Consider the following 255041-nt stretch of genomic DNA (forward strand, 5'->3'; position numbering starts at 1 on the left):
TATTGAGTGTGGCTGACTTCCCAAGATGCTTCTACAAAGCGAAACATAAAGTGGATGGTCTCAAGACAGGGCCTTGATAAAGCTACTCCCATTTCAGGCTGTTTGAAGGGGTTGGCTCTAGTCCCATGGGTAACACGGACACTCTGAGCATATGGCTCTCTGGCATTTCTATTGCACCAGTCAGTGCTAGTAGCTCAGCAATGTAAAATTCAAAGCAGTTTAAAGACGATGAACGGCACTGATGTTACGTACTCAAATGTTAAGTTCAGCAAATACTGAAAACATAAAAGGGCAATTTGATAAGCTCAATTATTCATAAATTGGTTATCAATAGTGGCATTGATAAATGCAATCTTGACTAGACTGAGGATGTGGGAGTAATGAGAAGGTACACACACAGCCGCTGACCTTTCTCCCTCGCAGCCCGTGGCAGCAGCCAGCAGTATTTCCTGTCTCGCTCTGTTCCTGCTGCTGTGGAGCAGGAAATCCTGGCTGCCCAGAGGCGAGGGTTAAAAGCCCTTCTGAAACGTGAAGTGACACACATGCTCACCTAGCAAATACATAGCAGCTGGGTAAATACATGTAGAGATGAGGCAATAAAAGCTGGTCATTAAGGAAAGTAAATCTGGCTAATGTTAGGAAAGCAAATGTAAGGAAGACGTGGGTGAGCTGAACGCTGCATGAAAATCTCAGGTTTAGAATGGCGCTTGCTGGTAAGACTTAGGTATGATACTGACCATACTGTGGACTTAGAGCATAGTCCCAGGTATATCTGAAGTTTGTTCCTTGACGTGCTTAGGACAGAATTCTGGGTTTAGCCTAATTTGCTAGAAAAACAGAGTAAATGCATCTCTCTGCTGCTTAGTTTGCTTCTCATTTTTTCTCCCTTTGTTCCCACCAAAGCTTTTGAGTTTTGTGGATGGCTTCAGCCAAACTCAAATAAGATAGAAGTCTCAATGCATTAAATTCTTGCAGGTTTTTGTGGAAAATACCAACCCTAATTTGGGCTGGCAAGAAAGATAAAAGCTGAAACATCAGCTCGACCCTTGTTAATATCAGAGGATCCATGGGGTAAAAAAACAAATGTTAGTGTACATCCACTTCAGATGGTCAGTGTGCTCTTCCTTGCAGTTCTTCTTGGGGCCTTAAAGTACTTTAAGTGGGTCAGCTGCAAGGCAAACGGGCCTTTTTAAGTACTCCTGCTTCTGGTAGTACAGGGCAACACTGTTCTTCCAGTCAGGTTTTTTTTTAATTAAGATTTTCTTAATAAATGAAGGTTTTTTCTTTGTTCATCCTTGTATTTATGTTATGCTCAAGTTCTTAGTTGTGCTTAGCTTTACAGTTTAGCTTATTCTAGCACAGGAACACGAGGAACAGAAGCTGCTGGCTTCCTTGAGATGGTATTGGAGCTCAGTTTATATGTTCATAACTGCCTCAAATAGACTGTAGTTGGTAGCCTTCTCCTTAAGAGGTGAGATCCCTTTAAAGCATAGCATTAAAAATAGCCTGCAGGGAACAAGAACAAGGTTGTTGGAAAGAGGTTGGGGAGAGAGAAGGGGAAAGAGAAAAGTTGGAAGACGACAGCAATAAGCTGGGGCTGTATGTGAGTTAACAAAGTCCTGGCTGTTCTCCTGATGAAGAGCTGCTCTGGCTTTACAAGTGTGGAGTCCTTCCATGTTGTTAGCCAGTGAGTGGTTGAGGAAGCAGGGTTTACTGTTTTAGATGGAGGAGATGAGTGACTGCTGCCCAAGGGGCAGTGGAGAAAGACTTTAACTCCTGTGGAGTGCGAAGGTTAGCAACCTGGAACAGCAGAGGCTGTCTGTCTGCAAAGCTTCAGCAGGCAGCACAGCCCATCAGCACATTTAATAAAAACTTCTTTGTACAGCTTCACCTGTCTGTTGTATGAATTATTGCTAATGAAATAGTGACCAGGAAGCAAAGAGAATTGCTAACGCGGAAACCAGAGCGAGGGCAGCGCAAGCCAATGTCTTGTGTGTATAGCTAAATTACACTGAAATGAACATCTGGCAGCAACAGCCAGGCAGAAGGGACCTGGTTGCTATAGAGAAACGATAAATTTAGGACGGTAACAAATCTGCTGCCTTGGTTACAATTTAGTATATTTTTAAGGCCGATGAGAGGAAATCACTGTCTCTTCAGTTGTAGAGCCGTGTGCTGCTCTGCAGACATGAATAAAACATGACTTTATTTCCTGTTCTTTTCAGTAGCTCATGTAAGACTCCCCTATATATCTGGGCTTAAGTTAGTCAGTGTTCAGGTGTTTACAGCTGAGCATTTGTGGGCTGGCCTGTTCAGCCATGCTACAATGCTTTGGGTCCCTCCACCCAACCTCTTTCACAGCATGGTTTACATTACTAAAAGCAGAATTATCCTTGTTGCTATTGCAGAAAGGATAGGCTGATTATTATCCACTCCTTCGAAAAAACGGTAGAAGAGCAAAAGTGTTGCTTTAGTTTTCTTTTGTTTGTTTTAAATCCACATGCTGATATGCTACAGCTGCAGAGCAGGCAGCAGACAGCAAAGTTAAAACAGCTGTGAGTGGTCGGGAAGGGAACCCTGTGATGAATGATGCATTTGTAACGCGTTGCCCAACTGCAGACGCACTACAGCAATCAGGGGGACCTTCAGCAGCCAAAGCACAAGTACTTACCGCTGAAGTGAAATGCTAATTCCCTTAACAGGGAGCTGAGCAGGTTGTATAAACATAGGGACTGGTGTCTAGGAGTAAATCTGCTTGCATCCATTAGCCTCTGCGTGCAGAGCCGTGTGTTCGGTGCCGACGCTTACCATCTTGAACCGTAACTGCGATGCTACACTGCTACCGCGAGTCTGAGCAACAGGATTTTCTCATCGCTGCAAATAAGCTCTTCGGAAACAAAATGGTGTGCACTGACTTTCGGGGAAGCGGTCTGGGGAGTCACATGCCAAGACAGCACAGGTTTGCTGATCTCCAGCCAGGCTGGGCTGCGTGGGTGTTTAACAGGCGGAGAGCTCAGCTGCCTCACAAGGCCTGTTTTCATTCTCTGCGTTTGCGAACGCCTGCCATTTTATTCCAGATAGACTTTTCTTACTCTGGCTGTGTATATTCTGGTCCTGAGAGAGGCAGCGTTGTCCTTCATGTGGTTTCCAGCCCTGCCCCGGCAAATCTCACCTGCCTTCGCCTCATCACGCACGCCCCACGTGTCGTAGCAGCCACGGAGGGAAAGCTCTTGCCTCTGGGGAGGGAATATTTAAGCAAAGGAGAAAAAGTCAGAAACCGCTATCTGAGGGCTGGCCTTTTGAAAGACGATGGTGGGCCCTTTCCCCACTGCATGCAACTCAACCTATTTCTCTCCCCTCCCCAATGATAATAATAAGTCTCAGCTGTATTTTTGTGCCAGGTGAGGAGGAGCTTGGCGCACCTGGTGGGAGGTGGGGGTCGGCCCTTTTCCCCCAGCCACGGCAGGCCTGCTTGGGGTGGGGCTGCTGCCTGCCCTCGCCTCAGGCGTGTGGTGAGCCGGGGCTGCAACCCCGGGAGCGGGTGCTTTCCATAGAGCAGCATGGCCCACCGGAGCAGGTAGAGGCTGGCAGGACGTCCCCTGTTGAGGTAAGAGGATATGTGTGTGAGGACATTGGTGATTTTAATGTCTCCCTGGCTGCTTGCTGGTAGTAATGTGAGGGCTTGGAGCAGATGGCTGATATGGGTTGGAGAGAGAGAAATCTGTGGTGGGGCTGCCCATGGCTGGACAGGGTGCCCTGAGGAGGCCCTGTGGTAAAAGGGGCTCAAAGGTAACAGCAGAGCAGCAAAGGCTTCCCTCCCTGCACCGAAATGAAGCTGCATAGCTCTGAGGAGTCTGGCTTCCCCCAAGGTGTATCTGTGTGTCCATGGGTACCTCGGCTTCTGCTTATGTTTCGGATGTGTTGAGGCAGGGTTTGCGTGTGAGACCTGTGAGTCCCGAATGACTTAAAGAGGCTGTTTCATTTCTGTGCAGTTATATCAGTTGCTTATGATAATCATCCTGCAAATCATGTTTTGCCCTTGTTTGTAAGTGGCCAACCCACGTGTATCCAACCTGACTTTGCTAATGGATCCATTTTTTGTGCGTTGAATGAGCTTGAGGCTGGCAGCTGCTCAGCTGCGGAGCAAGGACAGTAACTGTTATTTGCCTTTGCGCTCTGAAATCACTTGGTGATCTTTAGGAGAAAGAAGTAAAAAGAAGTGTAATCCAGATTTTGCTTGGTACGTTGAGCCTTCTGAAAGCAGGAGTCTTCTGTGGTGTCGCCGCGGATCACTTGTGTTTTATGTACTCTGGGTTTGGCCTTTAAAATACCCCTCTTTTGTATGCCATCTCTGTCGATTTTGAAGCGTGTGATTGTGAAATGTTGGCGCATGTGCTTACATTTTTGGAGGTGAAGAACAGCTCCGTTTCAATCTTTGCTGCTTTTTCAAAACAACACATATGGAAAAAAAGAGAATGAAACATTCCTATACAGTGGAAGCTACAATTGAATTTGCTCTTAACCACTATACTACAGTGACTTGGGTATAGCCTGCCTGTAAAACTCCCCAGCTGCTCTAGCTCTTTTCCTGTCAGAAGGCTGCCCATAGAATAAATTAAGAGTACAGAACTGAAACCAAGATGTGAAATTAAACTTTTAATAAAGTAAATCAGGTCCTGGATTTATTTTAAAGAGTGAGGCAATAAAAGTGAACATATAAAAAATTGCAATTTAAAATAATGTACATTCTTTTTATGTCATTTCTCTGTTTTCAATTTTATTGGTACAACTGAGTTATATTTACTTAAGTTGCATACCTGGTTTTTTCCAACCGCGACGGTGCCTTGTGTATTTGATGCCCTTTGCTTTCGGGATGCCATGGAGAAAGAAGGGGGAATATATTGCAAAAAGGAAACCGCAGAGAGCTCGTTACAGCTCCCCATCTGGCACTGGCCCAACGTAGGGTTGCCCAGAGGTCTCCTTATTTCACCACAGGGGAGGAAGCCTCGGGCCTCTGCCCCACCACGGGGTGTCCTGCAGCTCCCAGGGCTCCCCAGCCCTCCTGGGGAGGCAGCTGCCTCTGCTGGAGAGCCCCCACTGCTGTCCTGCAGGTTGGCAGAGACCCGGCCCCCTCTGAGTCCCCTGCACGTGGCACAGGGGCAAGAGAGAGAAGGGATGACTGTGTGGGCAAGGATGCTGTCTGCAGGCATCGGGGCTATTTAACTATTAGTCAGCTATTATTATTTAACTAGCGAGGCTCAGTGTCCAGAGCATCATTTCTCTATACTTCAATAGCAATGGTAGCAGGAGTAAAACATTTGGATTCGATTGAATTGCATTACCTGTTGATACCATCAATGTGTATTGCTTGACTTCACTGAAGGTAAAATAGAGGGTCTTCCTTCTTGTTTCAGGATCTGCTGGGGTAAAGAGAGAGAACCCTTGTTTCCTTTCTGGATTCTTCTGAATACATTATCTTTGCATTGAAGAAACTGTAATGCCTGTAAAAGAGCATTTTCTAGCGTGCTCTGTGAGGAAGGCTGCAGGACAGGGAAGAGCAGGTGTGTAGGTGGGCGAGGTGCATCTTGTACCCAAAAGGGATGCTGAGTTTGCCATAGATGCAAAAGGAAGAATCACCTGAGTAGAACAGAAAAATTACTTCAGAAAATGTATTTAGCTCTGCTTGTGTAGTTTGCTTATTCTCTCTCTCCATCCCATTTGTTTGGAGAACTGTGGTCTGAGTCCCGTAACTACCAAGCCCCTTCAATTACCATTGTCTTTGAAGACACAGTAATTATAATGGATCAAGCCCACATCTCACAATCAGTCCAAAATGCTGCTCTGCATCTATAGTGGTGCCATCCACAGGTGGCTGGCAAGTTTCGTCACCTCTTTCATAGGTACTGTAGCTGCTTTCAAGCACAAAAATCAAATTTTCACCTGTTTGCAACTGAAAATTGCCCTCTTCCTATGAAGTGTTGGCTAGCAAAGACTGCAGGGGCGATACATTTAAAGGTATCAGGACAGGTTTGCTCAGTGTAGATTCAATACCACTTTCTTCTTCTGAGTTTCTTGTGCAGGTTACATCAGCAGAAACAAATTCTGTGCTTCTGGTGGTGGCTTGCTTTTTAGGATGACAGGGACATTAACTGAGTCTACACTGGCAAAGTTGTGCAGACATTTTCATGTACGACAACAGTTTCCTCTATCGTTGGTTCTCCTGGCTTTTGATAAATTCAAAGAAAACAATTTATCTGTTTCAGCCAGTTTATAAAGCTGGAGGGAAACGGTTTAGGTTACTTCAGCTGGACAAAAGATGAGATTTATAATGAAGCGTCCCGAGTCAGAACTATTCACTCTCGAGCACTCAAGATTCATCAGCTGGAAAAGTAACCTACAGCAGATCCATGCTTGTGCTTCCCGATGCTCCCAGTGTAGACCCTTCTCCCCTCAAATCTGGGGTAAGCTGTGTACTTAGTGGTGGTCTTAATTCACATCAAGGTAGTCTACATGCAGAATTAATACAGATTAGTTCCAGTAATGCAACCATTGTGTTGATAATTAATTCTCTAATTCACTAGACATAGTTAATGTCTTTATGTGGATAAAAACTAAATTATCTATCCTGGAGCTATTGTTCTCAACTCTGAAGTTTTTGAGAAACTAGTCTGCAAAGCTGATGTTTCCCTCTGGCATTTGGGAGAGGGCAAGGTTATTATTTTGACAACAGGATTCCATTCTTGCCTGCCCCATTGCTGTTGCCCTCTGGCCCTTCCACTTTGGGATGGCCAGACACAAAGGATGCATGTGCTGCAATGCCGGCACAGAACAGAGGGGCTAAAGCTCTTGTTGTTTCTCTGCTGTTACCAGTGTATTGCCATCTGGAAATCACTGAGGGAGTCTGTTAATTCAATTTTATTACTGTATATTTTAAAAACTGTCAGAGAAGCCCAGGGCTTTGGGACAGGTCTTCGTTTTAGTTTAGTCTAAATCAAAATAAATAATAAAATCCTCATGAAGATGCACAGGCAGTGTGAGATACTTATCCAACCTGACATGATGAAAAAATAAGCTAATGATGTTTTATAGGCTCATGAAAAAAATATTTACTTACCTCATATGACTCTGCCAATAATATTTTAAACAGGTTAAAAGCAAAGATGCCAGTGTTCATACCAATCACTTTGCATATGAAAAAAACAAAGAAGGAAACACAATTATCCCAAATTTAAGCTTGCCAAATCTTATTTAAATACATTAATGTCTGGTGCAACATGTACTTGTTTCTATTCTAAGATCAAGCAAGTTTTGCTATAGATTTGGCAAGCCCCTTGAGATAGTTGAAGAAAAATGGTACAAAATGTATATTAGGTAAGATTTTGGATCAGAATATGCACTTTAGGAATGCAACTAAGCTTGAAATTAGGCTATTTCAGTCTGTGCAGTTATGTTTTTAAAGATACACATGATATATCAGTGGCTGTTAGAGTAAGGTTTTGTTCACCAAAAAGACAGGGCACTTACAAAGTAGGTGTGTGAACCCAGCTGAATGGAGCTGAATGCTGGGGTGAATACACGTGCATTTAAGTGTTCAAGTGTTTGCCCAGAAAGTATAAATGCCTAGGAAAAGTGGGGGACATGAGCAAATCCTGCACCTAGCGCAGTATTCACAAAGTCCACACTACATGCCAGAAACAACTAGTTTTGGTTGTATATGTGTTTCTTAGATGGGAATTACTTTTGGCACAGAGCTGTACTTCTGCTGTGATTTGCATCCCCTGCTGCAAAAAAGCCACATCGGTAGCTCTAACATGAGGAAACTTTGGAATCAAAATTTACCACATGGGTAACTCCATAATGACAACATCTGAGTTTCGTCTATCCAGCAGCTGCCAACCCAGCCCCAGTGAACGCAGTGATGAGGCTGGTGAGGGCTCAGGGTGGCTAAGCAGGGCAGAGGTGTGGGCAAACATACACATGTGAGCATAAAAGGGAGCATTTGGTAGATAGTACCAATGAGGGGAAGTTTTGTTTCAAGGATGGAACCGTTCACAAGAAAGATGGAAATACCTAAAAATTACTAATTCGACACATTTGTGGTACTGACTACCATACAAGCACGTATCTTGCCTCGTAGCCTATCAGCACTATTAGCCTTTCTCCCATAGACTACACCAAATAAGTAATGAATTTCCATATGGCAACAGTTCTCAATGTCTCTGAGAAAGGATCCCTGGTACTCTGCCACATCCTTGCTGAGGACTTGCGAAGTCCTGCAGTTGTGTAGCACTGGCTTTCCTATTTTTTTTTCCTGGATGACAAACTGATGGTGCATTAAGAGACTGATTAAAAATGTTTACTTTCTTCCTTGAACTTGGTCTCCCACGGAAGTGAATACATGATGTGCAAATATCAAAAACGTGCCAATCAAAAATGAGAGAGAATGTGGTCTGGGCATCCTGAACGAGCTCAGACAACTGCCTTGGGATGGTCTGGGGTTCACAATAAGACAGCAGTGATCTTAACACCCCTGAGAAACTTATGTCGTACTGACTTGGAGCTGAACTTGAACTTTGAATGAGCTAAGCTTCTCTTAGCAGTGTATTCGGAAGCAAGCATATCTCAGATCTTCTCTGGATCTTAATTCTGTCTGGGAAAGACCCTTACATCTGATTTATATCTGGGGTGAGTTTTTCATAAGTGAACACACTTCTGAGAAGGATAATTTTTCTTTTTCTCCCAACTTGTTTATTTTAATTCAAACCTGCAAACTAGCTTGTAAACTATGTGCAAAAATTGCCTAATGCATTCCTGCCCATGGGAGATCTGTAATTGGCTTTTATTTTTTTAAATTGGATTTTAAAATATCTGAGCAGCCGTGAGTGTGATCAAGATTAACTGCTATGCAAAATGACTGCTTTCAGAGAACAGTGCTGACCAGAGCTCAGCAAGAATAAAAGGTGTGAGCTCTGTTAGATGATACAAATCTAATGAATCTATTGTCAAATGGTTATGATCTTACCTCTATTTTTTTTAACCTCTTTCCTCCCCCTCCCCAAAAAAACCCCAAACAACAAACACCCCAAACCAGACCAAAAAACAACCAAACAAAAAAAAGATGTAAACCAGAGGCACAACAAGGTACTTCAGCATATGTGTAATCAGTGCAGTAAGCAGTGAGGGGAGCAGAGGCCTGTCTGGTGGGCTCTGGGTCAGGCGTATAAATCAATATAACGGGCATTCAGGGTGGCATATGAGCCTCTTGGTCCCTCCTTTCCTTCATGTGCACATGTCATTGCTTTCAAATGGGCTACCCTGGACTAAAGTGGATGTTTCTGGCCCCTTTTTCCAGGCATGCCTATTGCTGTAAGTGCTACGTGACTGTACAGCTTGGTCTGTTTCTTTCCTGAGACATTTTCAGAAAGATTCCAACCTTTTTATCATTCGGAGCTACAGTAAAAGGTGTCTACATGCTCACTGGCAAGGGTGAGCGAGCCCATTTCCTAGCACTCGAGCTAAGCACTCACTGACCAATAAAGCTGCCGCTGTCTCCTACCCACCATGCTGGAATGACGTGCCGGACAAGGGAGTCTGTCTCCTCTGTCTTCTCCAGCGCTGGCCAAAAGCAGTCTGAAAATACAGTCAATATTAATTTAATTCTAGATCAAAGATCACCTTGTGACAGCAAAGGAAGTTAACTCCCACTTTAAAGCCAGGTGGTGTAGGTTTGAAAGCTAAGAAGAAAGATGTTGAAAAACAAATGGATGATGGAGTATTTACTTAGAGTTGCTGGACTTCTCTGTTCTTAAAAAACATTTGCTATTGCCACCATGCAGCAGCCAAAGATCAGTCTGATGTTATTATTTCAGTTTTCTGAAATGACTTGAAGGTGTTGAAGATTAACACAAAAGTTTTAATCACAATTAGTAGGCTGCTGCTTTTTTTTTTTTTGAATAAATGCTTTTCAAAGTCCTTGGGTTAATTTTCTCATTGCTTGCACACTATACGGCAATCTTAATATCTCATAGGAAAAACCGAGCAACCTGATCACTATTTATGTCAGCATACCCTAGAAAAGTACCAGCTGGGGTTGGCAAGCTTCCTCCATCAGTTCTTTTACAGTGTCCATCATGATCTGGAGGAACCTTGGTCAGAGAAGAAGGAAGAAGATTCCCACTTGGGCTTTCTGGAGGCATAACAACAGGGGTACTTATTACCACTGTTCATTTTTAATGGCCTTACTAAAGGCCAGCAACTCCTCAAATGTTTGGTGGGCACCTAGCCCAGCCATGAGTAATGAACTGCCAGTGACAAACTCTGATGTGAATTCAGCCTGCACAGGGCAGTTTGCTATAAACATGAATTCACTGGCTTCCCTTTTGACAGTTATCTTTATCTCTCTCGTGGCTTGAGCTAAAGGGTCTGCTCCAAAGACACCACACTCTAAGAGATTCAAAGTCTCCATACTCCATACTGAACTGCAGTTCAGAGCCATCTCTTAATTACCGCTGGCTGAGGCAAGAATTAGAGATGCAGCCATGAGATGCAAGGTGGCATCATCAGAAAGGGTTGTTCTCTTAGAAAACACCTGGGCAAAAGCTTTGGTTGAAAATAAGAGCTAGCCTGCTGGGATGCCCCCCTCTCCCTGTCCCAGGTGACAGAGGATGTCACCTCTATTGATGAGTTCTTCAGTTTCACCATAGTCACTTCGGGGTTTGTTCTCCCAGTCTCTCCCCATACCGCGGTCCCACTGCCAGCAAGGCACACGGCCCCCAGGAGGATATTTCCTTTCATGGGAAATTGCCCTTCCCATACAAAAGCACAAGTCCAAGTCAAGAAGCTATGCTAATAATTGGCTCTGAAACAAGGACTATCCATCAGTTTTTCCAGACTGACGCTTCCAAAGTTTCAGGATGCCTTCCTCACTCATGTTGCATCCCTTTTTTTTTTTTTTTTTTTTAATAATTGAATCTGACTTCTATTAGCTACTCTGATTTACCTTTTGGTGGTTTCCTGAACTTAGCTTGGTTTTTTGTGTTGTTTTAGACGAAAATATAATTCTTTCTGTGAGTGCTGTGTTTCAGTTATGGGGTGTTAATGGGCCCTGGCAGAGCAATTATGCATCCTGGAGCATGTTAGGGTTTGCTTTGGGCCTTTATTTTGTTCTCTCTACACTATAGTTTGAATATGTGTTTGTTTGCTGTTTGGCTTTACCTCTGTCCCATCGCTTTTGTTTCTCTTCTGCCAGTCTGAGAAGTTTAGCGGCATTTCTGCTGTGCTTTGATTCAGTGATTTCTGCTGTGCAGAAATACGTTTGTGTGGAGTTCTGAAGCAGTGTTGCCTGTAGTTTGCTGATAAAAGTTGTGTTTCACCAGGGAATGGACAGAATCGCTCTGGTCCTAACTTTGTTGTGTATTTGAATTTGTTAACACCAATAGATTTTATTGTTTCATTGTTCCTTCTTGGGCTTCTGTTTCTGTTCATTATAAGGATTTGCTCGAAAATTAACATGCTTCGTCTGTCCACACATTTGCACTTTGTTCTGATCTGTATTGTAACTTTCTGTGATCTATGGCCCCAGGCCCAAGGAACTGGCAAGGAAGTGCCTGAAATTGTGGTTTGGTTACAGATACCTGGTTTAAAGTCCCATCTCTCTATTAATCTGCATTACAGACAATAGGCCAGATTGGTGCAACTCCACCAGGCTTTGATTCAGTGACCCAAAATTTATGCCAGCTGAGAATCTGTCCCAACGTCTTATTTATAACAGAGATAAAATTTGCAGAGAGGTAATATCTTTTATTAAATCCCCTTGATTTATTTGAGGGGGTTGAAAAACAGAGAAGTCTTGGGGCATGCAAGTCCCTTTTCAGGGAGAAGTATCTTTGTGAGGATGCCACATAAATTGTCATTATAGTCTATCTGCAGCAAAAAGACTTTCAGAAAAGACGTGCATGAAAATAAGTGTGACTAATGATGAAGCACTGAGCTTTCTCTCGTGGGTCCTGCACTCTTCCCCGCACTAAGCCCTCCCCTTTTGTCTTAGCTGTCTTACCTGGGGAAAATAAGATTTGTGGTCATCTCTCCCCGGATCTGACAGTCACCCATGCAGCTGGCCCTATTTCTTCCTAGCGCTGATGTGTTTGTTAGGGTTGGTGGGGGACCTGGCCATGCCTCCCTGGGAGTGCTGCTTCTCCCTTCCCTTGAATGAAAGGAGCACACAAAACCATCTTGCTAAGTTTACATAAGTGGGCTAGGACCTGGGACTTCACCCTCTCCACCAGGCCCGAGGATGAGTCTTGGTTTGTTGTGCTGTCGCACATCCAGTACTGCTGTTCGCACCTCACAAGTAACGGGATGCAATTAGAAAATGTGAATTTGGATGTACTCTCAGAACTATTAACTTATGACCTCTTCATAGGGGGCCTGAAAAAAAGATGACCAGGACTGTTTGAGTGAGTGGGCAGTGCTGGGTACCCCTCCATGGGCCTGGGTTCAGTGGTGGTGGCACCACAGAGAACTTTCCCTGAGGGCACAGTGAGGTGAGGGCCACTGTCTGTTTTCTTCAGACAGACAGAACTGCCACGTCATCATGTGTGAACACCAGCTGTAAGTGTGTGATTTTTTTGGGTGTGAGTACAACCGGTATGACACACCCCCACAAAGCAGAGATGGCAACACCACCTTTCAATGCTTGCGGGCACCGAGTGCTCAGGGTCCCGTGTATAAAGCAGGTTTTTCGTAAACTTCTTCGAGCAAGGAAACCATTTCCTCAGTTCCCCTAAGAGCAAGAGAAACCAATGCCTTGTCTGGGATCCTCATCGGCCGCTGCCGGCAGTGTCCCAGCTGGCCGGGGCCAGGCTCTACTGAAGATTTACTGCTCGTTCTGTCAGCATGGATGTATCCCACCTTCTTTGTCCCGCTTTTCCAAAACCCTGGCGGGGTTTGCTGAAGAGACCACGCTTAGATGTCTTCTCCGAATTGGCTGAGAGTGTAGTAAGTGAGATGATGGAGAGAGCTTAGGCTAAAACAGGGAGGTGCAGGGTATAACAGAAGGAATAAATCTTTGTCCCCTCTTCCTGGCCAGATGCACCATGAGCCTGACAGACTTACGATTTTATATGGAGAGCAGCATATGCTGCAGTTTTTATTTCTCTAACCATTACTCAAAAGGCATTTCGTATAAACAACGTAATTGCCAGCTCTGGCCAGCATGGGTGGGCTGACAGAAAGGCTTTGCAGTTCCCTACGGCACCGATAAGCTTCACCAGACACTAGCCCTGGTAGCCAGCAGCAGCTGTAAGGACCATACGCCAGCACGGGCGGGTGTGCGCTGCTGCAGACTGGGCTCCAGCCTCAGCACTGGCAGGGGCAAGCGCAGCCACGTTCTCAGCTAGACCAGTGTAAGGCTGCTAGGACTGAGAATATTAGTGCTTCAGCAGAGACAAACCCTCTTGCATCTGTCTGGGCTTTTTGTCTTCTTCATGGGTTATAGCTTGGGTGTGTCTCCTCATTTTGTTGTGATACCAAACCTGTGATTTTTTTCTTTTCTTAGTTGCACCAAAGAACTGCGGACAAGACAGCTTAGCGCACATTAGCGGGCGACTTTTTGCCAACAACCCAAAATATGGCTGGAAACTAGAAACACTGAGAGGACTTTCCCTTGGTGCAGGGGGCCAGGGGGGTGATGGGAGCCAAGCGCTGGGTGTGGAGGTGGATGTGAGGTTCAGGCAGCGGGGTGCCTGCTGGCAGCGAGCTGGGAGGGGACTTCTGGACTGAAACCCTTTTCATTGGTCTTCTGAAAAGTGAGCTACAGGTCCCTTTCCATCTCATGTGAATCTGTGGGAGAGAATGGCCCATGGGGCCATGCTGCTGCATGGATGCTTGAGCATGTTCCTCTGGAGGGCAGGGAGCTTTTGGGCTCTGCAAGGGCGCCTGCCTTGCGGCAGTAGATGGTGCTCAGACATTTTCTGGGGAGCCAGCAGGAGAGCACAGCAAAGCTTCGCAGCTTCAGAGTTCTTTCTTGAAAGGAAAACATTTTATTGTGCAGTTTTATGCTGATATTTGGTATGGTGGTCATTTATCTCAAAGGACTGTTTCCAGGCTACTGGTGCCAGGTGATGTGAAGCTGCAGCCAGGCCAGGACTTCTGGTGCCAAGGTGATTTTGAACAGCAGCCAGCATGAGCAAGAACTGCCAGGGTGATAACAAAATGCTGCTTCTGAAGGCACTTACAGGAATTAGCGATCTATTTTCATTTTAAGAAATCTGACAGTTTTGTAAGGGTTATTTCTAGAGCACTGGGATAGGTCTACCAAAGAGCAAATGCTCTGATTCTCTCCTAGAAATATTCTTTGAAGAATTTAAAGTATCAGACTTACAGTAGGATTGATGCACAGATGGCATCAGAAACTAACATCCATATTACAGTGACAAAAATCATGCATCTTTATTACTGCTATTTTCATCTATTGGGAAGTATCCCATCGACTACAAACTATCTCTCAATAATCTCTGTCCTTACCAAAAGCCCATCAGTGGCAAACAAGGCTAATATGAGGTGTGAAATACGCCACTGGGTCAGCAATCCTCTCCCTGCCTAATTCCAGGTGTTATATGGTGTTAATCTGTTTTGGGAGTGGCAGTGCTGCTACATTTAATTTCCCTAGAAATCATCATAAAAGGAGGGAACAAAAGGAAATTAATTCAGTTGTACAAATTGTTCCAACACAGTTGCCCTTGCATGTTTTCTGCTTAACTGGGGTATCTTTAAAGGGTTATGGAAAATTTAAGAGTATATCAAGAGAGATTGGCCCCAAGTAAAAAATTTCAGAGCCAAATCTTGATGCCCTAAAACTTGAGGAGATTTTTAGATCTAGAGTTTTGATTTAGCCAGTCCTAGAAGTAAATTCCTTTCTTCAAAACTTGTGCTGGAGCCAGGCTTGCATTCCTCACCATCTCAAAATTTAGTGCTGGTTACTTTGTGGTGAAGCAGATTTATATTTTGCTGGTCTGGAAGTGACTGATTTGCTGAACATCAGATGATAGAATTTGCTATAACAAATTCTTGGATCGATGACCTAACACATGAGTATGCTGTCACTGACAACATGTGATGATTCAAAGGCAACAAACATATCTTGCCGTGCCATCTCTTAGGGGAATAATTTCTTCCTGACACTTCTAGTGATCATCTTACACCATGAAGCATGAGATTTGATTACTGATACTTTAGCAGGCATTAACTACAAAGGTTGTTATTCTTAATGGAGTGGACAGTGTATCTCACGAGATTTATAAACACGTCGTGTGGGTTTGAAATGCGATTGTTGTGATTTGGCCGATTCTAATACAGAAGGCTTTGCGCAATTAGATTAGCTGATGAAAACACAGCATTGCCTAACAAATCAGCAGGATTCATAGTTAATATTTTTCATGAAGTCTCTATGCAAGGCAGTTATTTTTCCCCTCAGTAATATGTTTATCTTGAGCAGCAAGAATTTCTGCCGAGAATGCTAAACCTGGGAACAGCAGCATGGAGTTGGATGTACCAGAAATGTCAGTTTTGTATGTCTTGAAAGTGAGAATTGCAATGACAGGGCACTATGATTTGGAGTGACCCATCAATTAAGCAATGAAGTCTCCATCACCCTTTTGGCCCTCTCTTCCATGGAGGTAATTTTGGCGAGGTGAGGACTTCTGTCACCTTTGGTCCTATACCTGATTCTGTAGTTTGACTCCCCAGAGTGATCAATTCAAGGCTATTTACAGCCCGAGTGCTGGATTTACACCCTATCTGGTGTGCCCTGCACATAAAGCACATACACTGCATCAGAACTTGCTTTTGTGGTTAGACTTTGTATTTTCACAGTGGATTGTTTCTCTGAAGCATCTGTTCCTGTTAGTGGATGGATTCTTCTTCCTCTTGCATGGTAACGCCATTGAAAACTTGGTATAGGGCGTGTATATCTAAATATATAAATATGGCTATATAGGATATACAGTCTTGGTATAGGGCTATGCTTTGACAGATACGTGACTAAATTCCGTGCCCCTCTTCTTTCAAGATATAAGCAACTTTTAAGTGATGCCAAACATTTGACTTAATCTGTGTAAGCTGATGAATGCATACCACAGGCAGAAAACATGAAAACTAAGTTCTCATTAACACTGATGCTTCAAAAACTGGGTGGGCTTCTTGGAAATGCTTTCTGTTTGAAACGAGCTTTTGAGTTTCTAAGCGGCGCTTTAAGCTAACAGACAACTCCAAAGAATAAGGGGAGATCTCAACCTCTAAAAAACAATCCTTCTGCTAAAGATAATGTTCTCATCTATCTTCAACATAAGGTAAAACCCTTTAGCATTTGGGTTAGTTCCAGGCCCAGGGGGATGTATTTCTCTTTTGGCTTGTCTTCTCAGACAAATGACCCACATGGGAAAACCCTACATCGTCCTCTCCTATCCACTCTGATATCAGCCACTATCTTAAAACCGCCACGGTTACTGCGACTCACGGCACCCTTCTCATGCCTCCTCTTCTTCCTAAGTTGTCCTCGAAAGCTTGAAACACCTGAATGGATGGAGTTATTTAAAAAAAAAATTAAAAATCACCTTTTGCTTGGTCTCATCACTGGACCACATAGCAAGGAAGGAAGCTGTTGGTCCACAGCTGAGCTCCCACAGCTCCTTTTCAGAGCTGAATGTGTGTGGGTCTGACTGTGCTCTCCACCAACAGAGATTTTTGGACCTTCAGTTTCAGTGACACTAAATAGACATTACAAGCTGCCTACTCTTAAATATTTATGTACTTTTAATCGGCAGTTTTTTCTCTCTCTTCACCGCTGCCCCCCCTTTCTTTTTTGATGGCTTGCTTTAGTGCTTTGTGGATCCAGTCCCTGCATTGATAGATCCCAGGGGAATATTTTACCCACATGTTTGCCTAGCCACCCCATCTTTTGATTTTTACGGAGACCTGTAGCGGTGACTGCATTTACAGTGTGGCAAAACGGAATTTAGAAACAAATTGAATCACACCTCGTGGCCACCACAACTCAATCCAAACGCTGCAAGTATGACGACCTTAAGTTATTATGCAGAAACCCTTATTTTCTTCAAATATGCAGACCAAATGTTCTGTGTCTGTTTCACCTTTTCTTCATTTCACCTTATTTGAAATTAGAGTGACAATGGATGTAGAGCATGCCTGTCTGTCTACGTCTGGCAGGATTTCGCTCATCTATGAATTCATATTGCTTTTTTAATATTGTTGATAAGTGATAGCCTTATTTCTAGACCATCTAGGGGATACAGAAGATGCATTAAGCCTTACACCATATAATCAATGTGGTGGCTGAGCTCATGTTCATATGAATTTACCAATAAATGAATGTTGCCAGATGTATGCAGAGAATTAGGAAAAGCTAAAATTTAAGACCTCTTGTAACAGGGTTTTTTTCCAGCCTGGATGTTGAGATCAGGTATTTATTTGTCATCTAAAGTAGGTGAGAAGTAAAGTGAGTGGTGTTAAGACACGCTACTTACAGTGCCATTCTGGACACGTTTTTTTAGTGGATTTGCAGTGGGCAGTGGATTGCCCATAGAAGGACCCTGTGCTTTACTCTTGAAAGGAGACTTGTGTGCTTCTGGACCACCAAAGCAATATTGGATAGCAATTATTCTCTCCTGGATAAAAGTGCTATTGAAAGAGTGCTAATATGAATCATCTCGCCCTGTGTTATCACTCAAACCTTTCCAGTTCACACCAATAAATATGCTCATACTTACTACGGCAAAGCTAACAACCACAGGGGAAAAACCTAGCCTTTTGTGCTGGAGCATAGTTTTATAAGCAATGTGTCTCTCTGCCTGCAACCCGTGTGGTTTAGTGTTTCAGACTGTTTCATTAACCACTCTTTTGACAGCTTCTCGACTTCACAATGGGTAAGACTACAGCTGCAGTAGGTGTCTCTTAAATTCTCCCTGATGTGAAGAAATCGCGCAGCTCCTCTGCTGCCTCCTTACTATGAAATGCTGCCTCTAATCCCTGCTAAACCAGCTGATTTGCTAAAAGAATTTCTAGTTATTTATTTTTATGTTTTTCATTATTGGCTGTTCATAATCACTCTCAGCCTTCCTAACTTTCGTGCTCTGACATTTTATTTGTTCTAGTTCATATTCCCTTTCTACTGGCTTCAGTTGGGCTGGGTTTTCATTTTTTTGAAAGGCACCTGTTTGGCTTGAACAATGTCTTGCCATTTAATCATTTTATTGCTTTCCCCCATACTTTCCTGCCTCCTTCCCCCCATGCACACTTCTTTTTTTTTTGTGTGTGTGCGCTCTCCATGATTACATTCAAGTTTCTTAAATAGCTTCCATGCTGAGTCTAAAGATTTTAATTTCCTTACTTTTGGATTTAAAGTCTTTTTAATATGTACTGCACTTAAGCACAAAGTTTCCCTTCCATGGTGCCTGTTGACACGATGAGCTCCTCCTGCGATGCTGAATCACAGTGTGGCCTCAGCTGCAAGGGCCAGGTCCTCCCTGACCACCTCCTGGTCACCTCTGTCACCTCTCCTCTCTGTTCCAGCCTGGCCCAGTGCTTAGATTAGTGAACCTGTTGGAAATCTGCCCCAGGAAGAAAACAAAAGGGAGTTTTCTACTAGCCTTGGTGGAAGGCAACAAAGAGCTCCAGCACCTGGTGTGGGACTTTAAGCAGTTCAGTGTTTCTTGCCTGACCCCTCGGGCAGGGCTGGGCTTGGTTTCAGGTCCTGGCTCTCCCTGCATGGTACTACAAGATGGATGAAAAGGTGTGGGGTCATCTGATGTACTTGGGAGCAGAACAAAACCTGTTTAGCCAAGATCTTTATTCCTCTGTAAGAGCTGCAGTTTGTTGGTTTGAGGAGAACTGGAAGGTCTTGGGATAGGAAATTCTGTGAGAAACTCTGAGCTGGCAGAAGCGACTTCAAGCCTGTCTGCAGGGATCCTGCTGCTAATTACCTGCGCCGAACCCAGACCATAATGCGCTTTTATGGGGGCAGAGCAAGCCAGTTGTGAGGATGGCTCTGGCTAATGAAATCATAAGAGCTCTCTATAGATTTGCAGGCAGACTAATTGGGATTAGAAGATCTGGAAACAACAGAAATCAGTGACGTGCTGGCTTTTTGGTTTTATTTTCCTTTTCCATCAGTGTTTTCTAATTTTTCTTACTACTAGACTGTAAGTGGTTACCCTCCAGGGAAAAGCCAAGAGCATATTTTAAATCTTCTTTTGTACTACTCTTATACCGAAGCTTGTTTTTTCTCTGGATCTGGATTATGCCCTCATTAGGCTGAAATAAACTGCCTCTAAATTAAAATCGCTGAGTACCTGGCAGTTTGCATCAATAACCTCCTGAAAGCTGATTTTACAGAGTTTATTTATACTGTACAGGTGTGTTATACTAGCACTGTACTCAACCTGTACTGACTCCATATCCCCACGGGGCAGCTGCCCCTCTGGGTCCAGGCTGCCCATGGTACGTAGGCAGCTGGGAGCAAGAGAGACGAATGCACTGCCTCTTCTCCCTTCATGTGCATCCCTCAGGTGAGCTCAACACAGCAGAGGCTGTTTCCGATCACATAACTAGCAGCACAAAGACTCGCTTGTTGATATTTGGGGCAAACAGAGAAACCTGCCTTATTGTTTTGGGGTAGGCATTTGGGTTTTGTCACCAGGCTTGGTGACTCCACCTGGCCCCAACTCAGGAATGAAATGAGAGTGGTCATACCTGAGGAGTGGATAACTAGTGTCAGGAGAAACTATTCTGGAGGGAAAAGCTGTGTGTGGATTTTGAAGTTGTCCAAGATTAGCTCAGTCGTGCAGGTGGGTAAGTAAGAAATCAGGTGGGGTTGCCTAGGTCTGTGGTGGTGGTGGTGTGCTGCAGCCTTCAGCTCATCTTCACTAGTGTCAAAGTCAGTGGGGACTAACAGACTATGAAAAGCCACTTCAGTGTATGTGCATCCATATGGAAGAGTTTTAAGCTGCTCCTTTCAATGCCTTCATTTTGCATGTCGCTGGTGTTTATAGCGAATAGTGAGGACTGATACTTGGAGGTGGAACATGTGAATGTAATGTGATGGAAGAAGGACACTGGCTTCTCCTATCCAAAACACCCAGAGACTTTAGATTGAAAAGGACAAACTGTTCTTTAATTTCAGTGGCATAACTGCAGGAAATTCGGGGAACTTGTGAACTTGGGAGGGTGGTGGTAAAATCTGAGCAAAGATTTCAAGGTACAAATTCTTTGGGCTCTATCTTTCCTATCAAGGACTGAATGAAGAAAAACGAAATTTGAGCTGTGCAGAATTGAATCCAAATTGTGCAGTTCCAGTTCAGCTCTGTTTTCCTTCTCTTTGCATTGTTACCGTGAAACTACGAAGCCCTATTTTCAGTTATTAATTTCTTTTTTGCTATTCTCCAGTGCCAGAGCGCAAAGTTTCAGCCTCAAACAAATTTTTATAATCGGATTCCAAATCTCTTAAGTTATTTTGTTGAAAGTACTGTTAGGCCTTTGACTGGGGCTGTGCTAGCAGGGGCTGCAATAGTACATAATGGTACTATGAGTGCTGTGGCTGCTCTCTATTGCTACCCAAAGGAAATCCAGAGTGTAGAAGAAGAGAATTTTAGCAAGAGAAGATTTCCCCATGGCCAATGGGACTGTGCTTGCTAGAAGGGTCCCTTGACCATTCTTACAAGATAAGGCACGGAAAATAAATTTTAGTTATTTGTAATGACTCTATCATTGCACCAAAGCTATGGCCAGTCAGGACTGGTAATGAGTTTAGGTGACTCCCTAGTTTTGTTACATTCCTATGCCTGAAGAGCTTATTTAATTGAACTGCTGCATTTTTATTACCAAACTTTCCAGGCTTCAGCATAATACAAGGCAGTGCACGGGCAGAGGTGTGCTAGGAGAGCACGAAACGGCTTTAATCGTTCCAGTTTCCCACACGCTGTCCCTGCACCTCAACCACCGCTGTCTCTCCAGAGGTGCCTCTGGGTCGAAGTTGAATTGAAAAGTCATTTAATGTAAATACTTTAACATCCCTTGGTCCCACAGGCAGTGGGCAAGGTACCAAACTTCCAGGCATTTTAAGAACAGCCTGAGGACGGCATGCCATAGCAACGTCGCTGCTGGCTACAGTCATAGCTTGCATGCTTTTCTTCACCAACACTGTAATTCCTGCTATACTTTAAACAAGAACAGACACCGTCCTCTAGGTTTCTCTCCATAAACATATGCAAACCGGGCCAAACTCTTTCCTCAGTCGCACTGAAGTAAATCAGAAGTAATTCCACTGACAGCCATGAACATTGCAGTGAAGTTACGCTGGCGGAGGGCAGAAGTTGGGCTGCTACGCCTGCCTGCGCGTGTAAAAGCTGTCACTGCCAGCTGAGCTGAAACGCTCATTTACTGCAGCACATGGATAGCATTATTGTTGCTTCAGACTTTGTTTGGGTGGAAGTCAGTGGTTAAACACCTGAAATCTCAGTAGACAAAAGAGAAGACTATAAAGTTTTATGACTGTAGAGTAGGAGATTGCAACATGTAGGTTCCATTAAAAAAAAAGTCAGGAACTATGTTATATTACATACTTTAGAGGTTTTGTCACTGAGTTGATTAGTATGACTTAGTTATTAGCTGTTACTAGAAGCTTTCCACTGAGAAATGGAATTAGAAATACCAGTTGCTGTATTTTTATTCACAATCTTGTTGAATTCATCTCAGTCTCACAGATGCACAGAAAACGAGTCCTAAGGCTGTTTTATATGTTTAAGTATTTGCTTATTTCTTTGTGGGGGGGAAAAAATGCAATCTGTGGAGAGAAAAGCAATGGTTTGTAACAGCTGGGCTTCAGATGCACATGCCAGAGCAGAAAGGGGCGAGGGCTGTCAGCCACATTTGTACTCAGGCAGCTGTAATTCTGGCGACTGGGATACTTATTTTTCCCAGGCCAGCACTAGTACCCTAGTTTCCAACTTTCCCCAGCAACCCCGGCCTTCTCCTATCCCTTCAGTTTCCCTCCCCTTTTCTCTGCCGTCCTTACAGTTCTCCTTCACTCTGCATCCCCTGTCCAAGCACTGCGATAGCTACCCTGACCACTAAAGACAGGGGATTCAGTAGGAAAACAAGGACTCTGCATTTTTCTTGCATGCGTGAGAACTCACAGGTAGATGGAATGTTATTGCTTGTTCCTGAAACATAGTTAACATATTCTTTTTTTTTTTTTTTTTTTTGCCTTGCAGCTAGATCATATACATCTTAACATTTTTGAGAGTTTGTTTGTTTTGTCCAATCTCTGACTGGACAAATACACGTCAGAAAAAAACCTTCAGCCTGACTGTAGTGCATTCATTAGAAATTCCAAATAATGTTTTCAATCATTTGTAGTATCCGTCCAGCCCTATTCCTGTAAAAAGCACCCCACGTCTTCTTCCTCTCATTTCAATTCCAGTTTTCATGTCTTATCCTGTGTTATCTCTAGCCAGCAGAACCAGTGAGATCCAGCCTTTACCCGAATCAGCTGCCGTTACGTAAGTTCACTGCGCAACCGCATTTAAAGGCAGAAGTTTGCATTTAAGCGTGGTGATTTGAGAGGCCAAGTTAGGAATTAAGACAAGCTTTTGAAAGTGCAGCAGACCCCAAATCAGCCCACCCCAGCGAGTTTGACTTGTGTTGGTCGCAGTGAGCACGTCTTGATGTTCCTCCAGCCTCTCTTAAAGCAAATAGCTGAAGCTAAGGGGCCAGCTGCAGTGCACCCTCCTCAGCTAGCACAGCAGGACACTTCCAAGTCTTGCCTTTTGACCTGATCATGAGAGACCTTGATTAGAGCATAAAATATTGATAATGTGAAACTTTCGATTGCTTTCACATTTGTAGTTGAGCTCGGTGTGCCCGTGGGAGACCTGTGGGTGTTCAGGAGTTAGCTGGTAATCTTGTTTTACCCGTTTTTATTACTGATTGAAAAGTGCAGCATTGAGGGGATTTTTTTTCTTGTGTTTTTGCTGGTGGAGAAATGCAAAGAAAAGAAATCCCTTTTGGCATGGGAAAGTATGCTATATTTTATTAAATAAAGAGTAAATTTTATTGTTCACCAAGCCAATTTATAAATGTGATCTCTGTAATTCGCACTTTTAATTACAAGGGGAAAACCAGAATTAGTTCATTAATGCTGTGAAAAAGAACAGTGACCTACCTGCCAAATGGCAAGGTGGAAATAATTAATCTGGTCAATTAAAAAGAAACTGATAAATTAAAATGCAAAGCCTTCCATGTGGTGCATTAAATTAGGGAGTCTCAATTTCCAGAACGTGTGTTTATTGTCAGACTTGATCCTTCCTTCTCTTGCTTGACTTGGCTCTGCATTTGATAAGTCCTGTGAGCAAGTTGTTTTGGCATTTAGGGCTAACATACAAATTCATACGCCCAGGCGTATTTTGCAAAAGAGAGCTTGCAAGATCAAGCTCTTTATGAAATCCAACTGATGAAATGCATGTGCCTTGTTTTTATTATCATATTACAAACCCCCTTATTCCTTTTGCTTTGCTTTGCTTTTTTTCCCACTGTTAAATGTCACTTGCCTTTCCTTGGACTTTAAAAGACCCAGGAACGGTGCTGAATTGCTGGGGTCATCTCAATCAATTTATGACCTTAAAAATTTGATCCACACGGAAACTACTGAGCTGCTGGAGCTGAACCCTAAAGTATACAGCATATTTGCTCCACAGAACTGGAAATAGTAAAACAGTTTCTATTCTATAAATACCAGTAACTCCTCTTGACATTTACAAGTACATAGTATTTTTTTTTACAGACTGCATGATCTCAAAAGTGCTTAACAGATCAGTGAACTGTATATCTGCTCAGCATAGTTAACTACAAAGCCATTATGTGCCCTGCACCGTCCCTCACAAAAGCTCAGGACATTTACATTAGCTCCTGTCCATCTCAAGGCCATAAATTGCAATAAGAAATATGGGCTACTTACTGAATGGTTGACCAGTCCTCTGGTGCAGCCTACAGGAAAATATGAATGTTATTGTTTACTTTAACTAGGGCATATATCATACAGAGCCAAGGTCTTCTCGTTTGTTAATATGAGAGTTGCTCTCGTCAGAAATACTTTGGGGCACGTTCTGTTGCGAGGGAAAAATCAAATTGAAAAGCAAAAGCTAGGCAGAGGATGGTCTGAAAGTTTTATATCTGAGGTGTTAGAATTGACAAGCATTAAAAATACAGTGGGAGAGCCAAGTCAGACTTTTCTGTGATGTGGTAAAAATAAGCAGTGTGTGTGTTGCAGCCTTTTCAGAAATTGTGGGTTTGCCTTGTGAGGGGGAGCAGTATGAGATGGAATAAACAGCTGTGGCCAGAAATCAAATTCCTGGCGGTTCAGCAGCTCTGGTCCTCCTCCTCCAAAACTACAAATCACCAGGGGGATTCCCCTCACCCTGGCTCCCACCAGCAGTTCTGCAAAATCACCAGACAGCCCCCACAATATGGTTTTAACTCTTGAATGCTCACATGTGTCGATAGATTTCCTCGCTAAATCCTTAGGACATCATGATTCAGAGCTGAATTATACACTCTGCACCTGCTTTTCCCATCTAAACCAGCAAACCATTGCCTCTGTCCGGCTGGGAATTTCCTCCCGGAGAGCGGGGACACAAGCAGCTCTTATCAGTGACCAAATACAGGGGTGCAGCGTCAAAGGGAATGGCACAGGAAAGGGGTAGGCAAGGGAAAACAAATTTATTTACTGCAAATAAGCAGAGAATATATAAAACCTGCCCTGGGGTACGAAACTTGCAAAACGCTGTTAAAATCATCAGGTTTCCCAACACCTCTATCAGCTTCTTCTGTAACACCTCTATAAAAACCAAGGTGGGTGTCATTGCTGCGTGATGAAAGCTATCCCAATTAGAAAGATAAGCCCTCCAAAAGTAACTAAAAGGTTGCTGAGACCAGGTATGTATGGGAGGCTGTCCTGACATGGCAAGTTGTACGAGCATTGCCGAAGTCAAGGGAAATCCCTGCACGCCAGTGTCCACCAGGAGCAGCTATACCGTGCTCCAGACTTCGTCTCGCTGGCTTGCGAGGCTCGCTCTCCTCTCATCCCTCTGTCTGTCCCACCAGCCTGTGCCCCGGGGGTGTTGGGTCTCCTGTACAGTCCCATCTCACATCCAGACGTCCACCCAAGCTGTGTGACGAGACCTTCTTATGCTTCCTGAGTGCGTAATGAAGTGCTATCCTTGTGTGCCAAAAGCTTAGGCTGTGTAACGTGAACCATATCTCCCTTCCTCGTCCCCGTGCGTTTCGCCTCTGCTTTGCTGCTGCAACTGATAGTCATGGATTTGGTGAGATCGACCCTAGCGTTGCATGTAACAGCAGAACTGGTGTAGGAATAGATAAACCCCAATTTCTGTTTCATGACAGCATCCACTTTCAAACCCACAGCCCAAGGGTGGAAGAAGAGAGGGTTTAAGACCGACAATAAACCAAGCCATTTAAAACCTGTTGCCAACAGCCCACTGAGCTTAGCATCCCATTTCAGAGGCTCAAAGCAGGAGATGAAGGTCTGCCTGTTTGGCGGGGGTCAGGATGCTGCTCTTTGGTCCCAGGAGCCACAGCCTGGCCAGCTCCTCGCTCCCCACAGGGGCGAGCAACCTTGCAATAGCAGCAACGTACCCCCGGCGCGGGTGTGCGCTTTCAGGTGGTGTCTCAGCACGCCATATCCCAAGGCACAGATTCCCAAAGATATTTGGGAACCTCCTGCTGAAATGGCAAGGCTCAGGTGCCTACATGCCATGCAGATCTTGGCCCGAGGGCTCTGTTGCTTCATCCGCAGTTGCTTCACCCCTGTCCTTGGGCCAGAGAGGGAAATGGCAAAGGGGGTGCAAAGATCATTATAAGCTACTTCTGTATTCAGAGCCCAGCCTCAACACCTGCATGATTCAGGTCCCACTTCCTCAGCCCCAGGGGTGGGAGAGGAGCTGCTGCCCACCCCGATGGGGGCCATACCCCCACGCAGGGCATCCCTGTGGGTGCCCTCGGCCATGGACGAGCCCTGCCCATGGCCGAAGGAGTAGAGGGGAGCACAGTGTGCAGCAGCAGCTGCGCAGCAGTATGGCAAGCGTGTAACCAAACCTGAGTCGCATTTGGCCTTCTCCGCTTATGAAAGTTTGTATTTTTCCAACAGGCCATGCCTCCTTATGCTATAGTTTAATCTTCCTCCCTTGCTCTTTCTGTCCCCGTGGCACCCACGCTGTACTTGTCTTCATTTCGAAATGTAAATGCGTGCCTCTGAGCAAGTTTCCAGGCTGTGGCATGTTTTATGCATCTTTATTAGCTCTGCTCCAATGCTGGAGTGAGATTACATGATGTCTGGATTTCCTTGCAGTCAAATTTAATATCCTGGGAAATGGGAAATTTTACTGAAATCCTGCAGCGCTGGCCAGGGTGTGGGAGGGTCTGCACCGCCATTTCCATGTCTGTGTTGTTGCCAAGGATGTGCAGAATTATCTGACTTCAATATATTCTTTTTGTTTGGGGTTTTTTTGTGGGGGAGTCGGTTGGATTTTTTTGTTTATCAGGGTGAGGCAAATACACTTTAGGTAATTTTGCCACTGCCCAGTTTAAATTAGTGTGAAGTTGTGATGGGAACTCAAGATGTGTAAATATGAACAAACCTATAGGGCAAAAAATCATGGTGAAAACTGACCATGTTGCATGAAAAAGGCACTCAGCCTACTGAGTGCTATGGGAAAACAAACAGAAATAGCTGTGAGAAATAATCAGGAGGATATGAAATGCACACCGGTTCTTAGCAAGTATAAATATTCATTGCTTCAGGGGAGCCAGGCAAGCCGACATCAGCTGAGGATATTAGCTACATGTCATGGACTGAAATATTTCTTTTTGTGTGAAGAAGAAAAGAGGTGGCTGTTAGCAACTGCATTTGCAGGCAGAGGCTGGGTCCCTCGGAGACACCAGAGCATCCCCTGGCTCCCCTGCAGCCCTCCCCAAATCCTAGCCCGACCCCTCTGTGGCTGCTGCCCTGGCGAGCCCAGGCTTCCTCCAGTGCCTCTCATGGGTGTCCTGTCCTGTGCCAATTCGCCCACCGAGGGCGTTTATCCCACGCCCACACCCTTGCTGTCGCCGGTGCTCCCGCTCGGCTGCTCCCAGCCTGTGTTTCATTGCAGGTGGGAGCAGCAGTGCAGTGTTTCCCCTGGGGAGCTCTGCAGTGGGCTCTGCTGCATAAGCAGGATGCTGGGACAGGGAAGTGCTGTAGGGTCTGCACCAGCAGCACTGAGCATGTCCCGAGGGCTGCACAGCCACAGGGCATTACCCAGCTGCAGGGTTACTGGCACACGGTGACAGGCTTGAAACGACCCACCTGTGAGATCCCCAGCCCTGCTCTCTAACGGGGACGGGCAGGCTCTCAGGGAGAAAATGCAGAAGCAAAGAGCTCTCGGAAGGCAGTATCGCCAGGCTTAGTCCCCAGGTTGAAGGTAAAACTCCCGCTGAATGAGATCTGGCACAAATCCTCATTAAATGGAGATGTAGTTATTGTTAGTGTTACAGTAGCACCCGGGAAGACTCCTCCAGGACTGCATCGGATTGCAGGGAGTCAAACGCAGGAGGCAAAGAAAATGGCAGTCAGGAAAATGTGTAAGTGAATCTGTCTTTGTTCAGTGTCAGGAAATTAATGCCAGCTTCTTAAAGCATGGGAAATGACATTGGCTGCCAAATACAAAGTGCTCTGGATTTCATGGGAATAATTATGACAGTGAAATATTTTCTTAACTTGACCTTGGGCCATGTACTAAATAGAAGGAAGTAAATTTGGCACTACAAATGCAAACTGAGCCACGGTAACTTATACCCGCGGAGGATCTGGCCTTACAGAGCCTGCTCCATGGGGCCAAATCCTGCTGTCACTTACACTGATGTAAATCAGGCTGTGTTTTGCTGAGTTGGATGGAAGTACTGGGTAAGCACGAGCATAATTTAGCGCTGGGTAAGGGCCGCTGCCTCGTGGAGGTCAGCGGTACCCCAACCGAGCAAATCACCAGCGCATGTGGAGCTCGCACAGGAGAACCATAAAACAGGAAAGTCATGGCGAGGCGTAGAGTTACCCCCCTGGGAACACTGGATGGGGTTTGACAGAAACGAGGTCTGAGGTGACAAGTGGGCGTGACAGAGTCCTAACCAGAGTCGCACCACTGTTTGTGGACAACCTACCTGCGATAAATTCACAGACTGAGATGCCGTTCTGAAGGGCTGAGCACACATTCACCAACAGCTAAAATGAAATCTCAGGTTTTGTAGCTCTGGTTTGTATTTCTGGGTGCTTCTAATGTGTTGGTTACCAAACTAGTCATGCTCATTTGCCTCCCGCCTCTGACACCTCTGTAAGTCCAAGTGAGGAAACAGTTATTAGCGTTATTATGTATTTCTTCGTATGAGTTCTCACCCCATATTAACACCCGATGGTTCTAGGTTCAAACAATGAACAAAATGACCGTGCCAAGAAATGAGACGAGAATCCGTTTTGCATTCTTATTCTGGGCTCATTTCCCCCAGTTTAATTAAAGACTAATTTTAGAGGAATAAAAAAAAAAAGTGGTACCACTCTATTGGTACAACAGGATAAGCAAAACCTGGACTCAGACCAGATTATATTTTCATCAGATAAAGGGAGAACATACCAGACAGGCAAAAATATTTTAGGAAGAGAAATAAAATGTCACAGACCACTTCTGGTTTACTTTTCTGCAGTAGCTACATGGCAGAAATATTAAGCAAGTGTTGTCACGCAGGTTGCCTCCGTCATCATCTTGAAGACAAACCTGATTACTTAAGTTAAAACTCAGAATGAAAGCACTAGTTGTTTAGGTTTCCTGTGTAAATACACATCTATTTGGCAAACGGAAATTAGAGAAATAAATTCCACAAAACTTGGTACAGTCTTAAATTATGGGAGGTTAATACACATCATCAGTGTTTTAAATGCAAAAGAGCGGAAGTATCTGTTTAATATATCTCCCTAGGGAGGAATTACCTGGTTTCTAACATGAGAACACACCAAAGCCAAGGGAGAGGCCTGCTGTTAGTCCATCACGGAAGAACATGTTCCTTTGAAATTTCATCAGCTAGAAAATCAATGAGTAGGGGTTTAGATTTCACAGAGGAATTTTACTGGGGTTTTTTTAGGTCCAAATGGTAAAAGTGCTATAAATTCTATCTTAGACTCTGCAAGTGAAAGGTTTAACAGATTATGTGAGTAAATCATTCATCCCTTCTGAATATCCTGCTGATAAAAGGGATCCCCTGATGTGATTTGTACTGTCAGGTTTGAATTCGAAGCGGAGAATTTCTTTCAAGTTCCCTTTAGGGAATCAGTGTATTTTACACTGAATATTAGGATCACCTCTCCAGGCATGGAGAAGAAGCCAGAATGAGACCCTAAAGCCATAAAGAAATTATCAGAAAGAGATAAACTGGTTTCCTTTTTTATTAAATTCTCCCATAACTAGCTTTTATAACCTAGCAAGTCACGAGAATTTCACAGTACATTACACATTCTCACTCACAGGCATTTCACAAGATCAGGGAGGCGTCTCTCCATTTTCTGCCCTGGATTGAGCACAAAGGCAGAGGGCAGGGCTCCCGCATCGCCCTTCCCAGAGGCTCCATCCCGCTCTAACAGCTTTATATTTTGTTGACTGTTTCATTGCTCTTAACTTATTACCGGCATTTCATGTCTTCCAAAGTCGTGATTTGATTCGTGGGTAGGAGCAGGCCAAGAGGCATTCAAATGTGGCAGAAAAGAAGGTGCCACTCATTTGGCCAGGAAAAGCTGCGGCTGGCTCCCCATCCCTGCGGGAAGGGTGATTTCTACCTTGCACACGATTGTAAGGGTTCAGCAGAGACTGCTGGGAGGTGCTTTCATGCACGTGAACAAACATGGTAAAGCCAGCACAAGCTTAGAGAAGCTCTGGTGAAATCAGAGTCCTGCCCTGGACTGTACAAATATGTATAGGTCAGACCTACACCTACTTAAGGGCAGGTTCTCCTCCAAGGCACAATCCATAAAAGGTGCTAAAAAAAAGAGGCGTGCAAGGGATGCATGAGGCCATGAGGGTGCACGGAATTGCCTCCATCTCCGAGGTGAAGGCACTGGTACTCTAAAACTGCCCCCTCCTCCCCCCGCCCCCGGCTGGTGGTGATGCTGAACTCTCTGCCTGCCCGTGCATGGTCTTACCCTCTCCTAAATATGGGGAAAGCCATCTCCATATGGGAGAGTCAAAGGCAGGCCAACGCTGGACCTGAGGGAGCAGTGACCTCTTAACGGTCACTCTATTAAGCAGAAAAATCGAGACATTTGGACACATTTGCCAAAGAACCTAGGGACTGCCCTAGACCACTGCCTTTGCCCGTTCAGTTTCGGCTTCCCGTTTTCCTTTCCCTCTCTCCGACCAAGGGGAGCAGCGAACTCCAGGGCGGACTAGGAAAAAAGGGATTAGGTTACCCTTCTGGGCCTGGAGTGAATATTAGCTGCCTGCATTCGTTCGGTCTCATTCCCAGCAACGCCAGGCTTGGCCCGGCCGGCGGCGGGGACCCGACGGGCCGGACGCCGCTCCCGGGGCTGCTGGCGGGCGGACCCCCGCCCCGCCGCCCCAAACCTGGCGTAGCAGCACCCTCTGGAGCACGTCTGGAGCACGGCAGCAGCCACCCGGCCCTCGCCCTGAGGGTTACACAAAGGCCGGGGAAAGAATAACGCCGCTCTGATAAATGGGGCGGTGTTTCCTAGCGGAGCGGTCTCCACACCTGCCTCGCATCTCCGGGCAGTTGCGTGGGTGAGGCTAGTTCGGCGGCCATCTCTGTGCCGTGGAGGTGGCTGAAGCAGGGCTCGGGTGACAGCCATTGGGAGATGCGGCTTTTTCTGTTTTAAAAAAAGCGGTGCGGGTTGACCCGCTCTGCAGGGGGAGAGGGAAGGATTTTTGTGCGCTCTGAAACCCCCGTCCCTCAGCCCTGATGGAGAAGCAGACCCTCCCGCTCCGCATGGTAGCTGCAGTGATAAATACTATTGACAGAGCAAGAAAATCAAATACGCCATGTCAGAGCTCTTGCGTTTCTGTTTGCCGGCTGTTTGAGCGGCCGTGAATCAGTGGAGGAGGACACAAAGAGCTCTGTGAGGCACCAGAGAAATGCAGTTAAGAAAAATCCGAGCTGTGTTAATTTTAATTTGGAAGACGGCTGTTAGAAAACAGTTCAACCCAACAGGATCTGAGTGTTAGCCAAATCCTTCCGCCCTCTCCCACGGGAAAGAGGGCTATAAAATAAAACCGACTCATAAAAAGCTGTTAGTCAACCTGTTCCCTGCTCGTGACATGGAATGGCAAGGGTCCTAGAGGCAGAGTTGGGGGGAAGGAGAAGGTAAGAAAGCAGCAAAAAAGGCTGAAATTCAGAGAAGGGGATGATTGTGTGCAGCAGAGGACAAAAACACGGATGAAAAGCTCAGCCAGTTCAGAGCCAGCATGTGTAAATTCGTCCTGGGAAGTTTAGAAGTTTGCGGAGCCGAGTGATGATTCCCATGTTCCAGAAGAATATCTGGCGCTTGTGTTTCAATTTCCCTCTCTGAGCGGTTCCCAGTGGGGTGGCCGTCGGGACGTGGGTGTCTCCCAGAGCTGGGGCTGCGCTGTAGGGGCACCCCTGCGCTACGTGAGCCGGTGGCCTCAGCCCTGTGCTTGGAGCCACGGCGGGCTGCGTGGGCTGCCAGTGAAGGCTGTGCCCGACGGGGTGCAGGTGGAGGATCAGGATCCCCTGACGACTTTTACCTCTCGTTGTGCAACAGCAATGTGTTCTTAACGTGCAGCGGTTTCACCATGGGAAACATGGGGTTAGCTCTTTTCTAAGCAGCATTTTAAGTAGGTGGAAACAAGGGTTTCTGTCACTGAATTTGACTGGAGTTGTAGCATTTCAGTACTTTCAAGAAGCTGCTCTTGGATGGCTTGAAATAGTACTCTGTGAAAATGGATATTTTCTAAGGTGCCAATTTAAAGATCATTGAAGTCAACGGGAACTTTTTTATTGGCTTCCCTGGGCTTCAGTTTGGGCTATAAACTATACTGAATTTAGGGCAAGAAACCCAAAAATAGAAACATTCTAAACTGAAGCTGTTGGATTTGGCAAGGTCTGCTGTATGAGCACACTTTATTAGTTTAAATTCAGGCAAGGCCTAGGAAAATGATGCTAATCAGGAGATTCTTTGGAAAACGTATCCAAATGTCTCAGTTTTTCTACTTAATGGAAAAGTGTCAGGCAAAAAAGAGAGTTGTTTTGCCTAAAAGTTTGTCAAGATTGAAAGCCTCTTTTACTTCATTTAGAAAATGTTTCTTTGCGAGTCATGGGTAGGTCACACTGACCAAATGAGGTGCACAGGACTGCAAAACAGCTTTTGTTGTATTGGTTAGATCTCGATATTTCTCTGCACTGTCTGCCAGACTGTGTGCGTGCTTGGATGTCCTTATATTACTGACTAGCAGCGAACTGACTGAAGCTGAGAGGACTTTAACACTAACTCGCTTTTCACCATTTCCACACTTGTGTAAATCCTCCCCACCACCCCGTAGGACACCAGCCAGGTTCATTTCTGCCTCTACTGGCTTGCATTGCCCAGGTCCCCGCCACCAGCGCAGGGTGACAAAGCCACGTGTGCCCTCTCAGAAAGGCCAGCCTGACATGGCACCTCGTGCAGGCACTGGCAGAGGTGCACACCGCAGGAGCATCAGCGCTGTGTGCCCTGGCTCGATGCGTTAGTTTCGGCCGGCACGGGCCACACCTCGCTGAAGCCTCCTCTGCTGGATTGCATGTGGTGGATGTGCAAGGAAAGCCTAGAGATGCCCCTTGCTGTGCCTGTGAAAGAAGGTGGTGTTTTACCATCCTCTCGCAGCTCTTTGCGCTAAAAGATGCTTTTGTAGGAAACTTGTTTTGCGGACTAGTTCTTGCTGAACCGGATGGTATTCACATATTTACCTTTTTTCTGTATGAGCTACACATCATGGTGTGAAGATGCGCATTGTCCCAGGCATACTCATTCCTTAAGAAGACAGCAGGGTTTAGCAGGGGCCAAAATTTAGAGGTGGTTTTATTTGCTGAAAGACGAAAAGGAGATAAAGGAAGAAAAGCCTGGGGGAGAGGAGAAGATGGATTTTTCGGTGCTTATCTTTCAGCCCACACAGCAATGTTATCACATTGGTGCCTTGAATCTGGAAACCATCAGTAAGGGCCAGACTCTGCTGCCTTTGCTGAAGGCTAAAGCCAATGTGGAAGTGTGGAAGTTTTGAACTCGAGCATCTGAAATGAGATGTTGTAAATAAGATATTGTGGAAGGGGCTGCCCAAATCAGCTTTTATTCTTCTATGTAACCTCACTATTTTTAGAGGAATAACATTCCTCTCCTTGTCCATCTTCTAACAGGGCTTGCTTACCCAGTAGAAACCCCCCTGACTTCCCCAAAGAAGACTCTAATCGTGCTCCTCCCAGAACTGTATAACAAAAGGACTCTTTTTGTCTTATCTTTTATATTTGTCTTACCATAAAGTCAGCCACCCCTTGATTTTTGAAATTTTTTTATTATCTCTGACTGTGGGGGACAGGGGACAAGTGTCCCTGGCATCCATTACTTCTGCTCTGCTTGGTGGTGTCAGCAGACATCTGATTAACTACAATCAAATTTGATTTGATTGATGTGAGCACCAAGGGGGTTCAAGGTGGGGCATGAAGTAAATTGCATCTTCATGCCTTCCCTGCTCCACCCGCCAGCGCAGGCGGGCTGCTGGCGGAACGGCAGTTCGAGGCCGTTGCTTGTGCAACGTGCGCTGTAATTACTGCAAGGGTAATTGGGAAAAAAGATCTGCCCACTGCAGTACAATACAGCTTGTCGCCTGCAACACGGGTGGCAAGCCCTTGTAAGGTTTGAGGACAAGAATATCTCACAAGATGCACTGTAAGGACAAGGTGCAAAAGAGGCTATCAGTTCAAATAAAATCCTGGAGATTGGCCTCAGTACGGCGGTGGTATGCACGGGAGGCATCTTGCACTGCTCATCTTTCAGATATTGATGCAGTGACAGAGGGCTGAGGGCTTCTTTCTCCTTGCTCCCGCCAAAAAAGCAGAGGTTCTTGCTTGGGAATCCATTCTTACCTGCAGCTGTTTGCCCTCCGTAGCTCCCCCAGAATATGGTCAGCTGTTTTTCGGCAGTGTTTTCTGTTTGCATTCTTTTAAATTAAAACAGTGATTTTTGGTTGTGGACAAAAGAAGAACTGTGCTGGCTGAAGGCATTAATTTAAGTGGATTTTACTATATTTCAAAGGAGTATAAACCATTATTTGGTGTCCTCCCTTTTCTCCAAATATGCTTTCCTTTAAAAATGTATTTTGTGTGTAAGTCACATAGTGGTAACATTAAATGTGGTGTAAACGGTAATAAAACTGGTTGTAGCATTTATATATTTTTCATGACCAAAGTGCTTTGCAGTTGGAGATGCTATAAATGCATGCTTGCCGCTGGAGGAAGCAACACACTTACGCTGCAAAAGACAATGGCTGCATGACCCCAGGACCTGCGGCCACGGGGAAGCTGGGTGGCTGTTTCTGAGGAAGAGGCTGTGGTGGACAGGGTGGAAAATACTGCTGGGGCAGGCAGGAGACCCCGCACAGACACATCCATTGATGCAGCAGAGGAGGAAGCGCCTGTCTTGGGTCTCCTCCTGTTGTGTCTCAGTTCTGCCGCTTCCCCCGCTTCCTTCAGCAGCAGAGGCCTCTCCACATTGGGGTCACGGTGTTCAGCATCACCCAACCTGCTCAGAAGCCTTGGGTTGTCTGGGTGCGCGGTGTAGTCTGGGAGGAAAAGCAGATAAAAAGAGAGAAGGAAAAGGGAGGAACAGGGAAAATGCTGCTATTGACATTTTCCCCAGGGTTCTCCAGTGGGTTTTTGTATGTCTGATCTGTTGCAACAGGATGAAGCAAATTTCAGACATGCTGACTGCCCTCTAGCTGCATCTTCTAAAACAACCACATCTTGCACAACTGTCTTATAGGGATTTTTTTTTGCTGTGGGGACCATGGCTGTTCTCCCTTCGCACCCTGCAGCTGAGGGCCCTGTGCCTTCCCTGGAGGTTGGCAAGCATGTGCCAGAGCCAACTGATCCCGGCACCTCCGCTTATTCGCGGTGGACCCCTGGGTGGCTGCGGAAAGCGAGGAAGAGATTAAGTGCTTAGAGCGGCTAATCCTGGCTGAGGCGCCCTAATGAAAGTCACGCACCGGTTGTACGGTGACCACTAGAGCGTGTGAACATCACTGAACAGTCAGCCATGGAAAGGTCTCTGAATCGCTCTCCATTAGGGGGCATTCAACATTTGCACTGGCACAAATCTGCAAAGAGAAATTTTTTTTTTCAAATGTCCACTGACTTTTACAGAATACACACAATGAGTATTAAATAAAGGGCTGTTGTTCCCTAAGTCATTGCCCATTACTGCACTTCAGACGCTATTCTCTGGCATGACTTTTAAAAACTTTTTTTTTAAAGGTCATGCTGTTTATGCTGTATAATATATAATACAGTTCTGTTGTAAATTAGAAACATACTTTACAGCCTGCTGCTGTGCTTCATGGAGGTGAACAAGATTTGAAATCACGGGTCTCCTCGTTGTGGGGAAGCACTTGTGAGAAATATTTAGTATCACCATAACTGGGGACTTTACGGACTGGACTTGTAACGAGGCCTCTCTAGGACACCTTGCTGCATCTCCTGTCTGCTCCCTAGCCTCTCTAGAACATTCTCCCATTTTTGACACTGCTAAATTTGATTTTGTTTTACTGTTGTAAGAAGTTTTGGGAAAACTGTAACATTACCTAACCCACAGCTGTTTTCTTTAGCTACAGAGGATATGCTCAGCCCTGACAGGTTTCCCAGCAGATAAGCAGAGTTGACTTTCTATATGTTGAAATGGTTGCAAGCCTGCTCAGTTTCTATAGGCACTAACTCTCTGGAAATATTAATCATTCTATTGCTTTATAAGAGCAACTTTAAAGAATGCTGTCCTCTTTCTTTCCAGGTAAACCACAGTGTAGAAACTGGATTTTGAGGGACATGCAGCCTGATTCCGAAATTCCCCCATGACAGCTCTTCAGGGAACCAGTACCAAAGGTAAGCAAATGAGTTAAAGGCATGGATCTTTGATTTTTATTCAAAAAACTTCAGGTCACGTGTTGCTTCAGAAGGTAGAATACACAAAAAGGACAGCAGCTATGGGGTACAGAACCAGACTGCATTAAAACACTGAAAGGCATTTTGGTTTCACTTTGCTGTGGTACACATAATATGGCTGAAAAGGTATGAGAAGTCTGCTGAGAAAATACACTCTTCCGATGCCGGTGCAATGGGGATGCCAAGTAGAGGAATTAAGCAAATCAACAGGGTTTCAGAAAGGTGTTAAGAGATGCAGGAACAGTAGTAACACAGGGAGGAAACTGAGAAGTGGATTTCTTTTATCTAAAGACAGAAATCATAAGCCTCGCATGAAATGGAAGTTATGTGCTTTTTGAGAAACACGGAAAATAATATAATTTCACATTCACAAGGTTTCTTAACAGAGACTGGTATATTCTGAGAATGGTATTTGGATTAAAGGGGCAGGCCAGGCTGCGAATGGATGACTCTATTATTAAGTACGTGCTTGCTACCAAACAGGTCTGCAGGGCAACAGCTCAGATGGCGCTGGCACGGGGACTCTGGGGGTCGCAGAAGCTGAGGGGCAGCACTGGGCAGTGTCTCTGAAGCTGGTTACATCCAGTCATAATGAACTTTACTGCAAGGGTAGATCTAAACTGAGGTATTGTCCCAACAAATCCTTCTTGGAATATATTCCAGAACACTGGAACACTCGTTCCAGTGACAGAACACTCGTGCACTACTACTGAGTTAGCAAAAGGCAATGTTAATGTTTGTAGGACTTTTTTTTTTTTATTATAAAGCCATTTTTTATGTTTAAATATACTATCAAAATGGTCTGTAACATTATAAAAATACCTTGGAAAAAGCAGAAGAAAGAAATATTTCACACACAGGCACAAATTAGAGAATGAAAACAACTGTTTCTTCAATTTCTGTGCTAGAGGAGTTGGATAACAAAATATCTTCAACTGTCAACCAATGAAAAAAAACGGTCAAAATTTCAGAAGGATAAAATATTTTATAGGTGAAAACTCTATGACATTTCTGTAATGAAGTTCTTGGTCAACACATCTTAAGGTGTATTTAGCATGACATTACCGAGAATGCCCCTAGTTAGTTGGTGCGTGTTAATTTCAGGCAAATATTCTATTTTCCACTGAATGTTGTTAAAATACAGGACAAAATCTTTAAAGGTAAGCAGTCAAGAAAAACGCATGCCACTGTGGACTACCAGGGTGAGGATCATCTCACAAGCATAAGAAAAGAACAGACACAAAGTTCTCATTTCTACTGTACAGGAACACCATTTATGCAGTCCATCCAATGATCTTATACATCAGTGCCCTCAAAAGCCTGGCTTCGTAGGTAACTGTATTTTTTCCACTGTGCATTCTCTTCTCTTCAAGGGGTTGCTCAATGACAGCTGGGATGTTTCTTCCATACAGCTCACACTGCTTCAGAAACTGAATGCACTCTTGAATAACGCTGTCACGTAGCATGATCATATGCTTGGACATGTTCTCCAGCAATGACAGGAAACACCGTTTAGCGTAATACCATGTATCAGTGCTCAGTTTTTTGTTATATGGCTCCAGGCTTTTAATGACCCTTGAAATACCAAAGTCATAGTTTCCTTTCACACAGTAGAGGGTACCAATAACTAGATTGACAATGCAAAGATGGTAGATGTTTTTATCAGGATTATCATAGGACAGCTGCTCTTCTCCCTTCTCAATCTTCCTCATCAGTTCCTCTGCATCTTCATTCTGGCTTGTCAGGATGTAGGAAACGCAGAGGTTAGCTAACACGATGGCACTGACATGGAGAATGTTGTCATAGTGCTTTTTAACTATTGGCTCATAGAAGCTAATAGCTTCTTTATACTTGTTCTCCTGCATGAAGAGCACGTGAGCCACATTGAGCTTCCACACCTCGTGTTCTTTACAGAACTCCACAGATTTGCGGAAAATCTTTTCTACCATTGTGTAATTCTTCATGTCCCAGTAGATCTTTGCCTGGGCCATCAGAACAGGTACATATTTATCCAGAGTCTCATCATACTCATTAACTGCCTTTTTTACAGCTTCATCATCCCAATTTTGCCTAGCTTCCTGTACCTGCTTTGTGAGTTTTCTCAGCTGCTCAGTCAGCGCCCCTGCTGAATCATCTAGCTTGTGGAAAGCCTCCTCAGGGGCAGTTTGACAAGTAATAATGGCATCCAAAAAGTTGTACAAGTAAGGTGTGAGCAGTTTGTAGGTCAGATGGGCATTCTCTGCCAGCACATCAGCTGCCAGGTCGTAGTACTGATGCTTGCAATAGAGGAGTAGCAAGTTTCCAAAAGTTTCTGGCGGACAGGGGTTCTGCAGCAGAAGAAACTGCAGTTTCTCAAAGCCTTCAGTGGGCTGGCTGTCCATGTTCATTAGCGCTTGGTTGTGCAGTGTGACTGGATCCAGCTCCTCTTCAGCCCTGGGTGGCATATCTGTGAGCGCCTCCTGGGCTGCTTTCAAGTTGCACAGTTGGTACTCAATGGCCGCCTTGAGGTTGAAGGCCTCCACCAGGGCCGTGCGGTGCAGGAGCAGGGTGTTGCCGACACTGCGGACATCAATGCCCTCAGTGGTCATGCCCACGCTGAGCTCCGGGTGCTGGTGGATGCCGCGCTCGATGATATCGGAGATGTGTTTGAGGGCAGGGGCGTACTGCTTGGCCGCGTAGCAGCACAGCGCCATGTTGTAGGAGAGCTCAGGGCAGTAACCCAACACTTGCATGGCGCCGGCAAACTTGCCACTGGCCTCTTCGTGCCGCCCCTGCCGGTACAGCAGGCAGCCCAGGTTGATCTCGGCATCAGCCCGCTCTGAGGGGTCCTCAGCTGCTCCAGGGCCGCCGTCCACAGCAGCGCCAAGCGCCTCCTCCACCAGGCTCTTGGCCGCCGGGAGGTCGCCCTGGGCATAGCGAATAGCAGCCTGGAGGCGCAGGGCACGGCCCTGGTAGGCAGGGAGGTCCAGCAGCGGGCTGGCGGCCCGCAGCGCCTCGGCGTAGAGCCCGGCCTTGTAGAGGGCCTGCGCCTGGTAGAGCCGGTACGCGTCCAGCTCGGGGTGCAGCGCCACCAGCTGCTCGTAGCACTCGGCCGCCGCCGCGAAGTCCTGCAGCTGGTAGTGGCAGTAGCCCAGCAGCGAGAGGCCGCCCCGGGAGCGGCAGCTCTTCTGTAGCTCGCGGCTCAGCAGCGACGCCGCCTCCCCGCACCGCCCGCCGCCTATCAGCCCGTAGACGACGGCCGTGTACTGCCCGTCGGGCACCGGCGCGGCCTCCATCGCCGCTGCCACGGCAACGGCCCCGCGGAAGCGGAAGCTGGGCCCCTCGCTGCCGTGGCAACGTCCGCCGCCGGAGCGGAAGTACTCCGCGGTACTTTACGGGCGACAAGCTCCCCCGGAAGCGGCTGCTGCGCGCGCGGTCACGCAGCCGGGGGCGCGACGGCCGGCGGGCCGCGGGGCGCGACGGGAGCTGTAGTGCGTGGGGCTGAGGCGTGGATGGTGCGGTCGGCGCCGCCGCCTCATTGCGAGGCCGGGGCGCGGGCGGGGGACACCGGCCGCGGTGCTGCTTTCTCCTGCCTCCCCTCCGTCCTCCTGACCTCCCGCCGCGCCGGCCGTTTGCTGCGGCGCCCAGCGCTGCGGCCCAGGCGGGCGGTGAGGAACCGAGCGCTGGAGCCGGAGGGAGGGGACGGCGGCGGCCGCTGTGTCCTGTTTGTGCAGCCGCCGCGGTGCAGGTGGGAGCTGGTGCCCAAGGGAGGCGCCGCATCCTCCGTGTTTGCCTGCCATTTTCTGTGCCCTTTCGTGCTTCTGTCTCCCGAGGAGGGAAACGGGCTGCTCGGTGACGTTTCCAAATCGGCCCAAACAGGCCGCTGCGCCTAAAAACACTGCCTGGACCTGAATGATTGCCCCGTGTATCCAGCGAAGTTGGGTGTGCTCCCAGGCGCGAGTGCTGCAAGGTCATGTTTGAAAAACTTACCTGGGCTGCTCAGTTGCATGTGTTTTCACTGCTTTTCTATTCGGGTGATTCTGTAGTCAATAGATGCAGCTCTAGTTCGTCCTGACAAGGTAGTTTGCAGGAAAAATAATATTTTTTTAAAAAAACACAGCAAACCATTAAAATTACTTATTTTTTTTAGACACACCAGTAAAACGAAGTTGTTATTTTCAAACACATGCTTTAAAAAGCGGAATCAGCATTTTTTGATCTACTAAAGCAAAATAATGAGGGTAACGGTCTTAATGCAAAAAGGAAAAGGATGCAGAAGTCTTAAGTTATATATTTTGAAAATATGTAGGATTCACTTGCACTAGAAAATACACAATTTCTGTGCATGTGTCAGGTGTTGCCCATAGGCAAAGGTTCAAAGCTTATAATGGTATTCCCCACACAACTGTAAGATGCTGTGGCCAACATGCTTATAAATAGGTGATTAAATATAAAGTAGTCTGAGAAAGAATGGGAACAAGCAATACAGAGTATGTATTCCAATACTGGCACATTGAAGTGGTGGAAATCTCTGGGTTGTCTCAAGTCAGCCTCCCATTTCATTGTTATGTTAGAAATCATTCGTATGATTTTACTCTTAAAAATCTTCTCTTTCTTTGACAAAGCCAATAAAAAAAAATTCTTGCTCTGTATTTTCTTGCCCAGAACATTCTAAGTGTCTGTTAAAATGTTTTGCATAACCTTGAAATAAACCTGTTCTGAAATTTCACTCAATGCATAAACGATCTATCAATACAAAAAATTGTTTTAATTTTATGAAGGGGAAAAAAAATACTTGGCCTGTAGGCTGAAACACTCCTATTTTTCCACTAGGATTAATTCATCTAAATATTACAAATGACGTTAGGCACTGCTGGTTGTAGTTTTCAAAAATAGTTTGTGAGTACTAGTATTGGCTTTGTTGATAAGTGCAGGCACGTTATGAGATTGCAGTGCACTGTAAGAAGGAACAATATAAAGTCCAGAAAAACGCAGCTGCTGTACCAAGGACACCATCTTGAAGGAATACCTGCGCTAAAATGAAACATACTCTGTGGTTCTTTTCTGCAGGGCACAAAACATACTAAGGATCTTCTCAGCAAGATCCTTGGCCCTGCAAGTAGTAGGGGGCTGGCTGAGACAGAGCTGCTTGGGGAGTTCTGTGTCCAATTGCCGCACGTGCCGTCCAGTGTAAACTGTGGGTTACTGCTGACTAACCTTGTGAGTCTGCTTTGGAGCAGGAGCAAAAACTGTGTCCTGAGAGAGTCTGCATCTTGATGATGCCATGAAGCTGTTCTGTTTTGCCTGTGGCTCCCAGGCTGGGAGAAAGGCAAAATGATGGGGCACTTTTAGGGGAAATTGTCTGATTTGGCTACTTGAACTATGGGCAAAGACACCTCTTGGATGTCTCGCTTTTGGGAGGTGGGAAACCCTTCTTCTGTCTGAGCCACAGGAGAGCCTCTACCCCAGGTGCTCCTCACCTGGGACAGTGTTTGGTTTTCTGGTGGGGTCACAGTGTTGTATTGTGAGGGCTTTAATCTGGGAGGATGCACATACGAGCCCCTCCTGAGCGCTTCCACCAAAGCCTGTCTGCTCTGTGCATCTCCCAAGTGTGAAGCAGAAATTGGGGCAGTACATAGTGGGCATCCTGTCTCCTCGCTGGGCATGTGTAAAGGGCTTCGGTTGCCACTCCCCACAGGCTGGTGGGGAAGGTGCACCCACACCTCAAAAACCTGCTCCAAAATCAAGTAGGATTTGAATGTCACGCTCTTTCCTGATGACCCTACACAATGTTACAGCAGTTCTGCTTGCTTTTTTTTTTTCTCTTTTTGCCAGAGCAGGGGTATGTGGTTGGTGAGGAAAGGTTGATTTTGGCAAGTGGTCTCCCAGCTGGCAATCCGGAGTAGAATTACTGCGTGGCCTGAACTGTCTTTGAGGATGAGGATGAAGACCCAGGTCTTCTCCTGAGTATTTTCTGTTGATAAAGTGAGGGTCGCTGGCTGGCTCCTATGGGACCTCATGGCCTGTAACCCATGAGACAAGAAACCTGACTGAATTTGGGCTGTGCTTAGTGCTAGTCAGTAGGACATATGGAGGAGTTTGGCAAAACTGACTGGGAAAATGTTTCCCTATGAGAAATAATAAAAAGCAGCAACAATTTCTGTCTATCAAGCTTGTAAGCACTAGCAAAAAAAGTGGTTTCCACCATCTTAAAATATGAGAAACTTGGAATATGTTTCTTTACTGTACTGCTTCCACAAAGAATCTTCTTTTTCTCTCAAAAATGCAAGTCTTTTGCTGGTTCCTAAGCCAAGTGTTAAAAAAAATGCTTAGTATAAGATTTTTTTGTTTGTTTGTTTTTAAGATTGAGACATATTGCTTTCGGAGACCCAATGCTGTTCCAGATGCACTACTGTGCCTCCCTGGTTTCAGTAGGGTTGCTGCGTTTTGCCTGAGAACAATTTGATAACGATCTAGCCGCGCTCTCTCATTTTCTTCCTTGTGATGGAGGAACAGAACCATAACATTAGTCAGCAGTTTCTGAATTTTGACCCACAATAGCAAAGATACCGTAAGACAGGAGAAATAGATGGAGGCAATTACAAACAGTCACTTGATTGATGGTTGACATTGTTAGAGCTTCAGCTGTATGTCAGGTTGCGGTGGTGCCGAATCCCCATCCCTGCCAGTGGGTGTTGCCATGGGCAACAGCGCACTGAAGCCAATAAAGAGGAGAGGAAATGAGGGGAGACTCAACCTGGGGGGAGCTGTAGGGTACGCGCTATAAATTATGTTATACTTGGCAATATGCAATATCAAAATTCAGGAAAGCTGTGTGTACCTGCCAGCACTACTATGTTGGGTCCTACTGTCTGTTTCTCCCATAAAGTACGTGTTGTAAGTTTTGTATGACTTGCTGTCCTGCATCTGTCTTTATTCAGGGAAGAAAGAAGTGGTAAAATAATAGCAGAAACATTTCCATTTGCTGCATGCATTTACTGCTGTGCAGTCTGCATTTCTGCTCCTTCCCTGCTTCTTTCTGCTGGAGAAAGTGCTGTGGTTCAGTTGCGTACTAACAGATTGGTTTACAACAGTAGTGAAATTTCCAGCTACTCTCCTATACACATGATGAGTAGCACAGAGGGGTTTTGTTTTGTTGTGGTTTGTTTTTGGTTTTTTTTTTTTTTTTTTTTAGAGAAGTGATCAACATAGTTGTTGTTTCTGTTTGATTGTCAGACAGATGTAGTCAGCTTTTCAAAGGTGCTAATGACTCGCTTTCCTTAGAAAGGAGGAAAGCTCTTTTTAACATCTGGTCAGCTGGGCCAGGTTCTGATTTCTATTAAGGTGGTGCTAGTTCAAGGTAATTCCACTGAAGTAAATGGAGTTTCGCACAGGTGTAAAACTAAGCTGAATTCAGCTTTAACTTCTGCTGCCAGACAAGCCTATATTTAGAACCCCATTTTTCATGGAGTACAAAGGGTTTTTTTTCCCTATGAATGGGAACTCGTAAGCACTGCAACATGACTCCTCTTGTGTCCGGTCACGCAGCAGAGAAAGCACCCTCAAATCATAGATCACGGTTTTGCTACTCTAGTGATCTTTGCAGTAATGGGAAGAGACCAAATTTCGGGTAATACTAGCATCATCACACAGAACTAGACGCAATTGGTTTTGTGACCCATCATGTTTGATTAGATTTTTGTGAACACCTCTACCACAGATGTCTACATGTGAGCCTTGACTAGTGCTGTGCTAGCTGTAATAACAGCATCTCAAATTGAACTGAAAGAACTGCAAGAGAAGTAAGAGGTAGTCAGTCCAGTATGATGATATACTTCCTCTCCACCATTTCAAAATATTAATTTCAACTGGAAATTATACTAGAAAGGCTTATCTGTGGTCTACTTTTCAATGTAATATAAATCAGAAGCACATGGCAACAGATATAATTTTTTATTTGTTTCTGTTTTCATTAAAGCTCGTTAATCTTTTCCTTAGGGGACACCGTAATTTAAAACAAAAAAAGAATGTGTTAAAAGAGCATTTAAAAAAAAAAACAAACCCAACCTCTAAAATTACCATGCAATATTTTGCCTTTATGCAAATTTCCCCTTGCTGAGAAATTTACTGCATTTTTAATACTAATTTCTCGGGGAAGCAGGAACAGGTTGGTGTTTTTAAAGATAATAAAGTTTGTTTTTAAATGTAGCAAAAGTAGGCAATTCTAAAGGCCCTGATCAATCACGAAGAAGCTTTGTTGTAAAAAAATACTTCTTTAGAATACAAAGCAGGCTTTTTGGAACATTCAGGCATAAAAGAGGAGGGAAGAGTGAGAGAGGAACATCACAAAAGCAGGCATAATTGATTCATAACATGTACTGAAGAGATGCAAAACAACAATGTAATTACACACTATTCTGTTTTCCTGCAGCTCCTTGCATATGAATTGACTAGCTTGCATCCCAGTTCTGCTCTGTATTATTAATTTTATTAAGCTGTAAGTTCTTATATTTCAGTCTGTTGTCAGCTTTACAGATTTTTACAGCAGCAGTTGAAATGTAGTGGAGCTGAATGAATGCTTCTTGTGCTAAGTCTTCCGTGTCGCTCCAGATACCAGCGCAATCTCGCCGCAGGCCTTCCTTTCAGTCCCAATAAGCCTCCCAGTAAAAGCAAACTACGCTGCCGTCAAGATAATATCCAATCAATTAAGCATGTCTGCGAAAGCAGTTCTTAAAAAAATGGTGGGCCTAAGCTTATGAAAACCTTTCAGACTGCTCTTATTGTAAAGCGACACTGACATTTACAGGCTTAATTTATGTCTTTGAGGGACATGGTAAAGCTAGAGGAAAAGGAGGATGAGGATAGCGCCTGAGAAGGAAGTGTTTTTTGGTGCAGCTCCTCCCATTTACCTCTGTTTACTGCCACGGAGTCCAGCATAGGCTTCAGTTTCACATTCAGCTTCACTAGACACTGGAAGAAGATTTAAAAAAAAAGCATGTGAGAGAAAAAAATATTGACAATATTTCCATTCCTCTGATGGACAGTCCAGGGAGTAATGGGGTAAAAAAAGTTTAATCTGCACCATGCCCCCACCTTCCTCACTTCCAGCTGTAAACTCCTGTATAGGCAAAGCTTGTTGTTCCCGTTGAGAAGTCTTTACTTGCTTTACCTGAGGCTTTAAGTAAGCCTCCAAAAATGTCAAAAAAGCACATAAGATGGCAGAATTGCTGCTTAATTAGTTTAGCTTTCTTGTAATCCTTAAAGATTGTCCTTTTGAGGCATCCCCAGGTGCCTGAGACTCTCTGGTTGCTGGCATCTATAAGCAGGATGTCCATTAGTTGGATGACAAGTTGGACAAAGCTGAAACACAACCTTCAGATTCTCCCTAGTGCTATATTGTTATTCCCTACAGATGAGTAAATGACAACAGTACTGTGCTTTCCAAAGCTGGCAAAAAATCCATTTCTGTGTGCTCAAAATAAAGACAAAAATTTTTTTTTCCTTTTAGATTGCAATGAAATCACCTCTTTAACACATACCCAGTCCAAAAGCCCACAGAAGCCAGTAAGAATATTTTCTCTGGTTTCAACTGGCTTTGAATCAGCCCCAAAATTATATAATCCCTACACACCCTGGCTAGAAGTTTATTTTACCTTCCCCTTTAGTATCAAATGCTTATGTGGAAGGACCACAAGTGCTTCGCTTGGTTTTGTCCCTACATTAAAGAGAGACAGAACCTCATTAACAGCAGCACCTGGATGTGAAGAAAGGGTTAACCAGTTACCTCCAAAGTGGTCATGTAATGTGCTCTTTCAGGACAGAGGAGTATTAGTCCTTTCCAGCTTTTCTATTAGCAAGAAGTGGGTTTTGCTGAGAGTTGGGTATCATGCTTTCTCTGACAGCATGGAAACCACGTATTTGTTATTTGAAATAAAGGGCTGGTGCAAGATAAAAAAATAACGACAGAGAAGACAGCAAAAGTCGTTCTAAAAGTGCAGAAAATTATTAAGGAAAAGAAAGGAAAGGGGAAGCAGGTACCTTTGCAGTTGATCATTTTCATGATTTGCTTTAAATAGCAGGCTTAACAGCAGCCACTTTAAATAGTCCCCAGAGCCCAGAGACCACTAAAGAACTGGAATTTTTTTTTTATAGCTAGTCTGCAAGCCATGGGAGCTTGGTTAGCTACTGAAGTAAGTCTTGGCAGGTTTTTAATTGAGCTATTATATGATAATTAAGGGTTAATGGCCTGATTTTAAGATGTGCTGAAAACTTGCAATTTCAGTTGACTTCAGTAGGAAATATGAATGCTCAGCACTTCTGAAAAATCACGCCATGAGTAAGTAGCTGATTTTTGTGGAACTTGAAGCAATTCTGCTTGAAATTATTTCCTTAGAATATGGCACAGACCGGGCAGATAATTTTGCAACTTTGGGCCTGGGGTAAGAGGCAGAGTTTACTGCGGTGTCTGCCACATACAGACTTGCTCACTGGTGATGGTCGTTCATTTGATAGAATGGATGTGGATTTACAACTTTCCCATCACTGTGCCTGAGAGCTCCCCATTTTTAGCTCTTTATTTCAGACTGTTGTGTATTCCTCAAATCTGATTTGGCAGAGTCTGAAACAGAGGGGCAGTAATACATCATAAACACCTGAAAAAACCTTCAAAGCTCACTGCTGCTGTCATTAGCACCTGCATTACCGCTATCAACTCAGTGTCTAGAGGTAGCACATTTGATATTCAACTCCTGACGGCAATTTATCACAACCTTGTGCAAAGCCAGTATCCATCTACTGGCAGTTAAGCTTGCTGGTTTCTTAAATCTTGAAATTTTGTGGAGCATGTTTCCGATATACACTTTAGATTAAAAAAATAAATCAGTGTTTAAAAGTCAGTGTATTTCAAATGTCTCCAAGCACAAAGATGGCGTTCTGCACTTGCACCCCTGCAGCCCCAGGACTGTAAGCACAAAATGCAGTACAGTCTGTTCCTGTTGTAAGTTCTGTACCAGCAACCTGTACCTGCTACAGGCAATGTAGAGGAGAAGGAGCTCCTTGGGACAGTGGACTCTGTCTCAGTGTAGCTGTGCAGCTCTAGGCTATTCCTGTGTACTTTCTGTACTGTTTTTGTGCCAAGACTGACCACAAGACCATGATGTTTTTGGTCCTAGTGCTAGGGAGCAAACGTAGAGGTCTGGGCATGACCTGCTGCTGTGCTGTCCCTCCAGGCCTAGGCGTATGCCACGCTTTTATGGTAGGAGATGGCCCTCTCATGAGTAGTGCCAGGAGGATTGTCAGTGCTTGATCTGCTTAGGTCAATTAGCTTTGCATTGACTACAGCAGAGACCAGAAGCCCAAGTGGATTGGGAATAGATTCAAGAAGCACCCACACAGTTCTATGTTAGTCGCTGTATCTTATGAGCTGTAAACACATTTTAAATCCAAAAGTAAATACATGTATTTCTTAGAAATATATACTTAAGTGCGTATTACAGAGTCTAATAACACAGGTGCAACAGAAGTTACTAGGTAAATAACAAGAATGGTTAACTAGTAACATTAACTTTGATGAAATAAATTAAAAGGAATATTTAAGAAAGAATAAACCATGTCTTTAATATTCCATTTTACCATAGCATAAGTAATTGATTCTATGGAATACTTACAAAATATGTAGTGTAATTCTGAGAAACTTTATTTTGTTACACATAATTTACATTTGGGATACTTAACAGTGCAGATTTTTATTCAGACATTGATTTGATGTTGAAACCACTGCTTCTGTATTTAGTATCCTTTCACTTTGGGACTCTTTCATTCTGATCTAGTCATTTAATTAAACCAACTACTATAATTCCTATGGAAATTAGCTTTTATTTTATTTTTTCCAGCTACCAAAGCATTTCACTAGGACTTTTCTGATACAAAGTACACAAATTGGATTTTATTTCTGCTAGAGATGTAATTAAAAACTCATTTGATTACTATATATCTGGCCCTGCTTTAATTATTAAACTCCAGTAATCAATTTTCTTTTATGAAGCTTCTGGGAAATTATCTCAAAAGCAAGACATTTCTCTCCCTTCTGGCAGGCTCTCGACCATTTACTGAATTACATTCATAGCACCTGTTCCTGATCCGGATTAAACCACCAATTTATTCCCAAAGCTCTTTAAGCTTATTTGGCTGTAGCCTAGTCAGGGTTTTCTACCTCCTGGCTGCACTTTTTACCTTCCATTTTATAGCATGAAAACCCCTTGATGTACTGCCCCGCCATGCCGCTATTTTTGATGCACGTCTTGTACAAATGGCTTTGCTAGCGATCTGCCTAATTTGGTATCCAGCTTCTTAACTCCCGGTTTACTATTTGCTTCAGTAGGAAGAGGCTTGGTCTTCCGCAGCTGCCTGACATGGGCTACCACCACATAAACTCATAGCTCCAGAAATGCCTTTTTTCCTCGTCCCTCCTTGGCGCGTCAGGCAGGCGGTGAGGCGGGGGGCGAGGGAACCCCTGCCCGCGGGAGTGCCCGTCTCTCCGCCTGGGACCGTAGTGCCCATTTGCAGTCCTGCCACTGCAGTGCAGCAGCCTTGCTGCGCCGCAGCCGGTACAGGAGTGGTGACTTTTCCCATTTTATCCCCTTTGCTGGAAAAGCTGCTCTTAATCGCAGAGTGATAAAGGGTGCTGGAAGAGCGGTCACGCTGGCGGCTGTGTGCGCTGGTGCCAGGAAAAGCCAGATAGGTTTGCAGTTCCCTTCTGCATCCACGTATTACCTCAGATGTGTGACTAAGCTGTTTTTCAGAAAGTTACTGTATAGCACTGACTTTTCTTACCACCTTCAATAATTTAGGTGCTTTTGTGACTATGTGCTGCTCTGCTCACAGCATGCTTTCACAAGGTATAGTTCCTCTTACATATAAGCCCTTCCAGTACATGAAAAGGTTAAAGGCACTTCAGCAATACATTGCACACACCTGGGAGAGAGGCAGGGCTGCCTGGAGGAAGAGCTCAGAAGGGGGAGAGCATGAGATACTCAGAGGAAGCTACTTATGAGAGAAGGTAAGAAGGGGAGAATGTTTGCTTTCACTGGGTATAGAGATCTGTTTCATAGGTATATTTTGCCAGATAAAGCATGGAGAATGCAGAGATAATAGAAGTAGCAACAAACGCCTTCAGGAAGAGGGTAAGCAGTGGAGGCATTCGTTAGTAGATCTACCTCCTAGGTTGAAGGGTGGTGGTGGGGGACAGGACTTCAATCTGCTACAAAACCTTCGTCTCTGGGAACAGATGTTCTCTGAAACAGCCAAGATGCAGCACAGATGGGGCCAGATTCTAAACTATTGCTAAAGCAAATAGAACATTTTGTTGTGCTATACGAAATCCATTTAAAGAGGAGCATGGCAAGTCCTAACTTAGAAACACTGCAGGACCTCTGGAGTATATACTTTCCTTTCTTTTTCTCTTTCTCTCACCACTGTGTGCCCTCCACCTCCACCCCCCCCCCGCCCCTGAGATTCTCATCCAAATGTTGACCAATTCTGACCTTGCTTAACTTATGAGCTTTGACAAAGTTACAGCTCACAGAAGTATGGTTGCAGGTCTAATATTTGTAAAGTAAGTTTATGGAATAAGACCATATAAATTCATTTTTATGACTGAGCACATATCAAGAAGTTATAGGTCTCAGTGTTCGCTCTACTTTGGAGCCCAGTGGTTTGTAATGAATCACTTTTATTATTGTAGGCAGTTTCTGAGTTGGAAGGGAGGACTAGGGACCGAGAAGCCACAGGGATAAATTCAGACCTGGTGTAAGCATATGAAGCATTGCTGAAGTCAAGAGAGTCATGACCAGTTACAGCAAAGCTGAATTGGGCTCCCGAGTTTTGCTGAAGTGGCTTTCATGTGAGAATACATAGGCCAAAGGTGAACCATCTATCTGAAAGTCCTTGAACTTCAGATTAGTTCAGATAAAAGGGAATCTGTACTGCAGTCATCCATAGATTTGATCTTCATAATATAAATATTTGATGGAAGTTGTTGTGAAAATCCAAAAGTATTTCTGTATATATGCCCATGTTCTGAAACAAGAAAAAGCTGCTAAAATTCTACCTTCTATAGGTAGTATACAGAAGATAAAGCGATACAGAGAAGATCTAGGGATTCACTTCTATGAACTTCTGACTGTGTGCATATATGAATTAATTATTTGTCCTACTGATTCTGGATTTAATCCTTACGTTCCAGAAAAAAATACTGTATTTGGGAGGAGGCTGAGTTCATGGAAAAAATAAATTATTGTAATCTCCTCATAGTTGAAGGAGACACTGTTTTTTCCTTCTGGGGCTTACTGAGGAGGGGTCCAGGTCATCACATACATTATGCATCAGTGTATTTCTGCCAGGAAATTTTTTTCTGATGCCTAAAAATGTAATTTCATGAAATGAATATACTACTAACTTGCCTGATAGAAAACAGGAGGGTTTTTTTCTCTATAGAAACTGCTAGCAGTGCAGCAGGAAGCCAATTGTGACTGGAAAGGGATCTAATACATGCACAAGTGTTCAGCTCTTCCACTCTGAATTAGCTTTATGCTTCCTTTTGGTGGTGGTACACTAGCAAGAATAATGGTGCATTCCTTTGTAAGTAAACATGCATACTATAGAGGGATGATTATAAAGTGAGGTTCTCCACTGGTAAAAATGTGCCAAGTACTTCAGAGAGGAAAATATGTACAGAGCTCCTGGTAGCCAAATGTGCTCTGACCAATATCAAGCATGCTATGCTGTCAAAAGGAAAGAGTAATGCTGAAGGACTGAGTACCTACTGAAGTAGCTCAACTGATGTGTTACTGTAGTTGCAAATGATTCATCTGTTCATAACAATTTCATGAAACCAAGGGTTTCCTCAGAAGAGGAAGAGTTATTATTTCATAAACAACTTCTTATTTGGCTCTGCTGTTTATGGTTTTGCTTCCATGGTTTTGCTTATGGTAAAGCGTGCAAGAGAGAGAATGTTTCTACCTCTTTTCCTTTCAACATTTTAACCAAGCAGCTGATCAATGTCTTCTGCCTTGCTATTAAATGGATTTTGAAAAACTCTTCAAACTGTATCAGCTTCATATCCTTATTTAGTTCTTTGAATTTGCCCTCAGCTGGGAATTCTGCAGGCAACTGTGATTCTGTTGTATTAAACACTTACTTGAAGCGTTTCATCCATCATCATTTCTAGTCCTTTTCTGATGCAATGTAGTTTGTGCTTTGTCTTCCTTGAAAACTGAATGGCTGTTAAATTATCCATTTATCTTCTTTCAGATTTGCTGTACAATTTGAGTTCCCTCTATTGGCTGTCTCTTCTACCTTATCTGCCAACTTTTCAATCTACTTCCTCAGATCTTTATATACATTTCCATACACAACTACATGTCCTTCACAACACATTGGGCAGATAGTACTATGATTTCTGTTGCTGTTTTATTTAGAATTATGAATTACTCACTTTTTCTCACAGATCAGGCTGAAAGTCTTCTAGTGAAGCTTAGCTTCACTGAAGTCAATGGCAAATGTTGGGTTTTCTATCTTCTCCCAAATATCTTTGTTGATGACCTGCCCTTTCAGTTGAGACCTTTTTTTGGCATAAGGCGACTGTCTGAGAAGTAAGTTGAAGTACTCTTGTTTGAAGGGAAAAAGTATTTGTTTCTGCTGTCTCTTCTTCTAAGCAATTTGAGAAAAACTTGTAAATTCCTAAAATTTTTTATAGTAATACTGTGTTTCCTCAGTAATCTCACCAAATTACAAAAATCCTAGCAAAAATAATGTTCTGTTAATTTCCAAAACCAAAATGACTCCCTCCCTGCTCTCAGGAAACAAAAAAAGAAGATCAAGATCTTTGTGACAATTGTAAAAAGTTGTTTATGATACTCATAGATACAAAAATCCTTGCTCTGAAACCATCAAAACTGTGCCTTTCCGTATTACACTGCAAAATAGTGACTGAGAAGGGAATTGCAAATAAAAGCAGTCTTTCTTCTTTTTCTGGTTTTTCTTCCTTGTGTAGCTCTTCTTCACCTTTTGTCTCTATTAGCATGAAAGTAGCAGAAAAAACCCAGACTCTTAGCTTAAGGACATGAGGTAAGAAACACAGTTTGCTCATGCTTATTCCATTACTGGAAGTTGTAATACAGTCATAGTATCTGAGTTTTCTGAAAGTTCAAGGTAATTCATTCCGTGTGGCCTTGCTTAGGTTCATCATTAGTAGACAAAGGAACAAGGCAACAAAAGTGCTGAACCTTGTTGAGTTCCTATTTCAAGGCTACAGAAAGATCCTTTTGCAGGATCTTTCCAAATCTCCTTTCTGTGGGACAAACCCTTATTCTTAAATAATCCTTAGCTACCAACTTCCCCCAGCACTGGCATTTGGCCTGATTAAGTTTCCTCTGAAGCAAATTTCTTACAAACACAGCAGAATATGTTGCACCTGCTCTTCCTTGGATAATATTACCCCCTGGATTTCAACACAAAGTGAGACTAATTTGATCTGCCAACATCTGTGCAGCCTCAGTTCATGGTGTATCACATACTGCATCCTGAGCCTATCTGCCTTACTAATCCTTGTCAGCCAGGCAGTCCCAGGAAGCACAGATGCGTTATGTTTCTGTGTCCAAATCAAATGTCAGAAGTAAGCCCTGCCAAAAGTGTGCATCTTTATGGTATTCTTTAGGATCTATTGAAAGTTATCCTCCTTTTTCTTCAACATGCTACAAAGGAAAAGCTGATTTCAATGAGAATCACACGGAGCTGATCAAATAGCTTCCTGTGAATACATTTTTTTTTTTTCTGAATATCTTAGTCCTGATTCCTGCCTTTTTTTTTTTTTCTTAAAACACTTCTCAACAACTTGTGAACATATTTCAGGGAATGTCTTTATATTGCTTACAGTGAACAGCTCACTACCTAGTGCTATCCCTGCCCTCTGACTAGTTGCACACTTAAAATAGAACAGCAGTGCTCTGACTTTTGTACCAACAATCCCAGGTATGGGTGAATGGTGGGTACAGTAAGCCACTTCCAAAATGTTCATACAGATAAACCCCCTTCCTCATTAAATAATTTAAAAGTTTTTCAGTTCTTGCTGTATAGAGAGGACAGAAACATCTGAAGGAAAAAGCCATTGTTTTGGCTGCATCCAGTGACTCTTGCCTGAGTAAGGACTAAGCCATCCCATACAGTCCGTTCTGGACAGCAGGACTTTCAGAGGAGTGGTCCAAACCCTGAATTTCTTATACTAGATTTCCTTATGCAAAATAGTAATTGAAGGAGGGAAGGGATAGAAGTGGCAACTGAGGAAGGGCTGCATCAGGACATAGCAGTATAAGCATGATTCTTAAAGCATACCTTTTCCTCCTCCTCTGCAAAGGAATATTAAAAGGTTATAATTGTAACTGGAGTATACACTTTTGGAAAAAAAGCACTGTGTGTGCGCACATATACTTCCAATTCAGGTATCAAAGCCAACTCTTGAACTGGAGAAGTTAAAGCACAGAGGTAGCCATGATTGTTGAAGATTTCTGTGTGTTTTTTCGATGCTTTGTAGAGGTTCTACCATTTATGATACCCGGTGCATTTAATGTATGCTTACAAGCAGAATGGATGCTTTAAAGATAGATTTAATTACAAGGGCAGACATTATCTTCTGTAGGAAGACAGGCATATCGGAGCTCTTGGAGGTGTAGACAGAGCGATTAGATTTCTTTCTCCGTACGTCAAACAATGTGATGAAGGAGGACTCTGTCCCTCCACATGCCCTTCAAAACACTTAAAGTACTTGCTAGGCTAAAAATAAATGTTTCTACTCTTCCCAGATTCCCCCTAGAATCTTGTATGGAGTAATGCAAATTCACTTCTGTAGATACTATTATATGTTTAAAGCTCTCAATACCCAAGAAAATCTTGAATAGCACTAAAAATAGCACTAAAATGGAGCAGCTCAATGGAGCACCAAGGTAGAGGTGAGCAGGGCAATCTCAGGCACGCATAAGTTGTAAAAGCCGTGAGCTGCTTTATCTTCCACAAAGACATCTCCCTTTAATTTAAATAGCTGCTGTCATTGTCACTGACTACCTGACTATGTATTTATCTGCCCAGAAGCAGAGTGCACGGCCTTTGGCCCTGCTATTCATAGCATTACTGCCTCTGCCTAACAATGCTGTGAACAGAGCTGGGCTTCTGTTAGCATCTTTTGTCTGATGTGAATCGCTGAAGCTTTGATGTTGTTTGTGAGAAAAATAATGATTAAAAAGAATAAGATCTTCACTCTCCCAGTCTGTCTGCTCCCCACAGAGAAATCTAATCAGAGTTGGGAAAAATCTGTTACTGATCCTGTTTTAGGTACACACAAACCACAGACTCCAGGAGAGAAATCTGTTTGTTAGTGTTGAAACTCTTAGTATCTCTTTACTGGAGGGTCAGAGATGTAATTTGTCTTATTGATCAAAATTCGGTTTCCTTTTCCATGAACATTTATGTCCAAATAGGTACAGAATACTTTCTCTGTGTGGTGAACAAGCTGTCAGTGTAGCCATAGTGCTTTATTATCAGTGGGATGTCTTAGATTTTCTGCTTTAGTTGCTTGTGCTTCCCCTTTATAGAATATTCTACCAAAAAAAGGGGATTATTACTTCATACTGAAGCTGCGTTAGTAGATCTGAAATGCTCTACAGCTACAAAAAATGCATTTTTTTCTTTATAATTATTCTAATAAGCTTGTTTCTCATCTCTACTGATGAACTCTTTTCTTGCTGGCATTTTTGAATGAAGAGCAAATGTGATGCAGTAAAGCGTAACTAAAGCCCCCAAGTCAAAGCTTCAGAGTAAATGGATGGCTGTTCTGCTACTCAAGGCAAAAATTCCAGTGTCACATAAAAATACTCTGATCAGTGATCACTACAGTAACAAAAAAGTAAATTCAATAAAATTACAATGTCCCAAGTGTAATAAAAAGCAGTGAACAAAAAATTGTGAAGCTTTCATCTTCACAAACCTTTGATCCACAGCATGAAGGAAACAGATTTGATTACTAAGGTATTTTGAAATTGGAGGTGGCTTGATTCCCACATTGAGCAGCAGATGTGGGAGACAGCAAGGGAGCAGAGCCATGGCTTACCTTGTGCCAAGAGCAGAGTCAGGCTGACAGAGCAAACACAAAAAGGTTTTGGATTTAGACACTTGGATATGGGAAAACTAGCTATGTAATTCCTGACTTTTTTTTTTTGTCATCAGCTATCATTATGTAACTAAACTATATTTAGCTTCAAGCTCCATGTTACCTTATGATGCAGCATGTTTTGTATATATTTGACCTTTTTTCTTCTGGGTGGGATGGGCAGTCAAATAGGATTACTAATGGAAGGTGCACAGATGTTGAGAATTTGCTAGTCACTTGTAAACCTTCTCACAACAAGGGGCCAAATGCAGAAAGCAGTTCTAGCCAGGTAAGCAGAGGGATGTGATATGCATCCCCCAATAAAGGAGACTTCATTATCCTTTACTTGGGAGAAGAACTGCACCTCAAAGTGTATTGTCTTGAGCTACCTTAAGGAAACGTAGCGAGCAGAGCAGATGCATAATAAAGACGTAAAGCCAACACTCCCCAGAAGACTGATCAAGTCCCAAAGAATGTTTCAGAGTGGAGAAAAAAAAATAAGGACAGGAAGGCAATAACTCTAAAATGCTCTGCAAAACTTATATACTGTTTTAAGTATGAAAATTCCTTGTGGAATGTGGGCACTGTGGTATGTAGCCTAGCTCATAAGTTTTGACTGTGGAGAAGACATGATTTGTTATAGTACTGTTATAGTACTGTCAGTGGTACTGGGGTGGTGTCAGAGCACTCCTGGAAGTTTGGGCTGTGAAGTTCCTTCTGTACTGCATACTTCAGACACCTGCAGCTGCCAAGAATAGCCTACTCTTTGGAATTATGAGCAAAGACAATTTCAGGGTGCTCTGCTGATCTGTCTGACTTTAACAGGAGTTGCCAGCATTCATTATTTGCTGGGACCATCTCTGCTGTGTGGGTGTCAAATAAAACAGAGCACAGCATTAGGTCCTGCTGTAGCAACTGTGTTGGTATGGATGCACGCATTCCCCATGGAGTTCCCTTCAAGGCTCTGGATGCTAGGATCTGCCCACATGGATTTAGGACTTCTAATCATTAGCACAGAAAAAAACTACATGCAAAAGCCTTGATTTGTTCTCTATGGTTTAATGTTGTAATTTTGGTATCAAAATGAGTGTCAAATGGTTATTTCAAACATACTTTTTTTTTAAGCACTATGCTAGTGAGCTATATAAGTACTGCTAAGATTTTACTAATTTGTCAGCTGCCACTCTGCCTCTTTGTGTTTCATTTGTAATGATGTAACCCATTCTATCCCCACATGCAGTCCCTACAGCGTATTACAATGGCTAGACTCTTAAGGAATGTATTTGGGGCGGGGGGAAGACATCTAGGACTTGGCCATAGTTGTAGTGTTCAGCCAGCCCTAAATGGAGGATTTACAATGCCTGAATACACTGCTGATGTGATATGTGTATTGAGGTTTGATTAAGCTGGATATGAAAATTAAAACTTGGCTTCACAATGAAGAAAGAATCTCCCGCAGTGTGATACTATGACATCAAGTTTTCTGTTTACCCCTAAGGCTGGTGCTGCAATGATTTCCAGGTTTGATGGTGTCTCTTTTTTAAGTTGTTGAGCAGCCGGCTAATAGCTGCACAGCATGATGCAAAGACAGCAGAAAGCAGGGAAATCAGATGTGAATATATTCCCCAGAGATCTCCTGCTAAGATGGAGCTAACTAACCAGAGCTTTAGTGCTCAAATGTAGTCTTCTCATGCAGAGGATGGGCTGATTATCAGCTCTTCCTGCTTTGTAGTACATTTTTGGATTACAGATGTTATTACAAATCATGAATTCTGGTATAATATGCATTCTAGTGTAATACTATATTGAAAGGAACATTATTTTTAAAGAGTTTTCATCCAAGGTCAGCCCCCCGCCCCCATCCAAAGTGATCTTGGTATTTTAAAAAACACAGGTTTATATTCTTCTTCTGTGCTTGCTTTGCCTTAATTGTTTGAAAGCTGTAGCTTTAATTTATTTCATCATGACAAAGACTAACCTAAGAAAGGGACAGGATCTACTGGCAAAGCAGTAGCCCACCTCACTCTTTACACAAGCGCATGTTGTCCATGTCACGGAACAGGAGTTGCCTTTGCTGCTGGGCAGTCACTTCTTTATTTCCACAGTGGCAGCCTCAGATGCCACAAGGTACAGAAGGCAGGGGAAGGACATCATCCTTCTTACCTCGTATGCTACTGGTGACATATCTGGTCTATAAAATGAAAAGGAACTGCCAGTCCCTTTTTGTTTGTGTGTAGGGAAACTGCATTCAGGCACAAGTCCATCAGTTCAATGGTAACATGGGAGCTGGCACCTGCTTCCCAGCTCTTGGCTTTGTATTATCACTGACCCACTCATTGCTTGGAGATGTGAGGCAGTTTAGGGAGCAGTGGTAACAGGGAGAACTTGTTGCAGTTCCCCAGAAACGCCTAGTGAGAACATCCCCGTGTTTTCCTGGATATCAATGGCCAAACTGGCAGTCTTTAGTGGCATAAGGCAGTCTGTGTGGTTTCAGTGAGTAGGAGGAAGACTGGCTGACACAGTTTATTGATGGTTAAGTTTCTATAGTGTTCTTTTCATTTATCATCATGCTCGTGTAGCTCTGCTTTCTATACAGATAAGAGAGAAAAAGTTAAAATGGTAAAGCTTATGTTGCACAAGTCAAATTCTGAAGCTGGTTTAATCCAAAAAGAGATGCATTATTCTGGTCATCTATAGCCTTAATAAAGTAGCACTTGAGAACTTATACACCTTATACCAAGCACCCACGCAGCCTGTGTAGAAAGAAGCATGATTAAAGGAGTAAACTCCAAGTTAAACCACAAATCATTTGTCACTGACATTAAAGGCTTGGCCTAGCGTGCCCTTTGACAGTTTGGAAAGGAGCCAGAAGGGAGTGCAAAGGCTCAGCCTCGAGCTTCCCTTTGGGCCTCACATATTTGGACAGGTTTGATAGGAGCACCTAACGAGGCTGTCCCTCTGGCACTTCTCTGCAGAGCACTCCACACCTTGGCATGACGAGAATCAGTTTGTCTCAAACATAATAAAATAAACAGTTGCCCTATCAGATTTTATAACTTAGAGAGGAATTATGTTTACAGATATTACCACCTTCAGGGAATCTGAAGATTTCTGCATAGAATTCAGGCTTTTGGTAAAGTCAAAGAAGGATAAGAGTTCAAATAGCCTTCGAGACTGCACTGTAAGCTAACTCTTTTTCCCTAGAGAGGCAAGAACAATCTTCTCTGGACTCTACAGGAGCAGTAAGTAAAAATTACCTCATACAATGGCATGCAGATGCTATCAATCCACTCGAGCTGCAACCTGGGTAGTTCATCTTTCCTGTTCCGATCAAAAATGGCCTGAATTGAGAAGGGAACAAAACTGTCATGCTTTACTACACCAAAGTACTTTATAGACACATCATCCAGCACTTTGCAGCTATGATTGTAGAATTCTCACAAGCAGAACACTTTGTAAACTGTAATCAATCTTTGTATCAGTCTTCCTACTGCTTTGTCTGGCATGAAAAAGAACCTGTTTGTTTTCAATTCTGTTTTGAAATGTGTAGGTTGAATGTATTTGAATTTTACAATTCTGTGATGTAAAATTAATGCTCCACAGTTGGAGTTGAGCTGGTCAGAAACCACCTGTAGAAATGTACATACCTTTGAGTAGAAATTTCCCTTTTCTCACATGGGGTTTTCTAGCTCAGCAAAATGAACAGTGATGGATCTGGGCTGGATCCCTCCCTCCCAGTTACAGAACCAGCCATGTCTGTGAATCCAAAGGGTGGGGAATCAACAGGTCTGTTCTTCTGGGGAGCAGTTACCAATTTGTTCCTCTGGAAACAGCCTAATTCACTGCACTCCCCCAGAGAGGAAATTCTAGAGGTCAAAGCTGATGTTCAAGAGTCTCAATTATTGGCTGAAAGGATATGGAAGAAACAGAGTTCTGCAGAGCTTGAATGTGAGTTGAGTTTCCTCCATACTCTGCCTGAGATTACTTGGGTCCATCAGCTTTCCGTCTACAGGATTTTCATCCTTCTCCTAGTGGCCCATCCACACCATTTACTGAATGCATTTTTTTTTTTAACTCTCTGAATATGTCAAGTTTTAAATCCTTCTGTCTTTTTCTGTGGAAAGCTTGTTCCTATTCTGGGCCCATCTCCTCAAGGCTGACGTCTCCTGAGAAAACGTACTTTCCTTCTCTACCTTCTACAAACTCCAGATTATACATATTACATTACATTAAATGTCTGGTTGAATTCTTCTAGCTGTAGCCTGCTCTTTCTGACATACACAGGTATCACACAGGGTACCTAAATAAGACGAGCAGGTAAGATTCAAGGACTTGGTGATCTTAAATAAGAATCTTGTGTTTGATTCTGGAAAATTCTGTATTTCCTATGCAAAAAATTTTGAAAAATCCTGTTGTTTTCAGATTGTTATAGCACAACTCAAGAAAAAAAATAAATCCCTGAGTTATAAGATAAGAGAACATCGCATTATCTTGCTGACTAACAACTCTTACCTAACTAGCAGCAATACCTATCTAGGTGGCTAGAAGAAGCTACCTGGCTTTTGGTAAAGCTCTGGCTTTTGTCTTTCTCTGCACTTCTACCACGTCTGCAGCATGTCCAAATTGTAGATATAATAACATACCTTAAAATCTTTCTTAAGGCTGCTGGACTTGGGCCATTTGCACTGGAATTCATTGCTACTTGAAGACTGTAACATTAATGTATGTGTTGAAATAAAATTACTTCCTATCATGCTTCATTAGCACGACAAACACACACACTTTGCAAATTTTATATACAAGGCAAGAAAGGCACTTATATCCATATTATATGGAAAGGTACTTGCAGTTATTCATGGCTAGATTTGGTCTCAGAATTGCGAATACCATGATTGACTGATTACTCTTCTACTGGAGTATAGCTACCGTTTTAAAGCCGTTTATGGTATCTAAGCATATTTACCACAAACTTTTTAACTTTATTGACTTCATTATATCACAATGGGCTCTTATTTAAAGTGAGAATAAGCCTGAGCCACTGGAATGATCTTTTTATTTTCGGAAGCATAATATATTTGTGAATGGCTTGTAAGTTAAATTCTTTAGAATACTTTCTGCTACCCTCTCCTGTTGCCTCCAGATAACGGCTTGTCAACATTTTGAGGTATTTAACCTCGATAAGGCTTTCTCTTCAAATCATTCACTGAAAATCTTTATGAAACTTTTTTCTTAGTTCTTGCTTGACACTTTATACCCATCTGCCTATATTCCACTCAATCCCAATTTATCCTTTCAATCTCAGTGTTAGTTAGCTGTATACCTATAAAAATGTTTTTCAGCATTTGATACATCAAATAACACAGACAGCTGCAGCATAAAGTAAATCTAACAATTTTGATTTCCATAAGTAGCTGGTGATTTTTTATTTGAATACTGTGTATTAAAAACAATACCTGTTGCTTAGAAAATGAACTGACAGAATAACCTTGGGAATAGGTACAGAAAATGGGGAAAAGGGCTCAATGCAAAAGTGACTGAGTTGACTGGATAACTTTTATAGATGGCTGTAGATGCATGTCCTTATTGGACAGAGCTTTTATTTATTCCAAGATTCTTCTTTACATACAAAATACAGTTACTTTTTCTGAATGACCCCAATGATATTTTCTTACCCTATTCAAGTCAGTAACTGTTTCAGAAGTGATAAAAACTTACTGAAGGGATGAGTTTGAGTTCAGATCTTTCTCTGTCTCCTTGTTCAAAGAACTCACTGGTTACCAGCTCAGCTGCCTATAACATAAATTGTGATAAAGATTAGAGTTTTTGGTAATGAGTTTTTTTAAAATTTTTAAGGTAATGAGTTCTTGATCAGACCATGACTTCAGCCTGTGTTTAATTGTAAAGAAGTGAATAGCCTCACTTACATGACTGATGTCAGGCACGTGTTTGTATAGTTTTCAGGACTGGGCATACAGAGGGTATAAACAGCCATATAGCCAACAGTCATGACAGGCACACGTAGCCCTTTTTGATAGGGAATTGACTGGGGAATTACACTGCAATGTTGAGGTAGCACTCAATGCAGTTACATGCAACATACTCAAGTATTGAGGAAAAAAATAGAAAATTATAGCTTCTTGTTCACATCCACAATTATGTCTGTAAAAATGCTTTGTAAAATGTGCAAGAGCTCTCTGGGCATTTACAGGCTGTTGCCCTATATAAACAACTTCACTTATCAAAGAAACTTAATTAACCAATAACCTCTGTTGTCTTAATTTAACGTGAAATCATAAAGGTCTTTTTCCCCACTAGGCTCTACTTTTTTCCCATGACTGTAATCACTATAGGATCTGAATATCTAAATGTGAACTCAGATTGTGATTTTCATATTGAATGAAAATCAAGAACTGGTGGGTTGGAAGTTGGAATGCTTCTTTCTGACTTTTGTGAATGAAGATGTTCTATTCACAGCAGAGGTTTGTACTTCTCAGAAGAACACAAGATTTAAAACCACAATTATTTATGGAAACAACAGGAATTTTAGGAAGTTATACAGTGAGCAATCCTGATCTCGTAGCCTTTACGTACTGTACTCTTCTCATGTGTGGGGCTTTAGAAGGCAGGCACGTGTGACATTTGAGATGCAAAAAAATGAAACTAAGCTACTGAAGATGGCATTCAGTTCCTAAAGCTCCTGTCATGCCTGCTTATTGTTTGTTTTCAAGCTAGGAAATTATTTCATAATGCCAACGCACAGGAGGGTGAACTAAGGAGAGGACTTGCACTTCATAAAATCTCAAAATCTCTTGCTCTAGCAACTGCATGGTAGCTAGCATTCACAAATCGTAAGGTTGTTACAGTTGAAATAAGGAGTACCAAAATATATTGGAAGTAGGTGAAGTGATGTTATAAAGTACTTAAATCTTGAGCCAGGCTATCACACATTTTGGAACTTTATAATGTATGTAATCCCAGCACACTAATAAAATTCTGGATCAATACTCTAAGATAGAGGAATAATTTAACAACTTAGCAGCAATTAAGGGTTTGCCAAGTGAATTGTATAAAAATAATCAAGATGTAGTCTCACCCCTGTCTCCCACTGCTGTTCTGATCCTGTTCTCCTTGTGTCTTTTTCCCCTCTTCTTTTGTCTGTTTCTATCTTCTCTTCCTGAATTTTGCCTTCTTACATGGAGCCTTTATTCCCTTTCATTCATATATTTTAATCTCTTTCTCCCTCACTTTTCATGTTCTTTTCCTTTCGGCACAGTTAAGGTCCAACTGTTTCCTGTTTTCCCTCTGTGGACTTATTAGCCTCTCTGCTCAACCAGGTAATGTTTCAATCAATTCCAGACTCGGTTTTTAAATTTAAAGTAAACCTGAGTAAGGTTTGAGACCTTGAGTAAGGAAAGATGCCTAGAATAGGGAAAATCTTCTGGTAAAGGACAAGACTTTTGGTACAGGTTGCTTTCTCACATTGTAATTGTTTGCCAATGCTGGACCCAAGTTTTACATATATTTCTAAAGAGCCTACTCAGCAGTAGAAGCCTGATTTTTTATTTGTTTGTTTCTAAGTACAGGATGCTAAAAAATGCTCTATACTACACATGCAGTTTTTTCCATCAGTGTGGAGAAAATAAACACATTGCTCTTATCATAGATACTGAAGATTTTATGTCAGTCAAAGTTTACAGATCATCTGCTGGTATTTTTAATTTAGGGAAGATTCTGCAACTGCCAAGAAAAACTGTGGGACAAAACAAGTAAGTGTAGCTACATGTGGCTAATGCTTTTTTTGTTTAATCCATCCATTTTTTTTGATAGGGATTTAAAAGGTTAATAAGAGGAAAGGTTGTAAAGCCAGATCTCTTCAGGTACCTACATGCTGCTTACCAGCATGTGTACATGGAAATAAACCATTTCTTGCAGAAACCCCCTGCTATTTTTTTATAGCATTAATACCGCTGTAAATTGATTCCAGTTTTGGTCCCTTGCAAGCCAGGGCCATGGGAATATTGTCCCGCCAGTCCCGCCTCCTCCCAGCCTTGCTATTAATCATGACTTGCCTGTCTTGAAATCTCCCACGGTTTGGTCACAGCTCCAAGGTCACAGGCTGTCATTAGCATTGATCTGAAAAACAGAAATGAACAATACAAGCTGAATCAACCTTTGTTGGATTTCTAAATAACTCTGCTCTGGATGCATAAATAAATAATACATATACAAAATGTCAGCCCTGGCACCTTCTTTTCCTCCAGAAAAGAATGACATGTTTGAAATCTCAGCCATCGGTATCGCTTTCACATCACAATTGTGCCTAGGAAGCCTAATGTGTTGCAGGTCATCAGATGATGAATTTTGGTACTGTGCATTGTACACTAGAAAAGAAATGATATTGTAAGGGAGTAACTGCTAATTTTGCAATACTTCTAACACTACTTACATTAATACCTATAATATATGAGAAAGTATGTGATTCAGATGATATAAGTAAGGGTATTATTACATAGTAACACCTGCAAACTGGATTAATTTATATGCCTATTTGTAAGTGACTGCTGTAGCAAGAGAACCTATAATCACAGGAGGCATCCCAGACACAGTTTAAGCAGTTTCTACTGCTCATCTATAACAAAAATTTAAGATTTACTACGAGCTATACTGTTCCACTGTAGTTTAATACCTAGCTACAACCATGTTTTATAAGCATTAGGAGAAAGAAACCATTCAGCTGTAGAAAGCGTTTATGTACAGTACATGATGCAGATAAAAGTCTAAGAAAGTTTAAATGAAGAACAAGGGCACTGAAAATGAAGCATCAAAATTATTGCCTGAATCTAAAATTAGGAATGAGTGAAATGATATGGAAAATAGAAAATGGCCAATATTTTGGTCAAAAGACCAAAAAGAAACAGAATTTTAATGAAGTTTCAGATAAAACAAGACATAATCAAGCATGCATATGTAAATGCCCACGTTTTAGTGTCTCAAAAGTGTGGTGTACTCAAACCAACCACAATGTCTGAGGTTTTCAATAGGATGCAAGCTCAGATCATTCCCGAGGCCTAGAAGAGTACCGTGTATTTGCAAATTCCCTGGTACAGACTAGAAGAGGAGAGAGAAGCACGGTCAGTGAAAGAAGACAGCTGAGAGGAGGAGGGAACAGGGAAACGGACAAGAAAGATCTTTCTTTCTGGAGAAAGAGCAGAAAGGCTGAGTGGTAACTGGTGAGGCTGGGAGAAAGGGAAGAAAACATGACAAGAGTGCAAAGGCAAAAATAGGAATGGAGAAGGTGAAGTCACACTGATTACATCCCTGCTGTTTGGTAATGTTTAGAAATCATACCATACATTTCATATCATGGATCATATTTTTAAAACAAGCTACCTTCTCTTGTTACTCTAGGTAAGTCTTCTCTCCATGATAAATGAAATTCCTTAAACAAATACGGCTACACTTTGAAATAACCAGAAAGCAAGAAATAGTAATGCTCACCGAAATATTTCTCGGTGGTTTTTTACATTCCAATCATAACCACCTTTACCGACAAGTTCAAAAAACTCTGTCCTCCTCCTGCAACAAAACAGATTATCAGAGAAGGAAACATGACACTTCCAGGGCAGCACTTGCAGTAGAAACACAGTTCTCTGGATGATACAAACTCTTTGCACCTCATGTATTATTGTTAAGGTCATTACACTGACAGTCCATTTAAGCGAAACATACTAATTTCTGAACATGTTCTATAAATGTCTGTTATCAATGTCAGAGTTGCCTAGTAAAAGCAATATTGTATTTATGGTCTCCACAGAGAAGGAAATAAATGGTATCAAAATGTTCAGTCTTCCATGGAAGCATGAAATGTTCATCTACAGTGGTGGACAGACAGACAATAGAAACACCCCTGAAATATATACACACTTCTCTTTACTTGTCCTTGCAAAATGATTTTTAGTTCTGGACCCTAAAGGGTTTTTCAGAGACGTGCAATTACTGTTATTTCCAGCACGCAGAACATAACAGTGAGACACGGGAGCTGCAGATGTCTTGAGCTAGTAGTTCCTATTGACTAGAAACTAGGTCTCCCTGCTTGGTCCAGTGCTTTGCCTTCTGCAATATTTTGCCTATGTCCTCACAGATGGACAAAATATGAGCCAGAATATGTTAATGCTTGTTTGGTGCCTTTAAGTACCAAAATTCTGACTCAATATAGTCTGTAATTTTTTTATGGCACTGAGACTCCAAGCAACTCTTATTGCACGCAGCATGACTACAATATGAAACAGATCCTGCACCAGATACAGTGGAAGTTGAAGCACAAAAATACAGAGCAACTTGCCCAGAGTGACACAACGTATTAGCAAAGCTGGAAAGCAAAACCTATATTCTGAGTGACAGTCCAGTGCCCCACCTCATAGGAGACAGTGCTATCTTTGTCAAGTGGAAATGTAGTTAGATTCCTCAACAAGAAGGAGTTTGCAAAGTCTTGTATTTCCTACATTTTCTTCAGCTAGAATGAAATTTTGAACAGTGATTATTGACAGCAGTCTGACAGCAGCCAGTACAGGTTTTACACACGAGAAGATGCACACTTCCAGGAACATTGCTCTTGATCAATGGACAGATTTTACGTGGGGCATGTTGCATTATTCTGGTCACTGACTGTCATGCATTATATGACCAGTCACTCCTACCATAGGGACTTTCTATAATGGATTTCATGACAGCAACTAGAACAGGGAGCTATAAGGACTGTGTGATGGTATCCAATCCCTTATGTTTCGTGAAATAAGATATGAGAGCGTTTCACGTTACAAAATTTGCTGGGACAATGCAAAGTGACACATGCAGAAAACAAAATTCAGTTCTCACACAAAGGCATAGCATTGTGGCCCCAGTGGAAATAAATATTGCAATGATAAAAATTTTAATGGCTAAGAGTCGTTGGCACATAAACCTTAAACCAGCCTAATCCCGAGCAGATCATCAACAGCTACATGCTCTATTATGAGAGTGAGCAGTGCATTTTTGCATTCTGTATTTCAGTGCCCAGTCTAACAATGTAAAATTTGGTAATGATTTAATTTTGATGTGTTTGGTATGCTGGACAATTAATATCTTACTGGACAAAAAACAGGCAAGAATGTTTAAAGCTGGAAGATCAGGAAGATGACATTCCAGAAAACTCAAACATTCAAATTTAAAAAATAGAGATCCATAAAGAGTAACTGAAAAAGTGAGTCTCAAGGCCTTATGTTAAGTTGAAAACTTTAAAATAAGAATTTTCTTTGAAATCCATTTAAGTTGATGCAGAAGTAGTAGTCCAACTCCACAGAGAATTTCATGTAGGAAAGAGTCAACTTGAGGAAAGCAGCCATGTATAAGGAACCAATTTAGTGTTTCCTACTGGTTGCTTATGCCTGGTATCCAAAAGAAAGAGGTTTGCTAATATTAAGCAAACATAATATGCCAGAATTTCAGAAATAAATGTAATTATAACAATTTTGCAACATCTCTGAGTAACACTGACTCTGGCTGTATTTTTCCTGGAAGCAAAAAGTTGTCTTGCTATATATAGCAAATCCAGTTGCTCAAGACATCGTTTGACTGAATTTCCATAAACTTCATTTTGATTCCATGCTTTTGCTTGCTGTATTATCTATAAGCATCATTATCTAGAATTATCTACTAAAATCAAGTATATTTTTCATCTGACCTTTCACTGAAAGTAATCGTTTTGTTAGTTTGTAGAAAAGTAGTGCCTTGATAAGGTCATAAGCCTCGCTCTGCCTGGAATTTTCTTGCCGTTTTGCTAGCTGGACTTTGTGATCATTAGGTTTAGGCATTCTAAGAATACCAGTATGAGAATTTCCTTCTCTACAAAAATACTAAAGATGTAACAAACTGAAAAAACAAGTTAGGAACTTGTGTGGAAACATCTGTTCACACAGGGTGGCTTTAAGCAGTGCAAATCACTGACATTTCCAGTAGGTCATTTTCAGGCACTTTTGGAAGTAAGGTAGCATAACAACTACCTGATCAGTGAATCGTAATACCACCAAAGAAAAGAGAACTTATTTGCAGACTTCTGAGTAAAGAGGCCTTATTTGCTAAAAGTTTTCTGACTGATGTCACACATAAAAATCAATTATGCAAGCAAGGAAGAATAATCTTGAAATTCAGCTGATGTCCCTTTTTGGACATTATTTCTCTATATGAAAACTAGAAAGACAACTTGACCATGTAGTTTTTCAACCTAAGGCAGGCAGGGAAGAGAGCTTTACCCCATCCAGGTCTGGACTGGGTTCCCTCCCAAGGCAGAGCCGTGGGCGCTCTCCAGGGCAGAGCCTCCGGCTCTTCTGGGGGCTGCAGGATCTTGGCCGGGGGAGCACACGAGGCTGTGCCAGCGCAGCTGCCCTCTCAGCCCCGGCCGCTCATCTCTTCCTTGACAACAGAAAACATTTGTGCCGTGCTTGTTATCTGTGATGAGATAGGAGAACCCGTACTGACACATCCCTGCGGTCCTTCTATCTCACTTAAAGCTGTCAGCAAATTCCCCTGTCGCACCAGCCCCCCAGATAACAAGCGATCCTAACAGACAGCTTCAAAAAGAGTATGTTTAAAAGGGCTTGTTTGTCCTGCTCAGGATTTTCATGTCAGCAAGCAGAAATTTCTTCAGGGACTAATGTTTAGAAGTTGTTTATAATAAAACTATTAATGAAAACCCTTTCTTAATATAGCTTCACTGAGAATAGACTTGCAGGAAACAAAGAATATCAGTGTGTCTACTGCCAGTACTGTTTAGAAACAGCCCTTGGCACAGTAACTAAATACTGAGGAAAAAAGACAAAGACATTGCAGCATACCAGTTAGTATGTTTACAATTAACAGTTAAAGGTACAATGCTGGTATAGATAGTTGAACAATTTGCCTGAAGTTTTCTGGAAACTTGTTTGGTATAAACCATCAACACAAAAAAGCAGGGGAATCCAGGTGTACACCCCTAAAAGTTGAGAAAACCATTACTAAACGCTACCCAGTGCTGTTTAGGATAGGATGTTAATGGACATCAAACAAAAATTCCTAAGGATGAACTGTTGTCACAACTGTGAAGGTAGTACACCGAAACTGCACATCTGAGAGCACTTCTCCCTGTAAGTCAGTGCCAGGCATGTGCCATGGAGTGTGATGTCAAAAGTGCAATGTGACAGTGACACCACGACTCCTCCAACTACACACACGCTCCCACACATTTTCACCAGGAGGAGGCTGGTAATAACAGTATTTGAAAAACATAAAATAGCACCAACTTGAAGTCTTCTTAGAGACTGGATTTGCAAACAAGGAAAAGGAAGAAAAGTGGATGAGAGAGATCCTATTACACTCTCGAGTTAAGCTTTTTAAGACCTATTCTCATGTGATGCAAATTGGCATAATTTGTCTCCAAAGAAGCAATGAGTATGCTTTCATTACCTCTGCAACTGGGTCTGTAATTATACTATTTCTTAGCGCACATGTTTAGAAACTCTGAAATGGTAGAAAAGAGTTCTAAAATATCGTTGATTTTCTACATGCCTGAACAAATGATCGCAGAAAGGACAGAAAATTATGGGACTGAGCTGTAACCGATTCCTGGGATTGCTTTGAAGTATAAGCCTAGGATTTCACTTGCTTTTTGTTGATACAGACATGTTACACATTAAAGCAAAACTTACTTGGACACTTGAGATATTTCTATTAGCCTAAGATATACTAAGCATTAGACTAAATCTCTTCAATCACAGCTAAACACTAATTTATCATATTCTATATCCTTATTGGTATTTAACAAGTCATTAGAGCAAGTTCTTCAAATTTTCATTTGTCAAATACAAGAAATGCCAATACTTACTCAAAATACAGAGTGAGGTCTGTTGCCAATATCGATTGCTTTAGAAGCTGCATAAGGTCACTGTAGTCCTTAGAGGACAAGTTAGCAAAGATGTTGTGACCCTATAATGAAAGAGATAAAAGAGGTAAAGGGCTAGCAATCAATATAGGTTTTTAAAAGGTTTTCTAACTCTTCAGTCTACTGTTTCCCTGTAACAGAGGCATTTTCTGATTCATAGCACAACTATGACAAAGTAATAATGTTAATATTGCTGAGATTACATTGGGGTGGAAGAGTTGACGATTGTAATCAAGCACCCGGGATGTTTTTCTAAACTCTGCTGAAATTATAGCCTCTTGAGGAAAGATTTACTCTTTGCTCTGACCCTGCACTGACTCAGTTTATGGGGAAAATCTATGGATACATCTCAATCTTTCCTCTTATTAAATGTTTTGGGGAGCTATACATTGCAGCTTTTGAGTTGTGCTCCTAATAGATTTATCTGTGCTGTTGCTTGCAGGCACACAAACTGCTGTTAGAGCAAACACACTAAATCAGTTTTTCATTCAAAACAGACTATTTGCTACTCTGCCCATTACTGCATTGTCTTACAGTGTATACAAGCATTGCCTGTGCAAACTAAAGAACTGCAACTTTATGCAGTTTTAATATGCTTTGTAGGCCCAATAGGCTACTTTTTAGGGATCATGGATTAAGAATTTGAGAGGTGCTCCATGGCCAGAATGAAAGGAAACAAATTATTTAATATTGCTAATTGAGAGCAGGAAGGTCCTTTTGAAAGTGAATTTCTGAAAACTAAGAGGAACAGAGAATCTATAATTTCTCTATGAAATCCTAGAGAAAAGAAACAAAATTAATGGAAAATTCTAAACGTAAGCTTAAGAAGTGGTCTTTGTGACATTAGTCACATAGAACTAAAATAACATAAATAAAAGCACTACACTTTTTTTTTTTTTCCTAATCACCTATAGAAATAATGAGGTTCCTGCTAAACGGAGTCTTATTTTGGTGGTATTTAGCACTGTAACACACACATTCAGTATACTTAGGAAGATTAAAATGCACTTGAACCCAAGAATTTTCCAGCAGCAGGATTGCTATAACTGTGATGGTCTGAGGACATAAAATAGATAAGGTCTGGAGGCAGAGATAGTATTTTTAATAGATCAGCTAACTGTTGGACTAAGAAAATAGTTTGCCATGCATAAAAGATGATCTTCTCTGTAACAGTGAAATGATTATTTCTTTTCAGCTAAATATTGAGAAGGATTTGAGAATCTAAAGCTTATTTATGAAAAACACTGTTAAAACCAAAGTCCTCAGAAGAAAATAAAGCAAAATGTATCAGGAAAATAGCAGAGCTCTTACAACAGGGATAATTTACCGAGTCGTCTGTTATTCTATAATATCTGTTGCCTTTCTGACCTGTTTCATGGCGTATAAAACCATGTCACTACAAAACTCAGGATCACTTATACTGAGGTTAGCATGTCAAGAGTAAACGATAAATAGCTCCTTTGTCCAACATGATAAAAATCTAAAGAAATAATACAATATACTATGTTTCCTTCTAGATAGCAAAGACAGACTGGTATATCAACATTAGTGGATAGGGTATAATCTCATTTCAGCTTATTTAAGAGAGGAGACCAACTGCTCAGCTGGTGGAAGTTGGTGTATCTTTAAGTAGATTGGAGGATCCAAATCTACATGTATTCCAAACTAAGGGGTGTTGCTACATTAGCCAATAGTATCTATTGGATAAAAATCCCATAGGATTAATTTTCTGGTCTAGAAATGAGGACCTGGAGAAGAAGCTGCCTGGGTGATCAAAGGAGAGGACTTGCATTTCAAGTAATATTTTACATCTCTGACAGAAGGTGGAGTATATTCCTAGAAAAAAAAGGTGTTTTTTTCATAAATTTCTTGATTTTTAAGCTGGAAAAGGTAAAGAAGAGCGTCTAGACTGGCACGAGCTATAAACTTTCACAGAGTTGTCCATGTCTTGAACCTGTCTTCTGAGAGACATTCAGTTGTGAAGAAGATTTCAAGAACTAGAGAAATCACTGTTTCCCAGGAAAGCTTCTTCCAGGGACTGAACAAGTCTCATTGTTTTAGAAAGAAAACAGAAAACCCCAAACCACTTTCATTTTTTCCTATTCTGAACCTGTCTGTTTAACATTCAAATGCTGCTTTTTCTTAGGCCTTTCCCTGGTAGGGTAAGGAGCCATTTAGATAAGCTAGGCTAGGCTAAGCAGGCTGAGCTGTTTAAATCTCATGCTGGTGCTCTCCCTTCCTATGTCTACTTTTTTAACATAATGTCGAAAAACTGAACACTAAAGCCATAGTCCTATGACTGATCTCTGTGGTGCTATACGCCAAGGTAAAGCCATCACCCGGCTCCCATTTGTCTGTGATTGTGGAACATTCCTGTGCTCTTCAAAAGTTACTGCAGATCAGCATACGGTCTCCAATTGTGCTGCATGAACAACATTTTTGGCTTTATACATACTGAATGCATTTTGTAACAACCTGTCTGTGTAAATTAAGAACATACATCCACTGCTTTGTAAGGATTGCCTGCCCATCCTTCTCCTTTTCTCACTTACTACATCTCTAGGGTAGTGCATGCTACATACTGTTACACCTATGATATTCCAGGCAAAAACTATGTTTTATGTGTATCTGCAAAGCAACTAGGGTACTTTGGACAGCAAATATTACTGATATTAATTAAAAAAAATAATTTAGTAAAATCATGAAAAACCAACATAAAAATACTGATTACAGAAAGACTGTCACAGAAATGAAATTGGTCCAGTAAAGAATGACTCTGATACTCCCGTGGGGAAAAGTAAGTGCTTGTTTCACCTGCCTGTAAACCACTGAGCAGGGTATATGTAAGAAGACTAAGAAAAGCTGACGATACGATTAGGGTATGTTCGCCTTGCCCCTAGCTGATTGAGACAAATATAATTTCTGGGCTTTATGATCAGCATTTGTAGTTTAATTTCATGCTAGTTGTGACCTTTGTGGTAAACAATAAATAATTCCTCAAGGAGAGGGCATTAAAAAGGTACTGTGTGTGGTATTTCCTTTCTCCAGCTGCAACTGCCCAACAGCTTACAGGGAGATTAACAGTAATGCTTTTGTACCTCACTTTGGAGAATCATGACAGCATGATTGAAATGGTGATGCTCCAAGGTAGCTGAGGTGCCATAGAGCTGAGCTAAGGCTGATCCGCTCCTGAAACAGAACACAGGGAGTCAACAAATACTGCTCATCTGCTTACAAAGCAGGTTTCAGAGACGATTTAGTAACTAAAGCACGTAGCTACACTCTTCCTCTCCACATCAGCAACCACACTTCGGGCAGTTGACAAGATCACAATACTAATTTAAATACTAATTTAAAGATCAAAATACTAATACGAGACATTTATGTTCCAGACCTTGCTAAAAATCATCAGCTGATTAAAGATTTTCCTGGAACTACATGAAATTTTGTAATGCAACTTTCAAAGTGCCTCAGTGACGCAATAGCACAGGCACACCACTGTGCAGTAAAGACAAACAGTAACACCCTTGAGCTAGGACCGGCTGTTCTGTTAATACTTTTTATTTTACTACTACTACTACTACCACCACCACTACCACTAGTAGTGCTGTTACTACTATTAAGAATTATATTAATTCTTAATAGAGATAACCACAATGGCTTACAGTGGGTGATTACAAACTCTTAAAAACCCCAAACAAACCCAACAACAAAAAAACAACTGCAAACACAGTGAGGTTCTGTCTGTGCGTAAAATCATGCACTTAAAAAATACTAAGATAACCAAAAAAGTGTAAGTGAGCAGTGAATATAAAAATAAAGTTTAGCATCTCTTTAAAATGTGTTTTCTCATTATGTTTATTGTCTAAAACAAAGTTAGCTTCAAAATGCACAGAGCAGGTGGGTCTTCTAACTTTAATTAACAAAAATCTACAGAATACAATTATGAAATTGCGAATCGTTGGGAGGTGCAGAGGACAGGACTGGATTGTCAGAATAGTTACTGTTCACTATTACTTCATTTCTGAGACCCAGCCTAAAACGACAAGATGGGTTTTCTTTCCAAAGAAATGAGAATAAGAGATTAGGCTAGAGACAAACAGAAATAGTCTCCAAGGAGCATATACTATAAAACTGCACCATACTGATATTTAATTATCAGAACCAGCTATATTAGAGAGAAGGATGTCCAGGAAATATCATCCTTAGAGAATGTGGAGTTGAGATATATAACAGAGCTATTTCAGACAACTGCGATATTGCCTCCATCGTATACCTCTTGAACTTTCATCACACAGAACAGCAGTATTGAACACTGAAGATAAAATAAGAAAATGCAATGCTTAAATTTACAAGTCAGGTTAGAGGAATAAATCATAGCTGCTGTTATGAAAACTACAGCTTCTGTTTTCAGGGATGTTTTATACATGTGTGGTAATGTTCATCTTTTGTTAAATGTCTTCAGCAATTTCTTTATGGAACCATAAAACAGCAGCCTCCTCTTTGTACTTCGTTGTCAAACAAACGTAAGTGACAGCAGTCTAATGCTGAAACCTCTACCTTTAACTCAGCCATCACTCTGCACAAGAGATATCTCTTGTGTAGTATTACAGCAGAGAAGTGGTTAACTTAATCAGAGCCTAAAACAATCAGAATGTAAATCTTAGGTCTCGTTTTTGTAAATTAGGAAGATTTTTACGAATTTACTGACATAAACATCAGTCAGCTGTTTGTCTCGTCTTTTTTGATCCTCTTCAAGATTCAGCTGCAAGATTCAGCATCTAGCAGTGCTTGGTAACCTTTGCACCAGGAGCTCTGTCTTCTGAGCACTGCAATTGATTTTCCTCGCTATGGTGATTGAAGATCCAGACAGTATCATTGTTTCATTGAGACTGTACAGCAACACCAATAGCTCAGGAAATGGCAGCTTAGTGAATATCAGAAACATCAGTTTGAGTGATGTTCACTGAGGCAGCTTTGCCCCCAGAAATGCAGCAGCCCGTGCATATACACATTACATCAGAGTAGTTCTGCAAAAGGTAGGACAGAATAGGCTAATACAACGTCACCCTGTCTTTCAAATATCTTTGGACAAGCATTTGACCACGTGCCCATCACACTGGAGGATTAGCAGTAAAGCAGAACAAAGCTACAAATGCATGCTAGGATCTGCAGCACAAGAGAGCCTCAAGGTTTCATATTCTGACTAGAGGACCTGGGGAGTCAAGAAAACAACATGGGATTTGGAGGAGTTTGTGTCTGACAGCTTAATTGCACAGCTTAGCCAGGATGTTCTCAGGGGACATTTCCTGTTGTCCCCCCTCGTTCTCAGGGAACACAGATTTTGGAAATAATTTGACCTTAGTCAAGGGAGTTCCTTTACCACCACAATAAGAGGTAGTACCCTCAAACCTTCCACAAACCTGCTTCTACCTCACAGTGTCTGAGGGCAGCAGCCTGGACAGTAAAAATGACAGCAAGACAGGGCTGCTGAATCAGGTGCTAAGCACTTTGAATAGAATAAAATTCATTTTCAGAATTGAAAACGGTCTGGAGAGAAAGCTTTCTCATAGGTGATGTAAGAACCTGCCTTTGAGATCCAGTTTCGTGTTCTGGTGGGTACTGACTGTTGCAGGGACAGCCAGCCCACCCCTGCCCACTGCAGCATGTCTCCAAACAGGCTCTGTGTGCTCTAGCATGTGGGACAGGCCAGGGAGGAGGCGTTTCTACAGAGCAGGGACTCTGTGTGATGCGTCTGTAGAATCACCCACAAATGATGGGTATGTGGTGACGCAACTACTCCAGCCGCCCGCTCTGGACAAGGTGCATCTGAGCTCCAGCTGATGGCAACAGTTTCATACTCCATAAGATAGGAATTATTTTATGTAGACTTGTCTATATGTTTGTGAAAGCATGATTTCAGTTTTACCTCCTTTCTTCTTAATAGTTGAACAAGGTTCAACATCATGCATTCCAACCAGCAAGAACAACCCAGACAGACAGTTTCATTGTTCTCTGCATTGAATATGAGAATCAATGATACCTCAGCCTGAAAAGAACATCAAGTATTGGCACCACATTTCAATACGCAGTGTCAGTTCACAAGGGGTAACCCAACCAACAGGTTGATACACAGGACAAGCCAGCAATTACCCAAAAGAACAGCGAATGATAAAGATGGATAGTCCCTCACTACATAGAAGAATAAGAATACTTGGCCTTGGCCTAGGAAGCCTGAAATTAATGCTTCATTCTTTATCCTGGTCACCTTTTGCTCTTCTGTGGGAGAAAAACAAATTAAAGTATTAAGAATTAGAAAACTTACTTGGCTTGGAAGGCATTGTTTGTTCCCCTGTGGTCAAGGTCATGACATAAGCATCCCACAATCAAAGCTAAAATTTCAATTTCCGTCAGAATCTCCTGAAATCCTGCAGTCTGAAAGCAGAAAAAAAAAATAGCAGCTGTAACTATCAGTAGCAAAAGGGATAAGTAATGTTAGTCCATCGAGCAACAGTCAACTTTGTTTTGATACCATGAACGTTTCAGTAAGAAGAAGATAAATGCTTTATTGTCATACTATATTCCCTGCTGTATGTTAGATGGTTAGCAGAATAGATAACGTCCTTGGAGTGATCTGTTATTATCTCTCTGTTGCATTTCCAGCATGCCATTTCTCCGCTACCCAGAAGGCACTAAAGGCAAGAAGACCTGAAAATAAACAGCAATACTACACACTAAGACAGGAACTGGAATTTCACATCAGATAAATACAAAACAAAATTCAGTCCATTTTGAAATTATTGTTCAGAGAAGTATGTACAGAGATTTCTTCAATCCTGAGGTGACCATCTTAGGGAATCCCTACTGTCAGAGATAGCCAAGATGTTAAATCAAAAGACCTATAAAAGAAGCCAGCTAAAATATACTCTATGGAACTGTTACGAACTATTAAGAAATTTGTTATCTGGGACACATGAAATGAAGCGGCATGATTTAAAGAGGAAATATCTCAAATAGCATGTTTCTGCTGCAGATACCTACTTTAATGTGGGAGAGAATTTTGAAAACTGATGTATTGAAATTCTCCATGAGCAGCTCAGACCAGATACACCCATGTCAATGGGGGAGCTGATCCTAGAAACGTTTTCTTTTGGCACTATATTTCTCCTCATGGATACTTGCCATAGCAGTTTTCCTGCCTGAACTGCATCATATCAGAAAAGAAACTGTTATTGCTAACCCCAAGCATCCTTGAACAGATCCCATCTAGAAGAGGTGCTGGACCCTGCATGGGACACAACTTGTCTGGTGCTGTGCATCCTACCCACGACAGAAACCACCTGCTGCTTCTACTCTTCAGAAGCATAAGCGCATATTGCCTGCAAAAATGACTGGCTGAGCTGGAAAATCATAACACTTGTCTTTCCACAGTGCCACTCTCCAACAACACTCCTCAATTAGCCGCAAGATCTAGTTAGTATGAAAGGAAATTATATAAAAGGAATATAAAATACATTTATATTGCAAGACTAAGGCTTAACACTAACAGTATGTAAGAAATCCTAAATTCCATTGATTTTCAATGGGGCATAATTCCACCCACTGGCAAGAAGAGGGTTAAGTGATACAAAGACAGTGAATATCAGCGGGACTTGATGTCCTTACAGCCCACTCAGAAATGCCAGTTAATTGCTGCAATATAACATGAAAACTCCGCTATTCACCCTGAAGACCACAAATTCTACTTAAATAAACGCCCATTCAAATCCAGATAGCTTCTGTTTTCATAGTCTGAAATGTGGCAGCAGTTAATATTTAGGCAGTACAGGGAGCCAAGCTCCCCCAAGTGCTCAGGAATGCATTTGAGTGGGAATAGTGGAAGTGCAGGACTTGCTACAAAAGCTTCATGATTGTGCTCAAAGTTTACATATCAAAAAAGATGATCAAATACAAGGAAAAAGATTCCTTTTCTGTAGAATCCACTGGTGTACAGAGTAACTTGAATATCATGAACAATATTCTCCTGGTTTCTAGTGGCATTGCTATTTTAGTTTCAATAACAGCTACCCAGGCAGAGGAAATTCTCTAAAAAATAGTGTTTTCTCTTTTAATTTTTGAAACATTGCTCTTATATAACAAATAATAATCAAGGTCTATTTTTTACAAAAGGATTAAAAGTACATTTGTAACTGACAACATGCCATGTGTCAAGTTTCAATCTAGAGAAAACATTCATGGCTAAGTTAAAACAGCTTAAAATAGAAGTTTTATAATATAAAATTGATGCTGTAATAAATATTCTTTAGCATCGCACAAGCTTTGATTAAACTCACGGATTCAACCTGTATTGCAAATGCAGGAAAGCTGATTAAGGAATTTATTAAGAGTAGCAACATCTCAAAAATAAATGCAACATTTTATTTAATCAAAAGTGTTGTCATCGAATACATGAAAGAATCATTGCATATTTCACTTAATGAAAACCATTTAATTTGAAACAATGTTACGGTAAGGGGATAGCTGCTTTAAAAATACTGAAAGAAAATAGCAATGCATTTCCCCATCTTTTGAATTTACACAGAGAGAAAAAATACATGCAGATGATGGTGCAGTAAAATTTATTTTCAACAGAAAAGGAATGACCCATAACTCACGAGTGGCAGACTCCAGTGAGTTATGGAGGCCATTCTTTCATGTGAGGAAATGAATTGCATTCATTATACTTTGTCCCACATTTATATGTCTTATTATTAGCACACCAGATGGGATTTTAATTTTGTATTGCTTATGTGTTCATTTTTACTTTTTGAAAGAAGTATCCAGATGAACTGTGTTAGGCAAAGGCATTGATAATGAAGCCTGGGCTTGATTCTGCGGCTTACTCCCATCTGATGTCCATAACTTGCAGGAGCAGTCTTGCTTCACTGCTCGTCTTCAGAAAATTTGGGTGAGCCTGAAATACAGAAGCATGGCTCACAGGACTGGGCTTATTATTGTTCAGTGTCTAACTGGAGAGAGAAAATACAGACTTAGATACACAGGAACATACCTTAGATATGCAGAAGGCTGACCCAGGAGTGAGCAAACTGGTTTAAGCTTTGTTAGATGTCTGTTGTTTGGATAGTTCAACCCAGCGTTACAGGTTACACGTTACTACAGAGCCCCTCTCTGATGGTCAAAGAATTTACACCTTTTTGTGAGTGAAAAAACAAGTCACGTACTAACTTGGATGGTTCCACCAAGACAAACGCAGTAAGAGCAAGCCCTGTGCCATTACTAGTCTCTTGACTCTCTTTTTTGTCTTTTTTTCACAAAATCAGTCTTCCTATCTCTGGAAGGAAGAGCAGCCCACACGGACTGTACACCTGAACTTATTCTGTTCTCGGACAGAGCCACAGTGAAGTGAGGTGGGCTGCGTGGCGAGTCCAATGACATGGGCACACGCATCCAGCCCTGCAACTGGAATTGCTCATTCAGTTTATTAGCAGGAGTGTGGGCAATGAAATGAGCTTGGCTTGAAAATCCCGGATCACCTCCCACAGACAGTTGTGTCCCTGTGCTGACTGCTAAAAGGATCCTGAAATTACGCTTTGAGAACCACGGCCAAAGCAGTTTATGGCTGAGGCCTCGCAGGCTTGCTGGTGGCTGTTGAAGCGGGAGGGATCCGCTTTCTCCCCGCCGGCTGCCAATGGAGTCACCGCTAGCCGAGATGAGATGGAGACGCCTGTGGGCGAGTGCGCTTCCCACCGCAGAACAGCCTGGGAAACCCTGGCCTCGGAGCTCCACCTAGAGGTCCTCACGGGTGAGGTTTGAGGGCTCCTCACCCCCTTGGCAGCATTTGGCAGATGCCATTTAATCTAATGCCCAGCTGAACGGCGCTGCTTGACTTTGCCCTTACTCCTCAGAGTAAAAGCCCTTTTAAGTTATAGAAAAAATTTTAAAAAGCACATCAAGTTTATAAAGCTTTAGAAACGACCGATGCCCACGTGTTACCACGAGACTTCATTAGAGATCGTCAGAAAGCGCCTGCTGAAGCAATGTTAATTCTGCTCAGCTGAACAGCCTCACGCCCAGAAGAGGAGGTGACCTTTCTCCCTGGCTGAACATCTCCGTTTGCTTTGTCTCACAGTGTACAGTACAGCTTTGCTATGCCTTCATGAACGCTCTCAGCAAGAAACCCACACAGCTGGGACAGACCTAGCACCAGACCAACATCTACCTGCTAGGGGATGTCATACTCTGTTTTTTCTCGCCCGACACACACAGTGTTGTGTGCATGCAGACATGTTGCTTCTCTGTTGCCATATTAACCAGAATATTAAACATCCAAGACCACCAAGCTTCTTATTGATAATTTACAAGAATTAACTAGCCAAACATGGATTATTTCATGCAGTAAGGTTACTGTATGGTAGGGAGAGAGAGAGAAAGATCAGTGGTACTTTAAACAGAATTGACTTGTATGCTGAAAGGAGTTACAGGTACTGATGGAGATAAATTGTTGTGTTAATAAAACCCAGAAGTGTTACACAGAGTCCAATGGAGACACAAGATTCACCTTAGATCACTATGTTGGAAGATAATCTTAACATGTTTTAAGGCAATACCTTCCACAATTATTTAGATGAAGCTGGATAAGAAGGTAATAAATATCAACATAATAAATACTTCTTCTGGGATTCTAATCTTCCTTGGTTTTGTATCACCCCATTTGAGTCTGAAATAAATATCAAAGAGTTCCAAAAGAAAAACATTTTTATAAGATCAAGATCTATAATAACAAGCTCACTCCAAGACTGCCATCGCTTTTCAGTCACTTTAATGTGCCTGTGATATCACTGTCACTAAAACACTATAAGGTTTTGCCACATATGTGCCACCTTAAGTTGAATAACCTGATTCTGTGTGCATTTCTATTGGAAAGGAACGAGCATCGTAATAAGTAGAAAAGAAATCAAACATTGGAAAATGTTTAGATAGGTAAGGCAATGTAGCAATAAAAGCTCTTACGGGATTGTTTCTGTAGCTGGATACTTACAGTTAACATGGCAAACATTAGCTGGCAGACGTTGAAAGCATGCCTCCAGTTGTGATACAAAACCATGCGATAATTCTTCCTAACGGTCAAAAGCCACCTACACAGCGTCTGAAATGAAAAGTACAATTTGATCACGGCTACTAAACGTGTATAAATGGACAGAGCAGTGCCAAGACAAAAGCCGCAGATATCTCTGCGGCGCAGATGGTTACCTCGTAGTCAATTTTAAATTTCTGAACCATTCCAAGTTCCATGAACATCCGCAGGGCTGCAGTAATCATAGCATCCACATCAAGCGAGAAGTCATCAAAATGGATATCATCAATGCCAAGCTCAGACACCAGAGGGATGTTTGTTGCCTGAAAACACCAAAGGGAAAGAGAAACTTCTGATTCAAAACTTGTGTCTTTTTTTCTGTGTCACTCTTACAAGAAACGGTCCATACATTAGTTCTGACCTGCCAATACATCCCCTGCTTGATTTGAATCCCAAGCAATAAAAGTCTTCATCTGAGAATATAAAAATATGACAGGCTAACAGAGCAAGAAAACAGTGGGAAGGAGAAGAACCTGGCATGAGCAGGAAACAGACTCACCATCCCAACTGGAGCCCATATACAGCATTTAGACCGTGAGAGCTGACCACTTTACAGCTACTGCAGTAACACAATGTATTTCAATGCAAATTACAATGCTGTAATACAGGAAACATCTGGACATCCAGCAGCTGTGAATTTTAATTGCTACCGTTCAGAAATGCGAAGTAAATATACTGCTCTGCAGAATTTCTTCATCCAAATGTCTTTACATCCATAAGTATACACATACCCTTTGCTTTACACCGTTTGCTACACGTTCACAGAAACAGAGAATAATACAAGAATCATCTAGCAGAAGTACTTTTCAAAGTAAAATAAAAATAATTTTCAACATGCTGATTATGTAGTAAGTCACTAAACAACAGCAAAAGCCTTGTTTTGCTTTGTCCATGTAACAGCAGACTTTTGTCCTGTTTGTAAGAGACAAATGAGCTTTTCACACATACAAAAACACATGAACAAGCATCCAGGACTGGCTAATGCATACAGTTGCACAGAGAGATGTGTTGTGGCTGGCCCAGTGGCAGCACCTGCGAGAGCCAGGCAGAGGTACTGACAGCCCTCGCGGGCTTCTCTGCCCTTCCTTATGCCCCTCTGCACTTGCTACTCCTCTCCCTAGAGAGGGCTGGTGGAGGAGGCTGCATTTGCCAAAGGAGCATCCGTTCCCTGTCCCCCACAGTGAGAAGGTGATGGGTCAGGTAGAAACCTCACAAAGGGGCTGGATCTGGCCCCCAGGCCATGAGCTGGACCATGCTGAATTAGTTAAAATGGCACAGACTCAGCTGGTGTGGCACATGGAGCTACTCACTTGAATAAAATACCACTTTGTTCATGCAGCTGTAAGTTCACCTTCACAGTTACAGCTTCTGTGTGACTACTTTACGGTTTGTTTTTTGAAAGCTTGGGTTTTGAAATACTGCACTCTAACTACAAGAAGTTATTGACATGTAAAAAGCTTTTTCTAGCCAAAGAGAAAGTAGCACCTCAATATTTACTTTATGCAGAGATTAAGCTAGTTTAGCTATACCACATAAGAGAAGATGGTGTAAACCTGCCATAAAATAGTATTAACGTTGTGGTATTAACTTATTTGCTAGCTAGAGGAAAAGTCTTTTTGGTTCAGCACCCAGTAAAACATGCCAATACCACAAAAAATCATATCATTACACCAGTGAGGTTAACTGACATAGGAAATACAACAAACCCATCAAGTCAACTGTCATCCCAGGACACAGCTGAAGAAGCTCTGGAGTGTGCATGCAGAGATATAAGCTCTGTTAACTGCATACTTCATTTGTCTTCTAGCGTACTTATCCAGGTTGAATCAGTTCAGCATCTTTTTAAAAAAATAATTATTGAAACACTTGAAATACTTCTAGATGATCCCAACAGGAGTTACACCCTTTAAGATCTGGCTGAAAAGCTACGTATTTACTTCTGAGGTAAAGAAAGAAAGAAAGAAAGAAAATACAATTAGGTGTGAAACAGGAATGCTGGCCCAGAGACTATGCTGCCCAGACCTTCAGTGGTCTTACAAAAATGGTGACCTTTTTTATCATTCAGTTATTCTTCAGAGCTTTGGGGAATACTCAGGATGCATACTAATATTCATTCTGTGAATACACTCATTGCACAGGAAATGCACTCTCTATAAAATGTCCCTGAGGGAAGAAACACATTTGTCCGTCTTACTCATTTGTTCCTTAGAGAGAAGTTTAAACAACAAAGATACTGAAACAGCAGCACTTGGTTGTAAGTAGACCTACTTGAAATTGGTTTATCAAAACTATCTTTACAAACCTGCTGCTACATTTTCATTAACTTTGAAGTAGGCTCTGATTAAAATTTTCATGTTTTTTGTCATCTTAAAAGAAAACAGATATTTTCCTTGCTATTTTTCACTAGAAACAAACACTAATACCAGCCTGTTATAATTCAAGGGAGGACACTTGAAGCAGTTGCTCAACTACAATTGTTTTTCCCTTTGTCAAACAGTGGAGAAATAACAATATATTCAAAATCTATTACAAACCGAACAACAGGATATTATCAAAGCAAGTCAAAACCAATTTCTTCCCATGTCAGTCCGAAACTTCTAAATATTTATGAGGTTTTACATTCCTAAATTTAACAGGAGTGCCATAATCCAAAATAACTGCTGAATTAATAGCCAGGAGATAACATTTGTATAAAAGAATCATTTGCTTTACGACAGCAATAAAGGAAACAACAGAATTATGAGTGTTGAGACTAATTTGAATAATGTTTAAAAAATTATATGTCATGGGGCGGCAGCAGTATTCTGGCTGCACCTGGCCTTGTCTATCCTCAGCTTCTCAGGTTGGAAATGCAGCAGTCCAGGGTTTATAGGAAAGCAGTAATTAAAACTTCATTTTTTAATTACAAAGATATAAAATATATTCATAACACAGAATATTAAAACATACCCATTCCTGAAATTTTGCTGCACTGCATGACAAATTCCAGTGGATTTCTTAAAATAAACAGCAATAACAACACACTCTTCCAGGAAAACAGGGGGGATGAAAGTACAATGACAATAAGAGGAAGGGGCAGGCAATTAAAATTCAAGTTACAGTGAAATTATTTTTTAAAGCACCCCAGTGATTTAGTATCACTTAAAAGGCTTGCTTTCTTTTGAAGTTCAATTTTCCCTTTCTAGAAACAATTAAGAACATCATACTCTGAAGTCTTTTTACCCTGTGGACCAAGCAATTTCAATGCTTTTCATCCTTGAGAAAAATTTACATGACTCCTCTGCAAGCTGATGGTAAATGAAAGCCGGACATGCCTCCTCTGGTCACATCTCCATACCCGTTGGTACTAAAGCAAAAATTTGTCTTGAAAGGAACCACAAACACAAATTGGGCTTAACACATGGAAGGCAACTGGTCTTGCCTAATAAAGTACAATCCCAGCAGTTACCAGACTGGGAAACTATCACCACTCGTAGGCAGCTTGAGAAAGCAGATATTGTACCCCCAAATAAGAGCATAAAGACAAGGTCTGTAGCTACCCTATACTTAGTACTTCAGTTTTACTACCTGTGTGGATAAGACATCAGTGCTTATTATGCAAGGAAAGCATTTTGTATAATAGTATGGCTTTATTAAAAAAAATAATAGCACTTTCTGCCATTTGGTATGCTCAACTTCTTTCCCATGCGATATTGGACTATTCTCTAACAACAATTTCCACTGCTGAGTGCAGCCCACTTTTTATACAGCCCTATGGACAATGACATGTGGAATGGTTAGCAAGGTTTCCTAATCAGAAAACACTGTCAGACTGATGAGAAAAAAGTAACAAGAAACTTGAATATGTATAACATATAAAGATATCCCATGAAATATGTGTCCCAATGTAGCAAGAGAGTGGCAAAACAATACGGTATGCCTCTCAACTCCCGGGGGGACTGGCTGAGTCAGGAGTCCATGTACTATGGTTTCAGTAGTGGGTCAGGATCTGACCTGATTTATACTCTAGAGTGAAACTGAAGCTTCAGACAACATGACACACACACAAAAAAAGACTACCCTTTCAAGTATCTCTTCACCTAGAATCTCTCTTAGAAGATTAGGAACTGAAAAACCTTAAAGGCTGATCATCAAACCCTGCACAGAAAGTATCAAAGTGGAAAATATTTAAATGTGATGCCTTCTTTATCTCTCAGTTAATCCTCTACCAAGCCACACTTGGAGACAGCATTTTCTGATGGCAAAGATTTTTATTGGTAACTGGTTCTTTTGATGTATAAAGGCCTCTAAAATACTTACCTATATTTATAGCTGCAGGCATCCTTTAAAATGCGTATAGTCAGTTACTAGCAGTGAGCGGACAAATTTTATACTTCTTCATAGCCATGGAAGACCAAAGCCTGTTATGTGCCAGTCCAATACATTTCTTACTCTCTCCAAAGGGGAAAGAATCAAATGTTTCAGCTCAGAGATGTTTTAATGCCCAGAGTCAACCCAGCTTTTAAAGGCTTCCATCTGTTACTGCAGACTACAGCGATGGCATCCCTCTGCCCTTCACCATGCTGAGTTAGCACCTCTTTTCCGATGGCCAACCACAGCAGAAGCAGGATAGCAGCATTTGAAGGGAATTTTATAATATTTACAGTAAAGGGGAGTGGGTTAGAAAAGCTTTAAAGGGTGCACGTGTATTCTCTTCTGGATTTTTATTCTTATGATTTAACATGATTACCACAGCAGCATTGCTGCTGCCTTCAGGAGTGAAATCACTCAGAATCACAGAATCATTTAGGTTGGAAAGGAGCTCTTGAGACTGGCCAGTCCAACACCACCGCTCAAGCACAGTCAAAAAACCCACCAACTTTATTTGCCCTTCAGCAACTTTCATCAGATTCCAATTCTCTGTATGAAGGGATATTCAAATAACCACAACTGGATACTGGAATGAGACAGGAGTGGAGTTTTGGACTCATCTGAAAGCAGTTGGACAAAAACATGACAGAAGGAGATCTCATGCTGTCGTATGAACACACTTTGCCGCCAGACTCTATGGATGGTTTGTTCAGTTGTAAAACAGACTCTGAAACAGGATTTATATATTTTAAACCTCTTCAGAGTAGCCCAGCATATAAGCAGAGGGCTGCAACTGTGAAATCAAATGCCCAAACTCTGCTCAAAGGCCCCCAGTACGTGTCTGAACCCTTTGCTGGAAAAAGTCAGTCATTGCTCTAGTCAGAGTTTCACATCTGTAACCTGAGAATAATGCTGCTCTTCCATCCAGCTTCAAAATCTGCAGCTGAAGCACGTGTATGGGGTGCATACTGCTTCATCCTCAACCAGCAAATTAACAGCATAACATGTAATTTAGACATGAAATGTATAACAAAACAAGTTGCATTTAGTCTTGTTTCAAAAAGTTGTCTTTGGTTTGACCATTTACCAAACGTAACTCCTGCTTAGTATGGTATTTGCTTTAATTAAAAGGAAAACTTCACAGCATTAGAAAAGCTATTTATTCTGCTCCTTCTATTAGAACAAGAAAAGTAGCCGTTAAGCAACATATCACTATCAAATATAGCATTTATGAAAATCTTTTGTTATCATGCACTGTGAGCTTAGGACAAAAATAGGGTATTTACTTTCTACTTTTGGTATAAAGCTGTATGTGCCTGAGAATAAGACTTGTTGTCTTAAAATTTTACTTTTAAAAGGGCTAGGGAAGATATATCATTACAACATTACATGTGCTATTTCCAAAGGTAAGCCCAGAATTATAACTAAAAAGCTGAAAGTAATTTGAATGTTTCTGATCAGTCCTGTCTGTACATGCCGCTTTCTGAAATTGGGACCCATCAAAAGGAATAATAAATTTCAGAGAGAAAAATATTGCATTTAAAATTGTTACAAACAATAATAGAAAAGACACAAAATACATTATTTATGTTGCTAAATATCAGTCCTTGATGTTGAAGTTGTTTCCTAGTACACAGAAACAAAATATATGGCAGCCTATAAAAGGAACAAGAAATTTCTATTTTAAAAGAACAGACACATAAAATAAAAGCAATTAATGGTCTGAGCATCTATTATTCTTAAGGCCAAAGTCCATAACCACAGCAGCCTAGGACTGGAGTTTTACAGGGCATGGACATTCAACACAAAGATCTCCCGAGGCGCGCGGGGGAGTGCTCACGTCCTTTTGGCTTATGTTGATTAGGAAATAACCAGTGTGTCACATACTACAGGCTAGCAACTGTCGACTTTTTATGACCATTGGTGCAGATGAGAAGCTCATACAAAAGGGTCTATTCAGTCTCTGTCCCAGAATTTTAAACACACACAAGCAGAAAACCTAGGGCAAGTATTTGTCTGTGATACAAAAGTGTCAGGCATGCAGGCTGCCATTTCCCACAACAGCCTTACTTAGTTTTGGTAGGCAGTCAGCTTTGTTGCTCCCATGAAGAGCAGAATGGGTAATGCAGACCGACACCCTCATGCCTATAAATTCAGGAGGGCGAAGGAAGATGGATACAGGGTCACCTTCTCCACAAGACTACCTAGGAAGGGGAGGGAAGGCTCTAGCTGCTCCCTTGAAGACTCAGAAGAGGGAAAACTTGATTAAGGGTAGAAGGAACATGGTCAGGCTTCTCCTCACAGAGGACATGATGTGAAGGCACAGGGAAGAACTGGCTCTTTTGGAGGCAAACAGCGCAAATTGCGCCCTGCAAGTCTCAGTTGGATGCATGCTGCGAGAGCATGCCCGAGAAAGAAGTGAAGGCATGGCCAAGAACAGACACTAAAAAAAAGAAAAGAAACAATAAAACCTCAAAAACCTCACTAGTGCCACAACGGCATATACGTTGGTGTTACACTTTTTTCTACTCCAGTATACGCCAGCAGCACTCACTGCACCCGATGCAAGCTGCAGGGCCGCCGGTGATGTGCTGCCGCGGTGGTGCTGCCACAGCGCACAGCAACAGCACTGAACGGCGTTCCTGCTGGCCACCGAAATTTTCTTTCTAAGCACCCGTGACAAATCAGGCTGGCAGTACAGTGACTGGTGGTGAAAGTTAGGCAAATATACGAGTGGGCTGCTGCTCCACTGAGGAGAAAGTCCTATTTCAGATCTGCTAGAGTGACAGCTATAGCAGAATCTTGTCAGGTAGAGAATAAATAACATTGAAAACACCTTCAAACCTACAACATACATTTACGGAAAAGCTATAGAGAACCTTACAGTGATTATCCTTAAAATATGTTTTATCTTTGTCTTTTTCTCCTTAGTTTTCACCAAGCTTTTGCAAGTTTACAAGAAGTCAACCCATCCTATTCTGAATCCATAAATCACTCCCTAGGAGCACTCAGGACTACCCAAAAGAGCATCCTCAAAAAACCCCAGAGCTTCATCTTGTTACAGTTTAACAAGTCAAGAGGGTTACCCTGTGCAAGGCTTCTGCAGGGCGGACTGTGAGCGCAGAGTCTCACTCCTCTCCCCACAGCAGAATGTACATCCTCCACAGCACCCTTTGCAAAGCACACCGGCAGAGAGAGCCTGAGCACCCGACCCGCACAGCGTCGTGCAGCTCCATTTCACACCCCGCTTTGCAGCCTAATCACATTTTCTGAGAACAAATAAAATGTACAGATCTTGCTCTCTCAACAAAAACAAATAATAGGTACTTAAATCTTGTATTTATTTGGCTCCTTGCTTACCACCTATATCTTTCTAGCTTTATAATTTTTATTTCAATAAAAGTTGCTTTCATCTATCACTACTTTGAGGTGAAAGGCTGCAACACAGCCATAAAAGCCTGTTTCTTGTCATTCATGAGGTTCTTAATGAAGATCTTACAATACACATTAACTAGCCCCTCTGAAACTACCCTTACAATATTTGAATGGTATAACTGTTCCTTTTCTCCTAGACACCTTGCATCTGCAAAATTAATGTTTTAAATATAACCTCTTATCCTACGCTTAGACAGTGCTGTATCAGCTGAGGAGGTATGAATCTCAGTGAAGAGGTCTGTCTGCATGACCCCCTTTTAGGGACACTGAGGATTGTTCACGCTTGGCACAGAGCTGCGGGGTGCACAGATACCTCAGCCACCGCCAACTCGAACAGAGAGGCAAGTCACGTGCAGACCAGTGAGAAATGAGCCAGGCAAGGTGCTGGATATGGGACCCCACTGGGGCTGCACTGCTGTGCCACACAGCTCGACAAGGGCTTCCCCAGGTCGCTGCCATACAACCCTGGGGCAGGCACTATCCATGGACCAGGTCTTGCCACAACTTGCCGTGGTGTTGCTGTCATCATGCCACTTACCACTACCCACAGCAACAGGTTTCCTCTAGGGAAAGTACAGATCTGGAATCAGTTTAAATGTAGAGTTTATGAAGACTATAAACAGAATTTTTTTTTTTTTTAATTGTTTTGGGATGCGGTTTTTTGCGTGCCCGTAAGCTTGCTGTGTGCCTGGGACAAAACACACTGCTGCAAGGCAGCACGGAAGGCAGGGTTTGCTGAGTTACATTTAAGCGCACCAAACAGGATGCTGTATACGCAGGGGGATCACAAAGGTGCAGGAAAACAGCGATATCTGATGTTCTCTGCTTTTTTGTGTGCGTTCAGAGCTGGGTGTAGCTTGTTGCAAAGCAGAAGATGACAGAACACTTCACAGAAATGGCCTCATAAAATATTCAGTTTCCTGTTTTTGCCTGGGGTACAGTCTGCACATTTTCCATGCAGTTGCAGCAGGAAAGAGAAGTGTTAGAATCTATTTCTCATACATTTAAAGTGTTTATGCTTTAAATCTGAAAGACTAAAAACACAGAACTACCAACAATTTCTCTGTTAGAAAGTAGATTTAGTCTGCCTGGGATTTTGCCCAGGCTAAAACATGAGGCTTTTGAGACTAAAACAATAGAGGAACTCCCCCCAGCAGACAATGAAACAGTGTAATAACCCGTAGAAGGTTGTAATCACATTTTTTTTTTTTACGTAATATATACTAGAAACAACTTGGACAACACGGGCCCGTACACCCCAAATATGAATTGATCTAGAAAATAAATGTGCATCCATGTAATTTTTTTTCCTTCAAATGATCCGAGACCCTAAGTTAATACTGCACAGGAGCACAATGACTCACAACTCGTGCGTGGGAAGATGTTTTTCAGCACAGGCTCACTCTTACCAGCTGTTGGAGGAACACACACACAAAAAAATCGCTGGAGGTGAGCCTGTGGATGTAACATGGCTGAACTGGTGAAGATATTTCTCTCAAGTCTCCCAGTGACTCGGGCAAGAAGGACACGTTGCCTGTGCAGCTGACATATTCTACTACATGCACACACACACAAGGCATTACGATAGTGTGAAATTGCACTGGTATTACCTTTTTCAGGATTTTATAGCTTAACAGAAATGCTGCTAGGCAATCAGCCTTAAAGTGGAGCAAGGATGGCACCCAGTGGCCAAACAGATTCATCTCAGGAAAATATTTCTTATCCATTTCCCATTTTTCACTTTCTAGAGTTTTAATTATAAAAGGTTCTAGTAGCTCCAATATGAACTTATTGGCAATGTCAAAAGCCTTTAAAGGATCCTGCCTTCTTCCTTTAGGAGACATTTATGTTTCATTTTGCAAAAATATTCTGTAAAAAAAGCCTGTAGAAATATTGCCATTAATATTTTAAAACCAATACCAGTAAACATTTATGAAAAACAACTGTTTGCAGCCAGAGCACTGTACAGAGGCAGAAATAAAGAAAATTATTTTTTCCTTTTGTAGGGTATATGCTAGGGAAAACAAAAGATTTTTCTTCTGGTTTTAAAATCAGTAACAACTACTAAGGAACTTTTTTAATTTTAAAATTAACATTGATAGTACTAATGCCAATTAGAAAATTTCTACCCAAATAAAATTTGATGAAAAGCAACTTCTTTTAACCAGAAAATTCCCAGTTATAACGGTCAGTCTGCTGGGGCTACAAAAGGAATCCAAGCACATGTAAATAAAGAATAATTTTAAAGGTGAAGTATTAAGGCCACTTTTCTGGATTTCTTTGAAGAATTCTTTCTTCCGTGAGTTAAAACAAACATTACAATGATCTTACTGGGCCAGTCTGGGAATGCAGGTCTCAACAGCGAGCTGTCACATACAGGGGTGTCTATCAACTGCATGGGGAATCATTTGCTCCTTATTGATGCTGAAAGAACCATGATAAACCCACAGTGATGAACTCCTAAAGTACCATCATTTGCTGAGGTACCTCAATTTTTTTAATTCTTCTAGTCCAATTTAAGTGCACAAGTCTTTGCTAGATCAATTTTTCTTCCCGTTTGAAAACCTTTCCAAATATAAATTCCCAAGTCTGTCACTGACTAAAGCATACAACTTTATCATTTGACAAGTGTTGATTTTTTTTTTTTTTTTTAATCATTCATCAGATATTCCTCAGGCTTACATGACATTTTATTCTATGCCTTATCACTTTTTGCATGGTCTTTGGCTAAATGGTGTAGCAATGTTGAACTGTATTTATTTCTCGATACTTTCCAGCTGACAACAGATTCTTGTTGAGTATGATGACTGATCAGATTGAAGGACAGATAACAGGTCTGTTGGGCAATAAATATTTCACTTTCACTTATGAGCAAAACTATGTCCCCAACAATTGCTCTTTCTAACTTGTTTTTCTAAGCATTCTCAAATCCTGGACCAATTGTGGTTTTGGATATGAAAACAAATGCAATAAATACAAAACTTCCCACGCAAACAACAAAGTGCAGTATTTCAGAGCAGCAAAGAAGCAGCGTGCTTTTTTTACTATGGGTAAATTAGTAACAAGAATGTCATCACTCCTCTGCTGAAAATTTCTGTTGTTGAAGTACCACTGTATTAATGTGCATAATTACTAAGAAACTGAAAAACAGCCACTATTAAAGGCAGTAAGTCAGTAATATTTTAAACTATTTAGAGTAGGTTTTTTTAGTACTGTAAAAGAATATTAGAATATAGAAGAAATTCTTAGAATTATCATCTAAATCAATTTACATCTATTTCAGCTTTACAGAAGAAAGCTTTATAAAAAGAGGTAGTACAAAGACTGGTTTTGACAATGCATGTAGTTTTAATTTCCTGTTATTTTCAGTGATGGAAGTCTATTACTTGTTAAGGTATTTAACAAGAAGAATTAAGCTCTGGTCTAGCTATGAAGTAGCTGATCTTTGAAATAGTCATTTATTATTCAATATTTCTAGTTACTGTGTGCCTTTACTGTGCAGTGAGTATATCAGTGTTGATTTTTCACATTTTTTTAATCCTAACCCTTAAGGTCCCTTCTTTTTAACCTACAGTGCAAACACTTTCAGAGATTATTCTGCATAGCATAAACATTTAAGAATAAATACATTTTGCTTTTACATATTAAGAAAATTCCACAGCAAGTTCCTGACTGAAGTCTGCATTACACCCTTGCCCTGATGTAATCCACAAACCAGGACCTATTCCTTGCTGAAAGAAGCCTATCCCTTTTAAACATTCATTTAATGACCTGTGCTAAACTCATAAATGAACAGAAAAAATGGTCTGTGCACGGATACATGATTAAATTATGGGCTTTATCTAGCTTCCAGGCCACAGGTTTCTTTCTTTTGCCTTAACTCTCTCAAATAATGTATAGCTTTCCATGTGTTTTTTGTTTGTTTGTTTGTTGGGTTTTTTTTTTTTTCTTTTTCAGACAGGATTTATCTCCTACGGTACAAAATAAACAGGTTTTGTGCAGGCTCATCATACAAATGCAACACAATCTTTTGCAGTCAGAAAGCAGAAATATTGAAATATTTCAGAGGGATGTTTTAATTTTTCTGTCCCCTCTTTGTGTTCTGGTTTCCCATCTGCAAAGAAGTACCTTGTCCTGCTCAGATGATATGACAACACAAGGGCAAGGAGCCTGCCCAGTTAGACTGCAAATATTCAGAGGTGAGCAGTCAGGGTGGAGGTACTCCTCATGACCACTACAACCTCACTTTATAGCCAAAGAGGGCTGACCCCTTCAGAGAGTAGCTCAGTGCCTGAGCCTCACCAGGTTAAATTACTCCTTGTAAACCCTTCCCTCCACAACATCCTGGGAAATTCATGTCATCTGTCCTGGAGGGAAGGGAACATTTTACTCTGGGAGCTTTACCACATCTGTTATTTCCAGGTGAATTTTAGCAATACAAGAGGAATCCTTTCAGTGACTTTTTGCAATAATTTAATCTCATCTTAACTACAAAACAGTAAATTCAAATGTTGACATTTCAATACAACTGAATGTTTAAACTTTTGAAAGCAAATTCAGAATTTCCATTAGCTTTTTCTATTAACTATCCCCAGAATTAGAGTAGACACTCTGGTACAAAGCTAGTCTAGTAGGACAGCGCCAAAAGTAATTCACAGACCGGTGCCTCTCATGCCTCTGACGCACTAAAGCTGTCCCACTTTATTTCTGATAAAATGCCTCATAGAAGAAATTAAAGCAAAAAACCCTATTTTTTTTCCCACAAACTGTCATATTAATCTTTTATTTGCCTTATTCTCAATAAAACCTATCACACTGGAACAGGTTTCATGATGGTAACAATACCTGTAATGAGAAGGGCTGTTGTATTAGAAGTGCATCTGAGAATCACAGGGCACCCGGCACTGAGACAAGGAGCTGAAGGATAGCTCAGCAGGAGAACCCCGAAATGCTTCCAGGGACAGGTGGTTGAGAAAGGAAAAGAAACAGCTCGTACTAAAACAAACAGTTCAGCAAACTCAGGAATTTTCATCAAACCCTGGTATCTGCAATTTCTGAGATTTATGGCAGTAATGATCAAGTCAAAGCACATTTCTCTGTATTCTAAACATAGAGGACATGGTCTCTTTTCCGGGTGATAAAAAGTGATGCAAAGAATGTAGTTTCCTATTTTTTCCCAAGCATTGCTGTTGGAAGGCACTGATTAATAACATAAGAATACTTGTATTGTATCAGACCAAAGGTCTTCTAAGCCCTGTACCTTAATAGCTTTGAAAGTGACTGAGAGCAGGGAAGACTATTTGAAGTGAGAAAACATCCTTCCTTGGTGGACTCTTCTCAGCTTTGGCGAGCTGCACTTCAGGGATTTCCTGAGCCAGAGACAACCGTCTTTGTATGACGGTCCTCATTTGCCTTTTCCTTCTGTTGATTCATGGTTTTTAACTCATCATCATCTACAGAGATAGGCCACATAGTTTAACTACATTTTTGCTGGAACAATCTTTAGTCAGATTAAAATCTGTACCCTGATAATTTAATTTGATGCCCCTAAACCTAAACATTGTATGAGAAATGACCACGAATAGTCTTTCCCTACTCCTCTTCTGTATGCCATTCCCTCTCTTCACTGAAATTAAAAAAAAAAAAAAAAAAATTAGTTTTCTATATCTTTGAACTACAGAGCAATAGCCTGATGTCAACAGATGACAGCCTCACGTTTCAAAAGCTAGTATAAAAACTCCAGTATTTTATTTTTAATCATTATTTATTATTTTAAATAAATTTCAGTGTATGCAATATGTTCCTGACTTCTTGTTTCCATGACAACTGAAGACACAGGCACATGTAAAAGTGTATGAAATAATATAATAAAGACCTCAGTTTCATGAATTATGAAACTCTTAACACTGTGCTTTAGGTCTTATGTGGGCAGTGTATGTGGAAAAGCAGAGAAGATAAACTGCATTTTACATCTTGTGAACACGTGCATTTCCCAAAAGGGAACACAGCTCAATAGTAACACTTAAGCCCTCTTTGCCCTCAAGGTTTCTCCTTATTTCTTTCCCCCATTGTCACTCCTCTCAGTAGAACTTGAGCAGCTGGAATAGTGCTGGGGAACAGCTCAGTGCCCGCACAGGTGCTCCTGTGACAGCCAGAGAGTCCAAGAATCTGTGTGACTAGTCTTGGGGGACAACCTGAATGTTTTACCACATTTACCACATTACTAGACTGAAATGGCAGCGTCCATGCATAAAAACCTCATCTTCTAACTATACATACTCAAATGGCAATATTTCATAAGTAGTCCAAAACACAAGGCCAGCTTGTCTTTCTGAAACTTAATTACTGAGGAAGACTAAAATGTAATCATTATAAACCACTACAAATTATTTAATTTGTAGAATTAAACAAATTAAAATAACATAAAAGTAACTAAAATAGTTCTAAATTGAAAGATGGCGTCACAGCAGAGACTAACACAGCCTGGGAATGCTTTCCCAGTCCTTACAGAGATTGGAGATAAAATACATAAAATTCAATTTTTCATTGTGCTGCCCACTGTTATGCATTTAAGGGTGGGTACAAAACTAACAGTGTAAGACATGAATAACAAATTCATTTTATATCACACATGTAAGGCACTCCCAAGTATCAAGTTCACTTAAATCCATCATCTTTCATGGATTCAACTGTTTACTACTGTCATATACAGTAGCAGTCCTGAAAGTCGTTTCTTTTTTTGGTTCAACTATTTCCATCATCATTTAGTTAAATATCTGTTTTTAAGAGACACGCAAAAGCCTCCCTATGTGAAGGTAGGTCTTAACTCGCCATACCTCAGGCTATGGAGTTGGGTAATACAGGAATTGTTATTCATGCTACGTTTTGAATCAAAGATTCTGCAAAGCAGGTGATACATTATTTTCTGTTGTGTAGCTCTCCTGTGTGCTGTTTGACCTAAAAAAGGGAATCTCTCACAGGGCGATAAATAATGCATCATGATCATTAAATATTGATCTGGCTTATACCATTCACAGCTGCACAATTAGGTTAGCTTTTTAAAAATAGCTTCTTGTATATTACCCATATTAGCACAGTGTTTACATATTCTCTTTGGAAATTATATTAGTTAAATTTAAAGGTGATGTGTGTTTGTGGGACTGCTTGCTAAGTCACAGGACATGTTCATTACCGTCTCAGAAGTCAGTAACTCCTGCTATAAATATCTCATCATGGACACAATTCCGCATTCTTCACTCATGTATCTTGGCTTTCTATATTTGTCTAAAAAGACAACTATTTTTAGGCTTGGAGATCCTACATTTCAATGAAGAGAAACCTGTCACCACAGGGCAATGCTATAGGATAGCATCAATCCTATATTAATCACACTTCACTAGTCTTACATTTTTCTATACCAGTAATACAAATGCTTATGCTAAATGCTAGGGCTAGTACATAATGGAAATAATGGAATTAACTCTAAAATACAGGATAACCGAGTTGCCACAGTTTTTAAAATCACACCTATTTCTAACTTCTTAAAAAAAATAAAATACCTATATTGATACGGGTATGACGGTATGATTCATTGGTGCAGTGCTTTAGCTTATCCTGCCAAAATTCAGTTTCACTTTAGTGCAGTTACATAGATGCAAGTGAGGAGAAACATTGTGATAAATCAGGCTCAAGTCTTTGGACAGACATTCTCAAATATGCAAGATGTGTTTGCACTCAAGGTGGATTTTTTTTGTTTCACTTGCAAATGCCCATGAAAAGTGGAGTTTAATTTTTCTCCCTATATCCAGAGCAATGGTATCAGATACAAGCCTATCGTAGTAATGCAGCACATCAGAAAACATAAAAAATATTATGCAGTTTATACGAACTAAGCAGCATATCAGAATTAAATGGTTTTTTTTGAAAGCCATAATAATTTAAATCTTAAAAAAACCCCAAAGTTGGAGGGGCAATTAAAATAATCTGGCAACAGAGAGTCTATGGACAATACTTGTTATAAAATGTATGTTTTCATTGCTTTTCTTTTAATCCTATAAACCATTCACAAAACCCACACCCTTTCTTAGAACCCGGAAGTATAGCACATATCCCAAATACAGGAATAACGGTAGATACCATACAATTAATTCTGATTAATAATTAATTCCGATGCAAATGGCAGTTATAGAAACTCTATCAATTAAGCTTCTGTATGTTTTTCCCCATTTTAAAAACTTACCCATTTTAAGGGAAAAAGGACCCATTTTACACTGCATGCCATCTCAATTTTTCACTTCATGGACATTTTAAACTGGGAAAAAGAGGACTGGATCTTAGATTTTAACTTCTTTTTTCCCCTCAGAGATCCTGTTCTATCAGAAAACAATATAAAAGACTGACCGCCATGAATAAATAGATGGAAGATGGCAGAGGGATCATTACTATGCAATTTTACAAATGCCAAACACAGCAACATCCTGCTGAAACCAATGGCAAACCTCCCATTACCTTCCCTGGGGCCAGATTATCGCCTACAAAGACCAAGGGATTTGCTCAGACTCTGAATCCAGATCTCTGCAGTTCCACTTGCGTCTGCCTGGAAGGCTAAGCCCCCTCCCTTATCACTAAAGCAAGCTCACTGGGCTAAGGGTGTGAATTTTCCACTCCTGCCTCCCCCGGGCACGGGCAGCAGACGGAGCTGGTGGCTCCATCCAGGTCAGCAGAGCTGCACCCGCCCACGCTGCACCCGGGATTCACCCTGCTCCTGCTCGCGCTGGCCTCCGCAGAAATGCGTGCCTGCTAGCGTAAGGGCTAATGAATCCCAAAAGCCTTAATGCAAATAATGAAAAGGACTGGTGACATGAATTTTTACAGTAATGATTCACATAACTGGATTCTCTTCTGAGAAAAAAAAATATCCATTCATTAATAGAACAATTTCTAACCATATAAGCATTTTTAAACATGGCTTTTAGCTTTTCATTAATGAAAGCTATATTCTAACACCACCAGAATTGGAATATCTTAAAAAATGTGCAAAAAAACATTCATTGTGAATCCATGTTGCTGCCTTGTTTTTAGACAATTGTACAAATCAGATATGGAATGGGCCAACTACATGACATGGTCCATTATCAGAGTATAGAACAATGAAACATGAGTGCCTGAACTTCCCTCTGCATTTTCCAGCTCCACAACCAGGGGTGATCTGCACTTTTTCCCCATCCTACCATCTGGAGAAAGGTATTTTGTTTAAGGGTTTCTTATTAAGGTGACTTATTTTGTGGTTTCATTAATCCTTAGATAGGATTAGTAGCAACAGAAATAAATGTTATTTATTTTACAGAACCTGCTCACAGTGACTACTTTTAATTCTTAAAAAGATACCAGGTGTGTTTGAATTTGTATATATGTGAATTCATCCTCTAACAGCAGGAAATTATTGACAAAATTTCAAGTAAAAAAAAAAAAAATCAACTTTAACTATTCTTGCTAGGCTTTCTGTAATGCAATAAAATTAATTCACTGGTAAAAGCCAGAGGAAAAATAAACTTCAAGTACACTTGCAATTTTTCACTTTGTATCAGAATATGCTTGAGATCTTAGGCAAATAAAAACTAATGGAAAAGCATTTTATTAAGACAATAAAGAAATAAGATTACAAAGATGGAAATAAACAACTTTAACTAGGAGGAAGAATATGTAATTATTTCCAAGCTGTTGCGGTCCAGTTACAGTATGTTTGGGGTAATGTGTTGAAAAGTTGTCAACTCAAATGCATTGTCCTTCCAAAGTCATTAATTACTGTTAGGTCCCATGTCAGTCAAGAACCAGTAGTGAACTACAGTCATTACTCTCATTTAGATGTTTCTACCCTGTGTGTTTGTTTCTGTTCTGACTGTACCAGAACATCGGGTAAATTGTAACACACATTTCCTCTGACATCTGCCAATAAATCACCAAAGGGAGAGGGACAGCTTTAGCCCCAAATAGCCCCAGAGGGACGAATTGTTTATTAGCCAGTCAAGTCTAGCAGATGACCCTAATATAACAAAGGGCTTATACAAAATATAATGAACAGAGAAAAGAGCAGTGATTTCAGGGTAGGACGCCCCAGGAGACCTTGTCAGGGAGACCAGCTGCCAGAGCTCTGCAAGGGAGGTGATGGGAGCAATTTCAGACCACAGATAGACAAACCTCTCTGGGGATGAGCTCTCTTGTTGAAGGCCCACAAACTGGACACGCTGGTCCTCTCTGGCTTTTTTTGTTTTGTTTACAACCAGTGGTGTAAAGCATTAACGAAGACTACTTGGCACTCATTTTGTCAGGAATTGAAAGCGAGACAACTGAATATCGACACAACTGAATATAGGAAAGGGAAATTTTTCAGAAAAGTATCTCAGCTTAGTTTAAACATAGCTTGGTTATATTCCTCATTTTCTTATCTATGTTCTTTACGGAAGAATGTATTTACCTGGGTTATTAACAAATAAATGCTTTTCATTTCCCTTTACCTTATCATTAACCATCAAATAGATAGTTACATGCATTCAAGGTAAATGGATAACAGCAAGACATTCCTTGCTTGGAGATTGGCAAACCTATTCATGAAGACACCTGGGAAAACAAGTAGAATAGCTCCTCATCACACCAGTATCTAAATCCAAAGAGTAACATAGCAGGCTTTTATTTCAACTACACAGACCATGATGGAGAATTGTCTTTCAATGTCTGACAGCAACCAATAATTATGGCCCTCTGGTATGTAGCAAGATATTGGTTGAATCCTGACAGACGCAGAAGCTAAATTACAGGTGCAATTCTAAGGTAAACTAAAATTAAAAAAAAATACAGCGCTTTATTCCTTTCTTTCCCCTCCCTTTCACACAGCGTTCTTTTTGCCAAACATGATACAATTTATCAAGCACACAAAAGTATTTTCTGCTGGCTGCAGTGTTGGAATGATCTTCAAGCATGTTTGATGCCAGCAATAATTCAGTGATCTAATCTTCACCTTACAAAAGGGTGAGTAACTGCACCAGTAACCACAATGGAGGGAGATTACTACACCCTTATCACCAGATATCAATGCAGAGTTCTAAGGCACAGACATTGTTTGGGCAATAATCTACAAACTAATAACTAACTAGCAATAGCTGCCCTTCTTCAACCCAGATAACACATCAGTATCAGCCCCATGTCACCCACAGCTTCCCCCTTCCACCACAGCCATCCCCATGGTGCAAAGATCAGGTTGCAGCCAGCCAGCCAAATATCAAAACAACCATCAAACAGGTATTTTTCAGCCAGATAGGTGCCAGGGAGCCACAGAAGGGAATGCCAGCCATGCAGGGTCACAGAAGTCAAGATCTCCTTCCCAGACCTTGCCACAGTCTCCAATACACTTTGCGTCCAGGAGACCAACGCTGAAACCCACCACAAACACCGCCGAAACAGCCGAGGAGCCCTCTGCAACTCTGATTCCTCATGGCCAAGGAAAGTGCCACCAAGTTTCCCTAGTGTTTCTTCAAGCAGAAAAGGACAAGCAAAGCTTATCACAAAAGCAGCTCTGGACAGCTGGCAGTGATGAAAGAGCAAGGTCACCATTCCCCCTACTCTCTACCCCTTGGCAAGGCAGGATTCAGTGAGAATACGTAATTATTGGTCCCTAGCAATGCTATGTTCAGCACACATCACTTTACAGTTCTGCCCAGAGCACTTACAGAAGTTAGAAGAGGATTTCTCACCTTCATGTCCAGCCTTCTGAGCCTGTACACAATCTTGATAGTGAATGCTCTGCTTTTTTAGTAGGCATAGGACAGCTTCCACACTATAAGCACATAAAGTCTCAAATTCCTCTTGTCTCTTCCTCACCTCCCACTGTGGTACGACTTCCCCATGGGGGTTCTTGCTGAGGACACCAAACCCATGCTGATGTGCAGTTCCAGCAGCTGGTGCTGGGACAATGATATTTTGCCACTATGCGCCCATCGCTGCAGCTCTTTATCTTTTGAAAGATTTTTTTCTACCTTCCCTGCCTAATAACCTAACATATAATACATCCTTTGTAAATCATTGTTGATTATGATTTTCTGCTTTTCATGTAAAACATTTCTCTCAGATAATCTACATCCATTTTAATTTACTGCTATATTTTCAGAAATCACTAAAAACTTAAATCCTTACCTTAAATTTATCAACTTCTGCCTTCGAACATGTTGCATGATAGGATAACACCTGCCCCAGAACAAAAGATAAAAAAACATTTTTTGTGGACTTGACAAGTAGAAATAATAGGGCTCTGTACTGCAGTCTAATCAATGATGTTTAAAACAAATTAATATTTATGCACGGTAATTCAGTTCTGAATGTCAGCATATAACAACTAACTGCAAGTTATCAGGTATACATTTGGCATTTATGTTGCACAGAATTTTATAGGGGATCATAGACAGTAAGCAATTTAATATTATAAGCATTCCTACATTGTTCTCCTGGAGTTCTACAATTAAAAGAGAAAGAATTCAATGTAAAAATAACAGTAGATTTATAGACTTTAAATAATGCCTTTTGCTATACTGTGGAGCTTTAATGCCTTTGCTAGGGGCACATCCTGCATGCAAATTAGCACCTCTATGCTATATCTGATATTGTCATCAATACTGGAAATGAAAGCATCAAATATAATGCACAAAGTACTGCACACCTCCTCTTATTACCTATAAGAATGCACATGTTTACAAGGAATACATTATATCCTTATGTGACAATGCTAACATTGAACAAGCATTCCAGAAGGTGCAAGAGCCATCCTGAGTAATGGACCCCGCCAAGGTCTGACTGCGTATGGGACGAGGCGCTGGTCCAGGAGGGCCCTCACAGTGCCAGAGCACTGCTAGCAAGGACAGGTCCTCCTTGCCACACAGCATCACCTGATGTGCTTATGTGCCAAAGCTTTGATATATATTTCTCACTCTGAAATTGTTTTTATCTATGAATGTTTGTTACTCAAACAAATACCTAAACTCTACCTCAAATGCCATTGGCTTGCAATACCTTGTGGCAATAAGTCCCAAGATGTATTTACTCATATCAATTTTAGAGGTGTCATCTTTTACAGTAACAGGAAATCATTCCTGCACTATAAAATAAATAACAAACACTGATTTACTTGCTCTGTCCCATGTTTTACTTTCTATGGTTATACATCATATCCTTCCTTCAAGTAACATCTATTTCTCTCCCAACATATTGTAGCTTCGCTCAAAATTCTATAAGATTAGTAAAATTACATCTTCTGCTATGACAGATTACACTTAATATCAAAATTCTCATCAAGCTTCTCCTTTATCTGCATTCATTATATCCCTCTATATTTTTAGTCTTCCTTAACAGATTGTTCTAATCTTTTAATAATTTGCAAATTTTGCATACTTAATATATGAAATAGTATTTATCCTGGTTCTGAACCATATAGCATCCTACTATCAACTGTTCCCTATCATTTATTTACATTTTAGTCTTCTGTTTATTCGTCAATCTTATGAGAAGTCTATATGAAAAACAGTATCTGTATATTTGAATAAAAACCTTATCATGGTATGTAGCAAGCTGATTTATTTTACATCTGGTATCAATGTCATTTTCAAATGCCACTCATTGCCATCCTAGCTAAATATATAAATACTAATGAAGTATTCCATTACTGAAAAACGGATTCACAGTCCTTCAGCACATACTGTTCTTTTGTTTGGTACCTTTCTACTGTACCTTCAATCACTTCACAAAAATATTATCATGTTTATAGAAAGAATGACTCTTCACTGAAGCATAGTGGCTATTTATCAAACCTATATGGCTATTAGTCTTTTTTAGATTAAAGAAAGAAGTGGTATTTTAAACCAAGAAATTTAGATTTCCTCGATTTCAGTAGCAAATAACAAACTTCTGTGTTAACTTTCATCCCTATGTATCAGAGCATTATATCTAGCACTGCTTGTTTTTCTTGCCAGGAGGAGTGTTCATTCTAAGGTGTAATAATGCACAAATATCAGAGGCATATGAGGGCTTATAGTAATTCATGACTACGGTATGTAAAGAGTAAGGAATCTTGCAGGAGGCCTGAAAAGGAAAGTTTTTAACTCTTCCTCCTAAGTGAATACATCTACAGGAACAATAAAAAAGCCACTTATGCTTATAGAAAGTTTTCTAACATGAACAGTCCTATTGCATTCAAAAAGGCCTTCACGTGCCTATGTGCTTTACAGGATAGATCCCCAATATGTAAATATCTCCAACCCTAAAACAAAGGAAAAACAAATTATGCCACCTTCATAGCAATCCAGTTTGGTTTGATTTTTGCTTTACAGAGAAATTCATCTCTCATTCAAGCTAATGGTATTTTTATGGTTTTTATTGTAATGGTGGGTACTGTATAAACTCAGAAGAGTGACACAGTTAAAGGGTACACACATCAGGAATACCTAGATTGTTTTCTTCTCTTATCACATGTGAAACTAAAGCAATACTTAAATCTTAGTGACACTACCCTTTCATCGGAGTAAAGTTTTAAGATTAATCAGTCATGCATAAAGCTTTTTAAAAGACCTTATACTTCAAATAATTCTTAATTATTGTTTTAGTAGGAATAACATGAATTTGCAAAGCTATCCTCAAAAGGCCAAGCTTTGTTCTCAACAAGATTATTTTTAATATGATTATGTTTAAAATCTCCAGAATATAATAGAGAATAGTGCTTGGTTGTTGAATCAGCTTATAGAAGTTTAAATAATCCTTTTTTTTTTTTTTTTTTTTTAAATGTTCTGCATTTTAGTTTGTTTTACAGGAGCTGGTAGATTTCATTCTTCATGAATGGGGGCAGAGGGAAGCAGAAACAGGAAAAGGAATTCCTACAAAGGCAATGGGCAAAAGAGAAATATTTCCATCCATTTAGCTACTGTCTATATATTTTATAGAAGTATGTGATGTGTTGGAAGGCCAGGACTTCACATTATGAATTGGCCTTGGCCCACAGCAGAACTCTTATTGAGCTGCCAGTCATCCCGCTTTGACTTTATTCCAGCAAGACATGTATCTGATAAGTTTTCAACCCCTATGATGATGATCACTTTTTTCAAGTTTTGCCTTGTTCACAATGTTTTACTTACACTTTACAACACTAGAAAAACAACAAGTTATCTAAAAATACCAATTTCTAAGGAGCTTTCAGTTACTGAAGGACAAGTACATAACACCTAGATTAACTCCTACACTTACACCTGTAAGAAACCAGATTCTCCATCCTCACTATCCCCCCTTCTAATGTAAAAAATATAGGTATCAAATGAGATATCTAGGTTCAGAATTACTGCATGAACTCCACAGCTAAGCATACCCTGAGAAAGTTTCCCTTCAGCATTACCTTAAGACACAACACTCTAAGATGCAGAGAGGTAGATATAGAAAATGATGCTAACTACAATAAATCCAGAAACAGTGAGACTTATGAGCAAGAAAAGGTTTCATTAAGATGTACACGTACATCAAGAGCCACAGACTGTTTTGCCCAGGATTTCTTCACTTGATCGTACATAATTGTGTTGTTGATGCCCAGGCCACAAAAAATAACAAAAGCCTAAAATCAAAAAGAGAAAAAAAGAGAAGAAAGTCAATTATAATACAAACACAAAGATGAATGCTAGCTTAATCATGTGAAGGAATTGCATGGATATATTAGGAATAATCATGCTTAGATGGCTTATCTTGAGAATGCAGGTAAGTCATTAGCCTCAAAAAGATGAGAAAGATCAGATGCATGAAACTTTAATTAGGATACAACCTTATTAAGTGAGCAGTTCTGAGAATTAATGTCAAACCACAAACACAACATTCTTCCCCACTCCCTAGGGCAGGCTAAAGCAGCATTACCCAGAAATACCAAATCCTGCTAAAAAAGTACGTTATTGCTACAAAACTGAATGCCTCTTACTTCAAACAGTCGCTGGTCGGCATCGTCAAAGGGTTTCCCATCAAGCCTGTTCAACACTTGAGCTACCCCTTTAGAAAGAGTTATCATGTATTATAATCTTCATTCATTAATTCACAAGGCAGAGTATTTTATTCATTGGTAACATTTAAAAAACATCTTTCAAACTGAAAAGTAAAATTGCAAATACTTATTCTGAAAATCATTAAACAGACATAAAAATGTGAAAATTTGATTGTTTTGATATCAGGACTTGGTTTATTACTTTAAACTGTTATTCTTTACTCTCCAAGTATCATATTGCAAATCTAAAAGTTACTCGCAATGCTTTTCACAAAAGGTTGAAGAGGAAAAAAAAAAAAAAAGACTTCTATCCCCAGGTCCATAAATATATTGAACCAATGAAAAAAAAAAAAAGTAATTTCCTTAAACCACTTGAAAAAGAAAAAGCGTTCAAAGCTCTTGGTTCTAGCTGAACTAATACCAAGTTCTACTGCAACAAATCGTTTGTATTTCATTTATCTACAATACGCCCTTAGAAAAATACTGTAAGTGCTATCAGCAGTCAAGGGTTCAGTTTCTTTCTACTTCTTTAAGGTAATATTCGCTTCACAACAAACAATGAGCCATATTTTTAAAAGACTCAATTCCCACATCACCTCTGCTGAATAAGATCAAAGATCCTGATCCTGCATGGCACTGAGTGCTGTCAGCAATGCACGACTGATCGCGGCTCTCACTGACAGCCACACCAGACGGGGATGCAAGTCTCGCCCTGCCAGTTTAAACTGCTATTGCTTTGACTTGAATTCTTTTGTGGAAAGTTACAGAGGAATCCGGCACTGTTATTTACAAACGGTGCTCCTTTTTGTGCCAAAAGCATGTAACAGCACAGAGCCGATTGCAGGTGCATCATAGCTGGGAATCATGCTATCAAACAAGCAATAAACCCTGTCACGCCCTGATGCAGCAAACACCACTGCCCCAGGCAGCTCTGGCAGCTGCCACAGCCTCTCCACTAAGTCCTCCCTGACTCTGTAGTTTATCAAAGAGGGAAATGACCACTTTGCTAGACTGCAGAAACAGTTGCCCGAGTTGTGTACAAAAAAAGGAGACCCAGGAAAAGTATCAAAGCACATCAAACATTTTTCACTAATATTGTTAGAATTTCTGTTTTCATCTCATTAGTCTTCAAGTTCCAATACAATATATAAAACAATGACACAATGGGAAAGCTGATAAAGTCCATACAGTATCCAAGTCAAAACATCCCTTCTTGGATACTTAGCATGCATCCTAGGTACCGTAACTTCTTAACAATATTCAGCTGGGAAAAAGAAGAAAAAGGAACATAGAATTAAAAAGACAGAATTAAATTTACATTAGCACAAAAATGATGCAGCTATGAGGAAGGCCTTACCAATTATTTGGTGGTTGCTATTCCATATAGGAACACACAGAACAGACCTTGTATGAAAGCCAGAAATCTGGTCAGCCTAAAACATAGAAATGAGAGCTTCCATTAGCAGCAAGTACCATTTGCAGCCTTTTACATTGTAGTAACAGAAATGTCAAGGGGTAAGTTTACATTTACAAACATCATTCCACACAGATCAGATCTCAGTCAGAAAAAATTTCTGATGAAACCCCAATCACAGTAAAGTTAAACAAAAGTCACACGGATTATTCTAAAAATTGCTAAAGAAGATACAAACATCGCCATCTTTGCCACAGAAAGCTTACACTATTTGACTTTGATTTGGAATTAAAGACAAGCTGCAATTGAGGCAACATCCAGACAATTCCTGGGTTACTTACACTGGTGGATTAATAGAGACAACCTCCATTGAATGTGTGCCTTAGGTTAAAGGGAAAAAAAGGGCTTATATACCCAAGTCCATAATTTTACTGAACCATAAGAATGGTTCAATAGGTGCCTTAGGAATATTCCCAGTTGCCAAACTGAAATTAGATTTAGCAAAGCAGCTATAAAAGGGGGCTTACAGGAAATATACATTTTCAGAAGAAAGGCAAGGGTAAGTAGGGAATTGTGCAGAAGTGCAAGCTATGAAGAAATGGAAGGACGGGGTCAAAACAAAGATTTCAGATTTTCAATGTGGATTTAATTGATCCTGTAGTTCTGAAAATAATTTTCTGTCTCATTTATTATTTGCTATCTAATGTAATATAAAACTTTGCAATTTATTACAAGTGTTGCCGAGTCCCTCTTTTCTACAGTTAAGTTTTATTCTTTAGGATCATTGCTGCAAAATCTGAAGAGAAAATATTTTTTCAAGAGATTAGAGTAAGAGAGTGGGATGAGTCCACTCACAAAAGATCAGGAGATATTCTCTTACTAAAACTGTCAGTGCTACAGGCAATCTGTAACAGAAGAAAAGTACAAGACCAGCAATAATTCATATACTGGAGGCAGGATGGGATCACTGTGGTGATCCTAGCTAGCAAAAGATGTAACTCAGGTTTTACTAGAGTACTGCTTATGTGTACATACGCAGAACTCAGCACTGAAATCAGCATGGAGCACCACCTAAAATCCATGGCAGACAGGGAACAATTGCCCAAGATGTATATCTTAAATTGAACTTAGTGAAAATAACTTTGGCATTAAATTCTCGGTGAATGAGTTGAAAATTGAGCATCAACATTTGAAAAAGACAATTAGTGTTCTGAGAGGAAAAAGAGTGTTTTTAATAGAAGCATAGAACAGAATATCTGTACAGAATCAAATATATGTTTGTAGTTATATCTCAGTCATAAGGGATAATATGTTCCTCTTGCTACATTTGACTGTCTGTAGACATAATTGATTGTAACAACTGAATTTCAGTAGTAAATTTTCATAGGAACCCACCAACAGAAAATAATTACTGCCCTTTTTATATAGGGAAAAAGAAAGCACTTAATAAATGGAGCGGTGCCTCTAATTTAGAAAGGACTAACTGTGAAACAAATAAGAGATCACTGAATTATTCAGGACATGATACCTTAAAACTGAAAACATATCAAGGATTGGCATGCTTTACTTTAGCATATCTCTTTAGCAAGAAAGAGACCCCAGGCATTTATTGTACTTTTTGGAATTCTGAACAAAATCGATCAACGCAGTTTTCTTGTACACTTTTACAGCAGACCCCTTTTATTTTTCTTGTTTTGACAAGTTCTGCTGGTTTGAGAGATAATCCCTTTAATGACACGTGGAATAAAATTGGAACCCAACAAGGTCTCAACACGAAACACTTCCAAGCACACTTATCATAGTAATGTAGTTTGGCAAGCTTGCTGACCAAGGCTGTCCACAGCTTAATGTGCTGCCCAACTGCTGGCGAAGGCCCCTGTAGTAATACCATTTCACTGGATAGAATTCACTGAAGATTTTGTCCTTCCATATGCCTCTAACATTTACTTAGGTGTTAGGCATACGAATACGTTTTTATCTGTATTCTACACCTTCCTAACCAAGGCTGGAATACCTTAGGATACACAAACAACTATTAGGAGTAATATGTATCTTGGAGAAATAACTAATCCAGTGTGTATATTTTATTTGTGCAAATTAAAAGGTCAGATGTCTAAGATCACAAACAACATTTGTCTCTCTAGATACCAGTTCTGTTTACATGCTGCGTGTGTACAGTCCCAATCACCCCAACAGCTAACAACAATGGTGCTGCTAACACTGAGCACCAACAGCAGAATTTTCAGCAATAAAAAACAGTTTGCATAAATATCAAAGCACTCGATAGAGGAAGGTATCACTTATAAATAGGAAAAAAAAAAAAGAATCATGAACAGACTAACTGCCTAAAGACATGTCAACACCAGCAGACCAGGTGGACATCCTGGGTAGGAAAAATAGTTCAAAATAAACATTCACATGTTTTACAGCCACTTGGATATAAAATTGTGTTCTATTAGCTGCAATGCCAAAAATATGATGTATATTCAAATTTCTAAAAACCACTTACTTCAGCATCAAAGCGAGGATCCTGATAGGCATCACTGATGTTCACTGGGAGACCCGTGGAAGCTACGAGTTCAGCAACGCTATTATTTATTAGCCAGTCGGAATAAGATGATGATTTCTCCACACCGTCTTTGAAACTATCCAAAAGCAATAGCAAGGGAAGAAACGAATACAATCAATGTTGCTTGAAAGTCCAGTATGCTTTACACACTTATTCATGGGAACAGCAGAATCATTCAGTTATTAATGGTTACTAAGCATTATCTATGGAACAGTAATTTAATATTTATTAAAATGGTACATCAAAAATTCTCCTTTACACAATTCTTTTTATTGAAAATAGCATTGGTCTCCCAAGTAAAGTATGTACAGCATTTAATAATTAAATGCATTTACATATTAATCAAGAGTGGGATTATATTCCACGTTTCTGGGGGATACAGGCCTGCTCATCAAAAGCAATTAGTTCTAAATATTATTTTCTGTAGAGCTACCTAGAAGTATATAATTATTAGACTAATTTGAAAGATTAAAATCTTAAAATTCATTGGTGGGTTTTTTTTGTAGGCGTTTTTTAGTTTGTTTTTTTGTTTTTGTTTTGTGTGTGTTTTTTTTTTTAATTCATGCTTCCAATAATTTTCCTGTCAAGGGAAACGCTGTTTTTTTAATTTTGGTCTGAAATTCCAGACCCGAGTGGCTGAAAAAGAGATCATGAAATAAGTCTTCAAATCAATAATCTAAGTGTGTTGCAGCAGGTGGATCCAAGCAGACACACGATACACGAATGTTTCCATACCCCTGTGTCCCCAGCTGAGCTTCTGCCACAACTACTGAGGGGCTAGAGAGCTGGCAGTAAACGAGCATAAGACACTAGAATTATGGGTGCAACTTGCCACACTCCAGCATAGCTTCTTCAGAAAACTCGGTATCTACATAGACCTTAAAAGTTCTCACCTAATCATCAGGAAAATTCTTGTTGACTTATTGCAGACAGGATTTTGACATTGGCAAGGAGCAGCTAATCACGTATGAATAAATGAACGCATGTTGTCTTAGTTTTGACAGGAAAACTGATCAATTTTCAACACCAGAGAAACATTACTTAGAAAAAAGTGACTCTGAGCACTCATGGAGAAGACTACAATAGCCTGAAGCTTTAAAGAAATGCACACACATGAATGAAAGAAGGATGAACAGTAAAATGCTGGGAAGACTCAAAGTGAAAGGATTGATTTTTGTTTGCTGCATTGATTTGTGGAGACATTCAACCAAGTCACTCATTTGAAAGACAACTCAGTATTCTTGAGAGTCTATAAATAAAGATAATAATAATTATTTACACAAATAAATCTAAGTGTATCAACTTTCATTTGGAATAAGAATTTTGATTGACTGTAATAAACGTTACATGTATACTTTGACAGGAACCTTTACAGAAATCGAAAGGTTTTTGAGCTAAGTAAAAAAGTTCATGTTTTTGATTTAAAATTTATTTCAGGACATCAACACTTGAAAAGAAAGAAAATCTTTAAGGATAAGAATCTAATTCTAAATGCATAACTCCTAGTTCATATATTAAAAATCTGGATGATATTATCATTATAATATATAGCACTTTAAATCAGGACTGGATTATGGGTGTCAAGCATTTTAAGCAGCAAATGAATTCAAGTAAAAGAAACACATATAATTCAGGAAGAAGTTTTAAAAGTATGTTCTACTATGTTGTCTCCATTTCTAGGCAAGTGCTTTACAAGTACGCTCTGGAAGACAGGCACTCAACTTTCACTAAGAGGAAATATCAGTGCTTAATTCTGATGCCAGCCACTGCCAGGTGGCTGTCTCATCATCCTCAGCAGCTCAGAACATTCAGAAGCTACTCTAAAAGATCACAAGAAACAATCTTCTCAAAATTGTGGAAAGCTGCAAGGCCTGCTGGACTGATACGGGCAGCTGCCTGCTACTGTCTCCCTGCCTTGTCCCCTCACTACAGGAGTGCCACATGCCAGCCGGGAGAGTAAACCCAGCTCAAGAGCACCAAGCACTGCTGCAGCCTTCCCTTATGCAGCTGCTTGCCTTGCTGTCTTCCCCAAAGCCTTCCTGACAAGGATGGCAGAAAGTACAGTAGCAAAGTGGTACAGCCAAAATCACAGGTACCTTCAGTACTTTCTAAACAGTGACATGAACCCTTACAGCTCCCAGGACTAGAAGAGCAGAAATGCTGCTTAAGAGCAGCATAAAAATACTGCAGGGAATGAGGTGATAGCTGAGTGCAGGTCATCCCAGGGACAATGGTGGAGAAAAAGCAGCAGCAGGGATTTCGGCATTTTCTCTGTACCAGCCCAACTGGGAGGGAGCACAGATTTTTTTTTCTCCTACGCAGCCCACGCTTTGGCTCAGGCAACTGACCTCTCCACTACCACGGGCACTCAGGTTAGAGCTGTAATTTCAGCTACATCATTTGCCAAGATGACAACTTCTGTGCAGGAAAGATATAGCCCACAGCACCTTCCCTCAGGCTCATCTTTATCCTGAATACATCAGAACTGAACCCTCAAGGCTTCTAAGATTTATGTAATCTTTTTTCAAAGGGAGAGGAAAATTTAGGAGACTTGGCAAACCCACACTTCAAGAACAAAATGATTGTCAAAAAGGAGAGCATCAGTGTACCATTATGGATAATAAACAAACTTGATCATGGTGCTGGAAAACCACAAACTGAACAGATAAATCCAAGTTTGGTCTTGCTAGGTATTTCTTTACAATCAACAGCAAAGAAAAATGATAGGAGTATTCATTATAATATTTAGGGACTAAAGGAGGTGAACTGCTATTAGCCAGATGCAAGAAAGGCAAAAGAAAAGCCTGTTTCTTCTAAAACTGTGCAAGAAAGTAGGTTAGGACATGAAAAGTTATATTGTCCTCAGAGCTTCTTTTTCAGGTAAAACTTATAACTAGAACTGTTCTCAGCCTACAATCTCTCTGTATTTCCACCAGACAAAGAAATAATATTTATCTTCAGTGGTGCAATGATGAAGAACCTCATCTTGCCTTTTTTTTCCCCCCACATGAAACAACTCATGACTTTACATCAGTTACAGCTGCAGAATATAGAATGAAAAGGGCAAAACTCACTAGAAATATGCTCAAATGTCAAGGGCTCGCAGCATTGTTCTGTATCCTAAATAACCTTTATAATAACCACTGTAGTGCCAATAACTCAAGCTGTGCCTGTGCTAGATCCAAACGTGACATCGTATCTGCCAGCCTAACATTGTTCTTTGTAAAACCAGCTTCACTCTTCACTGGATGAAAAATGAAAGAAAAAGCAATAAATCTTAAGATGCAGCAAAATATACCTTTCTAAATCTTATAAAGACTAGCTACCAGGTTGCATGTGTTTATTCATGTCTCAGACTGAAGTCAACATAACCTTGACTCGACTACATGCAGAGCAGGCTACTACAAATTGCTTTTTGGTAACATGCTATTATAACTATGGTAACAAGAAACGAGCCAGCTTGGTTATCTTAACACTACTCTACATTGTGGTGTATTCTACATCGTTTTGACTAATCTGGCTACAGATCAAGTTTGGAAAAAACAGGAATAACCACCACATCCCTTGATTCGTATTCCTGTCCCTGAGCAAAAGGAATGTATTTTTACCCATTTAATTGACCTAAGAAAGGCCAACTGCTACTCTGAAGCTCTCTGTCAAAAGCAGTAACTTGTGATTTCCAGATAAATCAGCAGATTAATTAGTCATATTTAAACCTTCCTACTTTTTTATAACTTGTTTTCCTTTCCCATTTGTCTCACCATTCTCATCTCTCAACTAGTGTATAGGGCATGGAAGAGATCTAGCTTCTACCCATATTTCCATGTGGCCCCAGACTCTGCTGTCAGCTTACACATCTTGAAAATAAGACTACCTATTTTTGTAATGCTGCAAGATCAATCCACGAAAAGCATTAAGAATGACAGCCTGTTGTAATCTGGAGTACAATGTTCACATTCACCTTAATGAAGTAGCAGCTTCTTGCCAAACAGAAGGCAAAGAAATAAAGCATGAAAGAAGGCAAATTACCCAAAAATATTTTTAAAAGCTGCTTTTAGAGTCTTTTAAAGGGCTTAAATACAGCAATGCACAAAGTAATCTTCAAGTTTGCTAAGCTGTGGATAGCAAGTTGGACAGAAGGCCAGGTTTATCATTATGGCAACCATATGACATGGAAAATTCAAATACAGAATCAGTATTAATTTATTTGTACAAGATGTATATGATGATCATCAAGTTGGGCCCTCAAAGTTGGAAGAAACCTTCTCACAATAGCCCCAAATCTTCATCCACTCATTTGGTCTGTAGGGCATTTTATGTGAACTATTACCAATTGTATTATCTTGTAGGAATTAATACGGTAACCCCACATGGACAAAAAGCTCTTTCTATTACTACTTACAGTTAGCCCTTTATCAATGTTTAAATACAGCTCCTACTAAGGAAAACATATACTTCTATTTTGACTGAGCTCCTGAATGAGATTTAGTCACAGGAACACAACTTCTATGAAACACATGTTCTCTGAGATTTTCAGGCTTTCCAACTCGACAACAAGAGCAGAAATAAAGTCTTACTGGAAACCTTGCAACACAACTGTAAGGAGGTATTTTGTAAAAGATCAACAAAACAATCTGAAATAATTCTGTAATTTTTACTTCAGTACTAACCCTGCAGAACAACATTTGCATGTTCTCCACAAGTTCAATAATAGTCATCAGTTATTCCCTGGTTTCTTTTCCGAGACACTGATACAATGGTAGCACATAACACATATACATGCAAACACATGTATATTTTTTTTTATATATATATATATAGATAAAGGCATATATATTTAAGAAAGTCTCCATTTGGACAAGACTACTGCTTGCTTCAAGTAAAAACTGTAGGCTCACACTCTTAAATTAAATCTACCCAAAGTTCCATAAGAAAACAAAACTATGATCAAATAAATTTAAAACTATATGACAAAATAAAGTAATCCATTACGATAGAAGACACGAGCACTAACCTGTTGTCAGCATCAGCACTGCATTTTGGAGATAACAATTCAAATGATTTTGTAAATTTCACCACCTGTCACAAAAAATTAACTTAAAATTGTTGCTAATATGAATAAATACGTAAGAAAACAGCAATGTAAGGTTCCTATATTTAAACCATATTTTTATCCAATGACCTTAGAATAAAAATTCAATCTGTATTCCTCCAATGGGGGAATCATGAACAGCCACCCACAGCCTGCTACTAACACAATGTACTGTTCTGTGAAAAAGAAAAATCGTATTATACCTGCAAACATAGTGGCATTTCATAAGAATGTAGTAGAACTGTATCTTGTAATTATAAAATCAGTGTGGAGGTCTAGAAAGAGAAAATAACTAGAAACATTAAAATTCTATAACAGACTATGCAAATGAAATACAAACCTTGATCTTGCTTTTAGGAATGCTAGTGTAATTTAGAGCATACTCCAATGAAAGTACTTCATTTCTGTTAGTTTGAATGAAATGAGACTCATATCTTTCCTCCAGGAGAGAAAAGAATGAGGTTTTTTTCTGCCATACACACAAATTTATGATTCTGTCTCTGATAATCATTTAGACTTGTCACAGCCCTGCAACAAATAATCAATTACAGGGTCAGTGAATCCAAAGACACTCAGATGGAAAAAAGAATGATATTGCAAGCAACAATTTTATCATTCAACTACTCAAATCAGTACACAGGAGGATAGTTTGTGCCAAATAGCCTGAAAACACTGAAGGGAGCTACCAATATAAAGGCAGTCGCTTATTTTACTACTAACAACAATAGTTATAAAAACATTAAACATTTTTAAAGAGCTTTCCATACCCTACCAATGGCAGTACTACAAAGTCCCAGTGAAAGCCTCTGTCAAAACTGTGCATGAAATCCAACTCTTAACAAGTACTTCCATATAGCTTACATCCACTGGTTCAACTTACCAGAGCTCTGCAATGAAATAATTATTCTTTGGTCAAGTAGACAGAGCAATTGTAAAAAACATACTTCAGTGACGCTGAAATTCATATTTTCAACTTCACCTGAACAATGCAAAAGCTTCTTCCTACCACAAGAACAAGTATGGGACTATCTACACATTTATATGCAAATGTACCTTTTTCAATAGGGAAAAATTACTAGGTCAAAATAACAAGAGGACTGATCTTTTCACAGCATTTTCATAATTTAGGAACTGAGACTTGTTCTCATTATTTATTTTGAGAAAAAAAGGAACTGAGCAAATATTTGATAACAAATCAGGTAATTTTTCTTTTTTAAGCAGACCAGAGGAGCACCTTGCTTCTCAGTTAAGCTGTTGCAGCTTCTCTGTAGTCATTACTAATTCCATCACACAGACAACTGAAAACCACAGCATATCAGCTGGATCACACCACTGATAGTTAGATCCATCAGCAACTCACATACATTCCATTAAATGCCTTCAAATGACCAGAAGGAATCATAAATGTACCTTTCCATTTCCATTTGGAAAAGTGGTTTTGTCTGAGATAGAATTAATTTTCTTCATAGTAGCTAGTATGGCAACACATTTTAGATTTGTGATGAAAACAGTGTTGGTAACACAGGGATGTTTTCATTACAGCTGAACAGTACTTGCACAGCATCAGACACTTCTGTTTCTCCCAGTGAATTGATTGGGGGGTGCACAAAGATTGGGAGGGGACACAGATGACCCCAACTGACCAAAGGGATATCCCATACCATATGATATCATGCTCAACAACAAAAGCTGTGGAAAGGCAGCAGAAGGGGAGCACTTTATGGCATTTGTGTTCCCAAGTAACCATTACATGTCATGAAGCCCTGCTTTCCTGGAAATGACGGAACACCTGCCTGCCAACTGGAAGTCGCATTATTCCTTATTTTGCTTTCCTTGTGCACACAGCTTTTGCTTTGCCTACTAAACTATCTTTATCTCAACCCACAAGTTTTCACATTTTTACCCTTCCAATTCCATTCCCCATCCCACTGGGATGAGCTGCTGGGGCTCAGCTGCCTACTGGGGTTAAACCACAACAGTGGTGTTGATAAAGATTCAACCTGTACCTAACTTGTGTTTAAAAATGATGTGCTGGAAGAATATTTGCTGTCCCATACTTACATATGATATGAAGCAGTTGCTCCACCACCCAAATATTAGCCCTTCTAAAGAATGTGCAGACATACTTACTGGTGATTCAATATCTTCCAGAAGTAATACTGAGCACCGTTCACACTTCAGCAGAGTCTGGGCCCGATGCATAATTTTCTTGACAATTTTCTCCAAGTCAGTCTGTTCCTCAAAGAGGTCATTCACTACTTCCAGTAAAGCCTGCATACATGGACAGAAAACTTTTGTACTGGTTGTAGAATAAATATATGGAGCATTACAAAGGAGGCATAAACTCTGGGATTGATTTTAATATGAGTGATCCATTGAAATCTTCATTCAAATAAAGCTCTTCATGATTATGGCAACAGAATTGGGGTGGGGATATCTGAAGAAAGAAAGAAGTTAAGTATTTCTTAGCTCACAACTGGGCACAATCCAACTCCTAGCAAACAATGGGGATCTTTCAAACTATTTCACTGTGGTCCAAAAAAATGAAACAATGGCTGTAAATGCAACTCTTCAAGTAAGCAGTATGGATTGAGTTACTGTTGAATTTGCTGGTGCACTTAAACTCTGTTTTATGAATTTATTACCCATTTTGTTCAGAACTGGCAAGAAAAACACACATCAACAGTTCCATATTCCAACAGCACTCTGATCCAGTCTTTACCACTAACAACATATCTATAAAACACAGTGTTTTAAAATGGCTTCCTCTCTCATTTCACCAACTTTAAAAATAATAAGTCATGTTCTTTCTTACAATGGGTCCAAAAGTGTGCTTTTTCCTTTATTCTGGTTTAGGATGCTGACAGTAAAGAACATCCATATAGGTAAGCATATAAATGTTAGTGGTCTTAGCTCTCCTAATGCAGCGGTCATCAGCAAAACATTGGTCGGAGTCACTGGCAGTTGCCACCATTGGTGTCCATTTTGATAGGGAAGGCAAAGTATGAGCTTGTCCATCACATGTTACTTGTCAAGTAACTTCAGCTGTGGACTAGGCAAAGCTAAAGACCACCAACAGGTCAAAAATGCAATTAAGTACAGGCCACCATGTAGCTGTCAGATGGCAATGATATTTGTTATGCCTTACATAGCTGACGCAACAGTAAGAAACAAAGAATCCGTATCTCTAATCCAATCCCCTGATGTGTCCAACCACCAGAATTTACTGAATGCCTCCCTCAGAAGATTAAACACTGACTCCTCAAAAGTTTGTCATTGTTCCCTGCAAGCTGTGAATCTGCAGCAAATTTTAAGTATCTAAGTAGTCAAACAATTATTTTGTTCAAATATCAAAGACAAAATCCTTGGCAGAAATTCCACCCCCCCGCCCAAGCCTCCTCCACATCTCCAACCCCAGATACAGTGTCTGTAGTCAGACAGACCTGGACAGAAGACAAGCTCAGGTGCTTCACGACCCTTAAATATACACACCATTAGAAAAAGGCTAGTGGTAGTTTTCATAGTGGAAAGCATTCGTTTCCATACATGGAAAGCACCAAAATCCTGAATATGTAAATGTCAGTGCTCAGTACAGACCCACCCCACTGTAGTCCCATGTGTCACTCCCCCCCACCCCCCGCCTTGTGAAGCACAAGTGTGTTCAACATTACTATGGACCTGTGATCCATAATAAAAGTATAATTTCCCATCATTGCAGGAAATGTGATTTTTTAAAAGCCGACAATTATATAAACTCTCAAAATTAAAGTTTTATTTCTTAAAAAAATAAAGGCCTCTCTGAAGTAAGTGACATGTGAGCTCACCATTATTTTCACTTCTTTGGAGCTTCCTGTCCCAACTCATGCATGGCATTAGCAATCATGAGTAATGTGAGTAATGTATCCATGCAGACACATACTGTCAAAACCTTTCACACACAGGTTTTTTTCTTGCTTACTTTTATAAAGATATATCTACACTATTTGCACGCAAATTGAATATTACAAGTTCAGGATCGTAAAGTTTTGATTTTTCAAATTCTCACAAAATTCCAGAATATCTGCCAAAGTAATTCTGCACCGTCCGTGTCAGAAATGCAATTGTTTCAGCATTAGAAAACATGGAACAGCCACCACCATCATGAGGTCATTTCCCTCCCATGCTCTCTACTTGCTGCCTCAGTCAAGATAATTATCTGTTGAAAATGCACTTTTTGAAATAAAACATATTTAAAACTGCTTAGCAAACACATATACATAGCTGGAATCTGAAGGAACAAGAGACAAAGGTTTAATGTTGGTCCAATATACATTTTTTACTTACCCTGCTTCTGTCATATTCCTTCCTTGAAGCTGCAAAGAGCTGGGCATTGGATATGGCAATCCCACAGAACGGGAGATACATCTGCATCACCTAGTATCAAATGAAACTCACAGTCATTAAAAACAACTACAATCAGACATTCATGTTACTAGCAGAGAGACTTAAACTTAGGTGATATGTCCCAGGAAGGTCTCAGCTCATTCACTCTTCAGCAGAACACAAAACAAAATCATCATGGGCAAGGCACATAAAATGGGTAGAACATAAATGAATCAGTAGAAAATGAACAAAAGCATTTGAGTTCACAGGCCCTACCTGTGATGATTCTCTATAACTTGTCTGGAAAATTACAGATTCTCAAGTTTATAAAATGTCTGCTGAAGATTACATTAAGTTAGAGCTTCCTTAGAAAAAGTATTATTTTTTATTTTTCTGGACTGCTTGAGTCACATTCCTGCTGATTTCTAGAGGGTATAGATTTTAGAGAATACCAGCACAGTGGAATACAGCACATTGATCAAACTATTAGTCAGAAAGCTGATTGTCTTCTCAATGATGGGGAAAAAAGGGTTAAAGAACATGCTTGGAGAAACTGGGCCTCAATGCATCACCATACATTAAGAAAGACTGGACATGAAGGACTGGGAAAATATTGAGGTGCACAAGATGACTTTAGGCTGGCTTTGCATGAAATAAACAAACTAGGCTAGTCACCCACTTGAGTAGGGCTGGCACTTTCACAAGGATGATGATGGATCAAAGTCCAACAATATTAGCGTTTTTAAGCCACATACTGAGAACAAGTCTGTAACATACTGCTACTGCTGAGTGGTTCCCAAGCTTCGGTCTGAGACATTACGTAAGTTTTATAGGTGCTGAATAGCCTTAACGTTTGCAAAGCCAGTGAGAGTTGGAGCACCCTGATGCTTACAGAGCTAGGAGTGCTGCAGCAGCTTTCTTCTCTCTGGTCTTTGCTGACTGGGAGATCCACTGTAAGTAATGCTCTCTGTGACAAGTTTTAGCATTGGGAAACTGGCATATGTCTTTGAAATTCCATTTAATTAGAAAATTATTGCTAACCCAGGGAAACGGGCTATTGAGACTATTTGAGGAAAAAAACCCAAGAACTGTAAGCATCCAGAAGAACTGAAACAGCAGCAACTCCTGTTCTGCTTTATCTTCCTTAAACACTCCATTGGCTACATGTCTACTTAGTTTGTGTTTGAGTAATAACGAGTTTTCTAAAAGGATCTTCAGATTCTCTGAATTTTGCACCTTTGTAGCTGCCATTCTGTCAGAATAACTGCAGATTTTAAGGGTGCACACAAATACACCTATACAGATAATTTGCAAACACTTCACTTTCATCCTCTTCCCATCATAGCTCCCTCTGAAACAAAATGACACTCTAGACTCTACAAACACTTATCTTTTTAGAGAGTCATTAAACTGGCCAACTATCACACCAGATATGCAGGAAAGTATGAAAAATGAAAAATAAAGTAACAAATCACTACGAGGCATTCATTTTTTGTAACTTCTCTGAAAGAGTTTTACATATTTCAGTTTAGATTTTATGTAAAAAAAAAAAAAATCTATATTTTCTTGTAATAGTACTAAATGCCACAGCCAATTAAGAGATACAGAGCAGAAAAACTTTAACCTGAAGAAAATCTGACCTTTAGTATAATTATCAATACCACAGTGAGACTGGATACCTTTTTACATAATAAAAATAAGGAAATATTAGTATTTATTGCCCTCACATTGGAACGTCTATTTCCAAAAGTAATTTGACCCTGTAGCAATAGAAAGCATACAAAAAGTTTATGAACCTTTAGCCATCACAAAAACAGCTAGCAAAGTTGTCTTTTTTAGCAAGGAGAAAATATGACTTTGCAATATTCCAAAACACTGCTCTCCAGAACACAAATTCCAAGGAATTGACTCCATATAGAAACTAACATCCATAAAACACTGGTTTATGAAATGTCAAGTCTGGAAAGCTGCTGGCTTACATAATTCTTTTCACCACTCAAACTAATTATGCAAGGTGCAGCACAACTAAGATAATGTTTAATTATCCATAGCAGAAATTAATAAATGTCCACAGCTATGAAAAAAACCAAAACAAAACAAACCACACAACGAACAGGTAGAGAGGAACCACCCTGTGATAAGACATGAACCGGTTATCCCTTTTTACAAAAGAACAATTGACAACACAAAAGACTACCGTCATTCCTCTTTTATCATTTCTGAACAGTAAGGGTGACTGCTGCACTTTTGGCAAATTGTAATACAGTACCAAATGAACAAAGAATAAAGACATTTCCAGTGGTAACTGAATTTTAATTTTTTTTTTTAAAACCAAAATGGCAGAATGGAGTAGGAAGCAGTTATCACATTCTGACTTTGAAATACCAATTTAAATCTGCAGTACTCAAGACTGCTTTACAAGCACCTCCAACATGTTGATGCTATAGCTGTTGACACTCCATAGAAATATAGAGTAACATAATACTCGGCTCTCATCTGTCTGAGCCACGTACTGTAAGGAGCTGGTATTGTTACACCACATTCACTTCATGGATTTTCCCTCCAAAGAGAACACAAAGAGTTGAGGAAGTGGTACATACCACCATAAGCTGGACACATCCTTTTTTCCTCCTTTTAAGTGATAGGTATATAATTACTAATCCTCTGGTGCTCCAAGGTGAAAACATATTGCATCACTGAACCATAATGCACTGCAATTCTATTTCCACTCCTGCTGATTATTACTATTTCTCCTTAAATAGAAGGATGTAACTTTTAATTAGTGTAAAGCACAGTCCATATTTTACTATCTTAATTCTCCATCATGGATACATTTCAGTAATATAATACTGACTTTTGGTAACAACAAATAAATTGGGTAGAAGACTAAATTGTATTGAAAGGACAGAGCATTGAAAGGTTGGTCATAGATACGCTGTTAAGCAGCACAGGACAGGAAACAACACAGATAAATGGTACAGTCGTTTTAATTTGCCTTGGGGAGATAAGATCATGTTAAGAAGAAGCCGTTTTCTTTTTCCTGTCTCTTGTTCTTTCTGCAATACTGAATAGGCCAGGACAGCTTGCCTCTACCAGCCAACACCTGTACAGGTTTTTTTACCAAATAGTTTTATTACACAATGAAGCCAACCTGATGCTGGAACTTGTAAAGGAACCATTGGCACCTGGTCCAGAGTTTGAGTATGCAACATGGTTTCATTACACCAATGCGTAAAATAGTGATATGAAATTAATGGAAAAACCACCTAACACACCCTTCTAAAAGACATAAAATAATTTCCCTTTGCTATACTGAAGGCCATTTAAAAAAAAAAAATTTTTTTTTGAATGAAAATGGAGTATACCTGAAAACAAATTTCCTTCAACATCTGTTTTGAACTAATGACAGGAAAAGAGACAGCAAATTTATTAAACAAGGCAATTTCCTAAGAATGCAAATAGAATATAAAAATATTAAAAATATAGCTTTAACAGATATACCTCATTAATTTATTTTGCCAAATAAGATTAGTTGTAATGATTCATTGCAGTACTTTGTGGCATATTAACAAAACAAATCAGTAAATATGTAATAGTATATTTTATTAAAATGATGTTCAGTCTGAATAAGCAGCTAATCTAACGAACCTGCTGGAAGAGACCACTTTTTTGTGTGCCAACTATAAGGCATACAGATACAATAACTGCAGGTTAACAATATTACGTTGTGAATTACTTGAGCACTCAGGGTTCAGGTAGGCTGGCCCAGTTTCTCACACCTAACCCTCCAACAAGTACCACATCCTTGAGTAGCAACTACACTCTCACCTCACAAACTTAGAGGCATACAAAAGGTAAAAAGCTGTGCTCACTTACAAGCTGTTCAATATTTTATCAGGGCAGGAAACCTTTTATGAAAAGAAGACGAAGTAATGAGCACTGGTTTCAACATTTCATCCTCTTAATTTCTAAATTCTATTATTGCATTATGGGGTTCTTTTATGTTAGGAGTATTAAAACACAACTACCAAGGCAATAAACAGGATAAGTACCAGAAGTGTTAATATTCAATTATGCAACCAATTATATTTTCAGCTTGGTCCTGAAAATGACACATCTTTTCTGCAAAACTATCAAATGACTGCCCTAACCATAGTTACTTTTTCCCTCCCACAGGAGGATATATTCCCATTGCTTTAGTATCTTAACACATCTCCAAACTTGTATGCCCAAAGTTAGTTAGTATTCCCCTTAAATCCCCAATAAGAACTGAAGCAGTAGCTTGATTTTTTGGAAGTACAAAGCATTCCCAAATTCTGCAATATTAACTGCTAGGACAAGAAAGCTGCAACCTGTGCTTGTTTTGTCATTTTTTTAATGGCACCACTTCTGAAATCCAGATGAAGGACATCAGTTCTCCCTCAGAATTTCAGAGGGCAGTCTTCTATATGTTTTGTCTTCATAACCACAATTTTATAGGCCAGAAGTTCCATTCTTGGTTGCATAGTTGGGCACATCAGCGTTTGGACACCTACACTACAGCATCTTGAGATGTGACTCTCATTTTCCTGTCATCCGGGTTTTCATAGATGCTGAGACATTGTCAAAATACATAAGTCAGTAAGATGCTGTCCAGTGTTCCTCTGAACCACTAACAATAAGGGCTTCTCACGATCTGGGCTTAGGTTTCACAATAACTTCATACTCAATATAATTTTTTTTACCATCAGAAACAGGCAGGAGACAACCTCTGACCACGTTCTTTCTTACAATGCTTGCCCTCAAGAAATACTGCCTTCCCCTTCATCTCACAGCCTGGGAATGATGGTCTTTGCAGAACCTGCAAACCTTTCCCTTGCTGCCCCTGCTGGCTCCTGCTTTTGAAGTTCAAAAGAAGGTTATTTTCTAGAATCAAGTGTCTGATGGGAAATAAGTTTTGAAATTTTCTCTTCATGAGAAGGTGGTATAAAAGCCTTTAGTTCCCCAGCCTCAGTGTTGTCTTACCCTCACAAATAGCACAAACTCCACATCAACAACAAAACAGCACAAAATATTACTTTTCTCACCCTATTTGAGAATGTAGATGTTCATATCTACATATCTCAACATGTCTTTCACTTTTTTTTTTTTTAGTGACACATAATGATATAGACAACATAACCACATGCATGCAGGCCTGCAATGCAGAAAGTTATTAGCTACTTGTGAAAAAGAGCCAGGGCTGCAATAGCAGCATGCTGCAGAGGTAAAACGTTAGCTTCATGCTTGCTGGATGGAAAGCAGCCCCAAGTTCAGCTTCAGCTAAATGCAATGACATTTACCTTGCCTCCCCGGCATGTGATTTTGCCCACACTAAGCATCCTCAGAGAGGACCCACTGCCATAACTATGTGATAGATCTAGTCTAACTCGTGGCTTCTGACATACTCCAACCACCCCCCTGCCTGTGGTCACAAAAGAAAACAATTTTGGTGTTTGATGGAAGAAAGAAGCCTCTCAGTAAGGCTTGCATACCCAGTCTGGCACAAACCAGGTTAAGCTTTCAGCAAGTGCTTGTCTGGTTCAACCATTTTCTTTAGCAAACACATGAGCCACTTTTCTTTATACAGCTTGCTTGGTAAGCATCTGGGGGAAGGGAGGCAATACAGGCTTCCAAGAATGAGAAAAATATCTTTTAAAAGTAAATATTTTTGCTATAGTTTAAAGTTATAAACATTTTGGTTTTGACATACTTAAAAACAAGTCACAGAAGCCAGCTGCCCTTTGAAACACATTCCAAAGCATTAAAAATAGGTTCAGAGAATGAAATATTCTCCTGAATTCTGAAAACAATAAACCAAAATCAATTGCAAAATCGTTAAGCACAAGCATTCATCCAAACTCTATTATCTCCTGCCAGCTGTGCAGTGTCTGGCTATCCATAGCTCTGATAAAATCTGATTGTCACCTAGGTTTGTAATTATCAGAAATATTTTCCAAAATTATTTTTACACCCCAAGCATAGACAGAACAATTGCTTGGTAGAGTCACCCCACGAGTTATGGGCATACAAATGGGGCACATAGCTGCTGCTTATATCAGTGAATCTGCAGAGGCTCTGGGCCAGTTTTCTATTACCTCTGACTTTTTTTTTATTTCCATTTGCATGTGGCTATTATTTATGCAGTACCATAAAAACACCCTAAGGTGCTCACAAACCTAAGGCAGCATCTCTGTCCTATAAAGCTATCTAACTATGTAAGCTTTCCGTGGTTGTAAACAGCCCAAAAAAGTACCACAGGAGCATTTCTTCAGCACTGGCTCTTTGCTTTGCTGCCTCATATAATTACTGGCACGCATTGAAACTAGACACCTGCGTCACCAGACAGATTACAACACACATCTCCTGTAGGAGCAGACTTATTACAGTTTTAAAATGTGAATCCTATGTAGGTCGCTGTCCTCACAAGCCATGGCACTGGGAGACTATGGCATGCAGGACCATGGGGCAGGAAAGGATAGGAGGGCAGCTAAAACAGGTTCAGACTCAGCCTCTGACCTTCTTCCAGACCCCATCACTGCCCTCCAGTCGCTACAGCGCAAAACCGATCTTGTCTCTTCTCAGCCACGCACATAAGATCTTTAAACTGGGAAAACAAATGAACACGTTGAATTTGATTCACAATAATACACTTGTAAAACTGTTTATTACAGTCAGAACTATACACATCTAATAATCCAATTTCATTTTTCTGGCAGATATTTGGAGATTTCTTGCCCCAGTCACTTTACAGCTAAACATTAGTCATATCTGCCATCACTGGCAGGAGGTGAAGCTCAAAAAAAAAATCTAAACAAGCTGCAATAAATTTTTCTGTCATACACACAGAAACATTGGCAGTGGCTATTAAACCTATTTTTAGCAATATTCTATAAGACTTATTTAAATATTTTAACATTGCATTGAATTTAGCACTCTCTATAAAGTGGGAAGGACAATAAATTGTACTGTAAATTTCCACAGATCACCTAATTTTAAATGCTGTTGCTCCAAATACATGTGAAATAGGAAAACATTTCTGCTAAAGACTGGAGAGCCAAAAATAATTTAAGTATATGTAAAACGGCTACTATTCCAGGATACAATCTTCTGATCTCATACATGCAAAAATCCAGCTATTTTAATTGGAAATTTCTCTTTATTTTACACACATCTGAATCAGTGACACTCAGCAATAAGCCCTATCCCAACAAACCCTTCAAACTGCCACTCAGTTTTTCAACATATGATACTAGGCCAGGATTTCCAGCAGGCAAAGTGGAGACAAGAGGAGGAGAAAAGTTAGACAAGGAACAATAATGGTTCTGTTAAAATGAGAACTGTATGAACTGAGGAAGAAAGGAGCAGCAGTTCCACAAGAAGCATCACCATGCTAGTGTAAGCACCCAGAGGCCCAATGCCTGGCATTCAGCAGTTATTCCTGGGGGTTCAGCAAATGCGCATCAGGCTTGAAAGCAAGGAGAAGTCACCCTGCAGGCAGCCCTAGTGAGGGCTGCAACGTTAAAGTAATATGATCAAACCAGTAAACCAGCATGCTTCTATATTACAAGCAAGTTGAAAGCCACGGAGAATGAATGCTCTCTCATGAAAGCCATGGAGAGTCCTCCTACTGAGGACTCTCAAATCTGGATGATGGAGGTATGCACCATGTCTGTGTGACCACCTGCAGGCAGAAGGCCATTAAATCAACCAGACAATTTTAGGTGATGCTTTATCAAGTCTAGTGCTTCCATCCATTGATTTTGAAAGTTAGCAGAGCACCATCCTTTTTAGCAAAGTCTTGCAGAGAAGCACTAGGCAGCTTTTATTAGTTCAACTGAAATAACGTGAATGAGCAGCATCACGAAAGGTCACAAATGTCCTCAAAACCACAACTCCTACCCACCAATTAACTCTCTCCTTCAAAGGCTAAACATTGATCATCTTTGGCACATCCAAATTATATCATCATCTTAATAAAAGTCAAACTGACAGGCTTCGCAGAGCACATTTTACCTGTGCAATGTTTTCCAGAGAGACCAAGAGGGGCTGTTACTGCCTGGCTGCTCTCTCCTGTTTTAAGGTGAGCCACTAGAGGCCAGTTCCCAGGCCCAGGAGCCCCCAGCTGTTGTGCAAGACAGGCAGTTGTGCAGTGCTGCAAATCTCAGTGTATCAAAGCACTTTGGCAGACCATGAGTGAAGTTTTACAGCATTAATATCATGTTGTAATTTTTTTTTCTAGAGACAGCAAAATGAGCCAAAGGAAGATTAACTAATTTATTTGAGAGAAGGAAGAAGGTAACGAAGAAAGAAGTTGTCAAAAATTTGGAAAAGCTCCTGGTTCCCACTATGCCTGAATGAGTGGACCCAGCCTGCCCAAAGACACTGTTATAAAAGCTTTATAAATGTCACTGCATGAGACAGTAAGATCTTGGTATTGGCACTGCAGAATGAAAGCAGTGAAGACTTTATCAATGCTGAAAAAAAGTTGCAGATACAAACTTTAGATTGGCATAGGCAAATTAATAAGTATCACTTCAAGGTTGATTTTTCCTACAACACAGGTTGCAGACTTCAGTTTTGCCATTTCAAATCACACCACATGTCTGACCTCTGGCAGATACTGCCCCTAATAACTGACCATGTTAATTCCATGTTATTGAAACCAAGAATAAATTCCATATGCATCCATACATTGAGAATGTCATCTTCAAGTCACAATTCTACTTCTCACTCAGTTACCAACTCCAAATTCTTGCCAACAATGAGAACTAGGTTTATTCAAATATTTCTTCTTGCTGCAGTCTTTAAGTATCAGAAACACAAACTGAAAACTATTTCTTGGCTTTGCCAGGACTGAACAAAGGTGCTGCCTTTCACTTTCTGTGCAAATTAAATTTTGTCTTTAGAGCCAGAATGCAGGCACAGAATCACAGACTGTTTGAGGTTGGAAGGGACTTCTGGAGGTCATCTAGTCCAATCACCTGCTCAGGCAGGCTGGATCAATGGGCAGAGGCCAACTGTATGAGGTTTAATAAGGCCAAGTGCAGGGTCCTGCACTTCGGCCACAACAACCCCATGCAACGCTACAGGCTTGGGGAGGAGTGGCTGGAGACCTGCCCAGCGGAAAGGGACCTGGGGGTGCTGGTTGACAGCCGGCTGAACATGAGCCAGCTGTGTGCCCAGGTGGCCATGAAGACCAACAGCATCCTGGCTTGTATCAGAAATAGTGTGGTCAGCAGGAGTAGGGAAGTGATTGTGCCCCTGTACTCAGCACTGGTGAGGCTGCAGCTTGAATCCTGTGTCCAGTTTTGGGCCCCTCACTACAAAAAGGACCTTGAGGTGCTTGAGCGTGTCCAGAGAAGGGCAACAAAGCTGGTGAGGGGTCTGGAGCACAAGTCTTATGAGGAACGGCTGAGGGAACTGGGATTGTTCAGTCTGGAGAAGAGGCAGCTGAGGGGAGGCCTTATCGCTCTCTACAACTACCTGAAAGGGGGTTGTGGCGATGAGGGTGTTGGTCTCTTCTCCCAAGTAGCTAGTGATGGGACGAGAGGAAATGGCCTCAAGTTGCGCCAGGGGAGGTTTAGATTGCATATTAGGAAAAATTTGTTCACTGAGAGAGTGGTCAGGCATTGGAACAGGCTGCCCAGGGAGGTGGTGGAGTTGCCATCTCTGGAAGGGTTTAAAAAAGCTGTGGGTGTGGCACTTCAGGACATGGTTTAGGGGACACAGTAGCACTGGATTAATGGTTGGACTTGATGATCTTGAAGGTCCTTTCCAACCTAGTGATTCTGTGATCTGGAGCCAGTTGCCCAGGACTGTGTCTAGACAGCTTTTGAGTATCTCCAAGGATGAAGACTTCACAACCTTTCTGGGCAACCCATGCCAGTGCTCAGTAACTCTAACAATAAAAAAAGCATTTCCTGATGTTCAGAGTTTCCCATGTTTAAGTTTATGCCTGTTGCCTCTTGTCCTGTCACTGAGCACCACTGAAATGAGCCTGGCTCCATCCTCTTTGCAACCTCTCATCAGCTATTTATACATACTGATGAGATCCTCCCATGAGCCTTCTCTTCTTTCTGCTAAACAGCCTCAGCTCCTTCAGCCTTTCCTCATAGGAGAGATGCTCTAGTCCCTTAGTCATTTTTGTGTACCTTTGTTGGACACTGTTCAGTACATCCATGTGTCTCTTGCATTGGGAAGGCCAGAACTAGATGTGTTACTAGGAGCCATGAGTACATTGTAATCCTGCTGTTGCTTAAGTACTGCGTTGCAGTTTAACCAAAAAAGAATTTAGCTCATCTATATATAACAGTCTGCATTGAAATCACAGTGACATTACTAAGTTTCTATTCAAGTTCTCTTGCATACTTCAAAAAGGTGTGCTGTGATTTTTGAAGAAAAAAAATTACTTGAACAGTAATCTTTTTAATATTGGACTTTGTTTCACAGAGATAGAATGTTTCTGGAATACCTTTCTGCAGAGGCCTCATCCTTTGCCATGCTGAACTCCTCTTTCAGCAAGGTGGGCATTCTTCCATAGTTAAAGCCAATGCCCGTAAACATCCTTCCTTCTAACTGAAATCCCAACTAGAATACAAAAGCTTTAATCTAACACAAACCAACAAGATTTGCCAGGTTAAGTTGTGTCTGGTATTAATAAATTCAGCTCCCCTGACGGCCCACCATTTACAGCATTAGTCAAAATGGGGTAGAAAGGGTTGCTTCTGTGAAGCAAGTTTTCTTATGCAAATGAGATGCAGAATTTGGGTGACAGCTTTAAAGAAAGTCCAGGGCTTGGGACACCAGCTGTATTTCCCTACATTAGTGCTTGTCAAGCAAAGCCTTTCCAGTTTTCTTAGGCTACAGAAACTTCACCCCCGAATGGAAAAAAATCTTCAATGGAGTAGAAATATCCCATAAAGGACAACATATAACATAACTGACCCTTCCTTTCACCACGTTATTTTATGTGTCTTCTCCCACCAGGGTGCACCTGTACCTTAACACTTTCTTTCATAATCACTACACAACACAATCACATCTTATTTTATTGAGTTTGTCCTTGACATTGGGAAATTTGCCAGTTGTGTTCTACATTTGCCTATTTTGAGTTTATGTATATTTAGTGACTAATATAATTGTTACTGAATGTCATGGCACTTTATGATGGTGACACTTGTCTACTCTTCATACATTTCTCCTGAGAAAGCTGTTTGTATTCTTCTTTCTGTTTAGGATGAAAAATAATTGTAAGAGATACAGTGCATTCTTAATGTATCATTTTTACCCATACTCTTCTTAGAAACACAGTGTTTCTACAGAAGTGCAGACTCTTACTCCAGGAAAAATGATTATACAACTGGATGCACTTGACAACAGTGTTATTTCAATCCGGTTATACCAATTAGGTAATCTGAATTAGTTTCTATTACAGCATTTTCAGACTTGATGAAAAGCAATTCCACCACTTTGAACATGTATTGTAATTTCTAGCTATCACATTGTGAGTGGTAATGTTTTATGTGAGAAAGTAGGGGAATAAACCCTACAAACCTTTGCCTTTAAGAAAAGGGCTCACAAACCCTCATATTGAGCTCATATGAAAAAACCCAGAGTCTACAGTAATATAATCTTTAAAATGGTTTCCCTCCAAAGTGTCAGAGAATTTGCTGGAGGAAAACATATCCATAAAACTAGACAGTATCAATCTTAGTGGTCTAAGGTTAGTAACTATTGAATTGGGGATAGTTGAAAACTAATGTAATACCAAGGCAATAGAATAATTTCTTGACGCACAAGAAAGAACAAAACTGCTCTTAGCAGTTTCAAATTAAAGGAGCTTTTCAAAGATCATCACAAAGTATAGCAAAATTCCTTAACTGTTCTCTTAATAAAAATATTTACTGAAAAGTGTATTGAGCGATTACATTATATTACCTCTCCTCTTCTCCATTATGAACACAGTTTAAAGGAACAACAGCAGAAAAGTAGCTGAACCAAATATGGGTCTCCTCTACATCACTGAGTCTGCAGTAATACCTCCGACATCTTAATTTGGATGTACATAGTTAAAGAATCACTAAGGTTGGAAAGGACCTTCAAGATCATCAAGTCCAACCATTAATCCAGCACCACCACATTCCCTAAACCATGTCCTGAAGCGCCACATCCACATGTTTTTTGAACACTTCCAGAGATGGCGACTCCACCACCTCCCTGGGCAGCCTATTCCAATGCCTGACCACCCTCTCAGTGAAGAAATTTTTCTTAATATCCAATCTAAACCTCCCCTGGTGCAACTTGAGGCCATTTCCTCTTGTCCTATTACTAGTTACTTGGGAGAAGAGACCAACACCCTCGTCGCCACAACCCCCTTTCAGGTAGTTGTAGAGAGCGATAAGGTCTCCCCTCAGCCTCTTCTTCTCCGGACTGAACAACCCCAGGTCCCTCAGCCACTCCTCATAAGACTTGTGCTCCAGACCCCTCACCAGCTTTGTTGCCCTTCTCTGGACACGCTCCAGTTGTAATTTACAGAATTTTGTTGTCTTTAAAAATGTAAAAAGGTGCTTGATGCCTCAAGGACATTTTCATCAGCTCTGGCCATATCAATTTCACAGAAGGCAGGCTGACCTTAAAGTTATTTTACCCTTTCCAGGCACATGCCAATCAGAAGCAGCTGAGCATAAATATTCACAGAATTTCTGTGGAACCAATCAGGTTGTATTACAAATTACATGGTTTGACATTCTTGCTTTCTCTGTATCTCTGTTCCATGTCTACCAGGATGTCCAAATCTCACATTTTACTGTTTAATCCATGCATAAGAACATGCCAATAGAAAAGGGAAAGGAGGTTACCATCTCTGCACAGAATTTTGAATCCTACCCATAATTTCAACGACAGCAAGTAAGAAAGGTATATGCTGTCTTTTGGCAAGATCCAAAGTCATAATTTTAGAGAAAGTGATCTAAAATTATGCTTCAATTTTCTATCTTCACTGCAAAAATAAGAAAAAGAACACATATGGGGGAAAAAGACTGTCCAGCAAATAGCAAAATATGCAACTTATGAACAATGATTCAAATCTGCAATATTGAAAACATACCAGTTTTAGAATGCAAATTTGTTTTTATATTAAAAATAATCCACTCTGTCTTTATTCTTTGCTTAAAAAAAACAAACAAACAAAAACAACTTGAAACCTTTTTGAATTCAATTACTTTGCCCAGAATCTTCACTAGACATCAGTAAGAAAGAATGAGAGTATGGATGAGAGCCATGAGCTTCAGGAGTCAGGTATCCTCTTTCAGCTCAAGTTAAGCCTTGGAAGGATAAACTTTGACAGACCAGTTAGAGGTACCAGGCATATTCCTGAACTAAAAAAAGCTCCTTTTTTTGTTTCCCAGGAATTGCCTCCAAAACCAGCACCTTATAAGTGCTAATTTGGTACTCGTCGATTTCTTTCTTATAGCCTCTATTAACTCTGCAATCAGGGATGCAATATCATTAACCATTTCCAGTTTCAGCTCATGAAATTTTAAAAACTAAAATCAAGTTATAATTTGGATATTTCCCCAATTCTTTAGAACTTACAAGTACTCATTCTAAAACAATGATTTACAGAATGCAGCTTTGATACATATTTTTTTGTGTATGTGGGGGATGTTAATATACTCAGTTAAAATAGTGGTAATTAACTCAGACAGTAAATTAGTGTCTTCTAAAACTGCCTTTTGAGCATGACTGATCAACAAAGCACCAGGAAAAGCACTGTGTTCCATATTACCACACCTTTGAGTTCTAAGACTGGGTGGGCTATGACAGCCTGACTTGAAAATTTTGGGGTTTTTTTTTTTGTGTGTGCTGCAGACTTCAAGGGGCTGATGAAAGTGTGTGGGCTGGTTTGGATGTGAGCCATGCTTTTTCCACACATCATTGTGTCTCCTGTACTAATGACTCACACCTGCACATGCTGCTATCTGATTTCTAGGCAAAGTTATTTATAAACTGGAACTGCAAGGCCAAATCCTGGTGGTATAAGTACTGTGCAGATCATGATTTACCTAAAGCATTTGTCTGAAGCATAGACAGTTTGGGGATACTGGATTCACTCTCAGGTGCTGCAAAAGCCGGACACACCTTCTCCCCTGATAAAACCCACATTGCAATTTTATCTTGCAGACTGCTACGGATCTGATGTGGTAAAGCACTACTTTTCACCTGGCTGCGAGACAAGCACAATCACAGACTTCTGAGGTCACCTGGACACAGAAAAACACCCTATTAGGTACACAGCAGGTACTGGAATTACTTGCCATACAGGCTGTTTACACCTGGAGACTTGCGTGTTGCAGGCCACTGCGGACAAGAGAGATATTTTATTCAAGCAAAAATACTGTTGCCCCAAGCTTATGCTTACAGCCTTGCCTGAAGCATCTCACTCACTGGTCCAGAGAAGCATTCAAACCCTCATATTACAGTCTCTGCTTTCAGCACTCTTCCCCAGTGCTCGGAGTCTGTTGCTAGTTAAGACTACAGATGCATCAGCATTTGGTAGCCATCACATATCTTTTTCTCCTCCTTCTGCAACTGGCCATGAAGTGTTTTTACTACAGCTTCAGATGAGGCCATTTGTCTCCCTTTCTTTGGAGTAATTTGGTGAAGGGCACAGAAAAAACAGTTCAGAACAACTGTCTAAATGACCTCTCTGTGAGAACAGCATTATGAACCATACAATGAGTTACATCCTCAGAGATATAGAAGTGATGTGTTGCAGTGTAAGTTTTCAAAGATGTTAATCTTGCACCTAGTAATCATACAGCATCCTGCACCTTAACGGTGAAAAATCAAGCCTTTGATTTTCAAAATCAAGCCTCAAAATTCCAAGATTCATATAGAAAAAAAAAAATCAAAAGCAGGCCTGTAACAGTATTTACACAGACATGCATTTTGCTTCCAGCAACACAAGGTTCTTCCAAACACATACTTATGTATGCTTCATTGTGTGACTCAGAAGAAAAACAGTAAGGTATTAATATTAATATGGCTGTTGAACTGCAGACTTGAGGGCATTTGATTTCAGGTAGCTCAGATGTGTTCAGAAATCAATATGCTACTGTCACCTTTGGTGCAGATTTACTGATGTTAAAGGCTTATTTTTGCCTCCATTATTAACAGTTCAATCTAGGGCCAAATTATTCTAAACATTTACAGAGCACCCAGCAAAACAAGGCTTCATTTCCAGTTGCAACCTTTAAGTAGCATCATAGTTCATTCAGCCTTAACATGATTCTGTAGTACTAAGGAGTAAGATACTTCACAAACCGAGCAAGGGTATCTGGCCTTTAAGCTACAGAAATAATAGGAAAATAGTCTGTCCTGTCATTGTACAGGCCATTCTCCCCTCATAGATATTTCATCAAAAAATGCAGGAAAAGAACAGTATTCTTTGAATCAATTACAGTTTGATCAGGCTTGCTCTTTCTTTTTTGTCCCCATAATTTTGGGCTGTAAAAGTTGGTATTCATTGCTTATTTAATGACAACCAAGGGAAGGTTGAATGATCAGGGAAGGGCACTGGGTCATACACCCTTGCTTCTTACAGCTGAGCAGAACTACAAGACAGTTGTAAAGAGAAAGTCAAATTCAGCTCGCTGCACATCTGTGCACATTTGCTCCCCTTCTGCTTTTATTCCTTTCCCATACGAGTTTAAATATTTTTCCAATGCCCGGTATTTTTATCTTAACTTTATTGGCATAATTTAAGCTAAGACTGACAGTTTTTTACCTTTTAATAGGCATTCAATCTTGTTGCAATCCTTACACCCACTCATTTTTCCATCTCTTCTGCCTTCTTTATTTAGTATTGGTTTATTCTCATCTCAAAATTTGTTTGGAAAATTTTTATTTCCAACTCCATCTCTGCTTACAGAACATATTACTTCTCAAAAAAACTATATTTGACTTTAATTCATTTGATGTTGCAACTTTTTTTACTAGTAAAAAATTCACTACCTCTGTAAAGAAAGGCTCCTCTTCATTCACAGAACTAGAACAGCCCAAGAGACAAATGGATGAGTTCTGCATGCTATCCTACCAATTATCCTGAAATACTATATAGGCAAGTAAACAGGATTTATTCTTAGTACTTTTTTCACAACAAAATTTTTACTAGCACCTATGTGACAGCAGATTTTATGATGTTTCTGAGAAACTAAAGTCAAAGCGTAAATTGATTTCACTGAAAGACCAATAGATGGTGCCAATACTATCAAATCCAAAAGTACCAAAGAGCCCTATACCCTTATATGAATTGCCAGAGGTATTTAAAGAGTTTACTGCTCCTTTTTCTGTGCAAAGGGATTCTTGATTCTGAAAACAGTTAATTTTTAATTAGCAGCTGTAAATCCAATTTCAGATCCTGGGAAAAAAAACCACACTGTAAAGAAACAAAAAAAGCCACACACACACTTTTTCAATCTCCTATTTCTCACAGTTGCTGGTCTAACATGGAAACAATTAACCTTTTTTTTTTTTTTTTTTTTTGCATTGGCATTGCTGCTCCTTCCTTCCCATCTATTCATCTTTACCCCTGTGCAAATTCACAGAAAGTCAAAGACTACATCCATAGTGACAGGAGAAAGGGGGCTGCAGAGCATTGGGGTAGTTCTTGCTTTATCTGCTTTCACCCGCGCGCCTCGCAGGCAACCTTTGCACCACCAGCCGTCTCGCACAGTCTCACTGGTGGCAGCGCAGTGACACGGTTGTACAGGCAGTGCACAGGGCCCCACATGCGTATTCGGGCTGGCCCGCACCAGGCACTCGCTGCAGACAAGCCCACCCCGAGTACGCGTGGAGATGCTTTTATACCCCCCAGCAGGTATAAAGGCTGACCTGGCAGGTCACAGTCCCTCACTGTTCTAAGGGACTGTTCTTAGTTGTCTATGTAGAGTGGCTTTACTTCTCTCCAATATCAGCCATCTACTGCACAGAGGTGCAAGACCAGAGCACTCCATCCTTTTCTACTCCTTCCTTACCTTTGCTTAGAGGAAGCAATACTGAGAAAATAGATCTTACTGTAAAAACCAGACTCTGAGCTCTGCTCAGACTGTGTGAGTACCAGAACAGTTTAACACCCCCAGACAAGCAAAACAATTGCAGTATAGTCCTTTGTATTGTTTTTCCTTTGTATTTCTTTAAAACTCTCTCATTTAAGATTTGTTCAATTCCTGCAGCTCCTTAAAGGCAATGATAGACTTGCATGGATGAAGCACGCAAAATTTTGTCCTTTTGCCAAAGTCTGCATTCATGCTTTTATTTTCACTGACTCAGTTTTATATATTCCCCTGTACGCTCTTGAAAGCAAAAGCACGTATAAGATCTCTATCTTCTAAACCCTCCTATTCTAACCTTGTTAGCAAAAGTGCTATAAATGAGCACCTTAGCTGAGTGCATTTGCAGATATATAGATGCTGCATTTTCTTTTGAAATAATTCAAAACAGGATCTTACTTCAAGCTGTATATTAAGCTGATACTAACAAAACTAACTCAGCTGCCTCCCTCCCTGGTAAGCCAAGCCACTACATGTACTTTAAGAATAGAAGTAACATCACCAAAAAGAAAAAATATTTCACAGTTTCATATTCATATAAATTGTTATACACCAAATTATAACTATGTATTGTAATAATACATGTATACAGTCATATATAACTATGTACTACATAATAATTTCCTCAGTGTGCACACATACTCATCATCAAAATAACTGCAAGTGCAATAGTTCTCCAACAAGCAAGTTCAATTACACAGAGTTCTATGTTAAAAGCCTCTCAAAATGGACCCCCAGTTGAAGTTTTATGCAAAATTTAAATCAAATAGTCTTATCTCACTAATAGCATCCTCAGGATGAATTTTGGGTCTTGAGAAGCTACTTTGGCTCATGGGTAATAAGAGACATTACAATGAAATGTACACAGTTGCTGGGACTAAACAGTCTCACAACCAGCTCCCTCTGCAAAATCTGTAGTGGTGCAGTTGTGTCTGAGAACACACAGAGCTCTGTGTTCAACTAGCACACAGTGGGCACCACGTTTAAACTCAAAATAATTCTAAAGAGCATAAATACATTTTTTCATGCTTTTACCGTGTTGCTCACAGCTACATATTGTAATAAAATGTTAGAGTGATTGTTTTAGTAGTTTTACACCAACAGTAAAAAAAACGGGGGGGAGGGGCAAATAAAAATTTGTAATTTATTCAGTAATCAATGTCAGTCTACCTACACATTTCCTATGGAGTTCACAGGTGAGGAGAACAGATGTAACATTTGCTATTCCATGTCACCCCAGACTTGGTACCACTTCCCAGTCTTTGATGTTGAGGAACCCTTCCTCTACATTACTCTTGAGATCTGTCTAATTTTACAAGGGGTTGTACTTTCTAGTGACTTGTGTTTTATGAACACCTGAATAGGAGAGAAATTTCTCAACCCTAACTTGTGGTAATGTTGTGGTTCAGAAAACCAGGCTGGTCAAACCAAGAATGTAGCTTCTCAAGGAGGACAAAGTAAAAGCACATTATTTAATGCACACTTCTCTTTACCAGAAAATCATCCATAAAGCAGGAAAGAATACCTAGCTCCTGTGCTTAGACATGTGCCATTTCAAATAGCGTGACAATAGCTTACTCACAATATTACAATAATTATCTAAAAGAAGAATAAAATGTAAATGTTAGCAACAGTATCAAATAAAATATACTATACACAAACAGAAAGTTAAATCAAGAAACCCACAGAACTGGATCTTCCTAAATCCTTTAGCACCCGTGTTTAAACAGCAGAATGCATTGCATAAACTGTGATCAAAAATACTTTTCTCCTGGCTGTATGGTATTGCCAGAAAACACCTAAATAAAACCATTAACTTGGGTGTTGAGTAGTCTCAATCCTTTGGTTCCTGACAGAAATAGTATCTCAGAGTTATTCCTTCCAGAAGCGAGCAATATAGTGAGCACTATACATCATGGATAAGATTATTTTATAAAGACAAACACAACTTCAGATGGTATTTGCAAATTGAAACAGAAGATAATTTTGTCACAATAAATCAGGTACCCATGTGTACATCATACACATAAAACGGAAATGAAATATGACAGATGATAGAAGACAATACAGGGGGGAAATAAAAAAAGAATCAGGGTTTTTCACATTTCTTGATTAGCATTGAAATACATTATCACTACCAAGCTCAGGACAAACTTGACTCCTTGGATCCCTGAGGTCAGACCTAATTATTGTCAGAAGCAAGGTGTCATTGCAGCAAGAGACTGAAAAAGCTTACTAAGAAAAATGAGTTCCGAGTCAAAGGGGCTAGGCTCTCTCATGAGTGTTCTGGCTCCCCCCAAAGTTATGCATTGCTGTTCCTCCACTTTATTTTGTGAAATTCCAAGAGACTTCTAAAGCAAAGCAAACTCAAACACATCAGGCACTAACTAATTTTTCCAAATGGTGTTATTCTCATTCAGCTTCCTAGGATCAAAGAATTCATGAATCAAACCACTGCTCTCGAAGGTGCTACTTCTGGTTGGATACACATTTTATTTCAGAGTCTGGTTATTCATATACACATAATCACAGAAGATTAAATGCTGACCTAGACTATAGCTGTGCTAATATATACTTTTCTTTAAAAAAAAAAAAAGGGGGCAAACATACTTTGTAAAGCTTCTGTTCCAGATCCTGAAGAAATCAAAATTAGTATGGGGCATTTCCTTTAACAAAATTCAACAAATCACTTTTCCTCATGCAAGCTACACTTACACTGCCTTCAATGTGACCATCTCAGAATATAATCAGCGTATAATTATTTTCTCTTATTAATGGAAGAGAAGATTAGTTCCAGTAGCCAAGACACAAAGTAGTAAACAGAGTTGTGGTTTCTTTCTCAGCTCTACCACTGATCTGGAAGGTTACTGCAAGCCATTGCTTCTAAGTGAACATCACTAGAAGATTTCAAAGCACTACGAAAGCGAAAGGACCACAAGAGTACAGAGAACAAAAAAATATGTTTTCATTTCCTAAACAATTTTCATTGGAAATGAGCTTTTTCCTCTGCTCCCATATCAATATGAAACTCAAAGTTCTTCAGAGATAAAGTTGTCCATAAGAATGATGCATTTTTTTCATGCATGTTTTTCTAAACAGCTCTTTATTTTCTCCTACAGCTGTTCTGTATTGAGGAACAGCCAAGGCACTAGACAAACACTGCTTTTTTTCCCCCCGTGTTAGTTATCACTGTGAATCACAGCCTTCAGAAGTACCAGACCTTCTCCTTGTCCTGCAGCTGAGAAGCAGCATTAATATTTCCCTTCTCTGGGACGCTGAGTAGCAATGATACTACTCTTACGTCTCTGTGGGAAGAGACATCTCCATAAAGACATACGATGTTCAGACGATAACAGCTGGTAAATGAAGTGCCATAAAGTCAAAGGAAACTGAAACAACGGGCTTCCATACCAGAACTTCATCCAATATGCAGACAAGCATACTGAAAACTGAGACTTTCAGTGTCACCCTGCAAGCACGTGGTTTGTGATGACAGATGTTACACTTCCTCCCATACCAACAGCTACACTACAGCTAGGAGACTATCTGCAATAAATACACAAATAAATACCCATGAAGCTTCATTTTTAATATAAAAATCAATTTCCTGCTGATTTGTTTAGCATCCATTTACATTCTTGGGAAAAAAAGCAAGCTGCACTTAAATTTATAAGTAGTTCTTAGTTATGAAAAAAATCTTTCCCTTCCTACACACTGTATGAAGGCAGACAATGGGAACAGCATTATATTAACAATATTAGTAGCACACTGATACTTCGTGCTTATTTTGTGTGTTCCCATAAGTGCAAGAGAAATATGAAAGGGCAGCACCCAGTCATCTTATACTTTTTGGATTTCTGAAGGCAAAAGTCAAGTCATGAATAGCTACCACAAACACTCCTGCAACTTCTAGAAGGCATGTGAGGAAACTCTTGAAACAGTTGGGAGAGGACTTGTTTCATTGAGGAGGAGTCATTTCTGATCATGAGAAAACGAAACAGCAGGTAGATTTAATATTTGTATTTTAATGGACTTTTACACTGATCCCCTCTATTTTAGGCACATTAAGCCCAATTGTGACTGAAAGTTGGTTTCATTAAAAGGAGAACTAGATTAAGGAAGTAAATATTGCTTTGAAGCAATGTTATTTTGTATAAGGAGTGTATTAAGTCTCACCACATTGAGCCAAGCAGAAAATACGCAGAAGATTTTTTTGCTTCAAGTGCTAACCCTTGGAGTCAGCTTTCAGACAAAAACTTTCTTCCCGTCTTACTCAGGGCTCTGCTACTTCTCACTAGCATGTGCCTACAAACCTCTGCTATTTCTGCTTACGCAGGCACGTACCACATAAGCACCTGTTTTGGGCTGTGACAAGTGCACATCAGTTGGGGGACATCTATTGACTTGAGCCTTATGTTCCATAAAGGAGTCTAATTGCTTCACATGGCTATCAACAAATTAAGTGATTAAAGCTACCAACTTTGAGAAGGTTTACCCCAACACATCACAATACCAATATCCATGTTTATAATGCACTTAGTATTCTAGTAACCTATGAAAGGAAAAGCACTCCCCTTGTTTTGGATATGAAGACTGTTGTAGTTGTGTCTCTGCATTTTACGGTGTAAGTCATCTTGCCTAAAAAGTCCCTTGATTTCAACTATACTACAGAACACCACATTCATTTACTTCCAGCTGCATGGAAGTCTGTAATCTGAGCGTCTGAGAGCTGCTGCCCATCCATACAGTTGCCAATACAACTGGCTGATAGCATTGAACCCAGTTATTTTTGTTATCCTGTATAATACAAAAAACAGTTGGAGTCCTAATTCAATAGCATTAAGAGACACACAGAGAATTAAAACCTCACATGGAAAACTAACTGCATTTCTCACAAAGAGTAATGTACAGCCCCCTACAAATTAAAAGATGGATTTTTAGCTAAAGGGGATAAATTCTGACCTTTACTTCCCCAGTCTCAAACTCAGAAGACCACTGACGCCTCCTCTTCTCCCTGAGGCATAAAAGAAGAAAGATGCATATAGGTGGAAAGTAGACATACAGGGGCGAGAATTGTATGCATAAGCGGATAGGACAGTAGCACAGAGCACATGGTGGCATTTGGGGCTCTTGCAGACTGCAGAGACAACCCAGAGAAGCTGCAATAAATTAGACTTGCTGAGTTTGACTGTTCTGATGTCTACTAAACATTGTAGTGTCCTCCAGAGTACCAAATAGTCTTGAAAGTTTAAAACAACATCTCATTCCTCTACCTCCAGACTGAGCTCTCCTTGTAACACTTCTGCCAGGTACAACAGATTCTCAGCTAAGGACTGCAGATTTGAACTAAACTTTGTGCTTGGTATGCTTTTAAGCCAGTAGAAGGTACAAATAAATAGGCCATTTATGATCAAGGCTTACAACCACCTATAAAACTTTGTCCCCCAGAAGTCTGGTGTGTTGTATAACTCCATTACATGATACCTTGAATATAATTTTAATATTAGTTATTTATCATGGCTTTATTAACAACCTCAGAGAGGTATACTTATTCCCTTCACAAAAAATGCAAATATCTGTTTCAAAAAACCACACAGTAAGGGAAAAGAAATGATAGTGGAAGATAATAGTGAAAGCTTCTTGAAATAACATATATAGATTTAACCCCGGGTTCCTGTTATCATCAGTAGGGTTTGTATTGCTATACCTGTGCAGGACCAAGTTATATTTTGTTACTATATTTTAAATAATACTGCTAACAGGGCATAATTCATCAATAATGCCTTTTTCCTTATTAAAAAAAAAGAATACAGTTGTATTCATCCAGATTCAAGGAAAATTTCCTGCCCAAAATAATCCACACTCCTCCTCAAAAGGAAGGAAAAAAACTTAGTATGAATCTGTGGCCGTGCTCTGGGGTACACAGTGCCTATAACAAATAACTATATAGTATGTCAAAAAGAGTGCAAGAAAGAAAGGTATATTGAAGTATACTATTCCAAAAAATACAAACTAGGGACAAAACAGAATTTATGGAACCTGCTCGAGAAAAGCAAAGCATTCCAGAGAGCTGGCTTTAAGAGTACTTCCTGAAAACACCAACCATGTTAACACAGCAAAATCATCACAACGGTTAGTTGTTGTATGGGTTTGTGGTTTTTTGGTGGTGTTTTTTGTTTGTTTTTTTTTTTTAAAGTATTAAGCCATAATGCATAAGGAAAACACACAGTATGTTTTTGATAGAAAGGAATCTTGAACACTGCATCAGGACCTTTCTACTATATTATAACCACTAACCTACAAGTGCATTAATGCCAATGTGTCAGGGGTATCTGTTTATCATTCTGTCCCTGGAAAGACTAGATCCAGCTTTCGGCCTAATGCTACCATCCCGTGATTACATGAGCCAGCCCAATCTGCAACCCTAGTCTAGTTCTTAGAGGTGAAGAGTTTGCCACTTCTATAGTTTTTTTGACTATAACTACTATGATATGATTTTTCTTCTTCCCTTAGCATTCCTTTTTTTGGCCTACTTTCAGCTGAAAAATTTATAAAGCATAAAAATTAAATTCCTTCAAAGTATCCAAAAGGTCTACGGAAGCCTACTGAAAAGGTCATCAGATACATACTTACAACATCCCACCCATCATTTTTGTAATGCTTCCTACCATCTCTTTGAAGAAGCTGCCTCCTGCTCACTACCTATACAGCACCTACCATAATGGGGTCTTGGGCCCATAAGTGGAGCTTCTAAATAAAAAAAAAAAAAAAAAGAAAAACAAAACACCAACAACCCCCCCCCCCCAAAATACATCACACACCACAAAAACAACCACATGGACACATGAAACACAGGCACACTTTCAAAAAAAGAGAAACCTACAATGTACCTAAAAAAGTCATGGATTCATCATCTCCATAACACTTGTACTGAAAATTTTCTCATTAGGTTTACCACTCCTGTAATTCTCTTGAGAGAATGTAAATAATTACCTAAGTCATTTCATGTATCACATGTGATTTCCTAAAGAGAAATCACAATATATAATGGAATTTAGTTTAGGACTGTTCAAGAGCAGCACTTATTAGCAATGACACAAAACACACAGTATCTTTACTTATACATTTGGCTTGAAACTTGCACACAGTGAGTACCCAAGAAGTAGCTGCGTTGCCCAGAAATTAAGCCTTTCCCCCCCCAGCACCAGTCTGCTGCCACAGTTAAACCAACACCAAGGCTCAAACTCTGGATTCCACATTTTTAGTTGACTGACTAATTTCATCTAAGGTATATTTTACCTAGAACACTTCCAGCATTCAAGAGCTAGCTAAGAATCTCACATAGACATAATGATTACATCTAAACACAAAATTAACTTCAGGACCTCCTTGCAGCAACCCTCACCAGGAGGGGACTATAGCTAATAACAATAGTTCAGAGCACTAAGAAATAACACAGGATGAACTGTGGAATCTACCCAAGAAATACATGGCATTATGTCCACTTCTACCTGAAAAAAAACCAAATACAATATCAGTAGTATTTACTAAACAATTTAAATTATTTAAACAAAAAAAAGACTTAAAGGTTTTAAAAACACATTATCTTCTATATCGGAACTATTGCCTTTTATTTTGCTCTTTTAAGCACTTAGACAACCCAGTTAGGTAGACCAATCTTCCTGTTTTATGGATTGCCTCTTCTTGACTATTTAATCTCCCCCCGCTACACAAACACACTTTTCCCCAACCTCACCAACTTAACCTAGGAGCAGGAGTTTCTCTCATCTTTAGAACCCAAAAACCCAAATTTGGGGCCCTGGAAAAGGCATTAATGTTCCAGTAATCAAAGCTGCCAACTACACACAAAAAGCAGGAATGAAGAGGCAACCTCCTGCAGAATTTCATGAGCTTGCACAAAACCTTGTTACCACTTGTCTGAAACTTGTTACCACTGCTGAAGATAACTATGGCTGAAGGAAGAGAGATCAAAAACCAGAGTTTGTTAGAAGTAAGAGTGTTAAAAGGCAAGTTCAAAGAACCAGCTACCCTGAAACATTTCTACACTTAGCATCCTGACAAACGCTTTCTGAAAGTATTAGTACTGACCAAAACATAACAAGAAGAAAAATTAAGATACATTTGTATCCTAACCTAATTTCCAAGAAGACTGAAGTCATCACCAATTTTGCCTCTTAGAAGAGGGGTGTAAAAGCAAATATTACTTTACTAAAATTCCTGAGGCTTTGTCTATTATTTCAAAACAATTTTTCAACAATTAAAAGTTACCCTATATACAAAGCTCAATTTATATTGGGGTTGATTTATTGTTTCTTTGGGCTTGGTTTTCTGTTTTTCTCCCCTTCCTTCACATTACATTCCTCCTTGCGTATTTACAGGTATACAGCCAGCCCCTCAGCTACGCTATTATTTAAGCCTGGCAAGCAGAATACAACCTGCCATCATGCGTTAACATCACAGCATCTATGGTACAGATAGACATGTTCTCCACCACTGCTATCATGACCAAAATTGTTTCTCTTACTTAGCAGAAACTAAAATAGGGAAAGGATCCACTTTTAACACATGAGCAGCCCTTCTGCTGATCCGTCTTACAAGTGCTCCACTTTTTCCTGGCAACAGGTAGTCACCACTTCCATACTTCCCACATACTCTCAAAATTTCCTCTATTTTTTAACTTTTTATTAGATATTGTGCCTACAGTTGTGTTGGTTTTTTTAGTGCTGTATCTTTCATTTGCATTGCTTCATTAGTTACCTGCATGACAAGGATGAGTAAGGCAGAAAGTGAGGAGAAAGTCCCTTTGTATTTGTACTGGTTCTGGCTGGAATAGGGTTAATTTTCTTCATAGTAGCTTGTATGGGGCTATATTTTGGATTTCTGCCAAAACCAGTGTTGAATATACAGGGATGTTTCTGTTACTGCTGAGCAGTGGCTACACAGAGTCAAGGCCTTCTCCGCTCCTCACCCCAATCCACCAGCAAGCAGGCTGGGAGCGCACAAGAAGCTCGGAGGGGACACAGCTCAGACAGCTGACCCCAATTGACCCAAGGGATATTCCATAGCATATGACATCATGTTCAGCATATAAAGCAGCGGGACATCCAGAGTGATGGCGTTTGTCTTCCCAAGTAACCATTACATGTGATGGAGCCCTGCTTTCCTGGAGATGGCTGAACACCTGCCTGCCAACAGGAAGTGGTGAATGAATTCCCTGTTTTGCTTTGCTTGCATGTGCAGCTTTTGCTTTGCCTGTTAAACTATCTTTAACACAGCCCACAAGTTCTCTCACTTTTATCCTTCCAATTCTCTTCCCATCTCACTGGGGAGAAGGCTGTGGGGGCTTAGTTGCTGGCTGGGGTTGAACCATAACAGTACTGCAGAAAAATAAGTTAGAAATAAAACAGTATTAAATAAATAAAAATTACATTCAAACAGAAATAGGATAGCAAGACAAAGTAAAACTATAAACAGTACTAAAATGGTAAAAAGGCTTAATAAATAAGAATGGCTCAAAAAGAATAGACCTACTGCATTCTACATCATATAGATCAAGTAAACTTAGTTGTTCCTATCTGCAAATAATCTAGGGGGGACATAGGATATTCAGATATTACTAGAAATGGTAGTAGGATAGAAGGGTGTAGAAAGTGGAGACATACGATGCTGCACGACAAACAGTGCCAGGCTGCGATAGTCTCCAGTAGCAACTTTCATCGGTCTAAAATCTAGTAGTCCTTTGAACATGCAGAAGTTCTTATAATGCCATAAGATTTTGTGGAAGGACCTTTTCTACCACCACCATTTTCAGTGTTCAAGTGATACATGCTGAGCTCTACCAAACTCTTCAAAATCTCAAAAATTAGTCTCATTTCAAAATCTACTGAGACTCTTACCTCTCTGACAAATGCACCCATCTGCACAAAGCATAGGGAGAAAAGAGAAAGCAAGAGGATAGCAACAAGCTAAGAACTCAGAGGAAAGACAGGCTTCATGTACAGCACTGGGTACACTGCCTGTTGCAAAAAGGATGATACAACTGTTGAAGCAGGAGAAGAAAAAAAGTGAGCTGTAGAATGAGCCATAAACTAGAAAGCAGAATGACAATGTTCTGAGTGCCTTTTTTTTTTTTTTTTAAATCACATGGACAGCATTGGACTCCTCATAGCACCTGTGACTGGTATCCAGCCACATGTATCCCAGCTCACAGCCAAATGTCAAGGCTTCCTTTCCAGAACTTTGATGTGTAAGAGCTTGACAGAGAAAATATTTTCAAAAATAGTCTGAGAAAAAAAAATATATTGAGTAGATTAAAAGAAAAGAGGCAAAATTCAAAGGAGTTTCTGCCCAAGGAACAAATCAGCATGGAAACATTCACCTTACACATCTAAAATATTTATAAATAATAAAAAAAAATAAGTGTTTTTATACCTTTATAAAAAAAAAAAGAAAGCTATAAATAATCAAAAAAAGTTACCTTGTTGGAAAATGTTCCGCTATTTTCAGCATCTAACAAAAGAAAAATTCATTCAATTTTTAATAATTGATGACACTGCACACATTGCTGCTTCAGTCTAGTAGACACACTAGATAATAGCTGCCTCCCTGTTCATCCACCAAATTGAGTGCAAGGAGTTTCTTGGATCAGGTAGCCATAAGACTATTCTTTGAGTGAAGATGCCTGAAGTAGTACACTTAGTCTTGCTTTAGCTGTCTGAGTTAATTTTTGCATCTGATCATCTCATTTTGTCATCTTCAGAAAAACATTGAAGAGTGGGAGGCAAGTAAGGTCTGAGGCTACACAACAAGGTCACAGGAAAAATAGCACAATATTGCTCATAGAGCAAAACATGACCCATGCAAAGCTCTGAAGCAGTTGTGAACAGGACTTCAATTCAGGCACTTACTAATATTTGAGTACTGAAGCCTACGTTAAGTGAAATCTCAGTTACTTAGACGTGATAAGGACATAGATATAAAAATCAACCTTGTATGGTAAGTCAGTTGCAGAAAAACTATGGAGCCAAAAAAAACCCCTTGATTTATCTTCCCATATATTCCCACACGGTTTTAGAGAACTAACTCTGCTTCTTCTGTATTGCAGGCAGAAAGGAGAGGCCTCTGCAGGCGTTGGTCAGAATCAGACGTGCAAGTAAGTGAAGTTAGGTTTATGAAGATTTTGATGTAGTACAAAAGTGATGCGAAACTTCAAACACAACGCTGGTGCCGTAATGCCTTACATCCACTTGATGGCAGTGTGAGCAGGCTACTACTGCTTACATAACGCGGCTGACCGCTGAACGGCTTCAATCCTCACCTAGAAACGTAAAGTGCTGGTTTGACACGGGGAGCTGCAAACACTTCTAAGCACCCTTAGCGTGAAGTTGGGCTGTCTTGATGTGAAGTAAGCGTCTGTCAGAAAACGTGGGAGAAGCATGAAGATGGGTAACTAGGTTTATATTTAATTAACACTTACAGAACATGCTGCCATCTTTCATGGTATTTTTAGTACTTTGTCAGCACTGAAGCACTAAGCTAAAGGAGAGTCACAACTTACCTTTGGGAGGCACTCCTCTAGTTATACGTGCTCGTTTCCTTTTATATTATCACAACCAAGCAGGAGTGCAAGCCACTAGAGGGGGCGAGACCCTTTTCTGGTGGCACATAAGCGCTAGACTCAAGCGCAGGAGTGCAGGATGCCTTCTCCATCACTTGTTGCGCTGCCCCCAGCCTCGGTCAGCCCCAGCTTTTCACTCCCTCAAGCCTGGCCCTTTTCTGCCTCCACTTCTCTCTGCTGCAAAAACACGTCTTAAAGAGACAACAGTTCCTGCATTCCTACATGTGCTTCTGAATACTATGTTACAATCAGCCCATTCTTGGGGTTTTTTGTGTGACACTAACTGCAAATAAAAGCGCTAAGTATGCATCCCTGGTTAATGCAGCAGTACCAACCACAAGTCCACGAATTTGAGTATTAATTCAGTAGTCCCAGTGCCAGACTAACAGGGATACGAGATAACCATACCACTAGGCATGGCAACAGATACTCCCAGCAGCAGCTGCCAGTCAGGCAGAAAACTCTGTCCTCCAGGAAAAGCAGGATGCAGGCTTGACTCAAAAAATTGAAGTATTGAGAGAAAAGTAAATGCAAAATAATTCCTTTTAAAAAAAAAAAAAAAGAAAACACACACAGTTCTATTACTATAACTCTGCCACTGTAGAAGATGCATCCAGATATAAAATGTTCTGGTTATTATTCCTGATACTCACTGTCATGGCTTTCATAACCATATTCCCGTAAAAATCACACTGCTTGACCAACTTCACATCAGTATTACAGCAACTATCCCAGAAAAGCAGGTTCTGTTTAAAATAGTATCTCATGGATATTTTTAACAGTTACATATTTCCAGCTTCAACATCATATTCTACTACAAGCATCTAACATCTAAATTAGTCTTTTTAATATCAGCAAAGATAGCTCTTAGTACCTGATTTGACATCTCTCTTCTCAAAATCCACAAAACTGACAGCAGAAGCAGAACAGAAGGCCATGCAAATTAGAATAAATTAAATTAGAATCAATCCAAATTATTCATCTCTAATTCAGCTTTCATTAAAAGAAAAAGTCTAAGTACCTGAGAAAACAACAATTGAAGTATTTTGGTTTAATGTTCAGGACATACTCGTTTAGTGTTACATCACTGAGGAAGATGATCACCGAGTAGTTAGTGAAAGAATTCATTTTATTAACATATCTTAAATCCTCCTTATACACAGAACACAGAGGCTTAATAAAAGAAGGGTCTCACCATTCTTTTCCACTATTTCTGCTCTGAAAATGGAACCTAATTTTTAGGGAATATGTGAAAAGCTGCAACAGATCGATGAAAAACACACCTGTCTATTCTTCCAAATGTAAACATCAATACAGCAACATCAAACCTCACAAGACTGATAGCTGAGCACATGAAATGCTCAAGCTCATTCATTCCTACAGGCTCTTATGGTGGCTTACACATCTCACTGGAATAGCCTCTGCTTCCTCCACACAGTCATTTCCCAAAACCCACGTCAGAAAAACAAAATGCTTTCCTTTGTATATGAACTGCTTGGGCTGGCAGCAACTATTGAGTTTATCACTCAGTGGTCAGATTTTGTCAGATGTTCATGAGATCACACAAAAACAGAGATAATATTCACTTATAAGGAAAATTACAGTCTCTACACTGCATTTTTTCCAAAACTTCAATTAGACACAGTATTTTGTTGCTCTAATTTGTTAGTGAGAAGCTTCTTGCCAACATGCTGGTTTAACACTTCTGCAGGCAGACTTCAGCTTTTATAAGTCATACAGATCCCTACTGCTCAGTCAAATTTTGCCAGCTTCAAGTTCATAATTATTTGATATTTTTTAGGAGACCAGAGATCAGAGTTTACCCCCGTGATGATAGTATTACCTGCATTTCAGCTGCTGTGCATGCCCAGTAGGGTAGCAACAACCTTTGCCATCACTGAGAACTGGAACTTCTGGACATACAGGATTAAAAGCTCATGGCTTTACACCTTTGAGTTGAAGGAGAAGCCCCAAAACCCTAGGCCAGAACAAATTATAAACCTTTGTCATTCAAGTACAAGAGCAAGTGCATAGCCCCCACTAACCACACTAAATGTGTTTTCCACCGTGTGTGACAGAAAAGGAAAATTCAGACTGCATTTATGGCAAAATGTCTTGGCAAGTTTCCTTCTTTCAAAGCCTCTTCTCCTTAGTAGGAAGCAGTACCATATCCATAGCTATTCTGCTCTGTAGGACAAGTCTGCAGGGCTGCTTCAGCTCAGACCACAACACATGGCCCCACTATCCTGCAAGACATCCTGCTGACACCTCACCACATGGCAGCTAGGACACACTCAGCTCTCGGATCTCCACAAGTCCATCACTGCTCAGCACTTGCCTCCCCAAACTTGGGACTCCACAACACAGTCCTACACACAGGGCCCTGTCCACTACAGCTCCAGGGCATTTCCACTCACCTCCCAATTTAAAGCATGCCACAACACTAGAGAGCTATTATCATGCCAGACAGCTAGTATCATTAAATTTGCCTTGTAACCATGACACCAGCATTACAAAATTCTAGCCTGTTTTTATACAGCAAAAACCTTTTCTGTTAAAAAAAGCCAAAAAGAACACAGGATTTGTTTTTATCCATCCTACCACATAAATAGCAAATTTCCAGCAAATTAATACTAAGGTTAAATTCATGTCAAGTTCAGTCCAAAGACATAGCCTTGATAGCTGCTAGTATGAATATTTTTTTGTTTCACTGAAAATTTATGCAGATAAATATTCTAAGTAAAAGGGTTCCCCACAGATTGAATTGACAATTGAAGTGCTTACTCACAGCTTTCACAAAGCACTGTTAAATGAAGTATTCTTCCTGGTGCCCCTGCCTGTATCACTATGCTGTTCACAAAAAGTATTTTTCTAAACACAGTTGGCTTACCCTGTTAAGAGTTACCTGAAGCATACTGCATAAGGTCCTTGCTGAAGTCTCTGACCACCATTCATTATTACAAACAATGTATCTCCATTATCTCTGACAGCTCCAACAACAATTGGGCTGAAAAAATAATCATAGTATTGATTATTTTAACTCTAGTTTATTTTTTGCCAGCTGGGTGAGAGATGTAAAATCATTGTCATCGGTTGGTTAAACTACTTTAGCCTTCGTAATTCTAGTCAGCTCTACTCTGAACATGTAATCTTGCTGCACAGCAATTGTTAATCTTGTTGACTAACTTTCACTGGTGACCTGATACTTTTTTTTATGCTTTGTAGTAATGTTTGTGTTTTTAATAATGAAAACACAAACAAAAACCACACTTCCAGACATCCACAATGATTCAGAGAATTCTGGAATCTTTTGTAAGAACAATTACAATTTTTGCTAAAGTTCACAATTGGCAAAGTAGAGTAGCTAGGTTAGATGATGAACAAAAGCTTTCTTATTTTATGTTCTGGTAATGCAGTGGCATCAAGATGCCAACAAGCAATGAGGATCTGCCCTGGCTTTCAAACACAGTTCTAGGCATACCTGACAGTTTTACAACACCAAGAAAAAGTGTAGTTCCTGGGGGTTTTTTCAGGGTAGAGTGTACAACAAAATGGTTCAAGTGAGTTCTACGGGATATGGGAAGTACCAACTGTCACAGCAGACCAGAGGCACTGCCCAGGGCACTCAGAAGCAGTCACCACTTCTGCCAAAGCAAAGGGAAGCCTGTTGGCTCCAGATGGGAGCTTCACAGCTTTTAAAGGCTGAAAATTTTTTGAGCAAAACAATTAGCAAGAACATGAACAGGGAATGACTCTTCACTGTGTTCACTAAAAGCAAAACAAAGAGGAATAACATGAAATTAACAGCAGTCAGGTGGCATTTCTTCACAAAATGTACAGGCTGCTGTGAAAGCTAGAAGCCTGTCTTGCTGCAAGAAATGCCTGAATAAATTCATAAGCTGAAAATCCCTGGGGTGGTACTAAATCCAAAGACACCATGCCTGGCCCTGAGCTGCAGATCACGGGAAAGTGGTAGAGTACGAGAGAAACACCATCCCATGCTTGCCTCATCCCAGGCATTTGCTTCAGCAGTTGACAGAGGCCACTGGGTTAGACAGACCTTTCATCTGAGGTGGCCAATCTTTCCTTATGTTCCTATGAAAGGAGAGGACAAAAGTTTTATTCATTTGTAGCCACAGAATTAAACAGCCATTTTCCCAGAGTGGGGGAAAAACACATTCTGATGCACTCCTAGCAGGCATTACAGCTACATTGCTGCCTACATACTCCAAATGCTGGGGTGCAGAACTCAGTCTCTCAGGCTGGCAATTGCAAAGACAGCACAGAGGAGGACTGAGTTCCTTCTAATGTACAATCAGGAGTTCACCAATTACAGACCAGTTCCACTGCTGCAAACCAATCAAGGACAGCAAGGTAGCACAGTTTTCATGAAGATGAAAAATATTTTATGTAAGGCTGCGGCTACTAAACAGACAGCTGAAGCCAATTTTTGTGAAATTGCTTTGGTGTTTTCTAACCAGATCTGTCCAGATTACACCTGCTGCATGCAAAGGAGGCATTCAACAAGGCTTCAAAAGCTCAGGCTGAGCTCAAGAAGGAAAATAATTTCCTTGTTATAAAGTAAGAATACTTAAAATGGGGAGTCTGATAGTACATATGGAACCAACTAATGCCATTTTTAGAGTTGGATTTCAGACGAGACACCACTGTAAAGTGATTTGCCCAAGGGCATGCCATGAACAGAATACTGTTTTAATTACAGTTACTTATAAAGCCTGTAATAAGATGCTGAAGGTCAGAGGTTGACTTAATTTTTAGCAAAATTATTTGCTAAGCAGTTTTCAGTATCTCATCATGTAACCTATAGCTAGACAGGCTCAGCATCACTATTCCAGTGGGAAATACTTTTGATGGCAGAGAACTGTTGTATAAACGTTTCATTCTGCTTCAGGAAAGATAAGCAATTCACAGGAGATGCAAAATGCTATTTTCTAAAAGTTTATCAAAGCTTGAAGTTATTATGAAGAACAGCTATAGAAAACTGAACAGACCGACAGAAGTTCAGAACACACTTCACTAGAGACAAAGTCCTCCCATCCAGCCCACAGGGCACATCTCCAGTAATTGCCAGAAATTAAGGCTTCACCAGCTGCTGACCAGAAAGGTTTCATTTTACATGCTTCTGTAACGAGGCCCCAGTGCAAACAAGATTTTTCTAATGAGCCATTTGATCAAAATAATTTAGGTCGTTCAAGGGAGTTTTGCCAAGAAAAGGAAGACAGCTAAAGGGAAAAGCTTTATTCCTTAGGTAATGTAATAACATGGTTTTCTCTAGAAAAAAAAGCTTTTCTAGTCAATTCCTTATATAGACAGTACCTAAGAGTTACACTGTAACACAAATAGACATCATAGTCATACAACTATTTTGTGGTAGGCTTTCTTTCTGCTGACAGATGAACCAAACAAAATTCTAATCCTCCTGAGCCCTTGTATTATTGTTGTTTTAGTATTCAAAGCATTTAAGTGAAAATGAAAAAAAAAAAAGTAATATTATCAGAGTTTCTAGTTACTGAAGCATCTGAAAGTTACCATCAAAACTGCAGAATTCTTGGCTTCTGGGCTCTCTGCTGAAAGCTTTACACTATGCTGCTTCTCACTGAAGAACTTAGTACAGCTGTACGAAGTCAAGGCAAGGGCTTGTATGAGCCCTCTGTTTTGTTGCATTACCAGTCTTCCTATGAAGCCTGTTCATGTGTTTGACCAGTGGAGGTCTGGACTCCTTTCTCCAGGCCTCCTGGGACCCCCTGTGAATACCAATGAAAGGTTAAAACAGAGCACAAGCTCCAGGGCTATTTTGATGCTTCAGAATTTGCACAAAGACCCAAAGGTCTCTTAGTAAGACTTAGACACAAGGTACTAAGGAATGCTTCATAATTAATGTATCTAACAGATCACTTATGACAAAACTCCAAAGGAGTTATGAGGAAAGAGGGACATTATTAAAGATCATTGCAAGTATAATTTTTTATGACATGACTGAACTAAGCATGAATGAAAGCAGCAATATGAGTTCTCAAATGCTGCATCAGACACAAATACTTAATGCCATCACATAAAAAAGGTGCTCCAATTTCCGAGGAAATTAATCAGGCTGCTTCCACAAATTGTCAAACAGAACAGTAAAAAAATCTTAATAACTCCAGCTGTAAAGCACTGCCTATTACCATCAGCCTACTCAAGGCATGGGGCTCTTGTGTGTCTATTTTAGACGATGAAAACACCTTAAGTCCTTACACAGTTGCAGAGGCCACCTTACAATAACCAATACAATGCTACCTTGGTGATTCTATAATCCACTTCAAATAATTGATTCAAGAGATATGAATATCTAATGTATCTACTGGATGGATTTAACATAACCTGCACATAGTTTTAGGTACACAAGACCAGCAGCTCCCATACTGTGATTAGATTCAACACAGTTCTTTGTAGAGCTGAATAAAGATGGGGCCCAACATGGGAAGAAATGCATACAGGGTTCTTCTGTGTGCCAACCAGATTGTTTTGACCACAAGCATCCAACAAATATTATGAGAGTTTTATGCAGTCTCATGGCTTTTTGTATGGCTCAGTTTCCAGGATGACTACCATTTCTAAATCTGATCACCTTTTTCAAGCTCAGAGGCAAGTTCAGATTCCAGGCAGCTGAAAAATACATCCTCAGAAAAAAAACCCCAAAAACCACCTTAACTTGAAAGAGACCGACCTGTGCTGAGGCAGTTGGCATAACAATGTTTCCAGTTTTCTGACTTTTCAATAAATGTTCACAAGAGGAATTAAGCAGTAGTTTATGTCTCTTGAATCAAGAGATCTCAGATAGGTCTTTGATCAGCAGCACAGCCTACCACAAACTGTGTTCAGCATACTGGAGCCTGTTTGCATCCAGTGGAAGGATACGGAAGCAAAAACTGATCCTTAACCAATTTCTTTACAGTGCTCTGACCCGGAAGAATTTATGCTTCAGAAAATAGACTTGGAGGTCTGCATTTAATGAAATGCTCCTATGATAAAAGTAGACAGAGGTCTGATGTTTAAAAGCCCATGAAGACAGCAGAGATTCTTCCATTCAGTTTATCGAGCCTCGAGTCAAATACTACAAACATTAGCCAAGCAACAGCCTACATTTACAGGCAAGAGCTCTTATTTGTTCAAGTCTCTCTGTATTAATTATTTAAGAGGATAGAAGCACAGGAAATACGGGAAGAGCCAATAGGTTCAGATTTCTGCTGGCAACTGCAGGAAGAATCCAGATACCTTCCCTACTCTCACCATCATACAAGACAAGAACAAAACCCCAGTCCCCACAAAAACATCAATGAAAATCTTCACTGAGCTGTTCTAGAGAGAAACCCTTCCTGATCCAAATCTGACAATGTTTTTATTTGTTTTATGATAGCACCTAGATACCTCAAGCAGGTACCAAGTATTTGGTGCAATATGTACCACAAACACACAGCAACAAAGTAGCCTCTGGCCCTAGGAAGATACACATTCATATACAAAAAAAATAAGTAGTTGACTAAAATGTCACTGTAAGACACATCTTAGAGATGTTTCCATACTTCAGAGATGAAGATGTCCATTCAAATATTAACTGCTAGTCTTAAAGCAGAGGTATTGATATAGATATGTTTTTGTTAAGTTTCAAGCACATTTATAGAGTTCTTTAATTAAAAAGAAATCTAGACTTTCATCTTAACTTGAAAGCATGACTAAATGTATGCAAGGCTGAAAGAAGTCCATTCAAGTGTTTGTCACTGCAGTCATTTGGTGCTGTTAGTTGCAAACCAGTGATGTGAAGCTGCCTTGATAAAGCCAAAATTCTAGTGACAAATTGTTTTAAACTCCCACAGCAAGAAAATTCAGTTACTGTGATTTATTTTAATTTAGATTTGTGTAGCAAGTACTTTTCTGTGCCTAATAGACCATTAGAGTTTTCCCAGATAGTTGTAGCGCTTCAGCACCTTCATCCTTCAAGTGTCTTTGTTATTTTCCGTCGCCTTTCAGAAAATTTGTCTCTTGCATTCGGAATTGACATGTAGGCCACATGATACCTTTGAGGATTATGCCAATTTTAAATAATAGCTTTTTGAGTCTCATCGGTACACAGATTTTCAGAGAACAAAGATAGATTTTAGCATGAGGTCATCACATATTGCAATATAGGAAACAAAAAAAAAATTCTTTACCCAATTTGTTTCCTATGTTCCTTTCTAGTGGACCCATCAAAATAATTTTCAGGTAACTTTTTTAGTTAATTCCAAACATTCACAGAGGTGGGGTCATCATTTTCACAACAGTCCAAGCTGTTTGCCTGTTCTGGATCACTCCCTTACCTAGTAGTTTTATTTACAGTCAATTACTTCCCTAAGATAAAGAAACCCTCTTAACTGACTTCAAAATTGCTACCTGCTCAGCATGGCTAAGCTAATCACACAAAAAGCTTCATGGAAAACAAATTCGCAGGCATAGCAAAATTGCTGCAAATCATTCATTGCTATGGTAGACTCTGTATAGAATATATTTAAGCCTTAACTAATAGGGACCAAGAAAAGCACATTAAATTGGGCAATTTAGAATCATAGGGCTGCTATTAGGAATATTAGATATAGAAATGTTGGAGCATGAGAACACCATACCTTCTTCAAGCCCCCACAAACCAAAATACACCAGCCGAATCCTGGACTCCGGACATAGATACATTTCTTAATAAAACTATCTATAGAGCATAGACAGCCAAATCCAGTTCTTCCTTCCCCCTCCCAGGAGGGATCCCACTGCATTCAAACTACTGCTTTTCAGTGAATCAAGGAGGATTGAATTCAAGCTGTCTGTCATGGGTAGTTTCCCTGCAGTCATTTAACTTGTCAGGCTAGGAGGACATCGGAGCCAGAGAGAACCAGGATGCTGATTTAAGGGACAGTAGAGCTGCTTCTGCTTTTTGTTAAGCCTCTCCGATAGAGGATTAGATTTGTTTTGGCACTACATCTCCAAAGGGCATACAATAATCTAACCTACAGATTGTCAAACTCGTTAGGCTGAGTTTCTCACCAGTCCCAGGAACAAGTATGACCCACCAGCAAACAGCACAACTACTTAAACGAATCTTCAGGACAGTACTGGGAATGCATGCAGGGTACACATTTCTTTTGAAGGGTTTATTTTCTTCCTACTCTATGTCTATGCAGATGAACTGATGTCTTCATTCACAAAACACATGTAAAAGTATATCACCAGCCTATTTTTACAAAAGGTTATCAATTACACAACATAATAGTATAGCAGTCATTGCTATTATAAAGTAATAAGATGTTCTACTATTGTTTGCATCAAACAGGAACTCTCCGAAATCAGTCTGTTCAATGAGCCACTGATGTTGGGAAGACAACACACACTGAGACAGAACATTTTTCCTTCATGCCAGTGGCAGTGAAGTCTAGTCCTGCACTTAAACAATGAGTTGGCTGATCCCTTACACCAAAAGAAGAAAAGAAATTTGGCAGTGGGAAACAATCATTACATGTAGAAAATACACTTAGAATCATTATAAGTGCTGTGTTATTATCACCACAGATGTACAAGAAACAAACCTGAAAGTTTGCCATGAAAAACTTTGAAATCTAATACATCATTTTACATATTGTGAAATATAAACTTGGTTACAGCTTGGGAGCATTAAAAACTCCTCAAACCTTAAATATTTGATTTGCTCTTAATTTCCTGAAAATAACTAAGAGTACATAGAATTAAGTAGATACTAGCATCATTTTTAATTGAAAACATAATTCTTTGTTTCCTATTGACTCAAGACAGTAGCCACCCCCATTGACATTTCATTATAAAATATAGTCTTGTAGTTTTGTAAAAAAATACCCAACAGGTATTTTAATTGCTTCGCACAATACTAACAGAGGATAGACATTTGCAAACAAGATTTAGACTTAAATGATACTGACATTTCTTTGAGAGGGCTGGGGGAGAAGGAGGCAGGAAAAGGAGGAGCAAGTTACATTTTCATTTTCTAACCATTCTGAAGCTGCTAATTGTTGGAAATTGTAACATCATCATAAAGCTAAATTTACATATTTTGCCAGCTACTCATCAGGTTTTTCTGCACAAACCACCTCAATACCCAGGTAGATCTTTTCTTATTTTGAAAGGGATTTCCCAGTTTTTGCTTGCCCTCTTTCCTCACAATCACTTTTGCTGATAATACAATAAAAAACTGTTTGCTAATCCTGCAAGACACTCTCCTGGAAGCATGTGCTCTCTTGCTTCCCAGAGGTATATCATGCTTTCTAGGTTATCAGGAAGTAAAGAACAGTAAAAGAACAGATTTGGAAATAACAGCACATGGACTGACAGGCCTCATTAAATCCAAGATCTATTATAGGGCACAATAACGGTTACGGTCTCATTTATTTTTCCATAAGCCCTACACACAAGAACCCACTTAATATATTCTTGAAGGCTTCTAATGTACAGGCTTATAATTATAGCAATGATATAAATAACTAGTAAAAATAATATAAAGATGGCAATTAAAGTATTGACAACTTACTGATTTTAGATAATATTTAGCAGTCCCTGAACGGAAGCAACTACCACAGCCTCAGTACTGGCTTCAAATATTTACATTAATAATTTTATGTAATACACAATTCATATGCACACAGTTCACTAAATCTAATTAAAAAAATAAAGAAATATTTGCTCATAACTGTTTCTGTTGGATGACATCCGATAACTAATACAAGGTATAAAAAAAAATATCAGTACTCCTTTTTACTCTCTCTCAACTTTAATGCACACACTTAAGCCACTCTCCTTGTCATCTGAAAAGTCATTGCAGTCAGGTAAAGTCCCTGGAGACTAGAAAAATGGAAACATTGCACCCATTTTTAATAAAGGATAGAAAGGGGGACCTTTGGAACTACCAACCCATCAGCCTCACCGCTGTGCCTGGGTAGATCATGGAACAGATCCTCCTAGAAGCTATGCTAAGGCACATGGAAGGCAGGGAGGCAATTTGAGACAGTAAACATGGCTTCACAAAGGTCAAGTCCTGCCTGACCAACCTAGTGGCCTTCTATGATGGAGTGACCACATCAGTGGACAAGGGAAGAGCTACTGATGTCATCTATCTGGATTTCTGTAAGGCCTTTGACACCTTTACCTTGTGGGTAATGTTGTTCCACAGAGGAATCTTTTCTGATCACTGCTGTTGATCAGCTGAAACTATGTTGTCCATTTGGACTTCTCTAAAGCCTTTGGCGCAGTGCCCCCACAACATCCTTCTCTAAATTGGAGAGGGATGGATGTGATGGGTAGACTGTTCAGTGGATGAGGAACTGGTCAGATGGTCGCATCCAGAGGGTAGTGGTCAACAGCTCAATGTCCAGATGGAGATCAGTGACAAGTGGTGTCCCTCAGGGGTCTGTGTTGCGACCAGTACTCTTCAGTATCTTCATCAATGCCATAGTGGGATTGAGTGCACCCTCAGCAGGTTTGCAGATGACACCAAGCTGAGTGGTGTAGTTGACACACCGGAGGGACAGGATGCCATCCAGAGGGTCCTGGACAAGCTTGAGGAGCAGGCTCGTGTGAACCTCATGAGGTTCAACAAGGCCAAGTGCAGGGTCCTGCACCTGGGTCAGGGCAACCCCTGGTATTAATACAGGCTGGGGGAGGAAGGGACTGAGAGCAGCCCTGCTGAGGAGGACTTGGGGGTGCTGGTGGATGAAAAGCTGGACATGAGCCAGCAATGTGTGCTCACAGCCCAGAAGGCCGACTGTATCCTGGGCTGCATCAAAAGAAGCATGGCCAGCAGGTGGACGGAGGTGATTCTGTCCTTCTACTCCACTCTGGTGAGACCCCACCCAGAGTCCTGAATCCAGCTCTGGGGCCTCCAACATAAGAAGGACATGGACCTGTTAGAACAGGTCCAGAGGAGGGCCACAAAAATGCTCAGAGGGATGGAATAACTGTCCTGTGAAGAAAGGCTGACAGAGTTGAGGTTGTTCAGCCTGGAGAAGAGAAGGCTCTGGGAAGACCTTACTGCAGCCTTCCAGTATTTAAAGGGGCTTAATAAGAAAGATGGGGACAGACTCTTTAGCAGTGCCTGTAGCGATAGGACAAGGGGTAATGGATTTAAACTAAAGAGAGCAGATTTAGACTAGATCCAAGGAAGAAATTTTTGGCAATGAGGGTGGTGAAACACTGGCACAGGTTGCCCAGAGAAGTGGTAGATGCCCCATCCCTGGAAACATTCCACGTCAGACTGGACGGGGCTCTGAGCAACCTGATCTACTTGAATATGTCCCTGCTGACTGCAGGGAGGGGTTGGACTAGGTGACCTTTAAAGGTCCCTTCCAACTCAAAGATTCTATGACTCTATGATTAATATTTCACTCGGCAAAGATTTTCCTACCTGAACTGCAAAAGGTTCCTTCACATACTGAAATTTCAAAAAGGCAATCAATTTTTAATTACTCCCACTGCACAGCAAACCAGAGTATGATGCTATTAACACACATTATTCATATAAAGATCCATATTCTGATCTCACCAAACAATTGTTTCAAACTATGAAACAATTATGCACAATGCTCTAAATGTATTGCTGTAAGCATATAACAAGTAAAATAATGTAATAGTAGCTTCAAGAAGTACTCAAAAGTACAATTACTGTGGTTTCTACAGAAGACAAGTTTGATTCATGCAATATTTCAAAGCCTTTATAAACCACTGTTTAGCTTTATAATGCATTTTGCTCGCGTCAAGATATCTTGATTCTAAAAGTCATCTCCATCTATTTAGATGAACCAGTGTGACAAGATTTTCCACTTCCAACAGGCATTACTTAACACCTCTTTTTGTCATAGCACAGACATGTCAACATGTAATACATCAACCATAGCTCTGAATCAAATATTAACTGCTTTTGAATCAACATAAAGTGCTTTCAGGGGCAAAGTCTGCCTCTAACTACACTTCCACAAAAATGAGATTCAATACTATTTTAATATACAGAAGTGTATTTCCCTATTACATGCTTGAAGGGCACTCCATTTCTCTCTCTTGGGCAAAGAGTTGCTCCCTGGCTTGCTGCCCTCTACCATTCTCTTCCCCAGTCATTTTTTGGCTTCACACACATTTTCCCTCTACATTCAGCTGTATGTATCTGCCTTCAACAGCACCATTTACCTATTTGCTCCACTTTAATTCATGTTCTCTCCTTGTGGCTTCCTCTATTCTCCTGCCTTTTGAGCTCACTTTACTCGCCAAATTTCACTTCGTATACACACCTAGTATCCCCTTCCTACCCTCTTTGTCCTTTCATAGGCATTTGCAAGTCTCCTATATTCTAGGATAGCATGAAGTCATATATGCATAATCTAAAATAAAGTTTCTTTTGCATATGCTACAGGCATTTATCCCATGGAGAGCACTAACAGAAGGTGGTGATTCTTAAAGTCAGCAAGCTTCAAGAGTGTTTCTGTGAAAGTTTTCACCCATGAACTTATTCTTACAGGTAAGTTTTCAAAAATGAAAGTCTTCCTATTAAAATCTAATACATGATAAAAAGTCTACATAAGATTTAAAGACTGTTAGGTTGACGTTTCAGCCACCAGATCTGCCACATTTACACAACATATACATGTTTTATGTTAAGAACAACTAAAATGTACCTTTTACATCAAGTACTTCTAAAGATACTTAATCCAAATAAGTAAATGCCATAGCTCTTGTATTAATGGTGGTTTTTTTTAGAAAAGTCTACTGAGTTACAAAAGAAGTCTTAAAAAAAAATGAAAAGTAAAGGTAATCTTACTTTTTCATCATCATCAGAAAAAGGGGCGCCTCCAGGAGTCTTGTTTATTGCTTGGGCAACACCAATAATCTCTCCATCACTATTTCTTATGGGCATGCACAAGAGTGACTTTGTCTTGTATCCAGTCAGTTTGTCAATCTCGTCATTAAAGCGGCGATCCTTCAAAAGAAAACAATGAAGCATTAACATGCATGTCATACATGTGAGCTTTCTTCAGGCGAAGTACTGCATTTTCTCAATGTCTTATATAGTATTTTCAGCAGTGTTACGTTGTTGCTTCTGTTATTACCCCACTATTTAATAGTTTTTTTCCCCCTCAGTTAAGATACTAAGAAAAATAGTTGTCTCGGAGGATCAGTACAAGGTTTACCATTACATAATTGTATTCACTGAAGTCCCGCATTTATACCTCAGAGAAAATTAGAAGAATGACCTACCTAAAGGTTCACTATCAAAGCGGCTACCAGAACAACATGGAAAATGAAGACAAATTAAAAGCATATAGAGAACATAAATATGAGAAGAGAAAAAAATGTGATAGAGAGACCATGTAACATGCTTTCGGTCTTGACAAAGCACAAGCTCCTTATACCCATGGCTCAGCACCATAACTGTGCATTCTTTGATGGCTTCTGGGCCATCTGTAAGCAGAGGGCCCTCCACAGCTCTGTGACAGCTGCACAGGCCTTCACACTGGCCATAGTTGGTCAGACCCACCTTGCCCACAACTTTCACAGGTTTCAACATGGACAAGGAAACTATCAGTTGCTAAAGCTGTGGTCCAATTCCTGCCCACCACATGTTCACAGGCAGTTTTCAGTTTGTTCAGTCTTAACCCCATACTGCTTGCTTCACTATCTCTCTATATTGCTGTAAATAAACCTTCTTACCAGCGAAGCTGTGTGTAAGCCACATGGCCCTTGCAGGTACTGAACTCCTCTTTGCACACACCATAGCTCTGCCAAGGCACACATTAATGAGAGCTCTTTGCAGTTCAGACTTATCTTTTCATAGTGTGTGAAGCATGCAGATGTTGGGGTTTGTAAAGGACAACAAGCTGCAAGGAATGCTGTCCCACCTTAACTGGGAATGCAGAGGAAGAAAGTTATCTACACAGATCTGGTATGTGCTAATTTCTAGACTATCTCTGGCTAGGAAGTCACCATGTTTACCCCAGAACAGAGTAAGGGTGTCCATTAGCTGTATGCAGCAGGGACAGTTGCAGAATTAGGACTTTATGTAAAATAGGAAGTATATCATCATGACACTATATATTCATCCTAAGTCTATCTGTATTTCAGCAGTTTATGGCAGTTCAACCTGATCAGTGATCATGGTGTGCTTGCATACAAGTTACTCTACTGATCTGTACTTAACACTTTGCTGTCTGATATCTGTACCAAACAAGAGAGCTTCTGAATTTTCTTGTGTATAAGTTACAGGTTATACCACCTTATAACTAGTACATGAGAAATACCAGGGAGAATCAATTTCAGACAGAAATGCTATATGAAATTTCTAAAGCGTCACAACTTGTTTGTCAAAGACCACAAACTATGAAACAACGAAAGATTTCATGGCAACCACCTCACAGTACTAACATCCAACTAAATAAATCATTGTGCAGCAGGCTGAAAGCACATGGGCAAATACCCAAGTAGTCTGAGAGTTCCTAAAATGTAGTATACATCAACAAGAGTATTTTTTTCATTAATCTGTAGTGCTCCAAGGGCCAAATTTAACACCACAACTCATTAGTGGTAACGGAACAGAGCAACTGAATCTCCACCACAGAAGTTTACCCTTAAGCTTTATGTGGCAAGCAGCAATCATTTACTCAAGAATTTTGCAAGTATAATTTCTTGTGGTTTTATTTACTGTTAAATTTTGCTGGCCAAGAATTGAATCTCATATCCTCAAGGGTGGTTCTTTTATTGTTGTTACATAGAATTTTAGGCATTTTTATTTCATATGCTTTTGTATCCACTTGCATTTATTTTTTTGAACAATGTTAATTCATGATCAACTATGAAGATTTTTATCTATTTTAATGCATATATAAAACCTCTAAATCATGATTAAGCATGCAGTGTAATCCTCTTGATCATAAAGCATGCACTTTTAAAAAAATGCAGAAACATACTGTGAGCATAAGACCCCTCTTACAATAAAATTTGAGAAATCAATGTCTTACAACCAAATAATAAAAATGTTTATAACATATCATGTTGAAGAGTAAAGATACTAATAACAAGATGCTCTTTGAAGTAACAGCAGCAAGTATTTTGTTGTCTTAAATTTTTTTCCAAGGCACTGAATATGCCTAAGGTTACACATATTTATTGAAGGATGTACATAATAAATGCATGCTTGTACCACATTCAAAAGGGACTTCACTTTAACACAAAATCCAAATGTTTTATTAAAAATTAGAATTAGTTGTTTCAACAAGCTTCATATTTCTTGTCATTCCTATTCTACGTGGGGTCACAGTGCCACACAGAGTGTTTTTCTATCCCCAAAGCTATTCAAGTACTAAAGCCTTTGTAGTACTACTAATCCCAATGCATCAAAAAATGTGCTTAAGTTGCATTTAAACAGTTCTTACTTCAGATTTGAAACATGGTTTAGGGGCAACTGACATAACACGGTTTACACTAAAGCACTAGGAGTGTTGCACATCTTCGTGAAAACCCAGGTGCTTTAGCACTCGTAGGAATTTCAGAACATAATACATTGTAAAAGATGATAAATTATCACCTTCAAAAACATAATTATTAGTACAAAAATACACATAGGATGGCAATATAGCACCCTGAAATGAAATTAAATTTGATCATCATTTAAGAAATAACACCACCACTTTATAGAACACTGAGTGACACCCAGCAAAGACTGATGTCTAGTGCTACACACACTTACACTAGGCCATGCTGCCATTTGACAACTACATTGTGTAGATGCTCACGATTTGTCTCTCAAGTAGATAGAGACTCTTTTTAGCCCAAATCCTGCCTGTTGCACTTCAAATTTAGTACATCAAGTAAGACTTATGTGGGCTAGTATTCAATGGAGTACAAATGCTTTTTCAAAGAAATAAAAACCCCTCAACTCTTTCTGGAAAACCAAGTGCAGGAATGTTCCTATTTTAAAAAAAAGCTCCCCCACATGCCAATATAATTCTCAGTATATAGCTTAAAGACATGACTCAAGGAGTGTATTGTTTGGATTTGCAGTTTGTTTAACCTTCTTCTGCAGGATACATGCAGCTAGTTACCTCTAGAGAAAGATTACTGTATATACAAACAGAAGTGTTTAAAAGATGTATTAAATATCTTTTCATACAACTTTCTATGCTTGCCAGACTAGCAAGAGGAGCTTGTAGCACTTTTGATCATTGAAGTCTGAAGTTTTTTTAAACTATATTAACATTTGCAGTAAGCAAAAAGCTGAAAGCAAAATTCACATCTTCGCAGATAATTACTTTCAATATAGATTGACAAAAACAAAAGGGAACTGAACTAAACATGGGTCATTCGTTTACATGGCAGTGTGCAGAAATCCATTCTCTGGAACAGCACAACTCAAACTGCAGGTCACAAAGTGACTCAAAGGAGTCTGCAAAGTTCAGAAGAGGTAGTGCTAACAGCACCTTCGTCCATCTTGGTAGACAATAGTCTTCAGCTCTTCTATCAGCCAGGGAGGGAATTACTGCTATTTACTGGCAGCAGCTCTGTTCCTCCAGGATGAAGTTAGCATTTATGCTGCAGACTGTAGTCACAGCCAGTTCTGATTCCCCTAACATAAAAGAACTGAGCTGTTCTACAAAAATAAGCGTGAGTTCTATTTTCAAAAGTTCAGACAATATTGGCTGTGAAATAATGTTCATATTTGTCTTGGGCGATGAAAACAATCCATACAGTCCTTAACCTATGATAAGATTTGAGTGTGATGAAGAAGAGATAATTCATTAAACCTTTACCAGTGCTAAAAACTGACAGGGTGGTTTTTTTCTGGCAATTTTATTCCTATTTTTATTTCCCTGTTGTTAATTGCAGATGCTATAGAAATAAGACTGTTTTAGTCACCTCAGAAGAGGCAAGACTTAGAAATGTTCTACACTTACTTGTCAAAGACTAACATACACATCTGGCTGTTTTGTGACGTGTTGCAAGTTTCATACCTTTTAACCATAAGGAATTAATATCAGCTGTGGTATTCATAAGTTTATAGTGCTCTTGTGCCACAGAATATCAAGCTCTTTGTTCTTTTTTTTATTATACTGTTTTCTTTTGTTCCATTTTAATTCTATGACTTCATTAGGAGTTGTTCTTTCTTAGACCCATTTTTGCCTCTGGAGTGTATGGAAGAAAAGACTGTTTAATAAAGACCAATATTAGTATATTCAGTCTTTGATAAGGCTTTGATGAGATTCCCTTGAATTATTTGTGCCTAACAACTTCCTTCGGAGAACCAGAACCCCCATGATGAATGGTTTTTAATAATGGCATCAAAGGCCCAGACTTGCCTGATCTTGTGATCGCTTCTAAACACTTTTGTAGCAACTTCAATAGAAGCCGAGCTGTTATGCACTGCAGAGAATCCTGCCTAAAAAGGGATGGTTCCTCTGCAATAGAAGAAAGTGAAACACAGTGCATTTATCACACACTAGGCTTCACCAATGAATAAATTAAACGTTTCTTCAACTATGTCTTGCTAATGTCTGAACTACTATTTAGTATTGGCTGTTGTTGCTAATATGCTAAGTATTGATAACATGTTTTGTGCTACTGAAGAGAGAGTCCCTGCTCTATTATTTTTGTTCAAAGCAAAAGAGTACATGGGGAAACACTGAAATGACAACATGCCTTAACTAATAATATTGTTGTTGATTTACATCTTGTGGGCCTTATAAAAAGAGTAAACCTTCAAGAGGGAGTTTAATTAAAAAAGGACAGCTATTAGACAGACCAAAAGTGAGTTGCAATTCAGCATCTGAATACACTCAATTAAGAGAGATACGTTGTTGCAAGACAAAACAGAGGGCTGGGATAAAACTTAGGAAGATATATTCATGTTTATCTGAAAGTTTTTTTTGTTTAGGTAACAGAGTTCACTGTACTATGTATTTTAATCCAATTTTTATTTACTTTCCGGTGGCATATGTAGTCATTGCCTTTTCAACACACCTCAAGATTAACACACAAAGTGCTGTTCGACCTGCAGTCAGTGGTGACACACAAGACAGGGTCTCGTGAACCTGTCTGAATTGGATATATACAGTACAGCTGCCAGTGTTAGGAACAGATTTAATGATGAGCTATCAACCCTGTGTTCCTTAATGGATGCTACAGAATCTATTAGACACCGGAGAGATTAGCAATCTGGAAAGCATTTTGCAAAGTACAACCTATTCCTGCTATATTGCTTCTCCTTTCAAATGGATTTTGGAAGTTTCCTGTTTGTATATCTTGTTGGGACCTCTACACTAGCGAAAAGGAAGCACAGGGATCCAGGAGCAATCAGCCAGCCTTAGGCCCTGAAGCATGCCATTCAACAGGGATGCAACAACACGTTTTGGTCTTCCCGCCATCCAATATCAGATTAAAGATTGTCAATAAAGGAGAAAAACCAAACATCTTCATGCTCTTATTCTATAAAAGACCAGATTAAGGCAGATAGGTTTTTTCCTAGGGTTCTGGATATAACATTATCAGAATCTCAACTTCCATTTAAAAAAAATTAAATTTCTAGTTCCTGTAACTATGAGGATAACCTTAACAGTACAATCTGAAAGTAATGAAGAACATAAGGATCAGAAACCCTAGAACCTGGAACAGCAGTTGTGAGTAGCAGGAATTCTTATCAGTGGACTAGTATATTCAAATTTGCTTTTGTTGATCCCTTACCTTCAACATATCACATGAAAATACAAAACATTGACCATGCTTGCAAGCTGTGATCCCATAAGATATTCACTATTTTGATGTGCCTGAGGTTTCAGGCAATTTGTATCAGGATCTAACCAAATACTGCCTCTCTCCTGTATGCTAAAGTCCTCTGGATTGACCAATACAGAGGTCTGTATTCGTAAGATTAGTCTGTAAATCTGACCAAGAGCTATACAGATATTAGGCAAGGACTGGAAAAAAGTCAAATCAGCTGTATTATAGATAGAAGCGGAAAACAAAAGCAAAATCTATTAGGGCACAATCCTCTTCGATATTGATAGCAAATTGGATCTGAAGTCACTAAATAACAATCATTGATCATGATTAAACCTGAACAGTTACACTTTGAGGAGGCCTACAAAAAGTAATCCATGCTGACCAGGAAGAATAGGTAAAACCTCATTAAAAAGTCACTATTTCTATCACTTAGTAAAAGAATCTACACATTTCCAACTAAAAATAAGTTTCTTCTCAAAAAATTAAGGACATGCACTGTTCCACAAAAGGCCATAGAGGGTCTCAAACTCCCATGAAATAGTCAAAACAAGTATTTTGTTCTTGTATTAACCTTACTTAAATCTACATTTCTTTTCTCAAGATATTTGAGGTAATAGAATAGGTTACATTAGAAATTAAACCAGTTTTAACTTCTGAGCAAAGTTTCACCAACTGGATTTCAGTGCTGACTTTCAGTTTAAGTAGGTGGTAGTTTAAGTAGTAAAGGTACAGGTTTTGTAGCTTTGGTGTTTTTTTTTTTTAAACATAGGATAGCTCTTTGAGCTTGGAAAGAAAATATGTCCTTTCATATCCTTATCAAAGCTACTACAGTTTATCTGAGTATTATCAGCATGATTTAGAACAGAAAGAGTATAATCCTAAACCAAGTTAGCTAAGAGTCAAATAAAGCAATGGAGGATGAAACCTGCCTGAATACATTCCAGGAATTACGTGTTCATGACAAAGACACTGTTTTCCTTCTCCAAAGTCTTAGGAGAAAGTGTTTAATCTAGTGAAATGGACTAAGTCAACAGATACAAGAAAAGTAATTTCTAATTTTATTTTATAACTTGAAAATACTGCTTTTTAATCACACAGAACAGAACACAAGACATGGTCAATTAACAGGCCAGGCCCACTGTATCTTACAGTTCACTGCATAGGGTTCTTCCCACTGTCCCCTTAGGAAGGGCTCAAGAAAAAAAGAAACTTGCAAAATTTCTTTAAATATACAGTATTTAAATTACTGATTGAGTTAGCTAAATTGTATCAAAAATAGGTAACAAGAATAATATGTTTGACAGCACTGTTAACCTGAGCATTATTGTACTACCAAACTGCATGGGATAAACAAGTTTGATTTAATGTACTTTTGATTGACTTTATAGGAAGCCATCCTGCAGGAGCCTCTATATTTACAGAATTAAAGAAACTGAAGTTGGAAGAGACCTATTCAACTTCTTAATCGTGCTTCCTACAAGCATATAATACATAAACTTTTACAGAAAACAAAAAGAGCAATCCAAAAGACAGCAAGTTATCTAGGTTGAAAGCATAACATCAAAAAAGCTAAATATAAATAAAAAAATGAAGGCATCCAGTCTGTTCTAGATACTCTTCCCTAAAAGTCACATATGGTATAAATTACATTGTGAATAAACAAGAAACAGAAACCAAGTAATAAACCACTACAGTAGATATGGGCAAAACCTTGTAGAGAGGAAACTCACAAAAAACAAGTAATAAAGCAATCTCTGAACTTCCATGTAAGGATTGTTGCAGCTATTCCTGTCATCTCCCCCAAAATCCCTAAAGTCCCAGAGACAAAGGCAGCAGGAGAACTAGTACCATTCAGTAGCATCTCAAACCTAATTCTCCCAAGAAACACAGTTATATTTTTACAATATATATAGACAGCAGTATTTCTTATAAGATAAAATGAATAAAACAATTAAGAAAGTACAAAACAGCTCATCCAATTCTATTCCTTCACTCCCAAAACAATTCTTAAAAAAAGTAAGGATCATTGACCCTCAAAAATTTTTAGTTTCCAAATTTAAAACATAGTTTGAACTAAAAAAAATGCTTTACTTTGGAAAAACCAACAAAATAAGTGTTCATCAGCAATGATGCAATACTGAAGTCTTCTGGGGTTTTGTTTTGGTTTTTTTAATATGTCAGTAGTTTGGGGCTTTTTGATTAGTTTGGCAGGGGTGTGTTATATCATTTATGTCTTTTTCTGACTACTGTTTCATTTATTAAAGAGCAGACATAGGTAACAAGGCATATTGCCTACTTATGACTGGCACAAAATTAATGTGAAAAACAGCATAGATAATCTTTCTTAGACAGAAACGTTACTTAACTTTATAAGCTCTAGGAAGTTCACAGACATGACTGTCAAGCTAATAAGCATAATTACATTTCATACCTCATAGAATCATAGAAGTTTTGATTTAAAGGTCTGCTAGTCCAACCCCTCCCTGCAGTGAGCAGGGACAGCTTCAACTAGATCAGGTTGCTCAGAGCCCAGTCCAACCTGACCTGGGAATGTTTCCAGGGATGGGGCATCTGCCACCTCTCTGGGAAACCTGTGCCAGTGTTTCACCACCCTCATTGCCAAAAATTTCTCCCTTATCTAGTCTAAATCTACCCTCTTTTAGTTTAAATCCATTACCCCTTGTCCTATCACTACAGGCACTGCTAAAGAGTCTGTCCCCATCTTTCTTATTAAGCCCCTTTAAATACTGGAAGGCTGCAGTAAGGTCTCCCCAGCGCCTTCTCTTTGCCAGGCTGAACAACCCCAACTCTCTCAGCCTGTCCTCATAGGAGGGGTGTTCCATCCCTCTGAGCATTTTTGTGGCCTCCTTTAGACCCACTCCAATAGGTCCATGTCCTTCTTAAGTTGGAGGCCCCAGAGCTGGATGCAGGACTCCAGCTAGGGTCTCACCAGAGTGGAGTAGGACAGAATCATCTCCCTTGACCTACTGGCCATACTGCTATTGATATAGCCCAGGATACAGTCGGCCTTCTGGGCTGTGAGCACACATTGCTGGCTCATGTCCAGCTTTTCATCCACCAGCACCCCCAAGTCCTCCTCAGCAGGGCACTCTCAGTCCCTTCCTCCCCCAGCCTGTATTAATACCAGGGGTTGCCCTGACCCAGGTGCAGGACCCTGCACTTGGCCTTGTTGAACCTCATGAGGTTCACACGAGCCTGCTCCTCAAGCTTGTCCAGGACCCTCTGGATGGCATCCTGTCCCTCCGGTGTGTCAACTACACCACTCAGCTTGGTGTCATCTGCAAACCTGCTGAGGGTGCACTCAATCCCACTATGGCATTGATGAAGGTATTGAAGAGTACTAGTCACAACACAGACCCCTGAGGGACACCACTTGTCACTGATCTCCATCTGGACATTGAGCTGTTGACCACTACCCTCTGGATGCGACCATCCGACCAATTCCTCATCCACTGAACAGTCTACTCATCACATCCATCCCTCTCCAATTTAGAGAAGGATGTTGCGGGGGGACTGTGTCAAAGGCTTTACAGAAGTCCAAACAGACAACATAGTTTCAGCTGACCAACAGCAGTGATCAGAAAAGATTCCTCTGTGCAACAACATTACTCACATCCATCATGTAAGGTTTTTGCTTTCTTCCTTTGAAACAAACTCATTTTAGATCACCAATAGCACAACAGTAAATAAGGTTGTGCTCTTATGTATGGCAGCTTCTGTGCACTTCTGCTCTGCTTGTATCATTATTAAAGAAACAAAAAGCATTTACAAAGAAAAATATTTTTCCTCTAATTTTAAATATTTAGAGATCACACCCCACCACTGTTAGTGGTGCACTTCCATACTGGACCTAACTGACACACTGCTGGGAACCAACCACAACCATGTCCATGTTCCCATCTCTTTCAGCCTCGCTTTGAGACAGGTCCTAGTGCTGATCTCCTAATTTTTCATGTTTGTTTATATAAATATATACACACACAGGGTGGCTTTGAAAACACTGATAGTCCTCTGAGCAAAGAAACCAACAAGATTGCTGGGTGTTTCAACAGAATTCTGTGTATGGGTTTAAGCCTAGCACCTGCAGGTGATTACTCAAGTGAGCAACACACAACTTCAAGTGTTATAGAAGCAGTATAATAAGATTCTTGAATAATAAATTGAAAATACCTTATTGTGACAAAGCAGTACTGTTATTAAGACATATTCATTTTTAAATGTGCACTGTAGAGAAATGAAGCTCAGACTGCAGTCGCCATTACCCTGTTAACACATAAGTCTGCTGAGGCATTAGCTCAAGTTGTTTGTATTTCATAGCTTGTCAATAGAGTTGCTTTAGAAAAGTAAAACAACTTGCATAATGATGTATGTATGCTTGCTTAACTTTGTTATTCTACAGAAAAACTACACAATAGCATACAACTGTAAATAACCAAAATGAAACATTCATTTATTTTGGAAAAATGAAAACCAATCAAACAGAATAGCAAAATCCTTCACCAAGCAGTATTACAGCTTTATTCAATCTTTTGCTTGTAACAGTATTTCAGCCAAAATTTGACAGGCCTAATCTTGCAATTAATTCTCACAGTCACTGACCTGCTCTAATCAAACACATGTATTTCCTTCACAAAAGGTTACAGGCCACAGAGCCACCTATTCCACAAGGACATTTTACAAGTATCGGAGGAGAAAAAAACCTGAAAAAGTCTATCTTCCTCAGGCAGATGGACTAGCTGAGCAATAAACCAGTTAGTCTGTCAGCTTAACAAAAGATGGCCTTACAGGTGGCAGGAAGAACACCTCAGCTCTCCAAAAGGCTTTTCCTGCTCAACCTCTGCCCAAGCCCAGGGCCTGCCTGCTGCAGGGGGTAGAGCTGGGGAACCAGGCCTCACCACCACCCATTTCGAGAGGCCAAAGGCACCAGAGCACCAAGTACTTACTCTATAAGGCAACTGAGAAAGTGAGCCAGCTAGACTTTTTTATTATTAAAAAAAAAACAAAACGCAAAATTACTAACCTGTTAATGCCCTGAAATCCTCCATGCTTGGGTTCACCTGGAAGCCTACACCCACCATAAGCTGCCCTCACACCAGCACTGGAAGAAAAGCTACATAATGCCTTTCAGTGCTGATTTTAAGATGCAAGCCCCACAAAATGGCTGATAATTACCCAGCAGCCCCAGTGGGAAATAGAGAAAACTCATTACACATGAGTATGGGCAGACTCCTTCCCCGCCCAGCCCTTTGCCACCCCAGGTCGCAGGAGCAGGGACTTGTGGCAAACAAGCCCCACCTGGGCACCCTGTGCCCAGAAGCCACCAGCCCACCTGCTGCTCATTTTAAGCCGATGAGGCAGCCACTGCAGGCACACAAGCAGGTGTTGTCCATCCATGGAGTAACAGCCTAGGTGACCCTGGAGCATGGGCCATTGCCTGCCTGCCTCATGAGGTGAACTTGGCTGCCCCACACAAGCATGGAGAGGAAGGTATATTCTCTCACGATATCCATGGTCTGTCACCAGTGGTGTACGTTGTGCAGCCCTGTCTGTCCTGGTGATCCACGTGAGCAGTAGCACTATGGAGACACAAAACTGCATCTGAGCCCTCAGGTGGCTTTGGACAAAGCCCTGGTATCTACTAGGACCTCCTGCCCCTGATGAACATCTCCAAGGTGAGAATGGTGGTGGTGTGACCTGTAACACCTTAGGATGTTTTACATGTCAGTCAGAAACCATTCCCTGAGAAGGGCAAGGGAGGTGACAAAAGGTGAGGAGACCTTCTCAGCTGCTGCCCTGAGGGCTCTCTGCTGTGGAGATGCAGAAGGTGCTGCCTTCTGTGAGGAGATCCCTCTCTCCCAGGCCAGCACCACTGTGACATGAAGGATGTGTTTGCCTCTGCTGGGCAGCAGATTCGGAGAGAATTACAACATCCCTTCACCAATTTACTGACTTGTACTTACAATTTAAAGTTTTCCTAAATTTTGTGCGATGGGCTTGAGTGTCCTTTTGTGGAAAGCGTGTTAGAGCAGTTTAGATCCTTACTGTTGCAATTACCTCCTGCATTCCCCATGGTACTTCCTAGTCATGTTTAATGCACAGCAAAAGTAATTTTAATTCATTTTTTCCTGTATTACATGGAATTTTAAAAAATTATTGCTTATTCTGCTTGCCAGGTTTCATGCTTTCTGCTCTCTAAAGAGCAATCTCTGTCCTTGTTAAGAGTCAGCACCGAAATGAATATGGCCATTGGTGCCTGCTGCCCAAGTGCTTCCCATTTGCAGAACTGAACCTCCCAGGACCCAGGATTTTAATGCGTTAACTGCTCTTTAAAATGGAAAGAGATGCACTGTTAATATTGATGATAACGAACAGCTACGCTGTGTAATGCAATGTGGCTCCCGCTTGTTCGTGACCTTTTATGCCAACAGCCACCCCACAGAGGCACTCCCAGGCTGAAAGGTCTGCACCCAGGAGCAGTAACATTGTAAAGCTGTCCTGGCAATGAATGCTCAGAGCTCACCCGCAGGGCCTGACAAAGACAAAATCGATAGCTGTACCTAGCTGTTCAAGGATGTTTAAAACTTACTGTAAAGGCCCTTGTGTGCATTAGCTGCATTACACTTGGCCTAAATGTGAAAGAGGTAACAGGAGAGCCCAGAACAGAGAGAGGTCAATTTGCCTTCTGTTTTGCTTGGTTTTAGTTCCAGTAATGTGGTTAAATTTTCTTTTTAAAGATGTGAGCTGTACTGGAGAATAATTTCTGATCATCTTTTATGGCACTTCCTCCAACTTACAAAACTTCATGTCTTAGCACGACTTGTTTAATATTTCTGCTCTCTTTGCTCCTCATTTTATTAAAACATCCATCCGGTAAGCCATTTTTTTTTTCTACCTTTTAAAGCTACTTTTTAAATTCCAAATTTAACATAAGGTGTACAGAAACTTTTTTCAGCTGACACTGGCAAATGGCTGAAGATACTTTTCACCACTTTCTGATGTATGCTTACTATTCTAAAGAGTAAGATTTTTTTTTTCCACTAGTTAGAAAGACTTGGGATGCTATTAAATTATCTCCCAACTTTTGCACAGCTGGAGGTGTAACAATAACCAAACATTACTCGTGATTTAAAATTTTTATTATTTAAATACGGCTCTAAAAGACGGAACAAAATTGAAATGGTCAATAATTTCAGCTAAACACCATAGAAAACCTGTAAGAAGGGATGATATGAAAAAATCCATAGCTTTAAACAGGAAAAAAAACGAAAATTTTGGAACAAGTCATAAGAACTGCCATAAAGGTTTAATGTCCTCTCTGTCTGTGTACTTACAATATGCATAATAGTCTTCATATATGCCCACAAAAGCTACATCTATGCTCTCTTAAAAGGAGCCTCAGAGGACATTTAGGTCCCAGATTTCCTTGCCAGTATGATCGGATTCTTCTAGCACGTGATATAGTGCATTATTCACATAAGAATAAGGAGTCCCCAAATTAAGATAGGGGAAGGCCTTATTTCAAAACTTAAACTGACTAGGAGTTTGATTTACAAGTCAACTGGATTACTTCCAGGAAAAAGAGTTTTAGACTGGCCCCAAAATGCAAAGAAAGTCTCAATCTCCTTTCCTGCTCTTAAATCTTCTGTAGTGCTAACTCTTACAGATCAGATCATGTATTTTACAAACTGTTATAATTATAAACTCACTTTCACCACAGGACTTGGAAATGTAATATATAAAACTTTTAATGTCATGAATGAAATCCTGCAACTTCTGAATCAGTCATGTAATATTCACCTAAACCTTTCCATAAACTAAGTATTTGTCAAATTCTCTGATGCTGTGAACCTCCAAAAAGTTTGTTCAGTCACTGCTGAACTTCATAAATCAAATTAGCATGAGATGTTACGTAGTTATTGTTTAGTATTAAAAGATGTTATTATTATACAGTCCTCAATACATAATATTGATTCCAAACCTTGTATCTAAGTATGTTTATTGAATTAAGGAAGATTGTTCACATGAACAGGTTTTGCAAGTCAGACTCAATACCAGTAATAATCACCTGGATTATGGAAAAGCCACAGCCTATTATTTGATTTCATTTTTTTAGTATTTTTTTGCTTTAGAAAAATGTGTAATTGAAATCTTACACTATCTCTGAAAAATGATGCTGCAAGTCATTTGCAAATATTCCTAAACCAATCACCTGTCAGTAGTAGCTGAAAATACAAGCAGGCAACCCAATTTGTACTCAGTGGTAGAATTCCAACTGGTATTTGATCAGGCTCTGAGAAAATAAAGATGGTTGGATGATAATAAAACAAATTTCCCGATACTGTAAACTAGCTAACTGATGATACAGAAGTATCGTCATCTCTTTTTTTTTTTTAAAGTTTGTTAATTAAAAAAAAAAGCAAGCCAAAAAACTTTAAATTAATCTAGAGGTGTTCCTCTGACCTAATATAAGGCCTTTTCCTGCCAAATGGGTAGCATCAATGTAGACACTCTCTTCAGTGGTGCTGTGCTGTCACCCCTTTTTCTCGAACTCCATCTGTCAGCCTGACAAAGTTTCCTGGTGGTGCTTTTTTTTTACCTGACAGTTGATTAAACATTTCCATCATCAGTGGCAATGCTGACAAAAATCATAGAATCATATTTATTAATTTTTAAAGTTCTGTATTGTGAGCACTACGTTGATCTGAAATGAACATCTGGCATGTCTTTACACACATGTACCTGGGCTTCCATAGGGCTTTTTATACTAGTACATTAGAAAGGTCTCCTCTTAATGATGCGCAATGGATACATATGTGCTAGGTAAAAGAAGACAAACTGTACTAACTCAGAAACATAACAGGAAGCAGATTCCGCCATTTTATTATAAAGCAAAACTTTCATTAAAGTTGCAAGGTCTAAAGTTTCTTTTCCACCAGAGCTAGTCAGCAGTAACTCCACTGGAAGCAGGGAAGTTGCAATTGATAGAATGACAGGATGAACTTGGCTTAGAACTTTCCCTTCTACTGCAACTAATGTACTTACAGCTTAAATATACAATGAATTGTATTATTTACAATATTTGAATCGATTTTGAATAGGAGCCAGGCAAAAGTACAATACAAATAGTACCGGGAATGGCAACTGGATGGATCGTTTTTCACTTTTCTCTGCAAATGAAACAGACAGACTGTTTAAAGTAGCTGGGCTTTTTCACAGGGAAGTGAACACAAAGTGAACAAACACTGAAGAAAAAAATAATACAGTTCCCTAGGACTAGAAAACACTCTGCCTCTCTAGTGGCATTCTCACCTCCAAAAAAAGGTGGCTGGAGCTATCCTGAGTTAAAAGGAGGTATCAAGCTCTTTCCCAGCCAAACTCGGATACCCATAATCTGTTTAGCCACTTGAGACTATTGAGAACATCTTCTGCTTGACCCCCAACAGCAGATATTTTGGGAAGAGTACAGTTTTAGAAGTGTAAGTAATAAAAAAAATCAGATGGTAAAAGAAAAGTGTATAGTGGCGAAAGGAAAAATAAAGGAAGAAACCAAGCTTAGATTTCTCCCAACACTCAATCATTTTAGTCTGAATATTACAGCATTTTTACCATGCTCTGTTTTTTCCCGTTGAACTCTGTGGATTGGAACCTCAGTCTGGATCTGTGAGGTGCCTAGTATTTTTCACTGCTTCACAAATAAATAAATATTCAGCCCAAAATATTTACCCTGGCTCTTCTGTATTTAAAACAAAAAAAACCCCAATCTTATTTTTCAAGTTTCTTCCTGGTATGGTTTGCTATAAAGCATCATCAGTTTTTTAGTGTTTATTATTTTGGTTATTACTGTAGAGCAAATTAAGAATTTTAGTAATAACCATTGCCCAATGTCTAAAGTCATACCTCTCCTTTCTAAAGCTTTCCAAGATCCTAATTTAGAAAAATCCGTCACACTGTGGTTCTTAATTTTCTCAAGAACCTCAAATTGCTGATAGTGTTTCACGCTAATAATCACTAGAAATAGCCCCTACGACCAAGAGGGAGGGAGGTACGTTTCAAGCTAGTAAACTGTATGCGCTGTTGTGCATTAACACATGCAGGCGAAGGCATGCCTGTCCCTGCCTTGAAGCCAGGACTACGCTTTCACAATTCATACCGAAGCCTTTATATAAGAGGGGGGAAAGTCCTTGCAGGAGAGTAACAGGACTGGTTATTTCACTCCTAGGAATAGGTCTGAAAAGACATGCCATGGGAGATGAGTGGGTATATGCAAAGGTGAAAATACATGCTCTTTTGAAAGCAACGGGATTACTTCCGCAGTGGGCGGGCAGCGAACATTAACTGAGACAAAGGTTTAAGAATATTATCATTGGGACTCTCACGAACATTTTTTTAAACTTTTCTTCAACGATTCCAAAATACGCTTTGAAAACGCACGAAGCTGCCCACAGCTCCTGCGAAATCCAGAAGCGCTGCTGCACCGACTCGGTGGCCACTTTAGCCCCGTCAGCCACCCAGGAGAGGCTTTCCCTCCCGCCTGGTCGAACAGCTGCCCCGGGCATACCCGCGGCCGCTACGCGCAACCCCCAGCGCCCCGACGGTGGCCCCGGTAGGGCCGCCCCGGGGAAGGCAGGGCCGGGCGGCGGCGGGGCTTCTCGGCGGGCGCCGCGGTCAGGGGGTCGCCCGGGCGCCGGGAGCCTGCCCGGCTCCTACCTGGTAGGCGTCGGGGATGTTGACCGTCTCTCCGTGCTCCGCCACATAGCCGATGATGCCCTTGCCCCAGGGCACCTGCACCTCGTTGCTGTCCTCGGTGGAGCCGCAGGGCAGCAGCGGGGTACCGGCGTGCACGTCGAAGAACTTGGAGACCAGGCTCTTCTTGCCGGCGGCAGCCCCCTCCACGAGGAAGAGGGAGCCCCGGTCGGCGTCCACCATGAGGCAGACGAAGATGAGGATCTTGTAGCTGAGGCTGGTGAGGTCCAGGTCGTTGGAGATGTCCTTGACCAGCTCCAGGAAGAACTGGCGCTCGTTGTGCTCCTTGAGGTAGCGCTTGTAATCCAGGGCGGTGGGGGGGTACTGGGGCAGGCTGACACGGGACTCCAGCAGGGCGCTGAGGATGTGGGCGGTAGTGGGGGGCAAGGAGCTGGCCTTCCGCAGCAGCGCCCGCCGCCGCACGCTGCTCAGCGGCTCCTGCGCCCGGGCGTGCACATGCTCGTCGTAGGTGAGGTTGACGTGGATGGCCTTGGAGCGGGCGAAGCTCTTCCGCAGCTCTTTCTGTGAGACTCGCCGCTGCAGCACCCCGCCGCCGGGGCCGCCCGCGCCGCCGCTGCTCCGCCGCTCCTCCGCCGCGCCGGCAGGCACTTTAGGGAGGGAGTTCTTCCTCTTCAGCCACTTCTCCACTAGCTCCGGGTGCCTCTCTAGGAAACTTTCCACTGTCGCCACGTCGAGGCCGGCGTCGGGGGCGGCCGCCATGGTGTGCCGGCGTCGGGGGCAGCTCAGGCCCCGGGAGCCCCCGCGGCGGCCATGCCCCGCCGCCGCCACCTGCTGCCGACGGCCGCCCCGGAGCCCGGGGGGCTGCCGGCAGCCCCGGCGGGAGGCCGCTCCTGCCCCTCGCCCGGGGCCCGCTTTCGGAGGCGCGCCTTCTCCTCGCCCCCTGCTTACCCCCGCGACCTCTTTTTCCTGCCCCCCACTCTTTATTATTAGTAGTAGTATTCGTATTATCCTAGGTGTATTGCTGCTCCCCGGCTCGCAGCCCGTCTATGGTTCTGGCCCCGGCCCCCCGGTTCCTGGCCGGCTCCCTCGGTGAGCCCGGTAGGCGCTGCCCGCCGCGCCTCCGGAGACGCTCCGGGAGCGCCCGGGCAAACCCGTCCCGCCCAGCGCCGTCAGTGCTGGCGGCGGCTGCTGCGCAAGCCAGCCGGCGGACCACTGAGGAGGGAGGGGAGGACGCCTGAGCCGGGCGGGGGGAGCAGGCGGGGAGGAGGGAGTGCTGCCGAGCCCCGCGGAGCGGGAGGCACCGGCCGCAACCGCCTCCGCCGCTGCCGCGGGTGTGAGGCGGGCAGGGTTGCCGGCGGGGGAGGCTCCGGGCAGCCGCCTCATTCGGGAGCTCGGCGGGGGGAAGCGGGAGGGTCCTTTTGTCTGCGGTGCGGGTGGAGGCCCGCGGGAGAGGCGGGGGGAGGTAACGCGAGCGCTCCCGCTGAAGAGGTTTAATTTACAGCGTTATCTGCGCTACTTCAGTACTTGGAGAGACAGGCGGAAAAAACGGAGCCCTTTCAGAAAGACCAAGCGCATTCCGCTTCTTGGATCCCCGAGTTGAGGCGCTTGCAGCCTCTCCCGCGCGGGGACCCGGCGCGCACCGTTCGCGCAGGATCTCGGGCCCGGGTCCGTGTAAGAGGGGCGGGAGCGAGCTGCTGCCCGCCGTCCGCAGAGCCGCCCAGCGCTTTCCGCCCGAGAGCCGCGGTCTCTCGGGGCCGGGCGCCTGCGGCGCCCCGGGCAGCTCGGCGGGAGCGGGCACCGGCTGCCCGACGGAAAACCGGACGCATCCACCGAGGCAGAGGGACCGGGGTTATTTTTATGCGCACGTGGAGCACGTTTCATTGCTAAATCGATGCCTACACATAAGCGATCGAAAAACCGGAGTCATGGATCTTAACACGTGAAAAACGTCTTTCACGCGCTCACCAACGACTGAATGAAGGGCGGCTTCAGAAATTTATGAATGGGAGTCCGGGTGCCTGGGAAAACACACGGGCAAATCTTCAAGCAAAGGAGATTCCGGCCTGCCGTGGGCCCCGGTCCCTGCAGCAGCCCCTCCCGGCGCAGCGGTCCGGACAGAGGCTGCGAGGAGAGGGAGCGATTTTGGGACGCGTGTTGATAGTGCAGGCGGGTGCGCGGACGTCAGCCGGGGGGAGAGAGCTACGTGCGTGTGCCCAAAGAGCTGCCGCCTCTCCCGCAACCGGCGTGGGTAACGGGGGACTCCGTGCAGGTGCTGCGGCTCCCGCAGCCCGGAGAACTGCTTAGGAAGCGACAAACAAAGGATTTCGCCTCCCGGCCTCGGTGCCTGCGCTGCTGCGGGCTGGGTAGCAGCTCCCTCTCCGCCGCCGGCCCCGGGCCGCCGTGCCTGCCCGTCGCCCCGCGGTGGGGTTTTATGCCGCTTTCCCGGCCCTGCGCGCCGCGCAGGGAGGTGCCGCAGCAGGACTGCTCTCCGCGCCGCCGCCACTAGCCCCTCGGCAGCGGGGCGGGCGGAGGGGGGCGCGCAGGCGCGAGGGGCGCAGCCCCCGCCGGGTGGGAGCCGGGGCGGGGGCCGGGCCGGCCCAGGGCTGCTGCGGCGCGCCCAGGCTGCAGCTCCCGCGGCGAGGAGGCGGCAAGCGGGGGCGTCGGAGGAAACGGTATAGGGGATCGTCCCCGATCTGCTCGCACCTCTGAAGCAGCTGAGCGCTCTTTCCGTACCGGTAGCCTGGACACGAAATTGCAGGTGTATGTCGGCAAGGGCGACTGAAATGCTACTCTCTTAAGCGTTTCTCTCAGCGCGCTGCTGACACGCTGCCAGGGCTGTGAAGTAAGGGGATTTCACGTACAGCAGCAAGCGCAGCTGCTCAGCCCACGCCAGCGACTGTCACATCATCGGTGGGGGACCTCCTCTCGGCCCTGGCGGCAGGCAGGCTGTCAGCGTACATCTGTACACTGCTGCCTGTGCTGCCACGGAACCGTCCTCGGCAGCTGGCGCTTGCGTCACCATCACTCTCGAAGGGCACCCGTTTGCTTGCAGCCACTAATTGCTGCTTGGCCTTTCCCGTGGCATTTGTGTTTTTGCAACACTGGCACACACTCCACTTACACAAAGAAATCACGTAAGCCGCCGCAGGCCTGGCAGGCACATACCTCCCCCCCACGCTCTCAAGCAAGGACCCTGGGCATCTGCATGCAATTGAAATAATTTTTACCATCTCACTGTAGTAAGGTTTGGTCTAAGTGCTCACACTAGTGTTTACTACAAAATGGTTACTGTGTAGCGGTTCTGTCTGTAAACACTTAAAAGGAATTTAATGTTTCCTTAAGCCAAGGTATAAACAAGGTCTTCCCTTACCATTTCTTCAGTCTTGTGGAATTTTTACTTTATTTGCTGGGTTGTTTACGCACAGGCTTTGATTACAGCAAACACCTGCATATTGACAATCTATCATCAGAGTCAAGACCAAACGAAGTAAAATCACAGTTGTTTCCACTGCATAAAATACATAGTGAAAATTTTACTGTAACACCTTAACTGTAAAGAACTCTGCAGCCCCAGATCTGTGTATAAACTATAATCCTCTCTTTTAAGGATAAAATGCGGCAAAGATGATCGCAGTGGTTTGTCTATTCTGTAAGTAAATTAGGCTTTTGACATACTGTCATGGTAAAACTTGCCTCAGAAACTTGGCCTGATGTGTGTCATTGGGTGTTAGGAAAAAATGTGGGTCTGTCTGTGTTCCGACACGCATTAAACTAGAGCTCTGTTTGCAGGGTGTGTAAGTCAAGCACACTGTATGCTGGGCTGCAGCTTCATCTGTGGGCCTGAGATAGATTAGTTGCAGCCTTTGATGGGAGGGCCAAAAAGGCAAATGAAGTTTGTTGGCGCCATGGGATTGTGCTGCCTTTGTAGTTCTACAGGTGTGCTGTAGTGAGGTACTTACCAGCTCATAGCTGATGCACCTTAGGTGTGATGTGCCTTTTATCGGTGTGGATACACAATGCAAACTCAGGACAGCAGGGCAGGCCTTACCCAGTCTCACCTGGTCTTCTTGGGTACAAAGTACACAAAGATGCCCTAAAAAAATCACAAGCAGAAATGTCAATGCATTTCTCAGGCAGAGTGTGAAAGTAGAGAAGATACAGAGAATAGAGTTTTCTCTGAAGTACAGAGAAAATAAACTAGGAAGTGTGAAAATCTGAGATTTTTGCTATTCAGAAAGGCAGTGGCATAGCACTCTTCAAAATGCAATTGAGAAAAGCACTAGAGAAAATTTTTGTCATTCAGGCAGATGCTTTAATTGTCTAAACAGTCAACAGAACAGGTCCTGACTATTGAACTGAAAGGGGAAAGTATCTTACAGCTACAGCACAAAAGAAAACAAAGGAGGTACTCATCCAGTTGTGTCACAGAACTTTTTACCTGACTCTCACTTATTCCCCTAAAAACAGCAGTTCACCTCTATGGAGCGCTGTAAAACAATCAGTTAAAGCCCCTAGTGTGTAAGAATTGGACCACCACCAATGAAATGAGTACCTGGGAATAGACGCTATAGTACATCAGGTTTGTACTAATGCTCCCATCTGCAATGACATAAGGAAACCTTACTTGAGTGAACTGTGTTTTAATCTGTTACATTGGTGTAAACAGAGAACTAAATTGTAAATGATAGTTCAAGTGGTGGAGATCCGTGAAGAGGCTTTAGAAGGACTTTAATCACCTTCATCAATCCTCTACTGTTGCTGAAAATATCTACAGCTAATATAAATTTTTTGAGGTAAGTAGTTTCATTCATTCTCCATGTTAAAAGATAAAGATACCTTAATATATTAGCCTCAAATGGAGAAAAAAAATCCACAACTTTGCAAGATGACCAAGTAGGTTATTATGCTGTTTTAATACAGAAAGGAACACTAATAATACAGTGAGTATGGTTATATTTTTAAACCAAAAAGGTATTCAGGTATGTCCTCAAGATTCTTTTAGGTCAATATCACTATTGAAAGGTTACTTGTCCCCTGGAAATATCTGATATTCTTGATATTCCACTTCCACCATGCTTATATAGTGTTCTTTATAGTTCTTATATAACCTTAATGTAAGGTTATATTCTGCTATCTACTGCATACGGTATGTTCCTTCCCAGATGACAGTGCTGAGGATTTATTTTCCAAAAGAAAAACTGCATTTAGCTGTCAGCCCTAATACATCCAGGCACCTTTCTATTTATATAGCCACAATTTCGCAGAGTTGGGCTCTCACATCTCCTTATAGAAATGAACAGTATTTCTATACTACCCTCTACAAAGGTCTATGAAATATATAACACAATAAAAATAATACTCGCCTCCCAATGCTGTTTATTAGGACATAGCATCTTAAAACATATCCTTATGTGGATAAGGCCAGTCCCAAATGAATAATTAACATCAAAATACTAAAACTTGACATAGGAGCTAGTCAAAATTCAAAACGTTTTTCACTGACATTACAGCTGCTGCAGCAATGTTTCATGAAGTGGTTGTTTCAAGATCAGATCTTTCATTCTGCTTTTTAATTCCAGCAAAAACAATTTTTGTACCAGGAATGTATTTCTCAGGGTTTTCCTAATACTCTATCAGTGTATTCTCACTCCAGACAACTCCTGAAAAACAAAAAACAGTATAAAATACAAGGCTGGCCCAACATCATATGTTTATGAAAATATCAATGGTTTCAAGTCAAAGGTGTGGTGTTCCTGAACATAATACGCCTAGAATCCAAGAAGAATGCGAGCATAAAGGATATGCAATATAAAGTACAGCTATACATTGTCTTTGTGTCACTTTAATAAGTCAATATAAATCCTTTTTGCATCATGGTGAGTTGCAGTTCTTTGCACCATTTCACATACAACTACTTACTACTTTTAAGCTATCTAAGTATCTTTGTAATTCCACAAGATCCAACTTTTAATTTCCTACAGTTGTTGAAAGCGAGCATCTACAGATTGACATGAAATTCATCAAGGCTATGCTCCACTGAAAGGCATTAGAAAAAAGGTTGTCAATGACCAGTTCCTGGAGTCTCTGGACAGGTGGTGAAAAACCATTAGTGTTTCCTTACAACCCTACTAAAACCTGACTCTGCCAACAGAAGCCTACTGTTGTAGTGAAGACTACTGAAAGACTTATAACAACATCTTCAAGTTTCTCTTCTGTCCTCCAGAGCTGACTGTTCCCATTGTCTAAAATGGATTTAGATACCACTTTGTTGGCTTTCTTTTAAAAACTTGTGCTAACATCTGTATGATTTGTTCACTAACTTTTTAATGAGAAAAAATAGTTAATATATGCTGACCACGAAATCCCAGTATAAAGTGAATGTCACAAAACATTTCCTAGAAAACACAGAAAAATAAAAAAGTTAGTCAATTCTAAAGCACCTTAGCAATCAGAAAAAAAGCCACAAACAAAACTACGACTGTATTTTTAATTAATAGCTTGATTCAAATAATATAATTCATATTAAAATAATATAAATAAAACCAATGAGACCCACACAGAATTACTTTCCATTTTTAGGTGTTCCATTGCTTTGCAAGACTGTCTGTATGAAAAAAACAAGACAAGTCATAGCTTACTAGTAGGTGACACTATTTAGTCAAGCGTTCTGAGCAAAACAACTGCAGCACACCACGATGCCAGTAGAGGGTAGTGACCAGCAAACAAAATCTAAAAGCACTCTTAAGAAACAGAAATAAAAATCTGCCCATTGATACTACAATGTTCTGGGAAAGCTATATACCTTCTGACCTGGTGTGCTAAATATTGGTAAAATTTCTTTTTAATATAGGGACCGAGGATTTTTGTTTCTTGAAACTGTATTTCAGATTCATCTGCAGTAATGCAAAGTAAACAGTTGTGAGAGTAACTCCTTGTGAGTGAGGCTTTCTGTTGTATCTATAAAGAAAAACTGGGTTTTTAAGTGTATGTTCCCTCCGACCCTGCACCTCATCCATATCACTTGTTAATTTTACCGTTTTTTCTTGTTTGCACCTGAGTAAGAAAATCCTGCAGCTTGTCCTGCTCTGTGGCCAAATAAACCCCAAAGATTTGGTCCTGTGTCGTGCTTTCCATCTTTTTCAACTGTATGGCACTGAGAATGTTTCTGAATAAAGATCGTCTTGCCTTTTTCAACATCATTTTCAGCTATGTAAAAAATCTAAAGAGAGAAAAGGAAATTTGAACAATATTACAGAAAAGTTCATTGTGGTTGGTCACATTTATCATCTCCTTCTGCAGTTTTAGAAAATATTTGTCTTGCACAGTAATAAAAAATGTGTGTGAAACTAATGAAAAGTGGGCCCAGATAATTACAAAGGTAAGTTTGGGTGAGACTTTATTAAGCTGCACAATTTCTTAAGGTTGCTGATGGTCCTGAATTAATTTTTTTTTAATTACTCAATTTACAATTAGGAAAAAGCACCATGGAGTTTTTTTGCCACATCTCTGAGAGGCACAGAATTACAGAATTTGCTATTCATAACTTCAGAGGTTAAGCTGTCTAAGTTCCTTCTTCTAGAGCTACTTCGATGGAAAGGGCAAAGGCCAGCGTACTTTTGTCTAGAAGACCGATCTAAAACACACCAGCACCTCAGGGCTTCCCTGTGGGTCGCAGTGCTCTCTAGAATGTCTTCAGAACTGTAGAACTCAACTCCTCCAGCGCCTGTCAGGACACGTTCATTGTAAGGGGGCTTTCCAGAGGCAAGGGCCCGGGCAGAGGGGGAAAGTGTCTGCGCGGCCGCCCCCGGGCCCATCCGGCGGAAGAAGGAAGGAGACACGAGCGCCGTCCGGCTCTTGGGGGCCACGACAGGCAGGGCTGCCCCGCCGGCCCCTCCCGGGCACCGGCTGCTTTCCGCACTCCCGGGCCCAGCGGAGTCGCCGCTGCCGCCGCTCCACACGCAGCCTGTCAAAGAGCAGGTGTCGTCAAAGCGACGTCCAATCGCGGAGAAGACAACTCAGCGCCTTCTCGCCTGATTGGTGCGCCGCAGCCCCCTCCCCCATGGGGCGGGAATAAGCGTCGCGCCCTTCTTTCTGGCGGGAGCGGGGAGGTGGCGGGTGCGGTGCGTTGTGCCAACGGCCCCAACGGCCGGGACGGCCGGACGGACGGACGGCCGGCCGGGACGGCCGGCCACACACACGACACACACACACACGACACACACACACACACGACACACGCACACGACACACGCACACGACACACACACGACACACACACACACACATGACACACACACACACACACACACACACACGACACACACAACAGTGCCATGGCGCCCCAGGCGGTGCCGCCCTCCCTCTGAAGGCACCTTCCCCGCGCCAAAACCCTTGCTTTTCAATCTGAGTGCTGCTGCAGCCCTGTCATGGCTCTGCTCCACAGTGCCAGGAAAAAATGGTGTCGTGAGTTTGGAAAAAACAAATGTGCTCCTTGGTGCTGGAAGGGATGCCGCCTTCCAGCCCTAAAACGCTGCTCCGCGTGTGTTGGGTCGTAACCTTGCTTTTATCTAAAGACTTTGCACTGGTTTGCAAAGATGGAGCTTACTAAATTTTCCAAAGTACTCCGTTACATGGAATGAAACCCAGCCGCTATATCCAAAATATGTTCTAAAAATACTCATCGACCGTCTACATTACGCTCCCAAACTAGAACGCCATTTAACCCCCACAAAAATGACCAATCACTGACCTCTCAGTGTGCAGTGGTCAGGGCCACTGCCACCCCAGGGCACTCACAGCTCCAGTATTCAGCTGAGGAATTCAGCTTTAGTTTTGAGTCCAACTATTAAAGTTGTGATGAACTTTATAACAACTTTGAATTCTTCAGTGTGCTTATTTTCCTACAGATAATTTTTTTTTTCTGGATATTTTTTGTGTTTGTTTCCCATGAAATACATCAAGTTCCCTGGGTCTCTGTATCCTGAGAGCTCACAAGATGCACGTTAAGCCTCACTGTTTATAGCAGCAAAGGCTTTGAAAAAGGTTTCTTCATGGAGAAACTCTCTCTTTATGACACTGCTGCTGTTTCAAAGGAGGTGGGTCACCATGTAGTGTAGCGAGTCTCTGGTTGAAGGAGGCTCATTAAAAATTAAGTAAATTATTGCAGCAGAAGTGAGTATGTTTGGGAAATATTGACACAGGGTACAAAACTGGGAGGAGTAGTGAGTACACCAGAGGGTCATGCTGCTACCCAGACGGACCCAATAGGCTGGAGAATGGTCTGACAGAAGCATCAAGAAGTTCAGCAAGGGGAAGTGCAAAGCCCTGCACCTGGGAAGGAATAACCCCATGCACCAGTACATGCTGGGGGGTGACCGGCTGAAAGCAGCTTTGCAGAAAAGGACTTGGGAGTCTGGTGGACACCGAGTTGAACATGAGCCAGCAATGTGCTCTGGTGGCAAAGGCGGCTACCAGTATCCTGGGCTACATTAGGAGTGTCACCATCAGGACAAGGGAGGTGACCATTTCCCTCTACTCAGGACTGGTGACGCCACACCTGGAGTACTGTGTCCACCTCTGGGCTCTCCAGTATGAGAGACATGCACATACTAGAGACAGTCCAGTGAAGGGCCACTAAGATGGCTGGCGCACCTCTCTTATGAGGAAAGGTTGAGGAGCTGGGACTGTTTACCCCAGAGAAGAGAAGGCACAGGGGCATCTCATCAGTGTGTATAAATAGTTGAAGGGATGCAATAAAGAAAATGGATCCAGACTCTTCTCAGTGGTGCCCAGTGGCAGGACCAGAGGCAATGAGCACAAACTGAAACACAGGAGGTTCCCTCTGAACATCAGGAAACACATTTTTACTGTGTGAGTGACTGAGCACTGGCACAGGTTGCTCAGAGATGTGTAGTCTCCATCCCTGGGAGAGGATTATTGTCCTCAAGCCCAGAATGTTGTCTGGACATGGCCTGGGCAGGCGGCTCCAGGCGGCCCCGCCCAAGCAAGGGGGTTGGCCCCGCTCACCTCCGGAGGTGCCTCCCGTTCGGTGGTTCGGAGACACCGCCCCGGCCGGGCGTTGCCAGGGGAGCGGGGGGGGGGACGAACGGAAGCACCTCCCCTCGGCACCAACCCTCGGTTCGTTTCTGCGCAGTACTTCCTGCTTCCCGCTGCCGTATGGGTAGACACGCCGGTGCTCCGGGCAGGCCAGGAGACGCTCCAGCCGCACAGCCCTTCTCCCCGGGAAGTGGGTACGCCGCACAGCCCGGCCCAGGGTAACGCCGTACACCCTCCGCAGGCCGGGCACTGGAGCCCGGCGTGGGGCGGCCGGGGAGCCCCGCCCGCCGCAGGGAGGGGCGCGGCCGGCTCGGAGGAGGCGGAGGACATGTTGTCTCCCCGGCGGAAAGGGTGCTGCGGCCGATCCTCGCCGGATCCCGAGAAAAGTCAGCGGACCCCGGCGACCCAGGAGCCCGGCGGCCCCGCTATGGAGGAGGGCAGTGGTTTCCGCCTCTCGGCTGAGTGCCTGGACGAGCCGCCCAACAGCCGCGTCTTCGTGGTGCTGGGCAAGGACACCGGGGAGGCGCTGATCCGGGAGCGCTTCTCCCCCTTCGGGGACATCCAGAACATCTGGCTCCTGCGGGACAAGCGCACCAACGAGTCCCGCGGCATCGCCTTCATCAAGTTCGCCCGCAGCTCGCAGGCCTGTCGGGCCATGGAGGAGATGCACGGCCGCAGCCTGGTCCCCGACACCAAGCCCATCAAGGTACCGCCGCCGGGCCGCGCCGCCCCCAGCCTGCCGGGGAGCGGGGCTGGGGGCGAGCGAGCGGGGCCCGCCGAGGTGTACCCCGCTCCCTTCCCAGCATGGCGGCTGCGGAGGGCGGCAGGCCTTGGCCGCTGCGCCCCGGGCGTGCCGCTCGAATGTAGTTTTGCCTTACGCGGGGGCAACGGGAAGGTCCTCAGCGGCGGGCGGGCTGCGGGGGCGGCTGGTGGCGCAGGCCCGCCGGGAGCAGCCCTGGAAAACCCGCCGCCTCGCTTGGTGGCAGGCAGCGAGCCGCCACGGAGAGCGTCAGACCCGCTCCTTGTGGCCTTCTCTCCGCACGCACTGCTGGTGCTGATGCTGTCACCCTTTTGCGTCAAACCCGAGGCGGTTTCGGGCTGCGGGGCTTGCGGGCTTGGCGGTGCTCTTCAGGAGGAGCTGCAGTGGGTCTCACCCTTGCCTGAAGTTCCCACGGGTGGCATAGGCTGCAACAGCCCTGGGGAAAACGCAGTATCTGAAAACTAGCGCTTTTTTTTTTTTTAACCTTGAGGGAATCGCTGTGAAACATTCTAAGACAGTATATTTTTAAGTGTTGTAAGCAAGATCAACGTGGATAAACAGAACTGTCTTTGCGAGTATATTTTATATTGGTTTTCTATCTTGTGTGCAGTTCTTTCAAAACAATTATGTTTTTTTTTTAATCTGTGGAACTCGCTGGCAGCTTTCAGCCTCTTGAATTGTTTTCACAATCCTTGAGTACTGAGAAGATATGAATGACTCTGAACAGTGAAAGAAGATTCCCTGCGTTTCATTTGAAAAAGTAATTGAGTCAGTAAAATCTTTCCTGAAGAACTTGTCATTAGAAGCCAAAAGATTGTAGTTGTATTCCTTACTCCTGAGCATGACTATTAGAAAAATAATTTAAGAGCTGTGTGAAATCAGTTGCTGCTTTTGTGCAAGAGGCTTACTTTGAAGGTTGTTCATATTTTTCTTATTTGGTTGTTTTTGGTTTGTTTGTTTATTTGTTTGGGTTTTGTGGGGTTTTTTTTTGCCTGGTTGTCTTCTGAGATTAAATTTTAACAGTTACAGATGTGAGAATTTACAATCCTTCGTAGAGCACTAGACCTGCAGGCGCTGGCCTAAGTGAGCAGTGAACTGCAGCAGCAAGGTTTTAATAAAGCAGCTAGGCTTCTTTGTTTGTTTGTTTGCCCACTTATTTTTTGTTGCTACCGCTATACTAGGCCTGTTGCAGTAATGCGTTTTTTTCTACCTCACATGCCACCTGTGACATTGGCAGTGCTGCCGAATCAGGCTTTGATATTCCTGACCATTTTTCATTACCCCCAGTGAAAACTTCTGCTGGCCTCTGTCCTGTTTGGGAAACCATTGGGGATGTGTTATATTTATAGTTTTTTTGTTGCAGATGCATTTATGATCAGAGATGTTCTTTTCCATATTGGGAAAGCTAGCTTATGTGAAAGATAGATACAAAGACTTGTTAAAACAATTTTTCCTGCTTGTTGATATGTGATTAAGACCCTTTCTCCAGTAATTAATGTCTATGTAATTATTTCATTAGGTATTTATTGCACAGTCAAGAGCTTCTGGAAGCCACCGAGACGTTGAAGATGAGGAGCTTACACGAATCTTTGTTATGATACCAAAATCCTATACAGAAGAAGATCTGCGAGAGAAGTTTAAGGTACTGATTTGCTATTTGCTAATTGTTGTTTTAAATTGCCTTTGTCTTAATCTCTCATAAGGGCTGAACGCATGGAACTTTAATGCATTTTCAATATTGTAAATTAATGTGCTTTTTAATTGTTCTAGATCTATGGAGACATTGAATATTGCAGCATTATTAAAAACAAGACTACTGGAGAAAGTAAAGGTTTGGGCTATGTGAGGTATTTAAAACCATCGCAAGCTGCCCGAGCAATTGAAGAGTGCGATCGAAGTAAGAATCTGACTGAATTCTTTCAAGTTTTTCACAATAAGTGTGTATCATCATTAATGTACCTTTAATTTTTAGTTTTGTTTGCAGGTAACTTATTTACGATATAAGCACATCTTGAGACAAAGTTCTATTGCAAATAAAAAATACTATTATTAACATCCATTGAGAACAGCCACCTGATTTTCATTCTTGCAGGACCAAACTGCAAGGAAGATCAGTGAAAAGAGTTTGGAAATGGATACAGAGTTTTCTTTCATGCATTATTGGCCTCTTATGTAGGCTTCCTACACAGGAAAGCCTCATTTTAATGTATTCCTGGGAATATGCATTTTAAATCAATTTTTTTGATATATATGTATGTATTATCAAATATAAAAATATATTTGATAATCCGTAGGGATTCTATGTTTATTTAAGAACAAATTCATCCTGCTTGAAGTTTGGGGTGTTTTTTGTTTGTTTTCATTTAATGTCATGATTAAGCTGTTACAAAGTCTTTCATTCTGTATGCTTTATGACCAACCATTTGTCATTTATGCCCTAGTACCAAAAAGGTATTAATGAATTTGAGAAAGTCTGGTGGAAGGCCTCCAAGGTAGTCAGGGGCTGAAGCACATGACTTATGAGGAGAGATGGAGGGAACTGGGATGGCTTATCCAGGAGAAGAAAGGCTTTTGGGGACACCTAACAGCAGCCTTCCGGTCCAACTTCCTGTTCAATGTTTGCTTATGAATATGAATATTTCAAATGTGAAACAACTTTGTGTGTGGATGTGGTTGTTTTTCTGTTGTTCTTGTGTGGGTGTCTTGTCTTTTTTCTCCAGTAATATATGTGGTGGTTCTACATTATATCTATCGTAAGTGGTTCTACAAAAATTGTATTTGTGACAATTCTTGCATAGGAATATGAGTCTGAGATTACTTAGCAGTTAAATGTTATTTCCTTTTTGCTGTGAGGTTAAAATGAAATTAGTAGGATAGCCTGAGAGTAATACCTCTTCCTTTCATAAAATCAAAACCTAGATTAGTGCAAAACATACATGAACTTCTGTTAATAGCACAGAAGTTCAGGTGGTTGCCTCTGGAGCATCTCTGAATCCTGCTAAGTATCACAAAATGGTTGAAGTTGGGAGGGGCCTCTGGAGGTCATCTTGTCCAACCCCTCTGCTCAAGCAGGGTCACCTGGGCACTGGTTGCCCAGGACCATGTCCAGACAGCTTTTGAATATCTCCAAGGATGGAGACTCCACAACAAGTAGTCTCTGCCATGCTTAACTTGTGACTAGGAGTAGTTCTATGTGGAAGGTGTTAACTTTCACACAATTATTATGGTACACTTCAAGAGCTATAGATCAGTTATTTTCCTAAAGCCAGCACTTATTGGGTTTTCTGAATAATATGTTTCTAAATACAGTACTTGGAGAATGCAGATCTGGTCAGGTAATTCGGATGTGCTGAGGTGTTGCTGTATGTGTGGTTGTTTCTTTCAGGCTACAGGGCGATTTTAGCTGAACCGAAAAATAAGTCATCCGAGTCTTTTGAACATGATTATTATAGTAACAACACAAGGCAAGAACCACGAGGAAATACACTTCTGTTTTGTAAGTCACAGATTTTTATACTAAAAATGATTTGTAGTCGTGAGTGTGGTCACAAAGTAAGAATGCAGTTTGGAAGAAGGGAAGCTAACAGAGGCTTAGGTCAACACTTAAACAGTAGGTTGGATGTTGGAATTAGAAACAAGCCAGGTGTGTTGTTTCTATATTTTTATGGCTCACCTTGCTCAAGCTGGTTGATTATTTCCTGACCTGTGTTGGTGAAATAAACACGTTACCTTTAGTATACAATTGACTTAGATTACTTTTAAAAGTTGAATGAAAAATATGTATGAAATGAAGGCATGCTGGTGTGATGACTCAAATTATTTATTTTTATGTTGATTCTTGAGGTGGGCAGCCGGAGTTTTGTAGTTTTGAAAAAAATGACAGCAGAATTCAAGAGTCAGTCTCCAAACGTCTGTCAGTGGTATCACGGCTTCCCTTTATCCAAGAGCAGCTGTTTGCCCTCTTCGATCTAATCCCAGGACTGGAATATTGTGATGTTCAGCGAGATCCTCATACCAATAGTGGTAAGTAAAAGTACAAATATATATATTTTCGTTCTATGAAGGGAATGCCTTTTAATTTTACTTCAATTCATTTGTATTGCAAAATACAGTACACTTGTTGGAAAGAGTTAATGTTTTATGTATCAATGGTTGTTATCACTGATGCATAAACCCAAAAATTCAGTTTTGTTTGAACCCCTGTTTACAGATAGCCTTAAATACCTTTATTTTCAAATAATAGAATCTCAAGAAGGACAGAATCAAAACCATGAGAAGTGGGTTTTGGTCAAATTAATTTAATAGTTTTGGGCAGAATAAGTGGAGAAAAAGTTTCAAAAATTATTAGACATCTCGTTTAAGTGTTCTCTAAACAGATCTTTTGAGTTTTTGTGTTCAAATTGGGGGTGTGTGTGTGTGTCTGTGTGTAGAAGCTGACATGAGTAAACTGGATTAAATCAGTCCAAATAAATCATGTTTTGTATTGGAAGGATTGTTTTAATTTCAATCTTCTTGTTGTTTTGTTGTTGCTGAGAAGAATGTGGAACAGGGTTCTTCTCCTAGAAGCTTGAAATGGAAGCGATTCAGAGACTTAAAATGTAACTTTACGGTACTTGAGATTCACCCTTGATGGGATAATTGCATTTTAAACTGAAACTGTGTATGTTTTTGTTTCTAATTCAGGGTTAGGGAAGAAGACACGTTTTCACTTGTGTTGCTTTATTACCAGCTTTTCAAGTATAGCTCACCTGTCACTAATTGATTCCACTGAAGTTTTCTTCACAAATATTGGTGATGTTGCTATTAAGTAATGTAATGTGTGGTAAAAAGACTTAAGAATTTTGTATCATCGTGACTACTGTGCAGTTTAATCATATTGCTTTATACGAGTGTAGTTTATTCTTAGGACTTATCCATATCATACTGAAACTGTGTGCACTGTATTTGTAGGGTACGCTGTCATTCAGTACACTACTGCTGCATCAGCTATATACGCCAAGTATAAATTACACGGTTTTGAGTATCCTCCTGGAAATCGATTAACTGTCATTTTCCTAGAAGATGGGAGTGATAGCTCAGAGTAAGTACCAATACATAGAGATAGAAAGTTCTAAGTTGTATTCTGGAGAGCAAATTTTAAAGTAACATAAGAAGTAACAGCAATGTCACTGTGATCTTTTTTCATACTTGTAGATAGTATTTTCTGAAGTCTAGGCATTTTGGTATGTTGTTGTTGTTTAGAATAAGCCTGTTGAAACTTACTAGTCTTTGGTAAAGAAAAGATTAAAATATACATTCTTAAGATACATTGGAAAATGTTAGATTTGGCAAGAATCTGTGTAAATGTCTCTGTAATATGTAACAAGGCTGGAATGAGTTTTTGATTAGGTTTTTGTATTAAAACCAGATTTATCTACCTGATCTCCTGGTTGTGTTTTGCAGTACTGCAAATACTAGCCTTGTGAAGCACATATGTAGAGTAAGACTGTTGGGTGCTGAGGATCTGATATCCTCACTGTATGGGGATTGTCAGATTTTACTTTGACCATTTCCAATCTCTTTCTGTGATTTGAATGCCCATTACAAGTTGGAGTAGCTTAGGGACACTCCTGCAGTGAATATTTTGGCTTAGTTTCATCCTAAAGGAATGTCGTTCATGTCAAACCTATTCTGGGATATGAATGAGGACAGTAAGGAGCCACAACAGGGAGATTCACTTTAGAAAGGCATGCCTGATCTTAACTAAAAAAAAAAAAAAAAGTATTGCAACCATCCTTCTTGCAAACAATTGCCTTCATTCTTCAATAATTCGTACTATTTCATGGTCCTACAACAGGGACTGCGAATCTATGCAAAAAGTGCAATTGCTTTTCCTTATTCTGCAACAGAACAACGAAAAAATGCTGGAAAATGGGAGCTGCAAGTAAACTTTCAGTGATAATATTCTGACTTCTGAATTGAATCTCTGTATTCTTTATTGAAACAAGTGAAATTTTTCTGTCCCTTCTGCCTTTCAGGCACCTTTCACAAAATGTAGTGGGCTCTGTAAAGTTAATTTTTTAATTTCTCTTCCCCTAGTGTATTAAAAAGAGCAAAGGAAAGTTTTGTATATGTAGAAATGTATGAGTGTTTTCAGTGAGTGGCAGTTAGCATGTACACTTTCAGATCATGTCTAGAGTGTCATGAAAGCCTGATTTGATTTTTGTTATCTACATGAGTTTACAGATTTCCAGAGATGTTTTCAGATGTGCATTAAATCTTGCTTTCTCTTGCTGAATTTAAGATGACCGTAACTTAATCTTTCTTTAAAATAGTTTCTTATCGCTTCTGCTTTGCAGCCTTATCAGAAAAATGGCAACACAGCTGGTAACAGCACATGTGTCATCAGTGTTGCGGAATAACAATGCAATTGTTCAGCAGTATAGGACACCTCCTGTAAGTTAATATAATGGATACTGTTAATATGCTTCTGAATTGTTGTAAGAAACTTCAGATATGTCAATAAAGAACACTGCTCATTTTCTTCTGTAAATGTTTTAGGTGCTACATTTTAAAGATGTACCTCTGGTTGGCTTGTACATTTTTATTGCCTGTAAAGGTATCAGACCTAACTTGGATTTATTGCCCAATTTAATTAAATAACTCAAAGTAAACAAGTTAATTGAGATGAGAACTAGTAGAGCCTGTTTATGTCCTGTGGTAGGAAGAAGAATTGTAAATAAGGTAAAATGACTTTCCCCCACCGGCCCTTGGTTAATTTATACTTGCATTTTTTCCCCTGTTTCAGCAGGCATTTGGAGGAACTTCTGGCTCGCAGTTACTTCAGCCCCAAACAGATGCCATACTTCCACCACACAAAAAAAAAGTTCCACCTGACACTTCTGTGAAGGAAAGGCTTTTCATACTTTTTCATCCCCATCCTTTACCTGTAAATGTATTGGAGGATGTGTTCTGGTAAGACTCCATTTACAAATAAGGGTTCTCTAACCAAAAAAAACCCCTTGAAATATTTAAAATAAATGTTGGGAAAAAAAAAAAAAGGTTGTTATCGTGAAAACTCTTTCCATAAAAGACAGTGCACAGTGATCAAGAAGTAGTAAGTGATCAACAGGTAACTTGCTTTTTGGAACAAATGTGTAATGGAATTCACCTTGAAGCATAGATGCAATGTCATCAGTACAGCAGCTTTATTACTTATTTTTACTTCAGATTAATGCAATCTGAAGTAAAATGTCTAGTCTCTTAACAATTTTTAACCAAAAATGTGGTACTTCTGGTTCTTGTAGCCTAATTTATTTGGTATTTTCTTGTACATATTTTTATAAGGAATTTAAGTGTTTTGATAAATTTCCCCAGTAATGTAGCAGAGTAAGTATAGGGAGGTTTTTGCTGATCTATCCTGAAACATTTTGATGATTTGCATCTTATTGACACTATTTCAACTGTCCTTTCACATTATCTCCTTGTGAGGAGCAAAGACTTGGGAGACAACTTTTGCCATCTTTAAAACAAATCTATAGTTCAGCTGTTCTCCAGTATTTTCTATTATTTATTTTTAGTATACTCTTGAAGAAAAAGACATTTCCCTTTTCTAATAGCTGGCATTTGCAATAAATCTTTCAAAAGCCAAAATACTTTCAAAGCACCGGGAGAGGAAAAGAAACAATATGCACTTATGTAGAATTTAAAACTGTACCTATTTGATACAGTGTATTTTCTTAATCAGCTGCCGGAGAAGAAAAAGGCTATGCACCCTAGTCTTGACACTGGTATAACTTCAGTATGCAGCAAGCAGGCTTTATTTATTTTTTAAAAACACTTTTTTAAGGAACTGTCTACGAATCTCCCGAGGACTTGGCAATCTGTTGGGTTTTTTTCCGTACAGCTTTAGCGCTTGCTTTCTGAGTCATTTCAGAGAGATCTTTTCAAAGATGAATCACAAATGATCAAGTTAATTTAAGTGAGATGCGAGTTTAGCCTCTGAATTATCTGCTGGTTTGTGTGTGTGTGTGTTCTTCTTGGTTCGTTTGGGATTTTTTTTTTGTTTTATTTTTGTGGGTTTTTTTTGAGTGCCATTTAGTGTTTGGAGATTATGGTATTGATTAGCTTTACTTTTTTTTTTTTTTAAATAAGAGAAATCACTGGTGCTTCTGGTTCTAATGTAATATTCCATAGAAAACATTGCCTACGAACTTTTGGGTTTTTTTCTATTCCTGCCTGGAATTCTAGAGAAGGGAATATGAAAATTGGGAATTTTGGAAGAGGGCAGCACAAGGAAATACAGCATACATATGAGAATATTGATTTTGCAGCTACCAAGCTATTATATTTCAGATTGGATAATAGATATCCGTGTTGCAGGAAAACTGTAAATTATCTTTTTCTTCCTTTTTTCTCTCTCCTCCACAGTCGTTTTGGACACTTGATAAAAGTTTATCTTGTGGCTGGAAAAAATGTGGGCTATGCAAAATTTGCAGACAGAGCAAGTGCCAGTGATGCCATAACTGCGTTACATGGCAAGATTGTGAATGGTGTCAGGCTTAAAGTAAGGTTGGCAGACTCTCCTACAGAAGAATCTAACAAACGCCAGAGAACTTACTGAGCAGGTGAGTACCCAGTCTGAGCTGTTAACTTAAACTGAAGTTCAAATACATATCAACTACTTGAGATAGTGATAGGCAAAGTATTTTGATGTTAGATATGAACATGTAGTGATAAACTTTAAATCTATTTTTATCTAACAACTTGAAATTTAATTTGTGATATATATGTGTACACACACTCATATATACATGTATGTGTATACTTATATATGCACACGTACACTTTCTTTTAGTAAAAATCTATTTTTATAATTTTTGAACAGTTATGAACAAATTGATTAAAATAAATCTGGATGTTCACTTTATGTACATCAGAGTAACGGTTAACACTGAAGAGTATGCAAAAATAAAGAATGGAACTGAGATCAGCTTGTGTGTGTGTCTGTCTTTCATTAAAAACACATGCCCTCACAATGGTGTTGGATAAAGATGTAGTTTAGCCCTTGAAGGGCAGAGGAGGGAAGGGGTAAATAAGAAAGGACGTGGGAAGGACAGGGAAGTGTTGCCAGGTGAAACTGAAGGTCTGGGGTATTTGGGATGTGTGATAGTGAAGAAAATATTGCAGAGCCTGTTGCAGTGGGATTGAGGTGTATGTTTAATATAATTAGTTTGAGAACATATTAATTGATGCTTATGGCCTGTGAAAGCTGGCTGAGCTCCTAGAGAGGTTTTCTAGACTTCAGGGACCAAAATTCACTTGTTCTTGTAAAACATTGGTTTGAGTCAAATGACATTGTTTATTTATTTATTTATCTATTTATATCATTAGGACTATTAGCGAAAGAGAAATATAGTTGGGGGAGGAAAGGCTAAGCCCTGCTTTCTACAAAGTAACTCCCAAATATTACTGTAGCTTCCAGATTATTTCAGTAGCCATATTATCTTTATAGGAGACATGCAGTTTTGCTTTAACTCATTCAGAAAACATCACAGGAAACCTTGACTCTTTTTGCATCAATATTTTTCTCCTAAGCTTCACTGCTTGTACTTTTTCTTTGTGTAGATACTCCTTGTGACCTGGGAGTTGTAAAGACTGAAAAAGAGTTTTCCCACAGTGTTCTCTTCCTTCTTTGTTCCTAAGGACTTTCATGTTGCTTTGATAAACAGCAGTTAGTAAAGGTGGCCTTAGTCTTTATACACAACTTGCTTTTTAAAAAAATGGATTTCTAGCATTTTTTCCTGCCTTGAATTGTAGCTAAAACTCACTTGAAACTTTTTTTAATCATCAGCTCTGGTGAATGCAATTTTAAGTAACTTGTACCCGTGCTCTTATCTTTGTGCAAAGGTTTTGTTTGTTTCTAATGTGACTTCTACTTCCAATAAAAAAGGCCAGCCTCTTGGTCGCTACAGGAAAAACTATCATGTAAAGTGTAACTGTAATACCAGGTCTGCCTTGTCCACTTTTTAATAGAAAAGTGTAGATATGATATACATCCAAAATTCAAAAGATGATTTCTCCTTACTTTTTCTTTCTTTGTTTTTGAGAAAGATAAGAGTGAGAAGACTGGGAGGTTCCCTTCTGATTGTCAATATAAAATGGGTTTTTTTATTCACATGAACACATTTTTTCAGTGTGATTTTTTTTGTAAGATTGTTTAAGGTCTCCAGTTGACAAAAGATGCAGTTGGTCACCAAATGGGATTTTCAAAAGGCTTAAACTTACTTTATATTTCAAATCATGTTCAAAAATTCTAATATGTACCTATTATTGACTATTTAGAAACCTGAACTCCCTTGTAAAGAGTTGTGCCATTTTACTTAATTAGAAAACTGAAGAAATAAGGTCCTATTTGAAGAATAATCTCCTTATACAAAATTACAGCAGAGCTTTTTGTCCTTTCCAAGGTTTTACATTTCTGAGAAGTTACAGATAACAGAAAGCACTACTTTTAACTTGTTCAAAGAAGGACACCCTAAAACTGTTTTGGACAGATTACTTGTAATTCTGGTGTAAATGACTGCTGAATATTTCCCTGCTGGTTAGCCTTTGTCTGCTGTGTCTGTACAATAACAGGTAGAAGAGCTTTCTAAATTTATTGTGTCACATCTTGTTACATCCTGTACATCAGGTTCCTGATTGGGAGTCTTTTAGCAGGCTGTCTTAGCATCTATCTCTTCTTAAGGATAGACAGACAAAATTACTTGCTCTCTTTTTGTCCCCTAGCCAGTTTGTCAAATTCAAACAAAATGGTACATAAAAAGAAAGACTCCATCTGTGCTCCTTTTTAAAAGGGCTTGTCCATTTAAATAAAGCTTACCACTGTATGGCTCTGCATTGGACTGACTGACAAACAAGTTTTGCAGTAGTTTAGAGACTTGTATTTCACTTTCAGTTAAAGCTTTAAATTGTGCATGTGAAAGGGGATGGTATTCTCTCTACCTCTGAATTAGTGCTTTTTTTCTTTTTTGTATGTGAGAATATTAACCTTTGTTCTTTTTGAATTTTAGCTTGAGGAAATAATCTTTTAGCTAAAACTTCTGTGAGTTTTCACTTAAGGAAGTCATTGCCTCTTAAAAAAAATAAAACCCCTTCTAAAGTCCTGTTGTATTGCTTGCCTTTTATCTCTAACAAGGTGACTGGATTTCAGCAATACTCCTTTCTATACAAGGTTCTCTGATTAAAATCTGTAATAAAATCTGTGAACTCAATAGAATCTATAGGAAAATAAATTAAATTTAAATAAAATATTTATTATTTCAAGGCAATTTTTATCTGACTTCTGGAAATTTTTTTCTCCAATAGTATTTTTAATATGGAAATAATCTTTTTTTAAATATGACTAAAAATTGTTTCTTAAAAATGTTTTACGGTAATGTTACGCTACTGATAATGCTCTTGCAATGTAAACTTCTGATCATAAGAACAGTCTCTTGTCTTACAACAACCTTTGTTTATTAGGAGAATTTGAGTACCTGTGTACTAATATACTAAACTAATCCATCTAATGAATTTTGCAGGCTCTGGCTCTCCTACAAGTCAATGAAAATTCAATTGTTTATATGAGTAGTTAAAAGTAGCAGAGAAATTATGGAAATACAGACCAATAAGGTTCTCTTAACTACTTTTAAGTTCTAATGTAAGTTGGTTTTTTTGGAGGGTGAGGTTCTCCCCTCTTGTGCTAAGTAAGTATTAATGGTTGAAATCACTTTACACCATCTTGCTCTGAGTCGGTGTAGGCTCGAGAAGACAACTACAGTGTGTACTTCTAGGCAGTTGCTAAAAGCAGAAGCAATCTTAATGTTCTTGGTGTTGACCAGCTTGTGCTCTCTACTCAGGTTTTTTGCATTGCTTTGAGTATTTCCTGAGAACCTCTGCAATTTTCTGATGCTTGTTGTATAAATTATATCACTCGAAGATAGAAGAGGAGGAAAGAATTTGGTATCTTTCAGAAGAATGTGTTGTGGAATTCTGACTAATTTCTTTTAATTGCAACCTAGTAGTTCTATTTAAATACCACCACACCCCCTAAAAAAAAAAAACAACCCACCCCACAAACAAAAAAACCCTCAGCAACCAAACCCCAAACCCCACCCAAAACATTTTTCACGAAGCTTTCAAGTAGTCCTTACAAAGCAGAGCGTCTAACTACACTATAGTAGAAACGCAAAGCACAGATATCTAGGGCTGGATTCTGTGGCTCTTAATAATCATTGCTGATTGGCTTTAACCCATAGCAAATGGATTCATTGCATTTTTTCCCTTCTGAAAGCACTTGGTGTTGTGTCTTAAATAATTATTTAGTTATTGAGTTGAAAAACATTTATTCTGTCATGAAATACTTGATTGTTGTTGTCTTCTATTATCCTTGTCCTGAAAATAGTCCCATATCACTGATTTGATTTGCATTAATTTTTTTAGTTCTTTAGTTTATTAAAATTCTGAAGTCTAACATGTATATTTCTAATTATTTATTTCTGTGCAAAAATATTTTTAAAAAGTAATTGTATTGTAGCTGAAATATAGTCCAGAATAAAAAAAAAGTTAACTATATTTTGTATCAACAGTATACTGCAGAAAAATTGCTGTCTTTCACACACTGCTCAGAGAAAGAAGTACTTCTTCAAATGCTGGAGAAGAGTATACAAATTTTAATATTATTCTAAATATATTGAAAGCCTTAATTATATGCTGTTGTAACAATTATGGTTTATAATATATATATATTTTAAAACAGGTATGTTGCTTTTTGATACTATTTTTGTACTTGTGTTTTTTCTACAGAAACTAAGTAATGACATGACCCTCAGCTAGCTGACTGACTGACTGAAAATGTGACTAGACATGGTTCCTGTGGACAGTGACAGCTTTTTTTTTTTTCTCCAATTGTTACTTAGTTGATCTTCTCTCTCTCTCTCTCTCTCTCTCTCTCTCTCTCTCTCTGGCACTTTCTGGTTTTGAAAATGCAGACATGCCGTTTTGAAAACTATCTAGGCATTAAAATTTGTAAACTGGTGGTTGTTCTTGTAGTCTATAATCTTGTACAGAAATATCTCTCTTGTGTTTCATTGAATTCCTCCTCTAAGATGGAAATTACAATGATGGGGGGAAAAAAGGAGTCAGCATTTTTTGGCTTGACTGGTTAATTGATAATGATTCAGGTTATAACTGTTAAAGTAGAAGACACTTCTAATGATCCAAATTGCATTGAAAACTGAAGTACAGGAGTAAATTAAAAGAAAATGAAATAACTGTTTCAAAAACTGCTAGCCAACCTGACAGTATTAAGCTAGATTTAAGAAAAATAGCTGTAATCAACAAAATGATTCGAGTACATTCTTAAGTATTTTGGTGATTTGGGCCAAACGTGTTCATTATGCTTTGTATGCGGTTTAGTGAAAAGAATACTTGACTGTGGGTCAGACTACCAGAGCCTCTACATTTATCCTTTCTTATCCTGAGGTCTTTTGGTATAACTGTGGGGAAAGTATGGTGTCTAGAGGTGGAGTTTTTTGTTTTGAGTTGTTGGGGGGTTTTTTGGTCTTTTTGTTTTGATGTTTTTTTTTTTTAAAGAAGCTTTCAATGCATATGTTGTTTAAGTAAGAATCAGACAATTCAGCATTTCAGCAGGATGAAGAGGATTTCATCATTGATGAAGAATAAATGAAGATAGTTTGAATAAGTATTTGCACAGATAATTTTCAAATGCCAAATACTTTTCTGTGTATTCCTGAATACTACTTGTTGAATTGAAAATATCCTGGTTATTAAAATAATTTATACAGATAAAATTGATAAATTCTAGTTGTATGCACACTAGAGGACAAGTATGCTCTCGGATGCATCCCGCTTCCCAGTGTCTCCAGTCCTGGTCCCTTGATCATCAGTGTGGGGAGAGGCAACGGAGCGTTCTGTAGCTTCCTCTGGCTCCGAGCACCTTCAGAAGGGTTTCCTTCTGAGAAAGCCCGCAGGAAAACGGGGGTGAGAATGCAGGTCCTACTCCCTTAGTTACCAGGCATGGGTTAGTGAACTGGGTTTCAGAGTAGATACAGCCAGTGTACAGTTATTTATATTGATAAGGGGGTTGGGTCACAGGGGAGGCAGAGTGGATGACAGCCCATCGTAGAACTGGATAATGGCGTTTAAGAACCAAGACGATTCGAGCTTTTATCCTATCTTACAATTTCATGCACTTACCTGCTTTTCTCCCCTCCCCGCCAGCAGCGTTCGGTAGCCTCAGATTCCCTTCCCGGCAGGGAGATTGCCGCTGGCAGGCGCTGGGCAGAAAGTCGCATTTGTGCCGCGCAGCTGCTCACAGTCTCCAGCCTCGGGTCCCGCTGGCCAGTGTCCCTGGCGGCCTGTGGCATTTGTTTCTGTGCAGCTCCCTGAGCTCCAGGATCATCCCCCCTTCCGCGATCTTCACCTGCTTCTCCAGCCCCTTATTCTTTCCAAGAATGTTACTTCTTACTAGGAAACCATCCTTGCAGCCTCCTTTCCGGTGCTCCAAGCCCCTGACTTTTCCAATCTCAATAGTGAATGTGCAGAAGCACAGCACCTTGTAATTAGTGGTTTTGTCTTGTGTCCTTTTACTAATTTAAGCTATGTTTTTACCTACAACAGATGGCCTCCTTTTCTTGTTTTGTTTTTCAAAGAGGAGGAGGAAATGAGAACATATTGGGAATACTTCCAGCTGTGAGTAGCTGAAAGCTGCAAGTGAAACTCACTATAATTTTCTCCATTGTTTTCCAACAGCAGAAGACATGCACCCATTAAAGCAACACCCCGGCTGGGGTTTGGGGGGGCGCGTGGGAGGAGGAGGGAGCAGAGAGTTTGATAGCAATCTTTTTAACTGGAAGACACGCTTACTCAAAACTTACAGCTTTACTGTTCGGTGCTTTACAGTCAGCTGTTTCGGAATACTGCTAGGATAAAAACCTAAATTAGCCACCTAGTAATGTCACGTGACTTCACCTACTATCATGTTAATACAATTAGAATAAGATTTACATGCAGCGTACATAATGTTTCTTATGCAGCAAATATTTTAAAGCATTTAGTAAATTAGTCTCTAATACAAGATACAGCCACATTCAACTAGTTTTTTTCTATTTCCTGTTCTTTTTATAAAGGAGCATCAGTAAAAATATTCTGCATTAGAGGGGGTATTTGAGAATGAGTGCTGTTGTTGCAATTGGTTCAGAAGTTTAAAGTGACAGAAACTGTGTATTTGAAAAACCACAAAGCAGTATTATTTCTTATGTTAAAAAGAATATTAGAATTGAAATGCTCAAACGTTAGGAAGATGCAGAATAAAGGTTGCCTAAGAAACCTCCATTTGCTTCTCTCCATTCCCCTAGTACGTGCCACGATGCAGTCCTTTGTGACTCACCAGCAGCTTTTTCCCCCACGAGCAGTTGTTTCATTCAGCACGAAGAACGAAACTCATGCAGCACTGTATGGTTAAAGCAGGCTGTAAAATTCCTGTTTAATTTGTTGTAGATGTTAGAACATAGTGAACAAAATGGGTTTATGACTGAGCCTGGAAAATGGGATCCTATCTGACTCTGGCCCAGAGATTGTTTGTGAGGGGGGTTGCCATTTCTTTGGGGTTCCTCGGGAAAAGTTCATATTTTGTTTTTGTTGGTTTTTTTCCCTTGGCCTCACCATAAATTTTCAGTAGAATTTGGGGGTTTCCTCTATTTGCTTAGGGGAAATAATTCTGACCAGGCTGCCATAGATCCAAAACTGCAGGACCATCAAGCAGCGCCTTTGCAGCCTTATCCGTACTGTGTACGTGTGCAGTGAGGCCGCTCTTTTTAGAAAGCATCAGTCCTACTGTGCAAGCATGACGGCGACGCTGTGCTCACGTAGCGTCTCTGACGCATGCTGCTGAACCAGTGCGTTGTGGTGTATCTGCACATCAGGAGTAAGCTAAAACACAGCCTACAAGGGGTGAGGTGCTGTGCCGGTGCAAGCGTCTTTTCAGTATATGTATGGATCTTTACCGTCTTTGTCTTTACTCAAGAGAGTGCTTTGAAGTATAGGACAACGGTGGGTGTGTTGTTTAGGTGCCAGGTGACATGCTGAGAACCTCTTGTATGGTCAGCTGAAAAAAGAAAAACTTCTCATTTGCGTGTTTGAGTTAGCCTTTTTGATGAGTCTCTCCTATGTCAAGATCCCCAAGTCTGATGTGGCACTGAAGGTGGATGCCCGTGTGTTTAGGTGATGTAAATATCCCCAGGAGCGTAAACACTCAAAAATGGAGCAACTGGTGTCTGAGCTTGGCCATCCAAGATGGGAAAGAAGAATGATCCTAACAGCTACACAGGGGAGCACTCAACACACAGAGAGTGTTGAGAGATACCGTGTACATCTTGGAGTATTGTCACAAACTAGACAGAACAGTACCGTTTTCTAATTGTTCTCAATCCTGTTTCTATTACTGTGTGCCCGTGGGAATAGTGGGCTATTAACTACTATTTGGGCATGGGAGATCAGTGCTCTGTACGTAGTCCTGCTTTGGGCTACAGGGCTCTTTTGCCTGCTTGTTCGGTCAGGCCTTGAACTGAAGAGAATTGGGCTGGTACTCAGGGGAAAGACATTTCCCCATTTTCAGTACTGAGGCTTCGAGATATCCTAAGAAGCAACTCTGCAGGCAAACAGTATCTTTCCTTTTTAGTCACTGTTGAATCAGTCTTATTAGGTGACGCACGTGGAGTCATTTGTAGTGTTGTTCCGGGGACATTTTTTAGAATGATCCTTCAAAACATAATCATTACATGCCCTCCTTGGTGTTCAGTGTATTTCCCGAAAGCACTGATGCACTTGTCTTCTCCAGCTAAATACCAGTTTGTGTAAATACACCTTGCTATTTTAAAGTCCCGCAGCAGTTTTGATCGGATTCGGTATTCATCACTCCCCATTTAAATTGTTATACAGCACTACTGGTAAGTAGCTGGTATGCTGCTTTTCTAGGTCATTTCATTGGTAAGAAAAAACTCTTAATGCTGTGACGATAAGAATTAGGTTCCTGTACTAGAAAAAACCTGTGTCCTGTATATTCCTTTAAATTGGCTAAAACCGTATAATTTTGTGTGTGCGTTTTGTTTTGCAGTAATAGTGCTTTAATGTCGGTAAGTAGAATTTAGTATGCTTATCTGTAAGTGATTTGCATTTCAGCTGTGCTCATCAGCCATAGTTTCTGTTGGCATTGAATGGGGCTTTTGTACCTTTTGAAAATGAGGTAATACAGATTTCATACATTATGCTAAATGATGTCCAGTAAAATAATTTTATCCATTTTTTGAGTCATAAGCGCTTGGTCAGCAGAGGAGCTTTTTTTTTGTGTAACTGGAGAAAAATAATAATTTGCTTGTGTTGCCTGAATGTCTACATTAGGGTATTGCTGATCATTAAGTGAAAAAAGGCCATCCTCAGGAGGGCTGGGTATTCAGAATATGACCTGCAATTAATTCCCTTCACTGGTCTTGGGGCACCTTCTTGAGACCTTTTTCTTGGGTGGTCCAAACCACTACTGGAGTACCTGACATGGGGGCAGAGCTGAGGTTTGCACTGCGCAGCGGAATTGGATTTCCTTTGCATCCTTCCTCTCTCTTGCTGTTAACGGTCCATTTTCTGACCCAGGATACTCTGCCGTGTTATTTCTACTCTGTCTACAGAGATATCGTCTAAATTCTGCGATGCCAGGTACTTCCACTCTTTCAATTACCACAGAAGAAGGAATAATCGTGTAAATGGAAGCTGTTGAAGGTTAAAACAACGTGCAATTATGTGCACAGCTCCAGTTCAGGATTACTCACTTCATACTCTCACCATACCATTTTTCTCAACTTATTTTCATTTGTTAAACATTCTCTTAAAACTTTCCCTGAGATTCTGCTCAAATCTTTCACAGAATGTCAGATTTGAACTGCAGTCGTACTGGTAAATTTTCTCCGAAATGAACTGGAGGAAAAATGATAAATGAAAGGAGGAGGGTTAACGATGCCAGGTGCACCTAACATCATTAGAGCCCGGGACGAGGGGTGACGGCGGAGGCCGCAGCGTTGCGAGGCAATGCCCCCCGCTCCGGTGGAGGTCCCTGGTCTCCTGGATGTGCAGGTGGAGGCCGCAACTCAAAAATGCGCCGCTCTTGAAAACCTCAACCCGCTTCCGAGGTAATCAACCTGTGTAGAGAATCTCCTAACCCAGGGTTCAGCTGCTCCCTCTGCTTCGTTGGAAATGCCTTAGAGGGAGCTTTAAGGAGGAGCTGCTCGGAGGGATGGCGGCCTTTAGGGCCTTGGTGCTTTGTAAACATTGTAAATCGCAGCTTGGAGGTAACAGTACTGTACTGTAAAATCCGCGCACCTCACAGATGGTGGGGCTGTTGTGTTGAACTGTATGCGGTGCTGTCAGATTAGTTAAATACTGATATAAGACTTCTATTTCATCTACTTTAGCAATATATATCTGCCTGCTCCCAAAGCTTAATTCTCTTCTTAGGAATTTTTCTTGAAAGTCTGCAAACTCTGTGGGGCTTGGGAAGGTGGGGCTTCACCCAACGTGAAGTGTGAACTGTTAATATGTGTTGTTAACAAGCAATATCTGCAGGACTTTACCAAGACTGAAGAGTTAACTGCTGACCAGACCCTACTCTATATTTAGAGAAAGTCTTTACAAATCTTGCGCATGGGAGTACAGAAGATACCCTGGGAATCCTTCCAACTCTTCTGACCGAGTTCTATCCTCGGAAAGTGCTAATGAATAACTTTTTCTGATGTCATTTTAAGAAATCCAGGACAACGGTAACAGAGCGTATTCAGTTATATGGACATCAAAACTGTATTGGAAATGCAAATATTCAGGAAGTATTTTCTGAAATTGAAATTATAAGTAACTTCACAAACAAATTTGCAAGATTGCTCTAAGTTGTTTTAAGTATCAGAATTTTGATTGTCCTCATCCTGGGCACACTAAATCCCCCTCCTAATGTGTCTGTTACATCTAAGGATAGCAGGAGTGAAGTTATATTTAATCAGGAAAATAAAATCAAAGGCAATGTCATGTGAAAATATGCACTGTATGTCTTGACCCACTGATGTTTTTAACTTTTAATCAAGTCCACAGAATTCACTTCTGTTCAGAGCTCACTTCTATTATAACACTTCTGGGGGACACTAAAATTTGCTGCCTTTCTTCTCTGCGACAACATACCAGCTTAGCTAAGTTACTTAAAATTATTGTCAGAATTTTGGACACAGGTTATCCATACACAGGTATCACAGCAGGTTTTTCCTTTGCCTGTTTAAAGGACAAGGATACAAAGATGGGCTCAATGCTCATATATAACAACATTCTTGGAATTTTATCCTGGAGGCAATCTGAAACTGTTTGAAACTGGGTAATCTCTGTTGTGGCTTTGGAAAAGTAAATCGAGTAGTTCTCAGAGAGTGCAGAGGAAACTGTACCAACTGTGACCCTTTTTAAAGCTATTCTAGGGGCAATATTGAGAGAAAAGTTTTTTAAATACCAAAGTTTTAAAGAACTCCACCTAAAACAGAAATTAGAGTGCTGGTAATAGCCAGCAGGGTTAAAAGGGTTGTAGTAACAACCCTTCCAACCAGAGATTTCTTTCTTTTTCTTGTTGTTTAAAATGCACAGCTTAAAGTGTTTATATGGCTTTGGTTTTACAGTCTATGCAGTAAAGAAATCGTATGCATTCTGCAGAAGATGAGGCCACGGGACTACTATGCATTGCCGAAATCAAGTATGAAATAAACTCTTTTCCGTGTATTTGAGTGGAGATAACTAGCTATACAGAGTATCAACCGTACAGATTTTGTTTATATGAGATTTAATCACTCCAGCTGATTTATCATATGTTTGTCTTCGGGGATTCTTGGAGTTCTGCCAAACTGCATTTCAGATTTGCTTCTCAGATTTCTAGTTTCTTGTATTTAATAGGGTTTTTCTTAATAGAACTCTTTTATAAATTGTGCCTATCTATGTAAAATATTTACCTGTCATTTGAGTTTTAAAGCATCTCTGGATGGTTCTACTTCCCTTTCCAGTCTCTTCAATGAGAAGAAATCACTATCCCTTTCTCTTCCAGGATGTCCAGGGATGGTTTAGATTTTATTCCTGTGATGATCTATGAATATGGAAAGTATTTTTTTATATTCTATGCATGTCTTACGTTATTACACTTCAGGATTTCTCTTGCTATGTACTGCCCTAATCCTGTATAACGGAGAGAAAAAATGGTGCTGATCTAAATAGACCAGCACATATGGATTATCACTACTGAAATTGAAGAGCAAAAAGTTGAGAAGAGAAAAACAGTTTTTCGCAATTCTCTTCAAGGAAATGGAAAGACACCCAAATGGGAAAATCAAGAACTGAGCCTGATTTTACTCCCAGGAAAGATGGGGAAAGGCAGGAGTATGCTTTCATATGTAGAGAGATGCTGCTTGTCCTTGGTTTCTTGCCCCTAACTGAGCAGAAAGAAAAGAATATCAACCATCTGGATGGCTGTACAGGACCAGCGTAAAGGTCCATTTCATCTGGTGTCCTGCTCTCTGCAGTGGCTGGAAACCGATGCCTGGGGAGAGTATTGAAACAGGGCAGATAGAGTGTCCTTTTTGGGCAACTTTCAGCAGGCAATGGGCAGGCACCTTTACAGCAGGAACTGCAAAAGGAATGATTGTGCTTAATAACTATAGATATCCTTCATTCATTCATACAATCCCTGCTTAAAAACATCTGTCCTTTCAGGTCCATAGTGTTGTATAGCAGCAAGACATCCGATTCAATAACGCTTAGTATGGAAAAGTTCTTCCCATCCGTTGTTTAAAACCTCCTTCCTGACCATTTACTGAGTCTCCCTCAAGTCTTGTGTGATCGTTTCCTGTCAGCCTCTTACATGTCGTTCAGGATTTTATAGATCGGTAGACAATCCTTTCTCAGTCTGTTCTCCAGCTAGAAATTATCTCCTCGCACAGATGTATTCCCATACCTCTGCATATATTCTTTTAGCATTTTCACATTTTCATATGAGGGAACCAGAACTGTACACAGCACTGAAGTGCACAAGAGATTTACATAGGGATGTAACGAGCTCTTCTGCTTTGTTCTCTTCTGCTTTTGGAGTAATTTCTAACAATGTTTGTCTTTTGGACTACTCCCGAGTAGCAAGCTAATGTTTGCAGGAACTACTCACAATGACTCCAAATGATAAAGGCTAATTTAGAGCCCGTTATTATGTATGTTTAGTTAGGGCTATTTTCATTACTGTTTACATTAGTTTGCAGTTATTGACATAGACTTTCAGCCGCTGTCTCATTGCCCCATCACTTGCTATTGTCAGATCCTTCTACAACTGCTCAGTCAGCTTTTACTTTGCTTATCGTGAGTTATTTTTCCATCATCAGGAAACTCTGAAGATCCTTCTTCCTCACACAAGTAATTTTAGGCTATTTAGGTGCAACAGTGCTTGGCCAGAAGTATTCTTAGTAATTCAGCCCTTTAGGAGGACTCAATGAAGAAAGTAAGTAATGTTGTGTTGGGTGGTTGGTATCTGTGAAAGAAAGAGGACGTTGATCTGGTTTCCTACTCAGAATGGAGTTACCTGATGTCGGTCCTGATGGCAGCTGTGCTTTCCAATTCTCAGAGATGGCTCTTCAGTCTTCTGGCCCTCCCATACTGGAGTAAGTTTTCATATAAAATGAAATGCTCCACTGGGCGCATCCAGTTTCCATCTTGCTGGCACTTGCCTTTTGCTGCCTTTACGGCACGTGCCTGCTAGGAGCCTCCCACTGCCTCCTGAGTTCTCCCTCTGCCTAATTTGTTTTATTATCAGACACTCCTTAATGCTCTTTGGTGCTCTACTTCATGCTCGTTTTTCAAAGCATTTCCAGTTCACTGGTTACTAGTCCTGTACTCTCACAGCACTAGTTTTGCATAATTTGAATTAATTTGTAAAAAAGACAAGGTGTAATTTGCAAAATTTTTTAATAAAAACATGTGTCTGCTCCCTATGCCTTGCCTTGGGGTACTGTTTTGCCAAACACACACAAACCCTAACAATAAATGACAGCAAAGAAACAACAATATTGCTACTGCAGGAGAAAATAAAAATATTTTCTTAAGATTCTGTAAGTAAATATTTTCAATGCTCACAGATCTGCTTGTCCTCAGCATATGGGTGGTAAGCAAACTTTTCATATTATATTTAGTAAACTTCCCTGCTGCCTGAATTAAAGAATGGAGCATTTTAATGGCGTTTGTGTCTCGCCAAGAATCATGGAAAGATTTCTATAGTTTAACCTGTGAAGGTTTTATCTTCACATGAAGAATTGAACTATGTTTTACAGCTTGCTTTTAGAGAACCTGCCTCCCAATAGTTAATGAGACTAAACTTGAGAAGAAGAGTTCAAGTTTTTGGATGGACAACAGAGAATATAGCTCCTCTCCTGTGTTTATGTTCTTACCCCAATGTTTCATCAAGATGTTCAAACCTCTGCTCATAGTGGTGTCAATTATGAGTAGAAATCAGTCAAAAAATTTCTCATGTCATTGGGTAATAACCACACTGATTTTCAAAAAGTTTATATAAGACTGCATAGGATCGGCTTATATCAACATCTTTGCCAGTGTTTCTGAAGTGATAATCTTCTGCAACTATCCAAGAAATGTCCGTACTAATACATCCAGATGATGGCTTATTTAAGACTGAAGTTTTATGTAGATAAGTCCTTAGAAGATGAGGACAGTATCTGTGTGCGTGCACTTTAGTAGCATTTTGTCATTCACCATCTATGTAATGTAATTGTATCATTTAAACAAAAAATTTAAACTGTCTTTCTACATGTTTGTTTCTCTTTAAGTATAGGCGAATTAGTAAAAAAACAAATAAATAAAAAAAATCCTGTGGAATAGCCACTTGTGAATTTGGTATCAAGAAAATTAAAGTAGTTGTTCAGAAATAAGCCAGCTAATTAACAACACAGTTTTCTGTAATTTCTTTTCATCCATCGTTTGCTTTTTCAGGTTGCAGATGTTGAGTGGCCACTTGACTGAAATGAATAATGGTGGTTTTGAATGGTGTCCTTAAGACACACTTAAGAGTTGTGTCCTTTATCTCCTTGCCTTGTTACTTATTTCTTTTAGGAGAAAAATAAGTGACTACATTTCTGATATTATTAAGCTTTCCATAATGTATGTGGCTTGTTACTTAATCTTGCTATGGATCTTATATGAAAACTTACTCTGACACCTCCCAAAATCGCGCTTAATGTTTTTCTTGCTTCAACTCTTGGAAACTGAACACAGGAGAGAAAAAAACCAACAAACACGTTACTTAATGAATTCCCTAACTTCATTCAACCACATTTGGAATGAGACTTGCAGGTTCACCAGACAGAATAAGGCATTTTTTTCTGAGAAGCTTATCCTAGAAGTTACACTAAAAATACTGTGTCAAGGGAACTTTGCAGGTGGCTGCTTTGATAGGAAAATGGCCACAGCTTTTTGTATGCCAGGGTCCCCCAACTGATCCTTTGCTGCACAACGATGCTGCCAAATCTGGAACTGACAGTTTGAGAAATGGGAAAACATAAACCAGCATCACGCTGCCTGTTTGTCTCAGCTTAATGAATAGTGTATGTTCAATAATTAAAATTTCTAGAATCCTGTAAATCTCTCCACTTTTTCCAAGGAATTTGCCATTTTCCCCCTTCTCTTATTGAAATCTGCTGGCAGTGGCATCTAGTTCTCCAGGCCTTTCAACTGTTTTTCTTGGATGACAAAATACACTTCCCATCTTGTTACCAGAAACCAGACAGCAGGGCTAGGCTGCAGGATTTAAATAGGACAGTCAGGAGGAGCCCAGTTTGGTAAGAGAGGCCTCCACGCCATCCCCGGAGGACAGGACAGTGTGCCAGCCCTGGGGACTGGGAGTGACCAGGCTCCAGCAGAAGGACCAGGGTGCCAGAGGCAAGTCATTAACTAGATAGGCGAGTCTGCAACCTGTCTCCTCCACAGCAGGGTGGCCTGTGCCGCTCAGTAGCTTCTCGACAGAAAAGAGTCCAGCTTCCCATTTCCAAAGGTGTGGCTGAGCCATCAAGGATGTCATGGAAGCTCTAACAGGGTATCTACAGGGGAAAAAAGAAAAGACAAAAGAAAGCTAATATAGATTAAATTAAAGGGAGTAACTTCTCTGGCAGTTTTCAAGAGTATATAACATGTTTTTTTCAACAACCTGACATTATTCGATGACAAAGACCAAATCAGCTAGGGCAACGAAGGCTGGGGTGAGGGTGACAGTGCGGTGTTGGGTATCATGCTGGTCTCACCAAGCCAGTGTGGGGAAAGGCCCTCACCGCGGCTGCTGGCGGCCCCGCTCCGTACTTACAGCCGGGTCTCCCACCGGACTCCCTTTGTCTGACACCACCTCCCACCCATGGCACGGAGGTTCCTCTTGCTTGAGCACGTCCCCGTCGTTACCCACGTGCTTTCCAGTTTAAGTGTAGACCTGATCTCATGACCGAAGCCCGTTATTCGGTCCCCGCCGCTACCTCGTTTCTCCGACACGCCCTCATCAACTTGACTCCGGGCTTCGCTCCGCGCAGCGGGGCCGGCTGCGGGAGCGGCTGGCGAGGCGAGGCGCCGTGCCGAGCCCCGGCACCGCCCCGCCGCTGCGCGCCGAGGGCCGCAGCCGTGCCCGGCAGGAGCATCCCGGCGCCGCCTGCCCCCTCCGCCCAGCCCAGCCCAGCCCCGCGGTACCTGTCGCCGGGCCCGGCCCGCATCGGCTGCCGGCCGCAGGTGGGTGCCGGCCGGCACGGAGGGCACCTTGGCCGGCGGGCGGGGGTGGGGAGCGGCGCGGCGGGGCTGCGGCGGCGGCAGCCCGCCCCTTCCTCCTCTCCCTCCCTCCCTCTATCCCTCCCTCAGGCGGGCGGGGAGCTGCGGCGGGCGGGAGCGGGGCACAGCCGCCCGGGCCGCAGCGGGGATGCGCCGCGGATCCCGGCGAGGAGGTGGGCGCTGAGCGGCGGCGCTGGGGGCGAGCAAGGGCGGGGCGCGGGGCCCCGGGCCCGGAGCGGCGAGACAGGCCGTGCCGCGGAGCCGGGTCTCGGCGGCACCGGGCCCCGCGAGGGGGCCGCGCGGCGCGGCCGGTGTGCTGGGCTAGGGCGGTGGGGCGCGGCGGGACCGCCGCAGGAGGCGGGAGCGGGCCGGGGCGCGGCGGGAGCGGGCCGGGGCGCGGCGGCGGCGGGCCCGGTGCGGGGGTCGGGGCCTGGTCCGGCGGTGGCGGCGGCGGCCCCGGGGCGAAGCCGGCGCGCCTGGGCCGCGGGGGGGCCGGGGTTACGTAACTGTCCCCGCACCGCGAGCTGCGCCGGTGTCAGCCCCAGCCCGGCGGCTTCACTGTCGCTGCCCGAAGTGGCATCTCCCGCCTCCCATGCGGAGCGATCTGCCGTGCCCCAGTAAACGGCCTGGCCTGCGCGAGTGAATTGCAGGTCGGGTATTGCCAAGTTGACGCGCGCTTAGGGTCCCTTTTTGCTGGCGTTCTCCGACTCCCTCAGAAAAAGGCAGGAGTGGCCTGTGTTCCCAATTTGCTAGCAATGCTGCAAAGCCCTTGCAAGTACTTCGAAATACATATGGATTCATTAAAGCAGTTGTTGCGAAATTGTCTGCTTCCCAGAAGTGCCGATGCTCAAAACGACCATCTGACGTGGGTTTTGCCGTTGGTCCGTTGTTTCATGTTATTTTATAACGGCTTCAGTGTGCTGCAAAGGCTACATCGTTGGTATTCTTCCCCAAAGCTTCAGCAATGCAGATGCTATGGACTAACAGTAACTGAAACAAAAGACCTTGCTGTACTTCTCAGAGTGAATTCGGAATCCAAGGTCGAACTGCAAACTGCAGTGCAACTTGTATGGCGTAACGTAACGGAACAAAAGTATTCCCAAATCTTATTAGAGAGTTTAAGTGAAAAGCATTCCTGAAATAGATTCTTACTCAGTAGATGAAAAAAAAAATTGCTTAGTGAAGGTGTGAGGAATTAGCTATTTCAGGACTACAATTAACTATATCAGCTCAATTTTAATGGAACTAGTACATTTAATTGCACTCCTAACAGATTTTCTGTTCTCCACATGATTTACTTGCCGAATGATACCAGCTCAAAGATTAAAATCTCATCAAATATCTAATGGCTTCTGTATAATATAATTGTGTTTGGTTTATAATAGTTCTTTTCTAATAACCATCCTCTGTCCATACAGCTGTAGATACTATAATTAGACTTTTCTTATCTTGGTATAATTGACAGGACCTTGACCCTTAGAGGTTAAGCAGATATGGTTGGTATGGATCACAATATCTTATATGTTTAATACAACATTTGTATTTACGTATATATAATAAATAGAGTTTTCTTTTAATTTTGTTTAAAAACTACACAAGAGGACTACTTTCTTTTTTCTCTCAATTTTAGATAAACTAACAGAGACAATGTGAAACATTTATAATTTAAAATACCCTAAAGAGGCTTATATTTAAACTTTCTCTCTATGAGTAAATGGTAGGATGTGTACCTGGGGAAAAAAAATATTGCAGGATTTGTGACTGAAGACCCTCTAAACATTCTCCCTTGCTCCTGAGGGCTGAAAGAGGTACCTTTTGTTGTACTGTAGCTCCTCAAGCGCGCTTCTTCCACTTCCTATTAGTTTGCTGTTACGCTCCCAGATCCTCCATAGGGCTTGCGAGCCATATTGTTATCAGTCTTTCTTATCGCTGGCCCTTTAGCCCATTCTGGCAGCTTATTCATAAATTTCTGTGATGCTCCAAGTTTCTGTTGCTGCTTTTCTAGTCTTTATTTTGCTTCGGTTCCACCCAGGAATAACAAAACATTGGTTCACCTACAGTACTGCTTCGTTTTCGTTCAGTCCTTTGGCACGTGTCTGCGTGTGGGGTATGTACCTGTGCCTACCCCTTGGTGCTTCCCATTTCTGCTAAAGTACGGTCTACTGTTGGATTTCTCAGTGTGATGGAAGTGAAGGTTTTTGCTCTTGTTTTGCCAAATACATGAGATACTGGCATGGGTTTTCTCTGGGGATTTGGTTTTTTGGCATGTATTTCTTTAGTTTCCTGAGAACTTAATACTCCTGGTACCACGCAGCTTTGTCTCAGGAGAGTTGTGTTTCTTAAGGAACATTAGTCCTCCAGGTCAGCCCTTCTGTGCTACGCTGGAGAACTTGCTGTCACTGTTACTGGTATTGCAGTGGGAGAGGGGAAGGGAACTGTCGGTGCTTCACTGATGAAGGGCGTGTGTGTGTATGTATTTTTAATGTGTGTGTATGTATACAGTGAGCCTGTCCTAATGGCTTAATTAACCCTTATGCCTCATATACAGGGTAGAAAATAATTTTCCATTACCCCATCTTTTCTAATTTTATGTTTTTTAAACACTGAACAATTCAAACAGTTCCCAGAGATTTCTGGTGTACGTGATGATTTAAAACTGGGAGGCTTTATTTTTAATTTTTTTCCCCTGATAACTAAATGCTTGCTGGTTTTGAAGCTTTTGACTGCACTGGCATGGGAAAAGGCAGCAGTTTCTGTAGATAATTTTCATGGGAAATGTTACTCTGGGCAATTGTACTTCTAAAAGGAATTTCTCCAAGAATTTCCTTCAGGCTTGTGTTTGTTTCTTAAACTGAGCTTAATGAGATTAAAAAAAAAAAATCCCTCCCAGTGGAATAGGAAAGTAAATGCTTGCTTTTTTTTTTTTTTTTTAATTTGCAATATCAAGGTTCTAGATGTTGAAGGAAGCAGCAACAGGTACTATATACAAATGAAAGTAAACATGCCCAAGCCATGTGAGGGATGTTGGATTTTTGGCAGATTCAAGACATGGCTTTGGTGACAGACAGGGAGACTCTCCAGCTGTAAGAAGTCTGCCGGGGAGGAAGTTGCGTTATGAGGTGCTAGGTATTGTGAACTGAATTTGGTTGTAATATTATGAAATATTTGGGAATATTAAAAAATTATAGTAGTGTTCGTGCTATGAATGGTGCTATTTATGTATGTTTGTAATTAATTTCACTACTTCCATACCTAGGTTTTCTGAGCTGTAAATACAAGCCTACAGCTTTCAGCTATTTCCTGCAAGTCAAATGCAGACATGAGGGCAGTTAAAAGTTTTCTTTAAATGCTGCCACTGCTGTATACGTCCTGGTGAATGGTGTTTCTAGCATATCCCTCTTTCGGGGTTACTCCTTTCAGAAGAGCTGCAAAACAATGGAAGAACCTTTTGGTGCTGACAGCTGAAACATCAAAGACGACAGGAGAAGACCACGGGAGTTATCATGTATAGACAGTCAAACTCGTGTCTTTTAGGAAAACTTCTAGGCTGAATAGCCTCATTAAGATATTAAGGGAGGAAAACAGTGAAAAGTACCAAAATACTAGAGACAACTGTTGAAAGAGGAAAAAACAGGTGTTTTTTTGTGTGTGTTTTTCTTTCTTTTTAAGGGGGTTTGGACCAAGTGGCATCCAGAGATTCTTTCCAACATAAATTATTCTATAATTCTAACTGGTTTGGCATTGAAGGCAAAACCCAGATACTGTTATCTTCTATTTACAATAAGAAATAGATGGTGCTTAGAAACTCTGATTTATTTTTTCTGGAGTATGTGTATTAATCCTACAAAGTTTCCAGCTAGTTTAGGAGCTGGCTAAAATGTGTCAGTATGTGCTGAGGGCTATATACAGCTATGGGTGGTAGCAGAAGGGAGGGAGCTGCTGAATTTCCAAGCTTGTTTCTGAGAAAGCTACAGACTGGTTAGTTAAATAGTTTCAGTGTGAGCCCCTCCATCACCAACTCAGAAACCAAAAAAGATTGTATCTCATTACTTATTCATAGAATCATTAAGGTTGGAAAAGACCTCTAAGATCATCAACATAACTGTTACCCATAACTTTAAAAAGAGAAGCTTTGAAGGAGGAGGAGGAAGTTGGAGATTGAAGAAGAGGATGGATCTGGCATGTATGGCAGTTGTCATGTCCTAAAGATTAAGAGGGCTTTATAATGATCCTTAGAAATGCCTCACTGTAGCAGAGAGAACAGCTGTTTTGAAACCAAGTTAAATAATTTCATTATTGGGTTTTTTGAGTTCCTAAAGGTGAATATATTTTAATACTAGTTGAGAGCACTTCTCTTAAAGGAAATAATGGATACATTAACTTGAGGTGCAAAGAAAAAAAAATCTCTAGTTGATTGTGAGCTTAATATAGAGTTGCAAGAACTTCAAGTAGCAGGTGTCATGTTGCGTTAGACTCAAAGATTAAGTTTTCTACCAAAAAAATCAATTTCCTTTGGGGAAACTTGGTTTTCTTGTTGTTGTCTTGCTGGGGGATGGTATCTGTATTTCTAGTAGAGTGTGATTCCTGGGCATGTCTTAAAGGTTCTATGTTCCGCAATCAAATATTTCACATTTGTGTAACTTAAGCCCTCCCCCCACTCCAGTGAATCTTTTCCTCCTTATTTTGGGATGCTGAGAATCAGGTGGATAAGTTGAATCTACCCAGAATTTAGAAGATAGGAAATCCAGTCTTGATTATGATCTCTCACAGTGCGATCTGACTGCTTGCATTCATAACTCTGCTAAAATAAGAGTTTTATTTTCCCTTTTTTACAGTGGAACTTGAGAGATGGAAATGCTTATAGGCTATAAGCTATATAAAAATCACATACTTTCCAGTTCACACGAAAATTGTGAAAATCACAAAAGCTATGCTTAGTCCCTATTGATTTGTATGTTTCTGATCCAAGCAGAGATGCTAAGGAACTTATGTATTCTTTACTTAAAAGGCTGGATTAATTTATCTGTATATGGTATTGAATGTAGTCCTACCCTCTAATGCAAATGCTGTTCTGTTGGTACAAAGCTTTTTTTATAGCATGTATTATTTCCAGCTAAGTTAGTGAATTATCTTTGTGAAGGATTCAAAGGTATTAAAATAATGTATTAGATCCTTTACATCAGTAGGGCATATATTTGGGATTGCTTTGTTATAAGAACAACTAAACCCAAAGTAAGTAACATTTGTGTAAGAATGATCTACCTTATCTTGGACTTGATACTCTTTCTCAGGTGATGAACTGAGAAGTTTTCTGTTGAGAAATGGAATAAGCTCAGGTTGCCCAAAGAAAAGGCCATACGAAACCTGTGCCATGGGGTGAAGGCTACCTGCCCAGACAAAGGAGACCGTGGCTACATCTGCCCAGCTCTAGCGGACCTGATTAATCCTGGAAAATGAAAAAACAATTGAAGAAGAACTTTGTTCTGTAGCTGTTGCTCACTTCACACTTCCTGTAACACATTTGGGGTGGGAAACCAAAGAGTTGCAGAAACCATGGTGGCAACTGCTAATTGACCTTAGATATGGACTGTGGAATTGATAAGACCTCTGACAGCTCATGCTGACAGCTTCAATGAGAAAGCGATAAATAATTAAAGCAGTAGCCCCAGGTGCAGGAGATAAGGGAGCATGATGTGGGACATGCACATAACCTCTGACACTTGGAAGGCTGAGCTGGAGCGGGACAGCCTGGTGCGAGGTCCAGACACTGGCCAGGACTTGGACACACTGAGTAGTTAGGGTGAGCATTCTGTTCCCCAGGGTCTCTGGTGGCAGTGTCACCTGGACCTTCATTTGTGTGCGTCATAGAATGGACAAGCTGGAACAGAAATGCCACACCTGCCCTGCTTAATGAAACACAACTAGATTATGTGACACAGTGGTGTCTTTCTATTTTGCAGCCACCCCACCCCATTCCCCTGTGACAAACACAGTGTGGATAAGGTGTTGTTAAACAGGATTTGGGTCAAGAGAAGTTTCTGTGAACATTTTACAGGAACAGTTGCAAGCTGGTGATTCCTCTTCCTGTTTCACCTCTGCCTTCGCCGTCTCTCCTGTGTATGGTCAACCAGCTTCTGTAGTGGGATTGGTGAAGGGCTCTTGTCCCCTCTCCTACTGTATGAGCATTTTTATGCCTGACCTACTCAGGGTTGCCTGATGCCCTTGTGAACTGGTTCAGGAAAACAACATTTAACTGTTTCTTCCTGTCCTCTCTTTGCAAATAAAATTAAATCTTGTTTGCAAAGTAATGGCACTGATTTCAGAAGTGGGAGAGAAACAAATCCAGATAGACTGTGGCTCATCTTCTCAGATTGTGATTTTTGAGGTTTTGGCCACAAGATAGAAGTTTCTTCAATTGCTTTATTTTCTAGAGTAGGAGAACTTTTAGGAAGGTGGTGGAAGGCAACTTATTTTCTTTTATACCTTTGTATTTAGGGTGCTGGTTAGCCATGTTGCCACCTGGTAACAATTGCTCTTCTGGGGAAACTGGAAAGGCAAAATCATGGATGGAGAAATACAGAAGCGGCAACAAGTGTACTAGACAAGAGGATTTTCAGCTTGTAAATAGGAAACTGGAATGGTTAGTTTAGTGGCAAATGTTTCTTTCAGAGTGGAGTCGATAACTGGGTGAGAAGGAGGTGGCTGATGGTGGAAATGGTACTTGGTTAAAAGAAAAAAGCTTTAAAATAAAACAGCTTGTTGCGATCTGAAACTGTCATTTGGTGTGGAGTCATCTTGGGGTCCCTCTGACCCCAATGTGAGCATGACACACGCATCTCTCTGGGAAATAATTATGTCTCTTTCGTGTTTAAAGTCTGTTTCTTGGTTTTAATCTGTTTCTGGAAAACAAGCTTTCTTCAGATGATGTTTGCAGAAAACAGAAGGATGGGAATGATGAAATAGAACTTAGAGTACTTGAAGGATGAGTCTGGATGTAAAGTATTGGTGTGCCCCATGTACTGGAAGGTTAGCTCTGTAGCCATACAAATTCTGTGTCTTTCATTGTAATGGTGGTTGATCTGTAAAATCCATCTTCTTTTTCCCCTGTTCATGTCAGCTAAATTGAAGTTGTCTTTCCAAGTTCACTTCCACCAGACAACTGTGCTTTTTTGTGCATGTAACTTCTGGTAACTGTGGTTAGGTCATAGTTGCTACCTGGTTTAATGTTCTTGGGTGACATAATCATGGGCAGACATAACCCATTCCCTGACTGGGGGGGGGGAAGTTCTACAACTCTCCTTAACTGTGACCTGTATTTGTGTGGGTGCGCAAATTTGCTATGGAAAACTAAATGTAAAATAGATGGTGGTCCACTGAGCAGGCTTTTCTCAGTCCCTCCTATGACTGCTAGTGTAGCCTACATATAAAACCTGTCAGATTCAGTGACATGCAATGCAAAATAATCTCTCAAAAAAATTACAAGGTATTTTCTTTAGTAGCTGTATACTCTGTCCCCTGTGCAGTCACCATAAATACCCATGCGTGATAGAGCTTACAATTAATAATTAGAGTGGCTTCTGTCTCTAATTAATGCAATAATGGTTGTTTCTGTTTATGAAATATGAGTTGAGGGTTAATGGGGTGTGCCTCAAACCAGGTCAGAGTATGGTGATTAGAATTAGCCAAACTGACTAATCCTCAGACCCCTACAGGACTCTTCAATAGCTCCACATGGGTATGCAGTATCTGTGAGCTTAAGGAACAGAAGCAGTTTCAAAAGTAGTCTTTTTAATTTCTGCTTCTGGCGGTGCAAAGGTTGCTGTTGGATCTGCAAAGTAGTTGGTTGCTCTTACATGTAACAATGAACGTGGCAGCTTGGGTTCATAGCTCTTACCCTTTCCGTAACAGCTGCTGCGTGTCCATCTGCCTCATGAAGAGAAAATGTGCTACAAATTTAAGTAAAATTTTGTGAGCCACACGAGGGAGAGGAGAGAGCAGCGCATTCTTTGCCTTCAAAATGTACAAATTCCAAGTCATAATTTTCCTTCTTTTTTCATAGTATTTTGGCAAATCAATGTAACGTAAACCTATGAGCACTAACTTCAGATAGAGGAGATGCTAAAACATCCATGTTATAATCACTTGGCCTTTCGTAGAGCTGTGATATTTTCCTTCATACCCTTAGGCTTTAGGTTTTCCACTTGAAATGCCTAGACCAGTTCCCCAGAGGCTGTGTAACAGATCACTGTTCTCCTGACATTTTGTGCCTCTTGATTGCCTCATTTTTCTCCTAACTGTACCACCTTTATAGATCCAAATATGTATTTGTCCTCTATGATGTGTGCACTTTCTGATAGTCGAAATGTTATTCAAACTGTTAATGTATTGTCCCAAGGCTGTGCACGGGGTGGCGGGGAAGGATCGTTGCCTTCATCTCGTGCTGTAGATACACTGTGGTATTGTTAGCCCCTGCCACCTGCCACTATTTCTGGTATAATTACTTTCCTATATATTCATTATTAGATTTTCCCCCTTAATGGTCTTCAGAATTTTCAGAGTTTTATTCAGTATTTGCAAATTTTTATGTTTCAATCTTAACTTTGTGAGCACATTAACTCAATCATTTTGCATAAAGCTATCAAATAATGTCAGTCATAAAATTGTGCTGTATCTTTTTACTATTCTATCTACTAATTACTATTTGGGTGATTTTAAAGTTACAGCATTCTTTTGTAAAATTTAAATATATTGACTTCAGCGTTTTCCACATTTTCTTCATTCTTTTTCACTTGTGTTATTTGTAACAAGTCAGTAAAAATAATTTCAAAGATGCAGTAAAGAGCAATGCTGTGTGAAAAACAGGTAGAAACTAACAATAAGGACTTGATAAACATGGTGATGTTCCCTTGAGGGCAACAGAAGCGTGCTAAGTTACATCAGTTGAAGGGGTTTTAAGTACAGTAAACCAGAACTATTTAAGCTGGGGTTGATGTAAATTAGGCTATTAGCGCTCTCTAGAAAAGGGGCAGTCTCTCGTAACAAGTTTTATTTCTTGATACCACTGCATGTGTTCAATGGTAAGCTCTCTCTGTTTTTCTTTCTTGCGTTCTGCTTCGTCTGGCTGTGGACACCGTGCTCAGTGCTGAGAAATGCGTAACATGCTTGTGGAGGGCACGGCACCTTTATTCATTTCATACTTTAACATCTCTGGCAACGTTCCTGTGTTGAAAGCTGGTGGAAACAAACTTCTCTTTAGGCTGCAGATATCTTGAGGAATGTGTAGTTTTGCTTTCTTGGCTGGTTCTTGGGTAGTTTGCCATGAAAAGTGTGTCATAGCTGTGTGATATAACGCTGAAGAAAACACCAATGTTCAATAGACCTGTTTACAGATGAAATCTAGTTTCTTAAAAAGAAATGTAATGAGGGCAAAACTAATTTTGAAACTAATTTTTTTTTTTTAAGACAAGTGCATCAGGGGTGTGTTCATTACCTCTGTGGGTTTCCAGCACTGAGATGTGCTTTCTCAGCTCTTGCCTTTTTTATCATTCTGATTCTGTTGAGGTGGGTTATATATTTCAACCATGCTGACGCAGATTTAAATGTAATGGTACAACTTCCAAATTTGAGTTTCTCATTTAGAAGGACAAGTCTGAACAGAAATAAATGTGTGTGTGTATTGTGAGATCCAGAAAGTAATTCAAGCAGACCTCTCTGAAGTTCTTCTTTTTAAACAATCTCAGTATGCTGCAAAAACTACTTTCAGTGCTTTAGGCTCCCACAGATTGCAGCACAGAAAATCAATACTCTTTCAGCTTATGTCAATTTTTTCTACTAAAGGATAAATGAGGAAGCGCGAGGCTTCTAGGCTTCTCTGACTTCTGTGTGCTTCCCAGACAGCTAATCTTTATTTATATTTTGTATAAGGCGTACTTAGTGCTTGTAACTTTATTCTCATTGCCAACCGTTGCTTGTGTTTGAGTTAAATACTCAAATAATGATGGAATTGTGTATTTTTAAAGCCTTTGTTCAAGTACCACAAGTTAAGAGGGTGAATGTTTTATTTGAGGAAAATAAACTTAGTAAGAAACTGAAAATGATCCCTATCATGGGTTAGTTTTCTGCTCACTCAGTAGTGTGATGGCGTGTGTTATCTTTGTAGTCACTGAAATTTGTCAGTGTTTAAGTATTGGTACCGTGGAGGGTTTGTTCTTCAGTTTAATTTTTATAAACTGAAATGTTATAATTTATATATACTTGTACAAAGGTTTCCTATTAATATGTTGGCAGCAAGCCAAATGTATGTATTTTTTAAATTTTGTTTGTTGCTTTAACGATCTTCTAGACATCCCCTATACACATCTTTTGAAAATACTGTAGATTTGAATTAGAGAAAATATTTTATTATCTGAAGCAGATATGCACTTTGCATTTCTATTTCCATACAAGATCAAGAGTATTGTATTGATACTTGTATTTCCATACAAGTATGAAGAGTAGCAAAAGAGCGGCATGATCAAAGGCAATACAACAGGTCAAAAATGAGAGACAGCAAGTGTCAAAGTTCAGGTTTTGCTCATTATTTCTATTTCACTAATAAGGGCGTGTGTGCGCAAGAGCTGAACGCGGGAGGCAACAGCATTTGCTCTGCCAGATGAGAAGTAGAGAACTAAAGCACTTTAGGTCAATAGTGCTCCATTCTAGGAAGAGATGGATCTTGCAAATAATTACATTAGAATTTTGCTAAAGTTTCTCCCATGATGTTTGCTTTTACTGGTGCTGCCAAGTTTGCCTGACCATAAGAGCAACCTCAGTTGTTAGCAGTGGCTGACAGGGACTGTGCGGTATGAAGTTTCATTTGATGATCTACAAAAGACCTACATAAATAAAAATGGGGAACGTGTGTCTCGGAAAAAGGACATGAGGAGAACGCGATTTAGCAAACAGGCTCTGTTGTTCAGAATGCAGGGTCAGAAACTTTAAGCAGAGACAGAGTGTTTTCCCCTTTGGGTTATGCCTGTTGCAGATTGCAGCGGGCGGTTCAGAATGAGCTTATAAACCTGCGTACCTTGGTTAGTCGCAACGCGAACGCATGCTGGACAGCCGGGCATCAGCCGGTTGTCATCATCAGCCTTTTTTTTTTTTTTTTTTTTTTTTTTGGCAATGGCTATAACTATGCTTCTATATCTACAAAGCTCTGGTTAGCAATCTTGCTTGTGGCTTGGACGGGTTTACTCTTTGCTGGGTGAGGAACTGGCTGGATGGCCGAGCCCAGAGAGTTGTGGTGAGTGGCGTTAAATCCAGCTGGCGGCCGGTCACAAGCGGTGTTCCCCAGCGCTCGGTTCTGGGGCCGGTCTTGTTCAATATCTTTATTGGTGATCTGGATGAGGGAATCGAGTGCTCCCTCAGTAGGTTTGCAGATGACACCAAGCTGGGTGGGAGTGTTGATCTGCTGGAGGGCAGGAGGGCTCTGCAGAGGGATCTGGACAGGCTGGATCGATGGGCAGAGGCCAACTGTATGAGGTTTAATAAGGCCAAGTGCAGGGTCCTGCACTTTGGCCACAACAACCCCATGCAACGCTACAGGCTTGGGGAGGAGTGGCTAGAGAGCAGCCTGGTGGAAAGGGACCTGGGGGTGCTGGTTGACAGCCGGCTGAACATGAGCCAGCTGTGTGCCCAGGTGGCCAAGGAGGCCAACAGCATCCTGGCCTGTATCAGAAATAGTGTGGCCAGCAGGAGTAGGGAAGTGATTGTGCCCCTGTACTCGGCACTGGTGAGGCCGCACCTTGAATCCTGTGTTCAGTTTTGGGCCCCTCACTACAAGAAGGATGTTGAGGTGCTGGAGCGCGTCCAGAGAAGGGCAACAAAGCTGGTGAGGGGTCTGGAGCACAAGTCTTATGAGGAGTGGCTGAGGGACCTGGGGTTGTTCAGTCCAGAGAAGAAGAGGCTGAGGGGAGACCTTATCGCTCTCTACAACTACCTGAAAGGGGGTTGTGGCAACGAGGGTGTTGGCCTCTTCTCGGAAGTAACTAGTGATAGGACAAGAGGAAATGGTCTCAGGTTGCGCCAGGGGAGGTTTAGATTGGATATTAAGAAAAATTTCTTCACTGAGAGAGTGGTCAGGCATTGGAACAGGCTGCCCAGGGAGGTGGTGGAGTCGCCATCTCTGGAAGTGTTCAAAAAACGTGTGGATGTGGCACTTCAGGACATGGTTTAGGGGACATGGTGGTGCTGGATTAATGGTTGGACTTGATGATCTTGAAGGTCCTTTCCAACCTAGTGATTCTGTGATTCTGTGATACTTCAGTATTTTTCATTGTAATTAACATTTTACATGCTTCAGTACAGTTAGTACCATGTTCCAGTTCTTTCTGCACACAAACCCATATTTTCCTATCTTTGTTATTAAACTATCTAACTATAAGAAGCAAAGTCGGTGTTAGAGAAATGCATAAAGGAGAAAGTAAATGGCAGAACGTCAAAATTAAGCAAACCATTTCTAGTGCTTTCCTAAATTTGAGAGAGAATATGACGTTTTACAAATAGTTTCAAATACTAAAACATACATATTAGAAAAGAGTGGACAGTAAACTTCAAACTCTTAGCAGTCATTTGTCACAGTTGCCTGTTGTCTTGCTGAGGGTCTGACTGGAGTGGTGTAGAGCTGGAGACCAGTGCCCTGCACAGCTGCAGAGACAGTTTAAAAGAAAGGGAGGGGAAGCGAGGGAAGTAACTTTCCTAACTTTCCCAAATGCATGGGTGAAGCCCTGCTTAGTAGAATAGATGCAATTTTCCTGCTTCAGGATGCTTGTTAAAAATCACAGAAAATAAGGATGAATGTGAGATTTTCTTTCCAGAAGACTGTAATTTCCAACTGAATATCTAAAGTGTTGTTCCTCCCCCCCGTTAATCTGCCTTTTAGAAATTTTACAGTTGGGAAGCTGTCCCAAAACACTTACTTGTTAGGTGTCACTATGTAGCATTAATACAATTAACCTTACAAGTCCTTTGTTCTTCCTTAGCGTATTTGCGTGGTAGTCTTTCAAGAATTACTTTACTGCTATTTTCTGGTGTTGATTAACTTTGGAACAGGTACTGTATACAGTAGGGGAGTTTCTCTTCTGTGTAAATGGCTATGGGCATCTTGGCTGAGGTTGCTGACACATATTTGGCTACGCACTGACTGACTAGCTATTGCCAAGGACTAAGGAATGATGCAAAAGTAAAATGAGTTACTTAAGAAAATTATTGCTGTCCTTACAGTTGTAATGTAATGTCTCCTCCAAAGGAAGAAAAAATTTTGTAACAAACTTGAAAGTTGATATTGAGATAAAATAAGTGTCAAGGTCAACAAAATATTTTCTGATGTTGGGGTATGAAATTGTCCTGAAGTGTGGTTAAAAAAAAAGTGTTTAAGTCGAGTATCTTTGTTCATTCAGTGGCAATATACACATTAATGAAAAGTTTCACCAGAAAAACACTGACTAGGTCTCACTTTTGAGTAGAACTTGGATGCTCCTCTGTAATTTAGTTCTCTGGTGTAACTTTCTGGAGGTATATTTATTTGTAAAAATGACAGTATTATGACTGCTAATGCATAATATTTTTTTGAGATAACATTTATATAGAAATAAACATATCACAATATATTTTCACTGTCTAGATGATAGATGACTCGGAGTGAATGCAGTCCAACAGTTTTATTCTAGTAAATTTACAAATACTGAGTTACCCTGCATGTAACCTGAGTTTATAATTTGTGAACAGTAACAAGGAGCAGAGGGAGAAATTTTAACTGTATTTCTATTTTTGCTGTCTCTTTTACGGTTTTTAATATAGTAGCATTTTATCATTTATACTTTTGGCATTACTCTTGCATGCAATATACTTTCCAGGACTGTTCTTATGCCTAGAGGTTGCTGTCAGATAATATTAGGAGATTTCTCAGGAGCTATGAAATCAGTAAACAGCAGTAAGAGAAGTTTAAAAAGGAGATGCTGAACTTCAAACTGGGGGTTGTACAGCATTAGAAGTTCAGAAAAACCTGATGACTTGAGTTGCAATTTCCGACACAAACTGTCAGGTTCTCATGGCCTGCAAAACATGACGTAAACCTCTGTATCCCGTTTTCCGCTTCAGCAGCGGTGCATAACTGTTCTGTTTCATAAACGTGCGATTCCCCTGAAGAGGGAAGAGGATGCTTGTATTTTGGTCACCAGTTTTATTCATACAAACTTATCATTAGAATCCTGGTCCATATTTTGTTGAATCTTGCTCTGGAAAATCCAAGAGTGGGGACAGTGATTTGTCCAAGTCAGTGAGCAGAGAGAGGGGGAATGCCTCCTGAACCCTGTTTGATCAGCATCTGTGATAGCCAGCACATCATCTGGGCTCAGGCCAAGACCACAGATAAGACTTTATGGTGGTTGTTAACAGCAGGGGTGGAGGTGAGGATAGAATCCTGGCAACTGGGGGGTTTAGTGATACAAGAATGAAATCTGATGTTGTCATGAAAGAAAATGTTTAGTGTCCTGTCTTGAGCATGAGTATAAACCTAATGGTAATAAATGCCTCCTTTTCAGGTTGAGAATCAGCCCTGATAGAATTGCAGGTGAATGTTGTGCTTCTTTCCCCTGAGAAATCATGATGACAGTAATTGAAACAACCAGATTTATGTTCAGCTGTTTACTGCTGGAGGTCTTTTTTGTTATCTTTAACCCAGTGTTAATTTAGGTCACCCTTTAATCCAAGTAAAAGAGACCATGTGCGCTTTCTCTCTTGACTGTATGTCAGTACAGAATGTCCAGAGAATGCTGTTTATTTTGGTGCTAGTGTACTGTATGAAATTTCAGCTTATAATCTGATATGAAACCAATATGGCTTTTAAAATTATTTGATCGTTTATGCTGTGTATTTATTGATTCATTGATTTATTTTGGGTATCCTCCTATCTTCCTACTTCTAAATATAGTACCAAGTCCTTAAAATTTATTTTTTACTGAAGGTCAGTGTGGATATGCAAGTGCAGGCAAGAGTCTGTGAGTCTGCAGTACCTCTGCCCTGTGATTTGAAGTGCTCAAGCAGTGTCCTCCTGGAGCTGCACTGAAATAGATGAAGGGCTAGGCAGCTGTAAACTCAGAGGCCTGCACAGAAATATCTGTACAAACAAAAGTGCCTTCCAAAAAATAGCTCAAAATTGAAAACAGAATGCAAATACAAAAAAGCCCATTAAGTTGTTTTGGGTTTTCTCTTCGTAACACTAAATAGTGCAAGGAGTGTTTTAACTTGTCATTTACTCACATAGCTCCTCAGAAAATTAACACACAGTAGTTGTTAGGACAAGGCTTACTTTAATTTTCCTATTGTTTATCTCCTGCATACAGTCCACCACTGTCACTTGTTTTATTAAAATTTCAGAACACATAATGATTTATAATAGAGAAATATGACTCCTGTTGTCTCTTTCTCCAGGCTTAAATAAGAATAATGTCTTTTCATATCTATTTATATTATGTATGTTGAAGTGTCATTATGAAACGGAAAATGCCTCTGAGTACATTTTATGAAAGTTGAAAGCCCCTAAGTGATAATGGCAGGATATCACTGACCTTGTTGGTGTATTAAATGCTAGTATTAGCATTTCAGGATGCAGAACATCTTGATAGTCAGTTATCTGTGACCTGAGCCTGTCAGATGGTCTTGTTGTTCCAAGTGTTCTCAGTGATAAAATCTGCTTTTTTATGTTAGAGAATAGGAGTGCTTTCCTTGGACAGGGAAAGATGTCTGAAAATGTAAAACACTTGTAAGAAAGAACCACCCATTCTGGAAGTAATAGAGGCCAAGAAAGTTCTTTGCCCAAAAATAGTTGCAAGTGCTTGCACATCTGGCTAAGCAAACACTATAATGGAGCTTTCTGACCAGTTGTGGCTACCAGAAATTGCTAAAGTTGTAGCTCGTACTCTGTTTACTGGGAGCTATTCTCAGGCTTTGGGAACTGGGATGATCCATGGGGTGAAAAAAAGGGTTATAGTTAAGACAGCATCCTTGGAAAAGTACTGCTAGTGGATTTGGAAATATTTTTTGTTTCCGTTTTTCCTTTCCTCCACATGAAAGATGCGCACAGGATGGCTATGGCACGTTAGGTCTGCTGAGCCCTGTGTCCCGCCTCTGGCAGTAACTCACAGCAGGGAGCCCAACACGCTGCGCTTGCCGGCGCGGCCTGGGTGCTGTTGGACTGGAAGGCACCTCGGAGAGCTTGATACACATCTTTCCTGCCCTAGTTGGTCCAGTCACTTCCTAGACCTTAAATTTGGTATGTATCTGCGCTTACTATAGTGTGCTACGGTATGTGTAGGTTTGAAGAATTTTGAGGAAGATAGACATTGCATCCAGTAATGGGGGCTGGTTAGTGTAGGCTGGAGAAACCTTTATGTGTTACAGGGCAGAGACTAAAGTGAAAACAGAATAAACACAATTAAAAGAAAAAAATGGGGTATTTACCATCTTTGTGGCAGGGTCTTAAAGGATCCACTGTAAGTTCCCGTGTGGCTTTCTACAGGTGATGAAAACTGGAGAGGTTCATGTGGACCTGTACCTCCTGTGGGCCAGGCAGAAAATAGGCAGTGCTTGGATCCATAGAAGAGGATTCTTTATTCTGTTAGACTAGGAGGTGCAGTTTATTGGTTCATTATGCTCCAAAAAGGTTGCAATTTTTTTTACCTTTGTTAATGAATTTGGATTAAATTTAGGAAGTATTTTTCATAAAAGGAAAAATGGAGAAGAATTTCTGAGCTGAAATTTCATTTGAATGTTTGCAATGAAGTAATCATCTTGATGTGTCTTGATGTTGAAATGGACTTTTTTCCCCCAAGTTACTTGAAATTTCTCCTGACTTCCTCCTTTTGGTCTCTGAACTAAAAAAAATCCACTATTGATACAACCAAAGTAGGTTCTTTTTTCAGTTAAGGATTTGAGGTTTATGAAACACGTCAATAAACATGCGCAAGGAAAAACTCTGCTGTTCCAAAAATATAAGGCAGACTTTTCTAGTTAAGAAAAGCCATCCTAGCATATGGTGTATTTCTTTTAAGATGCAAAATATTCATATACTGAGATGAACCTTCTGGAGGAACTTTGAGGCAATAGCTCCTGCTCTTAAAGGTTCTGCCTTTATTTTTTTCAGCAGTTTGACTTTCTGAAAATTTTTCTTCCCAGTCTCTAGAAGATGTTAATAGTGCCCTGCCAAACTGTTGTTGACAATTCTTGTAGGATGCTGTTATATATAAATAGCTTTTAAAATATATTTTATTTTTCAATCCAAGAGAAACATTCAGATTTGCTTTCAGCATGAATCTCAAACAGCATTAATGTCTCTGGCATAATAGTGACATCTGTTCTACACGTTATCTTACATGACTGTAGTTGCGGTATAGATTGGGTTTTATATGTGATTGACATGTTGCATACAGGGCTGCTTCATCTATTTTTTTCAGTGCCTCGCTTGCTATAGCAGTAATGTGTGTTCGCTGCCACCGTTCTAGTGTGACCTTCATACAGACCAGCAAAAAACCCATCTTGTTTGCTCAGCATCCCAAAAGACAATTAGGAGTGGTTGCCTGAGCAACATAACATCCTTTTCAAATACCACAGGGATTGCTGTGATGCCGGTTGGACTGTTTCGTCATAAATGGCATGCTTCCATGCGTAAAACAGTGGAGTAGCGAAGGAATGTTGTTGCTTCCTATTTGCTTTTTATCTTTGCTTGGACTCTTTTCTGCTGAAGTGGTAGAAAATAAGCAAAAGCATGGAGTAAACAGGAGTATAAAAAAAATAAAATTCAAAACCAGCCTGAACAAGGAAAGGAATCCTGTGGGAAAGAGAGGTGGGCATGCTCTGCATTTTGGACACAGGAACAAAGCAATGGAAAAATCAAATGGAAAAGAGTGTCAATGTGGAAGAAGCATTTAAATAGAATAAAGCCATTTAGAAAAGGAAAGAGGGAGAAAACATGGGAAATGTGGAAGGAGTGGTATAAAAGGGCAAAAATGGGAAACGTCTTTTTTTAAGCATCTAATAACTCATGTTAATTTGGTATTTCTTCATGAGAGGTACAGTTTTTGTCTTTGCTGAAAAACCTGTATTTCAGTTGTAGGGTTTTTTTTTAATTAAAAAGAAATCAACAGACTTATTGATGCTTTGATACTTGGGTTTTTTTCCCTAATACAAAACCTGCCAAAGATCCCTTCTGCAGGTGGCTTATTGGTCTTGTGTGGTTAAGGCACACTTTTGTTTTGTAGCCAACAGTACACAAGGGAGCAATATGGCTGGTATCACATCTGTCTGCCTTTTTTCTTCTTGGCTTGAATGAAGAATTACCTATTTACAGCTAGGATAGCTGTGGGGAGGCCTTGGCACCCGTCCAGGCAAAGGGCTCGCACTCATGTCTCTACATCCATAGTGGGATGCTGTAGCTACTTTCCTGCTGTTAACCCACCTAATTTTCCTTGGTTTATACACATATAGTCTGTGAATTCTTGGATCGCTCATGTACTGTACAAAGTATTTGTTCCATCTTCTCAGAGCACTGGAGCTTTATAATAAATTCAGAGCAATTCAGAAGTTTAGATCTTGACTGTTTCCTTTAGCCAGTAAAGAATTTTAATACATGAAAGTCTTTTGAAATAAAAGCTAAGCCGTGAGAACAGCAAGAGTAAACTAAATAGGAAATAACAAATACCTTCTTTCAGTGTTTTTCCTGAGAGATGTATGTGTGTGTTTGTTACCTGAGGTCTCGTTAACAGTCAGTTTATTCTGCCACTTAGGTGCTAGTTTCTTCAGTTTTTACAGAAGGATATTCCTTGTTAGTCCAGAAGTGTTTGTGCTTTTCTGCTATGTAATTTCATCATGGATGAGGTCATCTTTAAGGCTTTTTTTTTCCCAATAGCGTGGTTTGATGGGATCAACAAAGTTTGTTACATTGATGTGTGTCCTAATGTATTAAAATCTAATTTTCACTGGTCATTGTAGTGCTCTGCTCTGTCAGCTACTTTTAATGTAGCTGCTACTGCCGACAGTCACAATTGCTGCGGAGGACTCATGCATGAGGAATTGGGTTTAGAAACCAGGGTGCACTGGCTTTTAAGTTACAGAGCTCTAATGCTAGCTATAGCAAAACTCATCTCCCTTCTCTGGACTGCTTAATAGTTGGCATGAATTTATTAATACTTTCATGGGTTCTACTTCTGTTCAGGTCCTATTTATATTATAATCTGACCAACATCTCTTAATGTTTTGATAGCAAGGTGAAGCTCTGGTTGACTAGTCAGCTTCTTATGCAAACATCCATTGCCGAAGTAGCAGAACATAATGAACCTGCTACATAAAAGTACCTATACAGGTTGCCCTGTCTTGTCCCTCTAAAATCAGTCTTCAGAGCATCCCACTTCAAAGGACCTGTTTTTTTCTTTTAGAGTCTGCGCTTGATTTGAGTTGCCTTTTTGCTAAAATGTTTATAAGCTTAAAGCAATTGCAGTAGCTAGGCACATAAAATAGTCACCTGCTGCAAGAATTTGAGCAGAGTTCTTGTAAGAGCTTTGTCTGCTATTGGGAATTTTTGTTTTATTTAAATTTCAAGTCTAAGTCAAGTCTAAATACAGATTTAGGAGCTTAATTTTAGGATCCCGCTTGTTAAAAAAAAAAAATTACTCTTATCTTTAAGGTAAAGCATGAAAAGATGATATGCTTGGGTACACTGTCCTCAGGATAAAGCACCTCTGTTTATATAAATAGAGATTTTTCTTTCTTTATTTTAGATGATAAAGAATAGTACGTTTTTAAAGTGTAGTTGCAGATAAAATTCTTCCTGTCATTGTATGAATGTTATAAATAATAAGCAGAGAGAGCTAGTTTAATTTCCCTAACATTTAGGGAATAGAATAAATTTTACTGAAATGTTTCTTTTTTTTTTCTACCTTGGAGTCAAAATCTCTTTTATGGCATGTGTATATAAAGATTAATAGTTTCTGTCTATTGACTAAAAAGTAATTTACTTACTCTTTAATACAAAAATTGGTTATTTTGTACTTTGCAAAGCCATGTATTTCATAGGTTGTTCAGTAAATTTTATCTGATGTACCTAGAATTTCTTGTATTTTAAACAATACATTTATGATAATACTTAAAGTACTTCTAATCATCATAATCTCATAATCTCCTTTAAAAAAAGAAAATGACCATTCTATAATTGTATAGCTTTTTTTTTTTCTCTTCCATTTATCTCTTTTATCTGCAGCCTGTGTAATCTTCTTAGCTTCTATTCTTCTGAACCCATATATCCCAGGAGATCTCTGTGTATTATTTTTATTAGATTAAGATAGAATTCCTGAAACATTTTCTGTATGTCTGCTACTAAAGTGATTGGGAAGGGGCTCTCTGGGCTGTTTTATTTATTTATTTACTTCACTTGTATTCATATGTTGGCGTGCCTTGTCATAAATACTTGTGCAAGTCAAGTGGATTGGTGAGGCACTGCAATGTTTAAGGCAGATTACAGTCACACCCAGCCCTGCCATTTTATGCAATTTTTGGCATAAACCAAGATGGCAAAACCCAAGATATATCGTCATTGGTAATAAGTCTTCTCTCTTTACTTCACTGATATATTCCTACTATTTCTTAAAACTTTTACTGTGGTAGATGTACAACAGATACAGAACAAAATAAGATGGAATATCTGCTTGCATGCATGTCATAACCGACAAGTACCAGCTGAATTCCGGTTATAGAGTTCTGTGTGCATTACAGTTCAAAATACATGTCTAGGACTGACACATTCACATTTTTCTTAATAACTACATAGTGAATTTTTATCTTTGAAACCAAATAACATCCCAGTTTTTTTACAGGTAACTTTCAGAACAGGTCTGCACTTCTATGTGCATTAGGGGATTTTTAAGAGTATAGGAAGAGATGATGGTTTTCTTGCTTGTTTTCCTTTGTGTACGCATAACACAAGAGAAGAACGTCCACTTAACAATTCCTGCAACAATGCAATTGATCTCCACTATATTTTTTTAGCAATAATTCTACCTTCTACTCTTTGCTTATACCAACTCCATTTAGAAACATAGCAGTACAGAAGCAGAAGAAACCACCTGAATTATTGAAACCAGCCTGCAGCATCACGTGTAGTTCTGCAATGGACAATAAGTCCAGAAGGTCTGTAAAAGCACCTGCTCTGGCCAGAAGTCAGAAACATGCCCAGCATTGTAAGTCCTATTGTATCAAAATCCCAGAGATAAAAACATGAACTGCGCTATCAAGAGAGCAAGAATATTTCCATTTTCTGGAGGCACCCCAATGACTTGGAAGCGTTGATATGTCCCTGGCAAATTGTTCATACTCGCATGTCACATGCCATGCTCCTTCCTTTCTTGCTCGTTCTCTATAAGCCCTGGCAATTCCAGCTAGAGTAAAAACTTGTTCTTGGTGCTAGGTCTGGTAATCAGATTAACTCTTAAAGTATGCAAGTTCTTCAGAAGCTTCTCATTGCCATTAGGATTATCAGTGCTTCCTGTTTGGTACCAGACCTGTGTCTTCTGTAAATCTCTGATAATTCAGGATGTCTCTGGAAATGTGACAGTGGAAGAATAGGGCACTTCCTGGTGCGGGCAGACTGCTGGCACCAATGGTGGAATGTGATCCAACTCAATTAAGAAAAAAACTCAGCAAACCCAGGGTTGGTCAACATAACTTCCAGCAATGTCTGTTACCTTCCCATTTCTGCAAAACCTGAAAAACTGAACACAAATCAAATTGTTCCAGTAGTCCTGCTTGAAAATGTGTACTTCATTTCTAGTATAAATATGTTGGCTTCAACTTGAGAACAGTGCTTCATTTCTCTCTCCAAATCTCTGAATTTAGAGCAGACTGAAATCTAAGACTTTGTAAATCACAGTAAGTATGAGCACTGGTGACTAGGGTAAACCTGTGCTGTGTGTTAAGTGCATGCAACGAGGAAGGAAACAGCAGCACTTTAACAAAGCTGCAATTGCAATAGTAGTCCTGTTGACTGGGTCAATTCCAAGGCAAAAAAAGGTCACAAATGATTTGACTATATGAACTCTTATTAAATGGGATGTTGTTTGTGAGTTGTGTTTTTCATTTACATTGTCTAAGAAGTGTAGAAATGTTTTTCTTCACATTTTCGAGGCTGGAGAAAGGCAAGGTTGCAAAGCCCACTGAGAAGATGAGTTTGGTGAGATGGGTGAAAAGAGAGAAAAGGAAGAGCAGCCAGGCAACTTCTGAATTTCCATTGATAACACTTACTAAAATGTGATGGCCAGAATGGTGATGCAGAAGTCTGATGTGCTGTGGCTGGTGGTGAATCCTATACGCATCATCTTTATTGGTCTGGAGTTGGGTTTCTTTGCTTAAACAGCAATTTTCCAAGCTACACTGTGTTGTTAATTGTTGTAGTGTTAACTTATGATACACTGGATTAAAGAATAGATTTTTGACATTTCAGCTCATTGTATTTTCAAGGATAACGGCAATTAATAAACTTGGTTATGTTTAAATAGGATGAAAACAGAGAGAGGATTAGATGTAATACAAAATCTAGTCAAAATAATCGTTTTAAAGGTTCAACTGTGGATTGTCACACTACTGAAGCTCATCTGACTTTGAGAGAATTTATTTTGGAGTATTTTATTGATACTCTAAGAAAATATTTCTGCAGTATTAAAATCTTTTCATTTCAATTGGTATACTGCAGGCAAACTTGGTGCTGAAGCATTTAACTTTTTTAACTGAAAATGGAAATTCTTCGTTTCTTTTTGAATCCTGAATGACTGAATAATGCAACAACGTTGATCAGCGGATATGAGCATGGTATGAGTTGTTAAAAACCAGTAATTTGATTGTCTGTACTAAGAGAAAACCATTTCTTATGAGACTTAAAATATTCCGTTTTCCATTCTGGCACATGAATAATTGTGACTAAAATGCTTTCCTGAAGAAGTAACAATACAGCAACGAGCTCATAATTTTGACTTTTCTTTAATAATTTTTATTTGTGTGGCAGGTTTGAGGGTGCCTTTTAAGTGATTTGTATTTTGCCTTAGTCTAGAACTGCTGCACACTCGTCTTTCATGTGGCTTCAAAGACCTGGTTTGTAGCATTACAGGTGTAAAGATGATGTATTTGGTCATTGTGTGTTCTGTTTGTCCTGGGTCTAATAGTGGCTCTTCTGGTTCAACAAAGGCGATACAAGCAGCATCTGTGGCTTTGCAGCAGCTTTGCAGCACTGGCAATCTTCATAAATGTGTCGGCTTCTTCCAATGAGCGAGTACTTAATGGCACTATTTTCTTCTTGCTGGGTTTGCTTTCTATGTGATCCGTTCCTTAGGAACCAATCTGTTTCTTTTGTGTGATAGATCACAGTGAGAAAAGGATTTGGGTCTTTTTCACATGTCTCTTAGAGTAAGAAATGAGACCCATTAAATGACAGTGTTGATTTCAATGACCCTCTTTTGGTGATGAATATGAACATGTGTAATATCTTTGAACTGGCTATACTAATACATAGACTTTTTTTTTTTTAATTTTTCCAAGGTGATCTTGTACATCGAGATATACTAGAATTGTCTTTCTCTGAAGAATGCAAAGCATCCAGGATTCCTTTCAGCATCCTTGTCTCATGTGTGAAATATGCTACTTAGCTTTATTATCCTAAAGTTCTATGATGACAGTTGTCATGCCTAGAAATCGTATTTATATAGTAGCGATCAGATGATACTTGCAGGTTTTTGGGAAGTGCTGGCATTTCTGATGGTGCCAGTTTATTCCTGGAGAGCAGCCCTGTTCCTGTAGCTCCGTGCATACTGCAACCTTTGGTTGTAGTTCAGAAAGACAGTGTGTCCCAATAGGTGTGTAGTGGGGTTTTTCCTTTTGCTAAGCTTTGTCAACATTTCTGTTTTAAAGCATTTATTAAATCATCTCAGTTAGGATGCAGTTTTTCATATTACAGAATTGAAGTCTGAAGTATTTTGTTGTGGTATATTAGAGCAAAAGTATTTCTGTAATAATTGGCTCTTGTGGCCTTTCAGCCCATGAGACAGGCAAATAGTCAAAGTCAAAACATTCTTATTTCAGGATAAATAAGATACTTTGAATTAGAATAGTTAGTGTCACTGTACCGATTGTAGAGTTTAGGACACTGCAGAATGTTCCCGGTATCTGCAGTGTGGGGCGTAGGCAGTGAGTCATACACGGTCTTCTGTCTTAACTGGCTTCAGGAGGGAGGATAATGCAAACTTGGCATTCCTTAGCTCTGGCTTCTCTCCAGGGGCTTTCAGGCAAGACAGAGTGGCAGTGTTCATAGTGGCTTTTGTGATGGGAAAACTATTATTGATTGCATCGGTAACACCAGTGCCTTTTTGGATATGGTAGACCACTAACTGGTGTTAGTGAAGAGTGAGGTTTGGTTGCTGTCAGCCTGCTTCTAAAATGTGACCCGATGGGCTCTGACTGTTTCTGAGTTTTGAATTACAGCTCTGGGATTTGACATAGGTGTGTCAGCTTAGCTGGATAGGAAATTACTAGGATTCCTTTTATAAATGGAATGATGAATCTTGGGTTTGTTCTGATGTGGAATCACACTGAACCGTACACATTTAGGAGCTTTTATAAAACATCCCACATTTCTTTGATTTCTGCCTTTTATTTCTCCTTTCTTTCCAAACATAAAAAAAAAAAAATACTGAAAAGGGCTTGCTTTTTTTTCCCCTGGCATGGTATTTTACCATTTTCTCCAAATGCCAGATAAGTGCTGTTTGGATATTTGCAGATCCACGAACTGCTACCCCTATTACAGTGAAACAACAGTTCAAAGAGAGCTAGCTCAACATTCTTCCACTGTTAAAATACAACTAAATAGATACAGGTCTGCAGGGAAAACACTGCAAGATGTACGTGTTATTTCTTTCTGTCCTGTTTGTTAGCTGTAGAATGTCACTTTGGTTTTACATTTTAATAACCTCCCATGTTTAGTAATTATATCAACATATAATTGAATGAGAAGTGTAATTGCATGCAAGCTTTGTTTCTCTTGGAGTAGTAGTCAATATCTTGGGGTGTGTTTTTTTTTTTTTCAAGGGAACTACTGAGTTAATTATTTGATTGCAGTGAACCATACAAAGAAGATGTGTACTGGCTTGATGATTACCTTCCTCTGTTCTTTACTTTGTAGCATGCTGCTTTGAGCTTCGTGATTTCACAAAACCCACTCTGACTAGAAGTGGCAATTGCACTTTACAGTTCCCAGGCACTTGGAAAAAGGGGAGACTAGGCTCACTGACGGTTGGTGACAGTCATTTTAAATACCACTTCTCTTGTCAGCTTGTTCAAGTAGGTCTATAAGATGGCTCAATCTACTGTTGAGGATTATGAAGATGGTGCTGTACAACATACACAGCAGTTAGATCAAAAAGAGAGTTGAACTGATGAATAGGTGTGGATTACCTGGAAAATTCCATTTATAACCGAGCTTCTAGATAGTAAAGAATAGGAGATTTGGTTTAAAATTTGTGAATACTGTTTATCAGAGTGTATTGTGCTCAGGACAACATAAGGAATTGGAGTTTTTATTGCAGTCCTTCTTGTCCTGCATTTTTTCACCTTCAGAATTGTAGACAGAGATATCCAGGTAAATGATCCTATATTGGAGCTTCTTTTGTGCCAGACTTTTACATTACATTAGTTGAGGTGACATTTTCATTTGATTTCTGAATAAAAATCTTATCCCAATATTGTGTAGCAAAAAGTAAGAGTATTTTAGCTGATGGGGTGAAACTAGAACATTCAATGTAGGCAGGTTGGTTTTCACCCCTTCCTTTATTTTATCGGTCGTCGGGTTATGACCGGAGGTTTTAAAGGAAAGAGTAGTAACTTCAGTTTATGCCTATCTGGAACAGGTAATGTTTTTATAGTTGGAAGATGCTTCAAGGAAAAGGTACCTCAAGACTTTGGCTCTATTCCATTTGATTGAATGTACCATTGTTGGAACATTTCATGATAACTTTGGTGTTGAGTCATTTCTGACTCAGGCAAAGAAAACAAAATCAATCTATAAAGAAACCAAGCTTTGAAATGAGACTAACAGCCAGGACAGAATAAAAATACGGAATGTTGGAAATCTGAATATGAAATTCTCTAGCATCTCCATTTTATATGCTTTTATTTGTCTAGGGGATGAAGTAATGAAGAAAACCTTGCTTGAAAATCTATCTCCAATTAATGGAAGCTACTGTCAATCTGGTAATAGAATAAATAATTCCATTAAATATTCTTGAAATAGTTCTTGTTGTATAACCAACAGTAGTTGACTTTATGAAGTGCAATCTATGATAGGTTTCTCTTTCTTTTGTGCTGAACTCGTTGAACTGTTAGCTTTCTTCTTACTTCACTCAAGATAGTGAGGTGATTGTGGTCATGCAAATATATAAAGGTGGTGTTAGGGGAATAGGAAGGCAACAGTAAATGTAAGTGACAACCCTTTTGCTCAGATGCATAGACCATACAAAAATGAAAAGACCATACAAAAAAGACCTTGTGGTCTTTTTGATGTAGAAGTGGCAGAACAAGGCCTTGTTCCTTGTCCTTTATCCTTTTCTGAGTGAGCCCTTAGAGAAAAGCCCCAACATCAGTGCCACTGAGTCCTTTGTGTGCTAGACAGAGTTATGGTCTATGTTCTCGGTTGACTTGGTCTTGCCAGTAGTCACAAGCCGTTCACAAATCAGTGCTTTTTCTCTTTGCAAAGGGACCTACTGAAGTGCCAGCTCTAGTTTGTTGAAGACCTCAGAGCAATAGGAGCAACAGAAGGCAGAGGAGAGAGGAAGAGAAGAAGATACATGTTTGTGGTGGACAAAGTTATGTAGTTCCATAAAGGGTTTGAGAAAACAGGCAAACATTTTAATAAAATGAAACAGTATTAGACTTCTACATTGTATACTAGCTATTTGCTTTCACTTTATATTTTAAAGTCAAGGGAAATAGTTGAATATTTGCTAGCTATACACAGAAAAGTGTAAACTTGGAATATTTTACTTAATGTTTCTTTCACTTGTGCTTTCTTATGCAACTTCCCCATTTAGAGGATAGGCTGGTTTAATCATCGTATTTAGCTGAATCAAATTAAAGGTAGTTTATAATGCATTCTTCTCTTATTATCTTCTGTGCTGAATCATCCTGCAATTGTGAATAATGCAGTCTTAATCTTATGTTACAGTTGCTGGATAATCCTTTTATTGTTTTGATTTTTGTCTCCCATCAAGCTGAAGACATCATTACCTCATCTTAGGAGGACCAAAAAAGAATAATTCATATTCTAAGGAGCAGAACCCTGTTAGTTCTAGAACCGTTTTTTCTACTTGCTGCTGCTTTATGTTTTAGTTGCTCCCCCACCAGTGTGGAAAGGAGCCAGCTGTGTTAGAAGTAGCATCTCAAGAACGTGATCTGTCATGTCAGCACTTCATCATTCGGTTTTGCTATGCTGAGACTGTAAAGGAGGCCTCAACACAATGTTGATCCTGTGGGTATTGCTGGCTTTGATCATAAATTACTTTTCCTCAAGTATTTACCATCCTTGATGGTACTGGATTCAAGTATCTGTATATGTTGTAAAGCATTCTGACGCAAAATGTTTATTACCACTGAAAACTTCCCTCAGATTCCTTTTCATAGAGCAGTTCATTACTGTGCACATGCTCTTGTATAGTTGCCACAGCTCTCTAATTTCTTGCTGTGCCATTTCTTTCTACTTTAGGTCCCCTCTAAATCTAATGGATGCGATTAAAGAAGCTGAAACCATTAGCAGGTAAAATGAATATTGCTGTGGTCTTTGTGACATCCTTAGCCTTTGATTTTTTTGGCATGTGGATTAATACAGTGTATGGCAAATATTGTGATATAGGCACTCAGCTACCACAGGTTCTTAAGGGTAACCACTGTAGGCTGAAATAGCTTCTTTAAGCAAATAACCACAACATATAATTACTTTGTTAATTAATATAAAAGCTCTTTAGTTTTCTATAGCTTCCTTTTCCGATTCATTACAATGAGTTAGAAATAATAATTATGTATAATAATATATTATATATATAATATAATAATTATAAATAATGAAACAGCCACTTGCTGTTTAGAGCTCGAGTGGAACTGTTATTTCAGACCATTAATAAGAACTTTGTGAGAATTGATTGCAACTTGCAAACTCTGCATCTGCTGTGACTGACTTGACTCTGTGCTAAAATTAAACTCCTTCTTAAAATGCTTTTGAGAAGCACAGGTGAAAAACACTGTGTAAGCACTGATGTTGTTGCTGGCATCACTTTAAGCCCCTCATTACAAATTATTTTGCAAAGAAAATGACAAATAGTTTGTGATAAAATGATAGTGTACCACAGGTTTAGTACTGTTGAAATAAGATGTCTTTTGCTTGTTGTTATGCCATTCAATTTTTGTTCAGATCAAGCTGAAGAAGAACTTTCTTATATCTCAGCCCTAGAGAGAGGAAGGCTGGGGCATAGACCTGTGTATTGCAAAGTGGCAGGGCGCAGAGGTTTGGGTCTTTTAATTCTAATTGTAGGTTCTCTTTGTTAATATTTTTCTTATAACTGGAGTTTGCAGCTGTGGCCTGGAAGAGAAAGTTTTTTGCAAATACAGAATAAGCTTTAAATTGTTTATAAAGAATTTGTTGCTGTGAGCTGACCTGTTAGGCTGTGCCATGCAACATAAAGAAGTGGGGCATTTATAGAGCTTGGGTTAGAAAAGGAAAGATAAATTCAAAGGATCATGATTGTGTGCAATTTATGAGAGGAGCACGAACAAAGAAAGAGGAAAAGGGACCTGGCATGGTCATGAAATAAAAAGGAGCAACCAGGTCTGTAGGGAGGCAGCGTGTACTTTGTTGTTGCAGGGTGAGGGAGAGGAAGAATGAAGAATACTGGGGTGAGGTCAGAGAGGTTGAGCTTTGACGGGGATGGGTCTGAAGGACACAGTACTTGTGGGAGTCTGGGGTGATGCAAGATCACAAACAGTGGGGAAAAATGAATTTGTAGTAAAAATTAAGTTGTTAATAATATATAGTATCATGTTAGGAATTTGTGTTTCTGCTGGTTATCACAGGTTATTGATATGGCACTTGGGGGATGGAGATGTTATTAAGCATCAAATAGCTCACAAACACCTAGCAAGGTTGGCAGGTGTGAGTGGTGATCACTAGCACAGAACAGCCCTTCTCTCTGGCCTGTGTAAATTAACCATTTTTCAGTTGATTGCCTGAGCTCGATACACCCTATTTCTGGATTGCATAGCTCCATCTGAGTTTCTCAGTTTTATTCTTTGCTGCCATGGTACACATTGTGGTTTATCGTGTGACAAGTAGAGGAAAACTAATTTTATGTCTTGCAAGTGGTGCTCATGCAGCAGGTCATGCAATAACGATCGTGACTCATGGAAATGTTAAAAGGCAAGTCGTTTTTAGAGACATGAAACAGGATTCTCAGCTGGGCATTACTCACCTTGGTGCTTTCTATAAGACACCAAAAGGTACTAAATGTAAGTGTCCTGTCCCTAATTATGGGGAAGTGTAAGTAGAATTTCCGTGTATTATGTTCAAAGAGAATAGCAATGTTTGATGTTAGGAGGGAAGAGTGGTTGTTTCACAGCACACCAAGAAATAGAGGAGTACTGCTCGCCAGCCGGCAGTTGCTAAGTTATGGATATACAAGTGTTAATTGTGTCCAAGGACTTTTGGACTTTTTATTTTGCGTGTTCTTACGGTTCAAGCCTTCCTTCATACCGCAGACTTTTTCTTATAATTTGTGAAGCCTAGACAGCCTTGCAGGGAGCATATCTTTGGGAACCAGTGCCCTGCAGAGCTTACACCAGTTTTGCATGAATCTGGTGGGATAGTGTGGGTTATTATGAGTATATACGTGATTTGCTCTTGTGAAATTCATGATTGGAATAATTGGGCAAGCCTGTCTGTGACCAGTATACTGTTGAAGCACATCATGTCTGCTACTGTGTGCAATGGGGTTAAGCAGCCTCCTGAAAGCCTGGAAGTGTATGAACAAGTGCATTGCTGTTAAAGCTAGGGAAGTTACCTTACTGTTGCACTCAAGCAACCTTTCAGCCCTCCTCTTAATTAACTAAATACAGACCTTTCTGCACATTTGACTATAAAACGTTTGTAAATTCTTTAATTATGCCAATTCTTCTCTAAACTTTATAAAACTTATAGAAAATCTTTTAAAAAGCTGTGAATACTGACATTAGCTGCCTGAAGTCTTGTATCAATACTAAATATGGTGTATTTGTGCACTCAGATTTTGCATTTGAAGAGAGCTCTTCCATGTAGTAGGTAAAAGTTTAACAAGGGTTCTTGGCTAAGGTTTGAGGTTAGACATACTTAAAGGAGACATAGCATGCACATTCTTAAAAATGCAGGGAAATTAATGTTTGCAAGAACTTGTTAGGATTTGTGGTCACTTCCCACCATTGAACTCTTTTGCATTGGTTTTGGATGGTTTGCTAAATTTTATGGTTTATTTGGAACAGGAACTAAGCTGGAAAATTCCCTTGGTCCTTTTTGTTAGATGATGACAGTTGTCTCTTCTGTTTTTATAATCTGTTTATGTATAAAAATCAATACATATTAGCAGTAGTTTTCCATCTGTAATATATTTTTTGGAAATCAATGACTGATGGAGAGCATACAGCTTTTCAGTGGTGAGAATATTCTAGGACTGCTCAGATACTTTTTATGTGTAAGGTGCCTGAGGGCATTTCTGTTCTTGTATTAGATCATGTTTTGTGCACAGCTGGAGGGAATTTAATGTAGTGTAATTTGAGCTGAAATTATTAGTAGTGTTGGAAGTAGAGAGTTCCTTCTGTGGCAAATGAATGTTACTTTTGACTTTTTATACTGTGTTTTTTGTGATTCATTAGTATTTCTAAAGTAGGAAGAACTAAGCATATCTAGTTATTGATGTATGCAGGACTTAGTGTTTAGTGTGATGATAGGAAATAGTATGTATTTCACTCATGGAAGAGAGTTAAGAGATAACCAGCTGTGCTTTAAGAGAAAAGGCTGTTTTTTGGATGTAGGGGTTTTTTTTTTTTGTCGATGATTTGCTCTGTCAGGAAACTACTTCTGAGTAACTCACACATTCTTGGGTTCAGTTTAATTCCAGTCGACATATCGTAGATTTTGGAGGAGCTTCAAAAGCCATTATTCCATCTCATGGTCTTTTCAGCCTTGCGTGTGATTCCTAATGTTTTTGTGAAGTGCTTGAGACATTTTTGGTACTTCCTTGACATGAACAATATTTGTCTATTTTTTCTTTTCTCTCTTTCTAATGAAACCATCACTCAATGAGGTGCAAAGAAATTCAGGTAGTAATGAGATAAAAAAACGACTTTATGATGTGTTCCTGCTCTTCCGTGGAAACTTATGTTTTAAACATATGTGTCAGTAAGGCAGATTTCTTCAAAGCAGTAAGAAAAACAGTGATCAGAATCTACATTTCAATAGGCTTAAAGAGCATTTAACATTGTTCCATACAAAAGATCAGGCTTAATAAATGCCTAGTGACGTATGAGGATAAAATTGGAGAACCTGAAGTGGAGAGGGTAATGGGGTGCACCAAAGAGCAGGATTAAGAAAAGAAGAGTGTTCTTACTTTTAGTGTATCCCTCTTTTTCTGGGTTGATTTGGGTTTTTTTGTTGGTTGGTCGGTTTCAGTTGTGGAAAGAGAGAGGCTGCATTATGATCTAGCCTGAACTCTTACCATGGAATAGGTCATTAGACTGCCCTAAATGGATTCCTGCTTCCAAATCTGCTGTGATGGCTGAGCTTTGGAATATATATTAAAAAAAAAAAAAATTTCAGTCTTAATCTGAAAATGTCTTCTCATACTGCTACACACACACTTTGTAATCCTCAGTGTATTTTATCAGTGGTTAATTATCTTCACAATTATAAATCTTTGCCTTCTTTCTAAACTGTATCTATTTCTCTCTTTTTGTCCTGTTAGATTTTGTTATACCTTTAAGAAGAATTCCAGTAATAAATTCCTTTCCCCCTATGTAGTGGGCTATAGACTGTCATCCAGTGACCCTTCAATCTTCTCTTTGACAAACGAAATAGATGGACCTCTATAAAATTTTTATTAGTAGTGATGTTTTTCAATCTTGTCATGCTCATGGTTCTCTCTTAAACCCATTTGTGAATGTCTTTGAAATGTTGGCAGCAGAACTGGACACAGTGATTTAGTAGCAGTCACAGGGTAATACAGCCTCGCTAGTCCTTCTTGATATTTCACAGATTATATATAAACCATTAACTATATTATCCCATGCAGCTGTGATCCACCGTGACACTAAGTGTTTGTCAAGCTAATTGCTTCCAAGAACAAAACTGCATCCTGGTTTTTGTTCCTGGATGTGACCTTCCATTTAGCACCCCAAAAAATCGGTTCGGTGGAAGCTCTGACTAATCTGCCAGTTTTGTGTCTCCCCTCTCCATTCTTCATGACCTGAGCAAACTCTATCAACTGTAGTCTTGTCTTTGCTCCCATAAATAAATTGCACTTATATTGAGACAGCAGTGAGTTTTTGTGGCATCCTCCCTACAAGCATGTGATGATATGCCGTTCAAAATTCAAGATTGATAAAATAGGCAGTTCTTAATTTGCTCTGAATAAAAATTTTACTTGGTAGGTTTGAAATATATAGCAAAAATGTAATGTTTGTGAGGGAGTGGAAGTAAAACCTGCAGAGAAACAAGAGATACGTTAATAAAAGAAGGGCAGTAAAATGCAGCCAGACATGCATTTCAAGGGCCACAAGCACCTTTTAGGCTCCTGCACTTTGGAAGATTAGTACCATTTTCCTGGAAACATTTTGTAGCTCATTTATAAGGGAAATTAGGTTCTTTGCTTTAGATCACTGTCCAGTTAAGACTCTAATTAAAAAGCAATTTAAGAGTCTTTAGGCTTCTAATCTATTTTTCCTTTGTCCAAGTTGTCCAATGGTAAAAAAAAAATTCATTACTAAAATAAGGAAAAAAGAAGTAGTTTCTTTTTTTAAAAGAGCTTGTTGAAAATTGTGAGGGTTTTTTCCATTAAAAAAATCAGGGTACATGAAACTTTTTATTCTCTAAAGCATTTCCTGAGTTTTGATTAAAATTTTCAATCTCTTCGTGGCTTTTTTTTCCCCCCAAGAATTGAAAAAATCTATTATTTGAAAAAAATACGGATGCAAACAAAAATCCCCCTGTAATGTTTTCAGGTTAAAAAAGGGGTGGAGGGATGGAGTAGTATGTGTTGGGTTTTTTAATGTTTTGTTTTGTTTTTTTTAAATGTGTTCTAGACTTATGTTAGTCTAGAGAGGATGGTAATGTCCCCCACTTACTTTTTCCTATGTAAGACTTAATTGGTATATATTGCATATTTGTATTTATGTATTTGTAAATACGTATGCATGCTTAACTGTCTACTCACAGCAATCTGTTACAAACGCATGTAACACAGATCAGTATGTTGCCTCTGTAGTATGCAAAAAATTTCCATGCCATGCAAATCAGTAGTATTCTATTACTGTGGTAGTCTGAGTAATGTGGAGCAACAAAGACATCCTAATGAAAATCCTAGTGTCACTTTAAGTATTGAGACAGTCCTCTGAGAATGCAAATGAGTTGAGGGCTTATTTTGAAATTATCATCTAAACTGGAGGTTTGGACATACTGGCACTCCACTAATTACCATGTATGCTTCGGGGCTTCTGGAAGGGCAGAAAACTCTGCTTAATTGTGTAGGCAAGCAGAAAATGGGAAAGGCAGATGTTGTATTGACCTCTTCTTGTCTGAATCTGATTATCTGTTTTCTGACCTCATCCATCTATTTGATTAAGTCTGTCACAATTGTGTATTTTACAGACATATATGGTCATACAAGTAATTTTTAAAAATATTATTTTTACTTTTTATATTATTGAGACATACTTGGACTAGCCACTTGAGGGGAAAAAAATGATACCTCAGTGTTAAAGAAATCATACCAGGTATAAAGTGTCAGGGGACACTACATTCTGTTAAGGATGATATGAAAATAAGAGTGTCTCAGTGATATTTGCTGATACTGCAGTCTCCTGTGAAATATGCTGTTTAAGATGTAGAGACTATGTCCAGAAGTAGACCTTAAAAGCAAAAAACCCACAAGATTCCCCCCCTCCAACTCCAAAACCAAACTACCCCATAACCACCAAAACAAAGCCTAAGGACTTTAAAAACTACTGCATTTAATAAACTTAGTCACCATTTTGGGCAACACCATGTTAATTTGTTTTAATTTCTTTGATAATTTTTCCAACAAATGCTTGCTGTGGGAGGTTGTCAAATGTAGGGCTGTAAAACATGACTGCTATGAAATATGTATTTTGTTTCCTCTACTTTTTGTGCATTATTGACTATCAGTCAAGGAGAAGTGGTAGCCTAATTAAGAATAGTGATACAGGTTTAGACTTTGCTCTTATTGACGTAACAAGTGTGTCTTAGCCAATTAATTATCTAATCTTGAAAGAGATTACAGGAAATGGCATGTGTAAAATGGGTAAGTACTGCTTTTGTCTACCATCATATGAAACAAGACATAAAATAGCAAAGTGTTGGTTTTTTTTTTAATCAACTGAGTTTAGTGGTTGCAATGCTACAGTGTATATCTAGTTATATATTTAGCTAAATTAGCAAACAAAGTAATCAATGAGGTGGAGGAGATGAGTGCCCACAGCTAACCACGCAGTGAGCCTTGTAAGTGAACACAAGATCTCAGAGTTTTGCTGAAGCCCAGCAGCGGAGCGGCTGTAGGAGGGAGGCTGAGCCCGTGCCCCAGTCACCCCACAGCGGAGAGGCTGCTGGTTGACACTGTGATCTCAGGCAGGTCATCATCACTGCTGCACTTGGTCAGCACATTTGCAATTTTCATGATCATAGAATCATTTAGGTTGGAAAAGACCTTTAAGATCATCGAGTCCAACTGTAAACCTAAGACTGTCAAGTCCACCACTAAACCATGTCTCTGAATGCCACATCTACACAAATACCTGCAGGGATGGTGACTCAACCACTTCCCTGGGCAGCCTGTTCCAATGCCTGACCACCCTCTCAGTGAAGAAATTTTTCCTAATATCCAATCTAAACCTCCCCTGGCGCAACTTGCGGCTGTTTCATCTCATCCTATCACTTGTTACTTAGGAAAAGAGACCAACACCCACCTCGCTACAACCTCCTTTCTGGTAGTTTCAGGTAGGAAAATTTCTGTAGATGTGGCACTTAGGGACATGGCGTAGTGATGGACTTGTCAGTGTTAGGTTTATGGTTGGACCTGATCTTAAAGGTTTTTCCTACCTACAGCCAGGTTCTAGTTCCTCCTGAATATGGGATAAAGGGTGATTTATGGCAGTATTTAGGCACTGTATGTACTGCTGTATATAGTATCACATTGAGAATTTGTATATGCCAATGTTGTTTTTAATGGTGCAGTTAGACATGTACATTTGTTATCCAGACCTTGAATATGCAGCTTGTAAAATACTTGAAAGGGGCAATGATAACACAGTCATATGAATTCTAATATCTTCTACCTTAAAAACCATTTAGTGCTAGTAAGATTTCCTAATTTTCCTGTGGCACCTCATTTATTCCTACTTATAAATATTGGACCTGAAAATCATCAGTGGTCCCCTTAGATCAACAGTGTTGTTTGGTATCTATCTAGGATTTAAAATTCACTGGTCAGAGGTCTCAGACATGTGATTTTTGATGACTACTCTAAATGTTAGCCTTGAAAGTTATTACTGAAGCAATTGTGCTATTAAAACTGTGCTAGAAAAATGTGGGAGATTGATTTTCCTGATGGGAATTAGTGATTTTGAATTAAAAAAGAAGAGGTTGCTCAGTTGTTTTCCCCTATTGTCAACATGCCAAACATAATCAATAATTTTCCTGAATCTGGAGTTGTCCTTTTATTATTTCTGACAGGACCTGCAAATAAAACAAATCTTAAAATGCACTGATTAAAGCCATTTCCTTAAAAAGCTGAGGTTTTGCTAAAATGATGTGGCTGATTCTCAAATAGTGGCTGTAAAGGGATAAGTTCACACATTTATTAAAAAAAAAAGACCAAAAAAAGACAAATTGCTTATTTCCCATAAATGGTCTATTAAATCACCACAACGTTGCCACTGCACTGAGATGTTTTGTTTCCATTATATTCTTGTGTTTGCAACATTCATGTACTGTAGGAAAGGGTGGTTATGTTTTTCCTGCACAGAAGGTCAGCAGTAAAGGGAGGAACAGGCAGTTACGTGTTCCTCATAATGTGAGAACAAAGGTTGGCCTCCACGGAGTGCTCGAATATAGAACTACCGTGTTATATAGCCGCAGAGCACCACAAAACCTCTGTCCTCCCAAATGAAAAACAGCCCCATATTGATAGATCAGTGTGAAGATGCTTTGCTTGAAATAATGCCAGTGACAGTCACATATTTTTGGTTCATTCATGTCTAGAGGCTCAGTTCTGCACCCTAAATTGTCTTCTCAAATTACTCCAATACTGCGCAAGATGTTAAGCAGTCTCTAAAGCGTACTGGGCATTCTTGCAGAAAAGACTCAGAGTGAGAAACGCCGTAACATTTATGACAGAAGTCTGTTATTTGAGTCCAGGCTTCATTTGGAGTTACCCACTGAGAGCTTCCATTTATCTGTTATATGACACGCAGGTTTGTTTATAACTCTAGATTTCCGCAAGTCATGTATTTGTATGTTTCCGTCACTTCTGTTAGTACCTTTTTCACAAACCACACTGCAGTTGGTGCAGTTGCCCAGGCTCGGTGGAACATACTCAGATTTTGGGAGAGGACAAAGATTCCCTAACCAGCATCAATGGACTTGCTGTACGGTGGCGGCTTGTAAAGCAAAATAGCTGGAATATCTATACCTCTGATATTGATAATATTCATTTCCACAGGCTGCTTCTCTCCTCTGTGTTGCCCATTTATTTTGTGCAGTTTATACAGCTTGTGTTTCCCAAGTCTGCCCAGTTTGCTCCCTGGTGTAGCTTCTAATTTCATTCCTTGTGTATGTATCTCACTTGGACCCTTTAAACCTACTAACATTTTTTTCCAATAAAAATAGCCTTTCTCCATTCCATTCCTCCCCCTTCTTTTTTTTTTTTAATTTTATTTTTAATTTTAACCAGTAACATAAAAATACTCACTTTTAAAATGAAATTTGAAATAATGACTATCTGTGTAACTCCAGATACAATGTAGTTTGTTCAGTGAATAAAACGAAGAGTAATGGGGTTTTATATGAATAGTCAGTGTCGTCTTATGTATTTTTATACCACTGAATAGTCCAGTGTGCAGAATTCCCAGGAAATACTTTTTAAGAGATGCTGAATCAAACATACTGTAAGTGAAGAGAAATCAGTTAAATAGCTCTCAGTGCTTCCTTGTATTTCAAACTATTTAGTGTAAGATTGATATAAAAAATAATCATACTATATCTTGGTACTGGATTAGTCATTACTTTGATGCATCTGAAATAATTTTGTTTCAGATGGTAGAAGGCAGGACTTCTGGGTTAACATGATACCTAAAAAACAGTGTAAAAAACAGGTTTCTGTTTATGAGATATAAAGCATGTAATTTTCCTTCATTTATTTATTTAGACAGAAGGAGACCAAAAGAGACAGTAACCCTTTGTGGATGGAAAGGAAATGAAGAACGAGGTTTTTTTTTAAGCCCTATTAATACTTGATTTAAGACACCAGGGGTAAAAAAATCCCAAACCAATCCAGAACACTAATGAACTGAGAATAAATGAGGAAAAAATAATTGTGTAGTAAAATATGTTCCAATGGGAGACTGTAGAGAAAGTAGAGAAAGAATGGGGGATCCCTAGGATTCCACTTTTTTTTTTTTTTTTCAGGCTTAGACATGCTGTAACAATTGAGATCAAGCACAAAAGTTGTTGGGAAAACCCCACCTTGGATTCAAAGGCTAGCCTAAAAAATAAACATATTAGGGGTGAGCTGCAAGAATGTGGTGGAATAGTTCTCATCTATGAAAAACTATTCAATACCACATGTTTAAGAAAGAATAAACAGTTTATTAACTACTCAGTAAAGAGTCTTTAGTATATTTCTTAAATAATTTCTTATTGTAGTTTCCATACAGTAATTTTGTATTCCTTTATGAATAGGATTAGATATAGATGTTTTGCCTCATCTGGAGGATGTTAACAATCACAGCACATGGTATTTTTCCTTACACATCACAGTTAAAAGACCTCGCTGCATGTTCTGCTTACACAATTTACTCTCTCCTGGACTTTGGGCAGAGCATTTTGCCTTTCTGCATACATCACCTTACATAAAAAATAAGTAAATAACTTAGAAGAGAATGTACTAAAGAACCAATAAATTATTTTAATGATTACTAAATTACAAGTGATGTTTTAAATCCAAAATAGTTGCAATGATAATGAGAAAAAGTTGAAGACAAAACTCTCAGCTGGGCGGTTGATGTTTGCGACGACCAAAATCTCTCTGCAGTATCTGGTTTTCATGTTCCAGGAAGTCTCTCTCTTCTTATACACTGGAAGTAATAAATACATTTCCTGCCTTGGGAACTCATGGCAAAGCAGCTTTGAGGCAAGCCAATGCACGGTCACATTTGATGGGATGAATCGACTTATGGTCCTAAATTGACAGGTGGTTTTGAGCAGTTCATGAGGGGTTTAGTCGGTGTGGTGCAAGACGCAGCCTACAGTTCAGTGATATTTGGATAAGTAACAATTAATAACCAATGGCCAATACCGTTACCCTTGTTTATGCCAGATAATGCCATTTTCTTGGAGTTGTCCAACTGAAATAAAATAAAATACTTTAAGGTTGAAGACATATTACTGTAAAGCAAAGGGATGATAAATTGGTCTTGTACAGCGAGACAGATGTTTTGTCCTTAGTCAGGAAACAGCATCAGAACAAATGCACAATTACTAGTGGGACAGCCCCCACCCACCCAAACCCCAACATCATAGTTTTTGAATGTTTTTAGATTTTCTAGAATATTCTACCATGGTACATGGCTTGCTTCTGTTCCCACTGAAGTCAATAGCAAAATTGCCAGTGAGTGATGGAAAAAGCCCGTGAAAAATGTCTCAAAAACATTGGTTTCATTTTGGTAAATTGAATTTGTGGCCAAAAAATTAGATTTATAATTGTTTCCTTCAATCTTAGTTACAGAGAGACTGGTGTCTCTTTACATCAGTTTCACTATGTTTATTTCTTCTAATATGGCCTAAAAAAGATGTATTACCCAAATTTTAAGCCAAAATTGGAACATAAGCTCTTAGCAATATAGAGAAACAAAATCCAAATTCAGTGTGCAAGAACAATAACAAAAAGCTCAATGCTAGTTCTTGCTAGTTTGCATTAATGTTTTTGTTGTGCTTACAGTGCTTGTTTTCTCAAATATCTCACTTGCCTTTTTTAACTTTTAACCCTGAACTGTTTCTTTATCAGAAATTTCTGTGTATAAAAGTAATAGCAATTTTGTGTTGAAGTTATTCTTGCTGTTAAATAGGGCAAAAAGAAATGTTTGCTTCTTGTACTGTGAAGGAGAGTGGTTTAGTTTTATATATCTTTTTTGGGAGACTACTATCAGTAAGTCTGTGTGGCTTGAGCAAGTTGTTGGTTAGGTTCAGCTCTTAATGTTTGGGCAACGCCACAGAACCACTGTGGAGTTTGGGTCAGGTGCAAGCCACTATTTTTTTAAATACCTTTCAAAAGGAAAAGCCGGTATTTCACAGAATCTCAAACCTGGCAACTATTTACAGAATTGTTTTTCCTGTGTACCGCTTGCTAGCATTGCGTTTGCTTCTTACAACAGCACCTACACTTCCTGAGAGCCTTAAAAACACACTTGAAGTGCCAGATCACTGCTTTCCTGTGCCAATACTAAATATAAAATTTTCCACGAGTCAACTGAATGAAGATCAGATATTTTAAAAAGGATTTGATTTTCATTTGCCCGAACGCTGCTCTACTTAAGAAATTTTCAGTGACCTCGTAGCTGAAAGTGACTGAAAATTTGTCCTTTAAGCTATTAAATAACTCAACTGTTCTGCACAGCTTTGTGAACTAGGATTATAATTTTTGTGTTCTAATTTTTGCAATATCATTTTTTATTTATACGAAAATTGCATAGACCTTCAGCTACCACTTTTGGTACACCTCTTTGGCTAAAATTTGCCTAATGCATTTCTAGGATATGAAAATGTTGTTAAACTAGATCAGCAGTCCCTGGCATGCTAGGATAGAAGAAAAAGCCACCCATTGGGTGCAACTTCATTATGTTTTCTCTCTGAAGTTCTGAAGCAAATGTGCTCGTTTATTTCTTCCTGCAACCTCTGTCTTGTAGCTGGCTCTAGCAGCTCCAGGACAACACATCTTCTTAGGCTGCTTCTAGCAGGAACTTGTTATCCTGAAAAGAAGAGAGAATTTGCCAAGATGTTCAGGCTACATGGGCAGCTTTTGCCATGTCCTCCTACTTATGCCACTGGGATGCTACGTGGGCTCTGTGGTTATTATGTGGGATCTACAATTCTACGGGAGACTCCTTGATGGAGATGGGAGCTCATCCATAAGAGATGGATGAGATTCGTACTTGCAGAAGTGCTGATAACTAATAAAGTGAAGTCATTCCTCTTTCTGTGGTACAGCAAGCAGAAAAGGTGTCTGTCACTTATGAGTCATTACCAGGTCTTAGCTCCCCCAGGAGGGTGTTTGTTAGGGTGCAGTATTCAGAAGCTGGTGGCCGCAAGGCACAATGTAGTTAATTATTGAGCTGCCTCTGTGTGAGTATCTGGGTTCAGGATGATACTCTTGCATGGATTATCTGTTGTGATTGGAGAAGGTAGAGCTCTGTCTTCAGTATGTCATAATTTCTTGAGCCTGCAGTCATGTCTAGGTGACAGTTAATGTATTTTTGTCCTAATCTCATTTAACGTGGTGCAGGACAGCACCTTTCTCCACACTCATCTAAAGCTAGCTGTGCTATGCTGACCCTTGGTGCGCTGTCATCACAGTGTATGTGGAAGGGCACTGTTTCAAAATTAGGGAGGGGGTGATGGAGGAGAAAGATGAAGCAAGATCAAAGTAATCTGTTGAGTATTGAGACCTGTAACTCTGTTCCTGAGCTGTCATGATGTACTTGCAGCATTTTGGTAGTGTTTGACAGGTAGTGTATGACTGTTTATTGACACAAATATCCTCTGTGCTGCTCGAAGGATCTATTTTTCTGTTCTTGGATGGAACTTAAAGGTTTGGGTAGAGAGAAGTAAGTGAGAAAGCATCTAATACTCGCAAAGAGGTAATATACGTAGCAGTGGCTGAGCAAACAGGAAAGAGAATGGCCCCTGTAGCTGTGGTGGGTTAGCCCTGGCCAGCAGCCAGATCCGCCCCCCCCCCCCGCCTCAGTGGCATGGGGGAGAAGATAAGATGAGAAAGCTCGTGGGTCAAGATGAAGGCAAGGACACTGCTTACCAATTGCTGTTGCAGGCAAAACTCAGTCTAGGGGAAATTAATTTATTGCCAATTAAAATAGATTTGGGTAATGAGAAATGAAAGATACTAAGCCAACACCTTTCCTCCCATTTTTCCCAGATTCAGCTTCACTCCATCATTCCTGACACCTCTACTCTCCCCCCTGCTGTGAGCGGCGTGGGGGGTGATGGTGGTGTCTGCGGTCAGTACATAGCAGTTTTTCCTCGCCTACTGACACTTTTCCCCTGGTCTGGCGGGGGTTCCCCACGGGCTGTGGGCCTTCAGGGAAAAATCTGCTCAGCCTGGGTGCTCCGTGGGCCGCAGTTCCTTCAGGACTATCCACCTCCTCCGCAGGCTGCAGGGGAGTCTCTGCTCTGGCGCCTGGGGCACCTTCCCCCTCTCCCAGCTTCTCCGCCCTTGGTGTTCATAGGGTTGTTTGTCACTTGTTTTATTGTTCCTCCTCTGCCTTTATGGTGTTTTCTGCCCTTTCTTAAATACCTTTTCACTGACAAGCTCAGCT

General features: G+C 40.5%; 3 protein-coding genes across 4 annotated transcripts; 1 reads left to right on the forward strand and 2 right to left on the reverse strand.

Moving 5' to 3' along the window:
* Positions 1 to 37586: 37586 nt before the first annotated feature.
* Positions 37587 to 39587, reverse strand: LOC309406108 (intraflagellar transport protein 70B-like; the record flags this gene model as incomplete). The annotated part of the gene is made up of 1 exon (XM_082001143.1): positions 37587 to 39587. One exon carries the CDS (start codon positions 39585 to 39587, stop codon positions 37587 to 37589), a length of 2001 nt encoding a protein of 666 aa, XP_081857269.1.
* A 5512-nt stretch (positions 39588 to 45099) lies between these two features.
* PDE11A (phosphodiesterase 11A) lies at positions 45100 to 177970 on the reverse strand (the record flags this gene model as incomplete). 2 transcript variants are annotated; one of them, XM_082001199.1, is made up of 21 exons in its annotated part: positions 177143 to 177970; positions 160467 to 160625; positions 159063 to 159089; positions 117803 to 117892; positions 115610 to 115750; positions 113402 to 113466; positions 108328 to 108463; positions 105762 to 105837; positions 104345 to 104412; positions 103898 to 103990; positions 100543 to 100593; positions 80688 to 80834; positions 80476 to 80583; positions 75763 to 75872; positions 72536 to 72626; positions 69381 to 69481; positions 64985 to 65062; positions 63552 to 63619; positions 61202 to 61272; positions 58744 to 58827; positions 45100 to 45261 (listed from the first exon to the last, which is right to left on the reverse strand). In XM_082001199.1, the coding sequence occupies exons 1-21, from the start codon at positions 177896 to 177898 to the stop codon at positions 45100 to 45102; spliced, it is 2682 nt and encodes an 893-aa protein (XP_081857325.1). In that variant the 5' UTR covers positions 177899 to 177970. The 2 variants fall into 2 exon arrangements, with proteins under 2 accessions (XP_081857325.1, XP_081857326.1); XM_082001200.1 differs by lacking the exon at positions 159063 to 159089.
* Positions 177971 to 187523: 9553 nt separating this feature from the next.
* On the forward strand, positions 187524 to 196633 carry RBM45 (RNA binding motif protein 45; the record flags this gene model as incomplete). The annotated part of the gene is made up of 9 exons (XM_082001316.1): positions 187524 to 187901; positions 189475 to 189597; positions 189726 to 189852; positions 191341 to 191451; positions 191799 to 191978; positions 192906 to 193035; positions 194294 to 194390; positions 194743 to 194909; positions 196365 to 196633. The coding sequence occupies 9 exons, from the start codon at positions 187524 to 187526 to the stop codon at positions 196555 to 196557; spliced, it is 1506 nt and encodes a 501-aa protein (XP_081857442.1). The 3' UTR covers positions 196558 to 196633.
* Between the last annotated feature and the right edge of the window lie 58408 nt (positions 196634 to 255041).

The sequence above is a fragment of the Phaethon aethereus genome (assembly GCF_964289735.1).
Source record: "Phaethon aethereus genome assembly, chromosome: 6".
NCBI classification, from domain to species: Eukaryota; Metazoa; Chordata; class Aves; order Phaethontiformes; family Phaethontidae; genus Phaethon; species Phaethon aethereus.